The sequence below is a fragment of the Haemorhous mexicanus genome, chromosome 5 (genome assembly GCF_027477595.1).
Source record: "Haemorhous mexicanus isolate bHaeMex1 chromosome 5, bHaeMex1.pri, whole genome shotgun sequence".
NCBI lineage: Eukaryota > Metazoa > Chordata > Aves > Passeriformes > Fringillidae > Haemorhous > Haemorhous mexicanus.
This window is the reverse complement of record NC_082345.1, coordinates 8,254,395-8,542,752: the sequence shown is the minus strand read 5'-3', so window position 1 is coordinate 8,542,752 and position 288,358 is coordinate 8,254,395. Positions and strand designations below refer to the sequence as shown.

Sequence of the window (288,358 nt, the reverse complement as noted above, 5' to 3'; positions counted from 1 at the left end):
TGGTTTCATGATGCTACTCTGTCCCACAAAAGGCTTAGAAAAATAAAGGGTATTGTAGAGATAGGAAAATTGTACTTTTCTATTGAGTAATGGATACAGGATTTATGAAGTAAGGAGTTACAGGGAAGAAAACAGCTGATGCTCTCCTTCCTTTTTTCTCTGTACTTTCTGCTGCTCCAGTTCCTGTAATTCTTCTTTTCTCTTTCATTGCTTCAAATCACCTACTGTTTTCCTTCAGAGAATAAGAATATTGCTTCATCTTCTCTTGTATTCCAGCCCAAACCTCATATCTGCATCAAACCAAGATCCCTCCACTTGCATACCACCCCCAGCTTGGTTGGATGGGCTGTGAATCTGGCAGTCCTGGAGAAGCTACAGAGAAGTAGAGTTTTGAAAACTACCTGCAGTGACAGACTAGTGAGGCTATTCTCATTCAACCACTTTCCAGAGGAATGGAGCTTCCAAGGTCGAATGCACACATAGAAGGGAAGAATCACTGCCCCTGAGTATTGCTGCTGGCCACCATAGGTCTCTGATGCCTGCATTTCCCATGCTGCTCAAATCCCTCCTCTCTGGACTAAGCTCTGAGATCTCCCACTGGTCTATAGCCACAAACTTCTCTCTTCTGCTCTTTCCCCACCCTCAGTCCTACGTCTTCTATAGCTACTGGTTTCCAAATCCTCATGTTCCCATTGCTGCTCTCCCACAAACCTGTGCTGCTCTGACTGCTGCGCCCTACTCTCCATGCCAGCAAAGGAAGTGGTATCTAAAAATGCTACAAATGTTTAACGTGAATATCTCAGCAACACTTCTACTTTTAAATACCCTGAAGAACAGTCAGTAGCAGTTATGTCTGGTACAGAAGTCTGCTCTGAAAGCAGATTAGGCCCAACCTCCCACTGCCCCTGAAGCTGTCCATGAAAAAGTCATCACCTCACTTCCCATCTGGTGACTTGGGTGTCCCCGAATCCGTTACAGCCAAAATAAACCAGTGCAGCAGACTTCTACGATTTAAACTGCTTAAACTGCTCTGGTTGACTTTGGCCAAAGCTAATTTGGGAGGGATTGAGTGAGCAGCTCGCAGGCAGGGAGGGGAGGTGGTAGCCTTTGGCAGAAAACAGCCATGACGGTGACTGGGAGCTTTGTGGGAAGGGTAACTTCTTCAACAACTCCACTTCAGCCTATGGAGGAAGTGAGCACCCACAAGGGGATTTTAAACATGGTAAATTCCATGCTTATAGTTCAATTCTCACTTATTTCACAAGAGGTTTCCCTGGCAAACCACTCCTTTCCACCACGCAGAAACCATGATGACGTTACTCAGGCTGTCATTTATCTTTCCCCTGTTTAATCACTGCTAACTGATTAACCAGACGAACTGCCACAAAGTCCAATAGCTGGAAAAGGAACAAAAACCTGCACTAGCTTTTAGTAATAAAGAAAGAGAAACCTTTGTAAAAAAGGTACATGACCTCCAGCTCTTGAAAGTACCCAGCTATTGCCCCTCCCTGGCCCCCAGGAACAGGGGCAGTGAGGGGTGACACACTTGCAGCCACTCCTGCCAGAAGTGAGGCTTGAGCGGGTAGGACAGGGGGGAGTGTCAAAGTTCAAGGGCTGTGGCATAGCTGGTTGGATAGCCACCACAATGTCTTTTGCCCTTGTTTCACCCCATATAGACACTTCTGATCTTCTTATCTCATAAGCCTCATAAGGAGGCACAAGAAAGGAATGCTAACTTTAACTCTTTCAGTACCATTTTCTCAAAAACAAACAGTGAACTTAGGCCAAAAAGCCCATCACCAGAAGTGCAACAAAATACATTTCACAGAATTGACAGATATTAAAAACTTGGGGAGGGGAGGTCAGCAGCCAGGGCAAAGCCAGGCACTGTCTCTCTGAGATGGTTCAGGTATTTGCCAAATCAAGGCCTGACCCTTTCCTGGTTTGCACCTGCAGTTCAGATCATTTCCAGGAGCTTACTGTGCAAGTGGTAGGGAGGAAGGAAAGGTTCTCAGAGGGGGAAAAAAGAGTTAAGTGATGTTAAGACTCTGACATGCAAAGGAGTTTCTGCTCCTACACAAGTGGCCAAGGCCAGCTGAGGGATGTCAGCTGCCAACACGCTCACACTTTGGCCTCTGCAAACAGGAGGCAAAGGATGCAGCTCCTACTCTCAATGAAGTGAGGTCTGATGTTGCTGTGTTTGAGTCTTCCTGACTCCTCCTGTTTGTGTCTTGAGGTTAGCAATGAACCTGTCCAGTTTCACCCTGAAGTGTTCTCCCAAATCAGACTTCTGGCTCAAGCTTGGCTGAAAAGAAAAAGTTATTCTTAGTAATAATTTCAATGTGCAGGAATTATTTGTGATACCACTGGTTTTGTCACATCTTTTATTATATTAGGAAAAGAAATATCCTGACTCTATACTGAAAAAGCTTTAATTTGCTGTTCTACTACAGACTTTTCTGCATATATCTTTTTCTTAGCTAAAAAGAAAAATATTTTCAAAAGATCACAAGTACTTCTTATTGTTACAGTTTTACAGTCAGGAAATTTTTACAGCCTCACAATTTAAACAAAACCCAAACCTGTTACATAAGGTGTTACTGAGTTGAGATGAGAAAAGGGAAGAGAGAATTGCAATGTCTTTCTTCCTCACCACACACCTCTCTCCACTTCTCTTGTGAGGATAACCATGCTGGAACTGTTTGTTCCTGCAATTTTCTGGAATGAAAGAGCTGGGACACTGGCCGTCACCTCCAGTTTCTCTGGCACACTCTCTGATCCCCTTCATCAAAATGGGTCACTTCTAGCTCCATTAACCAGCAGTTAATTGTGCTGATTTTTAATGCTGTTGGCACTTAGGGGTTTTGAGAAAGGCATCTTTGGGGCCACTGCTTTATTGAGACAGAAGGGCAGAACTGCTTTTCAGCTACTGGAGAGGGACGTGTGCAAAGGAGTGAACATCCCAATGTTACTTGCTTTACCATAATTTCTTCACTGCTTTTGTCTTTGTCGTGCAGCTTGGGCTTCTCTCTTCCCTGCCTGTTCTGCACTCCCTCACACAGGACATGACTTCAGTACAAGTGCCAACAAGGTGTTCTCATGACACAGCTCCCAACTCCTTAGCACAAGGGCCTTCATCAAGGTAGTTCTTGGTCAATATTGACAGGACAGAGCCCCCTCCCCCCATATAATTTATTGAGTTACTTTCTTCCTGAAAACACCAAACACCCAAACCATTTTACTGTGAGCGACAGCCACGTGCTTTTCTGACGGCATTTCAGAAGAGACAGCCACCAAGAACATAAGGACCCAGGCAGTTAATCCTCTTTCTCATGCTGTCTTCCAAGGGTTTCTGGCACAGGGATTCAAAGCCATCAGAGGTGATGGACTGGAGTTGAATTTTGGTGCGCAAGCTGTCCTGCATGCCCAGCATTGCCAGCAGGTTCGCCTTAGTAATGATGCCCCTAAGGGAGAAAGAGGACTGCAGAATATTCTATGTCTGGAAGAGGGATGCATGACAGACAAGACCCATGCAGCCCCTGAAGGATGTACCTTGCCAGTTCAGATTGGTACTAGCCATAACAGATACATGTCAGGCAAAAATAACATATACTTCTGTGGATCTGCACAGATTTTCACTGTGTGGTTTCAGATTTTTAAATTTATTTAAGAAGGTTATTTAAAGGGCAAAGGCCCCCAGCATTCCAGATGACCCACAGGGTGCTCTGCCCACCTCAGTGACAGGGGTTGGAACTGGATGACTTTAAGTTCCTTTCCCTTCCCTCAAACACTCTGTGGTTGTACGATCCCATAGCACTACCACAGGAGGATGTGACGCTTTCACACCCAGGTGGTTGTGCATCGCACCGCACAGCGGCACAACGTAAAAGCAAAGGCCAGGGCGGTATTCACGGATGCCCGCTCAGCTGGCACAGGGCAGAGACGAGGGGAGGAGAGGAGAGGAGAGGCGGCCGAGCGGACAAGGCTGCGGGCCTGAGGCGTCGCGAGGCGCCACACGCCGGGCGGGCTCCGGGCCGCGCGGGGAAGGGGCCGCGGGCGGGGAGGGCCGGCGGGGAGGCCGGAGCCGAGCGAGGGCCGGGCGATGGGCGGGGAAGGGCCGTGCCGGCGGCTCGGTTGAATCGCTCCGCGGTCGCGGCTCCTCCCAGGGGCGGCCCGGCGGCTGTCGCTGGAGGCCGCGGGCAGCGGGGCCCGTGTTTCCCCGGGGGACAGTGAGAGACCCCCCCCCTCCCCCGCCATCGCCTCATGCCGCCGGGGCTGCGCGGCTGCCGCTGCGGCCCCGCAGGGATCCTCTCTCTCTGCTCCTCCTCTTTCTCCTTCACCCTCTCCCCCCACCTTCACCCCCCGGCTGAGTTCATTCACTGGGATTGGTTTCAAATGACGCCATCGCTTTATATTTACACCAATGACCTCATCGCAGCAGCTTGAAGTTTACTGACTAGCAAAACTCTTTTCTCTCGCTCGTTCCTCTCCTTGTGCCTGCCGTCGCTTCTGTCATTCTGGGATTCTAAGGCTTTAAAAAAAAAAACACAAAACAAAAAACCCCAAACAAACAAAAATACCAAACACACACACACAAACCCCCAACCTCCCAAACTTTTTCCCTCCTCCCGAGCTTTTCGGTGTGTGTGTCCCCCTCACCACTGTCCCCTTTTAATTTTTTCAAGCCATCTTGGGAGGGGGGAAGGAGCTCCAAAGCTCCAAATGCTTCCTTTTTCTGCTCCTCTCCCCTCCCACCTTCACGCTTCCCACTCTTAAAAAAAAAAAAAAAAGCCGAATATAATTTTTCTTTTATAATTTTTAAATTTGCTGGGGCTTGGCTGTTGTTTTAGGGAGGGCTTTTTTTGGTTTTTTTTTTTTTTTCCCCTCTTATTGAAGAAGAAGGAAAAAGAGGAGCTTTCCCAGCGACTGGAAGAAGACAAAGTTGTTTCGGGCGGCAGCGGCGAGGCTAGTGGGCAATTGCTGTTATCCTTGCGCAGGGGACAGGCAGCCAGACTGACAGGGGTGACACAGTAAGTGCCGCAGCAGCGCAGGGGACCCCGACCCGGGGCCGCACCGCGGAAGCCAAGCCGGGAGGGGGGCGAGGGGCGCGGGGGGGGGCCGGGCCGGGCCGGGCCGGGCTGGCCTGGGCGGGGAGGAGGAGGAGGAGGGGGAGGGAGGTGAGGGAGAGGCGGGCAGCGGGAGCCCTCCCTCCCTCCTCCCGCATGCCCTTCCCCGCCGCCCCCTCACCTCCGGAGGAGAGCGCCCGCAGTGGACAGGTCGCTGCCCCGGCCCGGGCGGGCTCCGGCCGCCTCCGCAGGTGGTAAGAACGGGGGCCGGAGGGAGGGGGAACGGCACAGGCACCGCACGGCACCGGCGGCCGCCCCGCGCTGCCCTCCCTACCTGCTGCCGGCACCCTGCTGCCCGCGGCGGCTCCTGCCTCCCGTCCCTTCCTTGCCCTCCTCCCGACATCCACCTGCCTCTCCCCGTGCGGGGAGGAAGCCGGGCGCCGCCGGAGCGCGGGGCGGGAGAGGAGCCGCCGGGAGAAGCGATGGGAAGGAGCCCGCGGGCTGCCCCGCGGGGGGCTCGGCGCTGCCCGTGAGCCGCGGCGTGCGCGGCTGCCCTGCTCAACTTAGCCCGGAGCGCTGGCTCCGAGCGGGCTGCGCAAAATGGTCGGGGATGCTTTAAAGCCCCGGAGGGCTCCCGAAGAAATGCTGAAGTTCTGCCTTCGCCTTGGAAAACGTTTAAATTGAGGCGGCTTACAAAATGGAGGGCTGCCGCGGCGTCCAGGAGGGAGGCAAATTGTTAACCTGGCATCGCGCTCGCCTGAGCTCCCGGCCCGGGGCTGGCGCCGGGACGCGGCCTGACAGATCCCGGCTTTGTCCCCCCCAGCCCGGGATGCGGGGCTGAGCGCGCATCACCAGGTGTATGGGATGTGCCTGTTGCCGAGCCTGACCAATGGCAGGATTTTTCAGCGGCCAAAAACATTTGGTTACATGTCAGATGAGAAGCTGGGATTGTTAATTTTTTTTTTAAATTTATTTTGATTTTTGTTTTTTTGGAAAGGAAACCCAGGAGAATTTACTTTCTTTTACTGTCGTTTCAGCTGGTTGAAATATAAAAACAGTTTCTTTGGTTTTCCTTCAAACGAAGGGTGTAGTGATAGCCGGCTATATTGTCTGACCTATGACTAATTTTTCTGTTCAAACATTCAGTGTATACCCAGCAGAAAAAATAGATCTGTGCTAGTTTTGAAACCTAAAAGCAGATCGAACTGTTTCTCTTAGCAGGGATGTTTGTTGGGGTTCTTAAAAGAGAAAACCCCAACCAAAACCGAGAATGATTTTGTAATCCTTGCTCTGAGATTTATGCTATTCCTGGCAGTGTGTGGTTTGGTAGATACAGAGTTTACAAAGTCACAACTGACCAAACAGGAGTTGGTTTAGACTCTTGTGTTTTGAGGGGAGGTGGAAAAATAGTAAGTCTTAATTTCTTTTTATGGTGTTCATCCCACTTGCCCATTGGAGATTGAAACATTCATCACAGTTGTTTATGTTGGTTGTCTGGGTGTTTCTGCTTGAATGTGGACCGAAGCATGCAGCAGGGAGGTGTACATGTATTTTTAGCTTTCATTTTTAATGACAAAAGACACAAAGAATAGAGATACTCACAAGTAAATCTTGCATTTACTGAGTATGCTCATTAATATTTTGAGGATGGAATCTATAAGAAATATCTGAGTTGTAGTAAGTTCCACTTGTTGTGCTTGCTTAATTCAATAGTGCTTTAGTAAATCTTAATACACAATTTAAAAGTCCCTTTTTAAATTAACAAATACATAAAAGCAACAGAGAATGTGTCGGTTCCTATGCCACAGATGGTAGCTTCAAAATGCTTTGGTTTAGTACATATGGGAAGGTCCAGAAAAACAAACCAAGCATTTAAAAATGGAACATGTTCTATGAAGATACCTGAGTACATTCCTGTTCCAGTAGCTCTGCTTTTGTTAGCTACCCAAGCAGATGTAATGGAACAAAATCACACCAGAAAAACTTCTGTAGAAGATAGTGAGCTCAGTTATCTTTGTTTCTGTAAAAATGCACGCTCCTCTTCCAGCAGAGACAGCTGGCCGGGCAGGGGTGTTTGTTTTTAGCTTGGCCTGGCCATAGGGACGGTATCGGCAGAAGCTGTGCAGGAATGTGTTAAATGGATTTCGCTGGGAGCTCTGTCTCCCAAGGCAGCCCCGGCGGGATGCCAGCCCTCAGCCTGTGGGAGGAGTTGTGGTTGTATCTGCCATGTGCCTGTGCACCTTCCTTGGCAGATCGGCTCTGCCCTGCGAGCTCTGGGCTGCTGCCACAGGGGCAGTGAAGTCATTCGGAGTCACTGGCAACTGGGTGTGAGATGGGCCAGTCGCTCCTCTGCCTATCAGATAAAAGATTTACGAAGGCCTGCCGAAGCCCTCGGGGGCTGAATTCAGGCTCTCTTTGTAAGGCCGGCCTTCATAAGAAATGTCAAATAGAGAAGTTAGATGTTGGTTTCTGTTACTTGCATTTATCTTCAAGTGAGCTCTGCTCCAATGCGTTGGGTGGTGAGAGGTGTTTGCAGAGTGAGGGCTTTGCTCTGTCACCTGGGTTTTTAAATTCAGTGCCTTAATCCTCACACCAATTCAGCAATATTCACTGTTTACAAAATGCAATTTTGCTAAGAAATACAAAGAAATACAGTAAGTACAGCCGGTAAGGTATTCATGGATGCCCCTTCAGGTATTTTTTCCCCCAAAGAAAAGGAGGCAGCAGGATGACAGCTTTCACTTTGTATGTCAGCTGAATTTTCTAGGACTTTTTTTTTTTCCTTTTTCCTTTCTGTAGAAGCAGTCAGGAAAGCATCATGGATATTCTTTAAGTGCTGACAGTCCTTAATAGCCAGATGGCATAGAGTAGTTACTGTCAAAGGATGAGGTGTGGAAGGATTGACACATCCCTTCCTTTTTCTTTTCCACATTTTTTTCCAACCTTTGAAAGAAACATGGATTTGGTCTGTGACTCCACTGAATCTGCCCCTATGGATTTGTTGTTATGATAGTGACTAAATGCTTCTTGCAATCTTGTAGTATTTTGTGCATGGTTGTGTAATGCTAAATCCTTGATTATTTAAGAACTTTCAAGAAGCTGGTTTTCTTGGTAATAGGGAAGAAAGTGTGTCACTAATGTGTCAAATGGTACATTCACTTTCCCTACAGTTCCTTAGGGATGCCTTCCAGAATGAGCGTTGTGACATGGAGGATTTCTGTAGAATATTTTAAACACCAATAAGTACATATCAGTATTGCTAGTATATTTGTGGTTTATTTGTATTCCCCTCTTAAACAAAGGGTAGAGTATCATCCTTTAGGGTTTCCAGTTGCATACATGGCTTCTATTTCTGACAAATCAAAAGCCACAGGTGATGTGTCAGGATGTTGTTCTAGACTAAAGCTTTTAATTGACTGAAGACCGGGGGTCATTTGTCAGAAAGTGAAGTGAACACTAAATTCATGCTGCTTCGTAGTTGTTACTTGGGAGACCCTACCCCCGCAGGAATTTATCACTATTGTAATAGTATCCTCACCCCAATACTAAATCCTCTGGAGATCAAACTGCCTCTGGAGCAAGGGAGGAGGCTGGGATGCCCTGTGCTCCTGCAGTGTTCCTGCTGTCTGAGGACAGGCATGGCAACAGAGCAGCTCATGTCACTACTTCTCTGCTCCAGAGAATGTCTGATCTTTGCATTGCTGTTGTCTTGTCAGCTCCAAATAGCGAATCTCTATTATAATTACTCTGTAAGTTCCTGTAACTCCTGAAGGAAGGAAAAATATATATTAATGGTCAAGTTTGGCATCTTAACTTCAGTTAAGATTTACCTAGTTTTAACCTGAGCAGTTCTTGGTTTGCCCATGGGTAGGTTCTGCTGGCAGGTACCATGGTCTCCAGAGGAGATGGTGTTGGGTACCAGTGAATTACTGCTCAGGGCTCAAAACAGACCTGCATGGGGGTATGTATGGAGGGCAGGAGCAAGATGGGTGTGAGTTCAAGGACCTGTGTTTCCTTCTGCTGCACTATGTGGTCTGCTGCTGAGCCAAGAGTGTTCTACTCGGAGCTGGCTCAGGGAAGGCTGGCAGCCTTCCATGTTGTGTCCCTATGAAATGCTCCGGCAGCTGAAAAAAACCCCACCAAAATTAATAATTGGGCAAGCTAGGAAAAAGGGGAAAGAGTGTTGTTTCAGTGATGAGAGGTTTCCAGTGGGGCTGCAGGGTTTCAGTGGGAACATTCCCAAGCTCTCTTGGTGCTGCTTTTCTGTGCTTTCACTGTCCCAAGCTGGGAGGTATCAAAGGAACTCCTGAAACAAGGTTCTTCTTTGAGGGGATTTAGTTATCTCTTCTCTTTCCTGGTTACAATATGATACTTATGTTGCCAGTGACTTACACAGCTTCTCTCTAAGTGTGTTTTTGGAACTAATTTTTCCCTGTGCTGTATGAGTTTTCATGCTGTTTCTCATAAACTAGGATCTGTTCCTTGCTCAGACCTCCTCAGGTACATTTGCACTCTTCTTTGCTTTCAAGCTGAAGATATAAACTTCTGCCATTTGTTTAGCAAATAAAGATACAAAAGTTTGTATCTTTGTATAAAAGAGATGTGAAGAAGCTTTCTTTAGTTGAGAATAAATGTAATTTTTTTCTCCATAAGATCTTTTTGCACACTAGTTAGAGTGATGGTCTGCTAAAATAGTATGAAAAAATTCTTCATAAAATCAACAGTGGAACTGTGTTCCATTACATTAATTTGTCAGAAAATGGACACATTTTCTAATATTCAGACTGAAATAGCATTACCCATTTTCATTCTGCTTCACTTGATTTTTGCTTTGCTAAAATGGTCTATGAATTGAGCCTGTTGACTAAATGATAGATCAGTGGCTGTACAGATACTCTCTTTTTACACATCCCTGCCTGCTTATCTAATGTTTTTATGTTACTGAAGGCAATGTGGGAGGCAAAAAGATGGGTCTGAGTCTGTAATGTAGCAACACTGGAATGAGAACTTTACAGAGAGCATGAACTGAGGAGGACAACGGGGACTAATTGTATGAAATTCCTTTTATGCACACGTTCTTGAGTTTGAATAACTAGTATGTATTCAGCCTGCTGGATTAGAAGGCTTTGGCTCTGCATGTGTAGCATAGATGTTGCTCTCAAAATAGGAAAGGAACTCTCCCTCCTCCCACGCTATTCCAGATAAAATTGATTCAGTGCTGCATTTTGCTCCTACTGAACCTCTAGCAAAGCATGTTTAGGCTTTATAATTCTGTTTAGGCTGAATAGTTCATAGTGTTAGAGACATAAATGCCACACTTTTAATAGCCCTCATGTTGTTTCTGCTTCTTAATTGATAGGGGTAAGAATCATTCATCCCAGACTTTGTAGACTCAAATCCCGTGGTAGAACTTCGGTTTTTACCTGCAAGATGGTCCTTGCAAGGGTGTGTCTTTCTCCACAGTCCATATTTCACTAAGTTTGTGCAGTCCCTCAAGCAGGACAGGCACCCATCTTCTAAACACCATCTTACATGCAAAGAGTCTGAGCTACACTTCACAGGGCTTCTCTCAGCCATCCTGCCACCGAAACAAGCCTTCATGTCAGAGGTGGATTGAAATCACCTGAAGAACAGGCATGGGGTTACTTTCTGCTCATTCCATTAATGCCACCTGCAATAGGTATAGCACCTATCACCTATCCAGTTCCCACAGGTGTTTTGTTACAAGTGCTTAGGTGTTGGGGCTTCATACCTCCCTACTTGAACATTCATGCTTGGGACACAGTGTTTTCCCTTGCTTTCCAGCTTTGCTCTCCCTGACTTTCCATGGGAGTCTGAACTATGGAAAACTGGGAGGGAAGAAAGGTGGAGGGAGAAGAAACTTTGTGTTACATGTCATTCTTCTAATGCCATCATACTCAGAAGTGCCTTTTCAAACTAAGAATTTAGGTAGAGGCCTCTTACTAAGAACAGTTTGGGAGCAAACAGAATAAGCTTCAGCTTGGTTTCCACAAAGATTCATAGACATTTGCCAATTTTAAGCAAGAAGAAAAACTATTGCAGCTTGCAGCAGAGGAGTACAGCAGTAATCTTGGTGCATTGGGTTGACATGTTATTGGAATCTAGTAAGTTTCAAAATATGCAATAGACTGAACCCAGATCAGCAGAAGGCAAATGGTGTCACCACTTTAGGAGGGCTCCCTCCACCCATCAGAAGACCTTGTGTTTAAGGCAGGTGTGCTCCAAACTGAGGATAGGCTGTGAAAGACTCTCTTCCCATAGTCTGCTTGGAGTTCTGCATTGATGGTAAGTCTCTTCTCCTAGCAACAGGACTCTGAACCTTCTTCCCTTTTCTCCCAGGCTACTCCCATGTACTTTCAGTTTCCTAAAAGCTCTCCAGCCTTTACACAGTGGGTATTGGGAGGCCTTACTGAAGCAGGGTCATCTCCAGCAACTGGTCTGTATGCTCACAGTCCTGTGTCTCAGGAAGGCAGGGGCAGCTAAGGCAGATGGGCACTGAGAGAACTGGTAAACTTCATGTTCTCCTGGCTAGTAGGAGACTTACAGTGAAGTCTAATAAAGCTTGGAGAGCTGCTTGTACTTGTACTACCTGCTGCTACCTTGTTTGTTTCTCTGAATCTCACTTTTTTGTTCTGGTTTTTCTTGCATGTAACTTTTCAGCTGAATAGGTCTGGTTTTCCTGGTCCTTTTTTTCTTGTCCAGCTGCTGAAAATCCCTGGCTTCTCATGGCTGACACAGTGTGGGCATGCTGTCATCTTCTCAGTCCTCTGTTCTGCTTGTTATATAATTCATAATGTTAGAGATAGAATGTCACACTTTTAATAACCATAGATACAAATCCATGTGTGGTTACCATCCAGGTGAAAAAGCCTGTTTCCTCAGTGTGGTTCACTTTGCTGTCTGCTGGGATTTCCAGGCAGACCTATTTGAAGATGCCTGAAAAATTTGCCTATCCAGCCCAGACATGATTGTATGACTAGTCCATTTGTTGCCTGTTTCCTGTCTAAATATTACAGAAAGAAATTTATCACCTTCAAGAAAAACAGGGATGAAAAAGAGCAGGAGTTCAAATCTCCAAGATACTGGTCTGGACAGCAAAAGAAAGTGATTAAATACTGATTAACTGTTACTGTCATTGTACATTTCCCCAATATACTGTTTCCATGAAGAGATACACATCTGTCCACCCCCTCAAATTTACAGGATTTGAGTATTTTTCTGCAACTGAGGCTTGCATGACTTGTCAGGTCTCCTGCAGGCATGACCTGTTGTGAAATGAGGAAATGTGTGGTGCATTTGTCCCTGCTGCTTCATGTATGGTTAAACTATAGAAAGCTGTGGAGGAAGCACAGGCACGCTGCTCCTCTGACAGCCTTCTGCAAATACAAGCTATTAATGACCATTGCCTTTCATGGGCAAAACCAGTCTTGGCAACTGCTTTGTGCACTTCGTTTCATGGTGTAACAAGCAAGCACATTAGCTATTTTTATTCAAACCCCCAGACATAAGCCAGTATGGCAAAGTGGCTATGAAATGTCTGCATAGCTAAGTGAAAATACAGCTGCTGTTTAACACTAAATCTTTTTCTTACATGATATTGAGGGTTCAACAAATGATCATCTAATCTTTCTAACTGAGTCATGGTGAGGGTTTTGAAGATTTAGCATTAAAATAGGCAGAATGTTCTTTTCAGTCACTGACTTTGTCTACTGTTTAAGTCAGCAATAGGGAGGTAATGCAGTCGGAGGGGTGGGTGGGTGGGAAGAGGGGACTGCTTCATGGTAAAGGTTCAGGTCTTGGCCTTTCAGAAGGCTTTGGGACTATATCTTTGAATGAGCTGCTTAGTGGCTGGCACAGAAAAAAGCTGGACACAGTGACACTCTTAGCAAATGCTGCCTTAGAGAGATGAGTTGGTTTGGGAATTTTTAAAGGCTGCCAAGCTGTTTGATGGTGGTTTTTCCACCTTTTTTTTTTTTTCATTTTATTTTCCTTCCCCCTTTCCCCTGAAAAGGCTGAAAAATGGCTTCCATGGCATGATGAATAATTAAAAAAAATGTAAGACTGTGTTGATGATTTAAGTATTTCAGTATTTCAAAGCCAAGAATTTATGTAATGAATTAACTTGGAAGCAATGTTGGGCGTATAAGTTTTTGTGTATGTACATGCTAAGCATATATATATATATATATATATATATATATATATATATATATATATATACACACCTCAGTATTGACATGTGATCTCCAGTTCAGTTTTGGTTAAAAAAAGAAAAGAAAGAAAACAAACCTTTCAATACAAGGTAGATGTTAGAGATCCTAAGGAAAAAAGAGACATCACCTAATATGCTTTTTCCCTGACCTAGAACGTGCCTGATTCTGGAGTAGATATCCAGTAGCAGCATTTTTATATATCTTAGCTTAACTGAATTATTAAATGCACTTACAAAAATCTTCTTGTTATATCCACCAAATTAAGGCATTCCTATTGAGTGCTTAGTATTTGGCTCAGCTCGTGGTACTGTTTTTCTGTATAGTCATACCTTGTGCTTACTTAGCTATTTATTACTTATTTACCTATTTTTGTGATTTATGTAGCAAAATGAGAATATACAAATCTTACTTCCTCCTTGAAATGTCTCTCCCTTTCAAATGTCAATTGTTTTACATGAAAGCACAGCAGGAGTAGTTCCAGAAAATAGAATTACTCTTTCTTTAAGGTGAAGTGGGATGGGTGTTGAGTAGATCAACTGCTTTGGGACAAGATGTTGATAAAGAAATTGAACCACCAACATGTAACCACATCCTTTAGCTTCTCCAACAACAGTAAAATGAGCTTCCTTGAATTCCAAATTCTGCACATTTTGTTCTGATTTATATTTAAATGTTTAACTTGAAATGTAGTTCTATTTTCTGATGTCTGTGGACAGAGCTGTGATCCTGCTTTTACTCAAAATGCACTTAAATTGCACTACAGTGGAAAAATACTCAGGCTTATCACTTTCTCAAGCTGAAGTTTCAAACAGTTTATCCAGTTTCAAAAACTGTATGTTATAAAGGTCAACTTCTGTCGTAGTGAAAATACTAGAAAAGGAGGATGTGTGTAAGGAACAGAACTGGAGAGAGAGGAAGGACAGGGCACAATAGAAAGAAGAAGTATTGATCAGATGTTGAAAAAATATACCTATGTGTGTTAAATAAAGGAAGAAGGAAAGAAGAAGGTAGAGTCAAGAGAGACTAAAAGTATTTCTAAGAAAAAGGAAGAAAAGTTCTGCACCAGTTGCACATGAAAATGACATTTTATTTAAATCACAGAAACTGTAGTTGTAATGTCTGTTCTGTCTGACAGCAGAATAGGATCATTCCACTTAGGCTGGTAATGCTAGGCTTGCAGGAGTAGATAACAGAAGAGCTATTTTCTGTGCGTATGAGGAGAAGTCTTTTTGACAGGCTGTCTAAATAAAGTCTTAATGACAAGTTGCAGGAAGTACAAGGAAAGGTGTAATTTCTAATAGGTTCATAGTAGTAAATACTATTTTTGCATCTAGAGAATATCTTGTGAAGATTGTTAAACAGTTTGTTTGATTTATAATTCATGTAACTGAAGATATACCTCAAAACCTACAAATGTTGGGTGAGATTATGTGGTGGCTTTTGAGAAAGTAACATTGTATGGGTTTGTGTATTTGGTCTTTATCACTAGGGATTTGTAAATATTGAAGAATGAGTTGGTTTCAGAACATTTCATTACAAACCATATCTTAATGTTGAAAACTTTACAGTTCAAAGGCTTAAGCTTCAAATAGCATGCTCCTGAGTCCACATAAAGACATGTCTGTCAGTGCAACTGAGGGGATGGGAGGATGGGAAGAAGTGTGGAAAATGATCTGTCTGAATACTTCTATTGCGAGTTGCTATTTTATTTCATGCTGTTAGTAATTTATTGTTGGCTCTTTTAAGATCTGGTATCTATGGAGTTATTCTAGACAGAAGAGAAACTTATATTAAAGAAAAAAGTTGGCAAATTTTGTGTTTGCCTCTAGAATATGTTGACTACAAGAGGCTGATATCCTCTAAATACATTGTAGGTACAAATGTGCCAACTCTCCCAGGACCTTGCTGTTTGTCTTCTAACATTTTGAGGTTATGCTAAATGGTGCCATTGGTGGGAGTGCTTTGTAAGTACAAGTAGTCAGTGCCCCAAGGAGCCTTAACCTAAATACACAAAGCAGAAGAACAGCAGCTAAAGACTATTGACAAAGTGTCTTTTTCCAGCTGTGCATGTAGAAAAGGTTACCACAGCTGGCTGCTTGACCCACTCCCTCTGCCTGTAGCTGCTACCCTAAGCCTGCTGCTTAGGGTAGTTTGTATGACTGTTCATACTTCACTGGAGGCCAAGACAGGGAATAAATTGACAAGTAGCCTATTTTCTTTGTGTTTGGTTTGAAGCAGACCAGAAATCCATCATACTGTTTGCTCCACAGATTCTAGGTGGTTGTTTGCTCCATGCCAGACCTTAAATTACCTGCCTTCTCAAAATCTTAGAAGCAAAATACTTTGTAGACTGTCTTTTCCTTTCTTCTGTGTTCTGCCCAACTGGCTGTTACCTTTGTTGTCCAAAAGAATTGTGTTCAGTCACAGTAAAAGTGGAATTGGACAACATTAACATGGATCTGCTGAAAGTAGTGGAGCTCTCTCTCTCACAGGAGGATGACACATAGTGTGTTTCTGTGGCAAGTAACACCAAAGCCTTGCAGGTACTGGGATTCTTTCCTGTCTCCCCAGCCACTTTCTTTTCAAACTCACTCTTCTAATGGCTGTCAGGATCCCACAGTGAGCCAGAGCTGGGAAGCAGAAATGCCTGAAGATTGTTTGGCTGTTGTTTACTGCTGCATTTTTTTATTCTACTTGGTTGTACAGTTGGTTTGTGACTGATGTAGCTCTTTGAGTCAGCTTGCTGGATTAACTTGTGAGCTGGCATGAGGGAGGCTGCTCACTGGTAGCCCTGACTTCACTTGTTTTAATCTGCCATGGAATGTACCCCCTCAAGCTTGTGTTCTGCAGAGGCAGCAAGAAGTATATTCATGGCATGGATTTACCCACTGGAAACCAAGGCTGTAACATTGATTCAGGCTGTTAAGCTGATTACTCTTTGTTTGCTAGTGTACATTCAAGTTGGCTTGTCTAGGCTTCCCAGGGCTCCAGGAGCTTTTTGCTCCATTGGAAACTCTTGTCTGCCTCCTGACAAGTTTAGAGCTTGGGTTCTGTCAGGATGCTTTTGCTCTAAAACATGGCCAGGACACATATGTGTATGTGTTTTCATATATACACCCAAATACAAACCATGTACATGAACGTGCACATGTGAATATATACCCATATACTGTCTCCAGAGGTTGTGTCTTATAAAGTTTTCACTCAATGTGACTTTCTTTTTTGGGTTTTTTTGGTGGCTAATATGATAACAATTAGCTAGAAGAAGAAAATAGCCTTGCAGATGATAAGGCTTCTTAGGCTCTTTCTAGGGATAATGAATTGAGAAAATCTGGTTACATGGTCTTCGTGTAGTAGGTAGTTTTAGTGTCATAGCTATCTGAAGTAGGCAGGTAAATTTTGTACACTTGGTAGGTTATGGTGTGTCTACCTGATCAGAAATCACAAGCATATTCGTGACTTATCTTTCAAAGGAAAGTGAAATAAAAACCTCTTCTTACTGGAAAGCATTTACTTTGTATCATACTTGTTTGGTAAAATGAAAAATCTCTTTTCTGATATAAGAATGGACAGCTAGTAATGTCTATTCATTTTTTACCCTGTGTTTTTTTTTTTCCTTCTCATATTAACTTAAATGGTGCTGGTGTGTTCAGAGTTGTCAGTTTTCTCACTTGTTAATAGCTTGTGTCATCTCTGCCCACTGCTCTGGGGGAAATTTTGATTAAACCTACAACTCCGTTTAGCACTCCCATTCCTGTTCAAGTGGTGGTGTCTGATTTCTTTTTAATCCTAATGCTGTATTTTTATATTGTTTCAGTCTCAATCATTTGGAGGTTTTGAGTATTCCTTACATTTACTCTTAAGTAATAGCATGGTGATACCAGGACCATGTTCTTGGAGTCCTGCCTGAAGTAAAAGAATTCTGCAGGTTCAGCTGGAGCTCTGCCGAACTCCTGGTCCTGCATGGCACTGCTGTAATGGGATGGTGTCCACACTGGAAGAGGTGGTGTTGCAGAAGATCTTGTCTTGTGCAGATGGGAATCCAGAACATCCTACTGGTGAACCTGCCATCCCTACAGCATGTTGGGACTAGTCATGTTACTGGTGACATTTTGTCAGCTGAAGGCTTTCGTCATTCAGGGAAGAGATTTTTTTTTTTCCCCCTGCCAGACCATTAAGACTGCATTTTGCTAACTTGTGCCAAATTTGCATGTGGGTTTGGCAAACCAGTCAACTGAAGTAGCCAGTCTATCATGTCAGCACATCTCTGCCCTTCAGCCAGGTGCATATCTAAAGTGGTTAGTTCCCATTGGCTCCATCCAATGTTGCTACTATCAACAGATACATAAATTTGGGGTTTTTTTCCTCATCTACCACTCTACTGAGGGATTTTGCCCATCTCCTCGGGTAGGGGAATGGGTGCACATTGTTGTAAATATTACATTATTACATTTATCTTAAAATTTAGATTTTTTTAAACTTTTTGCTATAGACTTCAAAGTGAGCTTTCTAGAAAGTCTACATAAAGTCCCTTCAAGCAATGGAGTTGACATGCTCAAAGACACATGAGGAAATTTAGTGTTGGCTTTGGGTCTGGGAGAAGAGGGTGCTTCTGTGTCCTCCCTCATTTCTTGCCATATCCTCCTTTATGCCTGTCAGAAGGTCTGTGTGGCTGCTCTTAACTAACTTGTTCTGGTACTGAAGTTCAGCAATCTTGTCTGTCTTTTTCTTCTTTTCTGTCATGTGTAGCGCTTTCTACAAACACTTTGTACCAGTGCTGGAATAGCTTGCTTTGTGACTATTGTGACCATTAGTGACCATTACATACTTCTGTTTTCTGCTCAACCCTTAAATACTTAATCCCCTCATAAATGTTGAGAACATGGTGCCTTACTCTTAGTTAATCAACTTTTTTCCCTCTTCTTCTGCTGTGTCAGTCCTGACTTAATCCACCTTGGACTTACCTTTTGCCAGCACCCTGTGTGGGAAAGGCCCTTGCAAAGAAACCTCTTCCTGCTTTCTCAGTTTTTATTATCTAGTTCCTGATATCAAATTTAATTGCACTCTTTGATTTTTGTGCATAAGCTCTTAGGATTTTTCTTATATCTGATACATTTTGTTCTTCTAAAGTTTTTTTTTTTCTTTTTTTCCTTTTTTTCTGTCTGCTGTCACTTATACTGCTGTTTCTTTTGCCGAGGCTTTGATTCACATTTTTCTGGGATATGCTCATTTGGCCTGTGTAACCTCAAGAAAATGTTACCATTTCAACATAATGACTCTTTTCTTTCATGGCTTCCTGTTCCCTTTCCTTGTGAAGTGGTATGTATACCTTCCACAACTTCCAGACTCAGCTGGGAGCTAAACACGCAGCTTTTCATTTCCTCTCCCTTCTCGAATTGAGGATCTTTTGGACCGACCAGCGGTGTCTAAACCACTGTTTCTGAAGCAGAGCAGCATGGCAGGGGTTTTGGTGAGAGCTCGTCCAGGAATGCGGTGAACTGGTTGTGTTATGGGCACTGTCATTCAGCAGTGACCTGATGCAAACAGTGACCTGCCTTTCCAACATATTGTAAGATCCTTCTAGTGAAGAGCAGGGGAAAAGCTTATTTTCCTATTGCCAGGTAAAGAACAAGCACGGAACAAAAAATGTCCCTTGGCATGACCTGCAGTGGTTCAATGGCTAAATTGAAATGTAGATTCTCCATCAAATTAAATTCCTCTTGTGCTTGGCTCAGTGTTCCCCTTACTTCCTTCTCTAAACAGAATTGGCTGGACTCTTCCCCCTTTTCCACAGTAACTGTGTGATTCCTTGTTTAGCTTGTGGGAATTGCAAGAGCTCTGATGTTTTTCTGAATTAAAGATGCCAGATTCATAGTGAGTTCTTCCTCCTTCCTGTTGTTCCTCCCCTCCTCCCCTGATGGACTCTCTTGGGAGTTGGTTTGTTCTTATTTCCCCTAGGAGAAGACGTTACCTCATCAGTCCTCATGGCAACTTATGGTTCCTTGTGTGCAGAGGGCTTCAGTTGACTTCAGTGCCATTTCACCAATGGAACTAAGGAAGGCTGGGCTGCAGTAGAGCAGTAGAGTGCACTCTTTGCTTCTGTGTCAGCTGTGCTCATTTCATTTTCCTTCTGGATAGGTTTCCATTTTGAGATACACTCTGTCTGAAATGACACGGCATCTCTGCAGCCACAAAATTGTCATGAAATGCTGAACACAGAGACCTTGCTATCAAAATACTTGTTTCTTCATCTTGTTTTAATCACTGTTGTGAAATTGAATAATTAGGAAGTTCTCCAAAAGTAGAGAAGAGGTATTGGAGCTTGCATCTTTTTTGTGCAAAATAATGCTGTCTTGAGACCCATTTATTCAAAAACAAGTTGTAATGAAAATATCCTAAAATCCTCAGCTTTAGCTTGCTTGTATCAAATACTTGGTAAAACTCCAAAGTGGTAAATAACTTGGTTATTTTCTTTGTGGAGTACTAATCTTGTTTGCTTTGGCATGTAAAACCAAAGACATAGCTTATTTTAACTTAGTGTACACTTTTTTAGAGTATCCCTTCCATACAGTATTAAAGAGATTTATTACAGAACCCAGGAGGCCAGTCACAGTCCATGGACTGCTGTGTTTGGTGGTCTCAGAGGCAAAGTGTTCACCTAGGCAGTTCTGGTCAGCATAAATAGTCTTAGTACTGATGCCCAAGTCCTTGTAGACAGTTCAGCAAATAATGGTTTGCAGGGAGTGTGACAGAGGTGACAGTGTCATGTTGTTTTGTATGGCTTGAGAAGAAAATAAAGATGCATCTGGTCTAAGAACAGGTCTGAAAAATTACATTTGCTGCAGTGTGTAGGTGTGAGCAGCATAGCTAAGGCAAAAAGAAACACTACTGTGCTAATAGAGAAGAAATCATGTGCCTAGGTGAGCATCTCTCATCCTTCTGTGTGGTTTGAAGTGTCTTAGGATGAAGTAGGAAAATGAGAACAACTCTAACTTCAATGTAGAAGTCTGGGGAGACTTCTACATTGAAGTTAGAGTTGTTGAATTCTACACCATAAAATGGTGTAAGAGAAAAAAACTAAAAAAGAGGAACATGTTGGCTGTAGCAGGTAGCTGAATTCCTTCTGGAGGGTACTGGAAATTTTTTCAACGTGCGCTGACTTGATCTGAAAGTGAAACCATTACCTAGTGTTGCATTTTTCTAGACTGGCCATCAGTTAATCATGTTTTCTTTCTGTCACTGCTTTGATTGCAACATGTGGTGGTTAAAATCCAGGAGAAAGTGTAAGGACATCTTAAGTTGCCTGTCTTTTCAGTTACTTCTGTTAAAAGCAAGAATTTATTTTTGTTGATGATGCCAACAGTTGACGTGCACAAGATGACATTTTCAAAGTAAGTCTTTAACAAATAAACCCACTTTTTTTTTTTCTGCAACTTCTGGTGTAAATACCTGTCTTTCTGCTTTTCTCTTGAGATTGTATTACAAGCAGTGCTGGTTTTCTTAACATATGATTAGGTTTGCTGTAGAGGTTTTAACAGAGTTAAATTTTGAGACACCCAGTCTAAGATGAGATGAGCTGTGAGGGTGATTGGTTTACACCTGATGGTTCCTGACAATCCCTAAAACATTTAATGTAAACTTGTTTCTTCATCAGGACAAATCCCTTGACCCCTGTTGCTGCTGTGGTATCTTGGGAACTTAGTGCACAATGGTGTGTGTTGAATTGAGAAATTTTTTTGGGGTCTTGGTTTTCTTAGAAAACTCAGATTTTCAGGGTGTTGGTTTTCTTGGAAGAACTCAAAGCTACAATAAATGGCCAAGTCTTCTGATGGAACTTTCAGATCTGACTGTGTCTTTTTGAGTGCTAATATGTAATGCCAGGTGTTCACTGAACTGTTTGTATATGATGCCACAGATTTATTTATCTCTTAGTGAGGATGTCAACCTCAAACAATTAAGCTATATTTATAGTTTTATAGCAGATTAAATAACTCCTCTGGATTCAAAAATTAAAATCAAATCACAGTTGATCATGATGACAGTATAAATAGGGTAACAAAATTACCAGTCCTTCTAGGAGGCTTAATCTCTTGTTCTTTATGGTTTAGTTGAAATCTGTGAATCATAAAAGGTGGCCAAGTGTTGCTCTTCTCCTTCATAATTATTTAACTTTAAGGTTTTCTTAATTGTTGTGAGACAATCAAAAGATGCCTATCTCAGCAAACCTGATGGCACTTTTTCCTCCAGGCTGCTCTCTCTGTGGAGTTTCAAATGCTTCTGCCATGGTGGATGCATCACTATTCCTGCTTGGGGCATCAGTAGTCTAGAGGTGGATTTTGCAATTTTGTCTGTGTCTGAAAGTGCTGGTAATCTAATTGCTGGGTTCAGACAGGAAGCTTGCTCCTTAGAAAAGCTTTCTCAGGGATAGACCTGAATGTATTTGAATGTCTGAAAAACCCAGGGGTGGGGTGGATTACCATGGGAATTGCCTTCAGCCTTGCTGGATAGACATACAGCCTGTGAAAGGCCTCAGGAGGATTTGACCTTGCTTTAAGAATTCAAAAAGAAGGCGTCCATATTTGAATTCTTAGTCTGGTTCTCTGTGATCATTTATCCCTAAAAAGAACCATGAGTTCCAAGTCAGTAAATCTTTCACTTGATGTCAGTTGTTCACCAAAAGAATTTTGGACATGACTATGATTTTTTCAAGCTAGACATCTTAAAAGATACTTACCTAGACTATTCATTGCCCCATCTGGGAGCCACTGCTTTAAGTAGTAGGTGTTACATGCAGTAGTAGGAGCCAAGTGTAGTGGAACAGGGCATTTTACTGCACATCTCTATCTTTATTGAGTTGGGACAGGGTGAGTGTTTTTTCACATGTTCTTCTTGGAGCTGGTGAACTTTGTCTGTTTATTCCTTTTGGAAGAAAGGCCTCAAATGCTTTCAAGCAGCTCATGCAGAGAAGGATCATGCTTTTTCTGTGGTTACAAGCTGAGGTGCTGGTGGCAAGAGTATTTTCATTGTGCAGGCAGAGAGAGAAGCTGATGGTCGTGGGTAGATCTGTGCTACTTAAATTGCTATCTGAAGTAGGGCAGTTTCCCTGGGGAGTCCTTTTCTTGTTTGAGAGGCGCTAAAGGTACAGTAAGAGATAGTTTCTTCCCTGCTGCTTTCTTCATACCAGTCTACCTGAAGCAGAATTGCTCTGGCTCTAAAATTGTCATTAACCTTCCTCAGAATACTTTTATTAACTGTAATTGCCCATACAGTTTGACAAGATTAGCAAAGCATGGAGAGCATTTGCTACTGTTAGTTTTTTCTTTTGATGACAATGTTCTTTGGATTTGGCACAGTCTGTCTGCTGCAAACTCCTGAAGTAAAAACAGTGAGGGCTTGGCAAGCAGTACAGCTCTAGCAGGAGGATGTTTGGGCCAAGGACTCCTAGCCAACCTCTTACCTTTTTGCATGAGATTTTCTTTAACGGGAATGCAAAGGAGATGGGACTGCGGTTAAATAATTACTCCTTGATTGAGGGAACAGCCCTGAGGGAGGTGCTCACGTAATAATGAGCGTCCCTATTGTGCTGTGTAAGAACAAGGGCGCTGTGCTGAGACTGTGAGCAATCATCACGCTGGGGCTGGCTCATACCTGATTCTACAGACCTGTGCTGAAAGACACTGTTGACTTCAATTTTACCTCAAACACATCAAAAATCCATAGCAGTCCAGCATGTGGGACAATACTGTACTTCAGACTGTGCAGCAGGACTTTGGACCTCCATGCCCAGGCACCATCCATTTGTACCAATGGAGTGGGAATTCTGTGTGGCCAAGTTCCCTTTTCCCATCCAAGCAGTGCATACTTTGTTTAAAACCAAAGGTGTATCCTGGGGAATACTGTACACTTTACAGATTAATATCTGGTGGCTGGGTTGATCTTCTTGGAGCACTAGGGTATTCTTCCTCTCCTTCAGTTATTCCAGCATGCTTCTCACTCAATTCCATATGAAAACCCTGCTGTCTGCAGCAACCTGTTTGTGCTGGTGGCAAGTTTATTTTCCATTCCTCACACTCTTTGTGTATCTGAGCAGGAGCAATAACACAAGCTTAGAGATCTCTGGTTTGTGCAGTGTTTGGTACTGTAATGGCAGCAATTGCTGAACAAATCATTCTGGACATGGCACTCTGGGATGGTGCAGCTAGAGATGCTCAGCCTAGTCCATCTGCCCTTCACTGTGGATTGCCAAGGAGGAAAGATTTAACTTGGGTATGTAAAGCTCTCTAGCTGTGCCATGAGGTGAGCTTGCACAAATAAACCCTCCTTTTTATCAAGGCTGGCTTGAGCTCTACACTGGTGGTTTGGCTCAAAGGTAGCTCATGAGTCTTAGGTTTAAGCATCTCCCCTGCATGCTGTCCCTGCACCGAAGCATGCATGGAATATAAGAATAATCTAGCTGCCAAAACCATTAAAAAAAACTTCTAAAACCTGCAGCCTCTTGCTTTTTCACTAAAATTCATGGATATGGCCTTAAGCATACCTTTGATGTCAGGTGGTCTTCCTGCCAAACCTAGAGCTGGTTCTCAGTAAGGTCTTATGTGGTTATGCTTTCAATAGAGTGCCAGAAAGCTAAACCTGGTCAAGACTGTGCTTTAAGCTGATGGTGAGAACAAGTTTAGGAAGAATGTTTTAGTCCTTGATAGGCATTGTAGCCTAGATATATTTTCTTCTAGAACTAAGTCATAGGTTTTATTTATTTTGCCTCTTCCTAGGCAGTCTAATCTACATTAAAACATAGATGTTCTAAAGAATTCTTTGGATTTGTGCTTGATCTTTCCCATCTCCCAGGTTGTGGATGACTTGCCTTTGGAAGCACATGCCCCAGGCATTCCTGCTCTGACTTGAGCCCAGTGGTGTGGCTGCAGAGGAAGAAGCCTGAAGAGGGTGGGAGGAGCCCTTCTCCTTCCCCCCTTTCCTGGTCACCTCCGCTTCTGTGTGTGTGCACAGCTCTCTTCCTGCACGTTCTGACCCGTGCTAGAATCCTATAGAGAGAGGGCAGTGGCAGTCAGGGATGAAGTCTTTGCTGGAAAACATTTCTCACTTTAGTCTGCACGTCTGAAATGCTTTCTGGTGTTCATTGGTAGGTATTGGCTCCTTTTACTCTGTGGTAGAAAGCACCAGGGTTAATCTTTTCATGCCACTTGGTGTTCCTGGGTAGAACCTAACTGCGCACACCATTCCCAGGGGCAAGCCAGTTCCAGATAACATTTCTTCTCAATTCAAATAAAGTTTAAAAAATGAACAGAACGACCCCAGGTAACAAATACATCAACTACATCTGTCTCTGTCATGACTTTATAAAGGTAAATGTGCTTAATTTCCCCTGCTGTCTTTGTTAAATACGCTTAATCTCACCTGCTGTCTTTGTCACTGCTACCTAAGTCAGCTTGGAACTCCAGGAGAAAAAAATTTGTTTTACTTTAAAAGACTCAAGTTACTGTCTCCTCATAGCATTGCAGGATGAAACTTCTAGTTCTAGAATTTTGATTAATGCACTACATTTTAAGTTGTATCTGTAAATGGTCAAAGTTTTTCAGTAACCTGGAAAACACTTTAAAGGAAAGTAATTTTCCTATGGTCCTTTTGTGAGGGCTTTTATTTGTTTGGTTGGATTTTTATTTGTTTCATTTTTCAGAAAATACAAACGTTTTTGTATTTTCAAACAGCTTGCAAGAAGGGTTTGTAAGGAGAAGAATTTTTTCTTCAACTGACTAATTTGGCGAAAACAGGCAAGGTTTCAGGAGCACAAACTTCACTTGAATCTTGAAAAAAAAAACAGTGAATATAAAGCTAGGTCAAGTGTCAGTTAAAAACAATAAACAACTTTATAATCCAGGGAAAAGTTTGTTTAGGGGAAAAATCTACCAAAAATCTAGTAACTTCATGATGACTCCAGGATTTTCTTGTCTTGGTATTAACTCCAAGAATTTGGGTGGGGAGAGTGTTCTTTCTTTGAGGCTATCTTTTAGGTTTCTTTCTGTCTTTTATCACATATTTCCAGTGGTGTGACTTCAGCCAGACAGTTTCCATAAGAATATGATTCACTGTGTAATTTATTACATGCTTTGGGATGTGCTTTGGACTTCTTTTCCTGTTTGGGAAGAGGCACAGGCTGGATGTGGAGATGTTTTGGAAGCCTTGGCTGCTGTTTCTGTGTCACAGTTTGGTTCTGTTTCACGTCAGTGCATGTGAGGAAGGGTTTGTGCATTCTGAGTTCATGCCCTCCCTCTCCTTATCATTTCATATTAACCTCTCTCATAAAAGATATCACCACTCCCTGCAAGACCTGCCTTTCCTGTATCCTTGGGCACTTGCAGATGCAGCAGGAAAGCAGAGATGTGTTGGATATGCAGTTCTTGTGAACCACATCTGTTTGTTTTCTTACATAAAGTACCTGGGATTTACTGTGGTGCTGGAAGTGACTCTGGGATAATGTGTCTTTTTCTGAGACAGAGTGGGATGCTTTTCTAAGAATGTTAAGGGTTCATGCAATAGCACTGTTGCGTGAATATGTAATACAGGTTTGAACATACTGACATGAATATGTAATACAGGTTTGAACATACTGACATGATACCAAAAAAAACAAAATGAAAATGTCTGTGTAAGTTGTGAACACAACCTCATGAATGAGAGTGGGAGAGCCTGGGCTAGCATTACATCTTTCATAGCACAGCCCGAAGAGAAATGCTTTAGCTGCATAAAAATGGCCACTTTTTCCTCTTTGCCTTCTGCTCCAGCTTAGTGTTTATAGGTAAAGTCTCTGAAGTGGGAAACAGAGACTGTGTGCATCTTCACTGCAGCAATGTTTAGTATAGCTGTTTGGTGACAGGCACAAACTTGAGTCAAATGGTGAGAATTGGGATTGCTAAGAACAAACTTACAGGTGACCATTTTTAAACAGTGACCTGGTTTGTGGGGTTTTCTTACCTACCAATGTATTTATAGAGGGCTTTCCTTTACGCTCACCTAAGAATTTTTGTGCCCTCATCTTAAGAGGATCTTCACACAAAAATCTGATTGTGCGTATTTGGGAGAGTGTTCCCTGTTCAACCTGACCTTGGGCACTTCCAGGGATGGGGCAGCCACAGCTTCTCTGGGCAACCTGTGCCAGGGCCTCACCACCTTCACAGGGAAGAATTTCTATTTCTTCTTAATATCTAATCTAAACCGATTCTCTTTCAGTCTGAAGCCATTCTCTGTTGTCCTATCAGTACATGCCCTTGTAAAACGCCCTTCCCTGACTTTTTTGTAGGCTCCTTTTCACTATTGAAATTATTGGGCTGAATTAGTTAAAAACACCTGTTTCCCACACCTTTTAGTGAGTGTTTCTCTTCTGGATGTTGTGAGGAAGGTGAGGCCTAAAATGGTAACCTGAATAAAGACACATATTCCTAAACTTCTAGTTAGTATAGTTAGAGAAAATAAAAAAATAGAAAAGGAAAAAAAAAAACCCCAAACTGTGCAGTATTTGACGGGAAGCCAGTGTAACTGCCTTGAAACTGGAGTGGCATGCCTGAGTCAGTGAAGTATGAGCTAAGAACCTGGCAGAAGCCTTTTGCACAAAGGAAGGTTGAGAGAGTCTCTCAGGAAGCCTGTGCGCTGCTAAATGTGGCATGTTTGAACATGAGACTGACATCATTGTGAGTTCATGGTAGTGAAAGAACAAAGTATCAGCCACAAATTAGACTGACCTAATTTTTAAGTCACTTATAAAAACTTAATAGCACAGTATCTTGCTTGTGCAAGCTGTTTATTTCTATCCCAACCTCTGACTACTTCATTTAAACTGCAAGTTAACCCTCTAAACTGTTAAAGGCGTCGTTCAGGAAGGTGGGGGGGGGTGGGGGGTGTTTGAGGGGTGCTGCAGACTTCCTTCCTTGGCTCTTTTTCTACTCTGACCTCAGTTTTCACATAAAGGAAGTGATTAAGGACCACCCATCATATACCTTCATCCTTCAGGATCAGTTTCTGGAGGTAAAAACCTCAGGACTGTTCCAAATCCCAACTTGTTCTTATTGGCTGCTCACATGCAGACTGGAAGTCTGTCTGCAAATTGCCAGAACACGTGCCAAGGGTATCAGCAGGAATTTATATAGAATGAGTAAGCTATTATAAAACCAATCAGTATCATTTATTGATCTATCTGTGATTGTTGACAAGGAACCGGTGCTTCTTCCGTTGCTGAATAATTAAGAAATACAAGCATCTTGAAGTTTGCAGATGATAAACTTCTTTCCAAGTATTTTAGTTGGTTCTGCATGCCCTGAAGTTGATCCATTCTATTGATGTATTGCTTCAGTTTTTACAGAAATATTATAAGCTCTCCAGGCTTGGGATTACTTCGACAACTGTCAGTGCCTTTCCAGTTGCTTTTTAAAGGACTATAAAACAAGACACCTCTACAGATTCTGAAGAAATGTAACATCTTATTTATAGTTTTCTACAGAGCTGTGCATACATGTAAGCATGTAACAAATGGGATAATTTTAAATACACACCATAAATGGGTGTATTTTAAGGAGTATATTTAGTTTCTCTTTGATATTCAGAATTCTGTTGTAAACCAGAGAGGTTGCTATAAAACATTTCTTGTTGACCCTGGTCCTTGACTAAGATGCCTATCAGATAATAACAACATAATTTACTCCCTTGGTTTGGTATTGTGCATTTTTCCCTTCAAAATTACAAAAATCCTGGTCCCTTTTGGCCATTACATAAAACAGTGGTCGCATTTTGTCAGCTGTTCTTGGGGGGTTTCTGTATTTCATGGTTAGGTCACTTTTCATCCTCTACATCAGGCAGGAGCACATGAGGGGAACCTCTAAGAGATGTTACAAGGATGTGGAGTGATAAGACAAGGGGGAATGGCTTCAAGCTGACAGAGGGCAGGGTGTGTTTAGGTATTGGGAAGAAATTCTTCCTTGTGAGGTTGGTGAGGCCCTGGCACAGGTTGCCCAGAGAAGCTGCAGCTGCCCCATCCCTGGTGGTGTTCAAGGCCAGGTTGGACAGGGCTTGGAGCAACCTGGGATAGTGGAAGGTGTCCCTGCCCATGGCAGGAGGGTTGAAATGAAATGAACTTAAAGGTCCCTTCCAACCCAAACCATTCTCTTTGATTCTTCAGTGGTAACGTTAGTAGTGATGCAAGAAGCACACCTGGGGAACAAAAGTCATCCTCTGCCCTTCTCCCATTGCACAGATGTGTGTGGTTTCTCTTTTCAGCCATGGGGTTACCATGTTAGAAATGCGACTTTGGTATCGCTGCAGGTCTGGAATAACATGATTGAAATTCAAAGAAACATTTGGGATCCTTTGGGAAAGACAGCAGAGTGCGTGACTGCGATCACAGCTCAGTGAGGTGCCATGACTCTTGCTTCTGTTCCTGACTGAGGCCCTGTTGGTACCATCTTGTCAATGAAATAATATTTGAAAGCAATTTTATAAGCAAGCTATCATAATTACCTTTGTGGGTAGAAATTAGGTATGAAAACATGTTCTGTTCCCAGAGCGTGAGCTGTCAGTAGTCTTACACCATGATGAGAGATTTGAGCCACAATCATCTGGATCTAGGGGTTTGTTAATTTGTTTTCTGTGCCTCATCTGCAATTTAGCCATCGCTCTATATCATAGCCTGAACCACTCAGTACTCTGAACAGCCCAGAATGGAGGCCTCTGAGCAGAATTACTGCAACTTTTTAATTTCTGGGAACATATAACAACTTGGTTTATTTCTGCCTGTTAATTGTGAGCCGTTGCTGTACAGCATATTCCTCAAAGTTTCCTTTTCTACTCCCACTTGAAAATAGCTGGGCTGTCCCACGTTTGTGGACTCCCTGTTTTCCGGCATCTATTCTGTTTTCTTGCCATGTAAATGTCATTTAAGGAGAAACCCAATTCAATTTAACTGCTGTAATGAGTAGAACTGAGCTTACATATTTGTAATGTCAATGTTTTATTTGGCCCAGCCTCCCTTCTGAAGATGCTTCTGCATGTTTTTATCACTATGTAGCATACACTGGTGGCAATATTAATTTTGTATAGAGCATGCAGAGGGCTTTAAAATGAGTTTGACAACAAACTTAATTAACACTTTTATTAGGTTTTTTTAAAACTTCTAGATATTTCCCTGTACAGCTGACAGGGCATGCATGCAGCGCAGAGCAGCGCTGTGTTTTCAGACACAAGCAGGAAGAAACAAAGTATTAATGTTGACAGTTAAAAAAAAAAAATTCCTTTCAAAGTTTCTCATGCCCTGATGTGAAGGGGTTGAATGTGCATGTTGCCTTCCGGGAGAGCTGGTGTCATTTCCTCAAATGGGTGAAAGACCAGAATGCTTTAACCCACATTGTTCCATACCACGCAAGCAGTTTACAAATCTCTGTTCTTAAAGGAGATTGACTCATTTTAGTCATTCGGTTTAATTTAAGAGAAGAGTCAATAAAAAGTCTGCTGCAAGAAATTCATCCCTGCCTTGCCCAGAAGCTATTCTGATTAATTTCCCTAATAGAATTACCATCATTATCCTCTGTCTTTAATCCATCCTAGTCCTTGTTCGATGGTTTCAGATCCACCTTCTGTTTTTATCATACAGTGACCACAAAGTAGATCAGAGTTACTCTTTTTTAAATCTAGTTTTTGACACCTTATTTGCAGGGCCATATTATTTGGATGTCTCCCCCTCAAAGGCTCTCATTAGGCAAAATGCCTTATGTTTCAAAGTTAACCACTAGCTGAAGACTCTGAGATCCCATCTTACCTTCTTTCCTGGTAAGCCTTTTAAAGAAGTAGCATGGACTATTATAACAGCTGTGCTTAGAGCACTCCTCTTTTAAATCTGTTTCTCAGCAAAAAGATGACCATGCAAAATACAGAAGTCACTGTTTGTGTTGGTCTGCAGATATGCAGAACAGGTGATTCAGAACAGCAGCTTGTGCAGGAGATGGAAACTTTGGTGTCATGAAAGATGCTGCTGTAAAGCACCTGTATCATACAAATAGTACAGATATGCTGGAATTGCAACAGCTTGAGGATTTATGAATTAGTTCAACACCTTAAGTTTTTCATTGTGTTACTTTGTTTTCTTTGTGCCTTTGTAATCTACCATACAGTTGCAGGTAGAGGGTGGCAGGTGTGGGCAATTGGTCACAATTACACAATCAATCTTTGCCATTTGGTGTGCAGGGCCAAAGTAGCACTTGTGATGTGTTTTGTACGGATAGGCAGTTGTCCTTCAGTTTTAATTTGGTTTGTGAATTCATGTGTTATATGCTGTGGTTTTGGATTGGATCTCTTCAGACTTGGATTATATAGATAAGTGAAATAATTTTCTAATTTACTGTAAATGTTATAAATATTATAACAGGTACTTCATACAAGATTAGACTTTTGGGAAAAAGAGGAAGGTGGCGATGTCCTTAGACTGATGCTGTCACATTTGACTATTCCATTTCTCCCTGGCTTCTCTCTTGCTCAATTCTCCTCAGTCTCTGCCGTGGGAGGAATGCTCTACATGACCCCACTGGTTAGGTTTGTTTAGCTGCAGTTTAGGGAAGGCCCTGAGCAAGAGAGGAGAAAAAAAGGCTTCAATCTTTAATTCTGGAAAAGAGAAAAAGGAATTTAAATAAGGCCTGGAGGACTTCTTATTTGCCAGAAGTGAGTACAAAGACAGGTTTATATCCTTCTGTAACTCACCCTAATTGAAAGGATGTATATTTCTTTTTCTAAAGTCAGCACAAAAATCCTGGCCTCTTAATGATGAAAGACTTTTTTTTAAACTTTCTTCTAAGCACAAATAGCTGAAGTTTCCACTGTAAACTTGGGTGGCTCATTCATATTTCACTTATTGGTAATATGGTATCCTCTCTCTCTTCCCTTCCTTACCACCAAGACTGAAAAGGGGAAGGGGGAGGGATATAAAATGTTTCTGAAAATTACAGGAAATGTCTTTTCCTTAAACAGCTTTGCCAGGGAATTTCCAAATATGCTTAATGCTTATGGCTGAAGTTGCAGGAGTTCAGTCTTAATCATGAGTGGATCCTGTTCTTAAAATGTGACACCTCCTTCCAGTAAACGGTGTTGAAATTAAGTATATGCTTTGTTTCTCATCTGCTCTTCAGCAGAATTAATCATTCTCTGTGGTGAAATAAGGGCTCAGGGGGCTGCTTTAAACACTTGATTTACATGTATTTATTAAAGTGGGGAAAACAGAATATAGTGTCCTGAGGTGAGAGCTGGTTTATTTGTAAGAACATCAGAGAGGTGTGGCTGGCAGAAGGAGTCATGGCATGGCATGGATGGCACAGAGGCAGGTAGTGGTGAGTGTGAAAGCTGCCTGACAGCTTTCAGGGGGACTTCAGGAGCTGCATGTGAGGCACTAAGGAACAAAAGGGGAGATGCTTTTTGTCTCAGGACTTTGTTTCCTTGGGCTGTCACAAGGTGGTCTCAGATCATCGGGCCCTGTCTCTAGGCAGAGCCTCATCAGTGCTGAGCATTACTTTAGTGTTCATTTCTGGGATGAGATTAGAAAAAGGGATAGCAACAAGAACGAAGAGTAGGATGGGTTTCCTCTTTGTTCTCTATTGCCTTCTGCCAGGCTTTTGCCACTGGATTAAGGAAAGGAGAAAGGGAAGTCTGCAGAGCCTCTTCTTGAGGCTCAGAAAGGAATGAGAATCTGGAGCAGGCAGAGGGGCGAAAAGGACCCAGCCCAATTTCAACAGATCTTCTCATCCAGCTCTCTGCCCTGCTGCTCTCACATACATATGCCTGCATACTAATGATGGAAGAGAGAGGATCTCCAGCCTGGGTCCTTCCAGGGAAAAAACACAGAGTCCCAGTCAAGAGATGAGCCTAGTGAGCAAAGCCTGTTCTGGGCTGTAACCTCAGTATTGTCTGAAGGGTTCTCACCCCATTTCTACTGCTGCCATTTGCCTAAAGACAGAGAAGGGATTGATCCCTGTAATTATTTTCCTTGTGGGATGCTGTGGGTTTTCAGGCTGTTCACCATAACATGCCCAGCCCTTTGCTGGGGTGGCTCTTCTCAGTTGTCATATCCTTTACTCCGTGCTTCAGAGTCACTCCTGGATCTCACAGCAAGGCACTGCTTGGCAATAATTTCTTGTCATGGTTTATATCACAGTGATTAAGGGAAGCTGTCATCTCTTGGCAGAAATTATTTGAATCTTGGGTTAAGCTGCCCAGGAAACAGTTTGGAACCGATGCTGACGTGTTTATCTTTGCTTCCTTGTGTAAAAGTTGTAATTTAAATTGTTCCTGTTGGAACAGCAGGTGCTTTGGGTAGAAGTTGTATGGGTATGACTGTGTGTAATGATTGGTGACACTAGTATTATCAGTTTCCAGTGCTGGCTTTTTTAGAGTGTGGAGAAGTGGGCTTAATTACACAAATGTCCTGTTTCATTGGTCTCTGTCCATGCAAAATACAGCTGTATTCACACTTACTTGTGGCAGTCTTTCACACTAATAGGTACTGATCAGGAGATTGTGAATTTGTTTAATTCCGTGCAAATGCACCACCTTTAATGCTGAGCTGTACATTGGTTTTCTAGCAGTGAGATATGTCAAAGAGTTTGGAAGGCTAACACTGGTTGGTTTTTGTTAGCTGGGGTTTTTTAAAGCATCTTTTTAAAAAAAAATTCAATTTAAAGATAGTATAGGGATTTGCTGTGGTGATTTTTTTCACTTTTCTTTTAGAAAATCAGTGTAGTGTAACTTTCTATTTTGGACCCATTCCATATAAATGAATGCCAGCATTCATAAATAACTTCTCACCTAGGTTTTCATGTTTTTGAGGAGTTGTACAGCAAATGACTGCACTGAAAGTGGAAAATCCATTTACTGGTTTGGGTTGGGGGGTCTTCGTCTGGTTTTTTTTTGGTGTTTTTTAATATTGTAATAAGGATTTTATTACTGTTGTTATTAATATTATTATTTTCCTGTGTTTAGGTAATTCCTTCTGCTGGCCTTTGTATGTGGACCACCTTCTGTCCTGTTCAGGCCATATAAATTGTGACTTAAATGTAGGTGAGTAACAGCTTTTGACATGAAATAATAATAAATTAATAAAAAAGTCCTACTCCAAAATTTTATGTTGCTTTGACTTGGAGGTCATAGAGGGAAAACCATTTTTAAAAAATCCATTGACACTCTTCCTGGTTGTCTAGTGTCCCAGACAACAGGAACCTAAAAATGTAATGTATTATAGTATATGTTTGAAGCAGATTAAATAATCTTTCATTGTGTTTGCCACAGACCTATATGCTGTGAACCTGCAGTGAAAAAGTATTTTGAAATGGAAAGAGCTTCTCGCTCGATTGGGTGGAGAGGGGAGTCCCCAGATTAAGTCTGTCATTTGAATAGAGTGATGTAACATATCAACAGCATGTTCTAATGCTTCCCAGGAGGCCACGTTCTGCCAGTCAGGTTTCCCTGCAGTCACATTTAAGAAATGTTTATTGTTTCACTGGGAATGTCAACGAGATTGGCTCCCTGGTAAAAGCAAGTGATGATAACCTGGCTTATTGTTTAGAGATGGTGGTGGTGCATGGATGATATTTGCAAGAACATTGCAGATGATTGAGAGCTATGCTGAGTAGGTCAGCAAAACGTGGTGGTTTGGTGTGCTTTTTGATTTTATTTTGAAATAATATATATTATTTCAAATAGGATTATTTGTGAGACAGGAAATATCTGTTATCTAAATGGAAGGCCCATTCCTCTTGCTTAGCCCAGCTGTCTCAGAGTGCCAGTGGTAAAAATGCTGCTGAGCAGTAGGTGTAGAAATGGAGTGAGCTTAAAGATCTTAACTGGATGTCTTTAATGCAGTGTATTTGTGGGAGGTTGATTTCCTTTCTGACTCTCTCTGTGTCTGTTTTCACATTGATGAGCCCAAAGAAATGGGGAGACTTTTCTTTAGAACTAGTAATCAAAGTTGAGTGATTAGTCAAGCAGGATGAAAGACAAGAGTACTGAACAGAAAATCCACCTTCTTCTATGTTTTTTCCAATACATTACACTTGCCTTTCTCATGGTGGTAGAGTGTGTAATCTAAAATGTGTGTGGCTGGTGTTTCTACAAGGAAGAGAAAATTAACAATATACATTTTGACTGCATATATTGGATAAAAGTACAGTAGGTTAAAAGTAGGAGAAGAGGGAGCACCATAGATAAGCAAGGGAAAACAGGGTGAAATTTTTTAAACTGCTTTTTTATGAACGTGGTACATGAGTGACATTAAAAAAGAAAAAACTATGTGTTTCTATTTAAGTGACTTTCTCTGCTGCTGTCCAATCTTGCACCACAGTGAAGAGTGCTCAGAGGGTGGTGGAAACTGTCTGTTCTTCAACCTCCCTGCCAGGAAGCATGAGGAAATGATGTGTTTATGAGATAGTGATGCTTATTTGAATCATCCAAAAAGCCCAAGACACCCTCATTCCCCTGAGCTGAGGGAATGACATGAGTCCTTGCTAACAGAGCTCTTTGAATTGACAAGCATTTGTTATCTCACTCCTATGTGTTCTGCACAATGACAGGTAATACTTATGCTTCTCTAACTTCAGCTACTGGTTTTTTTTCCAGACTTTGCACTTTATTACACAGTTGTTGATCTCTGGAATTTGCTGGCTTGCTTGCTGAATTCAAAAGAACAGCTATTCCTCACTTTCAATTAAAAATTTTATTTCCCTTTTGCTCCAGAGACACTCTGTGTTTCTGAACACTGAGTAGAATCTTGAGCAAGGGTTGCACCTCTCTCAGCTGTTACTTAGTGTCTTGTAACACTGGGAAAAGGAACCATCCAGAACACAATTTATTTCCATCTTTTTGAGGCCGGTGAGGGAATGATTCTTGCAGGAGTAGGAATTCACCCTGTGGTCCCTGGATCTGGAGTTCCTCTCTAGTTTGTGTACACTTCTTTGTCCAGTATCACACATGTCTGTGGTAACAGGCTCTGGTGCTGGTGGAATTGGCACCAGCTATTGAACCACTGGCCACTCCCAGTAACACTGAAGCCAAATACCCCTTTTCTAACAGCCAGCAGTGGCTTGTGTCCTGCAGTTTGGGATGTTCTACATTGGTGTTTTAAGTCAGCCTTTCAGTTTTTCTTTTACAAGGGTGCCCACTTTAAGAACCATGAAAAGGACTCTAGGGGATGATAATGTTTTTCTCATATGTACATGTGTTTGCCTGTTAAAAGTAGAAAAATATACAGTTCAAAAAAACTGTCAGGTGTTTCAGCTGAGTCCATAAACGTTGCCCATCAGGACCTTGTTCAGGTGCTGTAAAGTGATTTTGTCAGAGTTTTGCATGACGTGGGAGCACTGCTGAGGCTCCTGACAAAGCAGGCATTAGTGACGTAGCCACACATTTATGACAGCAAGGTTCAGATTCAAGGTTATCTTCTTATGTGAGGCAGAAGTCTTTCAGAGATTGTAGCAAGGCTTTGAGAAGGTCTTTGCTAGTTCCTTAACTGGGCTAGAATTAGACACTCTTGTTCTGATAGTTTTTAAAATATATTCCTAACACATCTGCCTCTTATCCCCAGAAGTATTTGAAAGATGTGTAGATGTGGAGCTTAGGGACATGGCTTAGTGATGGACTTGGCAATATTACTTTAACAGTTGGACTTAATGATCTTGGAGGTCTTTTCCAACCTGAATAATCCTGTGATTCTATATGAACCAAAACCTGAGAACTTAAGCAACCATCCTGTTGTGATGGAAAGGAATTGCTTGGAGTCAAAGTGATAGCAGTAGAAATTAAAGGAGTGCATACAGTAGAAATTAAAGGAGTGCATCCAATGTGAGTTATAGTGACTGAAAAACCAAACACAACCACATAACCAAGAATGTGGCACTTGCTTATTTCACTGCATCTGAACCAGCTGGGATGGGGACAGGAATCCCTGAGGCAAGAGATCCTATAAAATTAAACAGACATGTAAACATTAGTCATCCACTGCTGTTTGTGTGCAAGATAGTAGGAAAATTGTTGGTTTGGTTCTTTAAACAAAAAGGAAAAGCTGTAAAGGTACTGGGCAAGTGTAGAACAGATCTTTTTCATTTCATAGTGAGTTAGATGTTTAATTTTCTTGTTTAAAAGTGCCAGTGTTGCAGACCCTCTAGAAGGAGGAAGCAGCCATGCAGTGTTCCCAGTGGGTACATAAAAGACCCTGTGGGAGATTCTCATGGCTTGATTATGGATCACTTTTCATAATCCTGATTTCAGCACAGAACACCCTGTGACTAGGATGGCTTCCTAGCTTTGAGGTCAGCAGCACAATGGCCTGTTTGGGGCAATGCATTATATGACATCATTTTAAGAGACACTATACCATTGAGATCTAAGTCACAAGTAGAAAGAGAACAGTCAAGAAATTTAATTTTATCTGTTTTACAAATGCATTAGAAATTAAACAGATGTTTCAACACCTCATGGAAGCTGAATGATAAGAGCAGTCATGAGGAATGGGATGAGTGCTCAAGTGTTTACCTAAAGCAAGAGGCTGCCAGTTCTTCTTGTTTATATAGGTCCCAGGGAAGACTCCCAAACACTGATAGTTCCAGAAACTGAGAGAATTAAAAGAAAATCCTGTACTTTATAAAATGTTGTTTCTCCCCAGCACCACGGAGATGTTCCTGTCAAAATAGGACTTCAGTGGCAATAACTGAATGTGACATTACTGTTAAGTTTATTGCTTTCACACCATGGGCAGAATCTTTTCAAGGTACTTGGTATGTTGAGGTAATAGGGCAATTTGAAAGGGTTCTTGACTGAAGCCCATTTGCCCTATGTTCTTTATGTGCTCTTTACCTTTTCACCAGATATGACTGGTTTGAGTTCTTCTCAAGAGTCTTCTGAAACAAACTCCTGTTGTATGAAAGTGAAGGCTGAGAAGGCAAACACTAAGCTTTTAGAGGATAAGAAGCATACCCAAATTGAAAGTTGCAAATTAAAGATTTAGTATTTCTAACAGCATCTGTTTTAGAGTTCTGTACTTTCTCAGCTGCTATATTTTCCTGTTATTACTTGAGCTTTAAGTCAGCAATTTATCCATCAAAACAAACTGTCTAGTTCATGAACAAACTGTCTAGCTTGCAAAGGAGCTGGAGCCAATTCCCACTAGAGCCAGTGGAAAAGTTTTCAATCAGTTCAGTGGATTTGGTATCTGGCAACCTTTGATGTGAATAAAAGAGAATCAAAATTTGTGACAGGAAATGTTAAGAGAAATTTTAAATATTGCAGAATACTATTTTCCTGGGAAGGAAAAATTTGACATAACTATCAAGATTCCTCCCCTACCCCACTCCCTCTTGCAAAATGTCACTTTGAAAATCAATTGTCTTTTCATACCTTCCCGAGACTAGTGTAAAATGACTGCTCTTTGAGGGGGGGCACACCTGCCAACCAAGTTCTTTAAAACATTTAATTAAAACTTGTTGTATTATATTTTCCAATAGTTTTACTGCAGTTTACAGAAATGTGCATTTCACTGCTATGAGCTTCCATTTATCTGGGCAAGCTGAACAGCACTGTCACAACAGCACTAAATCAGGACAAATGGAAGATCACATTTTGTCAGCCTAATGTCTGTCTACGTGGAAGCTGGTGTTTTTCTTGTATTGCCACATGAAACTCATGAAACAACTTCCAGTTTCCTCTTTTGGGTTGTTAACGTCAAGTTTGTACTTTTTGCAGAATTTATTTTGCTTAACATTGTGCAAATGTAGGTTTGTACCTACATTTGTACAATATATCTAAAGAGTAAAACATCAGACCTGGGATTTCCCACTGCCAAACGCAACTGGCCTGTTGCCAGGACTTTTAATATAAATCTCTTGATAGTTAGAATTGATTACTTCTCTTGCAATTAAGGTAAACAAATAAACATTTCAAATGGAAGCAGCAAGTCAACACTATAAAATCTAAGCTCAAATGTGAGCTAAATCCCTGAAGGATATAGCCCCGTGGTGGCTCCTTTTTGAGGAGTGTTCCTACAAGAACTTGTGCCATCAGAATGTTTTGGGACACCCTGAGGAGCCTAAGGGCAGCTGAGGCAGTGCTACAAGGAGAGGGCTAAAGGTGCTGGGGTTTGACTGCTCTGCTGCTGCCAGTCTTTCAGCTGATGTTGTTCAGATGCTGTCAGGATCTAATTTTAGAGAAATACAGTTTGTTTCAAAGATTATTTAGCATGAGTGCTGGGGGTTACACACCTCCCATAAGCATCACACAGCTCTAGGAAGAACAGGAGAGTGCTCACTGCTTTACTTTCCAGTAGTGTGAGACCTCATCCATCTCTGGTGATTAATTCAAATAAAATGCTTGTGTCCTCATGTGGCATCTTGTCCTGGTTTCTATTCAAGCATTTCCTTCAGAGAGGTGGATGTAAGTTTGGTCCTTTCCTTTGTGTAGTTTTAGTTTTCCAACTTGCAGTGCTGTTTTGTGAAATATTTTTCAAGTCATTAAACTTCGAAATGTTTAATATTTAAAATGTTTAAAGTGTTTTAAAAACAAATTTTACTTTTTACTAAGTGGTGCAGTGCTGAAATGCATTTAAATAGTTTTGCTATTGAAAGGAATACCATGATGTAGGGCAGCATCTCTTAATTATGTTCTAACAAAGTCTTGTGAAGAGGCAGAGCTAGTGGCAACAAAAGTCTGCAATTAAGGCAGGGTATGTTGCCTGAAATACAAGATAATTGTCCAGGCAAGATCGTTGGAATGGATTCAGAGCCTGCAGTTGCCAATGCTCTCTCTAGGTGTTTGGCACATCCAGCAGAGAGGAGAACTCCTCAGGAATGTGTTTATTCCATGTATGGCCCACTGTACAGCTAAGCTAAGAGCTGAATGTTTTGTTCTGCGAAGTTTCATGGCCTCATCTGGTTTGTGTTTTTTGTTTTTTTCATCTTCCCCTTCTTACAGGCTCTCAATCTGCTGTAAAGCTGATGGGTGGGAGCAAAGGTAAAGAATGATGTAATGCAGCAGCAGCCAGAAAGCATCTTTTGTGTGAATTGTGAAATGGCCACTCCGTAGTCATCTCCCGATGAATCAGACGTGAGGGGCCGCTTTGTGGAGCCAACCCTTTGTACATCAACTGGAAGCAGGAGGAGACGCTCAGTCCAACAGCTCTTTCTGAAAATGGATTTAACTTTTCTTTTGCCAGTCACTACCAGCATGACCTCATACACTTCTAGTACAATGGTGTGGCTAAGCCTTTGAGTACACAGCCATTACATCATCGCAGCAAATTAGAGAGGGCGGTGGGGAAAGAGGCCTCGTTGTTGTCATGGCCCATGAGATGATCAGGACCCAGCTCATTGTCCCGGAGAAGTTGGTGGCTTTGCTGGAGAGTGGGACAGAGAAGCTGCTGCTGATTGATAGCCGCCCCTTTGTGGAGTACAACACCTCCCACATCCTGGATGCCATCAACATCAACTGCTCCAAGCTCATGAAGCGCAGGCTGCAGCAGGACAAAGTTTTGATCACAGAGCTCATTCAGCACTCAGCAAAACACAAGGTAGGGGTCATTTTCCTCTTATTCCTTGTGTTTCTTTAAAGGAGTGGCTGGAAAGCAACTTGTAATATTTTTTCCTTAAGTATTTAATTAAATGAGAAAAAACAAACCAACAACCAAAACCCAACAACATTAGAGGACTGAGTTTAGCTGAGATTTTACCTGATCAAAGAGGGTATTGGTTACTATTGAGTTTATCGTTGGGATTCTTTGTAGAATCAGTGACAGAGTTAAGGGGAGGATTTAGAAATTAATCAGAAAGAATGTTCTCAGGATTCTTGTGTGTCTTGCAAAGCACAGTCTCTCAAATGTATGTAATTAAGGCAGGAGAGATTCTCTCCTAAACTTTGAAAGATTCTTGGAGGTCTGTGGTGGTGGGGCTTGCTTAGCAGGTGGTCATTTGGTTTCCAAAGAAACTGCCTCTCTGTCAGTTCTGGCTCCTACTTGCTGTTTAAAGGGCTTTTCATAGGGGTAGTTTGATGAATTTTGGTGTTTGTTTTGTTGTTTATTTAATTGGGAGGAGCAGTGTGGTTTTCTCCAAGTAGTGTTATCAGTGAAAAGAAAATAGCTATGCTGTTTAAAATTAATGTGTGCCTCTGTCTGCGTGTGTGTTTGTGTGTGTGTGTGTGGAGGGGATATTGGGGGTTTTTTATCCATTGATATTTGTTTCATGTGTTTTAGGAACAAAAATAATCTACTATGTTCTTGCTTTGACATGTTAAAAATGAAGCTTTTTATTTTATATATAAAGTTGTGCGTGTAACCAAAATGTGTGTGGCTTAGAGGCACTTTAAGGTCTCTTTACTGTTTATGTACAAAACTCTCAGAAGCAGAAAGTGAGGTAGGGCCACCTTCTCAAAAGCTCAGCTTTTAAACAAATTCACCAGCCTAGCTGATGGTAGAGCAATTCACAAGTGACATAAAATTACCAAATTATAGAAATTTGTGGAGTGGGCTTCAACTTGCAGCAAATAATCAATTTATAAACTCTCTGGGGAATTAAATCTGTGAGGCTTATGAAGTATAAAATAAAAACTGTTTAGTGAACAAATGCATAAGAAATCTATATATCTGAACTGCCCTTATAGCAAATATGTGGGAACCCTGATGGAGGTGATAATGTGGGGCTTTTTATCATCTTCCTCCTTCCTGTTTTACTCTGAGTTCCTTGTGTTTCAGATTGAAATTGATTGCAAGCAGGAAGTGGTGGTGTATGACCAAAGTTCTAAAGATGTGACCTCTCTCTCATCTGACTGTTTTCTTACTGTGCTCCTGGGCAAACTGGAGAAGAACTTCAGCTCTGTGTATCTGCTTTCAGGTAAGATGTAACAAAAGAAACCCCTTTCAGGTAACATGTACCAAAAGAAACCTCTGAAACACTTGAATAAAGAGAAGAAAGAAAATGCTGTTGCCAGAGCAGACCTGTACAGTTTTCAAGTGCTGGTATAAGCTTCAGTTACAGCAGAGACTTTTCTGTAGTTGTTTTTGCATATAATGACACTCAGAATACATGCAGTGCTTAGAAATTGCATCTTAGAGGAGATATATTACACCATTACTCTGTGTAAATGGAAATGGAGCAATGCAGAGGTTTTTAGATGCATATGTCATCTACTTTAGGGTCAAAAAATAGTAAAAAAAAAAGGGCTTCCCTGGTTTTTTAAGTATTGTACATGGTAGGAAGAAAATCTCTTCCTTACTGAATTGGTAATTGCTAAAATAAGAACAAAGGAAATGATCTCCCAGAGTTACAGAGATTAGTTTGTGCGACATTTTAAACTTCAGCTCCCTAAGTGCCTAAGTGGTAGCACTTTATTTAGGTATTTTCCTTTGCCCTCCTTTTTTTTTTAATTTTGTTTTTGTTTTGTTTTTGTTTATTTTTTAAATTTTGTTTTGTTTGGTTTGGGTTTTTTTGTTTGTTTTTGTTGTTGTTTGGTTTGGTTTGGTTTTTTGGGTTTTTTATTTCAAATCCCAGGTCAAAGCACCTATAGAAATCCAATTCCTTATTACACAGGATTTGCTGCTCTCAGCATGTGCTAGTGCCATTATTTCTGTCATGGAACAGCAGACAGTGTTCACAAGAAGGAGCAAAGAGGGGTGTGAAGTAGATCCAAGGCTGAAAGAAGAGGGAATGACAAATGTAAATAGGAAATCCATTGCAGTGACTGGATCAGTGATCTAATGAAGTGTACACCTAGTGTCTGAGAAATGCTGAAACACAGAGACAGCATAATGGTGAGAGAAAGGAAATAACTCCTGAGAGATGCTTCCTCTTAGCAACAGGGTTTCACTACAGTTTGTAGTGACTTCACATGACAGTGACTTCACATGACAGTGAGAGGTGGTACTGAGAGAACTTTTCTCAACTTGTTTTGAAAGTGATTGCAGAGAAAGTGAATAATTTCTGCACTTGGACATGAGTTTGGTGCTCATGTGAGCTTTACTTACAGTAAGCCAAGTGGGTTTTGCTTTGGCTAGGTTTGGTGATTTTGTTTTCTTTTCTTTCTGTCTAGGTAAGAATTACACTTGTGGGTGGTGGATTATAGTGTTAGATTAAGTAACTCTTCTTACATATGAGCTACCAAGAATTGTGTGGTGTGTAGGCACAGTAAATGCTTAATGCAAAAGTGCTGAAATTAATGGTTAAACTGAAGTTAAACTCTTAAACTGAAAATTGATATTTGAAAAAGAAGCCAGTCTAGAAACAGTTAGTATCTCCTCAGAAATCCTTTTATTGTTCTAATTCCCAACTCTGCCTAGCTGCCCTGAGGGTTTTTTTTTAATAACCTGAAGTAGATTACAGCTCCAGGCAGGAATGAGTCTATCCTTAACTTAATTTCCATGATAGAAACATCTCTCTTACAACTGAGAATCAGACCTCATGGCAGGGAGGTGTTGGGGAGGGGCCAAGCACAGAAAGTGTCATGAACTTCCCTTCCTCACTCTGTTCCTCACTGGTGTGAGACATGTCTTTGATCTTCTGGCTCATCTGCTGGACCTTATGAAAGAAGTGCTCAGCCTCCACTCTCAGAGTTGCCTGTGGCTCTCCTAGGAATGCCCAGGACCAGGAAGGGAGTTCCCAGCTGTTCCCAGCTTCCCAGTACATCATCTGGCCAATCACTAGTTGCATGTATCATAATGATACTGGGAGAAATGGTTTTCTTTTCTGTTCAAGATGAAAATGTTACCTAAACTACAAGCAGGATGGTAGTGTACATGAGCTGGGATGAACTTAGCCACACACAGCTGGTAAGGGTTAGTTTGGGAATTTAATGTGTCAAAATCCTCCTTATAAAATGCAGGACTTTTACTTTAGCGTGTCAAATGGCAAAGATCAGGTTTGAGAATTTCCTCTTATGTTTGTTTACATAATTTGTTTCTATTTTGTATATTTGTTTATATATTTGTTAAATTTTGTTTATAGCTAGGATGGGGATATTTATGAATGCAAAAACAAACTGATGGCTTTAAAACCAGTGGAAGAGGAGGACAAGAAAAAAAGGGAAATATAAGGAAATTATTTACTACTGATCTATTACAGTTAAGTGCTTATTTCATGTGCTTTTTTTTTTTTACATCTGTTAAAAATCTAGCTACTTAATGCACACACAAGAAACCTTTGAGGATGTGGAGTGAAGGAGAATTGGGTGAATTCAGTCTTGCAGAAAGCTCCTTGGAGTTTTTATTGATGTGCGGCTGTAGGAAACTAGATAAAATATGTTGTCTCAGCAAGCTGCTGACGAACTCTAATAAATGTTTATGGCCCATAATGAGGGCAGGGGTCAGTGTACTGTGTAAAAAGAAGAACCTTTGGACTTGAGTTTTCCATATCCCACTAAATCTGGTTTATTTAAAATAGTGACCTTAAATAAACATTTTGGAGTAGGAAAATATTTTTTGTTGGGATGGAATAAGGAGTATTTAACAAATATCTGAAATTCCTGCCTCTGTTCTTGTTGAAACCCCCCATTACTGAGCACTCAGTAAGGTGTTTTTTTTATTTCGGTTGTTCATAAAGGTGTGGTCTGCCCTGGAGGTTGTTTTTGATTGAAGTAGCTATTGTAAAGACCTCAAAGTAACCCTTACCAATTAGTTTAAGATCTTGATATAACATCATAAAAATACTTATAATTTGGTGAGGAATGTTTTCAGGAATTAAATATTCCGTTTGGTACTTAATTTTTAACAGTGCAGGATACTGAAATGTGGACACCAAGGGCTTAATTCTATTCCCATCATGGCATCTTCTACTCTGACTTAAGCAAGATTTAAACACAGGGATGTCACCTGATTCCTTCTCATAGTTTGAGAATTGGATTTACTTGCAATGTTGTCCTTTTCCTAGTTAGTAGTGTTATGATTTTCCTGCTTGCTCTGCAGAAACAGTTAGGAGAGACTAGTGATTTTTGTTTAATTGACCATTATTAAGGTAGTAAACATCAAGAGTCTTGATTAAATTCTATTCCACTTTGTGAATGGAAGCATTCACATTCTACTTTCCTTAAATACTTGTTCTCCCCTGCTTTTAATCTGGCTTAGTTCTGCTCATTCAAGCACAGATGTCTTCATGGCAGCTACCTTTCAAATGTTTCCTGTGAAGAAGGTGAAGCCCAACTTTTTATTTTGTGTTGATGTTTTTTTAAACTTTTTTTTGGTCTGTGTTGGGAACACTTTGTCTAAATGGAAGGCATCCTGAAAGACAGGAAAAAAACCTAAACAAAACCCTTCTATGTGTACAAACTGTCATTAAAAACTGTGATAGCCTAACACTGAAACACTGTGTGCCTCCCTCTCAAAACCCCACAGTGGCTGGTGGGGACTTGCCTTCTAATCTCTTGCTACCTTTCTGAAAAATATGAAAAATATCAGCAGTAATGGGATGTAGTGGATTCTTCCTCCACTAGAGCTCTGACAAACTACTGCAGACACAAAGTAGTCATAAGGAGAAATAAATAAGTTATTGGTTTTTATTCAGTGACAAATGTTGGGGTCATATGCATGGACAGTGAAGGGCATCCTAGGCAGAATGAGTTCAGTGAGATTGGACAAAGGTCCTGGAAACAAAGCAGTGAGTGATTACCCAGGGAGTGTGGCAAAAGGTATGTTTTTGCTGAAACTTCCCAATTCCTTGTTTCCCCCAACCTGTCTCTCACCTGACAATGTGTGTATAACAAATGGAAGACTTGCATGGAAGATATGAGGAGAAGGAAGCAAGTCAGGAACTCTTCTTCAGTCTTCTTTTTCCTGCCATTCGTTTTAGAAATATTTGAAATTGGAAGCCCATTTAAAAAAATCTTTAGTGTAAAAATACTGAAGTATCTCTAGGGTATATTCACCATTGTGTTGTCTTACTTGTCTAAGGAAAAGCCTAGATAAGAAAAGCCCAGTGCTTTCTCCCTGCTTTATTTCCAAGGAAGCATTCCCTGTGGCAGGGGAGCAGGAAATCTGAAGAATATTCTCTTGTAGGTGGAGTTGGTAATTTCCATGTGCTAAAGGGACCAGGGCTGTGACACAGGGCTTTATTCCCAGTTTCTGCAGTCCCCTATGGCAAGTCAGGGTGGTTCAGTGTGGACTGAAAGAAGGCACAAGGTTTGATAAAGTCCTGGCAAACATCCTGACACCTTTTAACATTTGGATTTGGAGCTTTGTAACTTTCAGTTGTGGCTTACTGATGTTCTGAGTGTTTCCTACATATAACTATCTGCAGAGTACTCCAGCACACCTTAAAATGGTGGTGTCATCAACTACAATAATCAGGTTATCTGCAAATTGAAATTAGCGTGAATGAGCTATTAAATATCCTGCCACCGTTTGGAGGAGCAGAGATTGGCACAATGATGCCAGCTTTCCTGACATTCTGATTGGTTGATTCCATCAGAAGGAAGCCTCTACTGAGAGAGGTAAATTCTTGCTGAGGGAATGCAGTATTCCCCAAGTGGTCCCATAACCCATGGAGTACAGCCAGTGTTGGCAGGGAGGAGATGAGAGTGAGAAAGGAGCTTCGCTCTGAATCACCCTCTTGAAAAGTCTCCCTCTCCATCAATTTTTAAGAGAGCTTAGGAAAGCAAGTACCCTTGGCTACAGACAGGCCTCTGACTATCCTCCCCCCCTCTGTACTTAAAATGCAATTTTCAGTGTTCATTTACTGCCATAATTGTTTTAAGCACTTGAAGAATGGGAGTAGAGTTTATTACTTTCATATGTGTATCCACTTGCTGTCTTTTGAGAGAGAGCAAGGTTTTGACTAAAGTAGAGCTCACATAACATTTCTCAAACCCAAGAATAACTTGTTAAGTTTGCTTTTGTTTTGGATACCTCTGGATGCCTGTGAAATTTAATTGACTGAAATTATGGTGAAGGTTTTTTGGGTTTTTTTTCCCTTAAAGGCAGAAAGGGGGAGTGAGGGTGTCCACTCTGCTCTTTGTACTTGCCACGCCACATGGAATATGGCACTTGGGTGGGATGGGAAGCTTGACCCCATTCTCACATATCTTCCCTTCCTTGTTTGCTTAACCTGCCTATTAACCTTGTCTTAGCAAAGGCAGAAACCCTCCAGGGCAAAGAACTTCCCCTGCTACTGTGCTTGTAAAACACCTGGAATAACGGGGCAGCTTTCTGAACACCACTGGAATAAAAACACCCCTGGCTTCCCCAAAGTGTGAAACCTTGGATCCTGTGGAAGGACTGCCCATGGCTGAGGAGGGGGGACAGGAATGGGATGGGAGCCCTCCCAACAGGGCTCTCCAGCCTGAGCTTATGTAATGGAAAATGGCACGGGTCCCTGCGGAGCGGGGCTGGAATGCGGCAATTGTAGTGCCTCGTTTAAACAGAGTGGAAACATTGCAGATTCATAAAACTTGTGAGTCAGAAAGTTTACAGCTTTCCTTCCTTACGGCAAGGGAAAAAAATCTATACTGCAGCTTTTAGATAAACACGTTAATGTTCAACAGGAATGTGACTGGGAAAGAGCACCAAGAGCCTCCGAGGCAAAGCAAACTTAAAACTTCAGGGTTTGGATATTTTGTGTTTGCTATAGTGCTGCTTGATTTATTTTTTTTTTTAGCCTAGTTTTTGGTAATGTTACCTTACTGCCCTGGCACTAATCACTATTTACAGTAACAAATTCTAATTGCTATTTAGGAGAGGAAAAGAAAGCCCCAAAAGCTAAATATGAGTTACTCCACTGCATACCTTTAGTGAACACAGGCTTGGTGAGGCTTGCTTAGAATCACAGGACCTGAATATTATGTTTTAGAGGTAGTTGCAAATTTTCCTGCCTTTTTATTATTTATTTCCTTTAAAAGGTAAAATTAAATGAAAAAGGGGAAAAAAGGTATGGCCATATCCTTTTTAGAAAGGTATAGCAATATAAGATTTATTAGTTTGAGGTTATATAAAATTGTGAATAATTAGTGCCCTTAATGAAGAAGAAACTTCTGGATTTAAATAAAGGTGGAATTGTCTCTTAAATCCACAAGATTCATATTCTTCTTGCAATGCTGTCTTAGTACGTGCATGTAGTCTTTGGTTTTCTGACTCATCACTTGGGTCTCAGACCTTTTCCACCCCCTGCTTTAAAATAATGGTTTTTGATGCTGAATTAACACTCATGTACTGGCAGACAATTAGGTCTTGTCGGAAAAGGAAGGAAGTAGCTTCTCGTCTGTTTTCAAGAATTCACTAAAGAAAACCAATTTCTCCCTTTGGCTTTTTCAGAACAGTCACAATCCAAAACAGGGGGGAAAGGAGCAGTATCTGATTTGAATGGCACTTCAGAAAAATGCCAGTTTACTCTGTTACCAGTGTGCCTTGTCTGTGGTCTTTTCCAGCAGACTCCATGTGAGAAAGGACACATCCACTGTCTCTTACATCTCCATCAGGAGCACCAGGCAGGATCTTTCTGTGCCTCACATGGGGCCAGCTGGAGCTGCAAGGATGTTATAATAAACACTTCTTAGGCTTTTCTTAGCCTAGAGTTGTAGAGAAGCCAAGCTCTTAGGGGTTGCCATGTTGTCTGTGTCTCTGCTGTCACCCACAAAAGATGTTTCAAAAGCTCATTGGTCAGCTTCAATAAGGCTTGACAAAAGGAGTAACTAAATGAAAAAAAAATGGAAGTTCTCGTGAGCTGTATGAAATGAGCACTGGTACAGTGCAGAGCCTCAAATTAGTGTCTCCCCCTGAAAAGCTGAGCTGAGGGTGGATTTGCTGGTATGACCAGGGAGCTCAGGCTGGAAATGTGCAAGGATCTAGTGTGAGATGGGCACTGGTGGCAGGTGGGATTCCTTGGTTCTGCAGCCCCTCAGTTACTTGGATGAAAAACATGTTTCTGTAGCCTGAAAGTGGAAAGCTGCTCCTCTGGTCTCTGGAGTTAGTCTCCATTAGTTGGAGAAGATGACAGAGACTTTCACCCTGGTTACCACCTCTTCTCCAGCTGAATCTCCTCTCCCCTCTGCCTTGGCCACACAGCCAGGCTCTGGGGCTCAGAAGGAATTGCTGGGGTTCTCCATGGAGCTGTAGCTGGCCAGGCTCACTGCAAACATGTGAAGGGATGTGAACACCTATTGTCTCACCTTTCTTTCATTCCAAGTTAGGTTTCATGACTGCATTTACAAAGAAATAGTACAAAATCCTCATGGCACAAATGCACTGTCAGCTTGTTTCTACATTTTTAACTGTTAGGATTTGTGTATGCATGGAGCCCTCACCTTTGTAGGAGTTATCTCTGTACTTGGATGGAGTTACACAGAAAAAACAAGTCACACCTAATGCTCAGGTCCCTTCTTTTCATCTTTCCCTTTCCTTGCAGAGATGTGGAAACTCAGAGTTGCACCTCAGCTGTTGCTCTTCAGTTTCACACACAAACTTAACCCACTTTATCTCTGAAGCACACTCAGATCTCCATTCCTTTGTCTGCTTTGCCAGTATGCACATGCCTGATTAGCAAGAGCAGCTCTCTCTAGATGATTAAGGATAAAAATTCTGGTGCACATCTCTGCAGACACTTGATGATGAAAAGGAGCTTGGCTGTTTCAAGAATTGGCTGTTTCAAGAGTAATGTTATGAGCAACTATAAAGAGATATTAGGATTGCCTCCTGATGATTTTTTTTCCTATATGTTAGAAATACATTTAAGTTGAGAGATAGGATGGATGTATGAGGGAGCATCTGTGGTCTGGTGTGAATGAGGAACAATGCTTGCATTTTGAAAACTAATTTTGTTGAAACTGATGCTTCTATTTAACCTTTTTGCTCTTCCCTGGGCTAAATCAGTACTTAGTATGTTCCCTGTGAATTTGTCTTGTCTCATTACGGTCACATCTCTGAATGGTTTGACATCCCATTGAAGGAAATATAAATACCAGGAGGAAGAAGAGAAACCAGTGTAACATGGAATGAACATAAGAACCATCCACCTGTCCTGTTATGGTGTCATTTAACTGGAAAGGTTTTATTAAATATTGGATAAAAACAATGAAATATGATCTGCATTTCACAACTTTTGAACTAAGTGTTCAATCCAGACCTTTGAGGCTTAGCTGATCCTTCATTTGCAAACCTGCAGAGTGGTTTGCAGAGCTCTGTCTGTGACTGCAGCAGGGCAGCTGGCAGCACTGGAATGCTCCTGCTCTGTTTCCACAGAACACAGAGAAATGAACTGCTGTAAATGCTTGTGCTTCCCAGGAGTCATTCCTCTGGATTCATTTATGATTTGTGTTTAGTGGCAGTTAAACTAATTAATCATAAGGATTTGGATGGATTCCATTCCCTCAGTGAAAGGAAGCTCTTCCCAAATCAACAATATTTCTCTATCATTTGTTGCCTCCTGATCCCATATTCATTCCCTGCCTCTTCCTGTTTCTAGCAAAGTTAATTGGGAATTCTGTTTATATAAGGACTTAGGCAGTGAATCTATAAGGAGGAATAACTTTTACCACAGAATTGTGCTGAAACTTTTTTAATCTGTTTCTTGTTTGGCCCTGTTTTGTTTCCTGAGCTGGCTGAGAAGGGAGCTGACACTTCTGATACCAAGATTCCTTTAGAGATCATACCTTTATGATCCCAGCTGTAGTTAGGGAAGCCTTGATCAAAGGGAAGTCTGTAGTCACCACTTTGCAGAACCATAGCAACAGGGCAATCAAGAGGTTTACTGGGTCTTGCCAGATTTCTGCTAATGGATGTGGAGGCTTGTAAGCAAGAAACACTTTGCTGTAAGGACTGGGAGGTGTTGGGTTGTCTGCCACACACAAGGGCTGCAAAAGCAGAGAGCTTTTGGCACCTTGACATGGTTTTGTAGAGACATCCTGTTGAATGTCAAGAGAGCTGTTTCAGCTCAGCTTACCACTAAGAATACAGAAAACCTGTGTGGTTCAGAGCTATTGAGGAGAGAATATTTTGGAGTTATATGTCAGTCATGTATTTCCAAGGCCCAGTGACATTTATCAAAGAATTCAGTGAAACTCTATTAACCCAGCAGCTCTGTTAATGATGTGTGGATTTTTGCTTTCCTCCCCCCCATAGTTTCAACATGCTCTTGCAATTGATTTATTATTCACATGAGGCTGGAGCAGTGGTGGAAGAAAGGGTGTTATTAAAAACTAGCTCCAGAAGAAAAGTGTATTTTCTCTAATTAAAACAAACTATACAGTGCTGCCAATGTCCCTGTTCCAACTGAGGTAGGTAACGAGATTTAAAGGAAAAAAATTGCCTTCTTGGAAAGATCATCCCCAAATTATGGAATTTGAAACAAAACCTGCCCCATTTTTCTTTTAAGGCTCAATTTTCTGTTCTGCATTCCTACTTGTAGACTAAATTAATTTTCCAAGTGTCTAAGGCTGATTTTTTGAAAACTGCTTCATTTACAGTAGAAGTGTACAGGTGGTCTGAGTGCTTAAAACCCTTTCCTCATAAGAGGCTCCTCATGTAGACTGGTCATAGAGTTCTTCTGGGGAGCCACCCTCTGTGCTAGAAAACAGAGACATTTGAAATAAATCCCTTTTCTCTATACATTTTTAGGTGCTGAGGGGTTTTTTAAATACATTTCCCTGTGTATTTTTAAAATATGTATATTTTGTAAGTTAGTGCAAGCAAATAGTGATGAGTACAGTTCTTTTGAACAGTAATGAGCCTTATAATGCCATGACAGCTCCAGGATTGTACATGTAGATGCTGTTGTTCCAGACCCCTGATAGTCTGTGGCACTTAAAGAAATTGGTACTTAACCAGGATGCATATGTGAGTGTTTTCTTGGTTTAGGGTTTGCTTGCTTGTGGGCTTTTAAAGCAATTTTTCCATACAGATTGACCTAGAATGGGTTTTTCGTATTGGGAAATGCCATAAATCAAAGCCAGATTCATTGAAAAGCTACTAACCTTTTGAAAACCTGGTCCTAGAGGATGGCAGGGCGGACAGCTTAATATTTGAACCAAATCACTGGGTTTGTGCTTTCTCAAATCAGTTCAGTACAGATACTAACACCAGGTTAAAATATGCTCAGAGGAAAGGAGGGTTCACTTAGTGCACATGTAAAGGCAGGCAGTATAATGTCAGACTTTGAAGATTTGAGAGTTTTGTGAGTGTAATTCATGTTGTAAAGATCCTGAAGCAACATGTTACTAGGAAATCATGAGGAGAAAAGATGAAACATGACTTTGAAAGGATGAATGCCATGGAGGAAGTATTGAAGCATCTAATCTTGAATAATTTTGATGTGCCTTGATAAAGACCTGGAATAAAAATAAAATAAAAGAAGAGTGCTCCTTATCTTAGGATGACAGAGCATGGGTTCCATCTCCCCAAAATCTCAGGTGTTCTGCACATTAGCTTCCTGCCTAATTTCTTGCCACAGGTTTCACACAGAAATGAGACCAATCCCTAGGTAGTTGGGAAGACCTTTTTTGCTGAACTTTTCCCGTGCAGTCTTTTGCAAAGATAGCACAGATGTAAAATCCTTGCTTCTGCAGCTTCTTTGTAAGGAGTTCTCTATTTCCAGCCATGTCAGTGAGAGGATCCACAAAGCAGCCAACAATGCTTCCAGAAAATAAAGGATAAGCAAATGAAACCAAGGCAAATACTTGATTTCCTCTTCTTCACTATCCTCTCAAATAACTGCTTAAATTCAGTATCAGAGGTATATGATACTGAATTTGCCCTATAAATTCAAGGAATGCTTCCTGTAACAGAAAGGAAAACATTGGGCCATACAGAATAAAATTTAGCAAGTATGTGAGAGAATTGTTTTGCAAACTCTTCCCCTCATTCAATGGAACAAGCAGGATCTGTGCTCCTGATGGGCAGTGCCTTGGCTTGTCTCACAAAATAGTAAAGTTATTTATTTTATTTGTTTATTTATTTATTCAGGAGATTGAGCAGGAATTAATTCATAAAATGTTTGCTCTAGAATCTGCTTGCTTGCTTTTTTTATTAGATAAAATGAGTTGTTATACACTATTGCCTTGGTATTTTAACATTTACTAATGATACAGATTTTAAAAGCTAAAGGATAGACATAATTCAGGCAATGGTAATGCAAGCCCTGGCAAAACAGTACATTAGCTTATTCCTGAGTAATTTTAATTCACATCTTGAAACTTGTAATCATAGTTCACATAGCATTTGGCAGATTGAGCATGTCAGTGCTTCAATTCCTTGATGATAAAAAGGTGCTCTGTTCTGAACAGGTTATAATTACTCATCCTTCAGTTAAAACTCTGCTCATCTGGGAGGAAAGAGCTGGGGATTTTCACTGTGCTTTGCAAGTCTTCCCCCAGCTTCACTTCCCCCACTGAGATGGAGAAGGCTTGGCTTGGTGTGGTTTTGAAAGATTAAACTTCTTCCAGTGTCCTGGATGAAATACATTAATTGTGGAGCAGCACACAAAATAGTTGCAGGATTTTAATTAGTACTGTAGGATTTTAATTAGTAATGTAGGATTTTAAAAGTAAGCATTACCAAATGCATATTAATGCTTTTACCAAATGGAGAAAACATGACTTTTTCTTGAGCTCTCAGTATAAAGCTGATATGGGAGAAGGAAGTGTCTAGAAAGCACCTTGGTAGGGTGGAGACTAAAAGGTGTGCCAGCTTATGGTGTGGTGGGTGCTGTGCCTGTTTTTCTGAAGAATCATTTCCACATACTAAGAATGGGAAGAAGTATCAAAAACTTCTGAGAAGTGGAGGGAGAGAAATAAATATTCCAGGCTGAGTGGGAATACATAGCCAGGCCTTGGCTGCTGATGTATGGTTCACAGAAAGATGTGTATTTATTCTCATATTCTAGGGAGTGAAAAACCAAGGATTATTGTGTTTCCCATTTTGTCTGGAGAACCACAAAGCTGACCTAAGGAAAGGCACATGTACAGCTTCTCTGCCAAGGCTTTCCTGCTGCCCCTTGGTGCCTCCCCATCTCCCATGCTAAATGCTGCTCTCCCAGAACTGGCATGGGCATCAGCATGTTTGTAGATTAAATACCTGCTCTTCCTCTCACAGGTGGATTTGCTGAGTTCTCCAGCTCTTTCCCTGGTCTCTGTGAAGGAAAATCCACACTCATCCCTACTTGCATTTCTCAACCCTGCCTACCTGTTTCCAACACTGGCCCAACTAGAATCCTGCCTCATCTCTACCTTGGGTGTCAGCGGGATGTCCTCAACAAGGTGAGCATTCTGGGTGCCATGTGGGTCACTGGATGTCCTCAGTGAGATGTCCTCAACAAGGTGAGCATTCTGGGTGCCATGTGGGTCACTGGATGTCCTCAACAAGATGAGCATTTTGGCTGCCATGTTGTTGCTATAGGACACGAAATAACACGATGCGGACACACAACTCTCTCAAGGTAAAAAATGCACTTTTAATTTCTGACTCCAACATTTATAGGTTTCCAGAAGTGACAGTGGATTGGAGGGTGAAAGGGCCACCTCTCCAATGACACTGGACAAACTAACAGTCCATCAAATTTCTCCTCCTCCATAAAAGAATGCAAAACAATAAGTTACTTACATAAAGTGTGTGAGGAAGTTCGTTACAAGAGTGTAAACATCAGAAGGCTTTGAAAAAATTTAAAAAATCAGGGCGACACCATGTGGGTCACTGGATGTCCTCAACAGGGTGAGCATTCTGGGTGCCATGTGGGTCACTGGATATCCTCAACAAGTTGAGTATTCTGGGTGCCATGTGGGTCACTGGATGTCCTCAACAAGTTGAGCATTCTGGGTGCCATGTGGGTCACTGGATGTCCTCAGTGAGATGTCCTCAACAAGATGGACATTCTGGTGCCATGTGGGTCACTGGAAGGAGTATCTGGTCTCCAGGGATCTTCCATCATGGCACATCATTACAGCTGTGAAACAGCAGCAGTGGAGGCAGGTAATGCACAAGCCATGGAAAGCTGTGGGAGAAGCAGTGATCCACACACCACATAATTAATCTATGGGTCATGTAATAGGAGATTGGGGTGTCTTTCTCCTTCATGCTGGGGCAGATGGAATGGTACATTCCCCAGGAACCTGTCAACCCAACTGCCACATCTGCCATAACAGCAGGTCAAGAGCATTCCTGTCAGAGCTCTGACCTGCTTGTTTTGGCAGGTCTTGGAGGTTGGCAAAATTATATTCATGGTTACAGCAGGACAAAGGAAGATTGCCTGGTTTTAGTATTTCCTTCAAGTGCTAGGAAAAAACCAGCATTTAAACACCATGAATTGTATAATAAGGGATTATTGCAAACAAATCTTTGTGCACCTACTGAAATCAGTGGGGTTGTATAAAATGAGCTTTTATGGTTGCACTACATTAAGAAACTTTTACTAAGTAATTTAAATTACTAAAAATTAGTAATTTCTGCTCCTAAAGAATAGCAAAAAAAAATTATATACTTAAAATAGTCAGCAAAGTTATCAAATATAGCACTTGTAGGTTGCTGGACTATCAGATGTCTAAGAGAGATTGTCTCAAATTGCCATGGGTCTCTATTCCTGTGTGTATCCACAGATGTTTGCCTCCATGAGGAGCCAGCTCTGCACCTTGGGTCCCTTCAAAGGGAATTTTTATTCCTTGTGCTGCATGTGGCCTCTTGCCTCCCATGCTCTCTGACAGTCCTGTTCATTAGCTGAATCCCCAACAGCCCTCACATCAAATGCATGGATGGGGGAGAGGGAAGGAGTGCTTCACCCTAGAATCTTGCCCTAATTATGTGTAAGGCTTATGTGTATGGTTTTTTATCCACATACAAACCTTAGCCCAGGAGCTATCATAAGCAGTCCTGTAACTAGATAAAATGTATGTACTTTGACCATTTTAATTTCACTTTCTACTTCTTTCAGTTTCTTCTACTTTTGCTCCATCCCAGTCTGGCCATTAATAGGCAATTTTTCGATTTTTCACATTTTTAAAGGGGATTTTTTACACACAAGCAATAATGTAGATGGTAATTGCGCTTTAGCAGAAAGCATAGAAATGGAGGATAATCAGCAGTCATTCCTTTTTAAAATCTTCCTTGTCCTGACTGCCAGGTAGCAAGTCAGCCATTCAATTCAGTGATTCACTTATGATGGATGTCAAAGCAGCTTATTACTCTTCCTACCACATAAGTAATTTATGGTCCTCAGACAAAAGTCAGCAGGAACCAAGTAGTTTAAAAAAAAAGTGTCCTTTTTCAGCTGATAAGGTATATGCTGTTTGTGTCAGTGTGTCTGTAGTCTTGGTGTCACTTCAGTGTGGGTCAAAGGAAGCCCTGCAGCTGCAGGTACTTTAGAATTAATGCAAGAGGAGCTGGTCAGATTTGTACTTCTTCACATGTTCTTGGGACTGAAAATCAAGGTTTACTGTGTTTCCTGTGCTGTATGAAGAACAACACTGACACCACCTATTCAGCTGTTCAGGAAGTTCTTACCACCTGGTGTCATCCCTGACAGTCAGAGTTTTGGAAGTTCTTCATTGGTCACCTCTTAGATTTCTTACCCATTTTTAGGACAAATACAAATCTTTTGGTTTTGTAAATCTACTAAGTTTTTGTACCTTTTCCTCTTTCTTGGGCATGTCACTTGTTGGCTGCACTAAACAAGACCTGAGTGCCAGTGGCTTATCTACCTCTTATCCACATCTTCAGATTCCATGTCTGCCTCTGGAAAATGCAAAAGGGTTCCCATCTTTAATACTGGAAAATATTAAGGAGCTGTGCAAACAAATTACAGTTTATACCTCTTAGAAGGCACTTGATGTTTTCCCCAATACCAGCCACTCCCAGTTTCCTGGGTTTCATCAGTTTCTGGATTTAGCTAAAAGTTAGTGCTAGCCACACACTGGCACATTAGAAACACAAATAATGGATCTCTGCTGCTCCTCCTGCAACATGCTTGGCTTCTGGGAAGCCTGGATCCTGCACAGGGGCTTTGGGGAGAGCAAGGAGGATGACTGACTACACTGATTGCCCAGAAACACATAGCAAAAAATCTGTAAAGTAAAAAACATTCAAAAGCAGAGGGCCAGAAACAAAAAAAACCAAAAAAGGCAGGGACAAGTAGCAAAGTGCTGTCTCTGTTAGGACAGTCCAGGAGCTGGTAAGTGGCTATGTTTGCAGGCTCTAGTTTAATGGCCTTGCTGGGGCTACTTAGGGACAGGAAGTCAGCTTTCTGCTAAGATTAAAATAGCTCTCTTCTATTCAAATCCAGATTTAAAAAACAAAAATTGCTGAAAAATCCTAGTAAGATTCCCCAAACTTGAGATGTAGCTGTATACTGACCTTATTTTTGCCTTTAAGTGCTGTGAGTTCTCATGATTCCTTCATTCACTAGACATACCAATTTCTATGAAATTAAATAATCTCAAAATATCTGCAAGAAACTCCTAATCAGCACTACAGATCAACCTGATGAACTAAAGATGTGAATTTTCATCAGGTTTTATCAAGATGAGCTTATCTCTTCAGAATCTTTATAAGCTTATCTCCAAGTGCCTGAGTAGGGAAATGCTTCTGTTGTTGCAGAACAATCTATTCATGACCTTTTCAGAATACTAATGCTATTTACCATTAATACCTCTGCTGATAATCCTTTATTTAAGAAAGATGCACAGCCACAAATGCTTGATTTCTGTCCTTTAACAAAACTAATGATTCACTTAGGAAAGTCGTAGGACAATTTTAATATTTTTTGCAGATTTCTTTCTAAATGTTTAATTCTGAAAGCATTCTATTTTTTTTTTTTCTTGCAGTGTTGAAATGCTAAAAACCCCCTAGGAGTTCTAAGAGAAAAGTTTGCTGGTTTTGGGTCTCAGTGTGCTACATTGTGGTTATTTTCCTGTGATAGACTGGTGGCATTGCAAGACAGTATTTACTTTTACAGAAGATCTTCCTTGCTCTTTGTCAAAGAGAGGAAAATTGCATTCTAACCTACATAGGAGTGACAGTGTCCTTTCTGAAAGTTAGTGTGACAGAAAGCAATCTGTAGTGTGGTTATGGGCCTGAAGGAGCTTCCTACTTACACCTCATGGCTTGTGCCAGCATTTAAAATGTATAATTTTCTGCCTTCCCACTTGCATAACTATTCTTTTCTTCCAGAACTGGATTTTATTTCCTGGAACAAAATAACATTTTAAGGTGCTATTAATTTTCAGATTAAACAAGTCATAAAATGTAAATAAGCTCACAAAAGAGCATTTACCTTCTTTTCAGAGAGTTGTTAGTATTAGGATTTCTGGATCTTCCTCCCATCGTAATTCACTTTTTCCTCTTGGGTGCCTTACAATGAAGGCACTGTTATGGTTATTACACTGGAGCATGTCACAGTGGGAATGATTGATTCTTCCGAACAGAAGGAAGCAAAACTTCTTTCTTTAGCCTCAGTCTGAAAGACAAGCACTAATATTTTGGGGTGGTTTTCTTGGCTTGCAGATTTTGGACTTTGGCGTCTGCAGCCTTCTTGTTCCATATGAATAATCAATCCTACATCAAAAACCTGGCATAACTGTGATGGCTGGACTGTGCAGCCCATCAGTAGTTATGTTTTAGAAGAAATAATAAGGTTTTCTATTCTTCCCAATTCATCACACACACACACCTCTTAGCTATGTTCTTAACAAACCTGACTGTGGCAGTCCATTTGTTAGTGAAACCCTCAACACCCCCCTCTTGGCACCTGGCAATTCAGGACCCTGCATGTGCTTTGTGGATATTCCAGTTGCTCCTCACTCTCCTTCAAGCAGTGACAACAGGGAGTGAGCTGTTTGGGGTCAGTACTTCAGCCCAGTGACCTAAAGCCAGTAATTGTTTCCCAGGATTTGCTGCTGAAGAGCTTTGGGATCCTGGAAGGGAACAGCTGTGTGGTCACCGACAGTCAAGTGGGCATTTTGGGGATCAGGGGTCTCCCTGGCACATTTAAGATACCAGGAATCCAGTTAGTGCCCTGTGCCAAGAATCCCATTCCCACTACCTCTTCCCTCTGGATAATTCCCAATATTCCTGTATTTCCTTACAGCACTCCTGCTTTTAGGCATGTCAGTGTGTGAGAGTGAAATCCAGGCAAGGAAGGTGCAGCAGCAGCAGCTGTGGAAGGCAGACAGGGCTGGAGGGAGCCTGGTGCTTCAGCTGGAGGACATGAAGGAAGGGAGAGGGGCAAACAGGGATTTACTGGGATTTGTTGATGAGAAGCTGAGCTATAGTAGGAGTCTGACCCAGGAAATTAGCAAGGCAAGAAGCACAAAGAGAACTTACCTTGACACCTACAGCTCTTTTTCTTTCTTCTTTTTTTTTTTTTTATTTTGACCATTGCTGCAAATAATATTTCTGATTATTTTCTTTGCAAGGAATTTGCATCTCCTGTTCCCCTCAGATGGGTGTGTTCATGACATAATACATGTCCATTGGTTTAATGTGCCCACACCTCCAGCCTCTGCATGTGCTGATATGAGGAACTTCGGATGACAGGTTGGAGGAGCAGTTCATTTTGCAACAAAAATCAGCTCCCTAGCTGTAAATTCATGTAAATTTACAACCACTACTGGCTGGACTTTGTGCACTTTCCTCTGAAGTGACTGCAGCTCTTGGTTCTCACTCAGCATTTAATTTATGCATGGATATCCCTGTGTGTGTGTTCATCCCTTGTACACACGCTGTGCCATGAGTGTGGGGTACCAGAGCTCAACGTCACAGGTTAGACTGCTCTGACTGAACAGGACAGAGTTCTGGCTCTTCTGCTAAATAAGCATCTCCCTGTTTCTCCTCACTAAAAGATGTCTATGCTGGCAGAAAGAATTTGGGGAAGAATCAACCATTTGGCTTTGTGCCTTTGTATTTTTCTACTAGTAGGTCTCCAGTTGAAATCAGCAGTGTAAGAATTTTTTCATGCTGCTGCTCCTATGGATTGACAAACTTTATTATATATCTGCTATGAAAGAAAAATGATTAAAACCAGATTTTGAGTTGCTTTCTTTTTCTTAATGTTTATTTTGAGATAAGAGTTTCCATAGAAATCTGGCCAAAAGCTCCCCAGTGTTTATGTTCAGTGTAAGTAGTGTCCAAGCCTAGTGTTGCATGTCACTTACTGCCAGATCCTCTCTGAACCATGGCACTTTGATAAGCATTACTCTAACAGGCTAAATTGCTTTTCTGTGTCAAGATGCTTCCTTGGAGGAGACTGGATGGCTTGTGGTGGAGCCATCTCTACTTTTCCAGTACTTCTTCCATATTTTCTTCCAGTACTTCTTCTTTTTGTACTTAGGTGCCCACTGCATCACAAACTACTTTGTACAACTCTGAATACCATGCATAAGGCAAGATGCAGAAAAGAGGTGCCTCTCTTTTATTTCAGTCATGAAAGCTCACCTTCTTAAAAGCCCAGGTGACTCTTAAATGTACACTGAGTGTGTCTTTGCTTGTTCCTGTGACATTTCTCTGAGAGGCAAGAGGCCTAGAGACTGAAAACTGAAATTGTACATCACAGAGCAGGACTCCTATAAAATGCCACTCAGTGCTGTGTGGAAATGATTTAATTAAAGATCTTAATCTCTTTCCTTGAGGTTTTGAGGGAGTTTTCCACATTCCCTTAGAAACAAGAAACTCCTGGACTTAAGAGGTGACTGCAGGAGGCATCCATTTCATTTCCTATTTCCCACCAATATCTGTGATGGGGCAATTTCAGTCCTAGATATGTGATCTGGAAAACACATATTCAGGTCAGCAAACTGCATGGGGGAAGTGTTTGTTGTCAGCTTGCAAGCTGAGAATTTAAACCAAAGTAGCAAAAAGTTCATTCTCTTGGAAGTGATGCTTCAGAGTAGCAGAAGGTATTCTACCATTTCTTCTGTTCTTTGTTAACTTTATTTTTATGGGATTTGCAGGCCATATGTTATTTGGACACACTGGATGTCTCATTAGAAGTTGTTAAAAGAATTCAAAGCTGAGGAGTTGGCTTTTCCTAGAAGAATGTCCCTTACACAGCTAGAGCAATTCCAACACAAATTTCAGTTTGGTCTTTAGTTTTGTAATGTGCCAAAGGTACCATTTGACTTTTCTAGGCTTAATCTTCCTCTCTTTCCTAGGAGCTGATGCAGCAGAATGACATTGGCTACGTCCTGAATGCCAGCAATACTTGTCCAAAGCCTGATTTTATTCCAGAATCCCATTTCCTCAGAGTGCCTGTGAATGACAGCTTTTGTGAGAAAATTTTGCCTTGGTTGGATAAATCAGTCGATTTTATAGGTGAGTAGAAAATTTTAATGCTCTCTCTCAAACAGTGTTTGAGTTTCTCTGTGAGTCTGCTGTGCTGTTTTGGCTGGAGAAGCCCAGAGTTCTTTCTGGGTAGTGTGAAAATACCCTCAGGATCTATGGACATGATCAGCATCACTTCATAATCACAGGAGCAAAAAGTGGGGAGATTCTGCCACTGCATGTTGCTGCATTACAGAACAAAGACACTTCAGAGCTGCTTTCAGGCAGCCTCGTAGCTGCCTGATGTAAGTCTGCAGAGAGTGGGTTAGAAATTTGGACATACAACTTCTGCCTTTACCTTTGGGAAGTGAACTAGCCATGTCTGAACTGGTCAAATTGTTCCATCATGAATGCTTGCTTTTTACTTGCATATAAAATTAGAAACAATTACCTTTCCCAGACATCTAAATAGGGCTGTTTATGTGCACATTAAAATGAGCTATGCTGTGACTGCAGGATATTTCCTGTGTGTAGTCATGCTTTTTCTATACTCAATGCTACTACACACTGCTAGAGGAAATAAGTGAGTTTTGTTTCAAGCTTCCATGAGATTTGTAATTAGCAGTTCAATTGGAAGCTCTGAATAATTTTCAATAACACTGCTTTCTTTAAAAACTTTTTATCCTGGTATGATGCTGCTGAGTTTTACAGTTGCCAATTTTTTTTTGCCATGTAGAAAAAGCAAAAGCATCCAATGGCCATGTGTTGGTGCACTGTTTAGCTGGGATATCTCGCTCTGCCACAATTGCCATTGCATACATCATGAAAAGAATGGATATGTCCTTGGATGAAGCTTACAGGTAGGGACAAATCTTCCCTTCCTACCAACTCTTGTGCCTGTTGCCCTGTTTTTGGGGTGGATGATAAAAGGTTCTATGACCAAGGGTAGAAGCAGACATTTTACCTGGTAGTTCATTGGCCACATTTGTTTTAAGCATTGGTTTCCTCCAGAAACAAATTAATGGTATTGAATAGATATCACACAGCTCATATTAATTGCCCACTGCAGAATGACCTTTGATCCAAACAGGCAAATACATGGAATGTAAACTGCCTATTCAATGTACATGTCTCGTCCTGCTTCTGGCCAGGACGGGGTTAATTTCTGCAGTAGCCAGGAGAGGCATGGCTAGGACCTGGAGGTTATTCTGTGCCACCTCCTGTCACTGCTGGGAGCAGGGGAAGGGTCACTTCTGAGGCAGGGTCAGATGCTCTGGGGCTTCCACGTGGTGTGAATCATTTGCCTTCTTTCTCACACCCTCTGTCATTACTATGGTGCTGTTAATGTTCATTTTCTAACCTCATCACTGTTTCCAGTAAATTGTTCTTATCTCAGCCCATGTGCCTCCAGCTCTCCTCTCCATCCTGCTGCAGAGGAGCAGTGCATGGTTTGGGAGTGTTTTGGTGGGAGCATCATTGCTGAACCACAGCTGTTGTGTACAAACACACACATGTGTAACAGCATCTTGTGAGCCACAGGGAGAGCAGAGTGGTCAGGGGTGAAGAGAGAACTGGGTATTTAGAGCCACACTTAAGACAAATGCTGGGCTGGATCTCTCTCCTGCAGTTTGGTAGTGCTCACAAAGAGCTGCCTGAAAGTGAAATGCCCAGGAATGGAGAAAGCTTCTTTGTTGCTCTTCAAGTAAATCAAAAACTGTGTGAGAAAGCATTTTGAAGTATCACTTCATTTGGCGTTTGGTAATATTTGTGGAGACCCCATTCCCTTTCCTCCTTTACAGAGACCATTTTTTCTCTTCTGAGGTTGTGAACACTTTCCTACTTGCCAGGTATTTTGGTTGACTTCTTACTTTATTTACTTTAACCAACTGCTTTGTTGTGTTGTACAGAAAATGATGATTTTCTTTTTGCTGGGCTCCCTGGCACAGCTCCCATCACTGTAAGGAGTTATGCAGAACCAGTCTGAGTAATTGCCCTGGAGCAGGGGCAGAGGAGCCCTTTTGGAATCACCTTTGTGTGATTCCAAACCACCATCCCTAAAAAAGGGATGAGGACAGATAGATGAGCACTGGATAATGCCATATGGAGTGGGATTTCCACTGAAACTTTTCTTTTAAGCTGTCAAATGTCATTATGTGTGCAGTGAAAAAACTGCATGTAAGAGGTGCTTTAGCTACAGCCCTCTCCTGCTGTGTTTGGACACTTCCCACGTTTCCTTACTAGAGCCTGCTAGTAGCTTGGTGTTGTGCAGGAATTTTAACATGGAACAGGTTCGGTTAAGAAGTTAAAGCTCAGTTTTTCAGGTGCAGATAACAAACATGAATTACAGTCAGTGTGGACAGATACTGTGTAAGGCGTGAGCTCAGTGAAAAAACCTGCCTGGTCTCAGGCTGTAGTGGCTGAGGGCAGAGCTGTAGAGAACTAAACACTGCTAAAATGCACACACTCCAAGGAACTTCTTCAGGGAGCTCCTAAATTCCTCCATGAAATCTCTGCATTAAATTCTAGTTTGTATCTTAATCAAAAGCATGAACAGAGTGTGAAGGATTAATCCCACTAAGTCTTTTTCCTCTTAGGAGTGAGCAACTGCTGTGAAATTTAGATTATATTCTGTCATATTTCCTTTGATATGGCTCAGGGAGAATCATCTGCAGAACATTTCACTCATTGGTTTGGGATCGCTAGTTGGCCAAGCTTAAAAGAAAAATACTTTTCTCTGAATTAGTGGAAATCATTAGATAAAATGTTTGTCTGACACTATTACAAAAATTAAAATGTGATACTATTACTTGAAGCCAAAGTCAAAGAAATAAACTTTTAAAATCTTTTGTATAATGGACTATTTAACAGAAATAAACATAAGAATTATACATGTTTTCCAATTGGAAAAAATAATACATATTTTGAGATGAAAAAGCTTGCAAAGCTTTAAAACTTGTCAGGGGATCCAGCATGCTTTCCCTACTCTTTTCAGTTTTAAAAATTCTAGTTTTAAATCTGGGACTGCCCAGTATTTTGGAGAGAGAGGAGAAAGTGGAGATGAGGAGAAAGTGGAAAGAACACTTTGTGTTGGGGAGGCTACCAGAACACAGGCAAGAAGGACCTTCCTTTAATAACTAACCCAAGTACAACAATTTTGATTGGAAAAAAATTAACAAATACTATGAATTCCCGGGCAAATTGCTAAAAAACTTCACATCACATGCCAAGAGGACAAACTACAGAGTTTCTCCTGAGGGGGCTCACTAGATTTCTCCATTTGCCAGTGTTACACTTCTTGGTGGAAGTTTCCACTATCAGCTTGTGCAATCTGATATTCCAGGTCATAGTGTCAGCTTGACTACTCCTAGGATTGTTTGTTCTCTGGCAAATTAAAAAAAAAAATGGTAATAAAAAATGCAAGTTTTGACATTGTTCATGTGCTAGCATGTACTCACACACACAAGTACACCTTTCCATTTTTCTCACACTGCTTTTAATGACTGCACACTCATCTTCTGTACAATTCCCCAGACAGATTTTTAATAGTATTTAATTTTCCCAGTGACACATTATATGTGTGTTTGTACTAGATTTAGTTCCTCAAGGTTTCTTTCTTTGTTAATTCTCTTGTCATCTGGTTAAGCATAGTTCCAGGAATGTTTCTTAAAAAAAAAAACACCAAAACCAAAACTGGAGGAGGAGGGATTTGGGCACCTCTGTTTTGCAGCCTGTTAAAAGCAAAGTAGTTATTTATCTGTATTGCAAATCAGACAGGTAGGAAAAAGCTATTTATATTTAACTTTGAAATAAATAATAGCAATCATGTGATACAAGTCTTTTGTACATTTAGAATCCTGGTTCAGCAAAACATTTTCCCTACCATTGCACGTGCAGTGCATGAGTGGATTGGCACACCTGTGCCAGCCAGACTGCTTCCTACAGCACCCAAAAATACCCCAAACAGAAGAACTCTTCCAGGGATTTGGCAATCTGGTTTCCCTGTACTGCTGAACCCCTGCAGAGCTTGAGAGAGGGTTTTTGTTTTAATGCTGCGTTTGCACCTTTCTAGTTTTGGTCACCCCTTCAGTGGTCAGTTATAGTGTGGGGCAGAAATCCCTGGCACTTGCTGGACAAGGTCGGAATGTAGCAGGGCTGTCTGTCCTGCCTGACAATGACAGTAGTGACATGAGAGAGGTGACAGGAACATAGGTGTCCACTCTCTTTAGCACATGGGAAGTGGTCTCTTGGCTAAGCTCAAGCGCTGTTGGTGCAAGACTCCATGAGTTCTTTACTCTGGTCAGAAACCAAGGTAACCAAGCAAAGATCCCAGTGAAAAGGTAAATACAAAAATTATTCACTTGAATCACTTGTGGGCATTGTGAAGAGTTAAAATGTTTATTTCTCCCCACACTTTTTAGCCATCTTTAAACTATAGAGACAAGTGAGAGCATGCAGCAAGCATAATCTTGCTTTAAACTGCATTTTTTAAACTCCATCCTCAAGTTACTTATGCTTGACTGAACCTTAGTCCAAGTTAAGAACAGGCTGTAGACATTCATAACATTCATTGTAGAGTTATCTTATACCTGAGCAGCAGGCTCTTGAATTAATTCTCCCTTTGTTTGTCCCCTCTTACCAGATTTGTGAAAGAAAAGAGGCCAACCATTTCTCCCAACTTCAACTTCCTGGGCCAGCTTTTGGACTTCGAGAAGAAGCTCAAGAACCAGAGCGGCCAGCCTGGCCACATCAGCAAGCTGAAACTCCTGCACTTGGAGAAGAGCAGCGAGCAGGTGCAGGTGCTGGAGGGCGGGCAGAGCAGCCTCTCCCCCAGCCAGCTCTGCCTCTCCGCCGCCTCGGAGCTGCTGGAGCCCAAGCCCACGGACACCCGCGGGCACCCGGCCCCGCTGGAGGACGGCCCGCTGGTGCAGGGCATCAACGGGCTGCACGTCTCCCTGGACAAGGTGGAGGACAGCAACCGGCTGAAGCGCTCCTTTTCCTTGGATATCAAATCCGTGTCCTACTCAGCGAGCAGCAGCTGCGTCACCGCATCGGTGCAGGGCTTCGCCTCCTCCGAGGACACGCTGGAGTACTACAAACACGCGGCTGCCCTGGAGGGTAGCGGCAAGCTGTGCCAGTTCTCCCCCGTGCAGGAGGTGTCGGAGCAGAGCCCGGGGAGCAGCCCCGACAAGGAGGAGGCGGCGCGGCCGCAGGAGGCCCCGGGCCCGTGGCCGCTGGACAGCCCGGCCGCACGGCCACACGCGGGCCGCGCCGGCGGCAGCGCGGCCGCGCCCCGGCCCCTGCTGTACCCCCTGCACCGCAGCGGCAGCGTGGAGGACACCTACAGAACGAACTTCGTGTTCGGGCTCTCCACCAGCCAGCAGCACCTGGCCAAGTCCGCCGCGGGGCTGGGCCTCAAGGGCTGGCACTCGGACATCCTGGCCCCGCAGCCGTCGTCCCTCACCAACAGCTGGTATTTCGCCGCCGAGTCCTCGCATTTCTACTCGGCCTCGGCGGTGTTCGGGGGCGGCGCCGCCTTCCCCGCCTACAGCTGCAGCCAGCTGCCCTCGGGCTGCGAGCAGCCCAGCGCCGTGCGCCGCCGGGCCCGCCAGGCCGACCGCGGCGACTCCCGGCGCAGCTGGCACGAGGAGAGCTCCTTCGAGAAGCAGTTCAAGCGCAGGAGCTGCCAGATGGAGTTCGGGGAGAGCATCCTGTCGGACAACAGATCCAGAGAGGAACTGGGCAAAGTGGGCAGTCAGTCAAGTTTTTCAGGCAGCATGGAAATCATTGAAGTGTCCTGAGGGGCGGAGGCTCGTGTGACTGTGGCAGAGCTGCTCCCCCGGCATGTGAGAGGTCCCTGTAAATCTGAAACTTTGGGTAAAGAGGTGGGGGAGGGAAGAACCGGAGGCTTTGCTGGGAGCCAGGGAAAGGTTGGTACTGCAGGGAAGTGACCACGGCCTCTCCCCGAGGAGACCAGGGTTGCTGCTGGGCTTTTCTGCTCTCCTTTCCAGGAGAAGGGTAGAACATTTCACAGACCTTTCCCTGTCAGAGGAAGCAATTCTGTGCAATGGATTGCCCATCCTTTCAGTGGCTTTTAACAAGGAAGCTCTCTTGGTGTCAAACCCTTCCTCCTCTGCTTCCACTGAACCATGCTCTTACCTGTCAGAACTAGTTTTGTTCTTCCCTCCCCGTGCCCCACGTCTTCACCAGTGCACCTTAGCCCTGACACTGAGCCAACCTCTGGAGGGAGACCTTTTTCCTATAAGAAAAGGAGACTGGGAGCGATTCCAAAGGCCATAGGGACCGGTTACAGCAAGGCTGGTCTGAACACACCGTTCAGACAAATGTAAATACTGGTGTAACTATTGTTCTAATGAATAGGCTTTAGGTGATTCGCTAGAGAGCTGCTTCAGAGAAAAAAAACCCCAGTACCTCAAAAACACATAAAATAAACTAGGGCTTTATGGCTGCCACATGCTGGTAGTGAGTTCATAAACAATGTGAACAAGTAATGACTGGCCACGTTTAATTTTTTTTTTTTTTTAAAGCTGTCCACGCACAAGTGTTTCAGTTGGCTCAGCAGCAATTCTTAAAAGAAGATGAATGAACCATACTTAGGACTGTTTCCCCCGGTCTTTTGATAAAGTATTTCTATTTTTGATACTAAGGTGGCTTCTGGGAGAGGGGTAGCTGCTTTGGCTTCTAAGCTATAAAGGAGTAGAGCTACATGCAAGAGAAGTGGCTGGTACGAGTGGCCACAACACACTTTTCTTGCCCATTAACAATTCAATTGCTGAAAAACAATTCAATGTTTGGGGTTTTTTTAAGGTAAAAATGAGCTGGGGTGGGCTTTTGTCCTTAACTGAGCAGTTCTAGGGTAGAACTGCAGATGTTTAAGGCTCTACCACGTCCTCACCCTCTGTACCTCAGGGCAGACACCTCCATCTCGAGGAGGTGTCACAGCCCTGGTTTCACAAGAGATGAGGCACAGCCCTTCTCATGTTTTTAACAGCTGCTTCCCCTCCCACCTTGGCTGCTGCTCACCTTGGGCTCCGTGTGCACATTGCCATGAGGTTCATGGTCAGCAAAGGATGGTACCAGAGCCACTGTGTAAAGCTGCAACCTTTCTGCCCCCAGAGCCTTCCCCAGCACCCCTCAGAACACCTTGAGGGTAAATTCTATTCTTTTGTCCCATTTCAGTGCAGGCAGCTGAAAATTGTAGTAACAAATAATTAACCCTGGTCAACAGCTTTAAAAAAAAAAATTGTCAGCAGCAAACTGAAGCCCTAATTCAAGTCAGCAGCTTGGGTTATGTTTGGGGTTTTTTTACTGTAAGTTTAGCTAGTTTGTGACTCAAATCTCAGGTTTTACTATATTGAAAAGTGGAGAAGATTTTTGTCATTGTTTTGTTTTGTGGCTAGGATGTGACTTTAATTTCCTACAATGGACCGTTGAAAATAGCACTGAAAGCTACAGCATTGATTAACTTGATCCTAAAAAGTGCAAAAGGCACAGAGAGAGGAGGCACCAGGAGTCACTGAGCCCAGAGGCTCTTTGTGCTGCGTGTACAAGAGGCTGGACAAAGGGCCTGGGCAAGGGAGAGGCTGACATCACCCTGGACACTGTGTCAGGTGCTGGCTGTTCATTGAACGTGCTGCCACTTGTCTCTGTTTACATCTCCAGTGGAAGTGATGACATCACAGCTATTTTCAGCTGTGTGTGTGTTTGCCTGTGTTAACAGCTGAGCAGGGCTCCTCTCAGCCACGTTTCAGGAAAAGCGGGTGGCTTTGATTTAAACCAGTGAATGGGAGTTAACATGTATCAATCCCTAGAGGCAGAAATAGATTCTTCCTCTTTTGTGCTTCCTCAGACATGTGTGTTCTCCCCTTCTTTGTATGTTTGGGGTTGGTTTGGTTGATTGCCTTTTGAAGAACTGAAATCTGGTCTTGTGGCTCCTCGTGATTCCCAGTGTGTTCTGGATGAATCCAAGGTGTAGGCTCAGTACTTACAGGGGGCAGGTTCCCATAGGAGGAAGCCTTAACCCCACAGGGTGGTGCCATGGCTCATATCTGAACTAGAGTCCTGTCCCTGAACAATACTGGAAATGGTTTGCAGAAGGCTGAAAAGCAAAGTGGAGGATGTGAGAGAGAAAAATGTGTACATATTCACAATGAATATAACGTATGGCATTTGGTGTGTGGCATACTTGGCATGTTTGGTGTATGGCAAGCTGGTGAAATGGTTCAGAGAGATGTGAGTTTCTCATCTTGTTGTGTCATGAGCATTACATGTATGTTATGATGAAATAAAATCAGAAATGGTACCTGTTTATACAGAAGGCTGAGGAAGGAGTTGTGGAGTGTTGTACCTGCAGCAAGATGTCCTCCCCCCAGCAGCCAGGAGAGCAGGGGCCTTGTCCTTTATGGGACACCCCCTTCCCTGCAGGTGTGGTCATGAATGACAGGAGCAGCTTTAGACCACTTCTCACAAGCAGTGGTGATTTTACAGCAGCAGTAACCGTTTAGGGCTCTTACCTGTCCCTGATTATCCCCCTTCTTCTGCTCCACTGATAAGCAGCGGTGGCACTTGTCTGCATTAACACCTTCCACTGTCTACTCCAGGTGTGAGTAACCTGTTCCCCAGGCAGCTGGGGTGGTCTTGGTGAAGCAAGTATTTCAAATTGTTGAAGCTACCCCGAATGAACCCCATGCTTTTTTCCTGCCTCCCTCCCATACTACTTATTTGAAGAATAATTTAATTACTCGTTTAAATACTTGTTTTGACTGATGCTGTCAGTCTTGAAGAATTCAGAGCAAGTTCTGCTCACTGAGACTGGAGCACACCCCCCACTGCTGTTTCAGAGAATGGCTCACACAAATATAGCACAGATTAGAATTAGAGAGGGCTGCCACAGTTGTGTCCTTAGAGGAGAAAGCTGTGAGTTTATGTAACAGCAGCTTCAAACTCAGGCGCAGTAACAAAGCCTTTTCTTTTGAGAACTTCAAAGCACAATCCCAGAAAGGGAAATGCAAAATCGTCAGCCTCTCTAAAACCAAACCATCAGTCAGAGCACAAGGAACAACCTGTGTAAGTTTCTGTGCTTATTTTTTACAAACAATATCTAGCAGCTCCTAGAGAACAAAACAAGAACCATGCAAATTCAATGGCATCATCAGCTGCTTAGCCTACACAACAGGTTGACATGACAATCTTCTAAGATTTAGCTGCTCATTCCACTCTGAAGTCCACTTCTGATTGCAGTAGCTCTGCTCCCTCAAATTCTCCCTCAAATTCTGGTTTTTTTTGAAGCATTCACTTCACCATTCCTCCTGCCTGCTTTGCAGGACTTGCTCTGCTCCTGCTCCCTCCAGCCCCGGCCCTGCCACCAGCCAGCTCTGGGAAGAGACAGTCTAACTCCACCTCCAGTAAAAACCCAAGGGACAACTGAAACCTGCCTCATCCATGTCACCAGCACCTAATTTTCATTTCACTGCCTGGCATTACTGGGAAGAGGTCCCCAGGGTCACTGGGCTCCTGATGTAACCATCACAATGACATTCCTAGAATGAAGTGAACTGAAAACAGCAAACCTCCTCCCAGCAGGGATCAGGTAGCCCTGCTTTTGAGGGGGCTGGGCAGGGTAAGAGAATAGAAATGTGGTAATCAGGTGAACTACTGTCTTTACTAACTGTATTCATCAGCTAGGTGCTCAATATGCTGGGATTCACAGCACAAGTTATAAACTGACTTCTACCAGAAAGTGGGGGCATGAAAAGCCCAGAACAAGAACAGCACTAGGGTTCTAATAAGACTGTTACTTTTTAAACCCAAAATCACTGTGATTCAACCAAATTTACCTAGCCAGACATCTTAATTAGCCAGCCATACACCTAGCTAGTCTGTATTTGTCATTAATCTGTGATAAAATAGTTATTCTAGCATTTTTAGACAGTGTAACATACACAATACCACAATTATATTATACACACAAACCCACAACTGAGAATTCTGGTAGAACACTGTTCCTAATCCATCAGCTTTGCCTGGCAACAGCACTTGCCCTTTGAATGCTGCCTGCAAAGAACTTCTTGGCCCTCAGGTCCAAATGGTTGCTCTGAGGCAAACTCAAGTGTTTCTGCAGTAAAGCCTTGAGCTAGTTCTGCACTTCCAAGAATATGAGTAAGAGTCACCATAAATAGAAAAGGAAAGGGAGCTATTTCTTGCCTTCTGCAACACCCACCCCTCTGGGAAGGGGCTGCTTTCCTGGCATGCCAAATGCTGCCAAACACTTCTGGAGAGTTGTCCTGCTGCAAGGGATTGCTCACTTTGAGGAGTGGATTTTAGTTGCCGTTCCCAGGGACCCTCACCATGCTCCACCGCTGTACAAAGCCAAAGTGTGACACTACAGGCAGCAATGAGGCTGGGGCATCAGACCTTTAAAAAAAAAAAAAAACAAAAGCAAAAACAAAACAGCAGCAAAATAAAAAGAAACCCTGTAAATCTGCTTCTCTATCACCTCTGCAGGTGAGAGTTCATGACCATTCTGCTTTCCCAATGCCAAGTCTCAAGCATCACTGCTCACATCTTCTACTCAAACTGGACATCAGTGCCAACCAGAACTGGGACAGCATTGGGGGAAAAACAACCAACCAGCATTTATTTTCATTCTGGGAATATGTTTCCTTCCAATCCCATGGCAGAGGCAGCCCCAGGGCAGCTGAAATCAGCCACCTCCATGTCACAGAGTGGGTGTAAAGTAAAGCTGAGCTACGCCTGCACTGCCCAGACACCACAGTGGGAAGTGGGAGTGAAGAATGAGCAATAAGGCAAGTGGAGAAACAACACACTTGGAAAAGAGCCACACCAAAAGTTTTAATGCTGGAGCTGTGGAACACGGAGCATGTAGGAAGCTGAACAGGGTAACCACCCATAAACCATGGAGTGCTCAGCCACAAGGCTGGCAATCAAAATACCCCCTGGCAACTTGGGAACAAGGAGGGATGTTACGGCAGTACCTTGGGAAACTATTGGCACACAGTCTGAGAGAGGGGCTGGCTCATGCAACCAATGGGCCTGTGAAAACATGTATTTCTACTCTGTGTAAAAGCTTGGAGGAGGGGAAAACACACTTTAAAATATTTAAGGATATTTAAATATATTTAATTTAAAATACATATATTAAAAAAAAAAAACAACAACAAAAACTCTTTTCTCTCCCCTTCAGCAGATCTTCACAGGAATTGCCCTGCAGGTAAGCTGGTACTTTAGCACCCTGTCAATGCATACAGTGACAAAAACAACAGAAAGAACAAAGCAAACCTGCTCTGCATGGGCAGCACAGTGACCAGTGTGAGACACAAGGAGCACCAGTGGCAGCACAATGAGGGAGTTGCAACAGCAGAGTCAGGGGGAAGGGCCAGAGCAGCTCAGGGCAGAGGAGAACCCCAGCTCCAGTGACTTGTCCTGCTCCCCAGCTTTTCACAAGATCAGGTATCAAGAAGCTTAGCCTGAACCCAGACCACACGCCACCAGAAAGCAAAAATGGGCAGCCGTGTCTGGTTTCAGGGGAGCACACCAGAATATTCACTGTTCATAGCACTAAATTTGTGACAGAAGTAACAGCTGGTACATTCACGAAAGACACCTGAGGCCTCCTCCAAGAGCATTTGGCTTGGAAAAGGAAATTCACACACAGAAAGGTGATTCCAGTCACATCTCCAAGCTCCTGCTAAACAGCACGGGAGGGGAGTGTCAGTCTTACCCTGAGCATCACTTGCATCTGAGCTGCAGCTGAAAGCAGCATGTGCAGCAAAGCCAACAATGAGCAGGCGAGCAACAAACGGCAGCTCAAGAAGATGTCGCAGGACACATCTCTCCCTCAGCAAGAGGGCCAAAGACTTGTAGGTCTGAAGGTAGTAACAATGTTTTAAATAAAACTGTAAACCATCGTTCAAGGGCATTTACAGGGTGCACGCTTCTTACAGTACCCATATGAGAGACTATCACCTGTGGAATGAAGGAGGTGACATGTGAGCAGTGGAAAAGGTTGGCCTTCACAGTTCAGCTCTAATTTCTTTCTAGTTCAGTTATTACGCCTTCCACAACCTGTCCTTGCTGTTCTAGAAGCTCTGTCTGTGAGACCCAGCAGCACAGCCACACGTTTAAAGATCACTGTTCCTAGGAACAAAGGTTTTCTCCCATTCTCAGCCCAGTGCCTCGGTGTTTTCTGGCAAATGATTTGGAGAAGAAACTGATTTGCAGTGCTCGCTCCTGCAGCCTTCAGCTGGCAATACTATTCCTTTGCCCTCATTAGCACTGCAGGGAGCAGTGCTTTGATCTGATACTTAATGGCCTGAGGCCAAATGTCCACAAGCCTCAGAGAAGTGTCTTATAGGAGAGAGCATCTGCCTTGACATCCAGCATCAGGATCTTCCACTGGCACAGGCTTCCAGCACACTAGGGTGTGGGACACTCGTGATCCCGTCTGGCAGACAGCTGAATGTCACACATTTTAAACATCCAGACAGCATCATCTGGACTAAGAGGACAAAAATGGCTGCAGCCACTACTTAAAGCAGCTCAATATTCTTGTGTCTGATGGTGGGAGGCAGAGACACATTCTGTAATGGACAATGAGGACCCACAAGGGCATGGCCATGGTAAGCAGCTTTTCCTGCGTTAAGTCTCATGTAAGCTTTTTACAATCCAAGTGTAAAACATGGCAGGAAGCTTGAACAAGGACGGAATTCTGATGTTTTATCCTGGGCAACACACAGCATATGCCTATGTACCTACAGCTGTGTAAAACCTCTGGGGTGGGAGCAGCAGGCAAGGAGACCTGCTGCCTTTGCTAAAAACCATCCTGCTGAGTTCCCTGCCCTCCCAGAAGCAGTCAGTCCCATTTCCTTTGGCATCATTCCAGGGGGCTTCACCTCTACAGGACTCTGTATCTAGATAGTGTTCAGCAGACCCTGGGATCCAACCACCACCGTGGTTCATATGCACATCTAACTTGGCTGCAATCTGCGTGACAAAAATTCATACTACATGACCTTCAGGAATGCAACAAGAGAACAGCCTGTTGCTTCTTGCCACCAGACAATAATTATTACAATGAAAAATCTACTGCACTCTTACTTCCAAATGCTCAGAGACAACTTTTTGCTTAATAAATGCTCTTAAGTACTAAGACGTATTGAAGCAAGTTGCCTTTGGCAAGTGACCCTACCTTGTGCTGTTCTGGAAGCTGGGTTGTCCCTGACTGTCCTCACTGCTGGAACTGCACTCCTGACACACAACAACCCTTGGGGTTCATGGGCTCTTCAGCCTTGCCTAGCCTGGCAGGAGGCAAGAACATCCCATTGCCTTTGGACCAGGTGGCTGAGAAGGGCCCCATGGCTTCAGTCATTTAGCAGCGTGCCACCACCAGCTCCCAGCACAAGGGCAGCTAAACTAACACAAAGAGCCAGAGGACTTCTTGTGTCTCTCCCCTCCACCCTCATGCACTTGAAGAAGCAGCAGCACCCCACTGGTAAAAAGACAGCACCAAGGTAACTCGAGTGTCCCAATAAAAAAAGACACCTTGTGTCCAACTTTGAGATGCAAAGTGAGCAGGTTGGTACTGGTGCCTGAGAGAGGGACACGAAATGCCACCAGCTGGGGCATGGGGACATTGCCAGGGCAAGAGGGAGAGGAACACTAAAGTTTGCTTTACATCAACAGACATACATATCTAGAACAGTTACTCCTTTACAGCCTCATAAATTAGTGAGCCCATAGAAACAGGAGCCTCAAGGACATGCCAAAACCCTGCTGTGCAAACCACGTTAATTATGATAATGGCCAGATTTTAGTAAGCCAGTTCCTGGCTCCCACACTTTCACCTATAAAACACATGTATTTCCAAAGCCAGGGGATCTTCCAGCCATCTAACTGTCTAAACCCCAATGGCAAAAACCTGTTAGAGGGTTCATCACACCCCATATCCCTTTGAATTTTTTTAGTAAAAAAATTAAATCAGAATAAAGGAAATTCCTCCTGTGTAAACCCCGACTCGTCACAGCAATGAAACAAATGTGTCTGCACAGGTGGTGGAGTGGCAGAGGAGACAGGAGGGCAAGAGGAGGGAGCTGAGAGAACGATAAATCCTCTCCTCCAGGGAGCTCCTGGATTCCTGGCTGATTCCTGACGCCGCTCTCCCTCCGCTGCCCTGGCAGAGAGTCCAGCAGCAGCGCCGCCCGCTCCCAACGCTGCCAGTGCAGCCTGCTGGAAGCGCTTCCATGGAGCCTGGAAGGTGAGGAGGGGGAGCTGCCGGAGTGCTACGACCTCAGCTCCCGGTCGGGTTTCATGGAGAAGGGCTCCAGGCGCTCCCCCTCCGGCAGGAGGCTGTTGAGCCGCTCCATCAGCGGCACCGTCTGGTCGATGCCCATCTGGATCCGCCGCAGGATGGCAGACATCTCGTTGACCTTCTGGATCTGCTCCGCGTACTTGGCGTACTTCTTCTGGCGCTCCTGCATGAGGCTGTACAGAGTTTCCACAGAGAGGTCCATCTGTGGAAAAACAAGCACAGCAAGGCTCATTAGGCCAACTGGTGCCGCAGACCTTTCAGCACACTGTCCTTCCCAAAAGCAGCCACCTTGGATGCTCCACTAACAGGAGGTAACAGAGGAGCTCCTTGGAAGGTACATAACCAGTCTGTCATGGAATGGGATGATTCATAGTTGTATACCAGGGAAGACATATGATGACCTCAGTTCTCCACCCAAATACCTAAATACCTGATCAGAAAATTCTTAATTTGCAGGACTGACCCAACAGGAGCTGCCACGGTTTTCCCAATAAACCAACAAACACATCCTCCAAGTTATCCAAACCCAAGGGGACCCATGGCCTCTGCCTACACCTGAACTACATTTTCACTGGAGATTGTTCATTTGCAAGCGTTAAGCTCTACCACAGTTGCCAGTGCTATTTTTTCTCAGTTTAGCCAGGTTACACTGCAACTAAGTCACAGCTGTTATTACCATCATCATCTGGAAAACTCTTGCCTTGAGAGAACCACAATGGGTTGCTAGTGTCCCTAATTTCCCTGAAACCCAAAAATAAAAGTGTTATAAGTGACCCCAGGAGAGACATTAAGTAAATTAGCCATGCAATTAAACACACTCAGTACCCAAACATGGCTCAAGCATGATGACAATGACAGGAACTGCAGTGCTGTTCCTGCCATTGAGTGATGAAGGCAGCTTTTATAATTCACAGCCCATTTTTCTGTTCAGCCAGACCTGCAATCTCCAGGCAGGATTCAGCCAGTAGCTGCCAGTACCTTACACACAAGCCCAGTCCGATGGTTTAAGCTGTAAACCATGCGAAGATACATATCCTTTACATATCCTAAGACATGCACCACATGTTCCAAGAGCTCGGTAACAGGGTTGTTCCAAGCCCTCAAGTGCACACTCCAGGCTCACTGCAGCTGTACTTAACAACCCCAGTGACTCCAGTGCACTGGCTCTTCCAGCTGGGATGTCTTTGTGGAAAGCAGTCCCCTGGCTTGGCACTCAGTACAAGCCCACAGAGGCAGGGAGTGAAGGGCAGGAGAGGACACACACTGAGCAGTTTTAGCCCACTGCCACCCCTTCCCACTGTTTTCCCAAACCTTTCCCATCTAATTGCCCCAGAGGAAGGAGGTCACTGCTCACGATGAAGCAGCCTCAGGGATTCAATGCTGAGAATTCCTGGTCTACCAAGAAGCACAGGTTCAAACAACATCCCTCTCCTGAAGTGTGTGACAGTCAATCCTGGTGGAGGACAGTGACCACACCTGTCATCCAGGACAGCACACATTTATCAGTGCAGTGCTAAGAAAACACAAGGTGCTGACCTGACTTACACAGCACTGAACAGGCAGGTGCAATCCTGACCCCGTGTCCAGTGCTGTGGCTCTGTAGGGGAGAACCTGCAACAAGGGAGGACTGGGTGGAAGTGGTACAATATTGGAAGGCCCCACTGGGGAGGGAGGGCAGCAGAGAGAATTCTGCCATCCTACTGGTGGCAGCCGGGTTTGACACTGGGGATAAACTGCTGTAGCTGTATGTGCTCACAAATGTCCCTTTCCAGCCCTGGGGAAGAGGTCAAGTTAAAAACAGTCGGGCAAGAAAATATTTTATTGAGAAACCTAAGTTACAAACAGCATTGAAAACAAACACTCACGTTTCTGCTGAACTGCCATGGGGATTAGGGGGCATTTTCCCCCCATCACCTCCAAAAGAGCTGCATACAGTACCAATTGACCTTTTATTTTGCCTGCACTTTCTACTGCTCTCAGGCTGAATTCTTCCTCTTTGCCTCTGAGCTTTCCTGCGAATTCCCTCCTCCATGTCTACATGCATGGGACAAAATAAAAACCAGCAGAGCAGGAAACTCCAAATAGAGTGGAAACAATTTAAGCCTACACAGGGGTTTCTATTAAAACCCCAGCTTAATAATTTAGTAGCTTGGCACTAGCTCTGTAAAGAGTAGTGTGTAAAAAGCAGACCACCACCAACCAGCAAGTTCAATCCCAGTGCCTAAAAATATCCTTCCTAATGAGAGACAGTGGCCTGGAGGGGCAGCCAGTGGGAAACCTGCCAAAAGCCAGCATGCCTCATTAAATGGACCAGCATGGGGACCCAGGCAGAAACCTCCTCTGGTTCTGAAGTTCTCCTCCACTGGCAGGTTCTCCACATGGCCTCACAGCACTGTACAAGAAGCAAAGCTGGCACCTACCAAGCTTCCAAGTAAAAAATACCCAAGGTCCCCCTTTCTCTCCATTCCAATAATTTCCATCTGCTGCCTTTTAGGCTCCTTGTGTAAGTATGAGTAACATGCACTTACTGATGGGGAACAAGGGGAGAAGCTGATACTGACCTGCAGTAGGAAGAAGAAATGCAGAATGGCCTCCAAGCACTTTGCTACCTTTGGACACATTCACAAGAGCCATAAAAAATCTGCCTCACAAGAAAGAGAAAGGGTGGAAGGGAGTGCTTCCTTACACCTACCATCCAAGTTTGCCTGCTGAGAGAGGCCACAGCAGCTGCACAGCCTGAGACACAACAGGGAGAACTGAAATGGAGCAATTGTGAGGAAAGGTCAATTTTTACTCAGTCTGAACCTGGTCTTGTTAACTATTAAAAAAAAAAAAAAGGAAACTACATGTTAATTCCTGGAGATAAATGCCAATGTTTCTTTCTCTCAGCTTTCCCTGAAGCAGGCCTAAGTACACACTTACATCCTTCCCATCTCCTCCCCCTCCAAGTGAGCTCCTCCAGTGCCAGCCCGTGTGCTTTTATCTCTCCTGGCATGCAGTCCCATTCCTCTGGCACTCAGATGGGGCTTTCAGATTCTGAGGGTCAGCCCTATTTACCCACTAGAGAGACTAACACTGGCTTAGAGGAACCCATAATGAGCAGGGAACATGTATAAGAATGCACCTCATTCCTATCCATTTCATTCCATACATCATACAGTGGCAATAAAAAGCACCTGGAAAAGGGGAGCTGAAGTAGAGTCTGGTCCCTTGCCTACAGCCAAAGCAGTCCAAGTCACCCTTGAGGGTCAGTGAGTGAAGTTGCCTTCTCTGAACAGTTCCCATCAACTCCCACATGCCTACCACAAAGCCCTGCCACATTCTCATCTGGAAAACATTAAAGTCTCAGCTTTCTTGCCCATCCCAGACTGTGAAGCTCTCCAGGAAGCCCAACAAGACACCCCAGAGCCAGCAGTTCTTCACTGTCCTAAAACCATCTGAGAGTGTTTATTTGAGCCATTGTTCCTGCTCTGGTTGCTCCAAGCTTCCTACGATGCCAGGCCACCAGAGCTGCAGACAACTCTGAATCCTATTGCCCTGAACCCATCAGATGTGACAGATGTGAAGCAGCAGCATTGTCACCAGCCCCTGACAACCAAACTGTCCTTCAAACATCACCAGTCACAGTAAGCTACAAACATCCCCAGCTTAGTGGTGTACAAAAGTTTCTGGAGAGTAAAAAGACTGGGCTTGAAACCTGTTAAGAAGCAACAGAAGAAAGCAGAGGCCAGAGCCCAGCATGTGATGTCAGAGTCCTAATTTTCATCAAAGCAAGAGGTTCTGCCCCATCTGGAGTTGAGAAAAAAAGATGTGTTCTCAATGAAGGGGTGAGAGCTCCTAATGCAAATGTTATTTCTTTCCAAAAATCGTTCCTCCTGTCAAAGCAGTAAACCTGAGGCTGGACATGCCCAGAGCAGAAGACAGGATCTTTCTCCCCTTCCTACATCAAAAAGGATGGAGGTGTTTCTTCAGTTTTTCTTTCAGAAGCATAGGTCCATAAAAATGGACAAGCCTAAAACTCACTCTTCAGCATGACACCCTTTTTTTGTACAGCCAGTTACATTCAGAATTTGTGTCTGTTTCTGTTTCAAAGCTCATGCCTCCTCTGTGGATTATCATCAGCAGGACACTAATTTACGCCTCAGCTTCACATTTAAACATGAAATGACATCTACTGGGCTTTTCTTTCATCAAATGAAAACAGATTAATAATTACTTCCAACAACACTGCAAGATGGATATTTCCTCACTTAAAAGGGCCCCAGCACAGCCCCTCCTACTACACCATTCACATTGTCAGCCCTGAGTCTCCTCTGCATTACACAGGCCCATTTGTAACACCACACTGATGAAACACAAAAACAACTGAGGATACTGTCAGACATCTTGCACACCATAAATTCTTGCATTCATTTAAAAATTCTTCTTGGCCCACACTGCCAAGCAGAATAAAGACATTAATTTAGCCCACAAAAAGACTGAGGTCAGCACTGGCCAATGCCCAATTCTTTTCAAGAGACCACACTGAAAACAAACCAGTGCCCATATATATATATATAATACACACACACACACACACACATATATATATATATACATACACACTTCTTACCTGGCATGGTTTTTCTTACCCCTGTCATGGGCACGTGAGTGTCCTAAGCTCTCAGAAACAGAGGTCATATCTTGTTAGTTCAATGACTGAGAGACTGAAAACTGCAGCTAGACACATTTTCCCCGGTTGCAGAACATGCAAATGCAATCAGAAGTTCATTAAACTTGGAATCAAATTTCTAGAGAGGCACTGCTGACATTCATAACAAAACAAATACATCTCATAAGAGGATGTTCGGACATTCCCAGCTTCTCCAGTCCCTCTTAAAATGCCATAAAGGCAAGAAGATGTTTTTGTTTTCCCCCACATTTAGTAACAGCCTTCAAGAGCTCATCCAGACATGCATGTGTCCTTCTGTCCCAACAATTTCCTCTCAGCTGGAAATCCATCCTCTGGATTTCCCCTATGGATGCCCCTCCAAAACACACAGCTCTTAGGGTGCAATCCTTATTCCAGAAAGTTCTTTTTCTAGAACAGCACTCTGAGCACAAGCAGCCTTTCCCTCACATTGCCAGGTGCTTGACTGGGGTTAAAGGAACATCTTCCTGCAGCTGCACACAAACCACATCAGAAGGCGGCAGGCAGGAACACGACTGCATGGAATATTAGTCACCCTGTGCTGGTGTGAAAATACTTTTCAATCAACACACTTCAGACTGAAGACAGCTCCTCTTTCTCTGCTGCCTGAAAACAAATGTGCTCAATGAATGGATTTTTTTTTCTCTTCCCCTTTCTCTGATAATGTCACGCAAAGTCAGCACAATAGATCACAATGACTTCCTGATGCTGGGACCATCCCCTGTTTCTCCCACCCAGCACACACTGGGAAGTGATAATCTGACTGGGCAGCTTCTGTGCCAGGGTGCAGGACAGAGATGCCCAGCCACAGACCCCATCCTCTTCTCTTCAGCTTCAGCTCTCATGGAGCTGTACCTTTCCTCTGCCCCACTGCCAGATAAACAATGGCACTTTGTGTTTAGGATTTCCTTATCTCATCTAAGATCGAATCCACTGCCAAAATATTCCTTTTGCTCCCTCTGTGATCTGTCGTTTCTGTAAACAGTTGCCAAGGGTTATTCTGTCTAAGCAGTGCACAGATCACAGTCAAGCTACAGAACGAAGAGGAACCATTTTAACTGGCTCTGGAACTGAATTATAGCAATATTAATAGGTACATCAAGGCCCTTACTCCTAAAGATCCAAATTAAATCCATGTTTAGTCCCTTAGTTCTGTAAGTCCCTTAATTCTACAATAGATACATGAAAACATGTATCAACATAAGCTGCTGCACCTGCAGATTTCATTATTCTGGGAGGCCTTGGGACACACAAAAGCATTCAGAATTCCAAAGAATAAGAAGGTTTGCTCTTAAAATAAGCTTTTCCACCTTTATGTCAGTCTTCCCCTGCCTCTTGTGTTATCAAACAGGAGGTGTTTGTCACTCCCACACAGCGTGGCCTCCTCAGCCCACACCTCCCTCCCAGCCCCAGCTGGAGCCCTCCTTGCCTGAGAGCCATGAGCATCCCCCTGCCAACTGGCAGGCCCCCAAGATTAAGTTATGGTTGCTGTCACTGACTGGTGCTAAAAAAAGAGTACCAAAGCTATGACTGAAACAATACCTTCCTCTTGCTTAGACCTAATGCACCCACAGCCTTCCAAGTGTTTAAAAAAGGCAGGGCCCCACTTCACAGAGATAAGAGAAGATGGGGAGCAAAACCTGACAGCCAGCTCTCCAGTTTAGACACATCGCCTATCACAGTCCCATTCTGCTGGTCTGTCTTTACTTCTATTTCCCACAACCCACATCTTTGTCTTTCAAAACAGCTAAACTACTTTCACAACAAGTGAAACTCGGGGCACTGCAAAGCAGCAGTCACACCATCCTCCTTCAAAGGAGCTGAATAAGCACAAGCTTCGTTCTGCACCCAAGTCCTCCAAACAAATGAAGTCTTCCCAGCCTCTCCCTTCAGTGGTTTGGTGCTCTGGCCCGTGACCTGGCCTGACTACCAGCCTGACAGTCACAGACCAGCAGGGTCACAGGGCTAAAAGCACCATCTCTCCTCCTGCATGTGATCCTGGGATCAAACTCAGTGTTTGCTGTGGCTGTATCAGACTTAAATGCACAAGATTCCTGTAAAAGCAGAAAGGAAAAAACGCAAAAAGACCCAATTTTATTAGTAAGCTTTCTAAACTGTCACCAAGAAAAGGTCATAGTAATTTCTAGCTCATTGTCTTTGATTAATAAGAACACCTTTTTAGAGCTGTCATTTGCTGCTTTTGTAGAACAATCCACATCCATCTAAGAACTCACCTCTAAAATTTATCATGGCTAAAAATGCTAAGTTACATCCTGAGCATTAGAAATGCTTCCATACCTATTCTAAACAACCAAGTTTAAGAAAAATAAATACAAATACCCCACCCAAACAAGATTATTGCACCTGTGTGCACAATATTCTCACAAAACCTTTCTTTTGTGGAATACAATTCCACAGTAATTAATAACACATTCCTGATCTGTCTTCAATCAGCTGTTCCTGGAAGAGAAAAAATATGTATCTGTTACAAATCTATTGCCTAAAGGACAACTTGCACAACTCTTATTTCAGGCTACCTAATAATTCTGCTAGAAAACACAACCTTCAATCTCCTTATTTCCTGATTTAATGCTGCTGACACATTACTTGAATATTACAGGACAACAGCAATTACAAATTTTATTTACATTTATTTATTATAAATGTTCTTTAGGAGGTTATTTTATAATAAATTTCACTTTTGTACTTTCAACATGTCACAATGACTAGCTTTAAGCAATTTGGTTTTCCCATCACAAGTAAGCTTTGATTTGAAATGAGATGACCATTATCATTAATGAGATGTTTCTTAGAAAACACCACCATTCTCATTTCAGAGTGAAAATAGTCAGCATCATTACACTTGCAAGCCATCTGCTATATATTCTCAGCTTCACAGATGGGACCTGATAGCTGTAGGTCTTCTTTTCCACATGTCCTACAGAAGTCTTTCAGAAGGGAATGATACTGCTGTGTTTAGTCAGGGTTAGACACACTAAAAGAAAATTAAAGTAGAAAGTGCTCTTAAATCTGTTCTCACAGAATGCAAAGGAGCTGAGTTTTAACTATTTCCTACTGTGTGTGAAGTGCTGAAAGGATTATCTAAGACTCCCTCTTTTTCTCTGGGGAGCTGCAGACAAAGCTGGGTTCACACACCCTGACACACTCACACTGCCAGTCCAGCACATCTGGGTGCATCAGACCAGATGCTCTGCATGCCTTGGAGACATGCAAGAAGGCTGCAGTGTTAGGTGGGCATGGACATGAGCCCAGCAGTCAGGATTGGGGGATTTCTGGACACCTGAGAGCCCTGATGAAGATTTTGCTCTTTTCCTGCCAGCTTCATTTCTCATATGAAACCCAAATCAACTTCCCTTCACCAGGGAAACTCAAAGGCATGTCAATTCAAACAAAGTCAGTCACCTGAGAAACTCCTGAAAGATTTATTTGTAGCTCCTCCTTCCACGTTTGAAAAGCACAGGAAATGAGCCAAGTACACCCCATTGGTGTTAAGGGGAGGATCTACTCCTTCATTCCCAGAAGAGAGATTTTCAAGGCTGACTCCACCTTACTTCCACAGTGCTGAAGCTCAGACATCCCAGCAATTGTCTGGAGGTCCCAACATCTGGACAGTAAATCTTTGGCTTCAGGAAAGCCTCAAGGACATCCTGAGCACTGTATATCACTCACAGACCAAGCTCTTCTGGGCTACAGACTGTTGTTCAAAATGCAGTAACAAGAGTACAAACCATCAGAGATCAGTGATTCACCCAAAAGTTCAGTATGACAGTAGTGCCAGCTCTGAATCCACTCTGAGCATTCATTTTTATTGTATTCAGCTGCAGTGGCCTCAAGATTCACAGAAAGCTGAGTATTTCTTTCCTCTTTTTTATGTCTACTAATGAATCTCTAGAATAAATTGATCAAATGCAAGAAGGCATTTGAAAACTTGTACTACAGTCTGGTAGAAGAACTTGTAATGGAAAAGTAAGTAGTTCAGTTTCTGTGTAGTCTTATGTCAGGCATAAGGAAGAATTAAATTCTCTAGACTGGATAAAGCAAAAGAAAAAACTATGACCCAAGATTCCTTTCTGATGTTTAAAACTCCTATAAATTCTTTATCATATACTGCTGTTATGTTGATTTCTTTTACAACTGCTACCTGAGCCTCTTTTTCAGCTGGAACTCATCTGATTGGGGATTTTATCTTTCAGACAATTTGCAGCAAGTCCAGCAGTCTCTCTTCAAATGCATCATTTGCTGTTCCAGTTTAAAAAAAAAAACAAACAGGGAATTCTACTACACTATAGTTCAGCATTTTATCCAGCCTTCTAGAGGGAGATGACACATCCAGTCAGGAGCAATGCCCACAGGAATTAATTAATAGTAAATCATATGTTTCGTACCTCAGAGCAGTGTTGCAATAATGGCTAATAAATGATCTCATGTAGAGGCATTCATGCCCCAGTGGCACAGAAACATTTAGGAAACTCTACCCTTCATAAAAAGCAGATTACTTGCACTAAGGTTTTGTAATGCTTTCAACATGAAGTCATCCCTGCAGATCACATCTGATTATTGCCACAATGCTCATTATGGGATTGCCAACACAAGGTCCACCCTGCTCCCTCAAGTACCAGCTACCATCTTAAAGTCATCAGTACAACTCCAAATATTTGCAAAGTAAGGTTGGCTAACCTGTCTAAATGAAGATTAAACTGCTAAAAAGCTTCTAGCCAATATTCCTGGCACCTCCACACCCCAGCCCAATTCTCACTTTAGGGCAGAGTTAACACCTTGAAAATTTCAATTCAACACTGCAACAGGAGGTAACAGCTAAGAATGAAACTTGTGAATTGACTTTTCCTGTATCAACACAATCCTTCATGGAGGGAAAAGGCCATTTTTAGTCTACATTAATGCCAAACTGATTTAGAAATATAAATCATATCATTTTCTGTTGTCATTTGACCAAGCCAAACAAGCAAAGCTTTTCCAGTTTCCTCCCCGAGGCTCTCCACTCCCCACACATCCTTCCAGCCCTTTTCTTGTGTTTGAGCATTATGAGAATTGCACACAATGTGTCAGATGAGATCCCTCACCTTTGTGCAAGACAATCAGCATCCTCTCCTTTCTCCTGCAAGTACAAGCTGTCATGCACCCCAGGTTGATACTTGCTTTCTTGCTATCCCAGATGCCTTTCATGCCCAAGTCCTCCATCAAGGCTGCTAGCTCTGTAATGAAATCTAGCACTTTGTATTCCTGTTTGAAGTTCTACAAACTTGGGGCACAGGGTTGTTGGAGGGTTTTTCCACCTGGGAAAACAAGGCTAGAATAAGAAATCCAGTTTCCTAGTTTAAGCAAGCTGTCAGAAGGAACTGAATTATGTTCTTTCTGGTACCTGATGAACATAAGCTCCATCCCAATGAACATAAGCACTAATCCCAATGAAAAAGTGTTCCTAAAAGGCTTTGCATGCTAGACTTGGGATACTCAGTGACAGTTTCTTAAGCACCTAAGCTCTAAAATAATACAAACCTTTCTGGCTGCTAGATGCTTGTTCAAGCTAAATTTTCTTCCTTCCAGTTGTGGAAAGGATTCCAGTTTAGATCTTTTCCCAAAAGGCCATAAAGCACAAGACAAGGGAATATGCTGGAACTGATTACACACATATATTCTAGGAGCAAGGCACTGGTCTTTTTAATGAAACCAGACAAAGCAGTGCATGTCAGCAAAACAGATTTCAGACTGCCACCAGTGCAAACAATCTTTCCTCTTTCTTTATAAGTGCTAAGTTCAGGTACAACAGAGCACTGGCCATCTGCCTCAGGCATACACTGCTAGACATTAATTCTCTATATTAAAGCAACAATTGTGAAGCCTTTTCAAGAGCATTTTCACATTGTGGTGCTGGCTGGTTAAGACACCACACCACCACTTAGGTATTCAAGCTACTTGCACAGCAGACTAGAGAAAAATGAGCAAGATCAACTAAAGGACATGAAGATTAACATGTTTCCAGCTTAATAATCCTGTGCATTTATTTCTGCATGATGGTGCCTGTTGAGATTCCAGTCTTTATAAACAACACTTCATTGCTGATGAGAGGAGACATAAAGAGCTGGATAGATTGCCACAGTCCTCATCCATCAACTTCCAAGATGCCAAAGACTAAATTTAAGGTATTTATTTCTTACAGAACACAATGTTCCCTAGTTTTTTTCTGAAGGGCAGTGTGGCATTAAATCCCTTGAAAATACAAGTGGCATTTTAACTGAGGTTCTTCCCCTTTTCAGAAATATTACAGCACAAGGGATTTCAGACCCCTTTCCCTGGATTTGGGGCATTGGTAATATAAGTCTGCAAACCAAAGGCTCAGTTTTGCTTGCAAGTTAACACAGCCTCATCTAGAACATCTTTATATGTTGTGTCAAAATTAAATACATCTCAATTTTCACTTTGGCCAGGCTTCTTTTAACAGGCTTAGTTCTGATTCCCTGAGCCCTCTCCTTTAATGAGCTGAAAGGCAGCTTCATGGGCTGGTCCACATGGGCCTTAAAGCAAAGGCCTGAAGCTGAAGATGCATTTTGGACTTAGTAAGGCCATTCATCTTTTCCTGGCCTAATTCAGTTTAGTCAGAAGTTCTCAGGGCATGTCTGCTGAAAACAGATTTCACAAACAGTCTTGGAAACTCAGGTCTGAAACCACCTACAGGGAAACCATAGCTAAGAGGAAATGGCAATAAACACCTCACTCAGATGAGCCCTGAAACCAAACCAACCAAAGACCAGGCAAAAAACACCTCCCTGAAACTTGCTCTTCATTTGAGACTATTCCCTGAATGGGACACTGCTCAGCTGTGACTGGAGCATGGGATGAATCCCAGGCACTTCTGATTTTTCTGCCCATGGAGGGATGGAGTTAGGAGAAGTGCCTGTGGTGTCTCACACAGTAGAAGCTCTGTGTGCTTACAGCAGATATGCACCTTGAGTCTCACTGCAGCTGTGGCTGACACAGTCCCCAGCCAGGCAATGTCCTGCTGAAGTTTCTAGTCCAGATCTCCTTCATTCCTGGTGGTGGAACAGCTTCCTGCACTTAGGATAGCTATTCCCTTTACCACCACCTAAGGGGACCTTGCCCTTCCATTTCCAGCAGGGAACATCAGACTGCTACATGCTGTCCCTACCACAGCCAGCCCTCCCACAGAAGAATTTATAGGTATGGAACAAGCCATACACTGCAATTTGCTGCATGGCAAACCAATTCCTGATATTAATGCCTGCCTGGACAAGATTCATTTAACTATCACAAATATAAAAGTAATATTTATTATATTTAAAAATGTGGGGGGTTTCCCCCAACTCCCACCCATAGATGCGTGCCAGCTTAGACTCAGACATTTGAAATTTCACTCTGTATTGTAAAAACTGCTCTGTTTTCAAAATTATTGGCAGTCTGGGATTCCTGTGGCAATAATAAAAGCTACAAATAACACTGCATTAACATTTGCTTTCAAGGCAAAGCATCAGAGCCCTCCCAGTAACCCATTTCCAAACACATCTTAAGAGTATGTAGGAACTACATTTGCCTTTAAGGGAACATCAAATACTTCAAAAGCACAACCCCACTGACAATGCTGGAAGTCTAGGAAGAAATGCTGAAGATCTTTTCACTCAAAGCTTCTTTGAAAGGAGCTTAGAGGGCTTTCAGTTTCCTCTCTGCTTTCATAGAAAGAAGACAGGCCTCAATTTTCACATGTGACAAGTAATTTTTGTAAGTTTACCTTCAGATATTTTGTAAGATGTGATTTTTGAGAAGCTTGGTACATTGTGCACACAATAATCCTTTTTAAATGCACTGAAACCAGACAATTTTGAAGGCACACAAAATCATGGGCCCTTCCTGAAAATTTAGCTCTGTTCCCCAGCTTTTACCTATTCTACTTGTTTCCCATTCCCTGGTATTCACCATGCCCCATTACAAGACTCTTGAAATGTCTCCTTGGCATCCAAAACAGATATCCTCCACTGGTAAGGACTCAATGTAAAGTAGTCTTCTCCCCACTTATTTGCTGCTTTCCCCCATTCAAACCTTTAGAGGTGGTCAGCATTTGCCTTCAGACTAATCTTGTCACAAACCTTGTTTTGCAGATCACAGAACTGGAGCAGACACTCCTGGTGAAGAGAGCGTGTGTGGCTCTATCAAACCCACAGCAGCTGGAGTTCCTCAAAACTTCCAATGAGTTACAGTGCAAAATCTATAATATTTTCCCTAAAAAGATCCAAGCACACCCTCATTATTTTTTCTTGACAGTGGAGACAAAACCTCTTGTCATAAGTAAATCACTCCCTCCCAAAACCAAAACTCATTCTGGTATCAACAACTGCTGGTATGAAAAAAGGCACCTGAGTCAATCACCTTCCATCATGTCTTCAATTCTTTCCCCTTCAAGGAATCTCTTGGATAAATGTATTTCTGCTCAAGAGAGAACAGTCACAGCCACCTGGAAGCTGCACAGGGTTCTACATTTAGGAGCAGATATGGATCCAGCCAATACTGCAAAGAAATTCTGGCTACACTGGGAAATGGGATGGAGAGCACAGCTAGACTGCATTGCTCCCTGAAGGCAGGAAGGCACAGATGGGTCTGCTCAGACCTGCAGTCACTACTGTCATGCAAGTAGGGTTTTTTCTTTAGCTCATTCTCTTTCCTATTCAGAACCCTTGTAATTCAGACTGTGTGCTGATTTGCAAACCACCACAGTTAATTCTGAGTTATTGAGGGCCAATTAATTTACAGCAGTACTTCTGAGTTTTGACAGAATCCAGGAAACTTCCTTCCTGGTGACACAGACAATGAACAAAAGATATTTGCTCTTGGACATTTTGTCAAGGAAAGACTAAAAAAATCCTGGCTGCAGGCAGTATGAGTGTAGCATATTATACAGCAGGACTTTTAGTACTGTTAGAGTCTGAGAAGTGAACATACCTCAGACAAAAGGTAGGAAATCAGTGTCTGAAGCTGGCCAACATTTTGTAGAAAGTTAAAAACATCAGTCACTTGACAAAGCTATTATCAGAAGAAAATCACTTCAGAATTTACAAGGTTAAAGAAAGGGAAAGGGAAATACTGGCTACCAAAATGAGGATAAAGGAATTTACTGTCCCAGCTTGTGCACACGTTCTGCTTCTCACAATACACTTGATTTTCTCTTTCATTTTTACACTTCAGTAGAGGTGAAAGTTTTGTGTACATGGCAAAACGAAATCATTGCTGATAAATGGGTGAAGCCAAAGGCAAATCCTTTTGTCTGCACTTGTAAGGAGAGACATCCCCTGCTCTGGTTCAGCTGCACCCTGGGTTGTCAACAACTGTCAGCAGTGGTTCAATTTAGTGCGTCAAGGAGAGCCCAAACAATTTGGAAAGAATGATTTAAGCCAAGTGGGTCCCACCCAGATCCTCCAGAACATACATGCAGAACAGCCAAAGCAAGAAAAATATTTAAAAATTATTCGGAAAATGAACAGTAGAAACCCACCAGATCTGGCAGAGGGACTGAAAGCATCTGAAGTTGCTTAGAAGTTGTGACCAAAAAAAAAAACCAAAACCAAACCACAGCTGATTTGTCAGTTCTCTTATAGAATTCCCCATTTCTCCATCACTTTGTCAGAGGAGGCTGTTATAAAGAAGCTAGTGAGAATATCAGTATCATAATTAATTTATTTTAGATGAAAGATAATCACAAGCCTTATGAACCAGAAGAAAACCAGCGTAGCTAATTTGAAAGGGACTCTGCCACTTGCCCTACAGAAGGCAAACCCAGTTAATGAATATTGCTCTGGTGGTGTCTACCATGACTTTAAATCATGTCACTATTCCCTCTCACAATTTAACAGCCAAAAGAATTACAATCTGCTTGGGTTAATGCAGTACACTGTCATTAGGCTGGCAATTAAATCCCATTTCTGAGATTGTGTGATCTGAGTCACCAACATCTGCAAATATCTTTACATCTTGTGTAATAGCTGGCTTCAGATCTTGATAAAACAAAGTAAAAAGGTCTTTTTAATGCTTCTCACATTATTTTGGACTTAAAACTTCATGATGACAGCAGCTTCTCAAAACAGCACATGAATCAAATTTATTACCCACTTTGTCATGTGGGATTTTCTTAACTCTAAGCCAACAAAGCAACAACAAATCAAGGTCAGTGTTTATACTTGGTGAATAAAAATTAACCACATGCTCAAAAACATTTTTTTTTGACACTGAAAAGGTATTTGGTCTTGGTAAAGGACTTTTGAGATATGCAGAATTCACCAGCTCTTCTACACATCTGGGAGTATCTGAGAAAACACCTCAAGCAACATTTCCCTGTCATGCCAGACTCTTGATTTTGAAAAAAATAAAATCTGACAGCCATTCTACTGCTTCCAACATCAGTAGTCACACATGAGAAAGACAATCTCATTGCAGGATGCTCATCCCAGGAATTAATTCAATCCCAAACAGTATAATTCAATATTTAAACAGATCAGTGTTCCAAATGATGGTTTAGTGGTAACAGCAGCAGCACAGGAGACCTTTTTGCCATAGAGGTCAGAAATGAGACAACATGTTATGGGCTTTGGGAACACATCTAGCTCTACAAATCCACTGAAGTACTACCCTCTCCAGCCATAGAAGGTGTTCAGATAATTGCTTCCTTCCTTAAATTAGAGCCTAACCACGGAGCACAATAAAATGCATGCTGTACAGACCTAAATAAGGAACGCTACCTTAAAACCTTCACTAATCTTTTACTTCTTGGAGAGCTGCTTGCAGCACTTGCCATTCCAGAGGAGCAGCTGCTGTTCACAGCCAGGTCTCCTGGGGCACAGCCAGCACACAGCCAGCCTGGCAGGAGCCACAGTGCCAGCCCAGGCAGCAGGCTTGCAGGGCACAGCCACAGGGCTGCCCTGGTGTGCCCACAGTGTCAGCCCGGGCACTGAGCTCACAGGGCTGCCCTGGTGTGCCTGCAGTGCCAGCCCGGGCACTGAGCTCACAGGGCTGCCCTGGTGTGCCCACAGTGTCAGCCCGGGCACTGAGCTCACAGGGCTGCCCTGGTGTGCCTGCAGTGCCAGCCCGGGCACTGAGCTCACAGGGCTGCCCTGGTGTGCCCACAGTGCCAGCCTGGGCACTGAGCTCACAGGGCACTGAGCTCACAGGGCTGCCCTGGTGTGCCTGGGCTGCCGCAGCTCAGCCAGCTCCACGCCCGGCCCCAGCCCCAGCCCCGGCCCCGGCCCCGGCCCCGGCCCCGGCCCCGGCCCCGGCCCCGGCCCCGGCCCCGGCCCGCACCTCCTTGATGCGCTTCACCAGCGCGTTCTGGTCGAAGGCCACGGCCTCTGCGCACTGGTGGAGGTGCTCCTGGTAGCGCAGGCACAGCTGCAGCACCTGCTGTGGGTCCAGCTTCTCCAGCTTGGTGTTGGTTGGAGATGTCTGCCCACTGAGGAGTCCTGCAGAGCAAAAGAAGAACCAGAGTTAATCTGACTGCTCATGCTGTTGGTTCAGCTGCAATCTGAGAGACAGAAGTGTGACATTTACATTCTCTGAAAAATCCCTTGGCCCAGGATTTTTCTCCTGGGAAGCTGAGAAGCCTCTGAGAAAAAGGAAAACAATTTTATCTCATTTGCTTCTCCTGTGTTGTGCTCACATGTGGAATGTGTTTGGAGATTGTTTACCACAGGTGATTGCTTCATTGGATTCTGCTTGTGAGTGTTTTCACTCATTTCTCAATCAGTGCCAAGCTGTGCTGGGGCTCTGGAGAGAGTCACAAGTTTTCCTTATTATCTTTTTAGCCTTCTGTAAGTATTCTTTTGGTATTCTTTAGTATAATTTAGTTTAGTATTCTTTAATATAATATAGTATCATAAAATAATAAATTAGCCTTCTGAGAACATGGAGTCAGATTCATTGTTCCTTCCTGCCATGGGGTACCCCACAAATACAAAACAGCAGCACAAACCCAGCAATAAGATTTATGAGGGGTGATGAAAAGCTAATTCAGAATCATTTAAGGATGTTTTGAATTTACAGCAGTGCATAGAACAGTTTGCCACAGAGCTTGGCCCTCCCTGACAGAGCCTAAACAGACACTAAATGCAGGTCCATCATGCACATCTCCTCAGTTTTCAGCAATGTGCAAGTCCTGTTTTTTCTCCTCCACAACCAATCCTAAACTGTGAAGAACGAGCCCTCTCCTAATTTATGTAAGACAGAAAAGGAAGGAGTTGAAATCTGCATTCTCAGAAGGGCACTGGAGTCATATTATTTTCACTAGACTCACACTGCCAAGACCAGAGCTCTAAAAATTCACTGGTCCCCCAAAATAAACCTGAGTAAACAAATGGCCCACCTTAAGTTAAATTATTGGGGTGAATTGCCTGCACTTTGCCTACCTTGCCTTTTATAAAGCTTCAGAACTCTTCTACCTTCTAAGGCTTTTCTTTACACTCTCAAAGACTAGCAATATACCTCTTTCTGTTTCTTTAGTATGGAATTAAGATCCCTACCTACTTTCATGACCAGGTTTCACAAAAAAGCTCACAAAAAAAAAAAGAAATTGGACTTAAAAGTGGGACACTGGTAATATTCAGAGGAGCAAAACTGCCCAGAGACATTTCTCCTGCCCATTGTTTGTTGCCTACATAGTGCAACTTGAGAATGTCTGCTGAGCTCAAGCATGTGTGTGCCACACTGACCACCTTCCCCACAGCAGCTGGAAAAAATGATGCTAAGCTCTCTCCCTTTTTTTGCTATTTCATTTACTTACTTTCATTTCATTTTCCTTCAGCATTAGCACAACGCTTTTCTTGTTGGGACACCATCTGTGACAAACTGCACATACACACAATGTGCTTTTCCCAAAACATCCATCAAGCTATGTAAACTGAATTCAGTGACTGCACGCATGTGCCCTCTGGGACTCTCATTTTACAGACAGGAAAAGACATTAAAACAGCAAATGTAAGCAAGTATCACACTAAGCAATTAAAAAGTAATAAATGCCAGTTATTTGGATTGGAAAAGCTCTTCTAAGAATGTACCTCAGTGGAAAATGGAAAGTATTTGGAATGGCCCCCGTGCCTATTGGAAGCTACAACTGGTGACACTGAGTTCTTGCTAAAGCACAAGACAGAAACCAAGAAGCAAGTTAGAAATATCTTATGAATGTGAGCAAGTAAAACCTTTTTGAAAACATTTGCAGATCAAAATGAAAATAAAACTAGGACAGTAACTTCGTCAAATATGAAGAAGAAGCAGAGTTAACATTTCATCAACACTCAACATCTTATTCTCCTAGGATGCTCTCAATTGCTCTCCACACAAAACCTCATCATAAGAGATTAAAAAAAGGTAATTTTGTTTTACCAATTTGTCCACTACAATTGTGTTGCCTCAGTCAAGAGGTCAGAAGAGGAAACAAACCATTTACTCTCAAAATCCTGTATTAGCAACAGTCAAGTTATTTTTTATATTTTGGAGAGAACAATCTCAAACAAAATCTTAGATGCAGATCTTTCACATCTATTTTCAGGTAAAGTACAAAACCGTGACAGGAACAAACCCACTGAATGAAATAAGACTTTTTAAAAATTGTTTACGTTTCATATTCTAGTGCTTCCTCAGTTCAGAAATTGTGATCTTTTACAATATTATCTTGTCAGGATGAATGTTCAAATAATGTTGTCAACTTTTAATATGCTGAATGTTCACATAGGAATGAAGAGTTCACCATACACCTGAGGCACTTATCCTGTCTCTGCACTGATCAAATACATGATGCTATCAGCCAACTAATTTTCTTTTATTACTAATCTCTCACCAACTTCAAGAGGAAAAAGAAAATTAGACACTGTTTGAAAGATTTAATTAACATGAAGTATGTATTTTGGCCAACTTATGCTTCTTATGAGAATTTTGAAGTGGAACAGGCCAAGGACTGTAAAATGAGCTAATAAAGAACATGCTACTTAAACTTATGTACTTACAGCCCTGCACAGGTTACATAATGCTAAAACAAAAATTAATAAACCTAAGCCTCTCATTTCCTATCCTGAAAAACACAAGCTCGAGTGAAGGGAGACATTCCCTATTCAGCTGGAATTCCTTCATAAGAAGCAGAGGGGGAAATACAATCCAGTACAAATGTTTGGACTAGGGATAAAAAACAAACATCATATGCTGCTTAAAGATAGACTATGGTATTATTCTGGGTGATGCATTAGGGAGAAACCAAAGGCATTAGCTTCTCCAAAGACCTCTGGGTTAATGCTGACAATGCCAGAGAACAATTTAGCTTATTTTCAACTTGCAAGAAAGGAAAAAGTACAGTAAACAAGAGCCCCAAAAGGCCATGCAGCCTGGCAGGAACTCCCATTGTCAGAAGGTCAATCCACCATTTTTTTGCTGCTCACTGTAACCACTTACTAACCACGCTATAAATCTTAACATTTCTTACTAACATTCCCCTCTGCCCCACTCAGGAGTGACCCCACCTGGAGCACTGCATCCAGCTCTGGGGACCCAGCACAAGAGAGACATGGATCTGCTGGAGTGAGGCCACAGCAGGGACACAGAAATGGTCAGAAGGCTGGAACACCTCTCCAGTGAGCAAAACAGAGTGCTGGGGTTGCTCAGCCTGAGAAACAGAAACCTCCAGGGAGACCTCATCAATATTTAAAGGGGCTTGTGAAAAAGACAAAGAGAGACTTTTACCAGGTGACAGAACAAGAAAATTTAAACTGGACATAAGGAAGACGCTGTAAACGTATCTTTAAACATTGTAAGCATGAGTGTGGTGGGAAGTTGGATGTGCCATCCCTGAAAGTGTTCAAGTTAAGGCTGGATGGGATTTTGAGCAACTTCATCTAGTGAAAGGGAGTGAAAGATGTCTCTGCCCATGACAGGGGGTTGGACTAGATGATCTTCAAAGATCATCTTGTCATCCTCCCAACCAAAACCTCCCAACCATCTGATCATCCTCCCAACCAAATCCATTCTATGTTTTAATTAATTTGCTGCATTTTGTTTTTTAGCAAATCTTATTTATATTACTATAATGTACTAGTAAAAATCTCTCCTCTTGAAAATCATTGCTTCCTTCTTAAAGCCTTGTCCCACATTTTGACCTCTCCACTGAACAGGGCCATCCCTCAGTGACTGGTCTACATGTGGTTTGTAAGAGGATATGAGATCACATCTGTTGCAATAACATATTTATTAGGTCACTCTTACAAGTGCCAAAAAGGGGAGAGACAGAGGTCACTGAGTGGTTCAGGCTCGCTCCTGAAACATCCAGAACTTGAACCTGGCCACCAGCATATCTCAGAGCAACCAATCACTGGTGTACTATCCCTTCTGCACTGAGGAAATGGTTTTCCTGTGATTTCTTCTGTGGGATTATTACTCCCCAACCCCACAAGAGCAGAGTTCTGCTCTTAAATGAAAAGAAAACAGCATTGAGAGCTTTCATTTCTTATTACACTGAATACTCATTTTTCAAGCTGCTGGTTCTCTTCCAAAGAAGGAAGCACACCAGGAATCCTCCGTGTGGAGGACTGTCTGGAGCCTTGGGAAGAGGCTGCTTGGCACATGAGTGATACAACACAGCCCAGCATGAGGAGGGAGGGCTCCACAGGGGGGTCGTGGCTGGAGAAAACAGGAATGGGAGAACAGGAGAAGGCCTCCTGCACAGCTCCAGTGCATGGACCAGAAGGGTTTGGCAAGTGCCAAACACTGCACAGTCCTGGCTATCCAATTACACCATAAAACAAGGAAGACCACAGACCACCTCTGTGCCTGCCATGATGACAAGACATCAAATCTCCCACCTACTCACACATCTGGTCAGTAAACAGCATGATCAGGAGGTGACAAACAGCAGCTGGGACAAAGAAAGAGTCACATTTCTAGAGCACAATAATGCTTCAGAAAAAACCAGTTCAATACACCAAGTATGTCGTGCACAGAGAAATATCATATATCACTACAAGGCTAGCTGACCCACAGACTTGACAAATCTGTTATTGTTTCCATATTCCTTGGCAAAGCAGAGGCATGTTAAAACCATTTTCCTCCTACTTAGTCATCTCCTTGCTGGTTCCAGGTCAACTTACACGTCCAACAAATCATATCCTACTGAGCAGAAGAAAGCTGTTAGTTTAAAAAGCATTTTTATGACTTGAAGTGAAGTTCTTGAAAGCAAGCTTTTCACGCAATGCTGGTTCTACACATACAGAACACAGTACCCCACCATAGCCATGTTCTGCTGCCTTAGTGGGCAATCCCAACAACATTCTGAGTGCTTTCCAATCTGAAAAGCATTAATATTTATTTTTGATTTCTGTCCTTCCACTTGTCAATCCCCTTTTCAACCAGTAACAGCAGGCATTACAAAAAGGAAATCAGTAGGTTGTTAATTTATTATTAAAGACAGCAAAGCATATGATGTTGTGGGGTCTTGTTACTAATTCTAAGGCCAGAAAGAGTTGCTGTCATGAGCTAACCAATCTTTCTGTGGAATATAAGAGAAGATTTCAGAAGTTATACCTTCCTAAATCAGACCAGAAGTTTACCAGTATTACCAGTTTACCAGTAGAATACTGCTTCCAACATCTAACAACAGAGGACTTTTAGGGAAAAAAACCCCATCTTTTTCATGCCTCACAAGATATTAATAAAAATTTCAGGCAGAAAAGTTTGTGCTCAGTGAAGCTGTGGATACCTGAATTTCACTACTACTTTTTGAAAGCTATATCTTTATCTCCACAATGTCTTGTGACAATAAGTATGATGCTTATGTACACAAGATGAAGAAACCCCTTCTCACTTGCTTTACACTCTGTAGTTGTGCTGTGACATGACAGAAGTCTGAGCAGGTTGTACTTCATTCCAACATCTTTCCAAGCTCAAAAACCCCACTGGATCAGTCTCCTCTCCCACAGATGACTGAATTTCTTGGATTACCTCTGTAATACCTTCAAACACCTCTAACCTGAGGCCATATTTCTCTCCTTAAAAGCCAAGTCAATTCTCCTCCAGAGTATATTGGTCACACCTCTGAAAATGCAGATACTTTTATAAGTGCTACCCCTTTGCAGGACCTGCTAAACACCAACATCCTTTTTAAGAGTGTGCATTACAGTGCACATCATTCCCCCAAGACCAAGGTTAAACAAAGCATCAGATTCCACACCACTTGGTTAGCAATGGCTGGTCAGCTTTACAGAGGCATTCCTGGTGCTGGTACCTGGTTTTGGAGGGTTATTACAATGGGCATTACCAATTTTTGTAAAACCCCTTCTGTGAACATTTCTCATTCACCCTCATAAAGAATTATGCTTTTCTGAAAGTCTTTTCTGAAGACAATCCAACAGACTCTCCAGCAAGCTTCTAAATAACCTAAAAAGCTTTTAGGTTTTTTTTTTTATTAAGTACATACAAGTAGAAAATGGCTTTCCTTCAAGCCATTTTGAAGGAGATTTCTGTTCTGCTTTTCTGATGACTCCCTAAGTAATCCACTACAGTTTTAACCTTTCACTCTCCTAACACAAGCTTCTTTTTATCTGGGTTTGGGAGGTTTTTTGTTTGTTTTTGGAGTGGGGGTATCTTTTTGCCTACAGGTCTCTTCATACTGCTTTAACTACACTGCTTTTTCTTCTACCATTCTTCAAACCCACTTGTACTGCCTGAAACTTATTTCAGCCATTCCCCACTTCTCTTGCCACTCTCATTTTTTTAATGCTATTCCACTTCATAAAATTAATCCAAGACAGTAAAATTCTTCAGCTCTTCTATTCCACATGAATTTGAGTAGATTACAGGTACTATGGTGTATATATAATAAAGTAATTTCATTTACTATCATCAAGGCAGCATTAGTTTCAGCTCAAAAAGAACTAGTGTTTTTTATGTCTCCAGGAATTTTTCTGTGTTCCAAGGGTATTTAAAAACTACCAACCCCACAACTTGCCTCATCAAGCATTTCCAAAGCTCTTAGGTAGAAGCTACCCAGTCTGGCCTCCATGGCCAAAGACTGACTGTCATCGTTGTCCTCCTTGTTGCTATTTGCATGGGAAGATTGTTTTGCCAGCACCTTCAAGATTCCTAAGTACTAAAAAAAGATCCACACAAGAAACAGATGAAATTACATCCCTAAAGACAGAGTCTTGTTTCTTGACCATTGCTGCTTGCACATGTTTGGAGGCAGCAGATTGTCATTAGCTGCAATAGAGAGCTCATGTCCATATATTCTCTATGCAGGTGCACTCCAATATCATCTACTGAAAAGAAAGAATTCACACCTATGTGCAGCACAATAAAAGGTATTAAAATACTTGCATACAGGTATTGTAATCAGATTTACAGGACTCTTACTGACTAAATGCTTTGAATTCTAATTGTGTACTTCCTCTCTCATTCTCAAAAACCAAGAAAAGACTAAATTTTTCAGCAAAGCCTAAACAAGTATAATAGCTTTTCTGAAGGTTGTTTTGGTTTTGTTGAGGAGTTTTTAATGGTTTGCTTTTGGTTGGTTGAGGAAGGTTTTGTTTGTTTGTGTGTTTTTAAGAACACCTGAGTTAGGAAACATCAATATTTATACACTCAAATTTGAAAACTCAGGCCACCCTTAAGAAAAAGGCAATTAGTAAAAGTCAATCATAAAGAAACTGAAAAAATGAAATAAAAATAAAATCACTACTATTCATCCAGAAATCTTTCAGCTGAAATGTTCATGACCACATGATCTTTCACTCAGAGCAGTTAATTTTATAAAATCTCACTGAAAAAATACCTTGTACTAAAACACATATTCACTCCAAAACAAAAGCTGGCTTTGTTGCCTGTGTATATTTTCAATTCCTTTGAACTTTAGTGGGGCAGCACAATGACTGTAGGCAAACTGAATAGCTATTGTGTGAGCAAAGAACACATTTGTATTGTTGCAAAGAATGTTGGCTGCAGCAGCAGATTTTCCCTCTACTTTGCAGTCAGTACCATGTGACCATTTACTTCTGCATGGGTGACACATGGGCTGAGGACTCAGGATCCTCTTGTCAAATCCTTTAAGATGCAACTTTTCTGACCACAGAGCCCAGATATGCTCTCTGTGTCAATTTCCCACCTGGGTCTCCTAACACCCCATAAGTTACAGCCTGCAAGACATTAGTCACCAAGATATATAAACATAAAATCACCTCCCCTTTTGTTCCTCCACCATGTGTCTTAAAAAACAAACATTAAGAGGATTCAGGACATATAGGCTTCTATAAAAATGCAGCTTGCTACCATTCTAAGACAAACCCCCCACCCTGTTACACATCTCCACCTATTGAGGTCACATAACTTACACTAAAGAAATTGTGATTCAGAGGGGAATTTTCTGTTACTATTATTTACATTAAATAATTATTTGTTTGTGATACTTAAAAGAAGTGAAGCCAAAATAAATCAGAAATGCTGCCTCATTTAGGTTGTTAGGAATCTGAATGTCCAAAAGAAAAGGAAAAAACAGTGCACCATCTGCAGATGCTGAGATTTCAGTCTGGAGTCACTAAAGATGTGCCTCTTTGCAAGTATGAGACTGCCCAGGGATTACACCTTCAAAAAGTTCCTAGAGGTTGCCACAAAACTGGAAACTTCTTTTGAAGCTTCATGTAGGGAAAAAGGTACACAATATACTCTGAAGAAAGCACAGCTGCACTTTGTCAACTAAAAGTGTCAAGATCCTGCTTAGTCCATCTCCCCATGAACTTTTCACTTCTAGAGCACAGAAGTAGTATGGAAAATAAGTGGTTTTGACTGCACAGTTCCAATATCATAGGGCCAACTTCCTGCAACAGGCCTCAAAGTATAAAAATAGAGACAAGGGTGGAAAAAAGAACAGGGTTATTCACAGGGAAGTGAGAGACAATGCTCTTGTGCTATGTAATAAACTGTGTTTGCTTTGCAACACCCCTTTTTTTCTTGAAAATGCACCACGAGAGATCCGTGGGCTACAATCATCTGATCGTACAAGCATGTCATATCCAAGGGCTGCAGCTGACCCTGTTATTCTAACTGCTCTGCAAACCCAAAAGCTAAAAGACTAGCATCATCTTAAAAGATGAAGAATTGAGACATCAAGACATGAGACTATTTATCTGAGACCACATGGAAGCTGCTGTCCCTTGGCCTGATGACTTCAGCACCAGAACATCCCTCCCCTCCTCTGACCCTCAAATACCAAACACCAGAGGGACAGGCAGCAGAGGAGCCTCATTTCCTACAGCAGCACAAGGGCTGAGCACTGAACATTGACACAGCCTCTCCCACACCGATTCCCAGATATCTACTAAAGGTTCATAAAAGCCAGAGCCAAATCAACAGCTTCTTCCTTCTGACTCCCACATTCATGCTCCACAGAAAGGAAGATCCAACTCCCACCTTCCTCATCACGTGCCTCACCACAGCTCTTGCACAGAAATTATTCACTCCACTAAAACCACAGACAACTAATCCTGTGGTTTTCTCTTTCCTCTAGGGTAGCAAAAGGAATCAGAGCACCACAAGATCAAATACTAGAGCTAGTCCCAGGAGAGGCAGGAGAGGGGGAAGGAAAGGGCAGAGGAGAACTTCTCTGTTCTAGCAGCAACAAGATGTCACTTCAATTATTTTATATGTGCAAAGCCTTGAGTGAGTCTCAACTTTACCTGTCCCTCCATCTTCCTTAAAATAATGGGACCTTAACTACCTTTTGTATCTCTCTCGCTGCAAAGCTTTCTAGGCTGTAGATGGATGAGAAATGGGACAGCAGGATCAAATAAACTCAATTTCTTTTAAAAAATTTTAAACACAGCAATGTTTATTTTATTTTAGGGAAAAGTGCATGGGTATTTATCCATCACACAGCCCATACCAGCAGGAAAAAAAGCCCCAAAACACCAGCATTTTGTGATTTAGAGAAAAAGTGACATCTAAAATCACTTCTAAGCACAAGGGCACCCAGATGAAGTTGGGGTACATTTGCTATTCCACAATAACCAGCCTGTGTACACACACTAACCCCAGGAAAACAATGGGGCACATGCACTGTGCTGCTTACACCAAGAGCTCAGAAGTTTGGAGAAAATTAACAGACAGCAGTGTCAGTTTACTTTTGGGCATCTTCTTCAGTTCAGATGTAAATCTGAGAGTCTTGTTTGCAATTTATTTTCACAGCATGGTACAGAGCAAGACTGATCAACTGGCCAGTTACTAACAGGTTCAGCAAGTCCAAGATTTCAGTTCTTTTCCATGCATGGAGAAAACTGTTTTAAAAGTGGTAGAGAAAACCTTCACAAAAAGAGTTCCTTTTAAAATCAGTAATATGATCTCTTGGTGAATGTTTTATCAGTACTTTATAATTGCAAACCAAGCCCAGTGCTGGTGCTTGTATAACCATCATTTATACTCATGAAACACAGCTCCTCTTTGGTACCTTTCACAGAATCACAGAATATTCTGAGTTGGAAGGGACTCACAACAATCATCAACTTCAACTCATTTACTTCCTATCAGTTTTGTACCCACACAATACAGTGGACAGAACGATGGCACATTGCCAAGATAAAAAGAATTATGGCCATATCATGCCCTTTGCCTATTTTTCAAGAGCACTATTTAAAATGTACATTAAAGAAGCACTGTCCAAAATATACTATTAGCATGTCTTAGCCACAGGAACAGAAATTTATCTCTACCATGTGCATTCAGGAAAATACAGCAAATAACAGGAGTAAACTTGTACATGCAACAGAGTTGACATTTTCTACTTTATCTTCTTTTTCTACTCTGAAGTCTTTACCAGTCTGACTTGAAATGGCTGCACTACTCAGGAGTAGCAAAGTCCAAGTGGGGTTGAGGAAACATTTGATATTTTATAATCCATACATACATAGCTCATACATCATATACTTTACAGAAATTAAGAAATGGCTCCTTACTTTTTCTTATAACAAGTTTAACTGGATTCTCTTGTTTTTTAGGGTAAGTGGTTATCAACTAAAAAGTCCAGAGGGAAACATGGAGCTGGCATGAAATTTTAACAACCAAATTTAGGATACTGAAATGACCTAAAAGCTAAGTTGGAGAGGGAAACAGGCTACAACACACAAATTATTTACTTCTGACAATATTCTTAAGAAACTAATCACTCAGCTTGGAGGGCCTTATTATGGCACCTAAAGCATTCAACAGTTACAGTTACACTTAGAGAAGTAAGTGGCTCTCTGTGCTCTGTATTACCTCTGTATTTATCATCTTCTGTCAAATAATGTCAAGTGCAACATGCCTTGAAGAAAGACAAAGTGCAAAAAGGAATCCTTAGCACAAAGTGTTTTACAATTCCCAGAGGAGGGGGGGAAAAAATAAAGCAAACTGCACCTCCTCAGTTTACATTTCTTCTGCAGTTCAGTAAATGAACTCATTAGTAAAAATATTATGAAAGAGTGTAATCTCACTATTAAAATAAGCTGCTACTTAAGCAAGCTTTCAATACCTAATGACAACATTTGTGTGATCCTGTCCTTCTAGGAGTACTGCTTCTACCAGCTACAAGTAACAGCCCAGGCTCAGGAAGCCTAGGAGCTTCTTGAGCCTGACTCGAGCACGTGCACTTCCCTGTAGTTAGAAATAGCCAGAATATAACCATTCATTCATTCCTCCACTTAACCCCCTCAAAACAGGGCAGCTGTAAAAACATCCCCCCTTATTTTTTATTTTTTTGTATCCAGCCTGCTGATGGTGTGCTCACACACAGCATGAACCAGTTTCCTATGTCTGTCATGGAAAGTATCAGTCATTTTACAGCAAAACATCACCACAAAGGTTTTAAATAAGTGGCAGGTGGAGTTTTGATCATCCTAAATCACATCTCCCTCAAGGTATGTTGGGGTATTAGTTGTTGGTTTTTTTGGGTTTGGATTGAAGGCACTTGAGATGGTAGCTTATATTTGGACTTAAATGTTTACTATTTTTTATCAGTAAAATAGTTTTATTACTGTGATTTTGGAAGCTTTTCATTAGAAAGTACAAAAAGGTTAACAATTTTTTGTTACAAGGTCTTTTAAGACTAAACTATTTCATTAAGAACTGACACTTAGATTATTTTCCCTTTTAACCCAATAACTGATCCCAAAGAGCTGCAATGTGGACTTTTCTGCCCAATTACAAAATGCTACTCAAACCCAAGAAGAAGAAGGAAGAAGAAGCATGAAGAAGAAACCCAGGACAACACCCTGTGTCTTCTATCTTGCTTCTATTTACAACTTACTAAACATCTCAAAACTTAAATTTTTCATCTAAGTGATACTCCTACACTACTCTCTATTATCTATTTTACACTTTTGTAGATTCTAGCCTATTTTAAAGTCTAAGAAACTTTCTCCATTAATAAAAGTCAAAGTCACTGCCCCCCTAAAAGTCAAAACCCCAAAACAAACAAAAAAATATTCCCAATACTCTAAGTTTCCACAAAGGTACTTGTAAGTTCCATTACAATACCTATAAAGCTTTTCCAGCTGGAAAACCTCCTAGCACTTGGAAAAGTCCCCTGTCCCTGTTAAAGACACACTCTCAGAACGACATCCTGAGTAGATCTTGGGGTGCTGTCCCAAAATTGGAATTCATCTTGTTGCTCTGCCACCCCTCCTTGCCTTTCTTGTTCCAGTTCTGGTTCTCACTAAGCTCCTGCACAGATGGATTCAGCCCACCAACCTACCAGAAAACCACCTACTTGTCACTCCTGGATTCTCCTCATCCCACTGAGCCAAGCTGGCTCACAAGGGAGCCAACAAGCCTCAGCAGCAGCAGCACAAAACACAAAGCCATAGGTATGTCCTCCCTCCTCACAGCTGTTAGATCAACTCTCCTGCTCTGGGGATGATCTGGAGACAGACAGACAGACAGACAGACAGACATTCTTCCACAGTCTGGGGCAGAGTCTGGCATGCAGACTTATAAAAGCACCTCCCTGAGCACAGAATTCACTCTTGGCATAGTCCTTCTGCACTGTGAGGAAGATCATGTTATGGATACACGCAGCATTGGAATACCACCAGTGAGAGTAATTGTGGTACACGGGGACATACCAATACCAGATGCTCCTAATGCTAGAAAATATGCACAACAGCCAAATAGAACTAAAAACACTGAACAGTTACTCAGCTGCTGAGTTTAATATTAATATATACACATGTCCATAAAGCTCACTTTCTCTTCATTAAAATAATACTTGGTTTGTGATGCTGACAACAATTAATTCTGCAGCTATTAAACAGAAAGCAGCTGTTCCAGATGCTGTTTTCAAATCAGGTCCTCTGCAAACATCTCCACTTTTGCAGTGATTTTAGCACTGCTTTTTCAAACAACACAAAAACAGACTGAGAGGTAGATTTCAGTAAAGGCCACACATTTTCTGAAGTTGTAAGAGAAGAATTTTGATCACCTGGGATCATCTGTAACCGCAGGGGTGATGACAGAAGAACCTTTTTTTGTTCTGAAATTATGAAGCATTTCTTGTTCTTACTAATATAAATACATATCAACATGTTGACTCCACATCTCTGCTCTAACAATAAAAGTCTAAAAGAAATAAAAACAAACTGTGGTAGTGCAGACACATATGCATCTCTTCCTGGACTGGAGAAGAAAGAATAGGAAAATCAGCTCTACAAAAACACAAGCAACAGCAACACATAACAGTATCTGCCTCTTGAACTTATTTAAAATTAAGGTATAAAACCATTTAGAACATGCTAGAACTTGAAAGTCCAGAGCTTTGACTTCTTAAGAATCTACTAAAAATTCACTAGAACCTTAACTATTTTCATCCAACTGTGTAGTTATTGAATGTGATTCTTTTTCCCTTCTTTTGATTTAATTTAGGAGAGGAGGACAGCACTTGCAGCAGCAGTTAAATTATCTGTTCAATTCTGAAAGCTTTTGGTAAAGGAGTGGAACACGTAACAAACCTGATTGTTCCTCCTTCCCAAGTGAAACTGCCTGCACTTATCAAAGGCTCCAGCCAACACAAACACAACAGCTTTTTCTTTTCCTTGCCCAGTGTGCCTCGAGGGCTGATGCACTGTTCTTTGCTCATGCCTGGAGCTGAGTCACTGCAAAGGTCTCAAGTGCACACAAGTCCAGTAAGGTCATTCCAGAGAACACCAGAGAACACTCCAGTCTGCTCCCTCCACACCGTGCTAGCTGAGTGCTCTGAAGGAGACAGCATGGTCCAGCAGGATGTGATCACATGGAAAAGCTTCCAGAGGGTCACACATACCTAAGGGAATCCCATAGCAAGAGGGTCAAATGTAAAGCTTTGCCTCCTTACACTGCCACAGCAGCTCTACAAGGCTGGTGGTGAGAGCCAGCTGAACATGTTACATTGTTTAACTGATCTGAAAAGTTTGGGCTCTGAACAACCCACCCTTAAATCCTGTAAGGTTCTGGAAGAGAATGGCCCCATTTCCCACAAGTGCTCAGTATCCTGAAGGGCTGTTTGGTAACCACACAAACACCTTAGAGATGTTTGGATAGCTCAGGTTGCTGATAGCAACCTATGTACATGGTGAGGCTGAGAAAGGGAAGGATACACAATACAAAAAGTACCTCACATCCATATTCCTAGAAGGCTCAGTACTAGCACCTCTTCCAGCCTAGGAGAGCTCTTTTCTAGTTTAACTTGAGCCTTTTTAGAAACAGCCTGCTCTGAGCTAGAGTGCATGAACACAGAGCAAACACTATACAACTCCTATTCTTGTTAGATGTTTTAAAACAATTTTTTCTTAGAATCCCTGTCACTTCTATGCTCTGCAGGAGCATTCATATAGGGGATGATGAGCAGTAGATATTTCAGTATAGACAACCCATAGATTAGATGCTGTTAAAGATTTCCCATGGTTTTTTTAAGATTGTTTGTTTTGTTTCTAGGAGCAGTTTTTTTCTAGAACTGTTCTATCACTACATCCACTCATCATACCTACATCTTTTCTGAGGTGCTTTCCAAGACTGCTCACTTTGAAATTCACCAAATACTTACCAGTTGTTGCTTCTTGGCTAGCGAGTGGTCCCTGTTGAAAGGCAGCTTTCACTGTTCTGCTGCCCATGTGATGTAAGTCTTTTTCTACAGAGAAAACTCTGCATTACTTGAAGTGTAAGATATGATGAAGCTTCAAAATAAGGACATACAGAGACTGAGGGTGAGGGGATGTCCTCCTATTCATTGGCCAGGCACAGAAACTACCAGAGGTCACAAAAGCTGAACTTCTTTATTCAAGCAGAAATTCCTATTGAAGCCAAATGAGGTTTTGTTGAATGAGGGCCACAGGGATAAGCCTGTAGCACACTCTGGACTGGGAGCAAGTCAAAGCAAATTACGCAACAGCTGTCAGGAATCTGTGTACAGGTCTGCAGTGCAGGAGGAGCCCTGGTCCATCCTTAACTTCTGTCTATTTATGTCCCAGCACCGAGACCCCTCCCAGGAAAACAAGCCGTGCTTTAGTATATTTTTATTAGAACAATTTATAGCAAAGAGCTCTCTCCTCCTCTTCCTCTTTCCCCTCCCCTCCTTCCCACTGTTCCCTGTCTTTCCTCTTGCTGTGTTGTGCTGTTTGTGTGGAAAAAAACGAGTTCCCGCCCTTGCCAAGAGTGACATCAACTCATTCTTATCCGGTGATGTCCAGCAGAATCTTCCTCTGATAAACATTTGCTCAGTGTCAGAGCCCCAAGGTTACTGGCTGCGTTTTGCTTTCATTGTTGTTTGTTTTCTGACACTTTGCTGCTCGTTATACATTAAAATCCTCCCCCCTGCATGTCTTCGACCTGGAGCCGAGTGAGGCGGTGAACAGGACATTCCTTGCTGCTTACCCGGGTCTCCCACCACCCCCTTTCCCCTGAAACAAGAGTCTGTTTGTCTCTCTGTGAACAAGAAAAAGCTGATACTGCAGAGAAGCAGAAAAAAAAAAAAAATAAAAGGACAAACATGAAAAAAATTCAGGAGTGCAGACCTATGTCTTTTTAACCTTAGGTTTCTTTTTTTTTTTTTTTAACATATTTTCTTATATCCTTTCCTAGCATGCTCTAAAGTTAGTGAAGAGCCATAGGTGATTAATGGACTGGTGTCCCTTCCTCCCACCTGATGGAGAGCCTGTGATTTCCCCTTCTCCCCTCCCTCCTTTATCCATCCTCCCCCCACAAGCCACCAGCTTTCTGGAGAAAAGGGAAGAAATGATCCTTTTCCAGGCATGTTCCCCATCCTCCTTACCCAAGCTGACATTTATCTGAAATACATCAACCTGTGCCTTCAGACAACTAGTGCTGAATGAAATGCATTGCTGTCTGTCCATGGACAGCCTATTAAGGTAAGAAGAGAAAATTCTGACAAAACCTAAAGGGCTGAGTAAAGGTCAAGAGCCCTGAAATGTCTAGCAGAGAATAAAGACTGGAAACAGACACCTTTCACCCTGACTGGCTTACATACAATTCCATCAAAGAGCAAGCACTTTACAAAAACTGACTTACAGGATAATTGATATGTTGCAGCTACAACTGCATCCCTCCCTGGGTCATCGGGGAGCAAGAAAAATCTATTTGTACACTTATCCAGAAGGAAAGGTCTGCTAACACCAACCTACTGTCTCCCACTTTTCTAGGAAATCCATCCTAAAATCTCTCCCAGTGTTCAGGAAAAGGCTGCAGCTGTTCTTAACAGCTCATGAAAACAATGTTCTTTTAGCTTCTATGTGACACAATTAACAAGAAGTACCTTCAGAAAGAGAGTAAAGAAAAAAAATTTAGTTTTGAATATTACCATGGACATATGCCAGCTCTACTAGAGCATTAAAAGTACCCAGAAAAACCCACAGGAAATGACTCCTTGCCCTGCCACTGTAACTTAGAGAAGGCTGTTAGAAGGAAGAAAGGCAAGATGACAACCTGGCTTCAAACAAAGCACAGGAATCCAGTGATTAGACAGGCCACTCAACCTGTCCGTGGGTTCTTCAACCTTTCCAGGTCTCAGTTTCTCAGTGGTGTCTCTAGTATCACTGGGATCCAGCTGCTCTTGCAAGTTCACAAATCCCAGCAGTACCTGCTGCCACAGGGGTCCCTGCAACATCCTCTCACATAACAGCAACCTCTGTTCTTGTGCAGCTCCCTTTATTATTTTTTTCTAGTTCATACAGAAAATGTTAGCAAACAAGACAGTTCCTCCTCATCACCTGATTTTCTAAAAGCCTAGACTGCTTGAATGGAAGTAGGCAGAGTACAAGTAACAATCATAGTCAAGGTCAGGCAAGAAATATGTTCTCAAATCATGAAGAAGTAACATCCAGGCTCTCAAATTACCTTTAATCAACAAATGAGACTTTTTAATCTCAATTTTCAGTGAGAAGGTTGCTATATTGTAGAAAGGTGTTTTGGAAGATCAAGGTCTTATTTCTTCTTTTCCTAACAGTTCTTTCAAAATTGTAAAATATTAGCAGCAGCTGAAAAATAAAGTCATCAAATACAAATTTTGCAAAGTAGTGTGCCTAATCTTATTGGGATCCTCTCTCTCTTTCCAATAAAACAGCCAGCCTAAATAAATGGAAATTCTCCTCTTGACTCGAAGGCCTGATAAGATGCTACACCACTACTGTAACAGATTGCCCTCAAAGTTATCCTGTCCCTTTCCAGGCAGATGCACCAACACCTCACACAGAAACACTACAAACCTTTAACCAAACATGAACAAGCATGCCATAAAAACCCTACACAAACAGAAACTATACACACCAGTCTTAAAATAAAATTTTAAAAAGACTGATTTTCCAGAATACACAAAGAACATTTTAGCACAAAATTGCTTACAAGCATTTGCATTTAAACATATCTTAACATGGTGCCCAGACAGAGCTGAGTGGAAAAGGGGGGAATATTTTTGGAGGGATAGAGAAGCATATCCATTTGATGCTACCCATCAGTGGTTGTTCTGCTGCCCTAAAGATGAAACAAGCCTTGGCTGACAAGTAGGGACGCAGCTCCATAGGAAACCTGAGTGCCAGGTCCCACCTGTGCTCATTTTAGGGCTGAGTTCCTTTCTAGGGTATCTTTTTTACAGCATTTGAAGTATGTGAGTATTTCCAGCACCCAGAAATAGGATGTTTGGTCACAGAAATACTGACAGGAACACAAATTCCCAAAGGACCTTGACTATAATTAACCATCTAATTTTAGTGGCGTTTGGCCGACCGACACCTCCCTGGCTGGTTTGTTTCAACTGACAGATTGACTGCAGAAATTGCCAGAGCTGTCCTCCAGTAGGATACACCCCATGCAGCAAGGGAGGTGAGAGCTGCAATACAGCAATTCATATGCCTGTGAACAAAATAAACACTTTTTTTCCACAACAGGAATTAAAAAACATATAGCAGTGCTGTCTCAGGGGGTTAATTAGCTTCAAATGAAGCCTGATAACAAGACATCAGCAGCTTTTCTTTCAACAAAACCAATTAGTATCAATTGAAACAGAACCAGCTGAGATAAACGTGTACATAGCATGCACGACCTTGAGGTCCACAATGCCTAATAATTAAGTACTGGATCATTTCCCATATTCAAGAGAGAAAAGTCTGTATAAATCAACAATAATCAAAGGAAAGTTTTTCTCCTATGGGGACAAGAAGGGTTTGAATCCAGTACATTTATTTCAGCCAGTTGTCCTTGTGAAACTGAGCCATGGCACAGCTCGGGTTTTCTGTGCAGCTTTTTGAGATCTCCAAACAAGATTGTGAACTTTTCCTTCCTTTTGACTTACTTTCCTCCAAAAATGAGTCCACATTTCCAAAGTCTCTTACAGACAGAGGAAAAGCTAAGCCACAGCTCATTAGCAGAATTCCCACCCAAAACCATACTTATCCACCTCCTTTCCTCTCCCTGCTCTTTTGGAACCTTCTGTCTCTGTCTCTGCATTACTATTTCTTTTTAATTTCCTGTTTCAAAAAAATATTTATCTGGACCTTTTAATTAGCAATGGTTCAATGGGTCCTTACTTACTGACACAGATTTTACTTCATACAACCTTTAAATGAGCTGGAGAAAAGTGAGGTAGATTGAAAACTGGCTGAGCTGCCAGGCTCAAAGGGTTGTGCTAAGTGGAATGAAGTCCAGCTGGAGGACAGTTACTGGTGGTGTGACTCCAGACTATGATACTGGGGCCAATATTGTTTTACATGTTTATAAATGACCTAGATGAAGGGACAGAGCCCCGTCAGCAAACTTTCAGATTATACAAAACAGCTGAAAACACCGGCCATTCAGAGGGACCTTAAAAGGCTGGAGAAATGTGCTGATGGGAATCTCATGAAGTTCAGCAACACAAAATGCAGAGTCCTGGGCCAGGGGAGTAGCCACCCTGAGCCCCAGCTCATGCTGCGGGAGAAAGCAGCCTCACAGAGAAGGACTCAAAGACAGACAGCAAATTGAGCATGAGCCAACAGCAAGCCTCTGCAGGAAAGACAGCCAAGAGATCCCAGGCTGCATGGGGACGAGCTGCCAGCAGATCAAGGAAGGTGGTCCTTCCATTCTGCCCAGAACAGCCCAGTGCTGTGTCCAGTGCTAGGCTTCCCAGTACAAGGCAGGCATGGACATGCTGGTACTAAGTCCAGTGAAGGATCACAGAGACCATTAAGGGGCTACAAATCTGTCCCACAAGGGAAGGCTGTGTGAGCTGGAACTGCTTATCCTCAAAAAGAAAAAGCATGGAGGGGAATCCCATCTATGATAAACACCTGATGGGAGGCAGAAAAGGAGTCAGGCTCTTCTCAAGTATGGAGTGAAAAGATAAGACAGTGGACAAAAACTGAAACACAAACATAAGCCTCTTTTGGTTTAGTTTTGTTGATTTATTTTTTTTACTATGAAGGTGATCCAACAGTGGATCAGGTACCCAAAGAAGTTGGGGAGTCTCCATCCCTGGAGATACTCGAAACACAACCAAACAGGGTCTTTGGCAATCCCCTTTTACTGACCTAGCATTGTACAGGGAAACTGGACTAGTGTGTCTCCAGAGGCACCAGCCACCTTCAGCAATTCGGAGCAACAGGCAAAGACAAATTTTAGGGTCTTTAAGAGCACTGATGACTTGTAAACAGTGCTTCTGTAATCTCTGCTACTCTTAAAGAACATTACAAAACTTCTCAGCACGTTACTCCTTTGCAGTAGGATCATTCTATATCCTTCCAACAAAGAGCTCCACAGAAACGCTACCAGAACAGAACTTTTAACTTACACTGAGTTCTAACTCAGTGTTTGCACTCTGCCTCTTTTCTCCCACTTGGTTAATGCAAACTGGCCAAGTGCAGCCTGGGTGGGAGAAGCAGCAGCAGGGAGCACATCATTTGCATTCTGGTATATGGCCATCACTGCTGCAGCCCCAGAATGCACATGTAACATGAAAGAATGCTTCTGACAGCATTTCAAATTCATTCACAGGGCCAAATTCCTTTCTCAGTTACTGAAAAATGAAGCAAGCTCACTGTGGTCAGGACACAATATCAGGCCATTGTAATTAATGTACATGTGAATGTGTGCATGCATCCATCCCACACATTGAGACTCAGTGCTACTTCCATAACTGCATTGCTAATTTCAGGATGTGTAGTATTTTTTCTTTCAGCATTAGCAAAGTTATAGGCTATCTCCTGTACTTCTAGACATGCTGGCTTCAGAGAGCTTGAAAACACATGTTCTTCCTATACTTCTCCATTTGCCTTCTGATTTTTGTCTACAAAGCAAAATGTGTAAGTGGCAATTTTTCTAGTCAGCATGCAACTCTTCAGTGCTTATGGCTGATAAAGAAAACTGTCATTCAACCAGAACACTTCAATCCACATCAAGTCTTTCCTTAGAGAGAACTAAGGTAAATACAGGCGTTTCAACTTACAATTTCTGTGATGCCTACGTAAGTTCTTCAAAATCATGCATGACTGTCATCCAAACTGTACACAGGAACACTCCCCCGAGGTCACACAGGAAGAAGCTACAACTCCCCCTCCTGCATGAGTCATGCACCTCCTGCCACCTGCACCCACCAGCTTCAACAATCACACAGAGCTTGTCCTTTCAACAAGAGCAGCTTCACCCTTCTCTCCTCCAAGCAGAGGGCATGAAGCCCTGCTCTGGTTCTCTTTACCAAATCATTCCAAGATCTATGAATGAAAGCTACTCCTTTGCTCCATTTAACCCAACCTCTCCTCTCTCAGAGCACACCAAACTTCACAGCTATTTATCTCCAACCTATGTTCAGTCTTTAGGAAGGCACTCTCTTCTCTACCAGACTAACACCACAAAACATGTTTGGCAGATTCCACTGGTTTTGAGACCAGAACACTGTCATGTTCAGAACAATTTTAAAAGGAGAAGCGAGGGCTGAACATTTTGCAATAGCACCATCATTTCTGTGCATGCTTTAACCAATCTGTCCTCATTTAACCAGCTGGGGCAGGAGTTAAGGAGTTCTGTCTGCAAGAGTTCCATTCAAGAGAGTGGTGATGTCAGCAAAGAACCTGGAAAAGAGGAAGCAGTTTGCATCCCACATGTTAACCTTCACCCAGCCACTGCCAGACACTGAGGCTGGAAACAAGGGCAGAAAACCCTAACTCTGGAGAAACAAATCACTTCTCAACTAGGGCTGCAGCACAAAAATCACAATGTAAAGTAACTCAAGTTTCCTTCTTTAACGACACTATATTGAAGGTACCCCATCTTTGACTCACATCACTGAAATTATTTTAAAAATGGACTTTCCCTACAGCCAAATGTCACCTTCCCCACAACCATCAGACCATATCCTGCAAGGCTTCATTCATTCTTTCATCCATGGTGCTGTACACCCTGAAATCCTGGAAGTCTCTTTCCATCCTATTCTTATTTCATAAGGAAATTTTTTTTAACTGGTAGAAGCACAGTGTAAAATCCTACCATTTAACTATCAAGAAATTATACAGCTGCTATAGGAAACATTAATGAGCAGCCTTTGACAATATCACTGCCCTTGTTTGCAACAGGTCTTTACAGCAAGCATAAGAAGAGAATGAAAATTCTGTTCTTTTCATTTTTATCCAAAAGCAATGGAATTAACCCATAGGAATTTTTACTTTTTTTTTTTTTCTCTTAAAGTTGGCAGGAAAATAAATAAATAAATACCCCCCTGAGGAATGAGGACAGTTCATGGAAGCCTAAGCTCAAACACTTAAAGTAAGGGTGTAAAGCCCTAAACTTGTTTCTCCTTTGAATCTGTGTTCAGGATTGCTGGAAGAAGCACTGTATTTCAGCATACTAGGTAGGCCAATTTAAGCCAAAGCTGCTGTCCTACATCCCCATATGCAACCCAAATAGAGTATATTGATCTCTCCTTTACATCACTGTTGCTTTTACAGCTAGGTGCAAAGCTAGTTCAGGGAAATAAGATTGAGAGAAACCAGTGATGTTTTAGAGAGGGTAGGGTTAAGTTTTCAGTTGGCTCAGCTCCCTGTCTGGCTGCATGAGAGGCAGGGATAACACAAGGGAGTAGGGAAAACAAGACTGCCTTCAACCAGCTTTAAGCTCCAACTGAACTTGGCGAGCCAGCTGGAAGGTCAGGAGATGAAACCTGCTGTGCTCATGCCACTCCCCAGAGACCACTGCAGTGCTTGAGGTGTGTACACGCACATGTTTAAAACTAAAAAGCTTTGTGAAGAGGTACAAGTCAATGCTGAACAAGCAGCCAAAGCTACAGAGCCCAGTATAGGCTCTTGCAAAAGATAAAGGCTGAGGTCTGGGGGAAGTGCACAGCCCGAACTCAGGGACATAGTTAACAACTTTATTAGCTGAGAATGATTCTACCCCACTACTCTGGTTTGAGACCCCCTTGCACTGCCTAAAAGTTAGTCCCTAACACCCAAATCTACTCCTTCCCAAGGCAGTCTGGGTGTTCACAGCAATGGTATTACTGCTGAGGGTGTACGTACCTTCCCTTACCACAAGCAGCCCTCCCTAAAATGCATAAAACCAAGAGGTTGTAACTGCATTGCACGCCAAACCTGCAAATTTAGTTTTCCCAGTTCCCCAAAAGCCTCAGGCATAGTTTTCAAAAAGAGAACTGCCAAAGTGGATCATAACTAGAGGACTGACTAGTGCTGCATCGCACCCTAGGAGGAATGAATAATACTGATCACACTAATAGTCCTTAATAGGAATATTAGGAGCCCAGGCATCAGCAGAAGACAGGTAACCTCGCCGTACGGACTCAAAAATATAAGGTATGAGACTCCCTCCAAAACGTTTGGTAATCATTTATTCTGACAACTCCCTCTATTCCTAACCTCTAAGCAAACATCCAACTCCTTTTTGAACCTTGTTAAATTCTTGGCCCCAGCAGCATCCTGTGGTTGACTGTTCCAGCATCTAATTGCAATTCCTAACTTCTGGAGCCGCCTGCCGCGGTCTGTCTCACTTAAACACTGAGCCCATTCCACCCACGTGCAAGCAAAGAATGTTCCTGATAATCCTTGTGAACACATCTGCTTCAGAGCAGAGCACTGCCTCAATGCAGGTCTGCACCAGGCCTCCTAAAGGTATTAAACTGCCAGGAACTGTGGGAATGCCAGAAGGAAAAAGCCTATGGCAGACTAATCCCTGCAGCAATATTTGGAAGAAGAACTTAATCACTCTGCTAGGCAAAAAGAAATAATGCAAAGGCAGAAAACAGGACAGCTGAATAAGAACAGCAAAATATTCCAGCAGTTAATTGCAAGGAGGTGCTCTGGTTTCATCAGAGTGTACCTGAATTACAGACTGGGCTCTTGTAACACATCAGCCCCTCAAAAACAGACCAAATGTGTCAGGCACATATACAGACTCATGTTTTATCATCTCCTGCACATCAGGGAATCCAACTGTACTGGCCAGTTTCCAGAGTGAAATCATATAGTCTGCTATCAGCACTATGAATTTATATTTCCAGAAAATCTTGATGTCATATCCTGAGAGCAATTATCAATGAGGAATTATTGATTTTAATGTCAAGTTGTGCAATCACTTAAAAGGGGGAGAAATAGAAGACAACAGCCAAGAATGAACAGGCTCTTCAATGTCATTAAAAACAAAAAAGGAATTTAAGAGTGTCTTTGATATCCAGAACAATTGCAGTCATGGCCAAAAAAAAAAAAAAATCTAATTTCATTCCACCAGGGACTTACTGTTGAGTCCAAATTTCTTACTGTAGTTTGCTGATAAAAATAAACAGTTCAGCTGAAATGGACAATATACACGTGGCTGACAATATAAATGGCAGAAGTATGATGTACTAGATCTATTTTACTCAGCAAATGCTGCAATCAGATGTGGGAGCCATGACTTCATCTAAAGGTATGGATGCATCCTGGAGTTCTGAGCAGGAACTCATGTGTGCCACGGAACACTCAAACACACCTGCCAAGCTAATGCCATCAGGGAGCTCAGTTCTCTGTGAAACATGATTGCCACCAAGGGAAAAACAAGGAAAGCTCTTTTATCACACCTGGAGACCACAGTTTCATGGCAGTGTCAGCTTGTTTCAGCACATCACACAAACAAGCACTGGCACCAGCACGAAGTAAAGGGAAGAGACTGGGTCATCAAACAGCAACCCTCAGTACCAGAGAGCAAAGCCTTGGCATGAAGCTCCCATCAGATCCCTCCCAAAGGTTCATCACTGTCACAAAGGGGTGGTGGCCATGCATCCACCTCCTCTCTTCTACCAGCCCTGGCCCTTGTCTAGTAGAGCAATAGACCAAAGCAGATTATTAACAGTCGAAAATTAACCTGGCACAACAAGAGTTCTCTGCCAGCTTAGCAACACAAATCAGTTTCACACAGGGTCAGATCAATGTCAGACTCTGTGAGGATGGAGTGACATGCCAAGTAGGAATGTGGGTGAGTGTATTCTCCTCCTTGGACAGGAGGGAGCTATTAATCAACTACACTGCATACTCTGAGGAGACAGATTATCTCACTTTGGCTTGGAGGGGCCATCAGCCTCTCTTATCAGCCTCTCCATGCAGTGTTCCAGTTATGTACAGCACCATTTTATGTCCTCCCATGCATCAGCACAGGCAAATTAACTCCAGGAACCCTAGGTACAACCTGCACAGAAGTAGTAAAGAAGAGTCCCCATGGTACCCTCCTACAGGCAGAGCCCAAGCCAAGCACCTTCCACACACAGGCCAGAGGAATTTTGCTTTCTGCAAGTTTTCAGAGCAAATATCCTTTAAACCTGCAGTTATTCAGTGATAGCCTCACTTTAATACAGGGGTATATGATTGCAAGGCAACAAATGTTATTTTGATAGGAATCAAATGTTCATTTAAGAAGGCGGGGGGGGAAAAGGGAAGAAAAGTAGCAGGTTTCCTTATTTCACTTTTCCACATCTTCCATGAGGGCCAGTTTACCAGATGTGCCCAAAAAAGCAAAACTAATGCATCAGTCTGATCTGTCTATTAAGAAATGATGAATCTAGAACATTTCTGAACTATATTCCAGGCATCCTCTCTGTTCAAGGATTGATTCAGCCATGCACTGAGATAGCTGCTCACGCAGATAACAGAGAGATTGTATTCACTTTGCAGAAATAGCTGCTTTACAAAGACATCAGAAAACAAGTATGCAATGCCTGTTTATTTGCATCTGAAGCAGGGGACAGTGAAAATTCAACTTTGTGACTGTCTTTTTAACATTCACTGAAAAGGGACAGATAGTCACTGAATAAAAGACTACAGTGGTTTACAATGTTCTTAAAAGTAAAGTAGGGTGTTTTTTTTGTTTAATTTAACTGTTCCCATAAGCAGAGACAGCAAAGTACATTACAGGAGTCAGCTTTATGTGTTGGCAAGATGCCAACATCCCAAAACACAAAAAAAAAAAAAAATTTAAACAGAGATATGTCAAAGGTTTGTAAGTTATTCCACCTGAGGAAGAAGTTTCTCAATACAGAACAGCTTCCTAACACAAACCTATGGTTATTATCCCAAAGCAGGGGGACAGGAGTTAAGTACAACCCACTTCACAGAGTTTTTTAAAAATCCATTGGCTACAGCATCTCCTTTAGACAGAATCATTAACTGTGGAACAAGAACGTGCCTGAGGGCAAGCATATTTAGTACCATGCCAAACTCCTCAATGACATCTCAGAAAAGCATAGCTCTTTGGAGCTACAGAAGTTAATTTTCTTCTACATTGTAAGAACAAAAAAAACCCCAAAAAACAACAATTAAAAAAAAAATCAATCTAATTTTTTTTTCCCTTTCCAGGTTTGGGCAGTATGCCCTCCTGGACAGAAGAGATCCCCTCAGTGTATTTACAGTGTCACTTCACAAGAGAATGAGAAGGTAAGGCAGTGAACTAATCTGTACATTTTACCACTGGTTAACCCCTACCTACATTCAGGCAACAAATGCCTTTAAAATCTTAGAGTCTTCCACACAGGAATCATCCTCCTGTGTGGGCTTTTCAGTGAAGGCACAACAGTGCCCTTCCAAGGACAAGAATACTGAGGTGACCTCCCTAGCTCAGCTCCAAATAAAAAGCTGCCATGATGAAACTTGAGGCCATTTAGAACATTAGGGCCCATTGTTAAGTGGCTCTGTCTTTTGGCCCATGGAGCATACAGTTAAAGAATAAGGCAAAAAAAAAACTTGTTGGCACAGTCATTTTTCCTACTGCTTCCTAATGTGCAGAAGTCTTGATCCATTTCTGCCTAATGATAAATATTTCTGAAAACCAAAACCAGCTTTTTGCTTTTCTACTATAGTCAGAAATCCCAGGTCTCATTTCAAAGGCTCACTGCTGAAACCAAAGCTAAAAAATAAACCTAACTCAACAAAACCCAACAAGGCACCTAATCTGTTAAGAAATCATCTGTCTTGACCCAAACTATGTGCAAAACTAAGGTTTTTAGGGCAGTGATGCACCACATCTCCATTTCCTGTCCTGTTTTACAAGAACAATACCTACACCATCACCTGTGAGGGAGCAGCTCAGATGAGAGCCTTCTCCAGCTGCAGCAACCTCGGCTCTGAGTGTCCCTGGAACTACAGGGAACTCCAAAGGGAGCAGCTGCTCCTTCACCAATACACATCCTAATGCAGTTGTATTTTAAGGATAAGGCTTTTCAGGTAGGCAAGTCCTAAAATGTCACTGTGAAGAAAAAAATACAAAGAAGAACAACATACAAACACAGGAGTCTTTCAGGTCTCTGATCCTTAAGGATTGAAAGAATGTTCAGTCCTTTCATAAGAAAAAAAATTGATAAACAAGAGTTGAAGTTCAGTATAAACATGAGATAAGACACTATTTTAAGGTCACTTATTACATTTCCTGTGGAAGAAATACAAAATTTTCTTTCAAGCTTAAAATTTCTTAGCATTGTTTTACGACCAACATTTTGGCTGGAACAAGCCTAGTATGTTAAATTAATAAAAATAGTTACAAGGTACAGTAAACTCCAAACTTTGATAACTGAGACTCAAGGGAAAAAAAGGCATTTGCACACAACTTTGTGCAAGAGAGCACATCCTGGCTTAGTTTCAAGAGAAAATATCCCACAGCTGAAAATCCAAAGTGGCATAGCAATAGCTCTTAATCAAAGTTTAATGAAAGAGTACTTAAGAGCTCACCAGCAGAACTCACTCCTCCCTGAACTTACAGTTCTAGATGGACAACAGAGTTTGTGCAGTGAGTTAGTCATTGTACTACCTCACTTTACCACTACACAGAAGGAGTAGAAATGTACTAAGAGGTCAGCCAACATCAGTGTGCTAAGGCTTGTTACAACCTAGAACTTTGGCACTGATTCTTTCCCTAGTGCCCAAAAAGGGGATACAGCCCCTTTGCTCACTGCATCTCATCCCGTGTTACTTCTGCTTTTCTGGTGTGCCTGCTCCACCTCAGCATGGCAGCAGGGGGACAGCAACCTGTGTGCCCTCAGCCCATCTGCTCCTCAGCTGCACTGGGTGTGCATGGCCAGTGTTGGGAGCAGAGGAGGCTACAGGGGTAGCTTCTGTGAGAAGCTGCAGGAAGCTTCTCCCATGCCCAGCAAAGCCAATGCCACAGGCTCCAGGAGGCTGAGCCCATCAGGGATGGCTGCTGACATCTCTGGCACAATGGATTTACAGAGCAGAAAAGTTGCTGGGTGGAAGCAATTGCAGCCAGAGAAGAGCAGGGTGACAACATGTGAGAGGAACAGCCCTGCACACACTGAGGGCAGTGAGGAAGGAGGGGCAGAAGATTCCCCTGTGCCCCTGCAGCCCATGGAGGTCCATGGGGATGCAAAGATCCACTTGAAGCTCCTGGAGGAGTCCACACTGCAGCAGGGGATTCCCAAAGGAGCCCATGGAGAGTGGAGCCCACACTGGAGCAGTTTTGCTGGCAGAACTTGTGACCCTGTGGGGGACCCAGACTGGAGCAGCCGGTTCCTGAGGGACTGCACCCCACGGGAGGGACCCCACGGTGGAGCACAGAAAGGTCACCAACCTCTGTCCCTGAGCAGTGGCAGAACAAGGTGTGGTGAACTGACCACGACTCCCATTCCAGTCTCCCTGTGATGCTTGGCAGGGAGGAGGTAGAGCCCAGGAAGAAAGGAAGGGTGAGGGGAAGGTGTTTTCAAGGTTTGTTTTACTTCTTATTATACTGTTCTGATTTTGACTGGTATTAAATTCAATTAATTTCCCCATGTCTAGTCTGTTTAGCCAATGAGTGATCTCTCTGCTCTCAACTCATGAGCCTTTTGTTGTATCTCCTTTAGCCTATGCAGTTGAGGAGGGTAGTGATAGGGTGGCTTTCATGGGTGTCTGGCCTCCAGCCAGGGTTGAGCCACCATATCCAACCTATCCACTCCTATCTTTCACAGGAAACAGCCCCAGCACATCTGAAGAGCTGCTCCTGTCACAGACACTCTCCAGAAACTGTCCTACTAATGACAAGAGGGAAACAAGCTTGGAGAAGGGGCATTAAAAGTAAATATTAGTGCTAAGTGAAAACAGGCAACAAATATACATCCTAGACTTGCTCATGGAAAATACCAATTTGTCTAATGCTTAGGAGAAAATTGCCCATTTCATTAAAATTTCAGGAAAAAGTTACCTAAGCATTACATGTGCTTATATAAAGACTATTATGCTGAGGTTCAAAAACTTTTTACCATACATTTGAAAGGCATTTTAAATAACTCCCATTTTGCTATAAGCCATCCACAAGTACCAAGGTATAACATGGTCTGTTGCCTGACATTTAAAGCTGAATACAGAGATTGAACAACACCCTCTGGTCACTGGTAAATACCAGGCTAAACTCAGTTCTCCCCTCCCTGCCTCTGTCCTGCTGAGGCATCAGCTCCATTTACACCACCACAGAATGAATGAGCAATAATAGTAAAATAGACAACTTACCTTTAATTTCAAGAAACAATCCTATATCTAGTCTTATGCAACAAATACATTAGGTGCACCCTGACATGTTTAATTTAGCACATTATCCATTGAATCCCCTCAAGCCTGAACAATGCCTCTGCCTGAAAATACATACTAGAAAATCTATTTTTATTTTTTTAACCAAATGCCAGCAACTCAAATCCCTTCTATTTAATGCAGGGGTGCATTTGTGGCCCCATTTTGCAAAGGAGCTGTTTCAAAGAGGATGTAATCAGTGTGGTGGGCCACAGGAAGTGAAAACCACTTGAGAATAAGTCACATTCATTTTGCTCTCACATGCACAGAGGCTTCAGTCAAAGAGGCCAGAACCCACACACTTTCCTAAGTTACATTGAAAGGTATGGTAGTACTGACTAGAAGCTGAGAAAATGACAGAGAAGAGACAGATTTCTGTGGTTTTCAGCTGCATAGTAAGATTTATTTAATTTTATTTTCTGATACTCAGGGCTTGAACAATTCAGTAATACACTCTTGATTTCACTGTACATTATTTTGATTTGCAAGAAAAATAAGTCTAGCAATCTGAATAATAAAGAGGCAGTTTAGCACAGGAGAGAACTTGATCAGTCTTCTGAAAAACTTCAGTAGGGTTAAAAACTAGAAGTAGTACAGGTTTTGTTTTCTTACCAAGCTCCTTCACTTAAGAAGATAAGAGAGCAGGAAAATCAAAAGCATCAAAATAGTTGGCATCAAAACAGTTTCTAAACAAAAAGTTTATGAACAGTCTCAGCATGTTTTATCTTTTCCAACCTCAGTTCCTTCTGGATGGCAGCTTTCCAAAGTAAAGATCAATTCTGCTGGTTTTAGAGAAAAGAGTCCCAAGCCATTAGGTTTAGCTTGTTCTGCTCACCCTTGCTCTTGGAAAAATCACCAAACCAAACTGAGGATTAAAGAGCAGAATACAAAATATTTGTACAGAAGCCCCAAAGGTGCAAGTCCACCAGTCCAGCTGTCTCTGCTCCTGCCACAGCATCACCACCCAGTGCGTCATAACCACCCTGCTCCACTTTCCTGAGGAGTATGTTGGTCAGCAAAGCATCAGTGAATCCAAAAAGGACATTCTGCGGGAAGCCAGAGTGGCTCAATAAATCCTGCACATATTATCTTCTCCTGCACCAAGACTAGAAGCTAATTTTGGATATGTGCTTGCCTTAGTCCTAAAGTACCTAAGTGGGACAGCTGGCAGAGCTGATCTCAGCTGGTGCCCACATGACCTCAGTCCACAACCCCTGGGATTTCTCCCTACACCAGCCAAAGTGCCTGCCAGATCCCATGGTGAGCCAAATCAAGTTCCTTGCCTGCCAGAAGAGCTTTTCCTTTTTTATTTCCCAGGGAATTCCCTGGTTACATTGGTCACTGTATCTTCCTTTCATCTTAAAATTTTGTTTACAAGGAGTAGAGATGAGTCACTCAGGACCACTAGTTAAATATTAATTGACTGGAGGTTGGAAAACAAATATCCTCAATTTCCTCTCCTTTTCCCAAAACTCTACCAAATCTGTTAATATTTAACAATTTCTACCTTTTCTTTTGTCCTGAATGCACTGCCCTTAACTTTCTCTGTTGCACATGGACCATGATGGCAGATCAGCACAGCCCACTTTTAGCCAGCTCACTCAACCATTTCACTGTATCTTTATGGAGAGACTACCCATTTTCACATCAATCCTACTCCTGCAGTACAGCACTTCAGTATCTAACTCACACTCCTGTTGTTTCACAGCACAGAAAACTGCTTTATTTTTACTTACATCTTAAATAGTTGATGCAATCAAAACTTTAACCTTTTTAGATGCTTCCTTCTGCAAGTTGAGGTGGTACAAAGGTTGACATACCACCACAATTTTCTCTGCGCAGGCAAGAGCTATAACATAGAAAATAATTCTGCTCCTAGCACATTTGTCCCGTTGCCTGGCATTAAAATCTAGGCCAAGCCTTGACATTCTTCATCTAAATACATATGCAAACATTGACCACAAAAGTAATTGGATTCAGATAGTAATAAAAGGCATTTGGCATTTAAAATAAAGAAGTGAAAGTCTAAAACACCACTGTAGCTTAATCATCAGTTGTCATAATAGAGATCATTAGACAAAAGAAATCATTTACGTTCCAAGTGATTAATCTACAAATTCTTTCTGTCTTCTCTACCACAGAACATAATAAATCAGATGAATAACTGAGGGAATGTACAACAGTGGAAAATTGCAAACTATTCCAAAAAAAAAAAAAAAAAAAAAGGCAATTCAGCCACCACCCAAACTGACTCCAAATTTCAGTTTATACTAAAACTGGTGACAAATTCCCTGAACGGGGGACAACCAAAACCAAGAGTAAGTATTCTATCCTGATTTGTCCTGTTTCTGCAAATGTATAAATGCAAACATGTACTTCCATTCCAATCACCTGCATCTTGCTACTTTCACATCACAGAAAAAGTAAGATTTGCTTTCATGGGAGGCAAAGCAGCATGCAGTACTTATGAAGTTTTATTTCCAGTATCTCTTCTACTTCCTATTAAAGGTTCTCTTTAATCAGATGAAGTCAAGACTTCAGGGTTAAAAGGAAAAATCAAGCTTCCCCTTTAGGTTCAGGCTTTGTTTAGCTGACAGAAACCTTCCAAGACTCCTACTACAAAGAATGAGAATGGATAAAATTCTGACCAACCTTTTTCCCATCCTCCTCCTGAGCCAGCCACCATGGAATGGTACCAAGGAGTGGCCAACCCTGAGCCACTCCTTGCAGAGAGATCAGCTAGAACCAGGAGTGTCAGTAGTGCCTTTCCAGCAGTTTTATTTGTGTTTGATACAGTATCAAAAGGAACACTTTAATTTTATCCAAAATTTGTGAAGCATCACCAGGATTTGTTCTTCCCGGAGTTTGTCAACACCATCTAAGTCTGACTAAGAACTAAAAGCAAAGGATTACTCACTGAAACACTACCAGAAGAAAATTATGTTTTTTGAAGTCTCTTGATGACCATGATTTATAATTCCCTGGTCCATAATATCCCACTTTCCAAGGAGCTCTTTGTAAGCATTCCATTTACAGCACCACAACTGCAAATGGTATCTGCAGTCCAGCAGATCCCAGGTCAGCTTCCAATGACACACAACAGTCAGAGAGAAAAAAAGCAGAGGATGCACAGCAGAAAATCCACCACAATAAGGACACAGCAGAGTAAAAACACAGTAGGAAGAGACCATCACTTGTCTGGCCAGCTAATATAGGATTCTTAGGATAAGGGTTTTCCTTGGCACTATGCTTCTTGTTTTAACTTGAAACACGGCTTCCCATCCATGACAGCTGGCACAGGAGTTTAGAAAAGGTCTGCAGAAAGAATGAATTTTAAATGGGGAAACTCAGACTCCAGTACTTTTACACCAAAGTCCATGTGCTGATGAGGCATGCCTTGCCAGGGATTTCACTTTGGACAGTTGAGATCAGGGGGAGGAGAACATGCCCAAGTAATTTTGCATGGTGTCTCACCGAGAACAACTTCAGGCAAGCAGTAACATTGCCTATATTAGCATTTTAAATTTTTTTAAATGGTTATATGCAAATAGGTTATAATCTTAAATTCCTGGTGTGTACCAACAACCTTCCCAAGCACCAGAAAGTTTGGGTAGCATATAGTGAAGGACAGTACTCTCCAGCTGATGTGCAGATGTTGTGGTACAGACCCCCCATTAACACACTGATGAGAAGAGAATCACATAAACCCCTAGCCAACTCAAAGGGCTTTTATTGGCATGACAGACGGGACACAAGATACCTTCATGACATTTCCAAGGCAAGAGAGAGATTAAGGTTCAAGACATTCCTCTTCCACACTCCCTCTCCTAAAAATAACTTAGGAATTAGCAAAGCACTGGATTTAGCTCAACAGACATATGTGATCAATACAAAGATTCTCCCAAACAAATGTCTTCATTTATGTGAGATTACCTGTACTCACACACGAGGAAGGTGGGGTAAAAGCCTGGAATTTTAGGCTATCACTGAACAGAGATATTATTTCTTCCCCTTTCCCCTTCTCACTTTGTGTCTCTCCCCTCATGCAGTTCATCCTATGATCTGCACACTTGCAGCAACACTGGTTTGTAGGGCTGGTGATGAACTGGAAAGAAGACCTCGTTGAACTGAACATTTTTGAGCTGGGGAGAAGAAAGAGTGTTGCAATCATTTTCTAGACACAGTTCCTGAATTCCATCCCCTGTGCTGAATAAACTTTTTTTCTCAGCACAACGGGCCACCAGGGAAGCACTTACTATGCACCACTCTTGGCATGAGATCACCTTGGTCTTCAACACACCTAGGATCAAAACAGTGTTGTCAAGAACTCCCTATTACAGATGGTGTACTGAGGTGAGGATCAAAAGCCATGGACAGCCTCTGAACCTCAAATGCTTTCACCTGAATTACTGCTGATCTACATACACATTTTCTTACCACACGTACTTAGAACAACAACCAAAAATAAGTGGCACCCAAAATTTCTATTTTTCAAGATCATAGAGCTTTCTGAAAGGTTTTCAGCTGGAGATCACTGCACCACCTCCTCCTCACAGAACTAGTACTGTTTCAGCCTGTAGCTGCCTCTCAGTAAAAAGCACTGTGTGGCTCAACTCACAGGTCCAATGGGTACCAAACCCAGCAAGGTCACCAAGACCTTGGTCACTTGGTACCAGATTAAAGAGAACACAAATGTTCATGGAAAAAGCTTGAAGAGAAAGCAGTTTCCAGCGTGCTGTTTCAGCAAGGTTTCCACCCCTTTTCAACCACATCTGCTACTTCTTTTGTATTCCACTGACACCCTGTGGCACTTACCTAGACTGCAGGCTTTCCAATCTCAATACCCATTTTCTTAACTACAGGGGTAAAAAGCAGCAAGTCAGAAAACAATAAGGACATTGCAAGCCTTACTCCCAAGGCACAAAATGCACAGATTTCTCCTGTACAGCAGTTACCCACTAACAGCCTGTGCTGCTGTCCCAGTATCCCACTTGCTGTTATACCTTTCCCTTGGGTACAAATACATGATTGCCATGCTGATGTAGCATGGTGAAAATAATCTAACTTTAATGCCTGAGCTTCTCAGGTCTTTTACTGCAACACTGAATGACACTTCACACTGCAATACTGCTGTCTAAGTTACACAAGTGACTTCCAGGGCACATCCTAACAACTGCAGCACAGGATCCCAAAGTCTCAGTTTTCACTGTGTTAGTACAGACTTACCTATCTTTTCAAGAGTGTCATTTCTAGATACATCAGCATATTAAAAAAAAAAAAAAAAAAAAAAAAAAAAAAAAAAACATACAAGTGTATTCAAACAGCAGCCTGGTATTTTTACTGTTTGCCCTTAAGCTCATTAAAAAAGCTCTCATAAGTAGCAAGTGCACCTAATTTTGCCCTTCAACTCTTTACCACATGAAGAAACATAGTGGGTCTTTAATACAACAGGCAGGCAGGAGATATTGCACATTTTGCATTTAACGAACACATCAAGGGGCAGCCTGGGCATATCATGTCGTCTTCAAAATTATTGCCACAATTACACACGTAATTATAATATTGTAAATATTTTGAAACACGAGAGATGTAGACATGTGCAACACAGGTAAAAGCACTCATGTAAATAGTCACACACATACACACAGGAAAACCTCAAACAAAAAACTCCACAAGCATCCAAGATACCAGCTCACACACAGCAGGTGCTCACATCGCTGCATTGCCATCTTCAGAACTTCTCAAGTGGCTTAAGATTGCTGAAAGATAAGAATTTCCACCATAAAAAAGAAAAACATCTCCCACACTAATAAGTATTGCAGTATTCCAAGGATGACCACAGGCTGAGCAGTGTCTCAGCAGCTGCCACCAAAGGCTTCCTGAAGCCCCTCAGCTCAGCCTGCTGGCATGCTGGCAGAGTGGTGCCTATGCACAGCTACAGCAGGCAGCAACTCCACTCCCTACTGACATTACTACTCATCACTTTGTTACTACTGCAAGCTGAAAATCAGGATGTCCAGGAGATCATCTGCATCTCAGGGTTCAATATGCAATCTGCAATTGCACATCTTCTGGTTGACACATGCAAGGGTGTCAACAAGCCAAGCATACCATGGCCAGCCCCACATGGAAAATAGAGGGAATATTCAGTATGTCAGACCTCTCTGTTTAAGCCAAATGAACCACAATATTCCTATTTTCCCTTTTGTTAAGATGCCCTAAGAAAGGAATAGAGGCAGATCAAATTTGATTCTAAACTTCAAGGTTTCATAACAATGAGCTTGCTGACCTGTGCTTTATTGGTCAGCTGTTGATCTCATCTTACACAATTATCCAGAGAGAACATGGTTAAAGCTGAGCTCCCACCACACTGCTTTGATAACAAGGCTAAGGGCTGGAGCAGACCTGCTTTTTCATTTGTACCTTAAAACTCTTTTCATTTTTATACTATTTTACTAAGTCAAACACTAATTAGAAAAGGTGCTTATTATTTACACAATATGACTTTCTGGAATCTATTCTGCTGATAGTATTTTGGCAGGAAATAAATAACAAGAGTGGAGTTTTTGAATTATGTGATGTTACAGAAAGTGCAGTTTACTGCAGACAGGCAGTACATACAGAAGCATCCTCTCATCTTTTACCTCTAGCATAGTCACTTGACTGAATCAGCACCCATAGGGAAAAAAAAATCAATAATTAGGGTGCAATAATTTACATCCTCTTGGGTAAGCATAATATTTCTCAATAAACGAACTGGCCCAAAACCAAATAACCTTCTGGACTTGGATGAACTTATTAATTCCTATAAAGCCTAAGATCAAATGGAAACATTCAATTTTCAAAAGTGATGCAATGCAACACGGCTGCTCGTCCAGTAAGACAGAAACATTCCAAAACCAACCACCAGTCAAGAGAAAGAATATTAATGGGGTGGGGGGGAGGGGGGTCACACAGCATCACATGAAGCAACCTTCACATGTACAGCTGGTATATACAGTAAAGACAGGTCTGTACAGTACAGATGTACAGGGATACATAAATGTATCTCCCAGACACAAACTCTTCATGTTTCTGACATGAACATTTCAGTGCATGCAATCTTCTTTGATAGAAAACATCACGTTCAACAGATGGATATCCATCAGAGAAAGACGCCAACAGACACATTAAAAAGAAGTGAGACATTTAACTGGCCCCTCAGTCAAAGACTCAATCAAGTCTTAACTTGTGAATAAGGCAGTAATGCTGAATAAAAGTACACAAATGTGAAGGAGAGAGAGAGAAAAAAGAAAAAAATTCCATCCAGATTTTGATGCCTAAAATCCTTGAGGACAAAAAAAAGAGTTCTCCATGTGCTTTCCCATTACATGCTTATCCTTGTCTGGAAAGATTCACAATCTACACTCCAGCAGAACACACTAGCTCCTCTGCCTAATCAATCAGATGCACCTGATTTCCAGTCTCCTCCCAAGATAGAGAGTACACATTCTGTTAGCAGTTCATGATTACACTTGGACATTCTAGATGCTATAAGCAGTTACCTGTCTTTCACCTTAGCCTGTTAATAGTGATTTCAAGGCACACTGGCCAGCATGCAGATACACCTCAATAAAGTCTGTGGCAAACTGATAAGCCAGGACACAGTTAACTCCCTCCCACATGGTTATTTTGCTCAGCACATCTAATGTATCCCAAAGGCAGCTGCACCCCAAGGGCTGCACTGCCAGCTGAAGAGCTCTGCCAGGCTCTGTGAAGGAAAAGGAAGGAGGATCTGCAGGTGACTTGAGATGACCAAAGCTTATTCCCATGCAGCAAGATGGTGGGGAGGAGCACTATGTGCCTGAAGAGATCCAGGTAAGAGTCACAGCTATTGGGATCAGTAGAAATTGGAGCTCCAAGGTCCTCAGCCAAGGAAGAGGCCAGGCTAATCCCCTAGGCAGACAAGCTTACACTCATTCTGCTCATGAGCCAACACACAAACTACACCAAGGGGTGTGGAACAGCTGGCAAAGGGGAAGGGAAAGGTAGAAAGGTAGAGAACTCAGTATCTGCAGTTCCTAATGCTCTCCCTGTGGGCGTTGAACATATTGACTGGATAATGTCTAACCACAGACTCAAATCCTCTACACAGAAAACTGACTTAGTTCAGGTCTCCAAACAGCCAACAAACAACTGAGGAATACATGGAAGTCCAACATCATGCACTCCTTCAGCTGTCCTTTGAAGGGAAAGCTCCTTTCCTCAAAACTGAAGCACCTTCTAGATTCTGACTTCAGGACCTACGTTGAAGTCATGAATTCAAAATGGAGAGACAGATCTCTACAACACAGAATACTGCTCTACAAGCCTACAAAAACCCAAAGAAACACCAAACCCACACCAGAAAACAACCCCACTAACAAACAAAACAGTAAAAAAGCTCAAACTCACCAGGCAGATGTACCCAATATTCTTGGTACTTCTTTCCACCCAACATGGACATTTTGTTACAAGTACTAGGCATAGGGTCCATCCAACAAACTTGGATGTTTAAAATTCTAGTAGAGGCCTATTCCCTCAGATGTTGCAAGCAGCAGATCCTCCTTGTAAGGCACAGCAACAGAATTATAAAAGTATTCAAGTACCATGTGTAGAGAATTATAGGAATAAAGCTCACTGACAAGTACTTTTCGCTAAATTCCCTACACTATAAATTGAAGTAGGAGCATACAGTGAGGAAAGGGGAAGAAGAGAGGATGAAAGAAAATATTGAGGAGTGAGATGTGACAAAATCTTACTTTAAATGCAGTAAACTCTGAACATCCATCCTTCCTTTATACACTATGTTAGAAAGAAAAGTACACTGGCATTTTTTTAGACAAGTAGCTTTCCTACCTGAAAAACGACTTCATAAAAGAAGTTATAAAAGTATAAACAATCATTTCAAGGTAACACAAGTTTGTGTTACCCTGGAGGACAAGAGAAGATCCACAGAGCATCTGTACAGCATCACAAGTTTCACCCCAGATTTGTCAGCATCTCCCTGTGCTTCTCAGCTGAAGATGTACACCAGCTGTAATATATGACAAGTTTTCCACTTCAAAATATACTGAGCCCAAGAGGAAACTCCTTATGCTGGACCTACTCTTTCTGCCATGTAACCTGGGTTTCCTTGTTGCACTCCTTCCAGGTAAGCTATAGCCTTGACTTTTCAGAGTAAAAGTCTCACTGTGTTCTTTATGAAATGCCTTTCTAATAAATAACAATAATAAATATGGGTAACAAGCAACACAGTAAGTAAATTTCTCACTGTATACTCCTTAATGTAATTACTTACTTAATTTACTTCCAGTTCATGACTGACAGAGTTTTGCTCAATAGTTCATGACTGACAGAGTTTTGCTCAATAAGCCCTTAAAAACTTTATGGGCAGAAATGCCACAACCTTACTGAGCAACCTCTTCCCATTACTTGCTATTCTTAGAAAAACAGCAGGATTATTTGTAGGACAAAAATCCAGTTGTTCTGGGCTAGAGGATGCTAATGAGCTGCACACAATACCCTTCACAAGGCTGTCAGATGAAGACCACCTATGTTAGACAAAGTGGTCTTCAAAACAAAGGGGAATGGAGTGCACAAGTAACTTGCTGAACGTCTGCAAAAAAGACACCTCTCATCTACGTGATACATCTGGGAATGCAGGTGAGCCTTAGCAGTCTCTGCTGACCTTTTTGCTCTCAATGCTTGAGGGACCAGGAGTTCCTATGAGAGAAGACATGCTGCACATGACAAATGCAGTTTGAAGTGACATAGCTGAACTGTGTCAGTCAGTCTCCAGCAGCACATCAGCAAATTGCTTAATTCGCAGAAACAATCCCTGCTCTCCTAGAAACTTGCACACAACAATCCAAACACCATCAGACAAAACAAAACAGAAAGAAAAGCATCATCACTACTTGTTCAGCTAGTACATCACTACAGTTCTTGCAGAAAGACAAGCAGGCACCACCAACAGTTTAAACAGCTAAATATCTAACATTAAAATGGTTCTTTTAGTATTAAGGTTTCCTCCAGAAATAAGTCAGAACACAAAACAGGGTTGCTGAATTATCTCTAAATAACCACAAGCCCATATTCAGTGAACTCACAGCATGCTCAATACTCAGTATCACACTTCCAAGGGATGCTGCCACAACAGCTTCCTCCAAACAAGGAGGAAACAACAAGGGAAAGGGTAGCACAAAAACATAACCAGTATTTAGAGGGGATCAGTTACCAAAAGTTTGTTTCAAGTTACTACAGGTGATGTTTTAGTTAGGGGTTAATTTTAATGTACAAGATCCCCCAGAGGGAGGTCACAGTCCTCCCTGACCTGCCAGCAGCAACTGACAGTCACTGCCTATCTGGCAGCTTTTGTCAACCAGTCAGGATTCTCAGATGGCCACAATAACACCAGGCTGACCTGAAGAACCATGGAATGAGATTGGAGAGGAAACTAATCACAAAATCCTGCGGGAACAGAAGGAGGCACAGTATGTAAAGAAGGTTCTGCTGCTCACACAGTGCCTTGGCAGTGATATAATAACCTCTGTTTCTACTGCTTCTTCATGCTGAATACCTTTTACCAGTGCACAATTCTAGCCATAAGCAAGAAAATGTTTCTTTCCCCAAAAAGCCTCCAGAGACAAATAAAGCTTGTAAGAAAGAAAGAAAGAGACTTTTTGTCTGGGCCTGCAATGAAGGAGCAAGGACACAGGTTTTAAACCAAAGAGGGTAGGTTTAGACTGGACATAAGGAAGAAATTCTTTTTATGATGAGGCTGGAACAGGCTGTCCAGATCATGAGTCTTCAAGGTCAAGCTGGACAGAGCATTAAGCAACCTGACAGCAGCTTTCCAGTTCCTGAAGTGAGCCTACAAGAAATATGGAGAGGGACTTGTTACAAGGGGTCATAACTGTACCTCTGAGGTGCAATTCTCCCTACAGAAGTCAAGGGAAAGCATGAAAGATACAATGAACAGGACACTGGCATTTTCTTCCAAGTGAGAGCACACAATGGTAAAGATTTCTAGGTTCACTGATCACAAGCTCACCTCACTATGGCTAGGAAGAAAAAGGGCATTTGTTTTTCAAGAACACGCAGTGTTTACATCACCATGTACTTGGCTAGTCCATTTATTTAATGATTATTCCCCTTTTGAAACTCAAAAGCAAAATAAAACCCCTTGGCTTTGCTTAGGCAAGGAAAAACTGAATAGAACAATGAAGTCCACTTCTTTGGGGACTGTAAGTCCACCTGCAAGCTGGTAGATACAAGACAGAAGCTCTTAGAATGAGCTCCTAAAAGATCTTGAAACTTCTTCAAACTTTCCAGAAACATAATCTTGCATGGGAAGAATACAGATAAGAGACCAGTCCAAAGGAGAACGGTTTCTCAAGTGGGCCTGTGGTACATCTGCCATCTCACAAGAGTCAACTCACTCAACAGGCCCACACTGCTTTCCGTAGTGAACACAAGTATCACAGTCTGGTTGTTCAAGAATTAACAAGTACTTGAGGCTGAAAAAGGTGTTCACAAAAGTGACTCAGCATGCAAAACTCTTGAGCAGTCACCAGATGTCACCACATGTCGGTGACTCTAGAGGAAGCAGCAGGCCAAGTGACAAAACCAGAAGAGAATGTTTCTATCATACATAAACAGCTTCGGGTCCAAAGTAAGGCCAGAAAAAGCAACTCAGTCACCAAGACAACTTAAAGGGTGCAGATTTAGGAGCAGAAGGACCTGGACTCATCATCTAAGGCAGTGCCCTCCAACCTTTGCATCTCAGCCACACAGCTGCTGCTCTGTTCTCTCTCACTTCCCACCTCAAGCCCTGGACCCCTGACACTCTAACAGCCTGACAGGAACACCATCTCTGGAAGTGATCACCAGTCTCACTTCCAAGGACTTCCTTCCACAGGTCTTGTGCAAACCAGGTTTGCTCATGAGCTTGGGTGGAACTGAAACTCTTTGTCATCATTCTTACACACACACACACACAATAACTTTCATGCCAGATGTTGTGGCATCTTCTAAATTTTTTCTCTCATATTAAAACTTCCTAATTTCTTTTAGGGATTTGGATTCCAGCATTTAGATTTCAAGCAGTCACTAGCATGACCCTGGTTCTGTTTTACATACAAAGGAGGACATAGCATGTGCTTTACAGGCAAAGCATGTTCTGCTTTTTTTCATGGCCTCTCTTATCCTTTTGCCTCTTCTGCAGGAAACAGCAGTCAGTGCCATGCACATCCAGAACACACTCATAAAATAGGTGTCCAATAAAATATTAAATGTATGGCCCAGTAGGCTATAATAAGGTCTACAAGTTTTAGTCATATTTCAGTACCCTCATGCAGTAGACATACACAAACAAACAAAAAGTAAATACTTTCTGTCCAAAAAGTGGTGGTGTGATGCTACCTGCAGTAGATTACCACAGGCATCTAGTGATGCCTTTTCAGATAATAAGGCCACTCTACATTTTCCTGAAAAAGAGATAGCTTGAAGCCAGGCCACAAAACACACAGTTTTTTTGTTAAACTGCAGGCTCAACAACTATCATTGAAATCTTCACTTCTTTTGAACAGAAGAAACAAAGAATGAGTGAAAGGGATGAAAGCAAAAAAAAAAAAAAAAAAAAGAGTGTGAGGAAAAGAAACAAAGTCTCAGCCCATCTACCCCACTACAAAAAAAAAAAACAAGAATAAAATCTGCTCAGTGTTGAAAACTCCCACAAGGTATCTTGATTTTAAGCAGATGAACGCACACACAGGTAGCTATGACTCTGAGAGTAACACAGTCTGTTTTTAAAATACTAGAGCAAAACAGGAGATTGTCACCCATTATATATTAGAACATAACACAGCATCTCTCATCTACCAGTGGTACAGGTATGCTTGGAGCTGTTTTGTCTTCAGAGTAGATGGTTCCATTGCAGAGAACATTACCAGCACACCTCTAAACTAGTTCACCCATTGTTTAGAAGGCTGGGATTAATTATGACATAACAAAAGAGAGTAAGGTTTAAAACAAGAGGGGAAGTGAAAAATAGGAACAGAAATATGAACTTCAGTAGAAACCTCAAGATACACAAATGCCAATAGGTACAAAAAAAGTAGGCATTTAAAAACAGAGTAAGAACAATCACTTACCTTTCAAAAGGGGCTGGAAAGTTGGAATTTCCTGCAGTTTTATGACATCTGGATCATTGCTGACATTCCGCGAGGATTGTGTTCCTGGGGCTACCACCACAATGTCGTCCATTTTTGCTCGTTGCTTGGCTGGCAACGGAGATGCTGGATATTGGAGGGAGAGGGAATAACCCTTTACAAGCAGATTACACTAGAATCCAACCCTATGCGAATATTGCTCTACTCAACATTGCACAGGTATGCTTTTTATAGCACATCGCCGAGATCACTGAAGGGCTCTGAGCTCCTTTCCCTCTCCCCACCGGGGAACAGCTAATCCGGAACACCTGCACCACTGACGGCTGACGGCCGCCGGCCCCGCCAGCTCCGCGCCCGGGGCGCTGCCCATGCCCGGCTCTGCTCCCCCGGCCCGGGCGGTGCCCCCGCGCCGTCACAGGAAGGGCCGGGCCGCGCTGCCGCTGCCTCCCGGAGAAACAGCCCTTCCCTTCTGCAAGCCCTTCCCTCCTCTACGGCCGCTGTCCCTCCCAAGGAAACAGCCGTGCGTGCCCTTTCCACAGCCGCTGTGCCGGCACAGCCCCGCGCCCTCGCTCCCCGCCAGGCACCGACCTGCGGCGCTGGGCTCGCCCGGGCGGCTCTCGGCCTCGGCGCTCTGCTCCGCGCCCATGGCGGTGCCTCCGTCCCCCGCCCGCCGCAGCGCGGGGGCCGCCGCCGCCCACGGGGTTCCGGCGCGCCGGGTCAGGCGGCTCCGCCCGGCGGGCGGGGCCCCGCTCGGGGCCGGGGCTGCTCGGCTCTGCCCCGCCAAAGCCGGTGCTCGGGGCCGCGGGGGGCGGCAGAGCGGCGCTGGTCTGTGTGGCCGGGGAAGATGCTCCTCCTCCGCTGCTCGGCACTAGTGAGGCCAATATTTGTAGTGCTGTGTCCCCTTCTGTCCCCTTCCTCCTCGGTGTTACCGGACAAGTTTTATTTCTTTAAAAAGGAGCCTATGACCGAACATCCTGAGTTGGAAGGGATCCACATGGATTATCAATCCAAACCCTGGCCCTGCCCAGACACCCCAACAATCCCACCCTGTGCACCCCTGAGAGCAGTGTCCAAACGCTCCCGGAGCTCTGGCAGCCCTGGAGCCGTGACCATTCCCTGGGGAGCCTGGGCAGTGCCCGACACCCTCTGGGGGAAGAACCTTTCCCTGCTATCCAGTCTGACCCTCCTCTGCCCCAGTTCCAGCCGTTCCCTCGGCTCCTGTCCCTGGTCCCAGAGAGCAGAGCTCAGGGCCTGCCCCTCCTCTTCCCCTCAGCAGAAGCTGTGAGTGCCATGTCTGCCCTCAGCCTCCTCCAGCTGAACAGACCAAGTGCCCTCAGCTGCTCCTCACACGCTTCCCCTCAAGGCCCTTCCCCATCCTCTTGCCCTCCTTTGGACACTCTCTAATGGCTTTATGTCTTTCTTACATTGTGGCACCCAAAACTTCACACAATATTCGAGCTGAGGCTGCCTCAGCCTAGAGCAAAGCAGGACAATACCCTCCCTGGCATGGCCAGGGATGCTCAGTATTTGTGCTGAAATCAGCTCCAATTGGGAAAAGGTAATTCTGGTAGGGGGGATCTCCAACCATTGATCACAGGCCACCAACCCAAGAAACTCCTAGACCCCAAAGAAGAGAAAAACTGAGCATGTGGACTAATTAACATGAAAAGCAAGTGAATTATTAACCAATAGAAGATAGAATACTAATTAATAAGAGAACTACATTACCAGTAACCAATGAATACTAATTCCTTTGTTTACCAAAATGCATAGATAGTCAAAAATTTTGATAACTGATTAACATGTTTGGTGAGGCAATACCCATGTACCTGTGCACTAGATAAAGTAATATCGGGTTTCTAACCTAACAAACTGTGAGAGAGAGCTCATTTCCCAGTTTGTGGTGAGGACAGGGTCTAGCAGAGGCCACAAGGATGATGTGGGTCTGGAGCATCTCTCCTATAAGAAGAGTGTATGGGAGGAGTGGGAGTTTCAGATAAGCTCTGCCCTAGCTCAGATTTTGGCAACCATTTAAATGTAAGGACTCGCTCTGGCCTGCAAGTTCTAGTGATGGCAGATCAGGTCTATTTATAAAAATGAATTATTTATTGAGCAGACAAGTGATAAACAGCCAAAAGATCTTAATCAAAATTACTTACTACACAGTATAAAACTAAAACATCTAGGGGTAGATTACAGCATGATAAAAACAGTGCACGATATCAAGGTACCTATATTAAAGGTAGGAAAAGTAATAGTATTAGGAGTGATATGTAACTTCCCACTGAAATGTCAATAACATTCACAGATTCCTTCACTCAGCCTCCAGGAGAGTGTCCAGAAAGCAGTGTCCCTGCTCAGGGGAGAAACTCCACACACTTCCAAGGAAATGTGTAGAAGATTTCTGCTTTGTGGAAGTTTGGTGTGGCTTTTATAATTGTAAAGTAAGGTGTCTGTCAGTCAGAAATTCAGCTTATCTTTCCAGATCTCACTTTGGACAGTGAGATATTTATTGGCAGTTGGGAGATGCCAGACCCATGTTAACCCCACGGCCCCAGAATGACCCACTACAAGACAGCTTGTCCTGTTTGAGTTGCCTGACCAGTTAACAAATAAATAAGTTCTTGTGAGGGGTGAGATGCCCAAAAGACTGCAGGGGCTCGGCCTGTTTAGTCTGAAGAGACAACTGAGAGAAGATCTCTTTAATGCAGATAAATACCTTAAAGGGGGTGCCAAGAGGAGGAACCAGACTTTTTTCAGTGGTGCCCAGTGACAGGACAAGGAGCAACGGCCATAAACTAAAATACGAGAAGTTTTCTTTCAACATGAAGAAGAACTTCCCATTGAGGATGGCAGAGCACTGGAACAGCTTCCCAGGGAGGTTGTGGAGTCTTCCCTTCCGGAGAAATTCCAAAGCCACCTGGAATGTGGGTTGCTATGCCGCCTGCTCTGGGTGACCCTGCCTTGGCAGGGGGACAGGACTAGATGATCTCCAGAGGTCCCTTCCTACCCTAACAATTCTGTGATTGTGTGATTTTTTTAAGTAAAGGTATTCATTCTTCTGTATCAAGGCAAACCTGCCAAACTCCAAAGTGCTGGGCACAGAGCAGAGTAATGTGGGCAACACCCATCACTAGCAGCCCTTATATACCCATGTGACAGGAGTGAGGGAGAAGCAGCCCAGATCAAAAGTCCACAGGCAGCTCAGGCATAGGGAAACAAGATTTAAAAACTCAAAAACCACTAGTATAAATGAGGAGACATATTTTGAGATTTGAGACTTACTGTTTTCATATTTGACAGTCAAATCAGCAAACACATCATGCCTATGACAGAAGAATTGTTTATAAATAAGAGCTGCCCTGGCCTGTGCTGGTTTCTGAACAAGCCTGTTCTCTGCTCACACCCAAAGCCCAACATCATCCAAAGCTCTGCACTGAACTCAGCACCACTTCTCTTGGCTGCCTTTGCTAGTTTCCACCAAGATTTAATCTCACACAATAATGATGCTCCTATCTCCTGAGGACTGAACCTCAGCAGTGTTACTGGGATCCAGGCTATGGGAAGGCAATCCCAATCCAACAGAAGCTGCTGCTAGCTGTAGGCTGTATGCTGCACTAGGTACTTTTGCTACCTATTAGAATAGATCACAATAGAGGCTCATCTTATCTGTGCCTGAGCATTTCACCATTTAGGGCACTGGCTCCAAAGCAGAGAGATGCTGTACAGAGAACACCTTTAGTGACCTAGCACTATGTCTTAGAGCTAATGGTGTCCCACCAGCCTCCCTCTCTCAGTCTCCCTTTCTTCCCACTGCAGTGGTAAGGGAACTCAGCAGCTGCTGGGCAAGGCTGGCTCTCTCCTACCTCAGTGGATGTGGTTTCTGCGTAGCTTTTGATGGACCTTGGCTTCCTTGCACCTCAGCAGCCTGACCAATTTGCTTCTGGTCTCCCCAGGGAGACTGAGTGCCTACCCCACCAGGAAGAGCAGAAATTTGCCATGGTGGTTGGAGTGGGACAGTCATGTTATCCCCAGTATCTCTTCTGCCCTGCTTATATTGTAGATGACATCACCCCTTCTCATTTTCCCATGGTCATCTATGCCTGTCTGACCACAGCAGTCTCTGTGCATATTCTCACATTCACCAGCCCAACAGTTCAGGTGAAAAACCAGTTTCCTCAGCTGTTCTGACCACCTCAGCCAGACCTTTAGCCTTATTTTTCAGCTTCTTTCTGCTTGGCTTCTTCCACCCCCTCTACGTAAGCAAAGGCAGGTGGAAGCTGCAACTTTGTCTAATACATAGCAGGGGTAATACCTGTGCTTGCTTTTAGTATTCATTCCCCTGTTCATTCACTGTGTGATGCAGTTAGCAGGCAACACCTTAATGTTCAGATTCTCTTGGGACTTTTTCTTTTAACAGTGAAAATAATGTCACCAGTTTACCGAAAGACGGCTAGAAAGGGACATTTTCTTAAACAAGTGCAGGTGAAAATTTTAGAAGAAACATCCCACCAGGTCTGTGAGAATCACAAACAAACATTATTAATTGCCCCAAGATGGCCATGTGATGCAAAATTAGATGGTGGGCTCAGTCTCTTACAACACTCATGTCCAAATAAAAGCCAACACCCAGCAATATTGACAAAGGGGGCTAACTGGGCACGAAAAACAAGACAGCTGCCCATGCCTTGGCATCTAACCATTACAATACATAAACTAACCTGCCCTTTGGGATCTCCAGGTAATGCACATCTCTGAAAAGAAGATGGTCTCTTTCTTGAAAAAGAAGGGATCTGTCTTATAATCCTTTTACTCTTTGCACTCCTTTGGTCTACTTTTACTCCTAAACACTACCCCAAAATAGTTAAAAAAACCCCTAAAAAGTGGAAATGTAAAATTTCCAAGCAAAACCATGACTTAAGCAAGCAATTGCACTGAGACAGCTGACTGAAGAATGGCCAAGACACCAGTCAGGGTTCCAGTAGATAAGCTTTTTTGTTCATTTTTTTTTTCCCATTCCACAAACATCTTATACTTGGTTATGATTTGAACAGGATTACTCAGGTAGCAAGGAGTCTTTTACATACACACATAGAGATATGACCAAGTCCTTTTAGTCCAGGATATGCATAATAATCTCTTTCATTACAACTCCCAAAAGCAGATCTCAGGTGGAGGAAAAGTCTGACTGTGGATAAAGCCGTATCAGCCTGGCCACCAAGAGCTTCTCTAGGTGTTTTTGCCTTGTGTTTGATGCTCAGGAAGGACCCTTGGTGCCGGCGAGCGGCTGTAGGAGCGGGAATACCCTCGCAGCCCCGCTGGGCAGGCAGGAGGAGGAGGGCAGGAGGAAGGCCGTTAAAGGTCAGGCAGGAGGAAGAGGGCAGGAAGGGGGAAACAAGGGAGGAGTGAAGGCAGGAGAAAAGGCAGGAATGGGGCAGGAGAATGGCGGGCAGTGAGAAGGAAGCAAGGGAGGAGGAGGGCAGGCTGGAAGGCAGGTAGGTAGGTAAGCAGGAATTCCAGGAGGAGGAGGGCAGGCAGGAGGAGAAGGGCAGCAGGCGTCCCGGGCCCGCCTCCCCGGCCCCTCCTCCCGGACGTGTCGGGACAGCGGCGGTTCCCCCGAGCCTCCGTCCCAAGCCCGGCCGGGCTCCGCCGCTGCCTTCCCGACCCCGCGCTGCGGGCGGGGGTAGCCCGAAGGTGCCGCAGGAACGCGTGTCCGCCCCGGGAGCAGCGGAGCCCCCTCGGCGCGGCTCCCCCGGCTGCCGCTGGCCGCGAATCCCGGCCGAGCCGGAGGAGCCCCGCGGGGACCGGCTCGGGTCACCATGTCCCGCGGGGGCAGCCGCTGGCCGGTTCACCTGCTGGCGATCACCTGCCTGATGGCCGGGCCGGCGCTGAGCCAGGAGTGCTCCGCGGAGAAGATGGAGAATTCCATCATCGATATAGACCTGTCCCTGCCCCGCGGCGTCCGGGGCGCGGAGCCGCTGCGCGTCCCCAGCGCGGGTGCGTGTGTCCGCGCCTGCTGCTCGGGGCACCGGCTCGCAGGTAACCTCGGCCTTCTTCTCCGCCACTGCCTGGGAGGATAATTCTGGAGTTTGGGCTCGCGGGGTGGTCAGCTGCTGGTGTTGTTCTCTGTATTCAACACGGAATTTACCCTTTCATTCAGGCTGCGCTTAGTTGCGGCTTGCGGCTGCTGTCTTCTTTTGCCAGTGGGTGTTAGATCTTAACGCAAGACCCCGTAATGTTCAGGAAAATAGTTGCATTACAGAAAACAGCGTCAAAACCTGCCAAATCCCCAACCCCTTACGAAGGTGCGTAAGCTGTGTTTAGTAGATGCACTAAAAGTAGCCGACATTTTGCGCTGTATTTAATTTTAGCCAAAAATGAGAATGTTCACCCTCCTCTGAGATAGCTGGTTTGAATCAAGCTCTTGGAGCAGTAGGAGGTAGAGCAGGAAGTAGAAATTACAGTGGTGAAGGTGACCCCCCCCCCCCGAAGCAACAACTAGCCAAGCGATTCCTAGGATGTAATAAGGAAAAATGTCTAAATAATTTTCTTCCCCATGAGTATATCAAGGAGGTTTTCAGATTTATCAGGATTTGTAAGCAAGCAATTGTTGTATAAAGTGGTGCCAGTGTGGTATGGGTGAGGGGAGGATGAGATATTAGACTCATAATTTCCCCAACTTTATTTGTACAGGAAAAGGAAGGTGTGACCTTTCATATTTTGGCCCTGGGCCATTCTTCTGCAGTCCTTGGTGGTTTTTTCCTGTAGGAAGGTTATGTGTTAGTAGTTTTCCTCTTACTCACATGAGCAAAAGTTAACAAACTAGATCTCATTACCATACTCCTATAAACGTTCTTACTGCTGAAACAGGTATTTACTTTGTTTTGCAGGCGACAAGAAGTGTAATTTGATTATTTTTTATGCTGCAAGAACAAGTACACATCCAAACTGCTACTTGTTTTACTGTCCTAGCACTGAGGCTTGTCCAATGAAACCTGCAACAGGACTTGTGAGCTACAAGATAACTACAGGTAAATAATAGTGAGAGCCATCAGCCCCCACACCACACTGCAAATGACTTTTGCACCTGTGACCTTTCGGTAGTGACCAGGAACTGTATGGGGGGGTCGTATTTTTAGTAAAGTGTTCTAAGCCAAGCATTATGATTTTAAAATATTGCTTTTTTCATTGTGGAGGATGGATGGGTAGGTGTATGGTGAGCTCCTTTGTGGGCCAACTTCCAGCTTGGAATAATGTCCCAACCCTTATAATATTCCTTCACGTTAAATTCAGAAATCATCATAATTTGTCCTTGCTTAAAACAAAAAGAACCTGCTTCCATGCAGATATAGTCAGGTAGGAAAATTTTCTGTACATAAAACTGAAAAGCACCACCAAGAAAACCAAGGGAAATACCATGCCCTTGTAGCCAGCTGTGTATTTAAAGGACCCATGCTACACTGATGAATAATTGGCAATAATAATAATAAATAATCATTATTTTCTGCATTCAGTTAGGGAACTTAAAGTGCAGAAGCAAACCTTCTAAACTCAGAGCTTTATGGCATGTGGGTTGCACACTCAGGAATTTTTTGCTCTCTGGCCTGTGCTGGTTTTTGGTTTGTTTTTTTTTTTTAACAGCAAGGCCTACTTGTTGATTGACATTGACTTGCACCAGACCTGTTTGAACAGCTCAGATAAGAAACTGATAATTAGACTGTCCTGGCAAGGTGGTTTCTGTATGGCTGCTTGAGAGACCAAACTTTTGCTGAAAAAGAGAACTTTTCCAATAGGAACTATGCAAGGAGCAACAGTACAATATATAGAAACATTACTCATGTAATGTTACCAAGTATTTTTGTGCAAGCACAGTCTCACAGGAATCATGCAAAAGCAATGTGCAACAAATGAACTGCATTTCTGTAAAACTATTACTAAAATTACACTTCCCTCCAGCTCTTTCTCCCCTGGAAGAACATAGAGGTTTCAAACAAAGAAACAAGAAATGCAGTCATGCTCGTGCTTTTGTTCGGCATGTAATGCAATGCCGAGTGAAAAACGTGATTGCATTTAACACTTCTTTTTCTTTTTGGAGACTTGATCTTCTGTGAGCATTTAATTGCAGAAAGATTATGCTAGCTTTTTTGATGTTCCTGGTAAGTTTTCAAAGGTAGCACCTGAGCAGTGTCGGTAGCAACAGATGTTTCAAACTTTGTTCTTTCATATGAGAAGCTGTATGTGGTTACACTGAAAACCAAGCTAAAAGGGGGAAAGATACTTCTTTATTTATTTCAATTCCAGTGCATTTAACAAACCTTTTTGTTTCAATATTAAAAAGAGATGAGTGAGAGTCAGAACTACTTGAGAGCAGGTTCCCTTTTAAATGTTCTCTGCAGCAGCTGAATGGTTATCATGAATATATTATATATATTTCTATAATTTTATAAATAAAATTATAAAATTATATATATAATATTAATTGGCAATTAGCCTGTCTTTCCAACAGCTCATGCTCAGCCAAATACTTTCTATAATACCTGTAAAGCAGGTAAATACTGTAGAAAAAATACAGTAAAATCAGGTAGCTTTTAGGATTATTATTTGTATGGTATTTCTGCACAGAACATTGTTATGTGAGTAGGCTTGAGGCTGACAGCTTTTATGAGATAGAATTTAAATGTCACTGTGTATATTTTAAAGAAAGGAAGTTTCATTAGTCATTATCTCTTAGAGCCCCCTTACATAAATGTTTCTAAGAAATACAAATAGAGTATGCCTACATTAGTCAAAAATAGATTTAATAATTAAATACAAGTATTTCTGTTTCCAGACATTCATGCCCTAGAGGATAAATCCATCAAAACTGAGAACTTTTCTTCAAATGACTATTCTTTGCCTTCGGATGCTGGAACCTTTATTTCTCACAGTCAGGATATCCATCAGAATCACACTGCCAGTTTGGAGCAGTCTGTCTTTCATCAGGCATCTGAACTCCTGAACCACATAGGCAAGCATTTGGACAACATGGAACTTCATACAGTTTCTCCTGAATCTCAAAGAGCAAAAGAATCTAAGAGCTTAGACCCCATCTCAAGGCAGCAGGTAATTAAAGTGCCACCAAGCACTCCTGCTGCTGCTCCATTTGGAAACCCCACTGCTTCCTTCCCCACCTCTGCTCAGGCAGGTGCCCCTGAAACCAGCAGTGCTTCTCTTGCTCCTCTGCCAACAGGCACTGCCCAGCTGGAGTCTCTTACAACCTCTCTGCATCCTGGTGCTGCCAAACCAACCACAGCTGCCTCTCCACCTGCTGCAGCCACTGCAGCTAAACCTGCTGTCCCTGCCACCAGCATCACTGTTACTCATGTTCCTCTTTCCAAGCCCACAAATTCTGCTTCTCTTTCTACAACTGTGCAGGTGACCACAAATTCTGCATCTGCCACTGCCCTATCAGGGCTAAGGACTCCAGCCATGGCTCCTGAGCCAACAATTGTCTCTTCCAGTGATACCAGCCATGTGACTCTCCTCTCTTTTCCAGGTTTCATTCTGTCCAGTGATTCCCCTTCCCAAAATGACCTTCAGGGTTATGACCCATCTGACTCAGAAAGCTCCCTGTCAGAAGGTGTTCTGAGAGGGAAAGGTGTCTTTCAGCTGGGGGAAAAAAGCAGCCTTGTAGCAGCTTTGTTTTTTGGGGTGACATTCCTGTTGCTAGTTATTGTGCTGACAGGGAAGAAAATCCATGAATCTCTTCAGAAGAGGCATTACACCAGGCTGGATTATTTGATCAATGGAATGTATGCTGATGTCTGACTAGGAGAGGGAATAAAACTTTGGGGAGCACCTCTCACTTTTGAGAGGAGAACTCTGAAATGGAACAGTAGATATTGAAATCTCAGAAGAGGATGGATTCCTTTTTTGGGCTCTAATGGGAAAGCAGGAGACAGGAGATGGGTTTGGTGGTGAGAAGGAATGCTCTGTCTGTGCTGAACTATAATGTCTGTCATTTTTGATTTATTCCTAAATCCTGAGAGTAAACACCTAAATCCAAGTTAAGCTAAGAAGGTCTTATATTTAGGGAGAAAATACATTTCATGAGCTTAATCTGTACTGTGCAAAGATTAGTGAAATTGAAGTTCACCTAATAAATTGAGTACCTGTGCAGCACATGGTTGTTTTCAGTGCTGTTTGCACCAAATGCTTGTGCAATCCTATTTACCCTATTTGTAGCTTTAAAGGAATACTTAGTAATAGAGCTTTGCATCCAAATGGTTTTAGGTACAAACAGGAAAAAATATATTACATATGGCATAATTTAATTTTCCTTATCTAAATATGGTTTATGGTTATATATATATCTTTAAAGTTCTTCTGCATACATCATGGGTATCCTCAAAACTACATACTGCAAAATGTGAGTGCTGTCAAAGCCCACCCTCTTCACTTCTAGCATCCCCTTCATGTGACTGGTAATAAGCATGGCTGCTTAGTAACAGTTATCTTGATATTTGAGGTTTTTTCCAACCTAAACAACCCTATGATTTTATGTTTTCCTGACTCTTCAACAGGGAGAGTAGGTGGAAGCATCTACTGCCACACAACTTCCAGTTCATGTTATTTAAATTTCCCTTCATGTGCAGTCTAAACCTGGTTTTAGAATGAAAGGCTGGATTTCAAAGTGTTCCTGTCAGGTGGCATGATCAACAACAAATGTCACAGCAGAGAAGGAAGGGTGCCTCACGAATGCAAGGAAACAATTCTATTACAAAATATGAAATTTGACTCACATCCAAGAGATTCTTAGATCTGTCAAGCTTAGTGTGGTGGGAAGCAGGTGTGATCCAAAAAATGGCCTCAAGGCAAGTTTTCTGAAAGCTCTAAATAACTAAATGCAGAAAATTCTCTGAAAATTCCGTTATTCAGAGATCAAAGAAAAGTCAGTGTTCCTTGTGTCAAGAACTTGAATTCTTACTATATGGAGGCTGCAAATTGCTTTATATATATAAAAACACCTGGTCTGCTACATTGTTTAAGTCTGACAATGGTTAAAAGAAAAGTAGGCTGGATAACCTTTTAAAAGTGAACAAAATTACAGAAGAAATGTACCTCAAATTTATCAGCTTGTTTTTTGACTGTGCTTTGTTTAACTTCATTTTCTTTTCTTTTTTATTTTAATAGCTATTTTCTGGTCAAGGAACATAACAAGGAGGAACACTTTTGGGAAATGAGTTCACAGAATGATAAGTGCTAGTCCTAGCTGTAAAATGCAGATGCAGATCTGAGGTTCACCATAATTTTCTCTCATAAGAACCACAACGTTCATGAGAAGCTTTCTATGTTGCTGGTGTCATCACAGCAGGAGAGGTGCTGAGAACAACCCCTGAGTGCTCACTGTGCATTTCTGCTGCAATAAATAATTTGTTGGAGGGAAAGTTGGTTGGTATTAATTGATATGGTTACAGCACAGTAGCAAAATATTCAAGAGAAACCAGCAAATGTATCTCAGGGTTGTTCAGAGCCCAGGTCATGTATTCATCTGGAGAGGGGCATTTTTCAAGGACATGCAGTGATGGGACAAGGGAGAATAGCATTAAACTAAAAGAGAGAAGGTTTAGATTAGATACTGAGAAGAATTTGTTCCCTGTGAGGCTGGTGAGCCCTGGCACAGGGTGCCCAGAGAAGCTGTGGCTGCCCCATCCCTGGAGGTGCTCAAGGCCAGGTTGGACAGGGCTTGGAACAACCTGGGATAGTGGAAGGTGTCCCTGCCCATGGCCAAGGGTTGGAATGAGCTGATCCTTAAGATCCCTTCCAACCCAAAGCACTCTCTGGTTACTCAGTGTGGCCCATGTCTTTAGGAGCTGCCCTCCAGCCCAATCAGCAGTGCACACCCAGCACACTGAATGGCAGGGGTAAAGCTCAGAGGTGCTCAAGCACCATGCCTCATTTGGTGAGGATGCAGACCTCAGTGGCCTTTCACAACATTTGAGTAAAACAACTTAAGAAGTTGTTACATGAAAGATCTTTTATGCTCCCATAAAGAAAACAAAGTATTAGGGTATTAGGCAGGTGTACTGAAACACTTCTTAAAAATTATTTTTCCCATCCATTTGTCATGTTGGATTAAGAACTAACAGGGGAATAATTGATAGCTGACCAGTCTGGATCTTTCTGAAGGGGCCTTTACAAGCTGTGTTTGAACACTAGAGGGCAACAACAGTTTATTAAATAGAATTGATAAGTTATGAGAACTTTTGATTATTTAAAAAAGTTTTAGTTAGATTGTTTTTTTAAAATTCCCGAACTGTGGCTGTTTCATTGCAGAAAGGTTTTATAGGAAAGGTTTTTGTTTATTGAAAGGGTTTGGATGGAGGATTATATGCACACATTTTTAAAACTTTTTACTGCATCATATAATGTAGAAAACAACAAACTAAGCATATTCTCTATTTTAATAACATTAAATCAGGTTGCATTATTAGTCATGTATTGGCATTTCCAGTTAACAGAGAAAGAGAGATTTGTCATCATCATTCTTTTGACTATGATGCTTTTTTATATGCATTTTTGGAGCTTATTTATTTGCCTGGATAATGGTCTTGTATTATGAATCAAAAAGGAGCAAGACAAAGCAACTAAAAAAGTCCATCCAGTTTGTTATGCTTTCCAATATTAAAAACTTCTGTGCACTTTTCTATTTTTCCACTGACATCTCCTGTGGTCTTCACTGTGCACCACACATGGAAGTGGATCATTAATCACCACGCTGTGATGACAAGTCTCACATTGGGGTGGCTCTTTCTGGACGTAACCAGTTCTGTTATGGCAGCAGGCCAAAAGCTGATTGACTTTTGTCACCTGGAGAGTGTCCTAAATTCTGTAGCTGCTTGTTTTCATGTTGTTGCTTTATAGTGCTGAGCAAACACAAGGTGTGTAAATGTAGACTGTCATGAACAAAACTGTTGTGGTATTGTACAGTAAAGGCAATAGCCCAAATTTTGTAACCACTGCAAACAATTGTAAAGAAAGAAATTGTAGCTCTATTTGAGATGGATGAGAAGGGTGAAAAGTCCCTACCTCAAAGGGCAGCAAACAGCATGGTGTGTTCTCTGCAAATAGTGCTTCAGTTCATTTTAACTCCTGTAGGAGCAGGAAATGCTTACACTCAGGATTATTTCAAGTAAGTTCCTAACCAACAAGCAAACAAGGAAATAAAACCACCAAAAAAAAAAAGAGAATTATGTGAGAAGGCAGTTTCAAAACGGGATCTTGTTTTCCTGCCTCCTGCAAAGCCATCTTAGTGGATTTGAGTCTGATGACATGCTTTGATCCCTCCATCCCACACTCTATGCTGATAAAAACGTGGAGTTTAAAGTGCCAGTGCTGCAGTCAGCAGTTCCCAGGCAGTGTCCCATCACACAGAGAGCTATACCCCTGTAGACTTCTTTCTGTCACCCTCCTGAAATGGGCCTAGAGAGCTGTGCTCTCCCTGTGCATTACTCATCCTCTCATACAGCTAATGCACTTCTCTCCATTAATTCTCAATGAATTCCTGTTCATTGGTAGTTGTGGGACAGCTGCATCCCCTCATCCTTGAAGTCTTGCACATCCCTTCAGGAGTGTCATGCTGTTCCCAGATGCTTTCCCAGTGTCTTGATAGGTATGTCCCCTGAAGGGCTAGGATATATTGAACATCTTCCTTCCTCTTCAAAAAGCCTACACTCAATCTCCCAGTCTAAATTTGCTTTTTTTTCCTTTAGGTCTCTAAACTTGAGGATGTCAAAGCATAAAGCATAAAACTGCTGCTCTTTGTCACCTGTGTATTTGGTATTCTAAACAATGTATAAAAGTATTTTTAAGCTTCAGTACAACTATGCTGCATCACTGTTTCCTGTACACTGGCTCACTTAATTTTAAAAAAAGGTGTGAGGGCCATGCATTACTTCTTTTCTCTTTTTCTCTTTCTCCTCTCCTTCCAGCCTATAAAATGTCATTTTCATAAGTGGCAAGGGTTTTGATATGCCATGTTCAAGCTGTTCTGATCCTTTTTCTTTTTGGTTCACTTTGTTTTAATAGAAAATTGACAAAGAAAATTGAAAATTCTGTCATACCAATAATATCCAGGAGTAGTAATCAGATAGTTTGTGCACACTGCAGAAGCCTGCAAACCTTTCCACTCAACAGTGGGCTTTTGCAGCTAAAGCCAGCATCAGTTGAAATCAGCTCTTGGTTTAACCAAAGCTGACTCATTTTACCCTCTTTTCTTGGAAAGGCTTTTTAGCACTCCCATGTAATGCCAAGGAGTGTGCTGAAGTCTCTGGGGTACACAGGGTGAAAGCAATGGATGCCTAAACCAGAAATGTCAGAGTCAGAAATTTGACAAGGCCAAGTGTCTGCAAACATTTTTGTCTCCTATCTTTAAGTGGTTTTGGTCTGTGGTTCCCATTGTTTTGGGGTTTTAACTGTGGTGACTGGAACACCTTTTGCTATACTGAATTATTTACTGCTACAGTGTACCTTAGGCCACACATATCCTAGCTGTTTCTTCCTTTTAAAGTGCCAGGATCCTTAAACCACAAGTGAAGACAGGACTCTAAATCACAGTTCCTTTCAACACTTAGAGCTTTGGTTATCTTGAAAGAAAAAAGTGTTTTGGGAAAATAGCACTTTAAATGTATTGTTAAAAAAAAAAGATTTATTAATATGCTGAGATTAAATGGGGATTTTGCTCTGTGTAAGCCCTTTTCAAATGGTTGTAAGGTATTAGATTTTTCACAATTGCAATAAGGAAAAAAAATAGTAGAAGTTGCATTAACTGCAAAGCTCTGACACTGAAAAAGGCATTGGAAGGAGCTTTATAAGTCAGGGCTATTCAGACACAATTCCCTGTCTTTTATGCAAAGATCCATGTGACCAAATACTGTCTTTGTGGTTTTGACTGGCGAGAGGGTAGAAAAAGGAAGGATGAGGAATGGATTGGGTAACCTCACTCTAATCACTGTTTCTTCTTGAAAAGAGAAAATATAATCTAATTAATCCAAAATATAATATTATCTTTCAATAATGTCTTCATAGCAGCCACTACTTTTTTAATAAATATATTTGGGGACTGGGTCTTACTTTCTCTGAGTCTTCCTTTGTCATTTATCTACATTTAGTTGCCAGCTATATTGGAAGAGCATTTATTGAAATCTACACTGCAAGGAAATTATTCAAAGAACTGATGAAAATGGAAAGGCAGTGAATGACACTTCAGCCCTGTATAATTGCCTCTTCTATCCCCTCAACATGTGAAGAATGAGTTACAGGCCATAAGCCACAGAAACCTTTATAGATGCAGCCAGTGCAAGCTGAAGGACCCACATGCATCCCTGCTGTAACAGGCAATGCTTTGTGATTAGTTGATTTAAAGACTTTCTTAAGAATTTTGTTCCTTGAAGTTTACTCCTGCAAGAGTGAGATCAATCTCATTCACAATAACTTTTATGATACTGAAATAGACTGGGTATCTTTCATGCCGTTTTTTCAGACCTTGAAACATCTCCCACAGTGAAATATAAAATTTGTCAAATCCAGTATGAGTAATAGTTCTGAACTGTCAGAGGCATCCCTCTTCCTCTGAGAAACCCTGGCTAATGGTAGTTTAATGAAAATGTTACCAAGAACATGCCTTCATCTTTGTTTTTAATAATTAATTCATTCATCAATTAAGAGTATAAGAAAGATTTGGGTTTTCCTTGAAATAATAAATTGTTCTAATATCTTGCATTTGTGTGGCCTCACCTTACAAATCATGTAGAAGAGGAGCACTTCATAAAACATTGCAGACATTGAACCTAGAGATTAACCATTAGAGGGCAATCTTTCCTGCTCCGAGGAACTCAGCCTGGTTTTCTAGCCTATTTTGAGAACTTGACTAACAGCTCATAAAAACAACACCCCTGAAGAGATACCATGGTTGGTGCTCCACACCCATATTCTTGAGGTGCTTAGTGTCTTTGCTGAACTGCAGAGTAATTTATATATGAACATAAAAATAAAGATATTAATAGCAACATAAATATAACATAAACATGGCTATAAATATGAAATACAAATAGGAAATATGAATATGACTCTTCCTCACAAAGTCTGAATGAAGAGGGATGGGGCTCTTTACTTGCCATACACTGCACTCTGTGGTAGAGTACTTTAGCCCAGAAGTGGCTACTGCAGATGGCAAATGAGCTCTTCTCTGCACACACATGGTGTGTCACACCATAAGACATACATAAAGATTGAAAACTATTGCAGGAAAGATTGCTAATTACTGTGACACAGTCACTTACCTTTCTTGACCATAGGCATAAATTCTAGTCACTAATCCCTGTGACTAAAAGAGTGCAAGAAAATGTACAAGGCTTTACCAGTAACTAATTTTTAAACTTCAAAGGCTGCAGTGCAAAGCAGAATTCTTAAATATTATGCATATTGCAAAATGCTGAAGGGGTTTGAAAGGGGGTTGAAAAGGAAATATTCTTAAATTGTTGTTGCTTAAAAGGCACGCACGTTATGGTTAATAGAGCCCAGATGCTGACTGGTTTTGAAAAGCTGAGCAAGCTAAAACAAAATAGTGTTTTGGTGTCTGTCAGCCTGAAATGTGAGCTCTTTTAAAAGGATGTTTTCGCTGTATCAACATAGCATTAAAGCACTTTACAAATTTTAGAACAGTAACTTTCTCAAATGACATTTTTCTAATATGGCTTTGAAATGTAGCCACAGTTAAATATTCCTAAGAAAAGTCTTGGACTTTCCCTGTGGTCTGGTGGTGGGCAGTGCCAAATTAAAATCAGGATCCTGCATGGTTCACACTAAAAAACATGACCGCTGAAGAAGTGCTGTTTTCAAGTCCCTGGGAGATGGGAGAGGAGAAAAGAGGTACTAGGTAGACAGCCTGACCTTGAAAGCACCACCAGCAGGAGTCCAAACACTCCTCCAAAGTCACAAAGAAAATGCCTAAGCCTTCCAGGTCATCTTATTTCATATTTCCCTGTGGGCTTATTGCTGGATTTCTGTTAGACTAGCTTGCCTGTATGGGCTGCTGAACTCAAGCACCTTCTCCTCTGTGAAGTTTTTGTTGCAAGGATTTTTTTTTTAGCCACAAAGAAATGCAGTTCTCATCCTGGGCACCAGGCAACCTCTTCTGGTAGACAAGATGGGAAAGAAAGGATGGGTGTTGAGGGGGGAGGGGAGAGTTGGGGGGAATAATAAAATAGTACTGAAATGAAAGAATGGGTGTTGAGGGGGGAGGGGAGAGTTGGGGGGAATAATAAAATAGTACTGAAATGCAAGGAGAAAATGCAACTCCGTGTGTGATAAAAAAAGGGGATTTGATGGGAAAATTGCCCTAGAATTAGTGGAAGTACTAATTTTTGCTGTGATTTGGTTGTGGTGATAGTAATGGCAAAAACAAGTCAGGTTTGATGCTTGGAGAAAATTGCTGGACTAGAGAGATAACTCTGTTCAAGGAAATCTGCTTAAGAGGCACCTACATCCTGGTAAAAAGGTGAGTTCATATGGCACTGGAGGAAAAGTGAGGGGAAAAGTATCAATGCTTGTGATTGAACTTCAAGAGGGAAAACATGGTCACTGGGGGAGGTGATTCTGCTCTCATGAGAGCCCACCTGGAGTCCTGCATCCTGCTCTGGGCCTCCCCACATCGGAGGGATGTGGACCTGCTGAATCCAGAGGTGAGGCACAAAGATGAGCTTGGGGCTGGAGCACCTCTGCCACAAATGAGAGAGCTGGGGTCGTTCAGCCTGGAGAAGAGGAGGCTTCAAGCCTTCTAGTGCCTGAAGGGGCCTTACAGATGGAGAAGGGCTTTTCACTAGGGCATTAGTGATAGGACAAGGGAGAACGGCTTCCAACTGGAAGAATGCAAATATTAGGAAGAAATTCTTTATTATTCTATGATCTGGTCCTCTACTCATTGAAGAAGGAATGTTGTGGTGAACCCATTGCACTCTTGGAATAGGATAAACTGTGCCAGACATTTCTATCACATTTATTAGAACTGACCTTGTTTTGAGGAAGAGTTGGATGAAACATTTTTCTTTATAAGCTGTATGACCTAAGCAATGTAGCAAGATGATGACGATGATGTCACAGTTCAGGGTGTCCTATCTTATTCTGTGAAACGTTGTAACAGGCCTCATTGGATGGCAACATTAGATCCCATTTCCCCAGCTTCTGTGCTGCAGACTTTCCTGCTGGGGGCATGAGGGCTTGAGCTTGAGTTTCAATGTGAAACCCTGGCCCTTTTGAAATCAGTGAGAACTTCACCATTGCCTTCAGAGGGACCAGCATTTCAGCACGCTGTGCCCATTAATTCTTGTTGAAACATTCCATGAGAAAGCTAATTATGATAGTGGCTTCTGTGATGTGGGCAGCCACAAATTCAGTTGCTGAGCATCCTTCTTCTTCTAACAGCTTTTGCTAATTAGGGACTTAGGTTCTGGTTCTACAGAAGATCCCATTGACTCCACTCAAACTTGGGGCACAGCTCAAAAGCAGAGGGACTTTGGCAGTCACTGCTGGTTTCATGAGCTCCATCTGCTGTCCCTTGCTGTCCTGGGACCTGACACAACTGCTCATGAAGCTGGGCCACCAACTAAACCAGGAAACTTTCCCAAGTTTAAGAATAATCCTATGAAAACTCTTGTGTCATTGAGCCACCATCCAAGTTCAGAGGTAAGAGTAAAGCTGTCCAGGTTTCTCAGCCTCAGCTGGATTTGAGCCAGCAAACCAAGGTTTATCTTTTTAAGGCGAATGAAAATAACTGTGACCAACAAGGGGAGCTTCTTGCTAAAATAAAAGAGACATTCCTTCTCCATTTACTTTGACTTTAAGCTCAAACAAAGGAACATAATCACCTCAGAGAAATCATGCCTGTTGGAGGCTTTTTGTGTGTGGTAATCTTGCCTCCTATTTAACTTTGTAAAAGCCTCTGCTATGAAGTTAATTCTACATGGACGAATTAGAAGTAAAGGTGACAAACATTTAGGAGATAGTCATGGTCTTGAATCCTATGCACTGATGGGGAAAAGGGTTCAAAAAGGCCATTTTTGCAGGGGTAGTGATCAATGGTTCAGAGTCCTGATGTTCAGTCAGTGACAAGGGGTGTCCTTCAGGAGTCCACACTGGACCAAAGTTATTTAAATAACTTCATTAATAACACAGATGAAGGGATTGAGTGCACCCTCAGCAGGTTTGCAGATGACACCAAGCTGAGGGGGCAGGGACACACCTGAAGGACAGGCCAATCCAGAGGGACCTGGATGAGCCCCAGAAGTGGCCCATGGGAAGTGGAGTCCCAGCACAGTAACGACTGTTGGAATGAGTCCAGAGAAGGCCAACAAGATGATTAAAGGGATGGAGGATCTCTGCTGTGAGGAAAGACTGGGAGAACTGGGATTGTTCAGCCTGGAAAAGAGAAGGCTTCAGGGTGACTGTCCTGCTCCCACCCAAGAGGGTTCATTTTTGTAGTAGCCAGGAGAGGTCATGGCAAGGACATGGAAGTTATCCTAACACCTTCTGTCAGTGCTAGGGGTAAGGGGAAGGGAGTCTCTTCTGAGGAGAAGGGGCTCCTTCCAGCAGAGTAACTAAGTTGAATAGGGAAGTGGGGAGGCCCAGGCTCTGAACCAGAGGGAACAATTTATTGTCTGTTGTTGGGGCTCCTGCAGTAAGCAAGAATATTTCTTTTTTGTACTCTCTGTCATTGCTATAGTGCTGTTACTGTTTATTTTCTTATCTCATTGCTGTTTCCAGTGAATTGTTCTTATCTCAACTCATGATCTTTGCTTTTTGTGCCTCCAATTCTCCTCTCCATCCTGCTGCAGAGGGGAGAAGGGATTTGGGGGAGTAAGTGACAGTGCATGGGTTGGAGAGTCTTGGTAGGAGCCCTAAATTGGGGAGCACCATTCCTAAACCATGACAGTGACATAATTGGGGCCTTCCAGTACCTGCAGGGAGCCTATAAGAAAGATGAAGAGGGACCATTTACAAGAACATACTGTGACAGGACAAGGGCAAACAGCTTCAAACTGAAACAGGGCAAATCCCAGGAAGATTTTCCCTGTGAGGGTGGTGAGGCCCTGCCACAGGGTGTCCAGAGAAGCTGTGGCTGCCCCATCCCTGGAAGCATCCAAGGCCAGGTTGGACTTAGATTTGGGAACAACCTGGGACAGTAAAAGGTATTCCTTCCCACAGCAGGGAGTTGGAACTAGATGTTGTTTAGGGCCCCTTCCAATCCAAACCGTTCTGTGATTCTAAGATTTTAGAATACAGATACCTGGGCTGGAAGAGACAGAGGATTCTAGGCAGGCTGTGGGGAAAGGGGCTAGGCTGAGGAAGGTGAAGCCAATAATCATTAACTGGCTTAGAGGAAATCCAAGTAGGAAAGGGTTTGAATTATAGAAAAATGGCAAAATGTACCAGTGATAGCATATAAGTGTTCAAAAGCTAAAAATAAAACCAGTCAGCTTGGGCAGCAGGGGAGATGTCTTTAAGAGTCAGAGCAACCAGGCAGGGGATCAGGCTCCCAAGAGAGATAGTCAAGACACCAGAGTGTTTCCAGCAGAAACAGATAAGATATGAGAGGGAATGGCATGTGGAGAAATGTGGTTTTGTGATGCAGGGGTGCAAGCTTGAGGTTTTCCTCAGCTGTGCACTGTATGATTAAGATACAAAGAATTCATTACAGATCTGGCGTACTTCTCAAGAGGTTATTGACAGATTGTGGAACATTGTGAGTATGGAAAAAGTATAAGGAAACACTGTGAGGGGGGAAAAAACCCCAAACCAACAACAACTTCATTTTCCTTTTAAACAGTGAAAATAAATAGAAAAGTGTGCTTCTTTTGTTGGCTCCTGCAAAATCTAGAGGCGACAAACAACGATTGGACACAGGTTCTCTCTTCTCCAGGGTACATTTTTGTATGGCAAGTCTTCCCATCCATTATCCACGTGGATCTTGTTCGAGTTTGCTAATCCTCCCAACAGCACAGTAACAGAGGGGGCTATTTCACCCAGCAGATAGTCAAGGACAAATTTTGTAATGTAGACCTGGCCTCAGGCAGATACTGCTGTTGAGCTGAATTGTTTACATTTTCAAAATCTTTTTTTTTTTTTTTTTGCAACCTTGAAGGTTGGAAATACACTTCATTTAAAGAAATCCCTCTGTTTTCTTCTATTTTTAAAAATTTTGCTCCAGTAAAAGCTGAGTCTGATAATATCACATGACTCCAGGAGCCCTTTAGAGTCAGCCTGCAATGCCCAGGCCTTTAATCTGGCCCAGATGTTATCTCCTCCTGTAATAACAAGAAAAGCTATGAAAATATATGTTGAACACATATGAAGGCAAAAGTTAAATGTTTCTGTGAGTTTCTAATAATGCGGAAAATAATACCGATTTTGGAATGTAAGTACCTCAAATGTTGCTCTAAGTTGTTCTGCTTCATATCATTATTCTACTCACCAGCTGTCACGTTCTGTGAGGGAGGGAGAGTGTGATGTAGACATCTAGACTGAATGAAAACGTTGAAATCATGAAGTAGATTTTCTCATCTAGAGGAAATGTAAGACAGCCTCATTTTACATTATTAGGAACAAACAAAGATGGTAAGGAGGGAAGTTTTTTTCAATTTTGGGTGTATTACAAAATCTTAACTAAGAAGGAAAAAGACTACGTTTAAACACAGCACGTTGGCCACTCATATTATTGGTAACACTGCCCTAAGCAGCCCAAACCCAGCCCACCACATTTAGTTTAGCAAGGGGGACAATAAGGCAGAGCACCTCCAAAAGCGCTGGGAAATAAATCACGCATCATTACATCAGCCGGGCAGCAATTCCTGCTGATAAGGAACGCCTGCTCCCTCTGCTCTGGGAAAGGCCGGGATTTATGGCTTTTCAGCCCGAACAGCGGGGAGACGGACCGTAACTTCATTCTGCCTGCCGCCCGCCCCCCGGGCGATGCTCCGGCGTTACAGCCCGTCCCGGGATTGGGATCGGGGATGGGGATCGGGATCGGAGCCTTTGTGCTGCCTCTCGGACGCCGCCGCAGCTCTGTGGCAGAAAGTAGTCCCGTCCTCACGGGCCAGGGCTGAACGCATCGCAGGCGGCGGAGGGGGCGATGGGAGGCAAAATAGTCCCGCTGGAATGCGGCTGCCCCCCACCTCGCCCCGTCCCGGTGCTCGGGGGGTGCCGTAACCCCGCTCACCTCCCTCCCTTAGGGAGCCCCCCAGGGCTGCGCTCCCCGCCGGGGTTCTGCCGGCTGCGGAGCTGCCGGGGGTGTGCGCGATCCCGCCCGGCAGAGGGGAGCTGCGCGCCCCCGCCCCTCCGCTCCCGCCCTCCCCGACGGGAGCGGTGCCGGGGGGCGGGCGCTGCGCCGGGAGCCGGCCGGGCACGGCGCGGGAGGAGGAGGAGAAGGAAGAGGAGGAGGAGACGGAGGAGGAGGAGGACTGTATCCCTGCGCCTGTGCGCGCCCGGCGGAGGCGGAGGGGTGGATGGGGGAAGGACCGCGGCGGTCGCGGTGAGGCGGCGGCAGCAGCGGCAGCAGCAGCCGGCATGGAGGGCAGCGCCCGCTCCCGCGGCGGCACGCCGGGGCCAGTGGCCTGCTAGGGACCGCCGAGGGGGGATCTCCGCGGCCGCCCTTCCCCGCCTCCCGCCCTCCCCTTCCCCGCCGCTTCCCCCGCCCGCCTGGAAGCATGAACTGGCAGCGGAGGTGCTGCTCCCCGCCGCCACCTCCCCGCCGGTGAGAGCGAGGAGGGAGGGAAGATGGGGGCCGTCCTGCGCAGCCTACTCGCCTGCAGTTTTTGTTCCCTGATGCGAGGTGAGCGGGGCGGGCGGCGGCGGGAGGGGCAGGGGGAAAGTTGCCGGGTTGGTGGCGAGGGGCCATGTTTGGGCGTGCGGGAGGGGAGCGGCGAGGCCTGGCTGCCGGCGGGGCGCGGGGCCCGGCGCGGGGGCAGCGCTCCCTCCCTCGCTCCCGGCCGCTGCCGCCTCCCCGGCTCCTGAGCAACTTCCCGAGCAGCGCCGGGAGCAGCCCGCCCTGCCAGCGGCCACCGGCCGCGTCCCGAGCCGCCCCATTGTGGTTTTCAAGTTTTTTTCTTTTTCTTTTCTGTTTTCTTCCTTTTTGTTTTTTTGGTCTTTTTTTTTGTTTTGAAGAATTCCCCCTAAACTATCGCACTGTCCCCCCGTGTCTTTCTGCAAGCCCCGCAGTCCGTGGGCACCAGCGGCTCTGGGGCAGAGCTCGGCCCCGCCGGTGTCAGGCTGGTCCCGCTGTGCCCATGGCCGGGCCGGTCCCGCTCGCCCCCCGCGGTTCCATCCTGCGGGGAGCGCGGAGCCCCCGCGTGCTCGGCTGCGGGAGCGGGGAATGCCCGGGAGCCGCTGCTGCACCGACCTTCGCCCCGCAGCCAGGGCAGCAGTGAAGGCTCAGCTCTCAGCTAGGCTGGCGCTGCGCTGGGACTTGAGAGAAGTTTGTGTGTCTCTGGTGAAACACCACGGATGTTCACACAGCTTTAAAGGAACAGTCGAGTGCCTTATGAGGGGATGTTACTTAAAGTAGCTGAGAATTTTGATTCTACTTCCCTGCTCCAACAGAATTTCTTGTCTTGCAGGGCACAGTCTGAAAGAAAAAAACGATTTTTATTATTGCTTTTTTTTTTTTTTTTTTAATGCTGTAGACCTAACTACAGTAACTATTATCTGTGTTCAGTCTTTCTGGGAAGAAATCATCTGTGGTGCTTGCATATATAATGTTTCTGTTTACTTAATTTTGACTTTTTTCATACTAGATGGGCAAGAGATTAATTGCTAGCAGTTAATCAACCACATCTTGATTTAGAGAGTTCCTCCCCATGAGAGTGTTTTGATGAAAGTTAGTCTAAAGGTGGTGTATCTAGAAGTAAGTGTTCAGTCTCCGGTTGCTCAGTAATCTGGAAAACAAAGATTTTCATCTCATCCATAGCCTTTTTTTTTACCCTGTGCATCTGTTTGCCATATTGTATCCTGTTTGCAGAGATACAAATATACTTATTTAAATGGCATGTGTAACTTTTCATACTTATGTTGTGGCGGTTAAACCCCAAATTTTAAAAGTTAAGTTGGCTCTTGAGTATAGGGAGAAACTGTTTCCTGATTAGTTTATTTTAATAAGTAACAATCCTACCCTTGCTTAATATACCATGTATTTGGCTTTAATTTGATGTTCAGTCTAGTTCAAATGACAGCACAGAAATAGCTGTTGTTTGTGATGTCACAGAATATTGTTACAGTAATTTCTGCAAATTAACCTCAAAATAGTGGCATGTGCTTTTGCAAATTTTTGTATACTTCATGCTTAATGGGACACTTTGAAGAAGCATTAAGTCTGTAAATCATATGGCTGTCATTTCTTTTCTCATCTCTCACCTCTGTCTATTGCCAAGGACATTTGTATCCCAACCGCATTTCTGTTTCTTCTGTGTTCATGGTGCCCTGCTGTTTGATTGCCTACCTGAAGTTGTAATTCTCTGTTTGTGACACAACAGTAATTTTCCTACTGGCTAATTGTTACTTTAGATAGAGATAAACAGCAGGAACAGCTGAACCGTGAAGAAACAAAAATCAAATTTTAATGCACACATCCTCCCTAATAAACAGCATCTATGCAAGTGGAGTAGGTTGGAGTAAGATGTGTTGAGTTCAGGAGAGGTGTCAGCAGTTCCTTAATGAGGCAGAGGCAGTGCCAGCGCATGAGTATGAATAAGCTTATACATGAAAGTAGAGTTGAAGTTAGGAAGTTCACTGTTTAGTTTGGGAATTCAGTGCTGTAGAGGATGCCAAGCCGACAGTGCTGGAGACAGAAACTCGGCAAATGCAGTGGTGTGTGTTTGTGGATTGCAGCATCCTCTCTGCTTCCAGAGCCAGCCTCCCATTCTCATAGAAAAGGCAAATGGACAAAGGTTTATGACAACTGAACTATTACTCTGAAGGAACTGTGGTAGACTTGTTTACCAGTCTGGAAAGGAAAAAAAATGAGTGTCCTGGAAATGCATAAGGACTTGAAGAAGTATGAAGCTGTTACTGGCTAGAAATGGATGCACAGGGTGAGGCACCTGTCTCAAAAAATCATCCAAGGACTTCAATAAACCAGATCTACTGATGTTGTCAGGGCAAGTGTTTGAATTTCTAAGAGACTGGAGGTTGCCATTACGACAGTATGCTGTGGAGGTTCTGTGGTTTGGGCTTGGGGGTTTTTTTAATGTTATAGTTGCTGGAAGAAAGATGTCCCTGGTCTCTGTTCTCTCCTCTTGGCCCATGGTTTGATTTGGGAGATTGAGTTTCCACCTCTCTGACCAGCAGTGCTTCTTGAAGCCACTCCCTTAGGGTATTCCAGAGGAGTGGAGTTAGAGCTGCTCCATGGCAGCTTTGAGGTGGTCTTCAGGACAGCTGTGAAACCAATGAGAGAGATAATTGTTAGATAACTGACAGCTGCAGAGAGGCAAAAGCAGTGTCATCACATCTGTCAGGGCGCTACAGATAACTGGGGAACTGAGGTTGCAACTTTTTAAAAAGTGGTAAATAGAGTTCTTCCTCCACCAATGTTCATGACTTGCTTTCTTTCTGAAATAGCTCTCCAGTCAGCATGCAATTGCTATTTTGTTTTGGCTTTAAAGCCTGATCATGCAGGCAGTGCATAAAGCTCTTGCTTGAATAGAAATCTTATAAGGATATTTGTGAAAGTCTACTGAATGTTACAGACCTCTGTGTTTAGGGTCAGATAGTGAAGAAATGAAAATGCCTTTTTGGTAATGGGTATTTTCAAACTATGCTTTCCTAGAGTTCAGAAGAGAGTTTGTTTGAATCCGTTATTGTTGTTGTAATATGGTTACTGTTTTAATTGATTTTAATCCATTGTTTCTGTTTTCATAAACAGATCCTTGTTTTTTTGTTTTTTTTTTTATTATAAGATCCACTTGCATGTTGTTTAGAAGAGTTTAATGTTCAAAACTTTGCTAAGTGGTGGTGTGTTTGAAACTTTGCTAAACTTTGGTGCTGTGTGCACATATTTTTCTACCAGAAATCAGAGAAGGGGATAAAGAATAGGTTTTTACTCCTGAAGCATTCCAGTTGCAGACCAAGTGTGGCATTTCCAGGTAGAGTTATGTTTTTGCATTCAGGTGAAGGATCTCTTCACCTAGAGACTGTACATTACTATGACAGTAAGACTTGGAATTTTTTTTTTTTTTTTTTTATAATCATGGTCTGTTTTTTCTTCCATGCTTGAATCAACCATTTTCTAGTTATGTTTCTTCATTGTATGATTCCTCAGAAATCAGTATGCCCTGGTCTGCCATTTTCCTCTTTCATCTTTTCATAGAATAATCTAAAATTAGTGTGATCTAAGGTGTTCCAAAATCCTTTATTAATTTTACAGTTCTTTCAATTGCATCTCTGTGATACAGTTTAGTTATCATCAGATTGCTTTAGCTTTTATTTAAAACTGAAAAAATAGGACTTTAAAAGTTTGATGGCAATTTTTACTGTCTTGGAGGTAAGGTAAAGTAGCATTTTTGACAAGATGTAGGGAAGTTCTGAAGATGTAGGGAAGGTATATGCAGGTAAAGGACTTCTTGTATCCTTCAGCATGAGTTATATGAAGGTATTCAGGTGGAAAGCTTTGTTTTTGTTTCACAGCAATACTGGTTAGAGGGGCATGAACTGTATTCATGTTTCCTTTTTCCCTAGAGAGTTGCTTCTATCTGCGTTCCTGGAGTTCTAGGTAAGGAATTTGGCTATAAGCGATAGAATATGTAGAAGAGTTTTGGTTTGGTTTGGTTTTGTTTTGTTTTTTTTTTAAGGATTGGGCATATAGAAACCTTTCAAGCTCTGTCTTTGGGAGCTGGAGAAATCTGAATCCTTTGGACATTTGTAATTCACCTTTATGATGATGTCGCATTTCAAAAATGTCAGCTTCAAAAATATCTGCTGCAGTGCATGTAATATGGGACTTACTTTTTAGTTTAAACCAACTAGAGTGAAGATATTTTTTTCTTGCCTCTGAGGAAGTGGGCTAGGGCAGGAAAATAGGGAGAAACTGGTCTCAGTTTCTGTTTTGTCACCATTCATCTCTTCTGGCAGCAAGTCTGCAGACTTAAGTACCATATTCTTTTTCCCCCACATATTTAAACTCATTAATTTCCTAAGAAATGTTAAATCCTTGAGTTGCTTTGCTGGTGCCGTCTTCCAAAGTTCCTTGTACTGTAGGGAGGGGTCCATGTTACTGTTGTGTAGTGCCAGAAATGCAGTTGGAACTAAAGCTTTGTTGCACACTCCTGCTTCTGGCTGAGCTGGTGGCTCTGCTGGCTCTGGGAGCCTGCTCAGCTCCTTCTCCAGCTCTCCTGCTGGGGAGCCCTCATGCTTCAGCCACCTCGCCTGAGAGCTTTGGGCAGAATTAGGTTGATAAGGAATTTCCCTCCAATGGACTTGTACCAGTAAGAGGTATAAGTTGCTTAGAAAGATGTGGAGGGGGATGCAGCTGCCCTGCAGGCTTCAGGGATGGTCTGTTCGTGTTCACAGGTGGTGCTCCCCACTTAAAACTGAGCCCTGAAGTTTTGAATGCTGTGGCTCAGCAAGGATGACTGTTGGTGTGTGCACATGAGGTTTGGGATGAGCCAGCAGCCAGTGACTCCACTTCTTCTGTGCCAAGCACTTTGTAGTGATGACTCTTCCAAAGAGTAATTGCTGTTCAGTGAATGAAGTATATGCTCTCCTAATAACCTTTAGTTTTTCAGCTCACACATCAGGTGTGGTTTCAGAGTATGTACCACTTGCAGAGCTACAGAATGCACAGTGCTCCAAACAAAGAGGCTGTGTCATTCTTTTGTGGTAGTTGTCCAAAGCTTGAAAGGGGAAAGCTTTGGGTCTTTAACAGATTATACATAAATGCTGGGTATTGACACCCCAGATATTAATCACCCTTTTCCAGTTTATGTATTTACCAGGCAAGCTGACATAGAGAGCCTTCATTAAACTCTCTAGATATCCTTGTAGTTTATAAATATTTATGTCAGGACATTCACAATATGAAAGGCTTGCTATTTGCTCCACATGGACAAACTTACTCAGAACACAGTGCTTGCATTTGCAAGTAGAAATTATCTTGTTGTCATTTCTGCTTTTTTATGTATTCTCTGGTGAAATGGTTATGAAAATAGGGTGGGGTTTTTGTCTCATTATTATCTTGCTACAGACCTTTTGATTTCCATGTAGTTGGAACAGTTCCCCACCAATATTGAAATGGAGTCAAACATCCCAGTCTATGAATAGAATGGGAATACTGTTAATACCTTTGTCTGTAATACTTTATTCTTAATATACTTTTAAGAAACTAACCAGTCAAAGTTTAGGTTAAAAGAGGCAATGCTTTAGTTAGTAAAACTTTGTTTCCTTTGCAAAATGTTATAAACTACTTGGAGATAGAAGCATGTTAGTTTAAAAGCTGGAGTGCTTTTTGAGCTTCAGTATTTATAAGGAGAGAACAATAAGGAAATGTTTTTAGTATAAACAGACATGGAAAATGGCAACATTCATTCAGATTTTTTTAGTATCTTGTTACAGGATCACATTACCTAAATAGAATTACTCCCTTGTGATATAATCAATGCAGCAGTAATGGGATTATAGTGTTAATTCTGTTTATGAGGGCCATGTGTGAGTTCTTGATGTCCAAATTGAAAAGTAATCATATTTGAGACAGAAAATTTTAATCAGCTAGCTATATAATTTTGCATAATCAAAAATGGTTTGTTTTCTTCTCTATGATACCTTTATATTTTTCCCGTTATTCCTCCCCTCTCTGCCCAGTTAGTTCCCAGAGGAAAAATAGAATTTGTGTGTAGTGTGCTGGGGTTTTCAACCATTTGTGCCTCTAGAAATCCTTAATAACAAAGATTCTCCTCTGTCCATTGTCAGAGTTCAGGCTTCTAGAAGGTAGCTGATATGTTTGCTGGAATTCTGGAAGTTAAGGATATGTGGAAAGTAACAGAAATTTAAGGTGCTATAGAATTTTAAACTTTGTTCCCTTAGTTGTTCTGTCAAAGCAGGGAATAAAACTCCTACTTATAGTGTTAGTGTTAATTAAAATATTAACACTTTGGAAATCCAAGAATCCTCTTGTCCACACACAGATTAATAGAGAAAGAATATGAAGAATAATAGAGGAGTAGGAATTTGTAGACCTTGAATCTTATAGGGTCTACAAATACCTTATAAGATAGAAGGTCTACAAATTATAAGACCTTGAGTCTTACGTCCATTTAGAAAATGCAGTGATGTTCTTATAACTCAAAAACTTAATTGAAGCTCAGCAGTTACCCTTTTACCCTGTAGGTCATGGTGAAATGAGTAATATAATTCCAAGTTGGGTGGTTTTGTATTTATGGGTTTATTTGTTTTTCTTTTGAATTTCCAGAAATGAGTCCCATTCAATTTGAAAAAGACAAGGTCATTCACCTTTTCCAAGGGATCTTGCATAAATATCTGTGTGTGTGTTGTTGGGTGGTTTGTTTGGCTTTTTTCCTATGTGTCATTACATCTAATATAAGCCTGTTGAACATTTGACATTGGTAGTGCTGGGATATTAAAAGTATGAGAGTTAAAAGTGTGCTACAACAGTCTTTTCACAAAATAAAAATTAAATGTCCAATAATTCTCAAAATTACCGAGGTATGTTCACATCTTTCCTTACCCATTAGAAACAGTCCATAACTATTCATTCAAAAGGGGTCTTTTGGGCTAAATTCTATGTTCCTGCTTTACAGCAACTTCCTGGTAGTGCTTAAAAAATCTAAACTAACAAAAAACCTCAGCATCAAAACAAACTAAATAAGTTGTTTTGTTTGATTTGGTTTTTACCTGGTGAGACAAACTGACACACTTCAGGAAATATTTTTTGAGTATCTTTTAGTCTAGTGTGCAACCTTGGATAAATAGTTGGAGAAGTCAATCTGAGAGTAGTTCATTGTCTGTGAGCTTCTCATCAGTGTGGAGAAAGGCCTTGTATGTTGGAGGTGTGCTGCTGTTGAGGGTGGGAATTCTTTGATCCATGTGGAACTAAGAGCAATTGGAGTAAGACCCCATGGCTTGGGCTATTCCCATGGGCTTGGGTTTACTCCAGCAAAGGAGGTGAGTGAGCTGGTGGGAGTGACAGAGTGACACTTCCAGGCCATTCCTGACTGCATGTGCACCCTCAAATGTAAGCTGTTTTGGCTGGAACACATCATGAGCTGCAATTGCTGCAGAATAGCAACAAACCTTGGGGCATTCCCACCTTGGCTTGCCAGGGTGTACAAAGTGTGTCTTGTGGCCTTTAGCTTTCCTGGAATTTGGGAGATGGGCTCCAGCTATCCCAGCACCATAGTGCTGTGTCTTGGTGCTGTCCTTCAGTGGAGGGACTCAGCTTCAACAGCTTCCTGAGCAATATGATCAAGGCTTTTGGCTTGTTTGTCACTGTTGGAAGCACTGTAGGAAAAGGTGATGCCAGAAGGTGTAAAGGGCAGTGTTTTGTTTCAGTGTTTTCCAGTTCTCTTCCCTGTCTTCACAGTGCTTAGTTTAGATTGCAGAATACCATCCCTGCTGAGATGTGGGACTCTCATTGGTGGAGCCCAACAAGGCTTTTCTGCAGGAGCAGAGGTGCTTGCTAACTCACATTTTCATTAAACAGATTGTGTCGATTTAAACATGGGTGTTGCCGGTAGAACTGGGAACTATTGCCAATGTGTGTGGAACTGGTATGACTTCATCTGCAGAGCTGTGTGTTATTCTGACAACTGTTTGAGAGGCTGGAAGAGTGTTGAAGGAAGATTATGAGGACCCCTGAGAAAATGAGCTGTATAATGTTGATCCACGTTAATGTTCTGCAGACATTAATGTGGATCACGGAAGTACTTGATTGCACATCCCTAAGGAGACTTCCTGCTTTCCATAGCCAGCAGTTTGTCCTGGATGGTGCCAGGTCACCTTTATTTTGCTGCTGCTCTGTAACCAGAAGGTCATGGGAGAAGGTGGTAGTGTTTCATGGCAGTGCAGCTGCAAGATGATGCATCAGCTCTCTGCTCATCCTGTTGTCAGCCAGGTAGATTCAGAATATAAAGTTTAAAAAATGTCAGAGCTAAAGTGCTGTGTTCCACCCCCACGAGAGTGCAATCAAAAGAACTTCAGAACAGGGGAGTCTGTGTTACAGAAAGGTGGACAAAAGATCTGTGTGAGTGTGCTACCTAGCACTGAGGAGGGCCAAGCTCTGGTAATCCTGTTGTATGGCTTTGTTGCCAGTGGGATGGTTTGGAAGGTGATACCTGCTATTCAGAAAGTTTTTTGCCTGTCATAGGCTGGGACTTCGTGGTGTATTTCAGTCATGGGTGCTTTTGCTATAATCTGGCAGGTCTATTGGCTTTTTATGCCTGGACCTGGTATTTCTGTTCTTTCCTGAAGTCCTTTTTATTTTCTTTTTTTTTTTTCGCTCCTCACATTCTCATGTCTCTATCCTTCTATCTTTAGTAAGGTAATTTTTCCCCTGCATTTAGCAGGCTAAAGGATGACTTACTGCCTCTGTACCAGTGAGTCCTGCAGGATGTCTTGGTCTATAAGGCTAGTATCTGGCCAAAGGACTGAAAACAGTAAAGTGCAGAATCCAAATGCTGTTGTTGCCTAGCTTGGTGTCTTTGCTGTTGCACTGATATGGCTACTCATCTCCTTTACTAGCCTGCTGCTCCTGTGACCTTTTGAGTTACCATCTGAACAGCCCTTGCATAGCTTTAACCTGAGGAATATATTTAAGGTTAGCTGAAAAGAGGAGAAAAATCTCTTTCTGCCAAGCTTGGGCTGCCTCATGTTTGTTTTAATAAATTCCTGGTTGCCTGCTGTGTCCTGCAAGTATATTTGTGAGAATAAAGAGTTTCACAGAGAAGAGTGAAACTCTTTATTCTCACAAATATACTTGCAGGACACAGTTCACACTCTGTTCACAGTGAAAGAGGAATGGTGGGTACTAGTAAGTCAGTTAATTATTTTTATTTTTAAAAACGTATGGAATTGTGTCTTGTGTGGAAAAAACTGGGAAAGTGCTGTGATAGAGAACTGGGTGCAAAATCCTGGCCTGTTGCTTGCAGTGCTTTAAAACTCTTATGTATTTCCTGGTGATTTTATTTTTTGCTTGAAAATATAAACCATCTCTGTGTAAGTTTCTTGAGGCTGGCTCCCTGCTATTTGGAAAAAATTATGTTAATTTTCAAATTTTCTCTCTTCTTATTTGATACAAGTCTCCCAGGCTTTATTCCCAATGCTACCTCAATCTTTTCATTCTTGCTTCTCCAAACTGAGCAGCAAAACTCAAACATTTGCAGGAAATCAATATACAGAATTTCTTGGAAGCATGAGCAATGATGAAGAAATTTGAAACCCAGGGGATGAAGGGACAGTTGTCACAACTGACTGCTCCAGAGTCCTTGTGCCAGTCCAGAAACCTTTCCTTACATTCTTGTGTTGATTCTCTGTGGGGCATCTTGGGGATGATTATTGTATTGCATACCAGGAGTTTTATGTGTTGAATGGTTTTAGGGAGGTTGCAATCAATGTTCTTTGCTGGTTATCTATGTCCATTTCTCTGCTTTTCCTTCTCTTGTGAGCTGAATGTGAGTGCATTGTCATTCTGTCAAGGCATTTGGAGTCCTTGCTTACTGTGCCTCATCCAGGTCAGCATGTATTTGTTTGGTACACCTCATCACTGTCCCCTCTTCTCTCCAGTCCTTGCATTTGCTGTCCTCATAGCAGTGTGCTTGGCAGTGCCAATTCACTTGAAACACTCAGAGTTCTTCAGCAAGACTTTTACAAATGGGGACTATTCCCTTCCCAACTCAACAACATCTTCTTTCAGCGTGACAATCCAGCGGGATTCTTCCCCTTACTTCAATGTGGATATTTCTTTCCACAATGTCAGCAGCTGCTCAGTGGTATCCACACTGTGATTCTGTGGCAGGTTGCCACAACTTATCAGTGGCCACCTCTGCTCTGAGTCCTGTTCCTTAACTGGAGGTTCATGAGGAACTGGTTCAGCTAATTAGTCAAAGCTGATGCAGTCCTTCCTTTCCCTCCTGTGCTACTGCTTATATTGATTTGATTTTTGGTCTGAACTGATTCTGGATGATGGCTGGCTAAAAATTGCTTTTTGGCAGGTGGTGGGGAGAGCTCAGTAGCCTTCTGCTGGTTTAGCTCCCTGCATTGTCTCACCTGCCTTGTGGCACAGGACAAGTGCTTGAGCCAACGCAAAAGACGGGTTGGGGACTGACAGCTGGAATTGGAGCTGGGGAGAGAGGAGATGGCTGCAGTCACATCTTGAGCAGATAGAGCAGGCTGCCAGTGGAGGGGGGGAGAGCTGCTCCCCCTTCCAGCTCCCTGCTGCTTGCCTTATGTCAGCTTTGGAGTTTGCTGAACCACTTCTTGAGTTGATTCAACTTGCTAACCCAGTCAAACCTTTCGCTGACGTAGTGATTTGAATCAGCTTGGGAGGGGGCCCTTAACTGAGGGAGGGGGTAGAACAGCATCGCTGGGGTTTGGGACTGAGAAAAAAGGATTTGGGGGAAATGAGTGTGTGCTAATTGTTTTAGCCAGGCTAAACTCCATGTCAGTGAAAGAGAATGAGCATGTTGAAGGTAACACTGCTCTCACCTCATGGCACCCAGAGCTGTTCTGGATCACTGAAGGTAGGAAGGAGAAAGTGGGCATTTGTGGAAAAGGCTACTGGACTGGTTAAAGAAAAGCATGACAAATTCTGACAGCTTAAAATTGCCACTGAAACACCAAAAAGATTAAAAATCCTTTTTAGCTGGTAAAGTGCTCATTTTATCTTGGTTTGTCACTTAGCATCCTGTGGGCAGCAGCATTTTTATGGCTGTAACGGATGCCCATACGTCAGATGTACAAAGCAAGATGTGAGTAAACAAGTGCAAGGGAAAGCAGACTTGAGTGTCCTGGGGATTAGCAACTTTCAGTAAGAGAGACAGGAGATGCAGCCAAGAGAAATACATGGTGTAAGAACTGAAGATTGGCAGTGGGAAGAAGGATGCTGGTAGAATTCTAGTTGTAAAAGTAAGGCAAAAAAGATAATGTCTGGACTTTAATACTGCTTGTGGTAAACTTAGGAAAGGTCTTACTTGAACATTGGAGTTAAGAAACAGTAACAGGCTCAATGACCGCTACTGGCAGAAGTTTCTTAGCATGTAATTTATTTTTGTTGTGGTTGAAATGTGTTGAACTTGAGTTTTTGTCATTTTTGTGTTCTTTAAGGAAACATTTTTTCTTGCTGGTGGATACAAGAAAAAAATCCCTTAGTTTATAACTAAGCATAACTCTTACTCTTGTAAGTAAGATTACCCAAAGTATTGGGTGCTTTGTTTAGAAGAATTACCTGCATGTAGACCTCTCAGGTCATAGAGGACATAGTAATATTCATTAGTATTTCCATTCTTGATTTCCAGGATAGGTGTTTTTATCTTTCAAGAATATGTGCTTCTCTTCAATGTATTGTAATTTGTTGTCGTTACACTATATTTTGTTATTATGTCTATAGAAAGAGAAATGAAAACATGTAAAGAGTTCACCTTCTTAAAATAAAATCTGAATTGTATCTTTTTGCCCCATTAGAACTTAACTGCCAATTAGTTGCCCAGCTTTGAAAGGGGATGCTCCTGGACTTCTTCCCAGGTTATTAGCACAGGTCATAACTTCATTATTCAAGAAAGTCGTCTCTTCAGTGTCCTGTGCTTTCAAAGCTGGGGCAGGGTGGGATCTTCTGGCACAATTTTGCTCTTGGCACTGCTGCCTGGGTGAAGTAAATTCAGAGATGATACTCGGTCCTAATGCTGCCAACTTCAGTAACTGGATTTTATAGCCCATTGAAGCCTTAGTGTGTTCTGGGAAGGGCTGGAGGCAGTGGGGAACAAACCTGGTTTTTATTATTTTGGTGATGCAGGCTTCATTCCTGAATGTCGCAACAAATTGGAAAGCTTAACTTGCTCATCTGCCAGCCCTTTGGAATGTGTTACAAGTTGAGGCTTTGTATCAAACTGCATGAAGCTACACATCCTAAGTGTAGCTGTGTTTCTCCTGAGTTGTCGTTCAGCTAAGCTGTCTGATTGATGCAGAGGTGTTTGTCTGCAGTCCCTGCTCAGCCAGTCTGAGCTCCAACAGGGAGTGAGTAACCTCTGCACATGGCTCTCTGAGGCTCAGCAGTGCCTTCAGGCCTGGCTGATTACCTGGTGTTCCAGTTCAGTGCATGCTGAGTGCATGGGTGCTCCATGTTGCACATAATAATGAAGTTTGTACTCACTGGTGTGTGGATTTACTTTTCTCCAAACACTGGGCTCCCTGTCTTACCAGAGAAAGCTGTGCCAGCTGGCTGCACACTCCTGTGTGCACTAGATGACACTGAGCTGGCTGTTAACTAGATTTTTCAGGTTACAGTTGTAGGCAGGCTTTAAAAAGTGAAGGTTTTTATTGTATTACAATTTTTTACACCTTGCAGTTTATTGAATACTTTTTTTCTTGGAACGTGTGGTCTTCATAAGCAATCCACCGTTCAAGAAAATGTACTGTAATTAATTTTAAGTCTTAGGGGGTAGGAAATTATGCAAGGAAGGAGATAGCAAAGTAATAATTAGTTATTAATATAAAGATTCTCCATCTTATTTTAAAATGTCTACCCCTTCTCCATGGGAAAATAATTTCTAAACTTGCATGGTTTTTTCCATAATAAAAAATTCCTTTCTGGAGAAGGGAATACAAATGCAAATTTGGTATTATTAAAACCAACAAAGTTTCAACCCTCCCTTGTTCTATCTAAAGTTCAGCATAAATCAAGTTATAGTCAGTGTTTCTAAGTTTAGGATGACAGTCTAAGCAATTCAGTTTTCTTAAAAACCAACAAAACTCCCACCACCCCAAAATATATATAGAACTCATTTAATTGCAGGTAGATGAAGGAACATTCTTAGTTCTTTCAGCTTCTCCCAATTCATATGTGACAGGGTCTTTGAGAAATTGTTTTGTGATAAGATATTGAGACGAGTAGTCCAATCTTGGCAACCTGCTTTTGAATTTACTGAAGTCTGTGAGTATTTTCAGTTTCAGTGTGAGTTTGGCATACAGGGATCTGTTTCTCTTCTGGCAGTGTGGCCCTTGACATTACTGAGCCATGCATGTCCTTGGCTCTGTAAATTTTCACCTTTTGGTTAGGATATCCATCCTGCTGCAGATTGGAAGTGTCCACCTATGCTGAAGAATAAATCTGCAAGATCCCTGTGAAATTTGTGTGGTGACAGGTAGAGGAGCATTTATAGATCTAAATGCCTCTGTAGAGCTCCGGTGCTGCAGTTTCTGAGTAAATGCAGGAAAAGGTAGAAATGTTTTTTGGTAGTGGGTTTTAAAGGGTGTCATTGTCTGCCTTATACAAATGTAGTGTTTTTCTGAACCTGTTGTTGAAGTAGGAATGAGGCTGGAATTTTCATAATGCTATATATAGCTTGTGGTTAAGGACAATTAAGCAGGCATATTACATTTAAGAAGCAGTCTTTTTTCATGGTTACTGCTTTACATTAGTCATCTTAGGTGTTATGAAAAATATACAAACTGTGCAAACTGACAGGGTAAGCAAATAAAGCATATAAAATGAAGGCTTTGTGTTAGAGAACTAAGCAGGAATGTTAGAGCTGAGTTTGAAAGAATTGTGTTGTCCATTCCTGTAGAATTATTTTTCTCCCTACCTCCTCATACTACCTTCAGCACTCCAAACCAACATTTGCCTCATGCTGTGCAATGAATTTTGTATTTTTGTGTACTATATGTAAAATGTCTGAGATATCTAATTTCAGGGAATATTGACATGCAGGTGGCTCTGATAGCGTGACATGAATTATGCTTCTATATATTACTAAATTATATCAAGAAAAGTAATCCTTGCTTAGGTGAGCCAGTACTGAGTGCTTAGAAAACTGCTTTACTCTTGTCTTTCTGATCCTTCTCTACAGAGCAGTGTCATTTAGGCACTTCAAACCTCCATTTTCTTTGTTCTCTCCCTTCTTCTTTAATGTCATTTTAATAATGCACAACCCAGAATAGGGAGCTGCCCATTATGAAGACTTGTAACCGAGTTGAAAAGGTTTGAGCCGCTGCTTTTTAGTCAAACTTCAAAATGGCTCTCCAGTATTTCTTAATTTTGTAAAGATACCCTTAAATCTGTAGCTACCGATGACCTGACACACTATGACAGTGCAAGCCATGCTGGATCCGAGTGATGCTAACGCCCTGTCTGTGTGTCCCCCCGTTTCTGTCTGTGTGCAGCTGCCCCGCTGCTGCTGTACGCGAACCGCCGGGACCTGCGGCTGGTGGACGCCGCCCACGGCAAGGAGAACGCCACGGTGATCGTGGGGGGCCTGGAGGACGCGGCCGCCGTGGACTTCGTGTTCCTCAAGGGCTTGATTTACTGGAGCGACGTCAGCGAGGAAGCCATCAAAAGGACAGAGTTCAACAGATCCGGGAGCGTGCAAAACGTGGTCGTTTCTGGACTTCTGTCACCCGACGGGCTGGCCTGTGACTGGCTGGGGGAGAAGCTGTACTGGACAGATTCGGAAACAAATCGCATTGAGGTTTCTAACTTAGATGGATCACTGAGGAAAGTTTTGTTTTGGCAAGAATTGGATCAACCCAGAGCGATTGCCTTAGATCCTGCAAGAGGGTAAGTCTTTTTTAAAATAGTTACAGATACCAAAATTTGTACTATTTCTTGTTTATAGGAGTGTGCCTTTTGTTGATGGAGTGACAGAACTATCCTTTGTCTCCTCAAAAAGGAAAGAAGCCCAGAAGTTTCTGTCTTCGATTAGGTGAAAAAGCCACCTCATAGGCTTAGAGGACTTCACCTCAAACTTAAGGATAGCTAATTGGACAGAAGTCAAAAAGTCCTGCTTGGGCAATTTACTAGAAAAAGAAGTGAACAAAGAAACTAATCGCTTTTGTAAGGTGTTTTACCAGGAGCAAGAACCTCTGGCACCTGGCTGGGGTTTTCTCTGTTTGTTATTTTGACTTTTTATTAAACCTTTTTGTTTTTAACACTTGCAACAGAAGCCATCCTGCTGATTTTTATGCCTCCAAGGGTAGCTGAGCTATCTTGGGTGTGTCACAGACCTCTGAGAGCTCGAAGAGGCTACTATAACACTTGTTTGTTGAATGATTTCAAATGCTGTTGTCAAAGTTATCCTAAGCCATTTTGCATCATTTGTTTCTCTTTCTATTGGTGTGATTTGCAGACTTGTGAAGTTCCATTCATATTTGGTTTGTGAACAATCAGGAATCATCAGACTTCAGAAAACGGTACTAGAAACTTAGTTTGGCAGTAGTGCAGAAGATTAGCAGAAATTGAGAAGTTCTAACCTAAAACTTAATAAAATCTGCTTTCCTTAAAAAGCTGTGTCAGCTGCCTGTGAACAGACAGACTTGTGCCTCTCTGAAGTGTCAGGAAATTAAATTTTTTTGAGCTTTATTAATTGTTGATATTCATGCTTTATTGAAACATCTGAAGAAATGAGAGAAGTCAACATACTGTATTAACAACTACTTGAGATGTGTTTTGAAGCTTAATCAGAAAATTTACAAGAGAGGCTCCTTTCTGTACCCTTGGGGGAACTCCTGTTTTAAAAATCCTATATTTTTGTCTCAGCTCCTTCTAGAACTGATATGATATTCTCAGCTCCCGTTTGAGTGCCTGGATGTGGCTCTTTTTGCTCTGTTCTTGGGACAAAGCAGTGTTTGCCAACAGTGGAAAATTCAGTGGAGTTTTGGTGATGTTACGTGAATGGCTGGCTTGAGGTTACCCCAAAGGCAGTCATCTGTGACAAGGTGTTTGGGAGAGCCAAAGTGGAATACTAATGGAATATCCTTGATGCTGTGTAACCTTTTGAAAATATTTTATATCTGTAGTATAGAATGAGTTTTTACTGTATTTTTTTTTTCCTTGAACAAGCAAGTTAATCTGTTGTACTGCCATTTTACATATGTTTTTCAGACAACTACTTTTTGGGGGTGACAAACTAGTGCCTTATTTCTTTGGAAAGATGAGGGTTGTGTTTCACTGCTTGCCATTTCTTTGCCTTATAAGTTTTGTTTGGCTTTTTTCCTCCAAAAGAAGACAATCTCTGCAAAACACAGCTTCTTTCCTGAACTTCATAGAAACACTATATCTTGAGTATTTTCTTCAACAGTTCCAATAGTTCTTTGACAATTTATAAACAGAGGATATGTTTATTTTCCTGTACCTACATTTCAAGCTTTGGAAATAACAAAAGTATGGATGTATGCTTTTTCCATGTATTTGCCACTTGTAAATTGGAGGCAATGATAGTGTTAGATGTATTTATTAGATTCTAAAACCCTTTAAGAGTGTAAGGAAAGTGTAATGTTCATGTCTTTTCTACCCACCATCCTGAAAGTGAGAGAAAAAGGAAGGAAACACACATTTAAAGTGTGTTGGCTTTGATTTGGCTTGTAAGCAGAGAGAATGAGATTCTTGTTGGTTAGGAGTAAAGCTCTGTTGTGGAGCCAGTTGATCTTTTTTAAGAACAGTGCTTGTATTTTCTGAACGTGCAGAGCAGTGTGCTCAGCAATCCCAACTTAATGTTTGCATACTCTTTACTCTTTCTTAATACTTTACACCATGAGGAAAATACAAAAAGACAAATTAAATAGGTCAGAAGTAAAGCAATCCTGTAACTTTTTCCATATTGATGATCTGTTAAAGCAGTAGGAGTAAACACTCCTAAAAGTCTGCTGAAATTTAGACCAAAACAAGCAAAAAAAAAAAAAAAAAAAACAAACCCCCTTCCCAACTCAAACAAAACTCCTCTAACCAAAGCAAAAAAATCCCTCCAACAACTGTAATTTGTTTTTTAAGGACAAAGTAGTTCCAAATTTTTGAAGGTCACTTTCTAAGTTGTTATGTGAAAGGTATGTTTTAAGAAGGTAATGCAGCAGTATATCCACTTTCTGGTTTACCAGTGTTGCAGGTGCAAAAATTGCAGTTCTCACATGCAGTTTTATAGCAGAAAACCTTTCAGCTTTTAATAAATTTGGTTACATTTCAGAAGAGCCTCCAAAGCTTGAAATATAGGTGGAAGGGTGACGTGAGTGCAGAGATGTAAATTTAAAAAGAAAAATAATTCCCCAAACTGTCCGTGCATGGATTCTTCTTTTACTAGTATTTACATTTTTTTTAGTCCTGTAATTGTCTTTTGGTTTCAAGATGTTGCCTGGCAAATAGTGGTAGGAGTAAGCCATAAAAAATTCTTAGAGCAGTTAATAAAATATGAAACTTGGAAAAGCAAACCCCCTCACGTTTTCCTGCAGTCTAATGCATCTCCTATTATGCTCAGACAATGTTTGTTTCAGATACAATTTTCTAAACTTGCAATTCATGAAAAGAAATAATTTAGCAGCAAAACTTAACACTAAGGTCATCTTTACCAATTAGTTCAGTTTTTCATCAAAGTTAAATTGTGAAAAATAGTTTATCTAACATAGCATGCATTAAGTGTTTCATGAAAAAGCTGAAAGCTGATATAAGTCCCAAACTATTAGTCTTTTCTGGGGTTGGATGTATATTTATTAAATGTATCTATCTTGCTGAAAACATGAGAATGCCTACTTGGAAATGAAATGTTAACAGTATAAGCTAGCAGAGATGCATAGTGATGAATAATGCATTTTCTTGGAAGTGTCCCACATAGTGAAATTTAGTAAAATTTAAATGTTTCACCAGTGCTCTGGTCTTTCTCACAACTGCTGCTGTAGGATACTCCAGGGCTGTGAAGGTCACTGCTTGGTGCTGTGATGCTTTGGAGGAATGTCATTGGGCTCTTTCAGAGCACATTACAGGAACAGTTGAGGCATTAAAGAGTAAGTGGTTTGGACAGCCTTTACTTCACTGCCAAAACCATCAGGTGATTGTGTCTGAGGTTCTATGTGTAACTGAGATATGGACTACAAGTTAGACTTGGTTCCCATGTCTGTTATCAGTAATAAGAAATGCAGTGGATTTGCTAATGGAAAATATTTTGTATTTGGTATCTGAGGCACAGCAGCCAAGTCTGGGGTTTTTTATTTTTACTTTCTGTAGGAAGGCATTAAAATCTGAAAAATCTATATTCTTCTCATTGGCCATCTCCTATGTACATTCTGAGGGTTGAGCTCATGTATGAACATTGCTCATGTTCATACACTACAACTTCCTTGTTTTACTTGATACTCAATAAAATACTGTGTGTGTAGCAGGAGAGAGAAGGGCCCTGAGATGAAGGTGAGGGGAACAGGGTCTTAGTTTAGCCTTCTTTTGAAGTGAGCTGGCACATTCCAGGAAGGCTCCTTGGTCTTATCCATCCTTTCTGGAACTGTTTTCCTGACTGGTGTTAAACAGAGACCTTTTTAAATAAGATCTGCAGCTGGGGATAACACTGACATTTTAGTGGTGACTTTTTCCAGGAGAAGACCAGATGTTAGATCGCCAAGTGCAGGAGAGCACTGTATTTAAGAGCAGCTCACAGGAAAGTTGAGCAAGTAGAAAAGAGATTTTTCTGCTTCAGCACTCAAAATGGAAAAAAAAAAAAGGCATTTCCAGATTCTTGAGCAAGTACTGCTTTAAAGTGCAGTATTGTATATTTGTACTGCTGTTTTCTTGTTGTCTTGGGTTTTTTTGTTTTTGGGGGGTTGGTATGTTTGGTTATTTTTACTTTTTAATTTGAGCAGCCCTTTTGTCCCCATGGTAAAGACTTCATTATAATAGTTTCAATTCCCCAAAAATTACCCTGTAGACAATCAACTTTCTTGGTAAGGAGCACTATCAGAATGAGCTGGCTTTTCTCACTGCAACATGTATTGTTCACCACAAAGGGAATTTTAAGTGTCTCCTAGAAGTGGTGACTAATTGCTTGCTTTTCAGGACATGTTTTAAATCAAGTGACTATATAGAGTTACCTTAATTGTTAAGGTCTTGTAAAACTTTTGGGTTGTAAAGGGTTTTGGTTAATGAATGGAATTAGAGTACAAAGAGCTACAACACTTTTTATGGCAGCTGAAGTTGATTTCTGGATGAAGTACTTTGAATGTTGGGGAAGATCTTCAGGTTTAATGGGTACCCCTCCCCCAGCAGACTTGCATTTTTTTTCATGCAAAATTTTGCAGGGAACACATACTTTTTTTATGGACCTACTTCATTTGGTTTTTTGAAAGTTGAAAACTGGTGTCTGTGCATGTCAAGCACAAAAGCAGCTGTAGTACAGGGCTTACATCTTAGCATTGCAATGAAAGATTTGTGGGAAGTGGTAGTACTTTTGCTGAGTGGTTGATGTTATACAGCAGAATAAGAAAAGGGAAATGGACAGTTCTATTAACAGTCACAGTGCCTTTGATTTGGGGGAAAAACATTTTAGAAATGAAAAAAAATTCACTTTCACAGTGTATTTTTGTTTTCAAGAAGTTAACATTACATAAAATGGCACTTTGGATGTAAATTCCCAAAATAATGCAAATAACTGAAGGCTTTGCTTCATACCATATCTTGCTTGGTGCCACCTCCTCACTGAGCAGCTGATTTCTGACTGGAAATCTTTCTGCTGCTCCTCTGCTGACAGTAATGCTTCACAGGTGACAGATCACTGCACTCAGCTGATTGTTTGCTGTATAGCCTGGCCTGTGTACCAAGGAGGTAATTTTGAGGTTTTACAGGTGACATGTAGGCAGGTGATATGAAATCTGCAGACTCCTATGGTTATGGCACAGAGATTTATAAGGTGTATTTCATCTTTCTTCACCTAAGGAGGCTCTGCTGATCAGATGATGTTGATGATTGCAAATACATCACTAAATTCAGGTAATAGCTGGGATATTAAACAAACCACAAGGTACTTTTTCATTACTTAAAGATTGCAACAGTATTGCAAAGGTTGTCCTGATGAAATTGCAACAGGGGTGGCCTGCCTTGTCTCTTGGGGCTGCATGTAGCTCTGGGAAGATCTAAAATGCAGCTCTGCTGTCCCTCACAGGTGGGTGATCCTTGCACTGCTGGTTCACCTTAATCTCCAGGCATGGCCTTTCAAAGCAGAGAAGGTTGCCTAGGCCAGGATTATACTGCCAAGAGCCTGGCACAGCATCTGGAATGTCCTTGCCATCTCCTGCCCCTGAACTACTATAGCTCCCTTTGCTTCTCAAGTACAAGCTGTTTGGAGCTTGGCTCTTGGTCCTATGAAGTTCTTTGTGGCTACTGGGAACAAGAGCAGACATTATTCATTTACTGTAATAGCCTTGAATTTTAACTCTAGGGAGTTGTTTGTTTTTCTTTAGGATTTTTTTGCTTCGTTTTAATCTCATTGACAGGCAAAACTTTGCAAAGTTGGTTTGAGATTGGTCATGTGTGGTCCTTGCTAGTTTCTAGTCCTTTGCTAGGGTATTTCCATGTTGGATAGGTGCAGAAATTGTAAAGCTGTCATTTTATTGCACAGCTCAAAATGTTAATTTCGTCCTCATCTTTTTTCTCCTCATGTGAAGGAAGAGGTGAAGGAAGGTAACCAGAAACCCACATACTTAAAACAGTGAGGACTTGGAGAGGTGACCTCTCTTGTAAATCTTGCTGTGCTGGTTTTAGATGTTACTGCCACTGTCTGCCTGTCCTCACCCTACTGCCAGAGGTTGCCAAGAACTCAGAGGAGCATACTTGCTAATATATTTTCTTTATTTTGCAGTTGTTCTGCCTAGTATTTTCTTTGTGGGAGGAGATGGGAGAGATTTGGCTTGCTAAAAATCAAACCAGAGTGCCCAGAATTGATTAGTGCAGGACAAACATTTTTCTTATAGACTTGTATAACGAAGTTGCAGCTGCTTTTAGCTGTAGGCAAGTTTGAAAATAGTCTTACATCCCTACCTCTTTCATTCAGTTCTTGGGCTAGAAAACAAGACTGTGGAGGGGATTAGTTGAGGGCTGTGCTTTCCAGCTCCTGTAAACCTTCCTGTGAATGTCAATAGCATCTTGCAGCACTGTACAGTTTGTCAGAACACTTCAGTTCTTTGGCTTTTTTTTCACTTTGTCTTCAGATTCAGACTTGTTTGGGTGAGACATGGAAATATGATGGGCAAAATGATGGTCTATTGGCAATTTAAGGTAACTTTCAAGAGTATGATTTGTCCTGTCCTTTAACAGGTCAGTGCTGTAGTGATAAGGGTGACAGGAATTAGTTAACTTCATGCAAGCTATAAAGTATTCATGTATCAAAGTATGCTTCAGATTTGCATGCAGTGTTTATTAAATAAGTTAGAACGAAGTATTTAAAGTGAGGTAGTAATTTCTGCTCAGCATGAATAACGTCTGGTGATGAGTCTTTGGGCAGCCTTCTGTATCTGCATTTTCGGTCCCTGCAAGTATAATTTAGCATCCAAGTCTAGACTGTGAAGACCTGTTGTATTTTAAAAAAGAAAAATTATGATTTTAAGCTTCTGTTATGCATTATGGTAATTAAAATATTTTTCACACACTTCTAAAAATGAAAATAGTTTTAAGATAACTTTTAATAACAGGAACTCAAAGGTACCATATTAATTTACAGCAGAGAGTTATAATCTGGTAAATTGTTCATTCTATGTTCTTGCTTGAGAAGTGCAAAGTAGCATTGCTTGTGAAGGAAGTGGAGAGGCTTTAAAGGAAAGTCCATGCAGTTTCTGAGGAAGGGGCCAGAGTAAAAAAAAAAGTCAAAAAAACCCAAACAAACCAAAACCCCTACAAATAATCCTTTCTCTTCCCCAAGTGTAACTTAGATAAGTTGGCAGTGTTTGTCAGGAAATGGTAACTTCAGAATCCATGACAGCTGTTAAGACTCGTAGCCGGGAGCTTGTGATTGCTCGCTACAACTACTGCAGCTGACTGAGCTTAATAATCACAAGGAATTACTTTTATAATTCACCTTGGAAAAAGGTTTTGTTTGTAATCTCTTTATTATCTCAAAGCAGGATATTACAGAGGAGATTTTTTTCAGAAATTATGATGAGCCTTGCAGACAGTGTGTCTTAAGGCAGATCTGCACCAGAAGACAAAATTAGCCTTTAGTGATTACAGCTCATTGCAGTGAGGTTTAAACTCTTTTTTCCTGTATCCTGCAACCATCTTCTTGCCTTTCTTGGTGAGCTGCAGCACCACAAACACACTTCCTGCCATAAGATGAAATAAAGCTCCAGTTCTTGCTGTGCTGTGTCAGCCAATACACCTGTACAGCTGACCAGGGGTGTTTGTGGCTGTGCAGAGCCAGCCTGAGTCACAACAGGTCGGGAGCGTGGTGGTGTCTGGCCTTTTCATGGGGTGCACAGATGGAAGAAATCTTACATTTCCTTCATTTAAAATCAAAGTAGTGCTCGTTGGTTGTGGACTGGGTGTGTCCTCCATCTGTGTTTTGGGGAGTTACTGAAATGTGTTCATTTTAGAGTGTAAAGTTTGGCCCAAACTTTAGAACAAAGGTTTTGGTCTGTGTTGTAGAAAGTGGAGCAGAAAGTTGCCTTTGTTCCTCTGGAGGACATTGATAACTGGATTTATGCATTTGACCAAAAAAAGATTGATTTATTGCTCATTTCTTGAAGAAAGCTGATAAATTCTTTTGCTAGCGTGATTTGAAACAGACTGATAATATTCTTTAAGTAAACTATGGATTACATTTGTTTAAAATCAGAACATTCAGCTGTATGAAATTTCGGCATGATTAACAGAATAGTCTGTAGAAGAACCATCTTTATTTGGCTGCATTCCTGGAAAAAAAAAAAAAGAATGTCCCTGTGGAGAATGAATGTGTTCCAGTTCTGACATCTCTGCAAAGTGGTCAGATAAAATGTTGCAGGATAATACATTGTATGGAGGACGTTTAGCAAATGTAGCTTTTACAGTGCAGCCAGTGAGAAAGGAGGACATACCAGGGACAAATGCTGAGGTGGCCTAATATAAAATACCTAAATAAGCATTTTGAGAACTTATGCAGTGACCCTGGGACAGGAGCAGATTAGAGTTGGTTCGCATTACAGGATGTCAGGGCTGTTAGTTGAGCCTATATCTGAACCAGTACTATTTTAGGATCTGTGTATATATGCCCTGAAAATCAGCTTGAACAAAGCAAAAGTTACTGCTTTGGATTTCTGCTTGACCCTTGGAGAAAGAAATTACTCCTTTTAACTCTCTGCTGTGCAGCTATAGCTTAAGTTGTGAGTTTATGGTTAGTCTGTTTCTTTGGTAGTGGATTCCCCCTTCTAGGTTGTTTTTAAAGCATCTGGCCCAGTTGTGGGTGTTCTGTAATGAGGGAAAGTAATAGAAAAAACCTGAGCCTTGTCAGTGGGAGCAGAGTCACTTCAGATCAGCCAGTGATGCTATTCCATGGTGTTGCTCTAGATTTTAGACTGTGTACTTTAAATGCATATGTGTGGGTGAGAATTGTATATGTAATATGTGTTTGTGGTGTCTGTGTCTAGTTAATTGTATCTCATACTTGAAACAGTCTAATTGTTTTGTAGCTTAAAACCTAAAATCCAAACAAACTGACAGAACATCTCCTTTCCACCCCCCAAAAAAACCTCAACCAAAAAAACAAACACAAAGAGCAAACCATAAGTGTCCATAAATATGGAACCCTTTTTTTCCCCTTGTACTGATGAGCAGAAATATAAAAAATAGTAACACATTTTCTGGACCTTAATGGTTTAATTAGAATCCTCCTAATACCACTCTCTTAAAAAAAAAAAAAAAAGTCAGCACTCTGGGCCTCTCTCTTCCACCCTCCTCCCCCGCCTCCTTTCTTTCCCCAGGGTTGTTTAACACATACTTTACATTTTCATTTCTCATTTTCATTTCTCATGGGAACCATGTAGTTTCTCACTTTTACATCTTAATTTCATGTTTCAGCATAAAGTATTACTTGTATTAAGTTTTCTCTGTCACTTCAAGCAAGAAGTGGTAAAGATAGGAAATTATGCAGCTAAGAGCACTGTTAAGTCTAGGAGCTTTTTTCTAAATAAATCTGTGTTAAGTGTGAAACTTGCTTTTCTTATTCAAAGGGTAAATAAGATCTCTGCTCTAGCCCATTGTTTAAAAAGTTCCTTAAAATTCAAGAAAATGGTCTTGCTTGTGTGATTGTGTAAGCTTGTGTGATTCTTTTGCTGTGTATTGTAGCAAAGCATATAAATGTCTTTAATTCTCGAGTAGAAGCAGATTCTTTTACTATAAACAAGGTGTTTGTCATCGAATAAAACTGTGCCTTATATAGTTATCTAAACTTGAGGTTAAATTCTGACAAACTCACGCTTGTACTAAAATATACTATTTTGATATTTCTATGATTTTTTAGCATGCATTTTTCTTGTACATGCTAAAAAAAATTGTTTCTGTGAAGTAAATGTTTAGATCTGGTTATAAGCCTTGCTAGCCTGGCATAAAAATTAAGTGGGGGAGGGAAATGACTCAAGAGGGATAGATGGTTTATAAAGTAGTGGAACTGTAAGTACATCCTGCAAGAACTTTCAGGTACATGAACCAAAACCTGCCTATTTATTATTGTAAACACTTGAAATGTGATGGAGCTTGAAAAGTTAACAGTCCAGAGCTGTCTAGTTTTATTGTCCTTGCTAATGTTGCTGAACTGCTGCTTCACCTGATCCTGAGATGTCACACAAACACTCTAGTAGCTGTACAAAAAGTACAGGTTGTGCTGTAATTTTACTGTGCCTTCCTGATTAAACAGTTTGTTGTTTTATTGCAATAGGATAGCATGCTGTTTTCATCAGTATTTTATAATGTGCTTACTGTGGCCAGCAGTGGTAGCTGGAGGTTCTGGCTGAGCATTTCTGTTGCCCTCTCTCTCCACACGTGTAAAGGCAGTCCTTTGGCTGAGCATTGCTGGATCTGGTGTCCAAGCCAGCCCTCAGTGCTGAGCTGGCAGCTGTAGGATGGCTTGGCCAACCAGTCAGCACTGTAACCAGAGATTTGTTTTGGTGAAGCTCTGATTGCTGCTCATAACCACTAAAAGCTTTAGCATTAAATAAATTATATAGTCCTAATCAACATTTTATAACTACAAACCAAATTTGGATTTAAATGATGGATACTATGAAAGCTTGAAAGTACAATGTGTTCTTGAGGTTTGACAGAAATGTGTTACTTAACTTGAGAAGCATTGTCTCCTTGCATAAAAGAATGTTCTTCTATTTAAAGAAATGAGACTTGGAAAACTAAATCCTTAATATAAATGTATTCATTTTAATGTAATTAAAAATGGTGATCTTTCATCAGCTTGTATAACCAGAGCATTTTGCCCACTATTTAAATAGACAAAGGGCAGCCTTATTGATAGCCATGAAATGTAAACAGGTTCTCCTTGCTTCCAGTCACAAGTTTCCCTGTCTGGGGTAGATTCTCATTAAACTGTGGCCCTATTGTTGCAACTCCTGTCTCCTCTGTATCCCTTTTCAGAATAAAATGGCTGCTGTCATGCACAGATAATTAGATAATGAAAATTAAAAAAGAAGAATCCAAAATATGGAGGATTTCTATGCATCAGCAGTTTTAAATGTCCAGCAGGACACACCTGAAATAGAGCCAGTGTCTGGAAGAAAGGCTTGGTAATTTTTGTGTTTTGGGGCTTTATGCTCATCCATAAAGAGATAGTCTTGACATTTTCTCCAGTATAAATAGGATTCCAGATGCCAAAGGGCTACCTGTGCAACAGGGTGGGAGGTTTTAGATTTTTGAGCTCTGGCTCCTGTTAAAGTTTTTTGTCACTCTTTTGTTTGCAAAGACTGACGTCTGCAAACAATTGCTGAATAGTTTATCTGTAGAGTTCACCAGTATAATGTTAGCAGTACATACACCAAATGATCTATGAATAAGAAGTGTCTGAAATGTGTTACAGAAGCCAACCCATTAAAAACAGAATGCAGTTGCAGAACAGCTTGGTTTGAGTGCACAAAGCCTTTGGAGTTTTATCTGGAAGCTTTCACAAGCATGCTTCCTTGCTGCTTGTTTTACCTCACACTTTGTGGTCCTGGAGCTAAGGGATTGGAGCAGCTATCAGGATGTTTGGAGAAGATGGAGGGATAGAGAAACTCCTTAAGATGCTCTAAAAGTAAGTTCATGAAGATCAGAAGTAAAATTTGTCTTATTGGAAAATGCTGCCTGGCAGCTCTTTATAGACTAGCAGAAGTCCTATATTTAGGGTGAGAAAAGACAAAACAAATACAGTGACACTAAATAATTAAACAGGCTTGATAAGAACACTCCTGAAATCAAGTGGAAAGTCATCTATGGGAATTACTCGATGCTTAAACCTTGCCTTGAGTACTGCCTGTCTAATCTTAAACTCATGAGTGACTTGGCATCATTCTTCTATTGCTGATTTTCAGGACTAAATTTGATTGGGGAATTGTTGTTCGTAAATTTACAACTACCTGCTTAACTAGAGAAAAGAAAATGCTTTGTAGCAGTGAAAGAATCTGCAGAGCCAGTTATCTGGAAACTAAATTTATGGAGTAAATATACTGAAAGAAAAAATTCTGCTAATGGAAAAGCATGCAGTATTTTGAAAACAGGGTTACTCAGTGAAGTTTCTGCATAAAACACACCTAGTTAGAAGCAAATATGTGGGTTTTGAGATGGGAGAAGATAAGACAAGACTTTTTTAGAATACATATTTATCAAGATCATCTAATTGTGCCATTCTTCTTTCCTTGTCTCCCCTCCATTTGCCTCCACCATGTACACCATCTACTTTTCTGACTTTCAAAGTGTGCTTTGCCATCAGCTTTTGGAGGGAATGTGTGTTACCCCTAAGTATGAGGGATATCCTTTGGGTTTGTGGCTTTTAAGTACTTTTCTTTCTCAAGTTCTGCTTTCCAAGTTATATTTAAGATGCTCCTTAGAATCTGTCCTGTGACCTGTTTTTTCAGGCTGCCTTGTTGTGGTAGACCATGCAGTTTGGACAGATAAAATCACAGTATTTATTGTTATTTTGCCATAGCAGTGTTGACCATGCTGTTCAGGTAGAGAGCTCTGGTTTTGTACAAAAGGTTTGTGGCATTCCAGTGTCCAGACTTGAAGGATTGTTTTCTTGGTGCAGACCCCTATATGTTTTCTTGGTGCAGGACCCTGATCCCTTTTCAGGAACTGCTGAATATGAACTTCAAGGGTTTTCCCCTTGAGGTGGTAAGGGATATAATTAAGCTTAATCTATGTATTTTTTTCTGACCAAAATCACATTTAAAACAGTGTGATGACTGCTCTCCCCTCTGTGTGTGCCAAAATTGGTTAATGAAGTAGAGTTTAGCTGGGAATTTGAAAAATGCTCAAGCTATGTAATGAGAAACAAATATGTAATTAATTTTATGCTTGAAATTTTTGAAAATTGATTTCAACAGAAGGAATGGCTGCTTTTTTCTTTTGCACACGTATCTTTGTGGCAAATGTATGGTTCTTGTGAACCATGAAACTCGCCATTTTCATGATATTTTGTTGCTTCTAGGTAGGTTTCCTTTGGTATGAGCATGGTCAAGAAGTTCACATGAATGTAAGACAAAGCTTGTCAAACATATATTGAATGAATGCTTGACTAATGTTTTTATGATGGAAAAGTTCTGGGTCCTTTCCTACAAAACAATAAGAAAAATCTATGGGAACAATTAGCCTTTTTATGTCTGACTTTGAAGATATTACATGACTTGTTTCTTCATTTCAGCCTGTCCCTCTGGAATTACAAAGTCACTGGCATCTATTTTCTCAATACTGTTGAGAGCTGTGTACTAATCTTTACAGAGATAGCTTGGTGTTTTCTTTGTGTCGCTAACTGAAGTTTTAAGGAAAAAAATAAAACAGTTTAATGCTCCAAAATCATAATGAGATATGATTGATATTGATTTATTGATTGATATATCTAGAAAGTCAGCAAAAATTCCTAGTCAAACTGTGTACATAAAGCTTTTGACTTTAAATAGTTTTATTTCACCTAGAATTACCCTGTCTTGCATAACTGAAGACAACACCATTTTAATGTAGTTGTGTTTCCATGCCTGATGAGAAATCATGTAAGTTAAGAAAGTTGTAATTTAGGGCCTGGTGCAGTCTCCACCTAGGCATTTGTAGACTGAGTTATGCAATTCACATGCCCTGTTATATAGTTAATTTGATTACAACACCTCATTCCGTGTTTTGGCAGTAGGAACTGTTTGACAGGAATGGCCATGCCTGGTTTTAATTCAGAGTGTCTTATTTTTCTTGACTTTTTTTGTGGATATATGTGTTACGCTCTTTAGGATTCAAGGTGCTTTAAGTTGTTTTCAAATACTGAAATTCTCTGTAGTCAGCTGGTGATTTTGGAGACAATAGTGGGCATGGACAGCATTCTGGTTGCCCTTCAGTGAGGGTATGACTGCAGTTTAGTAGTGGAGGAGTTGAATTGGTTCTTTCAGAATTCAATTTTATTTTGGTCCTGGTCTGTTTTTCACAAGTTTCTCTGAATTTAAGTTTGTGTCTATTACCATGGTAAGAAGTGGGAAAGTAGGAGGTTTTACATTAAGTAACAATAACTAGTAGTGAAGACGGTGTGACCTGATAAAGGTGTTTTTCACTAACACATATGAACACCAAGCTCTGTTTTTCCTCCTTTCTACCACTTCTTTTCAACATAAGTGTTTTACTACTGTTCCTCTTGTGAGAAGTAGGGTTGCTTTCACATATCATAAGAGGAAGCAAACTTTTATATTTTATATTTTTTTTTGCCAATCACTTTCTAAGAGTTCCCTCTGCTCTTTCAGCCTTTTAGTCTGCATTGTAGTGTTTTGTCTGTGTCACTCTTGACGTGTTCCAGAGTGCATTGGATGAATTTGTTTAGAGAGGCAGTTATTTTATTTCTCTTTGGAAGCACAAAAATGGGCAAAACGTGTCAGCAAAAGTAAGCTGAATGATCCCAGAGACAAACTTTTGTTGCTGCCAGAAGAAAAGTACCATTTGATTGAATTGGTATTTTGATGTGTATTTTCAGTAATAAAATCTGTGACCATTGCCACGGTGACTGTGAGTGAGGTAAATGTACTCTACTGGGAGTACTTTTCACAGAGACTTAGGCACTTTTTTTTTATGTGTAGGTTCTTTTTTGCATAGAAACACTTAGCTGTGTGATTTGTGGAATGTTTCTGTGAGTAATGTTACACCAACACATGGAAATGGTGGCTGCTGGGCTAGAACCAGGGCCCACTTGGAGGCATTTGTTGTCACGTGCACTTGGTTCTGAGTTGGTGGGTAGTGGTTTTATATCAATGACAGCTTAAAAATCACATCACAGCACAAAGCCTTAAATAGACAATTGCTTAAGGGAGCATTTAATTGATGGTTTGTCACCCAAAAGGGCGCAGGCTGCGAGGTTTTGGTGTGGTAAAGGTCTAAATGTAATCTGGGAAATGAAGTCAGGAAATGAATGTTTTCTGACTGCAACTCAATATTTTAGTTGAGGGTGAGATGCTATTTAATTTAAGTTAAAAACTGTCAAACTGCTTGCATAGATAACTAGATGATGTCGCAGAGGAAGGTTTGTGTGTGTAACTCTTGGTATAATGAATGCTCAGCTCCTGTGATTAGCAGCAGAGTGGGCCATGATATAAAGTATCAGGCATCCAGACAGCATAATCCTTCTGAAAATGCCAGCAGCTGGTTTACACAAGGAAGTCAGTGTGCAGAAAATAATAACTGTATATGGTAGCATTGCATCATTTGAGCTTCAGAACTTACTTCTTTAGATAAGGAATGTTTAGGTACTGATTAAGTTGAAGACTGTATGCCCTGAAATGGCAATAGTTACAAACATGTAACTTTACAAAAGCATCACATATTTAGTGGTGTAATATTAAAAGACAAGAGTTTTAGTAATGGCGCAGTTTGCCTTATCACTATAGTTGAATGGAGTGAGTGATTTGTGTATCACTGAGCAGATACTCTGTGTATTACAACATTTTTCAAGGGGTGGATAACTGAGAATTTTGTTTCTGATTCTTCTTGGTGTGGTGTATTGTGGTTTTGGTGGTTTTTTTGATGACAAATCCTGAGCAAATCACTATTTCTGACTTTATTTTCTTTTTCAAGACATTTGATGTTATTTAGCTGGTTTGTGAGCACAACATGGTTCTCTGTTTTTCTTTCTCCTGTCTTCCACTCCTGCAGATTCCTGCTGGAAGAGGTACTGAGATTCTCTCTGCCTGAATGGGATAGGCCTGGGCCAAAGCTGTGCCAGCCTTTTGTGATTGTTTCAAAATGTGTGGAGCAGCAGTTGTGGTGTTACATACTCATTCTAACAGCACTGCTTGTCAAACAGTTTAGATGAATTAGAAAGGCAAAAGTAAAAATGTGTTTCAAAACCTAGAATTAGTGTAAACACTTAGGGGAATGCTTTGGGAGATTCTGAGATGAACTCTAGGAATGTTTGTGATAAAAGCATTCTTTGCCATTGCTGCATCCTTATGACTGTAAAAAAGCATGGTACTAATGTGCTCTTGAGTTGTATATAAAGAAACAGAGGTGCCTGTCTTAATTTTATGATTTATCTTTTCTTAATGAAGAGATAAATCATATAAACTGCATTAAATGGTGAAGTAAGAGCCAAAGCTTTCATTAAATGATTTTCAGTTAGTTGAAGTTGGTGTAGAATTATCTGACTATTTATTTTAGTTGGAATGCTGATTCATCAAAACTGACATTTTTGGTGGAACATTTGTTTTGACAGCTTTCAATAAGGCTGACATCCTGGGTCACATGGTTGGAGCCTTGAGTTTCCTGTTCTCTTCCAGTCATTCCGCAGTGGGTAGCTGGTAAGGTAGATGAGGATTTTCAGCTGTGGCAGCATTGTGATCTTACTCTTCTTAGGTGTTTCTGTCCACACAGATACTTCAGTTTTAAATGTCACATGCTGTTCCACTGCAGTGACAGCTAAGCAATGCTTAGATGACAGTGAAATGCCTACTTCTGTTTGACAGTCAGAAAGCAGTTTTTGAGGGGAGGTATTATTTTGTCATGCTTAGGTACTCAGCTGTCTAAGTTGATCTGGCCACCTCAACTCCCTTTACAGCCACCTCAATTGCCTTTACAGTCACTGGAGCAGGGTAGCTTTTTCCTTGGGCTGAGTCAGAGCAGTACTACAACAACCTCTGTAAAAAGCTACTTCTTTCCACCTTTGTTTGAGGAGCCTAAATGGTGAGCTCACCCTTTGAAACTGGGTTTTAAAATTGGACCTTGTGATTAATGCCACTTACCCTCAAAGGACTCTGATTATTTATAATTAATAACTATTTGTTTCAGTGCCAGATTTGCTGAGTGCAGTTGCTTCTATGGACTGTAAAAATGATGGAGGAAAAAATGTATGTTCTTGTTCTGAAAAATTACTATAGTTTAACATTTAACAACTGAATTGAAAAACTGAAATGCCCCTACAATAAAGCAAACACCATAAATGTGAGTTTATTAGACAATTTCTTAATGTGATGTAAAAGACTGAACAAGAGGGCCATCTTGCTTTCTCCATGACCTCTCCAAGGTGATCATAGTGAAGCCACTCATGATCACCTTGGAGAGGTCATGGAGATCAGGAGAAGTACCTGAGGACTGAAAGAAAGCAAATGTCACTCCAGTCTTCAAAATGGGCAAGAAGGGCCCTGGGAACTATTGACCAGTCAGCCTCACCTCAGTTCCTGGAAAGGAGATGGAATGCCTTGTTCTGGAGGGTACCTCTGTCCACATGGAAGATAAGGTGATCAGGAGCAGTCAGCATGGGTTCACTAGAAGTAAGTCATGTTTAACCAACCTGATTGCAGTGAAACAGCTGCTTGGATGGTAGCTGTGCAGCAGTGTATATTGTCTGCCTTGACTTTGGCAAGACTTTTGCCACTGCCTCTCATGACATCCTCACTGCCAAACTCCAGCAATGTGGGCTGGGTGGGTGGACAGTGAGGTGGACTGAAAACTGGCTGAGTGGCAGATCCCAGAGGGCTGTGAAGAGTGGCCTAGAGTCTAGCTGGAGGCCTGTCACTAGTGGTGTCCTCCAGGGCTCTGTTCTGGGCTCAGTGTTGTTTAGCTTGTTCATCAGGGATTGTCTGAGGGGTCGATGCCTCCTCAGCAGTTCACTGATGGCACAAAGCTGGGAAGAGCAGCTGACAGCTCTGAGGGCTGTGCAGCCCTTCAGAGGGACTCAGCTTGGAGAGATGGGCAGAGAGAAACCCTCTGACATTCAACAAGAGCAAATGCAGGTCCTGCACCTGGGCAGAACAACCCCAAGCACTTGTACAGGCATGGGGCTGATCTGCTGGAGAGCAGCTCTGTGGGGAAGGACCTGGTGGACAACGAGCTGTCCCTGGGCCAGCAGGGCCCTGGGGGACAAGAGGGCCACTGGAACCCTGGGGTGCAGCAGGAAGAGCAGTGCCAGCAGGTCAGGGAGTGATCCTGCCCCTCTGCTCAGCCCTGGCAGGCACATCTGGGGAGCTGTGTCCAGCTCTGGGATCATCAGGACAGGAAGGACATGGAGCTCCTGGAGTGGGGCCAGCAGAGGCTGCAGAGATGATTTAGGGCCTGGAGCATCTCCCTGACAAGGAAAGGCTGAGGGAACTGGGGCTGTCCAGCCTGGAGAGGAGCCCCAGCTGAGAGGGGCCCTCAGCCCTGGGTGTCCCTGTGTGCAGGGAGGAGCAGAGCAGGGCCCAGGCTCTGCTCTGGGGGCCCAGCAGTGGCACCAGAGCCACAGGCAGGAACTGATGCCAGGAGGTTCCACCTGGACATGGGGCAGAACTTCCTGGGCAGTGCCTGAACACTGAACAGATTGTCCAGAGAGGGTGTGGAATCTCCCCATCTCCTTTTTAATAGGAGTCCTTATGGTTGTTATGCACTGATGTCTGAATTTGCTTTAGAAAATCTTCTTTTAGGCATTGCAGCCCACTGTAGAGGAGCACTGAAGAGCTCTGAGAAGATTTTTATACTGAAAATCTTAAGGGGATAATAAAGTCATCAGTATGTACAACCCTGTAATTTGATGTATTACTTGGAATTTCAGCTTCTTAGCTTCCTTGAGTACAGAGCATGGTATTGAATACTATCCTAGAAAAGGGCTTGTTTACAGAATGAATTCTTGCTGCACTGGAAAAGCCCTTTCTCAAGCAAGTAATGTCAGCTCACTCAGTTGATGCAGAAATGAGTAAATTAAACTTGAGGGGGAAAAAGTACCTTGATACCCCCTACCCCTTTTCTTCATTATACTGAGTTGTGACTTAGGGATTGGCATTGTTACTGGTGTGGGAAGGGAGTTGATTAGAAGAAACTTTTAGGAGGTATCTACTGCTGTCAATTTTCTTTCCTTATGTTGTGACTAAGCTGCAGTGCCTGTTTTCTTGCATTTTTAATTAGTAAAGTTAAGCTAAATATGCATTTGTTTCCCCTACCAAGGAACAGAGTTACTTTGTGGTTTAGCCATCCCTTTTATACAATTGGTGTGATTCTATCGAGCTCTTAGTGGCTGGTGTTAAGGGAAGTTCCCTGTTAGACCATCCAGGACCACTCTGGCAGTTGCTCTTGCACCACCTGAGCTGGGACTAAACCTCCTTCCAGCTGCAGCCCCACAGTCACCCAGGCAGACCAAACCTCCTTCAGCTGCAGCCCCACACTCACCCAGACAGACCAAACCTCCTTCAGCTGCAGCCCCACACTCACCCAGGCAGACCAAACCTCCTTCAGCTGCAGCCCCACACTCACCCAGGCAGACCAAACCTCCTTCCAGCTGCAGCCCCACACTCACCCAGGCAGACCAAACCTCCTTCAGCTGCAGCCCCACAGTCACGCAGACAGACCAGGTTTCCCATAGCACAGTGTCATGTGTGTCAGTCCTTAAAATAATTTTCTCTTGGTGCAGTAACAGCTGGAGTTGGATGCCTCTGAGGCCCTGAACAAAGGGGAGACCCTGGCCTTTTATACCCTCTCAGTCTAAGAGCAGGAAAATCTGGGGGCTGTCACTGCTGTCTCTGAGTGTCTGGTCACCTAGCTGTGTCATAGGTCCCTGTGCCATTTGTTATCTAAAGGGTTGGTCCTCTGTCTCCTCACTGCTAATCCAGAAAACCAATCTATCCTGGCAGTTCAGAGCAGTCCACGGAACAGAAGAAGAGCAAGGTTTTTAAGAGTTAAGTTTCTTTTGAATCAATTAACCATCTATATTTCTTACACATTTGGGGGAAGTTATTACTGTGGCTACCACTTGTGTATATTATTAGAAATACTCTGTTTGAATTGCTTCACATAATTAATTTTCTGAACATAATTTTGTCCTCAGTGGTAATTCTAAACTCTGGGTTGTTTGTTGATTTGTTTGGGTTTTAGGGGTTTTTTGTTCAGTTGCAGAACTGGAGATCCATTTTGCTACAATTCAGTTCAGAGAAGAGTAGTTAAAGAGTTATTGTCAATAAAGCAGATTAAAGCCTTTGGTAAAATTGGATAACAACCGTGAAGGGATTACTGTTCATGACTTATAACAAAGGAAAGTATTATCTGAAGCAGACCATGGAATGGACAGACTAAAAGGGGACCTGATATGAAAGGAGTAAATTAAATGTAGAGCAAATGGCGATTTTTTTGGAAGTGTATGCTGTCAGTTTTTAGAAATTGTTGCACTTGAGATTTGATTTGATCACTGGTGGACATAAACTCAGCTCCTGAGGAGAAGAACATCCATACATATGCACACATTATGTGGGATTTTGTTTGTGTTTTTCTAAAGCACTGGCTAAGCATGTTACACAATTCCATGAAAGATATAAGCTTGAAGGAAAAACCAGAACAGAGATGTATTAATCATACTTCACTTTCAGACAGAAATAATATACTGCAAAAACTATAAGTTACGCAGTAAGTTATAGCTTGGTTACAAATCTGAAGGCTGTGACTGTAAGAGTTTTGGAATACAAATGCTTTGTCCTCTTCAATAAAACAGTACTAATGCTGTCCTGATTCCAAGAGAGTGAATCATGGTTGCTTGGTGGACTTGGATTGATGGCAAATAGATGCTGTGTTCAGTCAGCTTGAGAAACAATTTATAATGGAGAGGAACACCAAGCGCTAAAACATCTGCTTTTGGGTGTAACAGGGGTATAGTGGGAGAGCAATACTAAATAAAGTGTGGGTTGAGGGGTGAGAAGTTTGACAATTTGTATCCTTCCACTCAGTCATCCCACTAATGCAATTCTGTGGTGGAAAAAGGACTGCAGCCCACCTTTGTGTGTGAGTGGTCAGGAAGGAGTTCTGTGGTGGTGGATACCAGCACCTCTCCTGTTGCTTTCCTGTTGCAGTTGTACTTTAGAGAATGGTTGATCTTGCCTGGCATAAAGATTACAGGGCAGAATGTGACACAAGTTTACATACTGGGAAATGCTATTTCTCTGAATTAAATTGCTAATCAATAAGTTTGCATTTCTTCTGCTTAGCTCTCACTTGCTGTTGAAGAGCAGTTGTTCTGGGGGGTTGTATCAAGATGTTTTTAATACAAGATTGTCAGTAGCGATGCCTCAGGTTTTAGCTTTTATGTTTTTCAGGTTCTGTACTGCTTTAGTGTGTAGTTCTGAGCTTCATATTAAGGTATAGTAAGCTCTCTTCACAGAATAGGGAGACAAAACAATTCCTTCTCTTGCTGGGGACCAAGGACAACCGATCCAAATGTTGGGCCCAAGAGCATAAACAGTGGCAGGATGAAGAGAGAAAAATAAGCAGGATGGGACTTCATAACCTAAAGCTATAATTGGACAATTAAGTCCAATATGATAATGGAGCAGAACTGATAAAAGTGAGAGATCTCATGATCGGTCATGCATTTTGTGACCATTTTGGGTTCTTCTTTGGTGTAGCCCTGGCTGGGCTCTTGTACTGCCCAAGGTCTACCCATTGAGGCCTTTTAATAAATACCTACTTTATTCTTTAATTCCATCTAGCCTCTGTTCTAGATCAGTCTTCACAAGGCATCAGTAGTACCAGCTTTTCACAGAATATTCTGAGTTGGACAGACAGACAGACAAGGATCCAACCCCGACAATCCCTGCCCAGACACCCCAACAATCCCACCCTGTGCACCCCTGAGAGCGGTGTCCAAACGCTCCCGGGAGCTCTGGCAGCCTTGGGGCTATGACCATTCCCTGGGGAGCCTGGGCAGTGCCCGACACCCTCTGGGGGAAGAACCTTTCCCTGCCATCCAGTCTGACCCTCCCCTGCCCCAGCTCCAGCCGTTCCCTCGGCTCCTGTCCCTGGTCCCAGAGAGCAGAGCTCAGGGCCTGCCCCTCCTCTTCCCCTCAGCAGAAGCTGTGAGTGCCATGTCTGCCCTCAGCCTCCTGCAGCTGAACAGACCAAGTGCCCTCAGCTGCTCCTCACACGCTTCCCCTCAAGGCCCTTCCCCATCCTCGTGCCCTCCTTTGGACACTCTCTAATGGCTTTATGTCTTTCTTACATTGTGGCACCCAAAACTTCACACAGTATTCGAGCTGAGGCTGCCCCAGAGCAGAGCAGGACAATTCCTCTGTGGCCCAGCTGGGCCTGATGTCCCCAGGACAGGGCTGTCCCTGCTGGCTCCAGGACACTGCAGCCTCATGTCCACCTGGCCATTGCCCAGGACCCCCTCCAGGTCCCTTTCCCTGGCACTGCTTTCCAGCCTCTCATTCCCAGTGTGTCCGTGCATCCAGGGCTGCCCCACCCCAGCTGAAGGATCCATCACTATCTCTTGTTGAACTTGAGAGGGCTGGTGATTGCCCTGCTCTTAAATCTGTCCAGGTCTCTCTGCAGGGCCTTTCTGAATGTGTTAGATTCCCACTAAATGAAGCAGTGAGTTTCACCATAGAGCAAAGTGAAAGCTAAAAAAAAAAAAAAAAAAGCAATTTGCAACAAGGACTATCTGCATACAAGCAGAAATGTCTTTTCTTGGATTCTATTGGTTTAAATCCTGCATATTGTGGGGAGGTGGCTGTTCCCCTTCCCCATGGATGGTGACCCATAGTGGTGGTATCTCCAGTGGGCTGTTCCAAAGTGTAAATTACAGTGAATATATATTATTCTTACAAAATAAATTACCAGTCATTGTACTCTGTGCCCACAAAATAACTAAAACCACAAATGTAACAGACATTATTTTTTCTTTTGAGCAGGCTGTAACTTGGTGGGTGTCATTTTTTTTCTTTTTCCTTTAAAAGTCTAAAGCATACAGGACCTGTAAGGAGCACAGTACAAGAGGCACTGTTAGAACTCCCCTCTTGCAGCCTATTCAAACAGGGTTAGTGCCTGGACTCCTTCTGTGCTCCTCAATTTCTGCAAGCAGATGTCTCCCATTGGTTCAGGGCAGTAAGAGATTTTCCCCACCTGTGCATATTGGATTTTGCTGTGCTTTAGTTTAATTTTCCCAACTCTTTATTTTCGCTGTGCCATTTGTTTTGCATTTTTTAACAGATGAACTGTAATGAGTGAAAACACAGCAACAGACGTTACATGAGATTAAGTCACGTGTTTAAAGTTGGCATTTTCTATTCCTACATGAAAAACTTGGGGGCATTTTACAGCTGAATAAGAGGGTCTACTCTAGCTTTCTAATATAACACAGTTTATACTAGAAAGGTTTTCATACCTAACAGTGAATCTTTAAAGTACTGAACTGTAAATTCACAGTATATTTAGATATAGAAAAGATGTTTATTTAGTTTTGGCCTGTTCATTTTTGTCACATTCCAATTTACTTTATATCTAGTTAGTGTTTTGTTTAATGTGACAGCTTTGCAAGTTAAATTCAAAGAACAATTACATTGTTTTGTTAAAATAGTTGCATGAGTTTTTCTATAAAATGACTGAAGTTATTATCTTCTGCAGGAAAAGCTTTGAACTAGATAAATTTTGTTAAGTTTGCATGGTTTGAAAACAAGATAAGTGATTTGACCTAGGTGGGCTTCTTTGGTACCATCACTGTTTTGGGGTTTTCTGTGCATCTCTACATTTTTTTCCTCCTGTTGAATTGTCATCAACACATCTTTCTCACCTCTTTGGAGAGATCTGGAATGGGGTAAGAGCAGAGGAAGGTAGCTAGCAGTAGGGAGAGAAGCTTTTGGGCCCTTCTGTATCAGCTCTTCACATTGATGCAGGAGAGAGTTGGAAAAGTGGCAGCCTTGAGTGACAAAAGCAACTACAAACAGAAGGATCACTTTATAGGTAAAGTATTTCTTGGGCAAGAAAGAAACATTATTTAAATGTTTAAATATGAAAAATATTGTTGGAATCTTACTTTATGCTTCTGACAGCATCAAAGTTGTACACAAAGAAAACTGGGGGTTATGCTGATGTTGAAAATCTCTGATTTTACGTAAGATAGACAATTTGTAGAGGCCACTTATGTATGGAGTAGTTCCCCACATTGTTGCTAAATAAAAGTAGACTTCCCCCCCTAAGATTTTTAGTATATCATGATATCATTTCTGTACTATCCATTTCTCACTTGCCCTCAAGAAGCAGCTGCATTTCAAAACTTGCTCTTTTATCTAAATAAATTGCTCAAAATGTGGTACTTTCCCCCTCTCCCCCCCCCGAGATGCTGTAAGAAAAACAGGGAAGGACATTTCTCTGAAAGCAGCCTGTATTTTGTAAAAACCTTTTAACAGCATTTAGTATAATTTTCTTAAATTCTGTGAGCTGATGGCAAATTATCAGCACTTTTTTTTCCTACTGAGCAATTCAGGCTTGAGGTGAAAGGTTTAAACTAGGATGAGTTTTATACTTGAGTGACTAGAAACATACTTGGGGTTTTTCCCTTAGTGTAATATTTGGTGGGCATTTTTTGTGTGTCTTGTTAGGAGACGTTTTGTGAATGAGACCTGTATTAGGGCAAAGATTTGGAAATTTTTCCCACTTTTGATGTATCTCTGTGCTGGAAGCAATTTGTATGCAAGTGGCTCTTGCTTGAAGAGCTGTGAGTGACCTGCAAAAGAAACCTGTAGGGAGAAAAGCTAATGACCTGGGTTTAAAGCTGTGTTAATTCATTTTTAACTTCAGAATTCCTGGTGTGTAATAGTTGCTGTAGAATGCATAGCCACTTTTCCCATAAAAATTGAATCCAAGTACTTAATATTTAGCTGTTTACAGTAGGAATGGAAAAGTAGAAGCATTCTTACTTCCTTTTTAGCAAAACCTAACCTAGAAAAAGCTTGAGTGAAGTCTCAAACATCTCAGTTACTTTATAATAACATTATTTTATTATTATTTTATAATAATGTTTTCAGTGTAGAAATGAAGTGATGTTTGTTCCATCTGAGTACAAAGCCTTTGGCCAGTATTCAGACCACATTTCATGGACCTTTCTAAATGCTCTGGGCAAACATAGTTTCTTCTCAATAAAAGTCAAGTCTGTATCTCCAGAATTAGGTCTCTAACCAAATATTGTATAATGTAACCTGTCTCATTATGCATTAATTACAATGCATCCCTTTATTTCTGTTTTTCTTACCTGCTATAGAGAAATCTCTCCTTTTCCCACCCCCTTTTTTGGTGGTTTGTTTTATAATGAATATCGTGTTGCTTTTGGTTAAAAACAAGGCCATATTTCATGTATTTTTGTGGTGTGAAATGATTAATTGGTGTGTGCCACTTTCTTACAAGAGAATAAGTGATTTAGTGATTCTGGTGAAAGATCAAAGTGGCATCAGGTTGGTTTCCATATCAACAAACTGATAAATCACAAGGACAGGAACTGCACTGAAAATGTACTGAACCCTTAGATGACGTGAGTTAATTGAATTTTTAAAGAAGCCTAAGGAATGATGGCTACATGTAAGTAAGCCTGATTTACATAGCAGACAATAGGATGAAAACTATGAAAAAAGAATTAGCAGGATGCTGAAATGTGATATGGAGGGTAGAATTCAGCATGGCTTGGCAGAACATTAAAGTTCTGTAGGGCTTCTTGGAGGAGTCAGGAATCAAGAAAATGAAAATCATCCAATTGGTAGGTGTGTACTGATAGAGGAGCTGTATAACAAGGAGATATTTTACTGATTAAAGTCTTGGAATGATAAAAAGAAATCTCACAGAGGAAAAGTTGCAAAAAGATCTCATGATACTGAACATATTGTTCCCCAATTTCAGTTGGTGGTAGACAGGTTGTATCTCTGATAGCTTTTTTGACCTAGTCTTCTCTTGTTCCTGGCTGTGCCATCCTGCCCATCCATGTTTTAGCACAGGTACCCTCTGATGTTAAGATGAACTGCAGCTGGATTGATGGGACTCAGAGTAAACATCCATTAAATCAGTGAGTGAAGTTGAATGAGTGGTCATGGTTAAAAACTGTTCTCATTGTAAGATGACTCTGCATTGAGGATTTCTGGGATGGTTATAAAAGTATGTTCTGTTTGCTGGGTCTAGGTGATGTGTCTGTGGAGTACCTGGAATGGAGGAGTTCATAACTCCAACCTTGCACCGCAGTGGGGTATGCCTAGATTGTTGTTTCTGAGAAACAGCTCAGAATGCCAAGTGGCAGATTTTTATCTCTTGCCCTCATTCACTGAGCAACACAACTAGCATAAATGACTGTGCTCTCTTGCCATGGAGAAGTTCAGGGGCTTCAATTCTAGAAGTTCTAGGGCTTCAGTTTAAGATACAAGTATAGGGAAAAATCTTTCTGCCCTTCCTGCATCCAGGATGTATAGGGAGATATGGAGAACAGTTCTCCCAGTTTTTTGTTTTTTAAGTATAAGAAACAAGTTTGGTTATGACTGAGCTGAAAAAGCAAGAAGTGAAAAATTATTGTAGTAGCTGACTTGTCAAGTTTCAACCCAAAGCTCTTTGAAATTACAGAATTTTAAATCCTCATTTACCAACTAAATATGTGCAATGCAAGTGTTTATATTTTTAGTGCAAGTCCCTGTAAAGAAACAGATTTTTTTCATTGTACAAAGAAGTTAAATTTTATCTGAGAAATATGAAGAACTGGGATCCCACCATTTTCTCACTGCTTTCTCCCACTTGTGGTTTTAATGTAGCTAAATATTCTTTTGTACTAGCTTTCACAATTTTGTTCAGGTCACAGGTGCATAAAGATCGGCGCCTTTTGGCAGGTTCTTTAAGAACTACTTGGAAGGTGTCTTACTGTGTATGTGGGTTCCTCTTGGGCAATGCTGGAGTCTCTGTGAGACTCCTCAGCCCTGCAGAGTTATCCAGCACATGTTCCTGGCTCAGCTTCTCTCCTGGCCTCCTGAGAGACTGTCACAGTTGTTGGTTTATGGTATTTTTGTTTGTGTGCTTGGTTTTTTGAAAATCTGCCAGCTGGTTTTCTTTCCGCTATTTTCCTGTTATATTTGAAGAACCAAGGTACATTGGAAGGCTAGGAATTTTCTTCTCTTATTTTGTCCATCTCCTCTTCCATTAATTATGTTTTGTTTTTCTGTTGGCTTACCTGCTGTGTGAACTTGGCAGGATCTGGTGTATAATATCTGGAGTGGCTCCTGTGCAAGGGGCTGGCTGGAGTCTTCCAAAGCACATTTGGATCTTGCTTCTGTCTTGAGGTCAGCAAGGGTCTAGGGATGGTGTTAATCGGTAGCAGAGAGAAGAAATTGTATTCCTCTCTATTTTTTTTTTTGGCATAAACTGGGAAAATTGTTGTTTTAAATACTGTTTTTCAAATGCTGCTAAGTTTTGACAAGCTTTATTTCCTGCTTGCTCTGGGAGAAACCAAGAAATGGCTTTTGTTTCCTAACTGTGGAAGGCATGTCATGAGACCTTTTGTGTCAGGAGATAGCAAAGGTTAATTTACAAGTTCAAGGAGCAGGAGACCTTTCCACCTGCTCAAACAATTGAAATTCTGCCTTTGTGAGCATTCAGAAAAAAAATAGCTGCTTCTTGTTTTTTAATGAATATCTTTCTCTTTTTCCTGGGGATCTGTGGCCAAAAGGACAACCATATGCATGAGACTCTGCAGTGCATCAGTGTATGTTTGGTTTGACAGCCTAGTCAAACCTTACTTCCTACAGAGCCTTAGAAATGACTGGGTGAAAATGAAAAACAATCTCTCATCTGTTTTGTTAGATTGCCCAGCATTTTCTTTAAATTGAAATACCTGAAAACAGAGGCAATGGTAACTAACTTGAAGACTGATGTTTTTCCTTTTTGATTATGAAATGAGAATATCATGTAAGTTTATGCTTGTATGTTGATTTCTTATTAAAGACTCTCAGTGGCTTTTATAAAGCATTATTTCCAGGGCTTATGAATGCCATCTACAAAACCTCCTTCTAGATTTATACCTCATTCTTGATACTGATCTAGAGACAAAGCATCACCTTTTGATCTCTTCATCACAGCTTTTCTTCATTCCAAAAGTGGAATGTTTGCATTTATCCCTCATTTTAGAAATGGATTCCAAGAAAAGGGAAGTTCTGGTGATGATTTTATTTCTCCTGCTAGATAAGTTCTGAGTATGGAGTAAAACCAGATCCAAAGTGGAAATCCTCACATTGCCATTCTGGTTACAGATGGCTTTGGCTTGATTAGGATCCTGCCTGATGTCCTAGGATAAATGCAGACATTTGCATTAAAGTGCTATCACTAGAGCAGCATCTTCATCTTGAGGGAACCAGTATAGAGTGTACTGGGCAAAATATTTATATGCCTTACAAAATATAAGTCCCAGTAGAGCTTTTCCTGCTGTGTATAGGAGACTTACACATGGAATTTTACACATGGGTTTCTCCCACTTGTCAGTCGAGTCTTTTAGCATCCCTGACAAGTGAGCTGCAGAGGCTGCAGTAATTTATGCACAATGACCCCTGTTCCTGCACAGGTTCCTGCTGTGTGAGCAGTGATGCCATATTGAGATGTCCCTGTCACAGGTCATTGTGTTCCAGGCATTGCACAGAGACCCCTGTCTAGCTTTGATGCTGATGATCTGGGCTGTGGAATTCAGTAGCTGAGATCCAAGCACCTGTGGGGTTGTGCTCATCCTCCACCCTCCCCGAGGTGCAAGGGATGGGGTGGAGGGTCAGGGTGGGGACAGTGGCAGAGGCACAGCTGGGCCCACTGGTGCTTGCTCATCAAGTATTTTCAGCACATCTGGCTTGTTTAGTCATTTACTAGACACACTGATGCCTTGCAGAAGAGTGAAATAAAAAAGCCTTGGTTTTCAGTGTAAGAAATCTTGATTTGATTTTGTCCAGTGTACATAGCAATGCTTAAGGCAGGTGGTTCAGAGCCAGCCATGTCTGCCTGAAGTGGGAAACTGCAGCTCTGTTGGGAACCCTTTGGCTTCTGAACCCAAAACAAGGGTAAAAAGTAAAATATTGTGTTAGGGTGTTAACAGTTCCCTGCTTAATTCACATCCATTCCTCACATAGCTGCTCTTAGTATGTGCAAGAATAGTGTAGAGGCAACTAAAAGGCTGCAGATAGGGTAATTGGCACAGAAAATTATGTTGACTGCACTGAATATTAACATAAGATATTATTGTAAAGCAGCTCTGAAAATTACATTCAACTAATCTATTCAATCAACTAATATACTTATTTACAGAGACAAGCTATTGTAAAAGACCACAGTTCTCAGCTAGCTAAAAACATATTTTCTCTCATGTTTGTCTTGATTGTATCCCCAAAGGATGTTTCTTTCTCTCTTTTATGAAGAATTATTTCCATATTTAATTTATATGTACATTTTTTACTTTTCCTGGAGGACTGAAAATATTTTCTGACTTTTGCAGTGTGTTGAGAAACTTGTTATTAAAACCTTCCTGTGATACTTCTAGTCCCCTTATTTGAAAATCCACTTTTGTGTCTTTCATTGCTGCTGTGTGCTTCTGGATTGCAGTTTTCCTCCCTTTGTGAACTTGCCTCAGAAAGAGTCTCCATTCAGCTACCTGGAGGGTTGCTTGATTCAAGTGTGGTTTTGTAAACTCCTGAACATTTCTTCTCGAGTCAAGAGCTATTTTCAATAACCAAACATATTTATTGTGCATAGTTTTCCTGAACTACTCCAGTGCCTGGTGTTTAACTGTGTATTTATTGGTTACAGGAGTGCCAGTCCTGTTGGTGCTGGAGCTGGAGCAGGCTGTGTTTCACAGGGTCCACTGCAGAGCTGATGAGCTCCACGGAGGCTGCTGCAAACTCTGAAGTTTGGCAGCTCCCTGTAGAGCTCAGAAGTTCTTAGGGCCCTGAACGAAGCATAATTGCAGAGTTGGGGCCTTCACTATAAAGGACCTCACCAAATAATTAGCTGCCCTAGTTAAGCAGCTGAGTAACATTCAGGAAAGTGAACACTTGTGGATCAGAAAGTTGCAAAGCTGATGGATGCTGGCAATAAATTTCTCTCCTTCTCTGCTTACTGTTGGAAATCACTGCTGAATTACAGCATGTAATCTTGGCATTGGTAGTCTGTGAGCTTCCTTCTCTGGATGGGGGATATTCTGCCATCAGAGTGCCTAGACTTTATGGGCTTTTTGAAAAAAAGCTCTGTTATGTATTAGATTTGTTCATCAAGCAGAATGAATTGTGACATGCTGTTTCATCCTTTTGTTTGGATGGGTTTTTGTTTTCCTATGGCAAAAGCTTCTATTTGAGGCAAATCAAAACTGTGAAGTTACAACTATACAGTGCAAAGTGGCCTTTTAGAAGGAAGTTTTATTGCCTGGATTCACCTTATGCACCAGAATGCAAAAACCAAAAAATGCTAAATTTAAAGAGGCATAGAAAACAGTTTGTAGGGAAAAACTATCAAAACTCTTTCTCTATTTGTTGTAATTTTTAGTGATGGGATAGACTTTAAGATAAACCACATTTCAGCCACAGTCAAACAAAATACCAACTAATATTTTTTTATTTAAGTCTAAGAACTTTCCTCTCTTCTATAAATGTATATCAAATACTTGATGTTCCTTAAGTCTTTGGAGAGGGGCATGACTCTGTAATACTGAAAGTTACAAGCACATATAAAAAGAAATACACTTTGTTGTTTTTTTTTCTTTTGCTTTTAGATTTTGTAACAGTTCACAACCATTTACAGACTCTGCTGGTAAAATTAAAATCTAGATTCCTGGATTTTGTTTGTATTGCAAGGTATAATTAGATGATTTAGCACAGACATTTAATATTTTGCTCTATTCTATGGGCTTGGGTGCTGCTTTTTGCCTTTTTTTTTTTTTTTTTAATTTAAATTGAAATAACTAAATGTGTGTGAAGAGCATGGGGGAAGAGGGACAATGGCCCTTACCTTGTCTGCATGGCTGTCATTAGCTGGAGCATGGCTGGTTCCAGAGATTTTTAATGGAGACATTAAAACCCACAGACTTTCACGAAAGGTGGAGGAAAACAAACGTGATAGTGAAAAAACCCAAACTGTTTAAGTGCACAAAGGTCACTGGAGCTGATTGGAAATATTACTGAATCTTAAAGCCTTAAAGTTCTGTGTGTGTGTGTGTCTTCCCCTTGACAAATGAAATAGGGCTGGTTTTGTGATGTCTGGGAACCTTTACTTTCTTACCAAACTACCTTTACCTGTTTTTGCTTCAGTAATTGCAGCATGCATGAGAGGTGAGAGAGAGACAGGGAAGAATATGAGGCTGTACAGCAATTAATGGGCTGTTTCAGCCAAAAAAATCAGTCCAGCAGGCTGGTCAGAGCCTTGGAACCTATTAACCTTGATTTGGAAGACTAAGACTTGACAGCTGGGGCAAAGCAGGGCTGTCTTAAAAAAGTTAAAAGTAAATTTCTCTTTTTCCCTTTTCTTTTTCACATGCTGACTGGTGAAATGCTGCCTGACTTTTTTGAACATTTCTTTTTTCAAGTGTGATTTCTTATTGCATGGCTTGACCAGGTGCCTTGCTACTGTGCTACCTATCTGAAAATTATTTGGGGTTTCTCCTTCTTCCTGATGAAAAACCAGTTTATCTGAGGCACTTGTTTATGCCTGCAGAAATCTCCCATGTTCTCTTCAGATATTTTTGTGTTCTGCATTAAGATAAACGTGTTGCTCCATAAAGAATGACTCACTTGGGTCAAATAGGACAATATTTGTGTTTATCAGGTGCATTTCTGTCCAAAGATTTTGCTGCACATTAAAACAAGCACACTGTAGACATGAACTAAGGGGGAAGATATGACATGGAATTTCTTGACTCTTAATAAGAATAAGAATAAATCTTTGCCAAGAATAACTGCAACTGCAAGTGTTTTTTAAATGTGTTGCACATTTGTTTTTCTTTAGAGGATGAGTGGCTAGGCCTCTTCACATGTGGCTACCATATACTGACCTGTTGTGGTTGTGTGATGATCTGAGTTTGATTAAAGGCTTCAGGTCTTTCCTAATCTGGATTGTTTTGACTGAGCCAGGCTTTGGAGCACAGATACAAGCAGGTAGTGCTGGCAGATGTCATGAAGTTATGAGAAGCAATTTAGGACAGTAGTCTGTTCCAACTGCAACAACGAAACAGAGCAAGCACCATGGATGCACTTTGGCTGATCTGTTTATATTCTGTGTTACTTCAGTTTAGTTATGCATTCTGTCAACAACCGGCAATAGTAAATCCATTTTCTACCACCTGCAGAAAAAGGACAAATATTCTTACCCCTGCTAGTCTCCAGCCAAAATAAAGTGATTTCCCTTGCTTTGCCTCAATCTTAAATGCAACTGAGTAGCTTCCCTCTCCCCACTACTTGTTAAGTAGTGTTTAAAAATTGATGCATGTTACGTATTTTAAAACTTGCTTGCTCAGTCTTAAAAGATTTTACAGAGTGTTTTTTCTCAGTTACTGGATGCAAGCTGTGCTTCTAAACATGTTGACTTAGCTGCTTGTCTCAGAATTTCTCTGGAAATAAAAGGACATGAATTGATCTTCCATTAAACTGCTTCACTGCATCACATGCAACTATGTCTGCTATAAGTCTGCACACCTTCTTCTGTGCCCCCTAAATTCTGACGCACATGAGAGAAGCTGTTGTACTTTTATGACAATTTGTAATATCTGCCTTTGCTGTTAAATGATGAATTTTGAAATGGTTGTCAAGATCTGTTGGCTATCTCCAATTTTCTCAGTTAACTCAAGGAAAGAAAGGAACATATGGAAGTACAACCTGATATGGTACTGTGGGTTTGTCTTAAGTTGTTTTTCTTCAGCTTTTTGTAAAGTAACCTTTCTTTGTTTCACAGGGTATGTGCCCCTTACCCAGTAGAGCAGAGCTCCACAGACATTGTCTCTGCAGAACAGAGAGTGCCTTTGTCTGTACTGAAAGTTGTAGATTATACCTTTTTTTGTGTTTTGTCTTTTCAAATAACTGCAGGTTCATGTACTGGACAGACTGGGGAGAAGCACCAAAGATAGAACGAGCTGGGATGGATGGCTCAAGCCGCTCCATCATCGTTAACACGGACATCTATTGGCCGAACGGACTGACGCTGGATTATGAGGAACAGAAGCTCTATTGGGCAGATGCTAAACTGAATTTCATCCACAAATCAAATCTGGATGGAAGTCATAGGTAAGAAGTTTTTGGTTTATGGGTGTAATGTGGGGATTTTCTTAGAAGATTCTGCCTAAGCAATATTGTAATCTCTGTTGCAGCAAATTGTCATGTTAGCACTCACAAAATTTTAAGCAAACCAGTGCTGTCAGAAACTTTTATCCTTTCTTTTCACCTTTCCAGCACTGTGAAGTGGAATGTGTCCTCCTCTTCAGGGTATCCTGTAACTCTCCCAAAGACTTTTCTCAGAACCAGTTCCATTAAAAAATCCTCATATCCTGCTCTTAATAGTGTAAGACTACATAGCAAAATTGTCTCTTTTCAGTAGGTCTTCTGTGCAGTGTTGCTGTGGTATTCAGAAATGCAGAAGATAGTATGAGAAAATGGATCATCATCTATTAATATTTCAGTTTCATTAATCCTAGAGGCTGGGAAATTAGTGGAAAACAGTCCTTAAAGGAGAGCTATGTTGAAATTACTGTTTTCCTTGAATAGATTTATAGCAATGAAGTGATTCTTATTTATCTAATCATGCCTACTTCTTAATTAAGGGTATAACTGGTACTTTGTGTATATGTGTTTATCTCTAATTCAGATGATGACTCTCTTCATTAGATGAGTTTGACAAGTACTGCTTGCACACACAAATAAATCACAGCTTGTGCCCAAGGTGTTGTATGGAGAGATGATTTTTGTGGGGTTGTTTTGCTTATTTTTTGATGTTTCAGCTAGTTTAGATGGGTGTGAAATATCCTTTCTTATGCTCTTTGTTCTGGCCTCTTAGGGACTTGCCCACCTTTCACCACAAATGTTAATTTGACATAAAGTAATTAATTCTATTGGTAAGATCATTCTTTTGTGTGGATTGGCAAGTAGGACCACAGGCAACATGCATGAAACATGCCCACTGTCTTCTTGTGATACTTATTTTGATCTCCACAATGTCTTTGTAATGCTGCTTTGAAAGGTTACATCACTTTTCTCCTAATTTCTGCCTTTTAAGTGATCACAAGTTCATGCAGTATGGTTCATGGAAAGTACCTGGAGTTGGATGCAGTTTTAAATTTGTGTCTTTGGATATAAGTATTATGACTAGCTTGGTTAATTCAAAACATGGATTGTGGATATCTATTTTGAAGTAGTCCTTCATTTGCTGTTTGTTTCACAAGAAAGAAAACTTAGAACCAAAAAGAGAAAAATATTTCCTAGAGATTCTCTCAAAAAAGAAGATTGTCACATAAGTTTTCAAGTAATGGAGAGCAAAGGATACAAATTATCATATACAGTAGAAATTTGAGTATTTTTAATTTTATCTGGTGTCTCCAGCCTTTCTTATTCCAGAGCTACATCAGTGTTTCCTGCTGGCAGCTCTGCTTTTTCAATCTTGTTTTGCTACTGACTTCTTTGCAGTTTCTCTCTTGCTGGTGATCTGTTGCACAGTGGTGTAAATATACTTAGGTTTGGTATTCTGTTTTTATTTTCATGGTGTTTATTCCCTGGTCTGCCATGGGTGAACCTGGGGAATGAGGTTGAGGAGGTGCTGAATTTTCTTGGTGCAAGGGGCTGACCAGCCTTGTCTGTGCATACACAGCTGCGTCCAACAGCTGCCTCATGGCACAGAATTGAAATCACCTGAGTCCCAGCAGTCATCTCATTCCACGGTAAATTCTCTGGAATTACTTAAGCCTCTCATAAAGACCTGTATAGACAAGTAATTTAGGTTTTTAAATCTACTAATTCTTTCTTATGCAGCCATAAAAACCAAATCAGTCCAATGCTTTAGGTTAAGTTTCTTTTTCAAATTCATACATTTCAGTATCAGGAATATGTCGTGGCAGTATGCTAATATATTACTATTTGAGGGGCAGAAAGGAAAGTCATTCCTAGAAAGGAAAGCATATTTGACTTCCCTTAAGCACTCAGAGGCACAAACCAATTCTAACAGCACCTGTTTTTCCCTAGGCATGTGAGAAAGTTCTGAAGATTCAAAAAGCAGTCAACATCTGTATCTAGGCATTTGGTTTCATTTTTTATTCTTTGCAGTTACATCATAAGGAGGGAAAAAAAGAACTGCAGAAGTTAGGGTGTTCTACAGTGGAATTTTATGGTTTTGGTTTTTTTTTTTTTTTTTTTTTTGCTGTGACCTCTTAGCCTCTGCCTGTATTAAGAAAAAAGATCTTCTGGGGCTGTCCAGAGTGTTGGGGTTTTTTTGTGTAGATACTGTCTTTTGGCTATCCAACAAATTCAGCTTTTTCAATATGATATTTTACAAATGTAATTCATATTTTCTCTCTTAATTATTTTGTTCATCTTTTTCAGTAACTGACTCACTAATACTAGAAAAGAAAACACAGTTTCTAATTCTTCAGCCAAATCAAAAGCCTTTTAGATTTGCCTTTTCAGTGGAAAAAATCACCCCACTGAACCAACCCAAATCCACAAAGCCTTTAGTCTTTTTTCCTAGCCATCTCTACCTCCTCAAAAAAAAAAAGGAACCAACAAATAACCCCACCTACAGTTATCCACCACCACCTCTTAAGAGGGCTATCAGTTAGGGTTTTTTCCTGAAGAGTTAAGGGTGGAGGAGAACAAGATCATTATCAAGTGCCTAATCTAACTTAAACCAGACTCAGATTTATTTAGAAACTGCCAGTTCTGGTGGTTTTTTTTTTTTTCTTGATATTTAGACCATTTTTCTAAATTGCTGCTTTATATTTATACATAGTTGGTTTGGAATTTTTTTGTTTCTAAATTTCTCTCGATCAGAACAGGTTCTTTTATCCTTGCAAAGTGTTACTAGTTTTTCTGATGCCTTATGTAATGTCAGCATGTCTTGGAATATATATGCTTCTGGAATTGACCCTATTGAAATGAAAAAGGCAAATGGGTTACTGAAAGACATTTATCTTCAAAAAAATTGTGTCTTCTAGATCTGGATAGTTTTGGTAACATAGAAAAGGAAGTAGATGAGTAAAGATTTGGTCTGTCAAGTTTTTTACTGTTGCATGACAGGAGGTGGGAAAGAGTCTTTAGCAGGTAAGCAATTGTAAAAGCTTCATGTAAAGTAGCATGGCATAAGTTTTAATTGCTTTGGGAGAAAAATTTGGTAGGAAGTAACATCCTTCTATAAAAAAGAATTCAAACAGTTCAGAGAAAACTGACTTTGTGGTTTGGAAAATGAAAAAATGCAGTGTAAATAGGAAAATATTTTAATTGGCATCACAGACAGTATTAAAATATTGAAGTTCAGACCTCAGAGATCTAAAATTTGTGAGGAGTTCTCTCTAGAAATTGATGATGTATTTCTAAATCTGTAAGAAATCTAAAACTTTTTTGTTCTTTTATTCTTATATTCTGAATATTAGCTCTCTACACCTGACACTGCACAAGAATTAAAACTTTTAAGATTTATGTCTCAGAGAAGTACTTTGATCTGAATCATGGAATATCCTGAGTTGGGAGGGATCCCCAAGGATCACCGAGTCCAACCCCAACAATCCCTGCCCAGACACCCCAACAATCCCACCCTGTGCACCCCTGAGAGCGGTGTCCAAATGCTCCCGGGAGCTCTGGCAGCCCTGGGGCCGTGACCATTCCCTGGGGAGCCTGGGCAGTGCCGGACACCCTCTGGGGGAAGAACCTTTCCCTGCCATCCAGTCTGACCCTCCCCTGCCCCAGCTCCAGCCGTTCCCTCGGCTCCTGTCCCTGGTCCCAGAGAGCAGAGCTCAGGGCCTGCCCCTCTTCTTCCCCTCAGCAGAAGCTGTGAGTGCCATGTCTGCCCTCAGCCTCCTCCAGCTGAACAGACCAAGTGCCCTCATCTGCTCCTCACACGCTTCCCCTCAAGGTCCTTTGCCATCCTTGTGCCCTCCTTTGGACACTCTCTAGTAGTTTAATGTCTCTCTGATATTGTGGCACCCAAAACTTCACACAATATTCGAGCTGAGGCTGCCCCAGAGCAGAGCAGGACAATCCCTCTGTGGCCCAGCTGGGTCTGATGCCCCCAGGACAGGGCTGTCCCTGCTGGCTCCAGGACACTGCAGCCTCATGTCCACCTGGCCATTGCCCAGGACCCCCTCCAGGTCCCTTTCCCTGGCACTGCTTTCCAGCCTCTCATTCCCAGTGTGTCTGTGCACCCAGGGCTGCCCCACCCCAGGTACGTGACAGACATGAATCCTTTACTTGCTGTTTGCAGGGGTCTGGAAAGTGGAAGAGTACAATAGGCTGGTGGGAGGATTATGTAGAGAGAGAAACAAATGATAAGCCTTGTTTATTGGGGTTTGGTGGAGTTTTTGTCACCTCTTCCAGTAGGACTGGAGTCACAGTGAGCCACTAAAGCAGTGTGCATGACAACTCTGGCAGTAGTACTCAGTTAAATATGTGGTAGACTCATAAATTCGTGAGAAAACCTCTCTAGCAAATTTTACAGGGATGATTATGGTTCATTACCTGCTAGCCCTGGGATTTACTAGCCCTAGCTGCTCCAGTGTTGGGCTCATTAGAATAAAGACGAAGAGCAAAGAACTTGATGACTAATGCCCTTGATTTGCCAGTGAGAGAAAGGAATGAACAGTTTTTCATGTCAGGATGCAATCATTACAGAACTAAATTGATGCATAGAAGAGGTGGTTTTGTTTTTTTGCAGCTCTTGCCCTGCTCTTATCAGAGGGAGCAGTTGCTTTTCGTGGGACTAATTAAACAAAACTGAAATGCAGACAGCTCTCCTGTGAGTAGAGTCCCCAAGATAGGTTGGCCTGCTAAAGCAGTTCTTGAATTAATTTCCCCTTCCTTTACCCTGCAGCAGCAGTTCTAATTAATAAGTTAACACGTTACTGGCTGAAGGGAAATGCACTTACAAGGTCCCCCAGGAAGTGTTTGTGCTAATGAGATGGTTTTTGAGGCCACTGTAAGAAAACATACTTTCAGCAACTGTCAGAAAGCTGGGAAGCTCTTGCAGGAGGTGAATGTCTTAAGTTTGCACTTGAGCATTGATTTTTTTTTTCTAGTTCCTCTTTTCAAGCATCAGCTCATGTCTGTCTGCCAGATGATTAGTTGCAGATGTGTTGAAACACTGAAATTGCTGTACCCCTGCATTTAAAAGAGGATTTCTTCCTTATTTGCCTATAATGTGTACAGTACATAACATTATGTACAAGGTATAAAATCTGATGTTCTGTTTATATCTTTCTGTATATTTCTGTGTGATAAAATTGCTTAACACCTGCAAGCAATGAAGAAGAACCAGTCAATGGTGAGAAGCCTGGTTCAATACCTCACCAACACAGGCCAGTGCAGAAGCCAAATAATGCCCTAATTAAAACTGCTAGAGAATGCTGCATAAACAGAATTAATTAGATTATTTGGACATAGAGCTAGGTTGAATTTCTTGGTTCTTCCCCAAGGTACTTCTGAAAACAAAAATGCTGGAAATTGGAGCTTCAAAACATCTGTTTGCCTGAAAAATGACCCACAGAATGGCTTCATTTTTCAACTGTAATTTGATTTCTGATTGACTTTTTCAGACTTTCATTGCAGGTGGGATTTGATATGTCATGGCTATGGCTAGACCTGTTTGTTATATATTCTTTCTGGAAACATGTGGCAATTGTGGCTTAAAGAAGTGGCAAAAGGTAAAAACAGATATAATGCTCTCTGAAAAGAGAGCATTATATCCCACAAATCATGTTTCTTGCTTACTTTCTCAGCTAATTAAAAGGTTTGTCTTCTGATAGGAATATTTGGACAAGCATTCATGGTAAAAATACATAAAAATGCATTACTTTTTTGAGTTTGTGTTGCAAATGTTTTGTTAGGTTGGCAGGAGAGGAGATCCTGTGAGCTGAGGGAACCAGAGCTCCCTGCCCTCCCTGTGGCATCCCTCATGTGGTATTTTATGGGTGCATCTTAGTCTTTGATCCTGCTTCATCTGATTCATGCTCTGAGTGCTTTGGCCACTTGCTAACATTTCTACTTGTCACAAGCTGAAGATGTGCAATTCCTGCAATTTTGTTAATACTCAAAGCATTAAGCATTCTGTAGATGGTAAATAAGGTTTTGTTTAAAATATTTTAATTTGCTTCATGCAAACCTCCTATATGCTTTCTTTAATATGATGAGCACTAAAAGCAGATTCCCTCCCCCCCTTTCTGATAGCCTGGGAGATGGTAATAGGTATGGGATAGCCCATAGGGACACTGGAGAAATGAAGTGAAACATAAATGTCAGAAATGCTTGCACCTTGTCCTGGAGACTGAACACAGGCAGCCTCAGGGGTCACGTGAAAGGAGTTTTCCTGTTGTGAAGCTGGAGTGTGAATGGTTTAGAGACATACAGGCCAGAACATCTCAAGCACCCCAGGTTTTCTGCAGGTGTTCTGATCAGGTCTTGAGAATAGAAGACTGTAATGCAGCAAGAATAAAAGGCAGTTGGTTCATGGATGGTGTTTACTTGTTAACTTTTATGGAGAAATGCTGTTATGCTTGGATATAAAACATCTGGTAATATTCTAGGGGGGAAAATAGTAATTCTTATTATATTTTAAATTCAAATTATCTTGATTATTGTTAGCTTTCTTTTGGTGAACTGAATTATTAAATTTTGTAGCTATAATATAGCTTTGAACACTAGTATTACTTGAAAAAGAAATAAAGGCAGACTGAGGAAATCCTGGTTAAAATAAAAGATATGAATTTAATGTTTTTTGGTCATTTTGCTGTTAATTTTCATTTCAAGTGAACTTTGTCATCTGAAATTCGTATTATCCTCAAGCAAAAGCTTTTTTGTCATTGTTTATATAAAAGTGGATAGACTGTCTATAAAGTTGCATGTATCTATTCTATTTCAGAGTTTGGTAGCTCCTTTTGTAATTCCTGCTTTAACTTGTTTATTGTTTGTTTCCTTAATCTTCACAAAGTGTTTCACAGGACTCTCTAACAGAATAAGAATAGAACAAAGGTGAATATATTTAAATCAAATCTCTATTTTCTCCAGACAGTAGAAAACTCTACCATAGCAAATATTTATTGTCATGGCATTTCTGATTACTGTGATGATAAATAGTTGTGTTTGGGAAATCATGATATTCAACACAGACTGAATTTAATTTCTGTGGAAACTGCTTCTTTTCTCTCTGTTTCTCTCCTCACTTTCCTTCTCTGCTGTCCCTTTACACATTTCCCTCCCAGCCAACTCAGCAGACATGCTGGCCTTTTAAATGTCAATCACCATCCAGATTTTTAAAGCAAATTTATGTGATTATATGCCTGGTGCAGGGAAGATTATTAAAGTTAGTGTGTGCTTAGTTCCATCTAATATAGAGCCAATTTGCATCTTGCTGAGGCCCTGGAGATGTCTCCTGAATGAATAACATTACTCCTTATCCCCAGCTCTCACTTTCCCATTGTCTCTGGCGTCTCTTAAACGAGACTAATGATACAAGTGCAGCAGTCTGAAGGAACCAAGGAACTTGATGAAGGAGAATAGGGTGGGGAGCCTTTTGCTGTCCTGTCACTTGTTGCAGTGAAGCCTGGCCTGATAGTGAGGCTGCCAGCAAGGAGCTGTCAGTTCCCATCAGCCCAACTGCACCTGCAGCGCTGTACCTGGAACCCATTAGGGCTGGGAATGTGGAGACCTCTCTGCTCCCCAGCCCTGTATGGGTGCTTGTGAACCACCCTGGAGGTGAGAGGCACCTTCTCCTGTTGGGAAGGATGAAAATTTGACAAGAAAGTCTCACAAATATGTATGCTTAGCAGAAAGATTTTTGAATGTAGAATCTGAAGAAGGAATAGAGATGGAAGCAAGTTTTGATGTAGAAGAAAAGAATTGCTGAGCCAGTCTTACTGGATAACCTAGGAAGCAAAGGGTAGGTTATTTAGAAGGGGGTTTTTATGACTTAGAGCAAAGGATAAACCCACCTCAAACAAGAAGATGTTTTTGCCAAGCAGAAAGATAGCACAGACGAACAAGTCAGCAGATGTTGCAAGTAGAAAAAAGGTCTCAATTTTCCACTGCAAGAAAACTGAAAAACAACTTCTAGCTTAAACTGTAATGTACTAACTTTTAGTGATTGGAGAATAGTAACATGAATGTGGTAATTATAGTAGTTATGATAGGCTATAGATAAAATTTAAGGTACAGATTGGTTCTACTGTATTAAGATGCTCAGCAAAGAAAAGTATATAATGCATTGTAACCTAAACTAAGGGTCTCCAGGCCTGCTGCAGCTGGAGCTGACAGCTGTAGGCACAGGCTCTGTCACCCACGACCCTGGACTGCTGGAATGCCTTGGATGTAATAAACTGCATTTTGAAGAGCTGCCTCGAGTCCCACATCCCTCATTTCGGCTCTTACATGCTCCCATCAGCACTGTGCAGCAGCTGAGTGCTACAGGTGACACTGGTCACCTTCATCCCCCTCAGTGTGCTTAATAAATAATTGGTCCAGGAAGAAGTCAGGACCCCTCGTCTTGCCCACCAAAAGCAGAAAGAGCTCTGCAGTTCCTAGTGCAGGTTGTGCTGAAGCACAGCTGCTCACAGCAGCCATCAGAAGGTCATTTCTTGCTCCTCTTCTTCTTTTTCCTGTTTTCTAATAGCTGGGCTCTCCAGCCCCTTCCTCCTGCTCCTCATTAGGGTGTGGAGACTCATTGAGCTCAGCTCAACTCAAGCCACTGTTTCCATGCTGGCACACGTCAGGTGGCTGCTGTTCAGCAGGGCTGCAAGTGTGGCCTGAGGAGGATTTCCAAGGGGGGAAAAGCCCTGCTGGTTTTGCTGGTTGGAAGTGAGCTATCACCTTGTACTGGCTTGCTGGAAACAAAGATTACAGAGTACATGGTACTGGTAATAATGATCTTAATGAGATGCAAGAAATACACACTTGTGTTTGGACCCAAAGCCATCTTCATGCATTGCAACCTTATATCTGCTGAGAAAAATAATACAAGTTGAAGAGTAATTGCTTCAAGACTGTGACTGACAGCACAGTCAAATGAAGGGCTTCTGAATCTCTCCAGATAAGGGCTGGTTTAAATAAGGGTCACAGTTCACCTGATGCATTGTCATATGAATAGAGGGTTGTCTGAAAGTTAGGTATGTCTAACAGCAGCTATTGTACTCAAAGATTTATTCCCACTACTGGTGGGTACCAATCACATGTAAAAGTCCTCTCTGTGTGGGGTTTGTTGCTTTTTTTTTTTAGGTTGGTCAGATTTGTTTTTAAGTAAGTTAGTCAGAATGCTTCAGAAAAATGTGGCTTCTTTTTTATGGGAATGCTGTCTTTGGTGCAGGTTTGGTTATAGTGAGAGTTTTGGTCTTTGATGGCTTCTGTTTCATATGACAAAATGTTGTAGGTGTCATTTGTCAAATGTCATACCATATGTCATGCATAAAGCCTTAGTCTCCTAGCCTGCTCTAAACTAAAATTCAAATCTTAAGATATTTAGGGTTTGGGGGTAGGACTGGTTAAAATGTTTGCAGATTTAGAATGCCTTCATACTTGGTACTAGAATGTGTTGTGTCATTCTGGCTTCACTGTTTGGCTGGCAGGTTTCAGCTTTAAATTATGTTACAATGGTCTTTTGTAAGATACTTAGTTGTGCATTTAATTGGAAGCAAGTATATACCTGACTCCAGACAGAGATAAGAAAGAAAAGATACTATGTCCTACTTTTGAGTGCAAAATACCAAGAAACAGAAGATTTCATTTTGTGTTAGAATTGGAACACTAGAGTGATAAGCAAGGGAATCTATAGGAAAAAAAAAAAAGCTTTCAAGATAATGCATCTTTTTCCAGAAGCTAAGGTGAAAGGATGCTAATGACTAAAGTTTCTTTGTATTCAAAAGACACCTTCAAGCTTCTTGCTTTAATATACTCTTCTGTTACATTTTAACAGCAAATATTTGGAAAATAAGAGTATTTTTGTCATCTGTTAAACCAGTTCAGTTAGACTTATTTCCAGAAGTCATGCCTATGGTGTAGGGGTGTTTTCTCAGTAAGTGTATGAATGATTTCTATCTTCCTTGCAAGAAGAAAAATGGGAGGCTGGTGTTCATAGTGGGCCTTATTCTGAAGGAGTAGCAGGGCTGTGTGTGAATCCCTTATGCTTCCAGCTCAGGAAAGGGATGGTGACCCCCACTGTTCAGAAGGACCTTGCCTAGGTGGGAACACACTTCCTCTTAGGCAATTAAGAAGAAAGGAGGTGGGAAGAAGCACTCCTGCAAGTGGTACTTGTGTGGTGGCCATGCTTTGTGTTGGTCCAGATGACCTCTGTAGTCCTCTCCATCTTAAACTTTTCTGTGATTCTGAATAAAATAAAAATAAGACTTGAGCTACTTAATTCCAGTTCTGAGGATCTTAGGTACAGATAATTAGTTTCTACATCACAAGAACCTGGAAAAACTGTCTTCAGTAGTGTTTGTGATGCATTTTTGTGATGGCTAATGAGCATGTCTTTGTATATATACATAAAATATATGAATATATGCTTTAATTTTGTTTGTGAACCTGGAGAGAAGCAGTGACCCAGTTTGCTCAGAAATTATATCATTACCATGGCAGAAAATCACTAGAACTCTGTTTAATGGCACTGCTTATAGTAAAAACAATAGCTTAATAATTATCATAATAATGGAAGTAACTTTAAGGATTTCTTTAGAGTGAAAAACTACTTAACAGTATTTTTTGATAGTTCAAAAGAGGAGCTGGAAGAGATGGGTGAATAGCTAATTGACCAGTTTGTCTCAGTGTGAAATCTGCTGAGGCTGGAATTGGTGGACATGGTGTATCAGCAGGTAGCAGTCAGACTTGCATAAAATCAGCTGGTGTTCATGTGGTGGCAGAAAGCCCTACAGGCATGGACTGTTCAAGGGATAAAAAGTACCAACAGATCTCAGTAAGGATTTCAGTTAGCATCTCTTGGGCTTCTCAGCATCAGTAGGCAGCCTGAAAATAGTATTCCTGTGCTGTTCCTTCATATCATTCCCCAAAGCAGGGGCAGTATGTTTGTTTCCCAGAAATAAATAAATACAAAGTTCTGATCAACAGTACCCAAACTACTTTTCAGAGAAGCTGTTTTCAGGCAAAACTGTCACATGAATTGTGTTTGAGCATTCATTTTCTCCCATAGGCAAGCAGTGGTTAAAGGCTCCCTTCCACATCCCTTTGCTCTGACACTGTTTGGGGACACGTTGTACTGGACTGACTGGAACACACATTCCATCTTGGCCTGCAGCAAGTACTCCGGGGAGGACCTGCGTGAGATCCATTCCAACATCTTCTCCCCCATGGATATCCATGCCTTCAGCCAGAAGAGGCAGCCAAATGGTAAGCTGTCTTGCTGTCCTTTTTTAGTTGCAATCTGGAACTGATTTGCAAAAATCTTAATTAGTCTTTCTGTATGGTGCTGGGTGGCTTCAACCACGTCATGATGCAGTTTTTCCAGTGCAGAGAATAGCAGAAGACCCAAAGGGAAACCAGATATTCTCTACATATTTTGCAGGGATTTTTAAGTGCAAGAAAACTCCTCCATTTCTTACTTTTTTCTGCCTGACACATTTATGCTCTTGTCATATTTTTCTGTTTCCTGTACCATAACTTCAGGCAACACAGTATTTTTATTTTTCTAAGTGGTAGTTCCTGAGTGGAAAGTAGTGTTAATTTGGCAGATGATATGAAGCAGGACTAGCTCTGTGTAGTAACCACTGTCTTAACCATTGTGTTAATTTACTGTATTTGCATTTTTTTAATATATATACATTCAGCACCTGTATGCTGAAGAGTTTGTGAAAATGAGAAGAGCAGAGCTGAAACAAAGTTCTGGTTTAGAGCTAAGTGCTACTTTCCCAAGAAGGGAAATACTCAACATCAGTGCATTTTGGTACCATAAGTACCCCACTACTCAACACTTGGAAGTAATTTTTACTTGTTCTGTGTTTATCATTTCCTCCTTTAATCTGTGTTGCTGCCACTGATTATACCACTCAAATGCAGTTTGTGTCTTAACACATGATATGAGGTCATTCGTTATCAGAAGCATTAATCTGTGTGATTTATGTTTAACAGCTACAAACCCATGTGGAACTAATAATGGTGGCTGCTCCCACTTGTGTTTGATGTCTCCTACCAAGCCCTCTTATCAGTGTGCATGTCCCACTGGTGTGAAACTTCTTGAGAATGGAAAGACCTGCAAAGATGGTAGGCTTTGTTTTTAAAAAAATCCTTTAGGTTAAGCACAAAGTAGCTGTTGGAGGGAAAGGGGTTCTTCCAGCTGCACTGTATGAATGATGCAAGTCAGGGGTGGCAAATTCTGAAACTATGTATGCTTCTGCAGTACAGATAACAGTGATTGGAAAATGCCCTCTACATTTTAAAAAGGAAGAATTCTCGTGACCAAAGGGCAGGTTACCTCCAGTTACAAAATTTAAGTTGCAGTTCTATCTCTGTCACTAACTCCCTGCAAGTTTTAGGGGGCTCTGTTGTTGCTTTTTCTTAGAGAAAAAGATACCTACATCCTCTGTCTCTAAAATATTTCTGACATTGATCATGAAGTATTTGGCTAATTAGATTGTACAACAACTCCTTTTAAAATTTTTCTTTAAAGTCTGATGTCCATTTATTATACACACTTACACCTGACATCTCTCTCTGAAAATAATGCCATGTTTTTAGAGATGCTGAAAGCCCTAAAACTCAAGACATGATCAAGATTTAGAGCTGCAAGCTCTGACCCAAAACTGCTTTTAGTTTCTCATTGTGGGCTAATATACATGATTTTAAATTGTTATATTTTGTAAGTGTAGGTCTTGTGATGTTGTGTTGTGGTTGCTGTAGTACACTAACAGGCTCAGAATTAACACTGGGAGATAATTAGCTGGATCATAAATAACCATCTTTCATGCAGATCATCTCCCTAGGATAGAAGTAAATAGAGGAAGTAAATAGAAGAAGAAATGATACAGCAGAGCTTAGTGTAAATAAGCCAAATAAAATGGATACAGAAATATTTTTTTAATTGGAGTTTTATATTTTAAAAATTATTTCAGGTTTGTCAGCTATGTTCAGAGTTTTCTTTAATTTCATGCTATTTCATGCTCTCTGCTGATTATTTTTGTGTGTCTCTGTGAACCTTGTTAAAATAAATTGCTGCTTTTATGTGAAAAACAGCTCCCAATTTAGCCTGGCAAGATTGTTTATAAGACTTTCCCAATACACAAACAAGATGTTTTTCTTCCATTTCCCTTGGTGTAAGGAGAAGCTTTAATAAAACTGCTCTTGGTTGGTTGTATGTAGTCAGAATGTGACACAAATCCATGTGCTTTTTCAAAAATACTTGATATGCACAGATAAATTCCAGTGTATCAAAGTAAATTACCAAAGGTAAGTAGAAGAATGGTATTAAAAATCCACCCCAGAACCTTATTAAAAGGATTTTTCATACAGAGATATTCAGAATCATCAGTCCACTTTTTTAGCCATTTCTTATGTCTCAGAATTTATAACTGTTGCTCTTTTCTCCCATTCCCTGAACATGAGAAGCCAAGTTTTATGTTCCCAGTCAGCCATAACATGTATTTGATTTATAGAACATAATCCCCCACTGTACTAGAAATATTATTAACCAAGTTGCTAGAGTATTTTGTCCAGTTGTATGCAAAAAAATTGATACAGGAACATTTCTCTTATGCTTGTCAATACCATGTTGCATTTTAAACCATCCTGCTGCTTTATCTTTTGGGCACATTCCGCCTCTGCCTTTTCAGGAAAAAAAGGGTGGAAAGAGAGGAGAAAATTGAGACTATTTATTTAACTTGGTCTTAGAAAGGAGACAGCATATAACCCAGATGAAACAACCTACTCAAATTATTCATCAGGTCCATTGGTTTTGTGCAGCTTTGATCCTGTGCAGGGCTAATTTCTGACATACTCATGCAAGAAGTTCAGCATTTAGAGCTGAGCATGCCCCAAAATAGTGATTTTTTTTTTTTTTTTTCACTCCTCTCTCCCTGAAGGGAGATGCAGATCCCTAAGCAGACTTAGGATTTTTGCCCTGAGTGACCTACAATTTTCCAGAGCTCTTCAAGGCACAGATCTCCTGGAACTCCTTCCTGTAGGTGCAAAGGCTGCAATTATTGATTTGGGGGAGGGAGGAGAGCATGGCAGGTGAACAGAGCCAGAGCAGCCATAGACCAGAGTTCAAGATGTAAATCTGGACTTTGTGGGGACTTCCTTTCTTAGGCTCCTCCAGGACCCCTGGGAAGTAAAATTCTTTCCTCATTTTCAGGTATGCAGAGGTGGGGGCTTGATTCTAGTTTCTTGGGCTGGTTTTTTCCCCTTGTACTTGCCTGTTCTCTATATCTGCTGTGAAATTAGAGTGGAACCCTGAGAACTGAACATTTTTTCCTTCAGATAGTTTCAGTGTACATCTGTAATGCTGCAGTGCTGATTAAATCTCCATTTGCAATTAGAATGTGTACATGACCCTGGGAGAGACTGGTGGCTGAGAAGTGAAGAAAGGTGAAAAATTAGGCTGAGTTTCTCTTCTTTAAGATGGTTTTGTCTTCTAGCAGTAGACTAAAATCAGCCTGGTTCCTAAACCAAATTGTTTCGTGGTGAAATGAGCCTCTTTGAGGAGAGAGCTTTATTTCATGCTGCGCTGTGGAGAATACTGGGCTGCGCTGGAGAGATTTTGATGGGTGAATTTTGAGTGTGTGTTTGTGGTGTTTGCAGTGCTTTGGCATTGACAGATGATGCTGGCAGCCAAAGGTGAGGCTGGCTGACCCTCCCTGAGCAGTTTCCATGACAACCTAGCGTTTTTGAATAATCTTGGTTTATAGGAAATCTTCTCCCTTGCCTTTTTCCCAGTGCTAGTCTCTCCATTTTTATAGGATTTTTTTATCATACCTTCGAGGAGTTTTACTGGTTTTGGTAAGATTTGTGAATATAATAACACACACACATTCCAATTTTGAAAGATTTCTCCTTTCTTAGGAAGGGGTGATACCTTAGAATAAAACTAACTCTTTTTCTAATACCTGATAATACAAATCAAAACAGTGAAGTATATTGAGATGTGGGCTCCTAGCAAGGTTTTTTCACCTGCCTAGGTGAAAGTTTGTGAATTCCTGTCCCTCAAGCAAAAGAGAGGCAAAGTAAGTTATTTCATGGCCAGATAGTCCTCTATCAGTAAGATGTGAAGCAAAGAGTCCTTTCTGAGCACTCAGGCAGGACTTGGATCTTCTGCCAGAGAGCTTTTACCACCTTGTGTCATATTCTTGCTAATGTATTGTTCTTCTGCACAATATACTGCAATTTCTTTTTCAGTATTGTGTGTTCTGCTGTTCTGAGTTTGGCAGTGCTACATTGAAATGATCTTTTGATAGTTGTAAGACAAACCTGAATTTTCTTATATAAATGAGTTTGTCATTGGAGTTGGATTCTTACTAGTGCTTGATGATCTCTCTGTCCATGTGCTTGGCTTCTGTCTTTGCCTGTAAGGAGTTTGACTTGTGTCCTGCCAACAGTGAAATGTGGTTTAAACCGAGAAAACAAGTGGTGACTTCAGCTGAGCAAGGAGGTGTGAGTTGCCTCACAAAGAAAAAGCAGTGCTTCACACTTTGATTTCAGCCTTGCTTTGGCCTTTCTGTTCTCTTTCAGGAAAGGAGTCTTTATTTTGCCCATGGATACTCTCATCCTATTTCCCTGGTAGGCCTGGAGGCAGGAGGCAGAATTCTTCATGTCCTTTTGCAATTTAGGGCTGTCCACTGCCTAATTTGCTTGTCAGGAATAGCCAGGATCCCAGTTTGTAATCACAGATCAGGATGTTAGTTTCACGCCTTCATTCTTTAATTTCTTTTAAAGGAAATCAGAAATATATCATTAATTGCAGATGCATGGTCTTTTATCTTTGTAGTTTTAAGGTTGAGCTTACATGAAAACTAGTTTATATTGTTGTATCAGGGACTCTTTCACAAAAAAACTGGGGAAAAACATTTAGGAATTAAGTGTTCTGGTCAAATGTGAAGTAATTCTATTTGGGATGTATTAATAACTGTGTTTTCTCAGATACAGGGAATGCATTATACATGTCTTAGGTCTAGCACTTCTTTTGTATGCGTTCCTGAGCATGTGTCTGTGTAGCTCAGCAACCACTGATGGTTTTAAAGTTCAATAACTTACAAATGACTGAGGCCTGTTTATCATTGAGAAGATGTAATTAATTATAAAGGTTAGAAGGGCATTGGACTTAAAGCTGTGCCATTGAATGTATCTTCGTGCTTGCTCTGATTCCCCCTTTCTCCCCCTTCTCTTGACTTCAGCTAGCACACAGATTTAAATTATTTAGAATTTTAATAGCGAATTTTTGAGGCAAGCATTAGTTCCAGTACTAATGTAATGCACCGTCCGTGAGCTTGTAATCCCAGCTTTCAAAGTGCTTAATAAAAGTAGGCTAAAGCTCTCAAAACTTAGAGTCTGGAGTAGAAAGGCTTATATGTTCATATTTAGACAAGTAAGGGACTTGGCTTTCAAAAAATTGCTAACTCTCTTGAATATCCTGTGACTTGAGGCACTGCTCAAAAGAATCTTGGGCTTAGTCCACAAGTTGAATGGTTTAGAAACAGAGGGAAAACTGCCTCAGGTCTGCATGTGTGTGTGAGATCGGAGTTCTGGCTGCAGCCTCCATCTGCCCTTTGAAAGCATCCAAGCCAGCTGAGGTTTGAGGAATTTTATACGTTTGTGACTTGTTCCAGTTGCCTTAATAAGTGCTGATAATTTTTTTTTTAAAAGCGAAAAATAAAGTTGTGCCTTGCATGCAGCCTGCATTGTCTTTTTCTTTTTTTGAAATCTGATTCTGTACTCATGATATTCTCTCCCTCATGCTCATCATTAGAGGCTTGATTTTTCTTAGGCAAGGCAAGAGGTCTGGAGATCCTGCTGTCATCTTAGCTTTTGCTTCATAACTGATCTTTGGAGTAGAAGTGAACAAAATTGATTGGTTTTGTCATGTCCTGATACCCTTGAGTACCTTGAGCATCTTCTGAGTGGTGATCAGTGCCTAGCCAGGTAAACTCTGCACAGCTGGTGTTTGCCACACTTCTGAGACCACCTGGGGCTCTGTTCCCTGACTGTTCTCAAGGCGGTAATGGGATCAGTCTATAAATACTCCCAGCTCTTGCTATTGTCAGGACAAGCCTGGAGCTATTCAGAGCCATCTTTCCCTCAACCTGCCTGGAGGTGTGGTGCTTCTCTGCTGCTGGTTTCTTTTTCCTGAGCTGAATGACTGCTGATCTAACTAAGCAGCTGAGGTGTTGGTTTGCAAATGTTTGGGTAATAGCTCTGAAGCAAGCTTTAAACTTTTTATTGTCTGGTTGGAGGGCTCAGGGCTGGTGTTTGATGGAGGGATTGGAATGCTGGCAAAGCTGCCAGATAAGGACCATGAAATTCTTAGCTGGGGTTCCAGAGTCCAGCACGGGTTAGCTGAAAGCCACTCATTTCCCAATGCTGAATTAAAGCTTAAACACAGTGGGTTGTTTGACTAAGCAAGTGTTGCAGGCTGAAAGAAGGATGCTGAAGCTGTTGAAGTGGGTCATCTTTGGGAAGAATGGGAAGGTCAATTGGTCAATTTTAAGGGTGAGTTTGAGCAAGGGTATGGTTTTACTGAACTGAGTCTTTCTGGAAACCTGGCACTGGTAATTTGAAATGACTGTCAACTTCAGCTAGAACACACAAATTATTTTCAAATTATGTATTACATTATTTCTGTATATGGTAGACAATATATGTTTTGAACTCTGAGGCTAGGGCATTTGTTCAACCTTAGGTTTACTTGATAATGCTAAAAAAATATTGTTCAGGGTTTTTAATATGTTTGTCATTATTATGTTTAAAAACCAGGTTGGATAAATGACTGTGAAGTTGCTAAGAAAATGTAGTAGGGGTTTCTTTCTTCCTTGAACCTAAGTTGCAGGGATTAGTGATGTACTAAGACTTTCTATGAACATAATGCACCTGTCTGCTTGAATCTTGATGCTGAATTTTTTGTTGTACTTAGTAGCAGCAAATACAGATGTACATAGAGACTGCTGTGCCAAGATTAATTGCTTCTGTAATTATTAAAAAAACTCCTCTCTAACAGGCCTTTTTTCCATTGGCTATGTCTCATTCTTTACAGTATTTTGAAGGATACATAGGCATGTAATTACAGGTTTCCCCCCTCCTGATTAATGCATAAGAGTTACTCACTAGAAGAACAGTTGAGTAGTGTGTGCATATATTTCTGAACACAAGGTGTTTTAGGGCAGAGGATCCCAAAGCTGATCTTAGTCCATTCTGGACTACCAATCAGAAACACTTGTAATAATATCCTCAATTTCAGTTGTTGAAAGGTGCTGTTTCCTGCAGCACTGTGAAAGTGTCTTAGAGGCTTTTAGCACCTAGAACTTGCTGTAAATGATGCAGTGGCTGCTTTGGCATCTTTCCAAGGTTTAGCATGCAGTGAGGTTTCAGCTAGCACCGACATCAATTACTGTCTTTTTTTAAAAAAACAAATTTGGCATAAGACACCAAAATTCTTCTTTCATCACCAACTTACTTCAGTTTTAGCTCTTGCAGTCTTCTAGCTCTTATTTATACCTCTTACACGTCAAATTCGAGACATGGACACAGTGTGGCTTGGCAATTGCTCATTTTCACTGCATGTTCATGCATTTGTTTTCCTAAGCCTTCTCCACCCTCCCCCCTCATCCTTCATCAGTCCCTGCCAAAGCCTGTCCTCTCTGTCTTTGAGGAGAAGCATTGCACCACACTTTCCCTGCAATTATACATGCATTTTTCACCTTAGCTCAGGCTTCCCTCGGGCCTGAGCTGCTCTTATCTCCCTAAGACTCCAAACTGATAAGCCAGTTTAATTGGAATGGGGTGTGGTGATTGTTTATCCTTCATTACCTTGAAAACTGGGGACATAGAATAGAAAATTAAATGAAAATGAACTAGATTAGACAATAAGGGCAGCTGTCATTGATAGTACCATTAGCATGCTGTGTTGCCCATGTGAAAACATCTTCTGCAGTGCAAGCTGATCTTAGTTATTTATTGTGATTCTGACTTTTCACCCAAAAGCCAGCGAGGCTTTTGTGTGCTTTGGCTCAAAATTACTTTATAAGACACTGTTATTTATCTTCATGTCTTCAATTAACTTGTTCTTAGCAAATGTGGGAGAAGGTGACAGCCCTCCTGCTCTGCATGGTCATTGCACAGTGGTCTGTTCCCAAATCTGACTCCTCCAGTAAGAGTTTCTCAAAGAGGTTTACTCGTGGTGTTCTATGTTACATTTTTTCCATTTGTCAGGCGTTGTTGAAACATACAGCTTGTTTGTCATGGTTGTCCTCTCACCAACGGCAGCAAACAGTAAATAATTAATTTCTCATCTAAGAGATTGCAGGCCATCTGTTGATTTGCATAAAATAGCAGCATAGTTGCTGCATATCTATTTCAGCAATTTGGAGGGAACGATATGGATAGAGAAGATGTGCAGCATGATACATTCTGGGAAAGGAAATTCCCACTGAATTTTCTCTGTATACACTTCTGACTTGTTCTGAAGAAGAATAAGCAAAGACATTGTGAGAAGCTTGACATTTGAAGCTTTGGAGTGGAATTCTCTGCTGGTACCCAGCAGTTTGGCTAGGTCCTGTTGATAAAAATGAGAGCAGGCTCCTGGTACTGAAGTGATTTCAGCTTTTATTATAAAAAAAAGAGAGGCCTAAAGCAAGGGGGCCTGCGGGCCGACCAGGAGCGTTCCTGTCGAGGATGCTGCTGGAGACGTCCCTGATGTGGCACAAATTCAGTGGGTCAGAAGCCCCTTCTTATCCTGGTTTTTGTCCCTTTGGATTGGTTTCTTTTTGGATCCTTCATTTGCATGAAGGTTTAAGGTACAGTTCTGTCCAGGCTGGCTTGTTTGGCTTTACTTAGGTGTATTACTCTTTTAACCCCTTTTATAATATAACAACTGAATTAACAGTACATGCTTAACGATCTATCAACTATTTTACAAGAGTTTCTAACTGTCAGGACTCAGGACATTCCTCTGGCTGCCCTGGGTGATTCAAGACTCTGGCATTTGAGACCCTGGCAAGGGGCTCAGAGACCTTGGCATGGAGTCAAAACCACCTGTGCCTTCGATTTTAGTCCATGGAAAAAAATGACCAACTTTGTGTGAAGATTTACAAGCCACAAAAGTTTGAGTAGGATGATAGTTAATTTGTCACATGGTGAAAAAGTAGAATTTTGGGGTTTTAGAATGGGCGTTCAAGAGGCAAGATAGAGGAGTTTGGGTGTGTCCTGTCCTTCTTCTTCTTGTCCTCTGTTTTCTGCTGTGATGGTGACACTTTTCGATTGGTTTAGAGTAGAGACAGACTGTCTAATATAGGTGATAGGTATTGGAAAATTATTGTAAATAAAGTACATGTAGTTCATAGTATAAAAAGTTAACATCACCCCAAGGGCAGTCACTGTGCCACAACCTGACCTGCTGGACAGATCTCAGCAGGTCAGAGAGGGAATGTAAAAAATAAGAAAAAAAATAAACAACCCAGAGAAGCAGAACTGATAAATCTCGACTTCTTCAGTCGCAGGGCTGGGAAAAAAAGACTTTCTAATACCACAGAAACCCGAGATCTAACCTATTTTTAACACTGTGAAATCAAGGTAGCTAGACCATATTGTTGGGAAAGAACAGATTCAGGTTCTCTGTTTCCAGGAGTGTTTCCAAGGTGTTTGTGTTTGTCCCGTTCCTGCAGGTGCCACCGCCCTGCTGCTCCTGGCCCGCCGGACGGACCTGAGGCGCATTTCCTTGGACACACCAGATTTCACGGACATCGTGCTGCCGCTGGAGGACATCCGCCACGCCATCGCCATCGACTTTGACCCTCTGGAAGGGTACATCTACTGGACAGATGATGAAGTGAGGGCCATCCGCCGCTCCTTCCTCGACGGCTCGGGCAGCCAGTTCGTGGTGACCGCGCAGATCGCACACCCCGACGGCATCGCCGTGGACTGGGTGGCCCGCAACCTCTACTGGACAGACACCGGCACGGACCGCATCGAAGTCACCAGGCTGAACGGCACCATGAGGAAAATCTTGATATCAGAAGACCTGGAAGAACCCAGAGCTATTGTGCTGGATCCCATGGTTGGGTGAGGAGCTGTTTGGGAGCATTTTTTAACATATTGGTCATGCAAAGAAGATACCTCTGTCTGCTTCTATGTAGATAGTGGTAATCTATCTACATAGTTTATCTGTCTGCTATCTATGTAGTGATAAACCTCTGAGCTTTCCAAATGAAAATACTGGGATTCTCTGAAGGATAAGGCTCTGAGACACAAGCACTGCTGCTCTATTTTGACCACCTGGGTAGTCACCTTTTGTGTCTATATTTTATTATTTTTAAAAATATTTTTGTGGACTGCGTGAATCAGCTTGTTTATTCTAGCTAATAGCACTGGTTATATTGTCTTGCTGAGCAGACTGATAGAGGAATTTTGTGTGTTTGCATGCCAATTATTTCTGAATGGTTTGGGCATTCTTACCTAGGTAAAGAAATATTTTTGGTAGGGATGTAACTTTCTGCGGGCTATGTAGTTTTGGGGAAGAGCAGTCCAGAAGAAGCTATAAGAATATTGGATGTTTGGATTAATAAGGTTTTTTTTCCTTTGCAGGTACATGTACTGGACTGATTGGGGAGAAATCCCAAAGATTGAGAGGGCAGCACTGGATGGCTCAGACAGAATTGTGCTGGTGAACACCTCGCTTGGCTGGCCAAATGGGTTGGCACTGGATTATGCAGAAAGCAAAATATACTGGGGAGACGCCAAAACAGACAAAATAGAGGTTTGTAACTGTACCTGCATTTTTTATTCCACGAAGTTATAGAATGTAGTTTTGCTTTTCTAGGTGTTCATATTCTGATACAGCTGAAAAGGATGATGGGGATAGTGGTTGAGTTCTGCTTTTAGAAACAACTCTCTCCCTCTCAGTCTTTGGGCAAGTTACTTGCTATTCTTCCGCTCGTTTTTTTTTGTGTAAAATAGAAATTTATCCATGTAGTAGAGCTGCTGTCTTTGTAAGAATGTGTGATAAGGACTTGTTAAATAAGTAAATTCCTAGGTCATCAGGGAATTAATGTATGTAGTTTACTGGGATTAATGTATGTAGTTTAAAAAAAAATTATCTTTCACTCTTTGCACTGCTCAATTTAGAGCCTAGTAAAATATATTTTAACGAAATTAATCTTCTTTCACATGTACTTATTTATACTTCCAGAAATCCTTTATACTTTGCATCTCCCTTGTTTAATTAGAGTTTCAGCAAGAGCATAGATTTTCCTTTTTTTCTAACATGTCCAGTTGAAACTTTTAATTTAAAAAAAGGACACTTTTTCTTCTCTCCCACATTGAAAGTCTTGCATTTACTTTTGTTGTGTAACAGTTATGAAACAAATTTGGCATTTAGTATCTGTCAGTCTTTGAGGAAATGGTATTGTTCAGCATTTGATCAGTTTGCTGTCAAAAGTTTTTGTTGGAAGTGGAAGACTTGACTGCTACCTGGTGCTCAGGTCTGCCTGTGCTGTATCCTGGTAGATTTGCTTTCCTTTGAGGAATTAGGGCTTTCCTTGTTGATTCCTAACTGTTGCACATAACTTTGAGCACTTATCATATTTGGCACAATCATATCTTTTCTAGACTTACAAAGTTGATTTTACTCATTTATAACTTAACAAATAAGTCAAGGTGAAGTCATAGTCATGTGCTGGAAGGTCACATAACTGATAGCTCTCCTTTAGAGCCAAAGGAACTCCAGTCCTGCAAGGTGAATTGCTTTGAAGCACTCCTTGAGAGAGCCTCAGGGAGCAGAGTTTTCTTTGTCCTGAAAGCAAGATTTAGTCTGTAATTCATCTAATATTACACCAGCTCTGAGAAAAGAGGAGAAAATAGTCTTAGTGATGTGTAGAGATTTATTTATTGAGCACTTCAGCCCTGATACTGTCTCAGCCTTGAATATGTTTTGCAAAAGGAAAGTCAGGCATTCTTCACCCCCATGTTTGCCAAAACACTGAGATTCCTTATTAATTAATAATGATTCTTTTCAGTGCTGGATCAGTTGGTGGCAGAAATTTTCATCTAGATCAGGCATGAGCTCACTGCTGCAATTCTGTCAAACTGGCTAGAACACATCATAGAATGTTTATGTCAACATTACAGTGTCTGTGGCAGGACAGAAGATATCTGATTTGGCACAAAGGTTTTTTGGGACAATTTCCATTTCATTGTTCTTAAATCAGTGTAAGCCAGCAAAATGAGTTTGTTCCAGGTTGTCATGTACCATCTCTGCAGGGCATCAGAAAAGATTTATCACTCTAAGATTTCAGAATTACTAGTTATTTTTTCCTATGAGTCTCCAAGTGTTAGTTATATTACTGCTGCTGCTTTTTATAAAAAGTTAACGTTTGTTAACTCTTATCAACTTGCAGTAAATCTTGAAACAGTCAGGCTAAAACCTTTAAAGCAACAGAGAAGTTCTCCCACAGTTTTTCTTCAGTGCTTTTGAATTTTAGTTTTGTTTGAGGATGTGGGTTTGTATTTTTTTGATTCTTGAAGGTGTTCATTTAGGCATATGTGACACAGATCTATAAAATGTTGTGTGGGGTGACCAACACTTCCCACATAGACACCTTTTTGACAGAAGATGTTGATCCTTGTAACTAATTTTAGGTGGTGGGTGCAGAACAGACAAAAGCAGATGTTGTAAGTTGTGGAAATGGTTGTAGATGTTAAAAGCTTACACATGTTACTAGGAAGACTGGGTAGGTTTGTGGAAGGGCATTCCACTGGAATTTAGTGGCAAATAAAATTGCCTCTGAACTATAAATCACTGAACTGTAAATTGCTGTAGAAGGAAGGAGTCTTCTTGAAAAGTTTCTTTGTTATGCAGTTCTGTGAGTGTAAGTGTTGATTATTCTCTGAGAAAGGATACTGGGATGGGTAGACCTTTGGGTGGAACCCATACAGCCTCTCTTCTCCTGTGTTGAGTCCATTCTGTCATGTTCTTCCTTAGATGCAATGTTGCTGCTTGCTAACTGCCCTTCAGAGGGGCAGAGGGGGGTTGAAAATCAGTGACCCTGGTAGTGATCAGCACACATGTTCAGTGGGCTTCTGCAGTTACTAAAGTATGGAAGGGCTCTGTAGGATGAAGTGGGGGTGTCCATCCAAGAGAATGGTTCAGTCTAAAGGGGATATTTTTTTATTCACACCTGTCTTGATTAAGGAATGGTGCTCCCCAATTTAGTGCTTCCACCAAGACTCTCCAAACCACACACCTCTCACTTCCCCCAACAGGATGGAGTGGAGAATTGGAGGCACAAAAAGTAAAGATCACTGGTTGAGATAAGAATAATTTTCTGAAAACAGAGATAAGATAACTAACAGTAACAGCACAATAGTAATGAGAGAAAGAAATTATTCATTCAGAATATCTCTGGCAATAGAAAAAACTGGATGGCTCCCTCTCTCCCTGCCTGTTTCCTCAATTTGAAGGAACCCCTTCTCCCGGGAGGAGAGTCCTTTCCCCCACCCCCAATGACTTGAGGGGGTACAGAATAACCTCCAGATCCTGGCTATGTAATAATAACCTCCAGAATAACCTCCAGATCCTGGCTACTCCTTATTTTATACCATGTACATCATGCCCAGGTCCTACTCCTTCCAACTGTATACATGTATATATACACAGACAAAGTACAGCTCTAATTTCTGTAATCAGTGGCCATCCCCCCAAGATGTCCATTGAGTTAAGTCCATGGCTGTGGGTTCTATTTGTCCCAAGTGTCTTCCAGGACAGGAGGATTCTTGTGATGTTGACTGGTTGCAAATTACATCAGGAGCTGATGTGTGTCTGGAGCACTCCACCCTCATTGTCCATGGAGTTATGGCATGCAGTGGCAGTGTCATTCGGCAGCCAGTATTATACAGCTCAACATCACACACTGTTCTCACCCAAAAAATAAATCCCCCTGAGGTACCCATTTTGTTTCTCCATCCCTCTACATGACCCACTAAGTGCACCCCAGTCTTGAGCAAAAACAATCCCACGGATGGGTTTGCCTTTGCTTGAGGCAGAGCTGATCCAAACTGTTTTCCCTAACACATTCCTCATGGGCACCACAAGGACTTTATCCCCTTCTACAGCAAGTGGAGATTTTGATTGGGCAGGGCCAGCTCAACTGGTAGAGCCTCTGGTGTTAACTAACCAGGTGGCCTTTGCTAAATGTAGACTCCTGTCCTAATCTACGATAGCTAAAATATTACTAACATTTCAAGTTTGCTCACTGCCTACTCTCCAATGTCAACCAGGAATCTTGAGGAGATTTGCTGCACTTTCCATGCCCTCACCATCAATTTTTTTTATATCTGTGTAATAGAAGATGCTTTGGCCTTCAGTAAATGTTTTAAACTTTTATTTGAAGAAAGGAACTGGCGTAGGTGCAACAAAGAAAGGTGTTTGTGACAGGTTCCAAAGATGAAACTTGGGATTGGACATGAAGGCACCAGAATAAAATACCTGGTCCCTGCTTTGCTTCATGTGTTTGTGTATAGTTGAAAAGGGGGATAAAAGCAGGATGAATGCATTTGTGTACTTGCCTTTATTGCCTTTAAGTAGTTTTTTTCATACATGATTTTACATACTTTGTGCTTTTCTTATTTTTCTCGCCTTTGCATGTGGGATTCCTCAGAACCCTTATTTAATTGCAGGGGTACCAAACTGAATGTCATTCTTGCAAGCCATGTTTCTGGTTTGTTTGTGCTACATAGGAGCTTTTATTATTTATTTTTTACCCACTGATTCATGCTATGCTGTTCTGGAGCCCCCAGACGATAATAAAGCATCAGCAGGGGTTAATGGAGACTGGTAGGGGGTACAGCAGGGAGCTTTTGTTCCCATTTTATCTGGCAGCCTGCAGCAGGCAGAAGCAGGCTGTGGCTCAACAGCTTCGTCATTTATCTCGGTCAGGTTTCACTGCTGATAAACTTCTATTGAAATGGATGGCTGCTATTGTGCTTACCAGTGGGGAAGATTTCTCATTGACTTGCTACAGGTTTAAAGCATTTTCCTGCCGTGCTATGAGGTTAAAAATGTATGATCTGCTCTGTTGAATTGGTCTTGTGTTTTCCTGCTCCAGTGAATATTTGTGTTCCTGGCACGTACGCTACCTGTTTTAAGGCATAGGTTGGATTTTAAATGGTCAGCAAAGCTGGTATTGATAAAGCAATTACAAATGGCTGCATGCATGTGTGGCTGTGTGTGTTAAGGGGAAGTCACGATGATATGGCTGATTTCTCATCGTTCTTCAATCTCTGCTTCATTTTTCTTTATTCGTCCTCTCCCATTCTCCATTCTCAGAGCCGGAGGTGGCTCCCACTAACACCTACTAGTGGTGAATGTAAAGAAAGGATGTACCTGCTCAGATCCAACCTTTAGCTGGTGATTTTTGAGTGCAGCTCCAACTTGAAGTGTTTGTGCATTCCCAAATCTATTAGCCCTGCCTGGCATTACTGTCTCTAATCCTCATGATTAATATGGAAAGTATTACATCCTGCTGTTTTTCAGCTTAAGTACACACAGTGTTCAGAACTCAGCCTTGCTGGACAACAGAAAAGCAGATGCTGCTAAGACTTTATAGAGCACAGAAATCTTGAACAGAAAGGACATTTTTGTCTTTGACCTAGGAGCTAATAGTCTGGCATCTAGAGAATGCTCTAATTCATATTCTAATCCTGAAATTGCAGGGCTATATTTTCCTCTGATGACAACTCCCTCAATTTTACTGCCACCCTAATAAGGAAATTTTGTTTTCTAAGTATACACCAATTATTTTCTGACTGAGAATTTTTGTCTCATACCATTAGTTTTGTACTGTGAAATGCTGATGACTTGCAAGCCTGGTTACTGATCCTACCCCATCCAGCCTACTTGAAGCACAGATTTGAAAACTGAGAAGCAGAATCCATTATACTCCTAGCTCTTGAACACAGCTGCTTTTGTGTACTTACATTAAATTTTTGCAGGTATGAGAAGTAAGGTAGTTGATACAAATACCCTGAAGTTGCTTTGCTGTTTACTTTTGCTTTGGATAGTTGTGGTGCTTGGGAATTTCATTCAACAAAAAACAAGTATGGTACTGTAGAGGGTAGGGACAGATCCCTGTACTCCATCCCAGTTTCAGAAATTTAAGGCTTACTTTGTTGGGGTATTTCCAGCTATTTCTTAATACCTGCTAAGCCTGTATTAAGAAAAAAATATAGATTTTTGAAATTAGTAGTAGAGTAAGGATTTATTAAAAAAAAAAAAAAAAACCAGCACTGGTTTATACTTGGTGTAATTTTCATTTGAGAGGTTTCTTTTGAACTTCTGAATGAAATTATGTGATGCTGACCAAGATAGTAATACTTTATTAAAAAGCAAACAAATGACAGCCACAGACAACATATTAATAAGGTCTCCTGGCTGTTGCAGAGCTGGATACAAGAATTTGAATAGTCCCTTGTCATGGGCTCCAATGCTGAGTTAGGACCTCCTGGCATTGTAAGCTTGCTGCTGTTTATAAAAAAAAAATTCCTTTTTTTTGCTTTGACTTTTGAACATGGGGCTACAGAATTGTCACTTAGAGATGTACCTTTTCTGAGAATCATAGAGTTGTAAGGGTTGGAAGGGACCTCTAGAGATCATCTTGTCAACCCCTGGTGTTTTAATGCAAAAATAAAAAAAGAAGAAAGATGTAAAACATCCATGCTAGTTTCAAATTTGGACCATTAGAAGTTAACTTTTTATTACTTTTAATAAATTGAGATTACCTAAACAAAATTCAGATATGAAAAGTATGATTATTGAGATCTTACATTACAAGCCATTTGTGCTGAAGAGATCTCCAAGAAGTCCTGAGGCAATCTGCTGTCCACAGGCTGTCATGCTTTGTGGGACAGAGAGAGGTTCCTACCAAAGAGGCTACTGAGGGAAGCTCTTGTGGAGATGGAGCCAGAACTCCTGCCCAAGAGTAACTTGACTCTCTGATCTGAGTACCAAACATGGTATTTTTCTAAGTGAAATTACTGCCCTAAAAATTATGTGGAGAAGACTTTGGCATTCAGTTTTCAAATGGTTCTTCTGTCATAGATCTGCAATTCATCCTGAAATCTTTTGTGGGTTTCATCTCATGAGATGTAGATACATTCAGCTCATCTAAATTCCTTTATGTTGCCTTTATAAAAATGTTGGAAATCAGCACTTCCACATAAATTAGATGAGTTCTACTCTAAAAGCACAGATTTTTTCCTGTTACCTCTAAGGAGAGCCTGGAATCACCACGTCAGAGGCCAGTACCCATGCTTGAGACACATTTGAGCAGAAAGTTCTGCTGACTTGCTCACACTGGGAATTCAGAGACATTTCTTACAACCTTTGCTAAAAGATGAGCAGTCCTGGTTTGCTGCTGATAGCTCTGAAAGCCTCATGGTCACCATGGCCCAGCATGCAGCTGATTGGAGTATAACTGTTGGGTCTGCATTCAGATGTTGTACATGCTTCCCAGATTTTTCACACTGGAGTTAGGAAATTGTATTTTGGTTTACCCAGGTGTCTCACCTAGAAAGCAACAAGCCTCTGCTAGCAGCCAGTATCGGTTACCTAAGGGAAAACACTGAAATCCCTCAAACCAACCCAGCCAGAGTCATCAGCTCAGCTGAGTCTGACATACTTCAAATGTTTCATGGCAAGCTGGGGAGCAATGTGAAGAGATACTGAGCTATTGCCTGTGTTTCTGATTCCGCTGAGTACTGTTTGTCAGGCCACTGTTATCCCTTAGTCTCCAAAATGCTGGCTTTGTTTTTTTCCCCTTTTCACAAGCTGAGTTGCATTGCTGTACAAAACCTTGTACTGATCTTGGACCTGGGCTTCTTTGGAAGTATCTACCTTCAATCACTCTCAATAATGATTTAGCTTTCTTCTCACTGGCTTCTTACTTTGCTGTGAGATGTTGTAGCCTTGACCTGAACATCTTTTCTGGTACCATGCATCATCTTGTAGTGTGGCAAAGGGCCTGTGGAAAAAAGAAAACCAAGCTCTTGGACATGCAAACCCTTGGAATCGAAGTGATTTAGTGAATAGGAGCAGTTGATTCAACCTGAAAGCTTACTGCCACCAAAGGTGAAAAGTATCTCATAACTGGCTGAGTCTCTCACTGCACTATTCCCTGAACCACTTGGACTTGGTAAAACAGTAGAAAACTTCCCACATTTTTCCCCTCTATAAAAAACCAATTATAGTCGCTCACTAAAGAGTCTGGAAAGCATCAGATTAGGTAGAGAACAAATGAAAAATAAGTTTCTGGGGCAAAGCACTGAAAGAAAGAACCTTGGGAAAGAAGAGCAACAGAGGCTTTTGCCCACATGCAAGAGCATCAGATATTGCTGTGCTGAACTTGTAAAACTGTTCCCCCAAACCCACTGTGAGGTTTCAGGTTGGTCTTGGCTAGTCTGGTTTACATTCTCCAAAATGTTGTGTGCAGCTGCCCACAGGTTTTAGTTGCTAAACAGTAAGTTGCAAAATGCAGTCATTAGTTTTCTTTGCTGCCCCCACAGCCTATGTCCAGGTAACAGAACACTCCCTGACTGCTGCCTCTCCACCCTATGGATTACATACCAAAATTAATCTCTGTAGTAAAGTGGTTTTAGTCACCTGTTTTACCACTGAATCTTTTCAGAGGAGCTCCTTTTTTTTTCCCCCCATGAAAATCTCTCTTCTCATTTGTCATTTTGGCTCATTTTTTTGTCTTAGCCTGTTCTTTACAAATGCAGGGTGGTTTTTTCTGTTGCATGTGATTGCCTAGGAGATGTCATCTGTGATTGTCACAGTGGTTCTAAAATCTTTTCCTTGCCTACTTGTAACTTAACCTGACTTTAGCCATTTCATTAAAAACTGAACCACTTGTTTCTAAAATTAAATTCCATCACATAGAAAACATTTCTGCTGTTGGCATTGGTCAGTGAGCTAAAAAAAAGTTGTCCTGTTGTGAAAGAAATGAGCTTAGAGCAGTGTGTGTATCCTGATAGAAAGGGTGCTTATGAAGTTAATCTCTGTACTGTTTGTACATGCTTATCTTCATAGCAGTCCTGTTAGTAATATTATCCACGCTCAGAAAAAATATATTTTGAATTCTTTGGAAAAATTGTTAGAGCTCTAAAGGAAACTGGGGCTGCTGAGGAACTGTTAAATTAGGAATTGTTAATGGCTATTATAAAACAATTAACAGTAAGATTTCTTACTTGGCTGGAGGCATTTGGTTTCTGAAGCAAATCCAAAGGGTTCCAGGGATCCCTTCTGCTGATTCCTCAGGATTTCACCACAATGAAGAGAGGACTTCCCATTTCATTCCTTATGTTTTAGAATTGAGGAGAAATGCTGTTAATAGTAAGTAAATGACACTGACAGAATGATTTCTTCAAACTGAATTGAAAGCTTCAGTTGTTCACTTAAAGAGAGTATAGCTGATAAGACTTTTTTAGAGGGAAGACTAATAAAACTTGAAATTTAGACAAGATATCTCTTTGTTTCTCTCTTAGAGCAGCTGTTTTGCAGTAAATACATGTGTTAATTATATCATGTTGCTGCAGCCATAACAGTGAAATCATTCCAGTCTGGTTTATGTTGCTTAGAGAAGTTGAAAATATGTTGTTCTTAAACCCAGTCTGAAAAAATGTAAATACAGTGATTAGTTGGCACTCCAGCTATCTTTTAGAGTTATTTTTAAGAGAGATTCTGCTCAAATTTCTTTTCTTTAACCAAATGAATTAATTCATGTAGTGTTGGTTTTCACTTTCCTTGTAAAGTAAGATTCAAGTGCATTTAGATAGACAATGGAGAGTCATATCCCTGATTGGCATTGCCATGAACTGAGTTGTTACTTGCTGCATCAAACAGCATGTGTAGGTATTTACCTCTGGATAATCAGGGCTGAAGTAACTAAGCCTTGAGTGTGAGTATTCCTAAATTATTTCAGGTATAATGCAAGCCTTGCTCACCATGGTATGTTGGAGTATCTGGGGCATTTGTTCTGAATTCAGTATTGCAGGGTGTTCTACAGTAATGCTTCTTGCCATCATCTTGAGTAGATCAGTGTTAATGACCAAACTCATGAGAAATTCCCTTTTTTACCTCATTGTTCTAAGTTGTATCTATTCCTGTGGTGCATTAGCATGACCCATGTTGAAATTGTGAAGGTGGTAATGTTTTCTGATTATTTTCTGCTGCTTTAAAACTATTGGGAGAAACCCAAGTTGTCACTGGAATGAGTTAAGAATTTAGGATCTGCTCGGGAAGAGTTTAGGGTTTTTTTGTTTTGTTTTGTTTTGTTTTTTTTGGTGACAGTTCCATCATAGAAGCCTGTGCCAAATGTCTGGGGTTTTGTGCACACTGTAAGGTAAAGCATACCTATATATGCAGAGTATATTTCAACATGTTCCGAGTAAACAACAAGTTAGTGTGTTCTACTCTTGTGGGACATGTGACATGCCAAGCATTGCCATGGGATCAGAAGGCTTTCTAATCCCATATCCTTCCAGAAGAAAGGTGAATTCTACAATTCCATCCTTCCTGTGACTCAGTGGGGGAAGATGCTTTCCAGCTGTGGTGCCTGATAAAAATTTTGTAGAGCTGGGGCAGTGATGGCAGTAGTACTTGAGCAGAGCAATTGAGGTCCTGCATATTAAGTGAGGTCTTCTGGCCTCTCTGAGGATGAGTAAGGTGGTGCTGGTAAAGATGCTGAAGTTGAGGAATCAATAATGGCTAAGGTATCTGTAATTTGTCCAAAACCAGGCTATTGATTTTAAAAATCAGGACTTAGATTCAAGTATCTGAAATTGGAGGAGATTATGGTTTTTACTGGGAGGGTTGTTTGTTTTAGGGGGGGTGGATTTTTGTTTTACTGATGTGTGTCTGTGAAAGAAATAATGTTTTGGCAACTTTATTTCATCTTGTAGCTGGGGACTTACAGTCCATCACAGAGGCCTATTCCATGCTCAAAAGTATTTTTGAACATGGTGTTACCAGGTGTTGTTTATAAATTTTCATTGGTTGTTGACTTCCTCTGCCCCTGTCAACCAGAGTAAGAGCTTAGCATGCATGATATTTAATCTGCCCCCTGATCATTTACAAGTACATCCAAAAGAGGACCTGGGAAGCTACAGGCCCATTAGTGTTATTCCAGTCCCTGGAAACAGTTCTCCTAGAGACCTGCAAGCCAAAGGAAGCAGGTGCTTGGGACAAGCCAGTGCAGGTTTACTGAGGGCTAATGGTGCCAGTGTGCTGCTGAACAATGAAGGCAAACAGGATCCTGGGCTGCATCCATGGGCACATTGATCATCCCATTCAGGGATGGCAGGCCATACCCACCTGTGTCTAGCTCTGGTCCCCAAATTCAACAGAGATGCAGGGAGAGTGGAGAGTGCCTAAAGGAATGATGAGAACCCACCCTGTGAGGAAAGACAGAAGGGGTTTGGTCTTTTCTCCATGGGGAAGGGACAGCTCACATTTTTCCAGTAGTCAGGGAGGAGGAGGGAGGCTCTCCCAGTACATGGATGGTGCCACATTGGAGAGGACAGGGACAACTGGTACAAGGTGCCTTGAGGGAGGTTTCATTTTTATATAAGAAAGAAATATTTTACTGAGGCATGTAGTAGAGTCCCTCCCCTTACTAGAAGTTTTCAAGATGTAACTGGACAGGATGCTGGTTAATCTTATCTAGGCTTCTTTCCCCCCAAAAAACGGACCAGATGATCTTTCAGGGATTCTTCCAACCTGGGCTGGTCTATGATTCTGTAGTTCTATACTGAACATTCAACTGTGCTTATGAGTTAAGATGAAAGGTAATGGTATGCACTCTATCACCTTCATCTCAGTCTTGACACCTTGTAGGACTGGGCTCTTAGTCTGGTATTGATCTCAGCATCCCTGGTAGGGACAGACCCTTTCTGTGATGGGCATGTCCTCAGTGCTGTGCACATAAACCTGTGCACATCTGCTCAGCCTCTGCTGCCTCTGCCCTTGGTGCACTGCCCTTGGTGCACTGCCAGTCTGCAGTTCTGCCAGGGTCCCAGCACAAGCTCTACACAGAGTGAGCCTGGTTTTCATAAAATGAGATAGATTTCATAATGAAACTCTAGACCTAAAGCAGTCAAGTGACAAGATTAAACTACCATATATTCAAATCCCAGATTATCAGAAAGGTAAATTCACGGCATTAGCCTATTTATCCCAGTGATTACTGCTACTTAGAAGTGAATTGAATGCAAGGTATCTTTCTAACAAGAAAGACCCTTAGAATATGTCACTGTGCATTCCAGCCTGTAACTTTAAATTAGAAGTAGTGCTTCAAAGTTGTTGTTTTATTGTTCCTGCTGATCACTAAGTACAGCATTTTAAAATGTGACTACATTTTCAGCAGTAATTCACTGACTTTGAATAAACTGTGTGTTCATGAGGCTATAGGTTTGCATTCATTTTTGTTTTAAGATAAACAAAGCCCTTATTCTTCAAGCAGGATATCTGGTATTTTGTCTAGGCCATTTAATTTTTGCACTTTAAAAAAATTTTTTTTCATGGAACTACTCGCTCTTTCAGTAAAGGTGGTGTTTGTGGTTACACCACATCTGTTTCCTGTTGTAGCCTATATTCTCAGTGTGATTTGCAGTATTCAGAATGGCCTCAGAATGTGAAACTCACACCACATTGTGGTTAAAAGTAGCATAAACCTCCAAAGACACTGCCTCATAGCAGCTGATGGTGGGTTTATTGTGTGGAGGATTCTGTGGGGCTTCACTGTGAGGAGCCTGATCCATGTGGAGCTGGGGAAGGGGAAAGAATCCAGCAAAGATCATAGCCTGGGACTTGATTGTTGTCTGAGTTTGAGTATGTGAAAAGATGGTGCTGAAATCCTTTGAAGCTGGTTGTTAAGTGATTGTTCCTTTTTGCTTTATTCTTCTTGTATGTATCACCCCCTACATCCCTTGCCGCTTCCCTTCTGCATTACACCAGACTATTTGATTCTGTAGCCAATGGATGTAATTCTATTGAAATCACCTAACATGCAGACAACATGGTGCCATGGAAATATATATATGTGTGGTGGTAGCTGGCTGCTACCATATATGTGTGTGTGTGTGTGTGTGTATATATATATGTATATGTGTATATCAGGTAAAGCTGCATATATGCACCATATATATGTGTGTGTGTGTGTGTATATGTGTATATCAGGTAAAATTGCAGTGGGAACAGAGTGGCACGTGTAGGAAAATACTTGAAAGGTGCATGGAGATGTAAAGCTGTCTTTCAAAATAGCCTTTATGTGTCAAACCAAAAATTAATTAAAAGCAGATACTTAATTCTTAAGTCCCTTCTCTTTTCCTGACTCTTTTCAGTATAGGGGGAAGCTTATTTGAACAGCTCTTTAAGTTTGCCAAATAAAGTTCATCTCACACCACACACCTTCCAAATAATTTTCTTTGCCAGTAGTTAAGCACTCCCTTAGAGAATTTTCTTTCTTTTCAAAGTACAAGGCAAAAAGTGTAATTTTAAAAAATGCTACATTGTGATGGTGATATTTTATTGCTTATTACTGTGTGGTTTTAGTTGGTTCACTTTTCAACATCCTTCCATTCTGTGTATCTTGGTCTGCTCAGCAAGCAGTAATTGCCATGTATTAATTAGCTGCATACAAATGGCTTATCTCTGTAGTTTAAGGGGAGGGGGAAACAAGCCACCACAGACAAGTCATCTATTTTTGAGATATTAGTGCATTTGTAGGAGTATGCTGTATACTCTGTTGGACTGAAGGGTTTTGATAAGCTAATTCCATAAAGTAATGATGACCTTTCTTCAAAAGTAAATACAGAGCTTATTCCTACAATCCAGCAAATATGCAACATCCCTTTAGGGAAATGTGCACATAAAGATTCAGTTCCTGAATCTTTACAATCTGAATCTTTTAATATACTGAGAGTAAGTGCCAAAATGTTGGGAAGTTTGACAAGGCATAGTTTTAAGGAGAAATTGAATTATTGTGAATGTTATAACATTTCTTCCACTTTTTAAAGGGAATTTATAAATATTTTATTAGACTGTGTCCTGGGAAAGGTGTGTGTTTCAGTTCCATTTCTTTATTCCTTTCCTCTCTTCTCATATGTGCCTGGGTAGGAGTTGTTCCAAACTAGCCTTTACATTTCTTGTGATCTGGGAAGATATTTTGGCCACCAGCTATCATCAGTCTAGTCTGAGGTACTAAACCAGTTGATCCTGAAGGTTATCATTGCATGAATCTTTGGGTTTGAGCCATGGGAAGGATGGGAAGCCATATAGATTTGTTTGTGGTTATCTCAATTCCCTAAGTGAGAGAGATTTGAAAATAGTGGTTTAATAAACCACCCCTTTTCCAGTCATTTACTTAGAACATGCTTGGGTGGTGGGAAGGATGCTGTAATGTTTCAGGGGTTAGTATGCTACCTTGGATTTTATGAATCACATTGTTTCTGAAAGTTTTTATATTAAGGTTGGTTGGAGGTTTTTTTCCTGGTTTGTAAAGGGTGGTATACATACTGTAAACTTAAGCTATGGCCTTGAAACAAGTAGAAATATTTCAGAAAGATTTTTTTTTTTCTGAAAAATTGCAGCACTGAACCATTTTTAATTTTGTCTTAAATCATGGGACTCTTTACTCCTGTCAGTGTGGTACATTTAATAATAATACTTGGCATTCATAAGGCACTCGATCACTTGAACATGCATACATATGTTTAATTAATCTTTTCAGTGCCTCACTGAGGAAGTTAGGTATTACTCCTTTTTAGCAGTAGAGAAAAATGGCACAGTAAATTCAAGTGTCTTGATCAAAGGCATGCAATTATTTACAGACTACAGCTGTTCCTTGTAGTAAAAAAAATTACTGTACTTAATTTTGAAGGATGTAAAACTGGTTCCTTATTCAGACTGGGGAATATAAATATGCTCTGTAGATCTTCTTCACTGTTTGTCTCCCAGTATTTTTGTGGGGGTCTCCTCTTAATGCTCTCTGTAATATGGGCAAAACTCACTTGGGAGGGACTGTGGACTAGAAGATGCTGAGCCAGAACTCCTTGGCCATTATAAATTTGTCTTCATTTGTGTAAAACACAGTGACTCCTCTTTAAAACTAAACCAAAACTCAGGTCAGAAATGAGAGAGTCATAACAGGAGTAACTATTATTACATAATAACAGTTCCTAAAGAAAAGGTAATGAGTGTTGTGTCATAATGCCACATTATGATCTGGTTACAAGAAAGTATCTGTTAATAAAGAGTCTCTTCTTTTTTATTAGGGCGCTGTGTAACATTGATAGCCTTATAATGCATAGGAGATTATTTTTTAATTTGAAGTCTGAGCATGGAGCAGCTAGTTTGTTAATCTGCCAAATAGTGGCAGGTTTATTCTATGTATCTAAAAAGTTTGTCTCTATTCATAGGTCATGAATGCTGATGGAACTGGTAGGAGAGTCCTGGTGGAAGACAAGCTGCCTCATATATTTGGGTTCACTCTGTTGGGAGACTACATTTACTGGACAGACTGGCAGAGGCGCAGCATTGAGCGCGTGCACAAGTGCACGGCAGAGAGAGAGATCATCATCGATCAGCTGCCCGATCTGATGGGCCTGAAAGCCACCAACGTCCACCAGGTCATCGGTGAGTGGGCTGCTCATCAGCCAAGGGACAATGGGATAGAAAATGTCAGTAGTGCTGCACTGCAGAGTTTTAGAAATGGGCAGAATTCAGTTCTATGGTGTGATAACTGCAGGTGCAGCTTGATAGGGTAGGTTAGTGTAGCATTCGCATTCTCTGAAAAATCCCTTGGCCCAGGATTTTTCTCCTGGGAAGCTGAGAAGCCTCAGAGAAAAAGAAAACAATTCTTATCTCACTTGCTTCTCCTGTGTTTTGCTTGTCTGGAATGTGTTTGGAGATTGTTTACCCACAGGTGAGTGTTTCATTGGATTCTGGTGTGAGTTGTTTGACTCATTGGCCAATCAGTGCCAAGCTGTGTGTCGAGACTCTGTAAGGAGTCACAGGTTTTCATTATTAGCTTTTTAGCATTTAGTAAGTATCCTTTCTGTTTTCTTTAGTATAGTATAGTATTCTTTAATATAATATAGTATCACTAAATAATAAATTAGCCTTCTGAGAACGTGGAGTCAGATACATCATTCCTGCCTTCGTCAGGACGTTTCCCAGCAAATACAGTAAGGTAGGTCTTCTGTGAGGAGCTTCAGCTCTGTAGCTTGGAAGAATATCAAGCTGAACATGTTCTCCCAGTATGCAAAAGCTAAGAATGAGCCAGTTTTAGTCCATTCAGTAGTTTTTACGTTAATATTAGAAAATTATCTTTAAAAATACCTGGAAGTTCTTCCTGCCCTGTAGAGTTTGTGCTGTAAAAAAGCAGCATCTAGCTTTAAATTGCCTATCCTAGGCTATCCAAGCACTGGTAACAGTATAATTGTAGCATCACAGAACTCATCACAGTACCTGAGTATCCTGCAGCTTCTCACTGTCTGGATTGTACTGCAGGAAAGAAGTGAAATTAGTTGATATGTATCTTTGTGTGGCTGATGCCCCAAGGTACCATGTTTTGAATGCAGCCCTCTTTGCAACTGTTTGAAAATTGAACTCCTTAGTGCCAAGCCTCTCTTAGTTCAATTTCCAGCATGTGCAGGTACATAAGTGAGTATTGCAAAGAGCTGCTTCGCTTGCATCCTGGAGAGACCATTGAATGGATGTGAAAATAGTTCTGCAAGTTTTTTACCTGCAGGAATGCAAGGTGCTGTGTAGCTGGACCAGTGTACTGTAAAAGGCAGCAGAACATACACCTACCATGCATTCAGTACTTGTGCTGGGAATTGGGATCATCCGTAGCTGTTGAAGCCCAGATCCCTTTCCCTAGTGCTGAGTTTGTTTCTTGGTGTAAGGAAAACAATCACTGGCTTTCCAGCCAAGGAGAGTAAGGTCCGCCTAAAGAATTCCAGGAAATGAATGAAAAATAATTGATCAGAGAATACAAGGAGAAAAACTGCATGTATGCTTGGAGGACTCATAGTGTGGCTGATGCATGTGAGGACTAGCTCCACCTTTCACCTGCAGGCAGTGTGCAATGGTTGCTTTTCCTCTCGCTGCCTGCTTAGGTACAAACCCCTGTGCAGAAGACAACGGCGGCTGCAGCCACCTGTGTCTGTACCGACCACAAGGCCTCCGCTGCGCCTGCCCCATCGGCCTGGAGCTCATCAGTGACATGAGGACCTGCATCGTGCCAGAAGCTTTCCTGCTCTTCTCCAGGAGAGCAGACATCAGGCGCATCTCCCTAGAAACCAACAATAACAACGTTGCTATTCCACTGACCGGAGTCAAGGAGGCTTCTGCTCTGGATTTTGATGTGACAGACAATCGCATTTACTGGACTGACATTTCACTGAAGGTAGAGATTTAGTCCATGTTGGCTATTAAACTGCTACGTGAGATCTTTAGGGTTTGCAGAATTCAAGGGATATGTAAAAGAGTTTCGTTTTTACATTTTCTGTAACTGACTTGAGACATGTGCCAACAATAACTTATGGACTTTCACAATTGGAGAATCATAGTTAAAAACACAGAGTTTAAATGAGTCTCCAAGAGGTGACTTGGCTGAACTCCCTAAGCATGATATTCTTTTGAGCTGCATAAGTGATACACTTGAAGACTGATCTATAAACTGTCTGGCTGTCACAAACAGGCATAATTAGTAGGTTGTGTTCAAACTAGGAAGTAAACCAAAATCAGGGTTTGTTAACTTCTGATTGGTTGTGAGTATAAAGAGTGTGTGCAGATTGGAATATTGAGCACATGGAAAGGTAGCCCATGTTTGCCAAAATAATTCTGTACTATTCTAACATTTTCAGGCTTATCAGGGAATGCCTAAACTCTAATATAATATTAAAATGGAATTCTGGCTGTATCGGCTATCACAGGCTGATCCTGATGGCAGACTTTAAAAAAGTCTTTTGGATAAAAGTCCAGGAAGAGATTGTGCTTAGTGAAATTAAATTTAGCCATCAGTACTGAAGCTACTGAGCTCATCAGTCGTTTGGTTGTTTTCTTCTATTTGCTGTTCTGTCCTGCACTTTTGTTTCATTAGGCTGCTTTAAATAGTGTTCCGTGCTATAACATTGATGCTTTTGTATAGTCCTGGGAGAGCCAAAATATTTCCCCCTCGAAGTTGGCACTGAGTTATTGAGGTCACTTTGTCATGTAGATGCTTAATTCAACCAGACTAGTTATCCCATTTATTTCCCCAGTGAAACGCTATTGTAATTGACACAGAATACATTCACAGAGCGCAGTAAGTCATTACTTCTGAATAGCAGCATTGTTTGCTTTGCAAATAAGTAGCATATTGTAAGATCCTCTTTCCTATGAGATGTCTAAAATCTGAAAGCGTTTAAAATCCAACAAAGAAAACAAGCAGCCCAGTGACAGACTGGTAAGTTTTCTAATTTGCCTGTGTATCTTTGCATCCCTGCAGACCATCAGCAGAGCGTTTATGAATGGCAGCGCGCTGGAACACGTGGTGGAGTTTGGCCTGGATTATCCCGAGGGCATGGCTGTGGACTGGCTGGGGAAGAACTTGTACTGGGCTGACACGGGCACCAACCGCATCGAGGTGTCCAAGCTGGACGGGCAGCACCGCCAGGTGCTCGTGTGGAAAGATCTCGACAGTCCCCGGGCGCTGGCACTGGACCCTGCCGAGGGGTAACTCGCCGATTTAATTCTGTGCTCATGAACAGTGAAAAACAACATTGGAATGCTTCCTCTAGGGCATGGTGGTTAAGTGCTGCCTGTAAACCCTGAGAGAACTGAGCTGGGGAACACAACCTGGTAATTTAGAGAAATACACTCTCAGTGTCCTGAATAATCATTAAAAATATTAAAAAAAAAAAAAATTCAGAGCAGCTCATTAGAAAGGGATTTATATTTAGTTTTTTAATTAACCACAGAATCAAAGTAGTTTTAGGTTTATGGAATTCATTAATATAGCATTGACAGGAATATATTTATCATTTTAGAAATTAGGATTCTTTTTATCCCAAGTTAGGGTCCAATAAAGGTATTAAATGATTTAATTTGAAGGTAGGAGAGCGAAGTTTATAATCTGAGCATAAGGAAGGTATTTACTTCTTCAGAAAAGGAAACCTTTTAGGTTGTACAGACAAAGGGAGGACAGAGAAGGAATGGAAGCAATTGTATTCACCTATGCCCCAAATGAAAGATTTTCTGAGAAGAAATTTCTTAGTTTGATTGAAGTGTAATAGCCAAAGTAGGACAATAAACAGGGAAAGGGAAGAAGGACTGGGGGAGGTCAAGTTAACTCTTCAGGTTCTGAAATAGCTCTTCTACTCTGAAATGCTTACTTGACAATAACTAATTACTGCAAAAACTTTTTGAGGTTATACCAATATTCCATTATTTTTCAAATGAAGGAACTTCATTTGCAAGGCTTATGACATTATCACAGTTCCCAATCACGCTGTGCGAGCTACAGCAATGCAGAGAACTTGAAACACATTCCTTCTGCTTTATTTCAACAAGGTGGTGGCAGTGGTCACCTCCAGTGGGATCCTAGATTGGATTCAGCCCTGATGTGCCAGGGGTTGCCTGGATGAGAACTCAGCATCAGATTCTTAGATCCAGTTACTCATTTGTAACAAAAGGCTGTGATGAATGTTTCTAGTTTTACACTGGAAGTAGGTTTTTCCCAAGGATTATCATCATTCAGTGCTTTGTCTCTTTACCACAGATCAGAAAAAAAAATTACTTGGGTCAGAACGCCCCTTTTTCCTTACAGCAATAGTATAACTGTATACTTATATATTATGTATACTTATATATTATGTATACTTATATAAATATACATACAGCATAGTTGTACTTTAAATGGAAGTTTTCAAGGCCTTGCTGACATGGGGGCAATTCTAACACTTGGCTCTGTGTCCAACTTGCAAAATTTATACACAAAGTGCTTGCAAAATTTTTAAGAAAAATTTGCACGTATTCCTGGTATCTAGTGAATTTCTCCCTCTTGATCATCAGTTTCTGAAGTAACCTTTCCTATTGTGCAGTTGGTTGGAACTGAAAGACTTCCCTGGAGTTTGTTACTAGAGTTATTAAAACCCAAAGGCATAAATATTGGATAGCTGCCTCTCACTTTTATTTTGGAATGGTATCAGCTTCGTATTTTGGAAGAAGTGACTAACTAGCCATCAAATATATAATATACAAATACACATCCTATGCTACTGTGCAGTGCCTAAAGAAAATGTAAATATATGCAAGTCTGTCCTTCTTCCAAATGAGGCATAAGGTGCCTTGTGAGTATGTAATAACTGTATTTTTGGTCCTGTGGAAATGCCATACAGATTTGTGTGTCTTGGCTGAGATGTAAGACACTTGTGTACATGGCTGGTTGACTTAGTTGTGTGGACATGAGTAGTGACACCTTTTAACAAAATACCCTGCATATCTACCTTTTTGTGTTCTTCCATTTGAGAAAGAGCTGACTAGAAACAGAAGATAAGTGTTGTGGAAAAACACCCTGCTAAATAACCAGGTATAAATGAAGGTGCCTGACTGCCAACCTCTGCCTCTCAAATGACATGCATGGATTAGTTACTAGCAAAGTGCTGTCACAAAGAACTTGCTGGTGAAAATCCAGGTCCAAGTGAGAAAAAATAATGTTGGAAGCATTTTGAGGAAACTTGACTCACTTTCTTGCCTCTACTTTGAAAAAAAACCCCAAAACCCAGAAACTAATTTAGCACAATGGGTCTTAATAAATGCTTGAATTTACAGCTCTTCTTTTTCTCTTATGCTTACTAAGGATTTTTGTTTTGGTTTTCCTCTTGAGTTCTCTTGGATTGAATGCAATTATTTTTCTTTCTTCTGTTCTAATCAGGTTCATGTACTGGACTGAGTGGGGTGGCAAGCCCAAGATTGACAGGGCTGCTATGGATGGCAGTGAGAGGACCACGCTGGTGCCAAACGTGGGGCGTGCTAACGGCCTGACCATCGACTACGCCAAGAGGCGCCTGTACTGGACCGACCTGGACACCAACCTGATCGAGTCCTCCAACATGCTAGGTGAGCCCCAGAGTCCTGGGCAACATCCTGAGGACAATGCTGCTTTTTGCAGCTCCCTCATGGCAAATTGTGGCTTAAATAATGCAAAGATACACATCATAAGACAAAAATAAAATTTCCTGACCTCGCACGTCTTTAATGTTCACTTCTATAATTCATGTTCATGTAACACTGTGGTCAGCAAGGCCTCGATTTTCTTTTAAGTGATTGGGTTGCTCAGAAAGTTAAAATTACACAAGGTGTACATATTTCCAGTTATATGTAGGACAAAGATGTCATCTTGTAGTGTTTTGGAAGGTCTTGTTTTGCTACTCTGAAGAGCACTAGAAAATATATAACAAAGGTAGAAAGAAAGTCAACAAGAAGATAACATCTTATTCAACATGAAATTTAATACAATTTGGTTTTATATCTTTGTTAGTATCCTCAGGCATTTTCTCCCCCTGTATTCTGCACGTTAAGGACCTTTTCCTGGCTAGTGCTTATCAGCAGGAGAGTTCTTTTGTGCTAGAGTCTCTGATGATTTTATAAACTGGTTATTGCAGCTAAATGGAGGTGGAATGTTTTATTCTTTCACTGTTCCAGAGTACTGTGTGGAGGACCTAGGCCTTCTCAGATTTGCACAGTACCTTGTTTTAACATCTCAGTACCCACAGGAATGAACTGCCTTGTTGTATGCTAAATTATTCAAATTAGCATTAACAATAGCCAATATTTAAGCATTATTAATTAGCCAGTATTTAATGCTAAAGGAGTTAGTCTGCTTTAAACAGTATGCTTGCAGTGGAAAAAAGCTAGAAAAAGATCAAAACAGGAAAATGCAATATGGGAATTCTGTGTGATAGAAAAGCTTTTCTTCAGCTTCTCATATAGTTTGGTGTGCTTTGGAGGCCTGCTCCATGTTTCCTTCTGAAAGGTGGGACTGGAAACAGCATTAGAGCTTCTTTTTCCCTGTATCTGTGGCTGGTGACAGCAGAGTGTGGGGCTGTGCATCCTTGACTTCAGTGCAAAGAGGGAATGGCTTTGTGCTTCATAATCTCCTGTTCATTTGGTGTGACCAAACAGCAGGAGGTACCATGGTGATGAAGTGCTTGATAAAACAGAGTTGAAACAATTTCCCCCTGCCATGTCCTGCTCCTTAAGATCTCTTAACATTTCCATGGTATACACAATTAGCTGTTCCCTGTCCTGACTTTCTGGCTGCTCTGGAATGTTGTGACATTCCATAGACAAGTTATTTTAGCCTTGTACATTTAATTTTTCTCATAATGCAATGTAGTATTTCATTAAGTTCATAACAATTTTCTTTTTATAAGCAGTGGGAAAAGTGTGGTGCAAGAGATACTCAACTGGAAATGCAGTGTCAGGATCCTGCATTAGATTGAGAAGCATCCTGTCAGTTTTGGGAAGGAGGGTGATACCATTATATTTTTTGAAGAGTCCCCTTGCCCAGGATTCATTTCATGGGAAGCTGAGAAGCCTCAGAGAAAAAAACTATATTATCTCATTTGCTTCTCCTGTGTTTTGCTGCTTTGGAATGTGGTTGGAGCTTGTTTATCCAACATGTGAATTTTTTTGGCTTAATGACCAATCACAGTCCAGCTATGTTGAGTCTCTAGAAGGAGTCACAAGAGTTTTTCATTATTATCTTGTTAAGCCTTCTGTCTGTATCCTTTCTCTATTCTTTAGAATAGTTTAGTATAGCATAATATATAATAGCAGAATATAGAATAGAAAATAGTAGAATATGATGTGATATATGATATTATATAATATGTAATATAATATAATAATATCCTTCTAAAAACATAGAATCAAATTCATTCCTTCCTGCCATGGGAAACCCCAAAAAATACCACAGGAGGGAAAGGACAGAATCTTTCTGAGAACCCTGATAATTTTTGAAATTGAAATTATTTCTTCAGTAAGCCACATTTTCTCTGTGAATGGCAAGCAGGATTAGCACATTTCTGTGATAGGCTCTGAGATTCCTTTTGACTACTGTACATTACTTTGTAATTTACTTTTGTAATGATGAAATAATAACTTCAAATAATTGCGTGGTAACCTTTCTGGGCAGGGGACATGTTCAACAGTGCACTGCTTGTGCCCATGTAACTCCACTTTTCTGTCCCTTTTTTTTGGACACAGGCCTGGACCGTGAGATCATAGCTGATGATTTGCCCCACCCCTTTGGCCTGACCCAGTACCAGGATTACATTTACTGGACAGACTGGAGCCGCCGCAGCATCGAGCGGGCCAACAAGACCAGCGGGCAGAACCGAACCATCATCCAGGGCCACCTGGATTACGTGATGGACATCCTGGTGTTCCACTCCTCCCGGCAGGCGGGCTGGAACGAGTGTGCCTCCAGCAACGGGCACTGCTCCCACCTGTGCCTGGCTGTCCCCGTGGGAGGCTTCGTCTGTGGCTGCCCAGCTCACTATTCCTTGAACTCTGACAACAGGACCTGCAGTGGTAAGCCATAGGGAATGTCCAGGAAATGCAGGAGCACATGTGCTTAGTGACCCGTGCCAGCATTGTACTGGGAGGAAAGAAGAGTTTTACAGTTTTCCAGTTGTAGTATCTTACTCCAGGTTTTAAGACTACATAGGATGTTGAAGCAAAAAGAAAATAATCTTGCAACATACCACTATCTTAATTAAATAAGAAGAAGGGCTGTTAGTGAACTTTCCAGTGGCTTGGCTATATCTGTGTAAACACAAAAGCTAAAAATGTTTTGGTTCTGTGTCTCTGTCAGACCCTCTTCAAGTGCTTTCTTGCTTGTTTATTTATCTGCTTATGTATTCCTAGTCTTGCCTGGCATAAAATATATGTGATACTTTAGTCTGGATTCTAGACTTTGCACAGTTTTTATAGGGTCAGGATTTCATTCTGTAGTAGCTGTGTTTGCTGGCTGATGAGATGTTGAGGTGGGCCACTCTCAGACTTCTACAAGTGTTTTTCCTCAGTGAGGATGGGTTGGGCTCCATGGCTTCCCCAGCAGTCTGGTTCCTGATCTCAGTGCAGCCAAGCCCCATTTTTCTTTATTGTTGTGCAGAATACAAACCACAAGGCCCCTCAGGCTGTGTGTAATTAGTTTCTAACCAAATAATTTATCCATCTCTCAATAACTGGCTGCAGTGAAGCTCTCATAATTTTGGCAGCAGCTCTGGATGGCTGATTTCCACTGGTGTCATTCACATTAGTCAGTGGGTGAAGAGATTCCTGGTACAGAGAGACAGATTGTATCTCATCCACATTATGCATGAGTAGAGACATCCAACTGTTGTCTTAAAGCCAAAAGCTGGGCAGATTGTTGCACAAATGCCACCTCATGGCATTTTTTGAAAACCATGCTTTTCAAAAAACTGTGCTTTTCTACTCCCCATGTGTTCTGTACTTCTCCTGTCCTTTTTTGTATTACAATGGCCCCTTGCATGACAGCTGGATTCTTGCACCCTGATACTTACACGTGTTTGTGCAAGTTAGAGGCATCTCTCTGATAGGGACTGTGATCTTCTAGGTGGAGGAATTTGACTTCCAGTGGAGAAAAAGCAGCAGAATTATCAAAGGTCATGTTTTTCTTGTGAAAATGCTCCTGGAAACAGAGCAAGGAGCAAAATATAGGAAATATATTGTGAGTAATAGAACCATTTCCCCATGGTACAGTTCAGGGCTCTTTGTGTGATATTAGGAGTTCTTCTCTGCTATATTCAGACCTGGGAAATTTCCAGCTTCTCATTTGTAGCTAATTGGAGATTTAGGCCTCTCTGTGTATAATGTAATTCCTTTTTTTTGACACTATAATGGGAGCATGAATTGTTTTAACTTTCTTTTGCCTGTGTTACTTGCTTATGTACCTCCTGAACATTATTAGTCCAGGCCCTGTCTAGAGGTCCTCCCTTCCAGAATACCCTGCTCATGCATGCATAGGTTCTTTTAATTATACTCTGGTGAGATTTCTTCAGACCTACCACGTGTCATGAAGTTGGAAGGCAGGGTTACACAGGAGACATACTCAATGCACTCCATTTGCCTGCTGCCAAAAATACAGTTAAAATATGTGACTATTGGGAGGGAGAATGACGAAAACTGGAAAGGGATTTCTGAAATTGGTACTGTTTCAGAGATGTGAAGTCTCAAGGGGAGAAATTCTGCTGTTGCTTTTTATAATGAGCCATCAATTCAAAGTTGTAAGCCAGGCAGTCTTAGAAAGTGAGCGAGTATCTTTGGGGAAGAGTAGAAATCATTTTAGGTGCTTACATGTTTATCTGCATTGTTTTACCTTAAGTTTTTTCTCTTTCCATTTCTATCATAATTTCTTGGTAAGAATTCTGATGTTTCTGAATCCATTATTTTGCTGTATACATTCATATAAACTTGTCTTCACTTTTTTTGGGTTGTTTTTTTTTTTGTTTTTTGGTGCTTTCTTACACAGTTTAGAGCTAAGTAGAAGGCAGCTTAAATTATTGGAGAAGTGCTTGGAGGGAAAACAGAGATTTTCCAGAAAGCAAAAATACCTTGCAATTAGGCCTGATTGTTATAGGATGTTAGGAGAGAGTGTTGGTTTCCAAGGAAACTCCTCCCTGTCTTTTTTTTCCCCCAGCAGTCAGAATAGCTGTTCAAAGTGTATGCTAAAATAACAAAGCAAGGTGATGATGTTCTCTAGGAGACTTTTGCTTCCTCCCCTTTCCCAGGTGCTGCATTACCTGTTTTACAGGCTGGTAAATGAATGCAGTGTCCCACTGCTAATCTCTCTACAGGCTTGGGCTGTAGAGAATTGATTGTACAAACTTCAGGGAGGCTTCAAGCTGCATTTCTGGCAATTTGCTCTTGTACCATCTTGCACAGCAGTGGCTTTAGGTAGAGCATTATTGAAAAGAACCCTCTGAAAAAGGAAAATGCTTTCACTACCTTCTCTGATTTCTGACCCAGCTATGTAATACAGAGATAATTTTTCTCAGTGATATATTAAATGTTTTGTGTATTTACTGTAAGTTACAGCTGGTAAACTACAGCTGTATGGGGTGTTGAAATCTTACCTTCTGCTCTTTTATGGTATTTCTAATTACAAAGAACAAACATTTTTGTCCAGGAAATTTTTGCAGGGCAGAATATCAGATTTCTTTTTCTCATTGCAGGTTGTCGTTCCCAGATAACCACCTAGAAATAGTAAAGACACTTAGCTTTGAGAAGACCAAATGCATTTTTCTCAAAAAAACCAGCCTCACACACAGTTAAGAAATTTTCCTGTGAATTAGTTGTTTCATTCCAGTACAGGCAGAAAAAGGATTTGTAGGAACAGGACTGAACCTTTTCCCTGAAACATCTAAATAAGGAACCTCTGCAAGTAGAAGTGCCCTTAGCAATGGGTTCAACTTCAATATAGTGAAGCTGCATTTCCCTGAGACCCCTTTAGAAAATGGACAGTTCTTTGAGAGGCATAATTGACCATTCTTCTTTGAGATGCTTTCGACAGAAGTCTTCACTAGTCCTGCCACTTAAAAAATCTGATCTTTGCCTATCACATTCACATACGTACATTTATAGTAAAAAGAGTTAATTTGAAAGGCTTTTCATACTCATCAGAGGTTGGGATTGTTATGTGTTGATTTTTCGTTTGGTTTTGGCAAAGGAAGAGGGAAAAGGGGAATGAAATAGATGTCTGGTTATGGATTGTAGTTGTCATTCTTAAACACAAAAATGCCCAGTGTTGTTGCCACGTGTAACCCTTTCAACCCCTTTTCTTTTTTTAACCCATGCAGCTCCTACCACCTTTCTGTTGTTCAGCCAGAAGAATGCCATTAACCGCATGGTGATAGACGAGCAGCAGAGCCCAGATATCATCCTGCCCATCCACAGCCTCCGCAACGTGCGCGCCATCGACTACGACCCCCTGGACAAGCAGCTCTACTGGATCGACTCTCGGCAGAACATCATCCGCAAGGCACAGGAAGATGGCAGCCAGGTATCCTCAGGGGCTGGAGCTGCTCAACATTTGGCATGCCTGTGCCAAACAATGATGGGGATAATTTAGATGCACAGACTTCCCCGTAAGTTACTGTCCCTTGGCAAAACCACTGTCATCTGGAGTTTTCTGGAGTCCTCAGTCAGTAAATCTGGGAGGTGCAGCAATAAATAAAACATGGAAAACCAAGGCCAGCTTGAGCATGCTGTTGTTGCCAGCACATTATTTGCTCAGCACTGTCTTTTGTCTGGAAGCTGTTTGAAGCTCATATTTGAGATATGAAACATGGAAGGGAAGGTTCTTGGGAGAAATGGGAGTGTGACAAAGGTATGTGAGCGGAGTGCAGGGATAGATCCTCTGAAACGAGGAGGATGGAACCATGTGAGCACACTGCTGTGTCTGGAGCCTCCCAGGTTCTGGTGCAGATAGGAAGAGAGCTGTAAATCACAGGGGCATGGAGTGACTAGACTCAACCTGTAAAAGATGTAGGCATGGAAAAGTGTATTTGACTGGAGAATACAGAGAAAGTAGAGTAGGGTAGTATTGATGCAGGACATCCTCGGCGTGGGAGTAACAAGCTCTGACTCCAGGGATTCAGAAGGGTGAACAATTGCTTCATTAAGCTATACTAAATTACATTACATATTATACTCTATACTCTACTAATACTATATCATACTACTAACCTACTAAAGAAAAACCCAGCACCCCTTACAGACAGTCACAACAGAGCTTTGACCTAATTGGTCAATCAGTCCAAACAACCATCAGCAGAGTCAAATTAACAAATTCCTTTTGGTAAACAATCTCCATAACACATTCCACATGTGCCAAACAACAGGAGCAGCAAGTAGAGATAAGAATTGTTTTCTCTTCTCTCTCTGAGCTTTCTCACTGCCTTCCCCAGGAAAAATCCTTGGAGAGAGAATTATGTCTCTCTCTGTTCAAAGAGTATGTGAATACCACAGGGTAGAAGACAAAAGGTAATACAGGCTGTGGTGGTTCAACCCTGGCTGGAGGCCAAACACCCACCCAAACCACCCTGTCACTTCTCTCCTCAACTGGACAGGGGAGACAAGATACAGCAAAAGGCTCATGAGTTGGGATAAGGGATTACAATCTGTTTATCACACTTTGTTCTGTCACTGTTTCCTCCTCATGGAGAGGAGTCTTTTCCCTGCTGCAGTGTGGGGTCACTCCCACCAGAGATAGTCTTCCATGAACTTCTGCCTCCAAAATGGGCTATGTTTTGCTTCATGAACTGCTCCAGTGTGAGTCCTTCCCCTGGGGTGCAGTCCCTCAGGAACAGGCCCTGGGTCCCTCACAGGGTCACATGTCCCATGAGAAAACCTGCTCCAGTGTGGGCTCTTCTCTCCATGGGTTTCCCATGGGGTCACAGCCTCCTTTGGGCATCCCCCTGCTCCAGCAAGGGCTCCTCCAGGGGCTGGAGTGGATCTCTGCACCCCCGTGCCATCCATTGGCTGCAGGGGCACAGGGGAATCCTGGAGCAGCTCTTGCCCCTCCTTCCTCACTGCCCTTGGCATCTGCAGGGCTGTTCCTCTCACATATTCTCATTCCACTCTTTGACTGCAATTGCTTCTGCCCAATAACTTTTTTTCCTCTTAAATATGTTATCCCAGAGGTGTTACCAGCATCCCTGATTGGCCCAGCCTTGGCTGGTGATGGGACCATCCTGGATTCAGTGCCATTGGCTCTGTTGGGCATGGGGGGAGCTCCCAGCACCTTCTCAGAGAACCCATCCCTATAGCCTCTCCCCCCCCAAACCAAAACCCGGCCATTCAAACCTAATATGCAAGTTTAGTGAGGTTAACTGTGACCAGTGACTGCTTATTTGATTTTGCATTTTAAAATAGATCTTTTCTACCTGATTTTTTTGAATGTGGGAGGAGCAAGAGACTAAGATGAGCAACACAACACAAGCGAGGTGCTATATTCAGTTGAATTTTAAGAGTGTGGTTTCTGGTGGTGGGTGTGGTAGTAGTTGGAGCCTGCTGTATGCCCTTCAGCCTTAACTCTTAATTTAGCAATGCTTTTAATTTTGGAATATCTAAATAATACCCAAAACTAGTCAAAAGCCACCATGTTTTTGCCAGCTTCAGCAGAATAAACAAATGGAAGACTTGCAGGCACAGCATTTCATAGAGGTGACAAGCCAAATAAAGTTAGGCAAATTATCTGGCGAAGTTTAATTTGACGATGAGAGGGTAGAGGCTGATAACTTCATAACCATGGCTTCCAACATGTTTATGTAGGCCATGTTTACTGATTTATTAATCCTCTTCAGAGTTTTAGAAAAGTCCATGAAATATCATGATTAAGTTCTTTCTAAAAGTAATAATAATAAAAAAGAAGAAAAAGGCATGACAACTCCAGAAGTCTAGACCAGAAGAAGGCAAGACCTTGAACTAGTAAGGTGTTAGCTGGAAATGCTCTGAAGTCAGTGTTGTACACTAGCTAATGTCTTTTCCATCGTTGGCAGAGCTGCCTTCCATTTATTAACCTCCCTCATGTCCTCCAACTGAGGTGGCAGCAATGGTGGAGAAGAATGAGGCCAGCATTTCAAGTGCTGTCTGGCCTCACTTTGCCTTTGTTTTTCTCTGCTCGGCTGCAGCTTTGGGAATTAGTGGTGGTACATTTCTACTGTAGAGTGTTAAATGTGCTGGGTTTCGGTCTATCCAAACTGAACTCTTGTCAAAAAAGTAGAGGAAATACAGGAGCTGACTCTGGACCTTGAACACAGAGACAATTTGGACTTACTGGTCAAACTTGCAAAGTCTTACAAGCTGCAGTCAGTTTGTGTGATTGCCACTACAGCAAACCATCAGGACTATGTGTCTCTATCTTATCAAAGGTGTTGGTGTGGCAACAGAACCTGGGTCTCTCCTTACTTTATGCTAATATTTTGGCTGTCTTCTTTTCCTGAGCAGTAGTTAGACATGGTGCATCCATAGCAAATAAAGTTATTCACCTTAGATTAAGATTAAATGTTCTCCTGTGTGTTGTTTCTCTTTCCTTTGCAGAGCCTCACTGTTGTGACAAGTCCAGTTCCCAATCAGAACCTGGATATGCAGCCCTACGACCTGAGCATTGACATCTACAGCCGCTACATCTACTGGACCTGCGAGGCCACCAACGTCATCAACGTCACTCGCCTGGATGGGAGACCCATGGGAGTGGTGCTCAAGGGGGATCAGGATAGGCCCAGAGCCATTGTGGTGAATCCAGAGAAAGGGTATGTGGGAAAACTCAGGCCCAGGGTTTTGAGAATCAAGTTGTTTTCTTGCTGCAGCTTGTTTTCTGTTTGTCAGAATGAAAAACAACTTTTGACATTTGTTAAGATGTCTTGGATTTATAGCAAAAACGTGGAAAGATCAAATGAACCTCTTTTTTCCTCTAATCATTCCTGTTCCAGATACATGTATTTCACCAACCTCCAGGAGAGATCTCCTAAAATTGAGAGAGCAGCATTGGATGGAACTGAGCGAGAAGTCCTTTTTTTCAGTGGTTTGAGCAAGCCCATCGCCTTAGCTGTTGACAGCCAGCTGGGCAAGTTGTTCTGGGCTGACTCAGATCTGCGCAGGATTGAAAGCAGTGACCTTTCAGGTAGAGTAGCACCTTAATTCAGTGACTCATTTGTGTGGTGTGGGTGTGGGGGAATGCAGAGAAAGGTGTCATCTTTTCCTTCCTACTATAAACAGTCTGTACTATGATTCTAATCACTCCCTGAATTCCCAGCCAGGGAATGTGCATGATTCATGCAGCGTGTCTTTACAGTTTCATAACTCTGTGATTTGCATTATTAATTGCTACACATGCTATTTACTTTGGTTTCTCACTGCAAAACCTTCATGTAGTTTCCCAAAGTCAGTTGACAAATAAATAGCAGCAGTTTTGGAAAGAGGAGAAAAGGGCTGTTTTTAAAGGCATTGCTTTTGGTGCAGTAATCTGTCAATCACAGGAAAGTTCCCTGTTAGTAGAAAAAGATGTCCTGCAGAGTTGAAGCAGCAGGTGTCCAGGTTACTTTTGTACCTGTCATATGGGGTGAAAAGATGTGAGAAAGATAGAGAAGATGTGACATCTCCCTGTCCTCCAAAGACAAAAACTTCCCTCTTCCAGCTGTGGAATTCTCTTTGCTTGCTCCCCAAGATTGCTTATGCTGCTTGTCTGACCTCCTCTATGAGTTCATACAGCCCATTTAACAATAACCTAACAACATTATACAGAAAAAGACAAATAGAGAATGGTGTTCCATTGGCTTGGAAAGCTGCACTGGTTCAGGAAAGAGTCCAGCAAGCAACCAGAAGTGGAGCAAGAGAAGAGGGGAAAATTATATGGTCCAGACTGAGTGAGAAAGACAAATGTCTTTCATTTACTAGCCTAATCCATCAAAGTGCTGGATCAGCTCAGCTGCCTCATGTAGCATCAGTACTAATTTGTGATACAGATTGGGCTGGATGTTGTTGCTGGAAGTGAGAGTTGAAAGCATAAAAGGATAAAAGCATATGACGGCTTGCAGTAATGTTTGTGGTAATGTCTTCCACTTATGACATGGTACCTTCATTCAAAGTAGCAGCATGTAACCCTGTTGACACCACTTGGATTTTCAGCTTTTTGTTAAGTTCCTAGAATAAGCTTTTGGTTTGGAAAACATTTTGTTTTTCCTAGATGGTTGGAATTAAAGCTCAGAAAGGCAGTAATTTTTTTCAGTGGTGTGTCACTGGAAGACTCAGGGTCACTACTGAACTGTGATATCATGATTGTTTACTTTTTTAAAATGCAGACGCAACCTGAGTTAGTGAATTATTAAAGAACAAAAAAAAAAGTGCTGTGGTGTTGCTCAGTACATTCCAAGCTGTCCCAGATCCAGGGTTTTCTGAGTAGAGCTACAGGCAGGAGAATATTACACGTGCTTTATTTCTCTGTTATCTGCCTGAAATTAGGACACCAGACAAGGAGATGGGTCTAAATTCTATATCAGTCTAGGTTTAATGATTCTGCTTCTTTGTTTCCTTAAAGATGTGGCTGTTGAATCACCAGTGTTATGTAGTAAAAGTTTTTATTTTACAAACCATATTTTAAAGAAAAAACTGTTCCAAAACCTCCCTTGCTTTTTTGCATTTGCACCACAAATAGATTGCTATAATCACCACGATAAATTGCTGACTGCTGAGATGCATTCCTGTGCTTAGGAATGCTGATTAATAAGCTCTTTTGACCAGCAGAGTAATTTTTCTGCATGTTAGCTTCTTAAAAACATTCAGTCTCTTGCTCTGTCAATTCTGTAGATTCCAGTACCCATAAAGAAAAGGACAGCTAGGATGCCTTTTATGTGATGTAGTCCTTCTTTTCCTCCCTGTCCTTCAGGCATGCAGTTAGGACTTGGTTATTCTGCCCAAATGGGAAATCCTATTGAAGTTAACCAGATTCTTCACATGATTAAGGGGTTGTTTATGAAAAGATGACTGGAATTAGCTCCCTACCATGGAAACTATTTGGAAATTAGTTCTTCTATTCCAGAATAATTAGTGTGATTTGGAAATGTCTAATGATTCTGGAATTAAGTCATTTTTATTTGGAAATAGAATGAGCTATGGGTGTGTCCTGATTTTTGTATTTATTTGGTTGGTTTTAAGTCTTTTTGTAAATGGTATTGCTGGAAAGGGGATGGTGATGCCAGGAGACAAAGCTCCTCTTAATCATGTCTCCCTTTCATCTGACATTCCCAATAAAGGAGACTAGCACCCTGATGAGTCAGCTTTGGGTTTCATTGTTGGTTTATGGAAGAAGGGATTTAATGTCTCAGTTTAGTCAGAAATAGTCAGTTACACTTGGTCACAAATATTAAAAAGAAAGATTAAGACATTAAGGGAGTGAAAATATTAAGCTTCAGAGCTTTAGGAACATACTGCAAAATGCCATGCTGATTGACGTGGGCATGGCAGAGCAGGGCATGTACAGACTCCGTTTGGGTAGGACAAGGTTTTAGCTTTTGTATTCCTTCCTGTCTTCCTTGCATTTTGCCCTATTCTCAGCTTGACTTTATTTCTCAAGATGCAGGTTTCTGTTTCTTACCTTTTCCTGACAGAATTAGTCATGTTATTGGAGTTTATAATAGATGGTTGCAGTTATTTAGGTTGACTTACATCATTCAGTCTATTAATTTCTACATCAGTCTGGGTATAGCCTCCTTCAGAATTCATCAACGTCTTTTCTTAATCAGATCATTGCTGGTGCTGCTCCAAAGTGGTGGTGAGAGCCCAGCCTAGCTGATTTGAATTCCCATGTTTTCCTTCAGGTTTTAATGCTTGTTAAATGTTTGGAAGGTTACTTAACTTCTGAGCTCTCTGTGCATTTAGTGAGAAGGTGATAAATACATTTTTCACAGCTGAATTTGTTTCTAAGTCACCATCATTGACATAATGTTGATTAAATTCTCAACAAGCAAAAACCCCTTTGTGCTACTAAACAAAGGATAGATAGAATTTATTTGAAGTTTAAAATCACAAAGTGCATGTGTCTTCTGTCCTGTAAGGTTATCTTGTGTGGCTAAAGTAGATTTTTTTCCCTGGTATTCAGTTATTCCAGTATATTTGTACAGAACAAAAATATAAAAACTTATGATAAATCATTCTATGGATGAACAATGTGAAGCTATTGTTTGCTGTAGTAGAAATGAAAAATAAGCACAGCAGTGAGCTCAGATATCACAAATACCACAATTTAGAGGTAAATTTTTGTGCTTTAGCTTGACTTGTGTGATCCTGTTTCAGCATCTCAAAACTGAAGCAGATTCCATGTGCTTTGCAAGTAATTTTGTGCTCAGAATCTGATCAACTCACTGAATATGTGACTGTTAATGACCACGTCATCCTGTTAAATAAAGGAAGCATGGATTAAGCCTCCCTCTGAGCCCTCAGGTTTTAACTAACATTTTTCTTATATGTGAGTTACAAAGTCTTCACTGTCTTCAGACTGACTTCAGTGATACCTTTAAAACATCTGTTGGCTGTGTGGAGAGTTAACCATGAAATGTGACAGTCACTCTTGGCTGTATTTAAGGCCAGAAAATCTGGCACAGAAATCAACACCCACTCTTCAGAGGTGTAAGGCTTCTTGTCTGCTCCTGGTGACTGCTAAAGGAACTCAGGAAAGTAAGTCTTTGCTAGAAAGAAAGGAGCATTCCTAATTTAGCACTAATAGTTTAGTGAAGGTAAGGGAGCTGAAAGAAAAGAACGTGAGGAAGTCAGAAGTGTTAATCTCATCATTCATGTGACAAGTCCTAATTACCCTGCTTTCACTTGGAATTTATCTTGTATGGGTTAGCTGAAGCCAATAATCTGTCTTCTTATTCCCCGTTGTATGGCAAGACAAAGCAATTAATCTCTCAAAAAGGGAAAGAGGAATGAAAAGAGCTACTGATTTCCATCATATTGATAAGAGACTGGAAAGGCTCATGAGAGATGAGCCCCTCCACTCCAGGTGCTTCTTAAATACACTAGATATTTTTTGAGCACAAAAACTCTCTTCTTGGTGAAAGCAGAAAAAATAATTTGATCATCTGTCTGCAAAATGCATCAGTCTTGCATCAGAGGACCCAGAATTGCCTGGGTTTTTGTAGAAGGCTTACCCAATAGCATAAAAGTAGTGAAAAATAGTGGTGTGAGTAGTGTAGAAGTTTCTGATACTTTTGCCTAGCTGAACCAAAGCACTGTCTCCCTTCTGCAGGTGCCAACCGGATCGTTTTGGAAGACTCCAATATCCTGCAGCCTGTGGGACTGACTGTCTTTGAGAACTGGCTCTACTGGATTGACAGGCAGCAGCAGATGATTGAAAAGATTGATATGACCGGTCGAGAAGGACGTACAAAGGTCCAGGCTCGTATTGCACAACTCAGTGACATCCATGCTGTGAAGGAACTCAACCTGCAGGAATACAGTGAGTGCAATCCCTGCTTGCAGGTGCAAACAGGGCCTGTGAGACTCGAGCCAAGAGACACGAGCCTGTCGTGCCTTGTTGCTGATCCACATCAGTGCGTGTGGAGGGGGTGAGCAGTTGGTATCGGCGCTGTTAGGTTGTTTCCTTCAGGCACTTGGCAACAGACTGGAAATCTATCACAACCCCAGCATCATGTTTTGTTGCTGATGACAACTTGATTGGTAGTCCCATCCAGCCACCTGGCATTTGAGTGGCTCTAGACACAGTGGAAACATCCTCTTATCCCTAACAGAGGACTTTCTGGATCATGCTAGTGCATTGCTATTGGGTGTTCACTGTTTAGGCAAGCACAGCTCTCAGGGCCTGTCACTAGCTGTCAATGTTTCAGTGGACTGCCTGCCTTGAAGGCAAAGTGAACAATTTTTGGTGGTGGTATTTCATACTGAAAGTGAACTGACAGAAGAGCAGTGTTGCATTGCACAAACAGAGTGTATATTAAATAGAAATTTGTGTCGATCATGGCTGCACTTTTAAAAAGTTTCTGCTTACCAGGCCTTTCCACACACACATGCTTGAAATGGTGGAAGATGAATGGTTAAAGCAGAGGAGTTGCTGTCATCCTGGAGGAAATAGGCCTGGTGCATGCCTTGGAGAAATATGTAGAAAAATGTCTGGGGATGTTTAATTAAAACATCAGTGCAGACTACTACTAGTTTTGTGTGCTATTAATCTCAGTAAATCTGTCAGGAGTTCCAAGAGAAGTATGTTGTCCTTATTAAACATTAAAATGAAGAGACATATTTATCTAGAGCATGTTAATTTGAGTTTCAGAGATAGTGTGGAAGCTTCAGAATTCGTAAATTAGAAAAGTTTATTTTTTTAATGGTCTTTGGTAGAGAAAATGAAGTATGGAATCCAAGGCATCTTTTGTATTACTAATTTGCTGCAGAGAACTACTGCTACCTCACACAAGGAGCAAAATGCTTTGAATACTGTTTTAGTATAAATTCTTAGAGTAGTTTCAGATCATGGAGAGTTACCCATGTATGATTTTAGATGTGTGTAAAGAGAGAAATACACACAACAAAATACAACATTGCCAGATATTTTTCATAATCCTCTCCCCAAGGGGTAGGGGGTAATGAAGAAATGACTGAAAGATCATAAAATAGGTGGGGATTTCTTATCAGTCCCTGTCTTATTTTTAAAATCCTAGGACAACATCCGTGCTCTCAGGACAATGGTGGCTGCTCCCACATTTGCATTGTGAAGGGGGACGGCTCCACACGCTGCTCTTGCCCCGTGCACCTGGTGCTGCTGCAGGATGAGCTGTCCTGTGGAGGTGAGTCCTTCCCCACTTCTGTGTCCCTGAGCTCTTAGCTTTGGCCTTGGGGAGGGTCTCCATCTTCAGGTATGGCTTCTGAGCCAAGGAATGTGACAGTGCAGCAGGTGCTGTTACACACGTGTACAGACTCACCTCTTTCGCTCCACCCTCCAGCTAAATTTGCAAGTATTGAGAAGTAAGGAAAGAGGAAAAAAATCCCTAACTGTTGAATAAGGATTTCTGTTCACCCTTTCTACTTAAGACTCACACTTAAGACTCAAGTTGAATTATTTCAACTTAATTCTTTAACTGTATGATTTTTATTACTTTTTGCTGTCACTCCCCATGTTCTGCCTTTTCGGGCAGTGGTAGATTCTCACATTCTGGCACATTACACAGTCTGTGCTGTTTTGTTCTTCTCTGTTGTCCTCCCCAAGCTCACTCTGTGCGTGTCTTTCTGAACTGCAGTCCCAAAAGGGCAAGTTGTCTCCTTCCATGGCCACTGTAGCCCACGCCCTGGTGTCTCCAGGGGTGGGGCTGGAATGGGGGAGAGGACAGGCACTTCGGTGCCACTGGACTGAATGGGTTGATTATGCAATCATCTCGCCATCGAGGCGACGTGTGGTCTCACAATGGAACGAGAGCTAACATAATCCAGATATTTTCTCAGAGCAAGTTTAATACCAGGCCAAAAAGCCGCAGGAGGAAAGGGGGATTAAAAAAAGGGGAAAGATCCACACTTCCTTACTGCCTGAGATTAACAGTTAACATAGTAAAAGTTAAATAACAGCTAACAGATGTGTTGAGGTAGTGGAACTTGACTAGATGGAGGAGTTTTTTGTTTTAAAATAATTTTGACTGAATAGAGCTGTGAAGGGCACATAACTAGACACTGAGTCACAGTGCATCCATCTGCAGCAAATTACATCCTTTTAACATCTTCTATACAATGACTGTCAGACATGAAAAAGAGGCTAAGCCATTGGCTGTGTATACAGTGGTGTTGCAGGAAAGGGGGAGTTGAAGAGTGTGATGACTCTGACTTGAAGTCTTACTAAGAGAAAGGTGTGACAGTCCGAAGTGGGAAGGGAAGAAAATAATTGTGTTTTGAGTGTGCATGTTTCTCTGTTCCTCTTGTTCTTCTTCTGTCAAGCCCTCATTGATGTGAGCCTGCATCAGTCACACTGGCCTCAAGGTCTGCAAAAGTGGCTGTGAACCCAGTGGCTGTGGAAGTGACCTTAAGATGTGGCATGCTGTTCATCAGCTGCTTTGATACAGGAAAGCAGCCGAGCTCTTGTCCTTACCTGTCCTGCTGTTTGTTCACCTGGATTTTTAACTTCTGTTTGTTTGCTTGATTTTCAAAGAACCTCCAACATGCTCCCCTCAGCAGTTCACCTGTTTCACAGGTGAGATTGACTGCATCCCGGTGGCCTGGCGCTGCGATGGCTTCACTGAGTGTGAGGACCACAGTGATGAGAAGAACTGCCCAGTGTGCTCTGAGAGCCAGTTCCAGTGTGAGAGTGGGCAGTGCATAGACAGCGCCCTGCGCTGCAACGGGGAAGCCAATTGTCAGGACAACTCGGACGAGAAGAACTGCGAAGGTACGGGGGATGCTGCCAAGTGGGATGGGAATGTACCTGTCACAGGGACAGGGATGAGTACCAGTGTTACTGCTGAGTAGGATATAAAAAGATCCAAAGTTCTGCTAGTTTTTAAACTGGTCTGTTAAATAGAAGTTATTCCATAACTCCATACTTTTGTTTCTCTACCTGTGAAGTGGAAATTAAGAGTGATCTCCATCAGAGTGGCTTAAATGCTGTTTGTGAAAAGTACTATCAAAAATGGCATGATTTTAAGGTCTAAAAACCTAGTATCTGGGAGTGAACTACAAAGTGGAGCAAATCCTTCTCATAGCTTTTTGTGTGCCTTGTACCGAGTAAAGGTTTTGGGATTGTTTATTTTACAATACCTGAACAAAATGAGCTTTTCTGAGTAGCAAGAGTGAGAGACAGGAGATTTCTGGAGACCTTCCCATAGAGCACAGCAAAAGAGAGTATTTAAGCTGTCTTTACAGAGGGAAGTGCTGTTGCCAGCACAATGAGAATTAAGTTCATTTTGGAAAGGACAGGTTTTGCTGGTGAAATCTAAACTGCCCCACCACTACAAAACATTAAATCTGAGCACACTCATCCTTTCCCTATTGCAGATGTAGTGAAGAGTTGTAGGGACAGCTTGTGAGCTTGAAAGGATGCTTCTTCTTTATATCCTTTCCGTGCATTTTCCTTCTTTGTGGAGACTGTTGAAATGACTTTAAATCAAGGCTAAATTTCTTTCCAAAAGATGGGCTCCAGCTCCAGCAAAAACACAGAGCTGAAATTCCTTTGTGCTGAAAGGTGATTATTAGCCAGCTGAGATGCTGACATCTGAAAAAGTGTTGTGCAAGTTAACTTCCAGTTGTCATTCAGCAACTGGAGATGTCAAACTAGGGGCTGTTTATCACCTTCAAAGGGGGGGCTGTTGCTGAGAGTATTCAAGTTCATTACAAATCAGAAAAGCCTTTAGTTTAACTTCTTAATTCAGCTGAAGACAAAAAAGGATTTCTGGATTTATGAGAAACAGAAGGCAGGAATATGTGGAAACAGCAGCAGCCAACATCTTGCCTGCAGCACCTTTTATTTTTTCAGTGTACTAAAAAAGCTTCAGTTTTATATTTTGTCCTTCGTTTCAGTTTAAAAACATAATATCAAGTCAATATATTGTCTCATGATTGAGGATTTTTCTGGTTTACAGGAAGAGCACAAGGACATTAAGAAGGACACTTGTCTTTCTTAAACAATTTTATTCTCACGACTTGTCAGATTTATTTTTCATAACTTACTTCTTCTCTCATATTACAGTAAATGCTTGAATTTGGAGATTGTTATAGTAATATTGCAATAACCATGTCCTGGGATAAGTGCCTGTCTTCTCAATGGCCTCTGAGTTATTTTAGATGAGGGTCACTTTACCTTGTGGTGTTCTTACTGTAAGCAGGCAGTAAATCCCAGGTACCAGTGTGCACTATCCTCAGCAGAACACTGAGTCACTTGCTCTGCATGGTTCATGTAAGGGACTTTGTGTGTCACTGGCTACTTCCAGAAATGAAGCTTGCAGCACTCCAAGCTCTCCCAAGATACTCCTGATTGTATGCTTTGGTGTCTTTATTTTTTAATGATTTTCAAGAGCAGTTTCTGATGCTGGCTGTTGGTGTGGGGGTTCTTTGCAGTGCTGTGTTTAACGGATCAGTTCCGCTGTGCCAGTGGGCAGTGCATCGGGAAAAGCAAGAAGTGTGATCACAACCTGGACTGCAGTGACAGCTCTGATGAGCAAGGATGTTGTAAGTGTACTGCCTGAGACTGGAGATTTGGTTGCAGCATCCAAAATTTGCTACTCACCTTTCCTACGAGTTTGATTTTATTCTGCCAAGCAGACTGAATTAGTTGTTCCCAGAATTAATGCTTCATAACTGCTGTCATGCAATTAATGCACAATGTGGTGGAATAGGAGAAACAAAAATAATTAGTATTCTGAAAAAGTAGTTTCTGAGGCAGAGAATGCCTGTTATTTTTCTTCTTACTTTTTAAATTTTAAAAGTAAAAGGTTTGTTTTACTCTAATTTTTATATGCTGAGTTGGTGCAATGTTAAAAAATATCTGTTGCCATGAGGCATTCATCTTTAACTTTTATGCTTCATGGTTTTCTCATCCAGAGAATTAATAGCAGGTACTTTTAGAATCAGAGGAGCACTCTGTTTATAGAGTAAACCTTCTAAAATTTATTTTTTTTATCTTGAAAGGATGTAATTCTGAGCTTGATTGCTGATTTGTAACATGTGATATCCCCTACCTTGAAATCTCCAGGGCTCTACAGGAAAGCCACTGCCTTTAAAATTCCAACTCAAAAGTTCACTTTCACTGTTGGTGCTTTAAAAGAAATTGTAAATAGGGACATCTTGTCTTGTGTTAGAGATCCATATATCACAGCTGGCACACAGATAATTTGAAAATGCAAAGCCAGAGTTGGACCCTTGATCTTAAGAAGGAGTATTAAGAGATGTTCTGTCATGCTCCCAAGTCACTAGTGACATTATCACAGGCTTGTCTAGTTCCCTTTATTAGAGTTTGTATGTTCTCCAGTTTTTTAACAGAGGATGGAAAATTGGCCCACCCAGAATAAGATGGCAGTTGTCACCATCCCTCGTTCACTATGATCAGAAGTCTGTTTACTTATCTCTGTAGATCGTGACAAGCTGGTTCAAGTGTGGGTTTGGTGTTCAGGGAGAAGAAAATGTGTTGAGAAAAAAACTTTCAGTAATGCTTAAGATGTAAAACACTGACTAGAACAGAAAATACTTTAAAGTCAGCCTTTCTTGTCAAATTCACGAGCACAGGCAGGGGGTTGTCAGTTACTCCCAGAAATGTCATTGCTCAGAATTGGTCTTGTAGGGAAAGCCACTCATTTTGACTGTTGAATAATTGTTTTGGGTACAGATTCCTCGTAAGGTGGCACTTCTCAGGCTGATGCTCAGCTGTATCTGTAACCAGAAGGGTGGGTCAGATGTGGAATTGTTTAGGTAGCTTAATAAACAGCAGCAATCCCCAAATTCATCACTGCTGAACAGTCAAGGTGGTGAACCATAAGTGATTGTTACACTGCTGAGAAAAGGAAGTGCCAGTTTGTTACCCTGATAGCCGAGGGTGACATGAAAAGCAGTTGTTGCCATCTTCAGTGACAAGAAAAGCACAAGAGGAGTCCCCTGCACAGTGTCATCTGGAGATGTGGCTGCAGGTCTTGTTCATCAAGTTCAAAGGAAAGCTCTGCTTGTCAGCCTGAAGCAAGAGCAGGGCCATCACTCCCCCTGCACATGCATGTGCTCACTGCTCATTTCCTGTCATTTGTGATCTGAAAAACCTCATGGTATGTTTGGAGGTCATCTTGGAGGCTGCAGGTAGCCCTTATGGACACACAGAGTCTTTGAACAAACCTGTCCTAAGGCCTGTTTGTTCTTCCCATATATTAATTTGAAAGCTGTTGTCTGCCTGCAGAAGAGGAGGAAAGGGGAAAGATGCAAGAAGAACTGATGTTGGTCTAAACTTCCATGGTCTGATTTTCCTTTTCCCTTTTAGACACAACGGAGGAACCTGCACCACAGCCCAACAACACCATAGGCTCCATCATTGGTGTGATCCTTACAGTCTTTGTGGTGGGAGCAATGTACTTCATCTGCCAGAGGGTGCTGTGCCCACGCATGAAGGGCGATGGCGAAACCATGACCAATGACTACGTGGTGCACGGGCCAGCCTCGGTGCCTCTGGGCTACGTGCCTCACCCAAGCTCTCTGTCAGGGTCTCTGCCTGGTAAGTGAAGGGGGTGATCCTTATCCTTGGCACCCCACAGCTGTACTTGAGGATGCTGTGCATCCCTGTACAGGAAATGCCTGCTCCAGATGCAGTTCTTGGAAGCTGTGGGAAGCCAGGACTGCCAAGGCTCGTTGCCATCCTTCTTCACAATAATGAACTGTATTTAACCCATGCTGTTCACAAGCATTTAGGTACTTAGCAGAACCTAAGTTTAAGTAAATGCACACACTGTGCACTTTCTTCTTTTGCTACTAAGGAATCCCCTTTTTGGGCTATTGTAGCACCAGCAAAGTTTCATAACAGTACAGGGTAAAGTTACACAGAGTTATATTCATGTGACTTTAAACATTATGTAATCATTCCTGGTAGGTTTGCAGTCTGAGTTTGTATGCTTGTGAGACTTCTTGCCAGGTCTGTAATGATCAGCAATAACTCTGGTCTCAGCTTATTTCATTTAATGATGAATTTTCCAATACCAGTCCAAGCACATGATGCTACTGCTGTTTAAAAAGTAAAATTTAACCACAACATTGCACTTCAACTATATGCATTGCTTCTGGATATATTGATTAAATATGTATTGTAACTTGTGGCTTTTAGATCCAGCAGGCTCCTCTCAGAGCATAAATTGGTTTTAATACCAAGATAATTAATTTTGGGTTTGCAAGTTGTGCTTATCTGTTGTCCTCCAGATTTTTTTTAATCTCCAGATTATTTTTAATCTGTTGTCCTCCAGATTATTTTTTAAGCTTCCTTTTGTCTGTGAATTGAGGAAGAATTGAATACTGACATACATCTCTGTTCTTCAGGTATGTCTCGAGGTAAATCTGTCATCAGCTCCCTCAGCATTATGGGAGGCAGCAGTGGCCCCCCCTATGACAGGGCCCATGTTACAGGAGCCTCTTCCAGCAGTTCTTCAAGTACCAAAGGCACTTACTTTCCTCCAGTAAGTCATTCTGTTATTCATAAGCCTTTAAAAACTTTTAGGGAAGTGACAGTGTCTTTCTAAAGGTTAATCAATTGACAGATTAATGTTTTGATTTAGAATTCTAGTCTAATAAACTTGTTTGGATATGGAGCAAGTGATTTTGAAAGGGAAGAGGATTGTCTTTTTCCAAAATGGTCTAGAAATTTTCACTTAATTAAAAAAAAAGTTGTGAGAGAGCTCAGTGCCAGGAAGAAAAATATTAGGTTGAATGTCAGGAGAGATGAAAAAATCCCTGTAGATGTTAAGCAGCTCTGGCAGAGAGATCTCCTTTCATTATACTCTGCCATGTGCCTCTGAAGGTAAAACCAAGGTTGATTCTGTACAGACCTTCCAAGGAATTAAAATGAAGCTTTGTGTCATGTGTCTTCCAAGTGACAGGTAAATAAGTAAACAAGTGTTTTGCAGCTCCATAACATTCCTCCATCACAAATGTGTAGTGTGCTGCACTAACTGCTGTGTGACAGTTTGTGCCAGCCCTAGAGGGCTCCCTGTCTCTTCACTTCTAGCATCTGTGGTGGTTGGTTTGGCTATTTTTATGGAGCCCACCAAGCCACTGTCGAGTGTTAAAGAGTCCCATGCTTGGTCAGTGAAGGCTGGAATCTCCCAATTGTTGGTTTTCAGTTCTGAGAATCAACTGATCAGGCTTTAAATCAGCTTTAAATTAATCCAAACACATGGAGTAAGAACATGCCTGCATAGGGGAGGAATGCTTGCCTTGGCCAGCACGCTGCAAGAACTGTAAGCAGGGCAGTACTTGGGGACTGCAGCTTGCAGGAGCAGAGATCTGCCAGTCTGCCTTGGGCAGTGGTATCCCTGGTGACAATCTAGAATTGAACAGCTTGCTGCAACTTTACTTCTCGGCACTGGCTATGTCAAAATGGCCAAAGCAGTCAGTGTTTTTTGAGAAGAGCTTAGCAGTAGCCAATAGGAATAGCAACAAATGGCATTTCCAGAGTCTGCTTAACAGCTGGGGAATAAACAGGAAAAAAATCCTGTTTGCTGGGAAGGCTATGTATGCAGTTCTTTAGTTAAGGTTCCTATTAGACAGTACTAAAAACTACAAACTGGTGTTTTCTCAAGTTCCCTTTGTATCTTTCCTTTTTAAAAGTGTCTTTTTTCCTTTCTTACTCCTTAGATTTTGAACCCACCACCATCACCAGCTACTGAACGTTCACACTATACCATGGAATTTGGTTATTCTTCAAACAGCCCATCCACTCATAGATCCTACAGGTAATTACTGTTACAATAGCTTCTGTCAGGATCAAAGCAGTTAGTGTAGAAAATGCAGAATAAAGGCAGCCTCTGCTCTGTAAGAATTACAATCAAAGGCCCTAATTCTGCAAGCACTAAACTGGTGCTTAAATGCGCTCACGTGTAGCATGGCACTGCTGCCTGTGTGGAAGTGCAGCACTGTTTGAGGTAAATCATACACTAAGAGGGTAGTGATACATCCCTGGGGTATATTCCTTAGGGGGAATGACAGCACTCATCACAAAACTAACTACATGCCAAAAGAAACACAGTGCCATGAGTATTTTGAGCCAAAAAAACTTACCCTGGAGTGAACCCTGCCTTTTTTAGGCTTCTGCCATAAATAATTTGTTACGTAATTATCAGAAATTATAAGCAAATACCCTGTGGAGGAAAAGTTGGCAATATAAAGGCTAATAAGTCAGAAGTAACATTAATGTTACATTAATGTTAATTAATGTTCTTGTCTAGATAAAGTACAGAATTTCTAGTTTGACACATTAAGGGTTAATATCTGGAAAAGATTACTAACCTTTTGCTTTATTTTCTCTCGACTAGTATTTATAAGCATGTATTTTATCTCTGTTTCAATGTATTTTTCTTACTTTCCCTGTAAGAATGCTGGAGTTAGTTATGATTTTATAACAAGTTACCAAAAATAGAGCAACAGAACCCTGCTACCCAAGGGTGTAACGACTCCCCTCCCAAATCACCAGTGGATGTGGTCAGTGAGAAGAGAGTGCTGTATTTGTCTGAAAGATGTGCCTCCCTAACACAGAGCCTTTGGGGGCTTTGGGTAATGAGGTCTCTGGGGCTGAACAGACATCTCTCCTCCATTAGCAGAAAATATGGCCTCTGTTGTGGAGAAGGTCAGACCAGATGTTTATAATGATCCCTTGCAGCCATATGAAAAATCTTTTAAAATTACAAGTAATTTTCTAATGAAAGAAACCAAATTTCAGGCACCAGGATGGGTCATCTGCTGGTTAGCTGATGTGACTTTCAGTATTATAAATTATATTAGGGATGCAGCATAGGGTTTGATATTTTCCAAATGCTCCCCCACCCAAAAATAAACACTGCTCTTGCTGCTTCTGATCTTACTTCTTTCCTAATATTCTGACTTGACTATAGAGGAGCTGCATCCCCTGGTGTTGCCAGCCACTGACTGTGATGCTGGGCGTTGTTGTTACCATGCATTTCCCCTTCTAATTTGTTTCCTTGAAACTATCTTGGGCTCATTTTAAAAGATGTTTTGTGGTAGCAGCCTTTGAGAATTTAATCTCAGTTATTTCTCTAAGGAATGCTTCTCCTGAGTGCTGTGAGTGTGCCAGGTAATTTTCAGTCCTTCTGTCTGGCTTTGGAAGTTAGTATCCAGAAACTTCGTAATGGAAACAGAATCATCTTCTCCATAACTGCAACACAGCTCTCACAGAGGCACATGCACACCCTGTGCCCTCCCTGCCCCGCTGTCTTAGGAGAAGCTTTTTCTACCTGAATTAAGTCCTTAGGGAGCCTGTTGTGTGGGAGACTGTTCTCAGCCACTGCTCCTCTCTGTGGCACATCACAAGCTCTTAGAGGTGCTCCTTGCATCTCTGAGCAGGCAGTGCCAGGGTCACTGGGAACATCTGGAGACTGGGAAGCACTTAGCAAACCTGGGCTCTGCAGTGATCTTGGCATCACAGAATGCTGTGGTTGGGAGGGAACTGGGAGGGAATGACCAGCCCATCAGTTCCAGCCTCTGCCATGGGCAGGGACATCTTCCACTAGCATGCCCTGTCCAGGCTGGCCTGAAACACCTCCAGGGATGGAGAACCCACAAAAATATGGATTAAATTAACCTGATAATAGAATATTTACACCAAATGCGGCCCACTGTCCATTTCCAGCAGTTTGGAGCACAAAATTAATTTTCTACCAGTAAAGCCCAATGCTGTAGCACTTCTGCAGGGAAGTTTGGAGAGGAGATGCCGTGCATTACAGCAGAGGTTGCCCTGCTTTCTGTTTCCACCTTGAGAAGGAAAAGTGACCCTTTTCTCCCCGCCACAGCTACCGGCCCTACAGCTACCGGCACTTCGCGCCGCCCACCACGCCCTGCAGCACGGACGTGTGCGACAGCGACTACGGCCCGAGCCGCCGCCTGCCCGCGGCCGCCGCCAAGGGCTACACCAGCGACCTCAACTACGACTCGGAGCCGGTGCCGCCGCCGCCCACGCCGCGCAGCCAGTACCTGTCTGCCGAGGAGAACTGCGAGAGCTGCCCGCCGTCGCCGTACACGGAGCGCAGCTACTCGCACCACCTGTACCCGCCGCCGCCGTCGCCGTGCACGGACTCGTCCTGAGGAGCGGCCCCCCCGCCCCGCGCCCGCCGCGCCGCGCTGTAAATACAAAAGGTTCCGCCGGGGACGGGGGGAGGGAGCCCAGCGTGCGGGAGGACAGTGTACAGGTCAGTGTGGGGCGGAGGAGCACTGAAGATATTTGTACAGAAGAATTTTAAAAAAAAAAAAAAAGAAAAAAAAAAGGATATTTATATATTTTCTTAAACAGCAGCTGCTGCTTGTGCCATAAGAAGAAAGAATTTTTGTATAAAAGAACCCAGACGTTTGTACAAAAAGTTTTTATTTTTGCAAATGGAACACAAAAACATGCCTTAATCCAGTGAAGTGACTGAGCACATAAGGAAATGGAAGGACTGGGATATGTTTCTTGTCCGGTGAGGTGATATGTGGGGTTTTGTCAATACCAAAAATGTTTAAAGTAATTAATAATAAAGAAGTCCGTCTCAGAGCAGCATACCATAGATACTTGGAAGTAGCCAAATAACCTCTATGTTAACTGCAGAGGGCCAGCAACTAAAGTTAAACTTGAAAATGCAGTCAGGACAGATATTAACCTTACACAAAGGGCTTTGTTTTCTACAGGAATACAGCAGTCGTAGCAGTGAATCCAGAAAATCGATTGCACACTTTTTTAAATGAATGCACCTCTGTTTTTCCTTAATGCATTTAACAAATGAGAGCGTTTAAAGCTTTCTCCCTGCTTCTGGAATTTCAGTTATTTTTGTTGGGTGTATCTTAACATTTGGTTTTGAATCCCAGTTAGGTTTTCTTGTCTTTTCTTCATCCTTTCTTTCTGCCCGTGTCAATTAAATTCATGATATTTCTATTTAAAGTACTGCTAGAACTGGGCTGCTGTAAATGCGGGGTTTTCTCCTAATTAGCCTTGTCATGCAGTGATTATCATGCTATACATTACCCTCCTCATTTTGCCAGCATGGTAGGACTCTCTTTTGTACCTGGTCAGTACCATTCTCACATCATTGACAAGGGTAATATGCATATACCTGAATGATTTTTAGTCCCTTAAAAAAGAAAATCTTATTTTGACCTAGTGCCCACAAAATGTCAAATATTTTTATACCACATATAATATAGACAGCATATTTATAATCTATAAATTTAACCATGGATTGTTAGTTTTACTGTAAATGAATAATATATCCTTGCAGTACTTTCAGTGTATATTGATATCACAGTATACAAATCACATATATAAATATATATATTATTTTTTCCTAGTAAGGAAGCATTTAACTTTCAGTGGAACAACTGTCCATAAGAAAAATAGATGTTTTGATCATTGGAAGGGGTTCCCCTGCTGTATTAACTGCTCATGTTGTCTTTGTGTTAGGTAAAGCCAGTTTTTCTCAGTATGATTTTGACATACCTCCTCTTTTGCGTGGTGTGAGTCTAATACTTAAGTATTAACCGCTGTGAATGTCAAATTTTAAGATATTCTTAACCAAACCATTTTATATTCACATCTCTATTTTTGTATATTGTCATATTTAGCCCCTTCTCCCATCAGCCTCACCACGGTGATTTTGACAGGGAGATTATTTAATCAAGTGAAAACATTATTTGTGTAGTTTAAGGGGCAACCTAGGATATTGTTAACTCCTCTTGGACTCCAGTGCAGTGCTTTGAATTTGTTTTGCTGCAGCAGAGCACACAGTATACCTGGTCTTAGATGGCATTGTGCATTTGCACCTTCTTCTGACATCACATCCACTGAAGGTGCTCAGTGCCTTCACAGACTGGCCCTCTGAGTCTTCTCTCTCAAAACAAAGGTCCTGGGAGCTCCTGCCTCCTCACCTTTGGCCATGGAATGGGGATAGCAACTTTCCAGAGGCGCCTTTGGGGTTTTATTGTTCTCTGTTGCTTCCTTCCCAGCCAGTTTCACCTAAAAGAGAGGCTATCTGAAAATATGGCATGGGCTTGCAATTGATGTTGTTGACAAAATTAGTGACAAGTTATTCTTGCTAGCTGCCACTCATCTGGAGTACTGGATCCTCATTTGGTTTCAGCTCCAAGGAAAACTGTCATTGGGATTCCATCTGTAATAAAGGGGTTTTCCTACTAGTCCAGAATACCTGAGGAATCTTTAAAAAGCCTTGGTGATCTCCAGGCTGTTGCTGTTGGTCTCTGAAGATGGTGTACTAAGGGGTTTTTTGCCCAGCTTCATTCTAGGTTTCTAGGAATTGTGGTAGCTGTTCTTCTGGCTCTTCCTTGCTGGTGGAGAAGCTTCCTTGTGTTGTCCAGCAGGATGGATGTTGAGGAAGGTGTTGTGAACTACAAGGGAACTGAAAACCATTTATATGAAGGGGGGGAGGGGGGGTGTGTCGGGGTGGGGGTGAGGCTGGCACACCGATGAGAATTAGAATTTCTCTGTTGTTTACATTTTTTCATGTGCAGCATTCCGTGTGGGGTTCACATGTGGAAACTTGCACTAATGAACTCAGAAGAATATTGTATTGTTGTATCTCAGTCCAAGTGCTTGTACTGCAATGGCAATGGTCTCTTCTTGCAAAATGCTTTTCTCAGTGTGCCAATTTCTTTTTGAAAAACTCCAGGATGGTTGAGCTTAAGGAGTGGTATCCTCTTTCTGGTGCAGCTGGACTGCCTCACTGAGGCATCCCCTTGGAGGGAGTTCCTGCTGGTAAATCTGTGTGTTAATTATAAGCAAGGATTTGTTTAGAAGAAAGACATTCTCTGCATATGGATCATGCTGCCTCCTGTGCTGGTTCACATCCACATAACCCAGCTGAAGTCAGTGGGGGTGCCCTGTAGGATTTGATCAGGTATTCCTGATACAGATGTTTCAATTTGTGCATCAAATATTTTGAGTGCCTCTGGGAGGTTCATGAGAGGGGAAGAGGGTTTTCCACTGAAAATGCCCAGCATAGAGAACAGGCTGTTCCTTGTCTGAGCAGGAAGCTGTGATAGGATTTTGCAAATACATGTATTTTCTCAGTAAATGTGGAGTAAATTTTTGAAAAAGGTGCTGATCTGTGAAGCTCCTCTCAGGGCAAATCTCCAAATTACAAAAGCATTGATACCCACACCTGACACATTCCCAATGGATAAATGCTGAGACTGAACATTTTCTCTTTGTTCTCCTTTGGCACTGAGCCAGTTGTGATTCATATTCTCTCCTTCCCTCAGTGAGGATCATCTTTCCTTCTGCTTCTCCAGTTGACTGAGGTATTGGGACCATAGATAACACAGACATGCCCATCCAGGGGATTGCTGAAGTGGGTTTGTAACTTTAGCATGGAAAGGATCTCAGTGATGGCAGTGGAAATTGTTCCTTGTCCTTCCAGTTAAGCCTAAAGGTCCTTATCCTGCAGCATCAGGTTCAGTAGGGCATTAACACAGGGACCTTGTGTACTTTTTCCTCTCTGTAGATACTGGGCAGTTCTTGGCTGGCTGGCTGGGGGTGGGAACAGCTGGCATGCCCAGTCTGTTGTAGCTAAAAAACAAAACAAGGCATTACAGCATAATTTGTTGAAAACTAACTTTGCATGTTTAGATGGCAGCATTAATGAGACCTAAGTCTACCTTTTAAAGTTATACCTGGCATGTCATGGTGCATGCAGTTCTTGGCTTCCTCAGGGGCACTCTTCATTTCCCCACTGCTTTTGGATACCAAGGTATTTGTTAGGAAATGACTTGGATGAGATAAATGGAGCATGCACCTGGCATCTGCATTTGAATTAAAGAATGCTTTCCGTGAATATTAATTCATGCAACCTGTGCACATACATTAAATTAAATATTTACAGTAATGCAAAATACATAAGTGAGCCATTTGATATCAAAGGATTCATTTTGCTGTGAGTTGAAACTTTCTGCACTGTAAATTCTGGATTTCTGCCCCAGCATTTCTCTCCCCATGTGCAAGTACAAGTGGGTGTGCAGGTACCCAAATCTTTGTAACAGGCACTTAACCCAAAGCTGATCATTTTCTCCTGTGCATAGATTCAGCCTCCCTGACTCCCAGAATGCTAATGCTGAGTGTTGTCCTGCTGTGTCTCACCTGCCCTGGGCTCCCTTTGGCCAGGTTTACAACAGACAGCAGAGCACCTGAATCCTTAATGCTCTGTCAGGCCAGGCAGGAGAGGAAGCACATTTCTTATACTGTTCCCCTACTTTTGGAGTCCATTTTGCAGATGAGTAAAGCTCCTCTGTGTTTTGTAGGGACAGGGAAAGCAGTCTGCTGCAGCCCTAGAGTAATTATGAAGAAAATTGCACCCAAACTGCTTGACATGGCAGGTGCTGCAGTCAGCTGCAAGTGTGGAAAATGCCTGTCATTCCTATTTATTACACTAATGGGCCTTGATGGTGGTGTGGTCTCCAGCTCTGCATTGCTTCTCTGTTTATTCTCTAGAGATTGCTTCATTGGTAAGTCCTAAACACAGTTTAAGCTTTAAAGTAGTTAAACTTGTGCTAAGATGAAGAAAAGGCCACTGTCTTGAATATTATTTCCCTTCCTGATTGCTTGGCAAATGTCAGATTAATTAATTAGGACCATTCTGGGGGGAACTGCTTGAGCTACAGAACTCTCTGGTCACACATGCTGTTGGATCAGATGACTTCTTCAAAATACCTCTTCAGAAGAAATCAATCACTTTTTTGCCCTGACCTTTTTGCCTTGAGCATGTTTGTCACACAGTATTGTTAGTGACAGAATCTGCTTCTGAACCTGTACTGTGCAGATTACTTATTAGGTCTGCAGCAGAAAAATAACTGGCTCATTGAGTGCAAAAACAATTTAAACATTGCTATTCAGAAATTTCTTTCTTAGCAATGAGATTTTAAAAATTGCATTTTGGTGTTGGTATGACTTGAAAATTAACCTTTACTTTACAGCAGGTGACAGAGAAATGCTACCAGTAAGTTAGGAATGAGCTAATAGCTTGAAAAGGGTTACAAAACAGTCAATTTCTTTTCTAAAAGAAGTCAAAGTCACAGTAGTGATCCAAAATATCCTTTCTTTTCCACCTTTAAAAAGGGAAGGGATTTGTAGTGTTTCTAGGGACTGGTGATTCACACCAGAACTGTGCAGGGCAGGGTAAGTCACGTGTTGGTGTTTTATTCAGGATTGTCCTAGTAGAGGGCAGGGTGATTGTTACAAACTGTTGGAGAGCCAGTGTTCCCCTCTTTGAATGAACCAGGAGCAGCTCTGGAGTCCTGATGAAAATGGCTGCAGCCTTAAGTAAGCCATGCAGGGGAGAGTCAGTGGAACAGGGAAGTGTTTTTTGCAAAGAGGATACCACCAGGCTTAAGCTGAACTAGCCTTGTTTGCAAGTGAAGGATCTGGTGCTGCTTTCAGATTTTAACTCTTTGTTTTGTTTTTGGTTTGTTTTGTTTGTTTTTTTTTTTTTTTTGTAAGCTTTAATCACTGTTTGTCATTGTCTTAAAGCCAGCTGGTGTCTCTTGTTCATCAACTTCAGTACGATGGTGCTTTGCAAGGATGTATTTATATTATAATGGCCAACATTTGGCCAGCCCTACTCACTCATTCACTAACTTTTTTTTTTTTTTTGTAAAATAAAGTGCTTTACTTGTATGGTGTATATAAACCTTGTACAAAAATCCTTTCCAATTATTACTATAAACTGAGTTGTAACAAATGAAATGTTGATTTTTATAATAAAACTAAGAGTGAAAAAGTATGTTTCATTTTTTTCATTTCAGCATCTGGAGGACAGGTAACTAAAGGTACAATGTGTGTCTTTGCTCTCCATAAAAGTCAGAATGGGCTGAGTTTTCTAATGAGGTAGAAGGCTCTTCACACACATGGATTTGAAGTGCAACTGACAGTATTTTAAAGCTTAAAGTCTCAGTTATTGATCCCTGAGATTGGTTTACAGGATAATACCAACCAGATTATTTTACCAAATGAATCTTTATCAGGTGCCAGGCAACCATTTTGGACACTGCTGGTTCTTGAAATCTCTATTGAAATGTTCAGCAAGAGAGAAGCATTTAACTTCAAAATGTGAAAGAAATTCCCCCAACCCCCTCATCCTGTTGCTATAACAAGTAATTGGAGAAGAACCAGTTCTGAATTTATAAACTCAGCACAGGAATTCCCCACTCCACTTGCATCCACTGGTCTTGGAAAAAAATACATGGTTTTGTATTGGTTTGTATCTGGCTGTACTGAGACTCTCTTGCAGCTCCAGTTTTTCTGCATGGAGGCATGGACAAGTCACATACCACTTCCCACGTCAGTAGGTCAGGGTCTGCATTTGTCAATCTCACAGAGCAGTGTAAAAACACCTCCTGTTCACTCTCAGCCAGGGTGCTGTGCTTGCTCTGTTTCAAGGTGTTAATTGATTTTGCCTTGGAAAACAAGCCTTTAGTTTGGAGCTGCAGGTTGCTGTGTTTTACTCTTAAAATGCCTGTTGGGAATTGTTCTGGGCTGCAAAAGGCTCAACAGCCATTCCTTTTTTTTTTTTCCCCCCTTCATTTAAGCAATGGTGGCTGCATGGAGTGTCTGTGCAGTTGTAATGTGTGGTGTAATAACAGTGAGGGGCTGCTGTGCCAGCAGGAATGACCAGCTGCCAGTGCTTGGGGCCAGCCAGAGGGGAGCAGGCCAGCTGGAAGAGGAGATGGCATCAGGAATGATCTGAGACACCTCAGCAAGCCCTTCCTTCTCCCAAAATTCCCCCTGTGAGCTGCACCTGTGTTCAGCCTCCCTCCTGTCTTGCACCTCCCCTGCCTCTCTAAGGAACACCAGAGCTTGGCCTCTGAGGGCATTCCCTGAGCTTTTGTGGCTCCTTCCTTAGCACAGAGCCATTGTCCTGGCTCTGGAATCACTCTCCTGGGAGTGCTGCTGGCACTGACTCTGCTTCCTGTGCAGAGGAAGCAGCAGGGGAGTCCTGACCCTGATCCAGATTTTAGATAAACACATCCTGTGCTGAAAAGTCAAGGAAGAAATTACCAGAACATGACACCCACTGTGGACAGGAGAGGAGTTGGGAGAGGAATTTTTTATTTAAATGGCTCATGAGGCAATAGATGCTTTAAAAATATAAATCCATTGGTGTGTTTTTCCTAACTTTGTGGTTTTTGGGAATGCTCTGTTTGATACAGATGGAGTGATTCCTCCCTAAATGCCTCTGTATTCTTTCCATCCTGCAAATGTTTTAAGAAACCCTGTGGCTGCAGTATTGCTGTGCAGATGGCCTAATGTGGGCTGATCTGAAGCACAGCTGTGAGGGATTCATTATTTGATGGAAGAAAACCCAATTTCAGATGCTTCTAATAAAAAACTGTTCCACCAGCAGCGCTAATAAAGAAGGCTGATGTACTTGAAAAAATTCACTTTTCTCTCTTACCTTTCAGTGTGATGGTAAGTGGCCACAGGTCCACTCCACTCTGTGTTGCTACTTGAGTAGTGGAAGAAGAAAAACAAATTTCCTCAAATTTTGAGAAAGGAACGGAGGGGTTACCAATTGTCTCCTTCACTAGCAACCCTCTGACTCCTAACAAAATCTAAAAAATGCTTAGGAGTAAAAAGTTAGAAGCATGGACTTGTGATTAAGCTGGAATTGGAGGGACAGATTTTGGGAAATGGCAGCAGGTAAGGAAGAACTGCAGGTCTCTGTCAGCACAGGGCACGTGGGAACAGGTGGGAAAGGGAGAGATGGGAGTTCTGCTGTTTAGGATACCTGGCTCCTTTGACCACATGGGAATTTCTTTCCTCTTCTCATTTAATGTTTGTATTGTCCTTCAGCTTTGGATGGCTCTAAAATAAGGACCAAAAGAACAAGAGATGTAACCATCATGTCCCAGTTGTTAATTTCTTTGAGTTAATTTTATGTTGGTAATAAAACTTCTGTCTCTCCATGAGAGTAAAAGATAAGGGACAAAGCACCTGTAGAGCTGGGAGGTCTTGGCAATTCAGATCCATCATTTAATGTGGGATTTCTCCAACAACTTTTCCCAATGGAGCTGGCACTTGTCATTGTGCACAATTAACTGCACTTGCTGTCAGCAGGTACTTGGTGATTTCTTGGTGGATTTAGTCTCCAGCATGCACTGGAAGCCAGCTGTAAATCACTAAAAAGATTGTTCCAGAGAAAAGGATTTAGGGTGAGCTTTTTTTGGGTTTTTTTTTTGGCAGATGATCTTCACTATTGCACAGTTGTGTGAGACCACTTCATATTTGAAATTATCCCTGGCCGGTCCTGTTCCTGTGTTATTTTGTGACATGGAAGAGTTGGTGAAAAGCAAAAAGTACCGCAAGCAAAGATTATATTAAATGTGAAGATCCCTCCCCTATGTCCAAAGATACTTTGCTTCTTGTAAGTCTTAAAGTCCTGAGAAGGAATTGAATTTCATGTGCAGCATCAAGAGAAGAGTGTTCCTCTGAATGTTCCTTCTATTCATTCTGCATTGCTACTGATAGTTTTATAGTTAATGATTTGTACTTTGGTTCCTTCCAGACATAATAAGTTCAGTAATCTGAGGTATCTTTTGCTTCTTTGTGGGCTTTTAATGTAGTTTAGATTACTATATGCTATATTTATATTACTATATACTATAAGTGTATATGTATATTGTATTTTATATTGAGCCTAGAAGAACTCAATGCCTTATTTGTAATTACAGTCATCTCCACTGTTTTCATTGCATTTTTTTCAGAAAAAAACACAGATGGTGGATTTTTGCTTTTATGTAGATTTTCATTTCAGAATGTGCACAAGAAGCTGACATGCCATCCTTCTTGGGAACAGCTACAGCAAAATGCTCAGCTCTGTGATAGCTGTGAGTGCACCAATCTTCACCCATCCTTGGACTGCTAGAAGGAGGGACCCTGAGGCCAGAAGGTAATTAGCTGACTTCCTTTAAGGCTGAGATGCTTGATGATGTCCCTACTGAATCCTCATGAATAAACTTGGAGCTCACATGCATAGTATTAACACCAGATTTGTTCCCAGAGTTGTTTCCAGTTTCATCCTTGCTTTGCTTGAGCCACTACCTGTAGGTAAACTATGAGCCCTTCCAACCCTTTTTTTGAAAACCCCTAGTATTTAATGCTGGCACTTAGGATGTTCTGCAGGTTTCCTGCTCCTTTTCCTTGTGTGAGAGGCCCTGGTGAGTGATTCCACACAGGTCTGCATTTTCCTGTGCTTTGTCCTGTGCTCTGTCCAAGCAGGAGAGGAGGTGGCAGTCTCAACCCACTTCCTTTCCCCAAAGCTGAAGTACAAAACAAAAGGTGCTGGGGTGCTGAGGGGAAAGGAAAGTTACCCCAGACCCCCAGACTTTGAGCAAAATACACTTTCTGAATCTTAAAACCTTTTCCAAAGGCAGAAAGTAAAAAGAAAACTTAGCCTTCAAAGTGATTGTGAGTCACACTCCTTTCAAAGCATTTCCACTAATTTCTTGAAGTTTCTTTCCAGTGTGTATTCCAAACATTTTTGTGGGGGTGATAAAACTTTCCTGTCTCACATTTTATTTTGGTGCATCAAACTGGCCCTCATTTTGGTTTTTCTTCTGGCATTAAAGGCCAATTTGTGTTCTTCAATTGAATGCAGACACTGTGTCCAACATGACAGGCCCTAGCACTCAAAAATGGGATATTGTCTTTCCTTCTTGCCTTAATTGAGAGCAGAGGGGTGACCTCAGCCCTGAACTCTGCCCTTGCTAGGACTCTCACACATTGCTTCACACCAAGGCACAACAGAGCACCTGCAAGTTCCTGGGGGACAGAAATCCATTTTCAGGCAGGACCTAGGATCTAGTTTATATTCTGTGGTCTGTTAAATGTCCAGTCTGGGTTTCAGGCCTGGATTCAGGTGTTTAAACCTTCAAGGATTGGGGTTTTCATGACTTAATTTAGGACTTGGTGTGCTCAGGTCCCCATCACTTACATCAGCACAGGACCCCTGGTGTTCAGCAGCTCTTGGGTTTCTTTGTGAACTGGGAGGGTTCAGCAGTAGCTACCCTGGCCTGGCCACAGTGTAAGTGTAACAAAGGAAGCTCCACTCTCCCAAACTGGTGTACAGATGGTGCAAACCAGGAGGCAGCAGTGGCTGAAGGGTGTGGGATGGGGTGTGTAGAAGTGGTGGGGAACACTCCCCTCTGGAGCTGGGCTGTCCTTGTGCTGGCACTGCCTGGGGAAAAAGCACATGGAAACCACCTGTGCTGGCACTCAAGGAAATCCAGGTTCAGATCTCTAGGGAAGATAGCATAAGCATAAATCTAAAGTTTCCATTGCAGTGCTGTGTGTAATTAATATTTAAGGCAGGACCACTGCGGTGGCAGACAGAAAGTTCCACACTGGGTTTTAGACTTCTGAAATTTATTTCCCTCCAGCAAGCAGGGACAAATTTGGTTGGTTTCTCTTTCAGCATGCCAGCTTTGGTTGGGAAGCATCTGAGCTTCCCCTAATAGAAAAGAGCCATGTTTGGCATGGGTTTGCCAAAAGGACTCTGGGGTGGAAAGGTGAGGGGCAGACTAGCTTAAAATCAGCATAGAGACAATATCAGTCAAGCTGCTGACTTCAGAAAGAAATTTTTGGAACCCATCACTTCCACCTCCCCAGGCAGGAAGATGCATTGTCTTTGCATTTTGTACAGTGAAAAGTTTTCTACTTTGGCTGCAGCAGGTACCCAGTGGAGCAAGACATGGGACAGAGGAGAAACCTTCTTGAGGGCTGACTAGGAAGGATTGCAGTAGCTGCAAGCCCAGAATGTCTCCTAACCCCAGCCCAGAACCTGCTGTGTGGGATTTCATGCAACAGCACCAGAATTCCTGACTGGCTGCTGGAGTTTGCACCACCCCTGGCAAGAGTACCCCAGGTTCAGATAACAAACAAGTACAGCATCAGCTCTAATGGTTTGTGCCTGGTTCTCACCCTTCACTCACACTGCAACACCCCAGCTGTGAACTTTTAACCCTGAACTTGTTCCAGATTGTGAGCCTGTGCAGCAGACAAGTCCCAGGCAGTAAATCCACTTTCAGACAAGTGCCTGAGCACAGGGAATGGAGCTGTTCCCCTCTGTGCCTCCCTGCAATTCACCTCCCTCCTGCCCACTCACACCTGCTCACGGGAGCAGCTCTCTGCTCACCCGTGGGCAGCCTAAGAAGACTGAGTGGTGCTGTGAGAAGAACCAAGGATGCCTTCTATGACTCATCAGCCTGATTTTGAAGAAATACTGGATTTACCATCATTTCCTGAGAGCTGAAGCAAAGGTAAGCAGCAGGCAAGTAAAATATTTGGGTTTGACTGAAGGCTGTTTTCTAATATTTCTGCTTCCTGTTTACTTGCTGGAGCAAGGAACACTGTGGCCATGAGCAGGTACAGAGCTCCTTTGTGCTATGTGTGCACATGGACAGTGGGAGCTCCTTACCTGGTGCTGTAGCTGCTCCAGGGAATGGCAGGGGCACAGGTCCCACTCTGCTGGGAGCACAGCCTGCCCCAGTGGGCTGGCTCTCTTTAACCCAGCAGAAATCAGCTGCAGGTCACATGCAGCACCCTTTTAAAATAAATCCCTCCATCACTTCACAGGGCTGAACGCTGTTGTTGCAACCCCAACTCACGGTGAGATCAGCAGGTTTCAAACCTCAGCTTGCTGATATAACAAGTACTGATGCTGATCTGGGTGGATATACAAGAAAAATCCCAAGTGGCACTTCTTGTATTAACAATAAACCTCTCTATCTTTTGCAGGGACACCCCAAATAGGCACCAGAGGGTCCTACAACAAAACACAAAGATGTTTTGTGAAAGATTAATGTAAAATGATGGCACAGCCAGTCACTCTGAAATATGACTGGCACTTGCCCTTGTTAAACTTCACATGGTTGGTGACTGCCCATCTCTCTGTTTTGTCCAGGTCTCTCTGGGGGTCTCTCTGTGCTCAAGGGAGTCAACTTTTGTATGACTCCCAATTTTGTATCATCTGCAAACTTATTTGGTCTCCCTTTCAGTCCTGCATCCAGGTCATTAATGAGGATGCTGAAGAGCACAGGGCTGAGGATGGAGCCCTGCAGAACCCTGCCAGTGACTGGCACCAGCCTGATGTCACCCCAGTCACTGCCACCCTTTGTGCCTGACCCATGAGCCGTTCCTCACTCATCCCATGACGTGTTTATCCAGCTGGAAGCTGGACAGATTGTCCAGAAGGATCCTGGGAGAGGCAGTATTGAAAGCTTTGCTGCAGTCCAAAAACATCACATTGCCTTGGTGAAACCAAGTGTGTTACCTTGTCATAAAAGGAAATTGAGCTTTGGCTGCATGGATTTTCTCCCTAATGTTCCTCTCACATCACCTGACCTTGCTTCTACTGGGCACACACTTTTCTTTTTTAGCCTTATCTCCAAAGGAAGATCCCTGCTTAGCCAAGCTGGCCTGTTGTCTTGCCAGCCTGACTTCTGACATTTTGGAATTGCCTGTTCCTGTGCCCATGGGAGGTGATGTTTAACAAGTGACCAGCACTGATGGACCCCAGCACCTGCACAAACACTTTCCCAGGGGACTTTACTCACTGGTTCCCTGCATAGCCTGAAGTCTGCTCTCCTCATGTCCAGGTTTGAGGTTTTGCTGGCACTTTTCCTCTTGTCAACAGAGATTTTAAACTTGATGACCAAGGACTTGATCCTTGATCACTGTGGCCAAGACAGCCCCAATCCCCACTTTGCTCATGAGACCTGCTGTGGACAAGCAGCAGATCAAGGACATCTTTCCAAGTTGGCTCCCTGTTCCATAAAGTTGCCATCCAGGTTTTTTAGGAATCTTCTGGACCTGTTTGTGCCAGCTCTGTAATGCTCCCAGCTTGTTTCTGGCAAGTTGAAGTCTTCCACAGGGACAAGGGCAGTTGATTTAGAAGTGACCCTTGGTTCCTCAAAAAATAATTCATTGGCATCAAGAGTCAGAGCCCTACCTGAGACAGGGCACATGAGTATGGTTGAAAGGAAACCTCTTTGTGCCCTCCTTCACCAGCTCCTGGGTATATTTGCTAACTCTGGTGTCTGCTCCAGGATGGTGGAAGAGGAGCACTTCCTTCTCCCCTGACCATGCAAACTGACCCAGGTGCAGGTGCAGGTCTTTCCCTTCAGCTCTGCTCTCGTGTACAGAGGAGCAGATTGGGTACGTGGTAGTGGAGGCTTTTCCCATGCCAGGGGAAGAAAAGGCCAGGTTTTCTCTCCTAGCTTTTCCAGCTGGATCCATTCCTCCTGGATGACCCTGACTCACAGTTCTCACAGAGAAAAGCAGAACCACCACAGGTCACCAGGGTTCATTTAGCAGCACAGCCAGTCCTTCCCATAAAACCCAACCAGAGAGGTGCTGTCTGTGCAAGAGAACTGAACTGTTTTAAACTGTATGGATGGTGTGGGAAGCTGCTTCTGCTCACAAACCCACCCAGCAGGACCCCTCTATGTGGTACAGTGGATGCACTGTGATACAGTTGCCTTAGGATGGAAAGCAGTAACTCACAAGATTAAGGATTATGTCCTCTCATTTAACCTTAATTAAACAGGGCACAACCTAATTAGAGAAGGCAGAGTTGGTCTAGGATGCCAGCTGGCAACAGATGTTACTGATGTGAAACAGAGACACCACATGCTGTAGGAAAAGGCCTAGGCTGATACAGGACCTTCAGAAGAGGAGCTGTCAGCTGGTCTGTGCCTGTCCAGAATATTCCCCATGTTCCAAACTGAGAGGCTGGCACAGGCTCAGCCTCTAGAAGAGAAGTGATGCAGTGCTTGGCTCTCAGCCCCAGCAGAAGCAGTAGATCACCTGTTTATGACCTGCACTAGACTGAATTAGCCATCACTGTGCAGCAAAGATCTGGTAGCAAAAAGGGAATACCAGATTTGCCTGCTGACAGTTTTAGGGCAGCCTGTCACCTGCTGGATCACCCCCACCATTCACTTGGTTGGATAAGAGCTTGAAAATCCCAGGGCAGTTCCTTCCCTTTCTGATACCACAAAATATTTGATACCTGAAAGGACATTGTTTGGTATCCAAATTAATGATGATAAATATAGCCATATAATCCATATACAACTAAGATCCAGAGAATCTTTTGTTGGATTATAGACAAACATAATGCAAAAGAAACTGAGTTCAGACAAGAAAAGGTTTTTTATTACCTTCCATGGCTGTTGCACCTAGGTGCCTGCTGATTTCCATTCTTTCTTCTCCTCTTCCAGTGGCCAGACTTGTCCTGCCGAAGCCAGCCTTGCAAGCATAGCACTTCCCTTAAGAGCACAGAAGTTCACTTCTTTTATTTCTTCTTTTCAGTCTTTCATCAAAACATGTTCATAAGCTTTCACTAAGAAGGGCACTGCACTTGCAGTAAAATTCAATGCCTATTGTGCTTCCTTATGAGAAGAACATTCAAACAAGTCAGTCTATTATAGTCGTAGTTTAGGAATGGCACTTCCCAATGCAGTGCTTACACTGAGACTCTTCTGTCATAAACACCCATAAACTAATCTCTATTTTTTCATATGGCATTGCATTTTTTTTCCCCAAAGTCATGTTAAGCATTAATTAAGATCAGTATAATGGCATGGTGATGCTCTTGTAGCTCGTGGACCAGAATTATGATTCTGTAGAACTAACCCCAAGCATACTTCCCTTTTAAGAGGGGTTTTCACCACACTGGTGATCCTCCATTTCCAAAATAAGCTTGTACATGAAATTGCAAGGAGGGGCCCTGTGCATATGAAACAACTGGATGGGGGAACACTTGCATTTATCTGTGGCAGAGAAATAGTTTTAGGAGATGCAGAGGGATTTCTGACTGGGAGAAGAACAAAAGCACTTGAGGCTGCACCTTCATCTGAGGCTGTTGCATGGATGAGCTCATCCTGGTGCCTTTCCTTCCAACAGATGAATTTCCTAGTAGGAGCAGAAATATGGGCAGAATGAACTTTGGATTTTCCCAGGAATAGCAGCTTGGAGTTCACATATACATTGCAGGCTCATAGAAGGCTTTTTGTTCATGTTCACTGAAGCTTCCTATTTCCTTCCTGCTTTCCTTGGACCAGCTGACCTCAGAGCAAGAATAGCAGATGGAAAACTTGCATATTAAGGATTATTAATGATCTGTCATGCCCTGAACTGCAAAAACTTCAAATTTTGTTTTCTTTTCAAACATACCCCATATCCTGATGCAGAATATATTTGCTCCAACACTAAAAGGAGGGCAAAGGGTGGGGGGAAAGGGAAGTGGTACTTGAGGCCCAGTAAAGGGAAGGGCAGCCTGGAGGGAACAGGAAAAAGAATGAAACCACAGGTTTAAAGGTGAACTTTTGTATTTTTGTATTTTATAGAAACAGTCAGAAAGAGAGAAGACTGAGCAAAACCAAACTAATGTCAACTCTGCCCCATTTTATCTACCCTATTCCCATAGAAATGATTGCCTTGTTCTGTGTCCTGTCACAACAAAAAAGGGGGAAATTGGCCATTTTCCACTTGGCTTTTGTGTTGATCTTATAACCACAGCTGTACTTACGGTCCTGCATAACTTTTGAAATATACTGGCAAAGAATAACTTTCATCTGGTTGGATTGGATTGGATTGGATTGGATTGGGGCAGCAGCACTACCCTATGTAGGAGCAATGTCCCCCTCCGACATACAGCCACTCACCCAACCCATGATCTTCTGCCACTTTCCACTTCAGAATACACCCTTGAGATAACCATTCTGGACACAATTTTAAACTGAAAATCAAAACAAAACACCTTGATTCTTTTAAATCTCTGGTGGTATTTAGGGAATAGTGTGTCAGCCCATGTTTGCAAATTGCCAGCCCTGCCTACACACAGGAGAAGCTCTAGCCAGCTTTCTTTCTTGGCTGGAGTTCTGAGTTTCTGAAACCTCTTGGTGGAGGGACCTGACTTTGTCCATTATGGACCAATATAAGAACAGAAATATTTCTAAATGTGTTACAGCCAGCCTGGGTGGATGTGGGTGTAAGGGAAGGTGTGATCTGACTCCTCTCATTTTGGCAGTAGCTTTTTCAAACAGAACTGGAAACTGTCCCATTGTAGGTAAGATGGATGTAAAGGGGAAACTCTGATAGAGACAATACAATATAATTTTTAATGTGCTTTAATTATTTTTGCTTCATTGTGCTTATCTATTGTCATCCCACTGCTTTGTCTCACAAGGAAAATTTATTTAAAGAGCCTTTCCTGAAAGAGGATAGAAGAGCAAACATTCTGAATAATGGCAGCATAATTCCCCACTTTCCACGATGTTCAAATTTGGTTTCTCTTCAGCTTCTCAGTCTCTTAATGTGAGAAACCTCTTCATGAGGTTTCTCACATTAAGACTAAAACTATGTTGATTTTTATGATATGTATCAAGCCAAAATTGTAAGAAGATTCCCCTTAAAAATGGGAAGAGACTGTGAGCTCTGCTGAGAGGAAATATTTGTTTCCAGGAGGGAAAAGCAAATCAAAGAGGGAAAGAACTTCTTTTGAGAGATGGAAAGGCTTGGGTTACAGTTTTTCCTCATCAGCAACAATAGTGCCGGGGGCTTCCAAGGGCACGAAGCTGGGCACGGGCGGGTCAGCGGCGCCTCCGCGCATCATCTGCCAACAAATGCCAGCATCTCTGCCCAGCCTCTGCCACGCTCACCGCGGGCGTTCGGGCTGCTCAGCGAGAGCTCACGGGGGTACGGGGGTTTGGAGCAGCGCCTTGGCCGCCCCCGCCCGCAGCGCTGCGCGGGGAGCGCCGGCCGGGGCTGCGGGGCTGGGGGACTGCCCCAGGACTGCCCCGGCCTCAGCCTCAGCCCCGGCCCCGGCCCCAACGCAGCCCCGGCCCCAGCCTGTGCCCTGCCCCGACCCAGCCCCGGCCTCAGCCCCCAACGCCGTCCCGGCCCCAGCCCAGCTCGGCCCCAACGCAGCCCCGGCCTCCGCCTGTGCCCTGCCCCGACCTCAGTCCG

At 41.9% G+C, this 288,358-nt stretch overlaps 4 protein-coding genes and 1 long non-coding RNA gene across 11 annotated transcripts; 3 read left to right on the top strand and 2 right to left on the bottom strand.

The window, feature by feature from the left end:
• Positions 1–4,866: 4,866 nt before the first annotated feature.
• On the top strand, positions 4,867–68,850 carry DUSP16 (dual specificity phosphatase 16). 5 transcript variants are annotated; one of them, XM_059845804.1, is made up of 9 exons: positions 5,166–5,320; positions 33,317–33,394; positions 34,638–34,902; positions 39,290–39,884; positions 41,061–41,199; positions 53,367–53,530; positions 60,407–60,566; positions 61,252–61,375; positions 65,155–68,850. In XM_059845804.1, exons 4-9 carry the CDS (start codon positions 39,654–39,656, stop codon positions 66,311–66,313), a joined length of 1,977 nt encoding a protein of 658 aa, XP_059701787.1. In that variant the 5' UTR covers positions 5,166–5,320; positions 33,317–33,394; positions 34,638–34,902; positions 39,290–39,653; the 3' UTR covers positions 66,314–68,850. The 5 variants fall into 5 exon arrangements, with proteins under 5 accessions (XP_059701789.1, XP_059701785.1, XP_059701787.1 ...); XM_059845806.1 differs by lacking the exons at positions 5,166–5,320; positions 34,638–34,902 and adding an exon at positions 4,867–5,030 and having other exon boundaries at positions 33,317–33,390; XM_059845802.1 differs by lacking the exons at positions 5,166–5,320; positions 34,638–34,902 and adding an exon at positions 4,867–5,030.
• Positions 68,851–71,359: 2,509 nt separating this feature from the next.
• Positions 71,360–134,018, bottom strand: BORCS5 (BLOC-1 related complex subunit 5). The gene is made up of 4 exons (XM_059845807.1): positions 133,890–134,018; positions 133,284–133,427; positions 90,887–91,044; positions 71,360–75,061 (listed from the first exon to the last, which is right to left on the bottom strand). The coding sequence occupies exons 1-4, from the start codon at positions 133,945–133,947 to the stop codon at positions 74,831–74,833; spliced, it is 591 nt and encodes a 196-aa protein (XP_059701790.1). The 5' UTR covers positions 133,948–134,018; the 3' UTR covers positions 71,360–74,830.
• Positions 134,019–138,873: 4,855 nt separating this feature from the next.
• On the top strand, positions 138,874–143,462 carry MANSC1 (MANSC domain containing 1). The gene is made up of 3 exons (XM_059845800.1): positions 138,874–139,340; positions 140,192–140,332; positions 142,132–143,462. Exons 1-3 carry the CDS (start codon positions 139,121–139,123, stop codon positions 143,106–143,108), a joined length of 1,338 nt encoding a protein of 445 aa, XP_059701783.1. The 5' UTR covers positions 138,874–139,120; the 3' UTR covers positions 143,109–143,462.
• Positions 143,463–150,583: 7,121 nt separating this feature from the next.
• Positions 150,584–155,482, bottom strand: LOC132327063 (uncharacterized). 2 transcript variants are annotated; one of them, XR_009486435.1, is made up of 3 exons: positions 155,164–155,482; positions 154,807–154,895; positions 150,584–154,639 (listed from the first exon to the last, which is right to left on the bottom strand). It is a non-coding gene; the product is annotated as an uncharacterized LOC132327063 (long non-coding RNA). The 2 variants fall into 2 exon arrangements; XR_009486436.1 differs by having other exon boundaries at positions 155,267–155,482.
• A 357-nt stretch (positions 155,483–155,839) lies between these two features.
• LRP6 (LDL receptor related protein 6) lies at positions 155,840–277,110 on the top strand. 2 transcript variants are annotated; one of them, XM_059845799.1, is made up of 23 exons: positions 155,840–156,162; positions 170,703–171,096; positions 203,751–203,948; positions 215,047–215,243; positions 215,982–216,113; positions 224,714–225,110; positions 225,633–225,804; positions 240,516–240,732; positions 242,220–242,509; positions 243,593–243,819; positions 246,020–246,204; positions 248,356–248,682; positions 251,973–252,175; positions 255,217–255,428; positions 255,609–255,799; positions 259,922–260,131; positions 261,348–261,473; positions 262,862–263,056; positions 264,721–264,831; positions 266,621–266,851; positions 267,664–267,800; positions 268,978–269,075; positions 271,146–277,110. In XM_059845799.1, exons 1-23 carry the CDS (start codon positions 156,108–156,110, stop codon positions 271,435–271,437), a joined length of 4,797 nt encoding a protein of 1,598 aa, XP_059701782.1. In that variant the 5' UTR covers positions 155,840–156,107; the 3' UTR covers positions 271,438–277,110. The 2 variants fall into 2 exon arrangements, with proteins under 2 accessions (XP_059701782.1, XP_059701781.1); XM_059845798.1 differs by having other exon boundaries at positions 155,841–156,162; positions 262,820–263,056.
• Positions 277,111–288,358: the final 11,248 nt, after the last annotated feature.

Coding starts and splice junctions, on each gene's coding strand:
- MANSC1 (XM_059845800.1), top strand. CDS start 139,121: ATGTCCCGCGGGGGCAGCCGCTGGCCGGTTCACCTGCTGGCGATCACC. Junction 139,341..140,191: donor CTCGGGGCACCGGCTCGCAG/GTAACCTCGGCC, acceptor TTTGTTTTGCAG/GCGACAAGAAGTGTAATTTG. Junction 140,333..142,131: donor GAGCTACAAGATAACTACAG/GTAAATAATAGT, acceptor TTCTGTTTCCAG/ACATTCATGCCCTAGAGGAT.
- BORCS5 (XM_059845807.1), bottom strand. CDS start 133,947: ATGGGCGCGGAGCAGAGCGCCGAGGCCGAGAGCCGCCCGGGCGAGCCC. Junction 133,428..133,889: donor GGGCGAGCCCAGCGCCGCAG/GTCGGTGCCTGG, acceptor TCCAATATCCAG/CATCTCCGTTGCCAGCCAAG. Junction 91,045..133,283: donor TTTCCAGCCCCTTTTGAAAG/GTAAGTGATTGT, acceptor TTTGCTCTGCAG/GACTCCTCAGTGGGCAGACA.
- DUSP16 (XM_059845806.1), top strand. CDS start 39,654: ATGGCCCATGAGATGATCAGGACCCAGCTCATTGTCCCGGAGAAGTTG. Junction 41,200..53,366: donor CTCTGTGTATCTGCTTTCAG/GTAAGATGTAAC, acceptor TTCCTCTCACAG/GTGGATTTGCTGAGTTCTCC. Junction 60,567..61,251: donor TAAATCAGTCGATTTTATAG/GTGAGTAGAAAA, acceptor TTTGCCATGTAG/AAAAAGCAAAAGCATCCAAT.
- LRP6 (XM_059845798.1), top strand. CDS start 156,108: ATGGGGGCCGTCCTGCGCAGCCTACTCGCCTGCAGTTTTTGTTCCCTG. Junction 156,163..170,702: donor TTTTTGTTCCCTGATGCGAG/GTGAGCGGGGCG, acceptor GTCTGTGTGCAG/CTGCCCCGCTGCTGCTGTAC. Junction 264,832..266,620: donor CTCTGATGAGCAAGGATGTT/GTAAGTGTACTG, acceptor TTTCCCTTTTAG/ACACAACGGAGGAACCTGCA.